This window comes from Aethalodelphis obliquidens, unplaced genomic scaffold, assembly GCF_003676395.1.
Source record: "Aethalodelphis obliquidens isolate GAN/ISIS:26980383/991018 unplaced genomic scaffold, ASM367639v1 scaffold71, whole genome shotgun sequence".
Classification (NCBI taxonomy): Eukaryota; Metazoa; Chordata; class Mammalia; order Artiodactyla; family Delphinidae; genus Aethalodelphis; species Aethalodelphis obliquidens.
The window spans coordinates 7,529,153-7,774,468 of NW_020838015.1; the positions used below are offsets into that span (position 1 = coordinate 7,529,153).

The 245,316-nt window shown below is 39.1% G+C and overlaps 3 long non-coding RNA genes across 5 annotated transcripts; all 3 read right to left on the reverse strand.

Annotated features, from left to right (window-relative positions):
* Positions 1-124,163: 124,163 nt before the first annotated feature.
* On the reverse strand, positions 124,164-126,725 carry LOC113611850 (uncharacterized). The gene is made up of 2 exons (XR_003429635.1): positions 126,677-126,725; positions 124,164-125,352 (listed from the first exon to the last, which is right to left on the reverse strand). It is a non-coding gene; the product is annotated as an uncharacterized LOC113611850 (long non-coding RNA).
* A 94-nt stretch (positions 126,726-126,819) lies between these two features.
* On the reverse strand, positions 126,820-243,522 carry LOC113611848 (uncharacterized). 3 transcript variants are annotated; one of them, XR_003429631.1, is made up of 5 exons: positions 243,111-243,522; positions 170,097-170,182; positions 162,799-162,967; positions 128,196-128,327; positions 126,820-126,865 (listed from the first exon to the last, which is right to left on the reverse strand). It is a non-coding gene; the product is annotated as an uncharacterized LOC113611848 (long non-coding RNA). The 3 variants fall into 3 exon arrangements; XR_003429632.1 differs by lacking the exons at positions 126,820-126,865; positions 128,196-128,327 and adding an exon at positions 154,962-158,092 and having other exon boundaries at positions 243,111-243,279; XR_003429633.1 differs by lacking the exons at positions 126,820-126,865; positions 128,196-128,327 and adding an exon at positions 160,699-162,018 and having other exon boundaries at positions 243,111-243,279.
* LOC113611849 (uncharacterized) lies at positions 128,336-143,895 on the reverse strand. Its single transcript, XR_003429634.1, has 3 exons — positions 143,884-143,895; positions 134,332-134,334; positions 128,336-128,981 (listed from the first exon to the last, which is right to left on the reverse strand). It is a non-coding gene; the product is annotated as an uncharacterized LOC113611849 (long non-coding RNA).
* Positions 243,523-245,316: the final 1,794 nt, after the last annotated feature.

Genomic DNA, 245,316 nt, shown 5'->3' on the forward strand with positions numbered 1-245,316 from the left:
TCAGTCTCCCAGACTTCAGACTATACTACAAAGCTACAGTAATCAAGACAGAATGGTACTGGCACAAAAACAGAAATATAGATCAATGGAACAGGATAGAAAGCCCAGAGATAAACCCACGCACATATGGTCACCTTAGTTTTGATAAAGGAGGCAAGAATATACAATGGAGAAAAGATGGCCTCTTCAATAAGTGGTGCTGGGAAAACTGGACACCTATATGTAAAAGAATGAAATTAGAACACTCCCTAAGACCATACACAAAAATAAACTCAAAATGGATTAAAGACCTAAATGCAAGGCCAGAAACTATAAAACTCTTAGAGGAAAACATATGCAGAACACTCTATGACATAAATCACAGCAAGATCCTTTTTCATCCACCTCCTAGAGAAATGGAAATAAAAACAGAAATTAACAAATGGGACCTAATGAAACTTAAAAGCTTTTGCACAGCAAAGGAAACCAAAAACAAGAAGAAAAGATAACCCTCAGAATGGGAGAAAATATTTGCAAATGAAGCAACTGAAAAAGGCTTAATCTCTAAAATTTACAAGCAGCTCATGCAGCTCTATTGCAAAAACCAAACAACCCAATCCAAAAATGGGCAGATGACCTAAATAGACATTTCACCAGAGAATATATACAGATTGCCAACAAACACATGAAAGAATGCTCAACATCACTAATTGCTACAGAAATGAAATCAAAACTACAATGAGGTATCACCTCACACTGGTCAGAATGGCCATCATGAAAAAATCTAGAAACAATAAATGCTGGCGAGGGTGTGGAGAAAAGGGAACCCTCTTGCACTGTTGGTGGGAATGTAAATTGATACAGCCACTATGGAGAACAGTATGGAGGTTCCTTAAAAAACTACAAATAGAACTACCATATGACGCAGCAATCCCACTACTGGGCATATACCCTGAGAAAACCATAATTCAAAAAGAGTCATGTACCAAAATGTTCATTGCAGCTCTATTTACAATAGCCAGGACATGGAAGCAACCTAAGTGTCCATCAACAGATGAATGGATAAAGAAGATGTGACACATATATACAGTGGAATATTATTCAGCCATAAAAAGAAATGAAATTGAGTTATTTGTAGTGAGGTGGATGGACCTAGAAACTGTCATAGAGAATGAAGCAAGTCAGGAAGAGAAAAACAAATACCGTATGCTTACACATATATATGGCATCTAAGAAAAGAAAATGGTTCTGAAGAACCTAGGGGCAAGACAGGAATAAAGCACAGATGTAGAGAATGGACTTGAGGACACAGGAAAGGGGAAGGGTAAACTGGGATGAAGTGATAGAGTGGCATGGACTTATATATACTACCAAACGTAAAATAGATAGCTAGTGGGAAGCAACCGCATAGCACAGGCAGATCAGCTCGGTGCTTTGTGACCACCTAGAGGGCTGGGATAGGGAATGTGAGAGGAAGATGCAAGAGGGAGGAGATATGTGGATATATGTATATGTATAGCTGATTCACTTTGTTATAAAGCAGAAAGTAACAGAACATTGTAAAGCAATTATACTCCAAGAAAGATGTTAAACAAGAAATATCTTCCAACAAACAAAAGCCCAGGACCAGATGGCTTCTCAGGTAAATTCTATCAAACATTTTGAGAAAAGCTAACACCCATCCTTCTCAAACTTTTGCAAAAAACTGTTGAGGAAGGAACACTCCCAAACTCACTCTACGAGGCCACCAACCCCCTGATATCAAAACCAGACAAAGATACTACAATAAAAGAAAATTACAAACCAATATCACTGATGAATATAGATGCAAAAATCCTCAACAAAATACTAGCAAACAGAATCCAACAACACATTAAAAGGAGCATACACCATGATCAAGTGGGATTTATCCCAGGGATGCAAGTCTTCTTCAGTATATGCAAATCAATCAATGTGATCCACCATATTAACAAGTTGAAGAAAAAAAAACATATGATCATCTCAACAGATGCCAAAAAGCTTTTGACAAAATTCAACACCCATTTATGAAAAAAACTCTCCAGAAAGTAGGCATTGAGGAAACCTACCTCAACATAATAAAGGCCATATATGCCAAACCCACAAGACACATCATTCTCAATGGTGAAAAACTGAGAGCATTTCCTCTAAGATCAGTAACAAGACAAGGCTGTCCACTGTCACCTCTATTATTCAAGATAGTTTTGGAAGTCCTAGCCATGGCAATCAGAGAAGAAATAGAAATAAAACGAATCCAAATTAGAAAAGAAGAAGTAAAACTGTAACTGTTTACAGATGACATGACACTATACATGGGAAATCCTAAAGATGCCACAAGAAAACTACTAGAGCTAATCAGTGAATTTGGTAAAGTTGCCGGATATAAAATTAATGCACAGAAATCTCTTGCAATCCTATACACTATCAAGGAAAGATCGGAAAGAGAAATTAAGGAAACATTCACATTCACGATTGCAAGAAAAAGAATGAAATACCTAGGAATAAACCTACCTAAGGAGACAAAAGACATGTATGCAGAAAACTATAAGACACTGATGAAAGAAATCAAAGATGACACAAACAGATGGAGAGATATACCATGTTCTTGGATTGGAAGAATCAATGTTGTAAAAATGACTATACTACCGAAAGCAATCTACAGATTCAATGCAATCCCTATCAAATTACCAATGGCATTTTTTTTTACAGAACTAGAACAAAAAAATCTTAAAATTTGTATGGAGACAAAAAAGACCCTAAATAGGCAAAACGATCTTGATGGAAAAAAAAAATCGGAGCTGGAGGAATTAGACCCCTTGACTTCAGACTATACCACAAAGGTACAGTAATCAAGACAATATGGTACTGGCACAAAAACAGAAATACAAATCAATGGAATAGGATAGAAAGCCCAGAGATAAACCCATGTACCTATGGTCAACCAACCTATGACAAAGGAGGCAAGGATATACAATGGAGAAAAGGCAGTCTCTTCAATAAGTGGTGCTGGGAAAACTGGACAGCTACATGTAAAAGAATGAAATTAGAACACTCCCTAAGACCATACACAAAAATAAACTCAAAATGGATTAAAGACCTAAATGTAATACTGGACACTATAAAACTCTTAGAGGAAAACATAGGAAGAAAACCCTTTGACATAAATCACAGCAAGACCTTTTTTGACACAGCTCCTAAAGTAATGGAAATAAAAACACAAATAAACAAATGGGACCTAATGAAACTTAAAAGCTTTTGCACAGCAAAGGAAACTATAAACAAGATGAAAAGACAACCCTCAGAATGGGAGAAAATATTTGCAAATAAAACAACTGCCAAAGGCTAAATCTCCAAAATATACAAATAGCTCATGCAGCTCAATATCAAAAAAACAAACAACCCAATCCAAAAATGGGCAGAAGACCTAAATAGACATTTCTCCAAAGAAGACATACAGATGGCCAAGAGGCACATGAAAAGCTGCTCAACATCACTAATTATTAGAGAAATGCATATCAAAACCACAATAAGTTATCACCTCACACTGGTTAGAATGGGCATCATCATAAAATCTACAAACAGTAAATGCTGGAGAGGGTGTGGAGAAAAGGGAACCCTCTTGCACTGTTGGTGGGAATGTAAATTGATACAGCCACCATGGAGAACAGTATGGAGCTTCCTTAGAAAACTAAAAATTGAACTACCATATGACTCAACAATATCACTACTGGGCATATACCCTGAGAAAACCATAATTCAAAAAGAGTCACGTACCACATTATTCATTGCAGCACTATTTACAATAGCCAGGTCACGGAAGCAACCAAAACGTCCATCAACAGGTGAATGGATAAAGAAGATGTGGTGCATATATACAATGGAATGTTACTCAACTATAAAAGGAACAAAACTGGGTCATTTGTAGAGATGTGAATGGACCTACAGACTTTCAAGCAGAGTGAAGTAAGTCAGAAAGAGAAAAACAAATATCGTATATTAATGCATATATGAGGAATCTAGGAAAATGGTACAGATGAACTGGTTTCCAAGGCAGAAATAGAGACATAGATGTAGAGAACAAATGTATGGACACCAAGGGGGGAAAGGGGAGGGGTGGGATGAACTGGGAGATTGGGATTGACATATATACACTAATATGTATAAAATAGATAACTAATAAGAACCTGCTATATAGCACAGGGAACTCCACTTCGCTGTATAGTAGAAACTAACACAACATTGTAAAACAACTATACCCCAATAAATAATAATTCCACCCTCCATTAAGTTGCTATATCACACTCCATGCCCTGCGTATTTCAGCATTTTCCAGACTCATATCCACATCCTTGGCACGCTGCAAGGATCATTGTATTGCTTTATCTTAGGAAATATAGTGAACTCAATATTGAGAAAAATAAAGAGACATTTATAAGAAATGTGGGAAATTCTGTATTCATTTCCATGCTAAGCCACTTTTGTGAAAACTGTAGGACATGAGGGGACACTTGTCTGTGGCACACACCAATGTGATTAAATCCTGGCACTTAAAATATCACAGGAATTTTGGGAGAAGCCCAGTACTATTAAACCTAGGAGAAAGTGACTACAGAGTAACATGAAAAACATTACTTGTTTAGGAGAGTTATGGACTAAAAATAGCATTGCTACACCTATTGTGATTGAAGTGAAAAGAGGTCTTTAAAATACAGAAATAATGAACTTCCCACCCTGTTAATATTGGCAAAGATCTGGCTAAACAACTGCCATCAAAAACAGAGCAATGGGGCTTCCCTGGTGGCGCAGTGGTTGAGAGTCCGCCTGCCGATGCAGGGGACGCAGGTTCGTGCCCCGGTCCGGGAAGATCCCACATGCCGCGGAGCGGCTGGGCCTGTGAGCCATGACCGCTGGGCCTGCGCGTCTGGAGCCTGTGCTCCGCAACCGGAGAGGCCACAGCAGTGAGAGGCCCGCGTACCGCAAAAAAAAAAAAACAAACAAACAAACAGAGCAATGGCTCAGACAAGACACCACGTAGTGTGTATTCAGGATGTGGGGATGTTAGTAAGGCAGGTTAAAAACTAAAGAGGAAGAACAAAACAAGATGTGCTCCACTGTGATTCTGAGGAAGGGAAAGCCAGTGAATACATTTCCCTCTTGCCTTTATTCTGGGGGATGTGCCTTTGGGCAATTTGCAAAACAAAGTTTAGCTCCTTCCCAGTTTTGTGAGCATATATATTGCTCTGAGGGTAGCTATTTCTAGACACAACCAAGCTAAGATAAATGTATAAGCTTGGGAATGGGATAGAGGCAGAGCACTGCAGTGGGGAAGAGGCCTGCATTCAGGGTCAAAAGAGTTGGGCCACATCCTGATTTTTCAATGAGCTTTACAATTTGGAGCCAATCTCTTAAACTCTGACTTCAGCTCCAATATCTATTATTGCAACTCTAGTCATTTCCTTGCCTAAAATCTTCCAGGTGCTAAAAATTATGAGAAAAATGGGTCACATGCTCCTCATGGTACACAAAGTCCTCTATGACTGGATCCTGTTTCCTTCACCAAGGTCATCTCTCTCTACCCACCACCCAACTCCCAACAGCCTAAGTGATATTGAAGTGCTTGAGATTCCTTCATGAACTGTGTTGTTCCAGAGGAGAGACTGTTCCTTCATTTCTTTGGAAAACTGTTAATTTACACTCATCCTCTAGGATTCAGCTCACTGTCATCTCCTCCAAAGAGTCTTCACTGGACCCTCCAGTCAGACTGAGGCCCTTTTCTTGATATTTCCATAGCACTTCATATTAGGTTGAAAAAACATTTTGACCCTGCCTGTGAGGGCATGCCCTGTGTCATGGTTGTCTGTGTCTCCTTAAGCCCATCAGAGGGACAATAGTCACTTGGTTAAAAAAACTATCTGACCATACAATAGTAAATTGAGAGAAACAATGCTTGCTTTGACACCTCATAGGTTTCTGGTAAGTAAAAGTTGAATATTAATATAATGCATGTAAAGGTGTATGGGAAAATGAGCATTTATTTAACACTTAATATATTCATTTATGCATTAATTCCCCAAATACTTATTGAATATCAACCAGGTGCCTGGGGTACTAGAGACATAGAGAAAAAAGTAGATCAAGTCTCTTTTTTCATGGAACCTACATTATAAGTGGGAAACAGTTAATATAGAGATGAATAAATATATATCACATTATGTGAAGTTGTATAAAGAGAAACAGAGCAATGTGAGCAAATAGAGATGGATAGGGGTTACTATTTTAAATAGGGTGGCTAATAAGGGCCTTTCTGATGAGGCAATGTGTGGGCCTGAAGGAAGTAACAAAGCAGGCTATTTGACAATATTGGTGACAGTGTTCTAGACAAAGAACACATCAAATATGAAAGCCTGGAGATAGGATCATGTTTGGCATATTCAAGAAATAGCATGAAGCCAGTATGAATGAAGGACACTAAGTGAGAGAAAATCTGATGGGAAATGAAGTAGAAGAGGTAACAAAGAGACCAGCTGATGTAGGGCCTTGAAAACCATGGACTTGGCTTTTATTTTAAGTGAATGGAAGTCATTGGTGGAAAAGAGCAGGCTTTCATGGTATAGAAGGCTTCCTCAGGCAAGCTGGACTATATGAGGAGCATACATGGAAGCCAGTAACCAACGATCACTGCATGGACCAGGGAGGTACAGATCAGATTTGGGATTTAGTTTGAAGACAGGGCCACCTGGATTTGCTGATTGAATATGTGAGAAAAATGAGTTAAAGATGACTCTGGTATTTCAAGCAGCCAGAAGATTGGAGTTACAGTTTTTGAGATGTGGGAGGCTACAGAAAGAACAGGTTGGGGCAGGGTGTGGGTAGTTAAGCACAGATCTGGTTAATGGATGTCAGAGCGTGGTTATACGCTGACAAGAGTGAGGCAGCAGAGATTTTTAAAAAATCATGTAGGAGACAGGGGCGAATTGCTTGAGTGATGTCCATGAGATGACAATAGGGTGTGAGCCATAGCAGATGGTGCACCCTGTAACACACTATACAAACATAAGGCTCTATTAGATACATCTTTATTAACTAGAGTGATGTATATTCTAGCTGTTGTATTCTTCGGGGGCTAACTATATTTTCCAGTTGAACTAGTCCAGTGAATTAAAAGGGCTAAAAGACCACAGCAATGACACAGAGTCACCCTCAGGCACAGCACTGTAAATATCATCTGCCCTTTTCAAGATTATATTCATATCTATGGTCTCCCTTATAGATGAAAAAACAGAGGCTCAAGATTTTAAAGGGTTTACCTAAAGTCACATAGTTTATTAGTGAAAGAATTAGGACTAGAACCTGGGTTTTCTGTCTGACATCCCAGGGCTCTTCCTAATAATTGGGATCTCAGTCATATTTTGTACCTCCCTTCTAGACCTTGTCCCTGACCAAGAAGAGACTTAAACACATTTCCAAAGGGGCATTTACCTGGCAACTTGGTCTCTCAATTCACTGATTTCCCCTGCTTACTTTCTTCATCATTCTCATCCTCAGCATAAAAGAAAAGGCTTATAATCTTCTCTTAGGAAAGTGATTAATTATAGGGAGAAAGAACTGGCTTGCTGTCAGGATGCATAAGGAAGACCACGTCTCTCTCCTCCCCAGGAAACCAACCAACCAACCAACCTGTTGCCATGGTTCTTTCTGATTTCTGGGCTTAATGCTCCTGGTTTGCACCTGGAGGACTTAAGAGGATTGATTTTCCGGGCAGTTTAGATAAGCAGAGAAGCTTCCACATGTTTATTTATAGGTTATATTGCAGATTTCACCTTTCTTTTCTTCTTCTCCTTCCCCTTACTCTATTTTCCAAACACACTTAAAGGGGTTGCAGAATTCAGACTATAAATTTAGCAAAAACAAATAGATGAGACAAAAAAGATGAGGGAAAATAGAGGAATGAGGATTGGATGATTCTGAAGTAAGATTAGACATGAAGGCCATAAATCCCTACACATCTAGAAATAGCCTGCACACTTGGCTCTGAGCTCAGCAGGCAAAGCAAAGGGGAAAACACAACTAGTACAATATCCACAAGGGTTCACAAGATTTTAATAAGACAGTTGTTCAGAAATATAGCTTTTTCTAGTACTAATATATGACTTTTGTCCCATAGGCCATTGAAAGAGGGCACTGGGAAATAGAATAGATGAAGTCCTCATATCCTCACAGTGAATACAGGTGTTTCCTGACTGTTCTCCAAAAGGAAAGAAAAGAAAAAGACAAAGAAAAGAAAAATGGTTGATGGTATAAGGCCTTAAATGAGCTAGTTCAGTAATAGTAACTCCATGAAGAAACACTGCAAATTGATCCAGATGAAAACTTTTTGTTAGTCTGGCTTGATGCATTTCTTAAAATTTTTATTTTAAAATATTTATTAAAAAAAATTTTTTTTAGTCTCAGGACTGCTTTACACTCTTAAAAATTATTGAGGGCTTCAAAGTACCTTTGTTTATGTGGGTTATATCTATAAATATTTACTCTATTAGAAATTAAAATGACAACTTTGAGAAATATATATTTATTGATTTATTTAAAATAATAAATCCATTAGTTACATGTCAACATAATAACATTTTCCAAAACAAAAACTTTATTGAGAAGAGTAAACTGTTTTACATTTTGGTAAATTTCTTTAATGTGTGGTTTCATAGAAGACAGCTGAGTTCTCATATTTGCTTCTGCATTCTAGCTGTTAAGACGTTTTCGTGGAAGTATATGAAGAAAAACATCACACAGATATGTCATTGGAAAATGGAGGAGTATTTTAAGAGCTTTTTCTGACAATTGTGGATATTATTCTCTAATACTACAACAAAATTTGACAAGTGACTATTTCTTAAAGGCTAGTTGCCATGCAGAATCTGAAAGTATGTTAATGATCTTTTCATATGCTACTGTTACATTACAACCCATCACTCTGTCTTATACTTTAAATGGATCTTTTACCCATGCATGATTTTGTAGCATCATGTATTGGTCATTTGGGAAATACTAGCTCACTGAGTTGTTGACACATTTCATTATACAATCTCAAAAATCACATTTGTTAATGTCACAACTGATCTCATTAGAAAGTCTTGAGAAGCTGTCAAGCTCACAGTAGCAGGTACAAGTTTTCCAAATTTCTAATTTTCAGTGGAAGTTCAAATCTTATCACTGGCAACAGATACATTCAATTGTTTCCCTTGAAGTGACAGGCTCCTTTTTTTCATTTTGAAGAAAATGTTTGCCAAATACCCAAATCTGAATAGCCATAGCTTGACTGTCAGTTGTTCTTTCAAGAAAAAAATGATGTTTGAAGAAAAAAGAGGCGAGTTCAGCTCATAACTCAGTTGCACAAGTGCTTTTCCTAGAGAAAACCATCATGCTTTTGTATGCAACGGAACTGCTTCATTCATGCTTTCCATTTCATGACACAGAGTATCATATTATTCTGTGTATTTCAAGGTTGAGATTAAATAAAATTAGTAATTTACTTTAGCATCAAGGACATGAAATAAATAAATAAATAAAATTTGTTTTTTGTTTGCTTGTGTTTCTTCTTGTGTTGGTTTGTTTTCTACTGTGAGGGTATGGTAATGAAGAAGAAAAAGATGAACACTACTAGTATAGTTGGCGCCACTGCCTTGATTCATGCTAAGGCACCAGCAGTTTACCACTGCATCTGCACCATTCATGCAACACATGTCAACTCAGTAAAAAAGGCAACATTAGTAATTTTAGTACTAATTAGTATAATATAATTACATATTTGTATATACTCAGAATAATTAGTCTTTGTATTAATATGCAAATAGAATTGATCTTGTGAACCCTCTAAAAAGGTCTCTTTGAGCGCTCTTTGAGAACTACTGATCTAGAGGAAAGGATGAGATACATATTCACCAGGTAATAAATTTTATATATAAATTAGATATATATATAATATATATTTATAGCATTCAGATGCTACAAAATAATGGATGTACAATATAGTGATTCACAATTTTCAAAGGTTATATTGCATTTATAGTTATTATAAAATATTGGCTATATTCCCCATGTTGTATAGTATATCTGTATAGCTTATTTTATACATAGTAGTTTGTATCTCTCGATCCCTACCCCTATATTGCCCCTCCTCCCTTCCCTCTCCCCACTGGTAACCACTAGTTTGTTCTCTATATCTGTGAGCCTACTTTTTTTGTTGTTATATTCACCAGTTTGTTGTATTTTTTAGATTCTACAGATAAGTGATAGCACACAGTATTTGTAGTTCTCTGTCTGACTTATTTCACTAAGCATAATACCCTCCAAGTCCATCCATGTTGCTGCAAATGGCAAATTTTTTTCTTTTATATGGCTGAGTAATATTCCATTGTATATGTATGCCACATCTTCTTTATCCATTCATCTGTTGATGGGCACTTAGGTTGTTTCCATATCTTGGCAATTGTAAATAATGCTGCTATGAACAACTTGGTGCATGTATCTTTTTGTATTAGTGTTTTTCGTTTTTCTGGATGTATACCCAGGAGTGGAATTGCTGGGTCATATGGTAGTTCTATTTTTAGTTTTTTGAGAAACCTCCATACTGTTTTCTGAAAATAATGGACTTTTAAATTAAACTTATTATTTTGAGATTATTCACATGTAGTTGTAAGAAATAATAGGAAGAGATCCTGTGTACCCTTTACCCAGTTTCCCTTAATGGTAACATCTTCCAAAACTATAGTACAATGGCACAGCCATGTTAATTATATTGATACAGTCAAGATATAGAATAGTTCCATTACCACTAGGACCTCTTGTGTTGCCCTTTTATATTTATGCCCACTTTCTTCCTCCCCATTGCCTCCTATCTTCCATCCCTGACTCCTAGCAATCATTAATCTATTTTCATTTCTGTATTCTGTCATTTCAGTAAGATTATATAAATGGAATCATAAAATATGTAACCATTTGAGATTTTCTCTCAGCATAATTCCATGGAGATTCATCCATGTTATTGCATGTACCAATATTTTATTCCTTGTTATTGCTGAGCAGTGTTCCACTGCATGGGTATGCCAGAGTTTGTTTATCCATTCACCTTTGAAAAGCATTTGAGTAGTTTCCAGTTTGGGTTATTATAAATAAAACTGCTATGAAAATTAATGTATGAGTTTTTGTGCTATGAAGATTAATGACAACATAAGTTGTCATTTCTCTGGGGCAAATGCTCAAGGGTACAATTGCTGGGTTGTATGGTAATTACATGTTTGCCTTCCAATAAACTGACAAACTCTTTTCCAGAATGGCTGTACCATTTTTCATTCCCACCAGCAAAGTATGAGTGATCCACTTTCTCCACCTCCTTGCCAGCGTTCGGTGTTGTCACAATTTTTAATTTTAACCATTATGATAAGTTTATAGTGATATCTCATGTTTTAATTTACATTTCTCTAATGAATAAAGATGTTCAACATCTTTTCACGTGCTATTACAGTATATCCTTGCCATCAAAATGCTGTTCATGTCTTGCCCATCTTCTAATTGGGTTGTTTCCTTTTTTTTTTTTTTTTTTTACACATAAGTTCTGAAAGTTCTTTATAAATTGTAGAAGGCATGAGACTCAGGTTGGGATCAATTTTTTGCCTATGAATGTACTAGGACTTATGCATTCCATTTAAATTTTAGAATAAACTGGTCTATGTCTACAAAAACTTTGCTAGTATTTTTATAGAAATTGCATTAACCTACAGACCAGTTGAGGGAGAACTGACATCTTTACTATGTTTTGTCTTTCCAATCTATGAACACAATATATCTCTCCATTTCTTTATTTCTTCTTTGATTTCATTCATCAGCATTTCATAATTTTCAGAATACAGATACTGTACATTTTTTCTTAAGTTTCTACCTAAGTATTTAATTTTATTTAGAATAAGTATAAATGGTATTGTGTTTTAATTTTGGTTTCTACATGTTCATTGTTAATACATAGATATGAGATTGATTTCTGTGCTTTTATCTTGTATCCTTGACCTTGTTAAACTAACTTATTAGTTCTAGATTTTTATAGATTCCTTGGGATTTTCTATGTAGATAGTCTCATGTAATCTGTAAAATAGGACAGTTTTTTCCTTCCTATTCAATTGCTATTTATTTTCCTTGCTACACTGTAGTGTCTAAAACTTCCACTACTATGTTGAACAAGAGCAGTAAGAATGGACATTTTTTTCCTTGCTCCCAATCTTACAAGGAAAGCATTCAACCCTTCTCCATTAAGCATGATGTTAGCTGTAAGTTTTTTGTAGATGTTCATTATCTAGTTGAAGAAATTTCCCTCTAGTCCTAGTTTGCTGAGAGTTTTTAATCACAAATGGGTGTTGGGTTTTGTCAAATAATTTTTCTGCATCAATTGATATGAACATATGGTTTTTCTTGTTTACCTTATTGATGCAATGGAATATACTAACCGATTTTTTTTTTTTGGCTGCATCACACAGCTTGTGGGATCTCAGTTCCCTGACCAGTGATCGAACCCATGCCCCCTAAACTGGGAGTGCAGAGTCTTAACCACTGGACCACCAGGAAAGTCCCTCTTTTTATGTATTGATGGATTCAATTTGATAATATTTTTAATTTTTTTTATTTATTTATTTTTTTCTGCGATACGCGGGCCTCTCACTGTTGTGGCCTCTCCCGTTGCGGAGCACAGGCTCCGGACGTGCAGGCTCAGCAGCCATGACTCACGGGCCCAGCCGCTCCGCGGCATGTGTGATCTTCCCAGACCGGGGCACGAACCCGTGTCCCCTGCATCAACAGGCAGACTCTCAACCACTGCACCACCAGGGAAGCCCTGATAATATTTTTGTTGAAGTTTTTGCCTCTAATTTCATGATAGATATTGGTGTGTAGTTTTCTTTTTTCCTATTGTCGTATTCCAAATTTGGTGTAAGTAATACTAGGCTCATAAAATGAGTTGAGAAGTGTTCTCTACTCTGAGACTTCCTGGAAAAGATCGTGTAAAATTGGTGTTAATTCTTCTCTAAATGTTTGTTAGTATCTCCAGTAAAGTCATCTGGGCCTAAAGATATCTTCTTTGTTAGCTTTTTAATTACAAATTCAATTTCTTTAATGTTTGTAGGGCTATTCAGATTGTGTATTTCATCTTTCTTGATTTTGATTGTTTGTTGTTTCTAAGAAACTGGCCCATTTCTTCTAGGTTGTCAAATTTATGAATGTAAAGTTAGTTGTAGTATCCCCTTATTTTCCTTTTAATGACTACAGGATCTGTTTTAATGAAACAGGATCCCTGTTTCATTCCTGATATTGGTGATTTGTGTCTTCTCTTTTAATTTTCTTGAGGTTTATCAATGTTACTGATTTTTTTCTGAAGAACCAAATTTTTGTTATATTGATTTTATTATTTTCTTGTTTTCAATTTCATTGATTTATCCTCTTGCTATTTCCTTCTTTTTTTTTTTTTTAACATCTTTATTGGAGTATAATTGCTTTACAATGGTATGTTAGTTTCAGCTTCACAACAAAATGAATCAGTTATATATATACATATATTCCCATATCTCTTCCCGCTTGCGTCTCCCTCCCTCCCACCCTCCCTATCCCACCCCTCCAGGCGGTCACAAAGCACCGAGCTGATCTCCCTGTGCTATGCGGCTGTTTCCCACTAGCTATCTACCTTACGTTTGGTAGTGTATATATGTCCATGCCTCTTTATCGCTTTGTCACCGTTTACACTTCCCCCTCCCCATAGCCTCAAGTCCATTCTCTAGTAAGTCTGTGTCTTTATTCCTGTTTCACCCCTAGGTTTTTCATGACATTTTTTTTTTAATTCCATATATATGTCTTAGCATACGGTATTTGTCTCTCTCTTTCTGACTTACTTCACTCTGTATGACAGACTCTAGGTCTATCCACCTCATTACAAATAGCTCAATTTCGTCTCTTTTTATGGCTGAGTAATATTCCATTGTATATATGTGCCACATCTTCTTTATCCATTCATCCGATGATGGACACTTAGGTTGTTTCCATCTCTGGGCTATTGTAAATAGAGCTGCAATGAACATTTTGGTACATGACTCTTTTTGAATTATGGTTTTCTCAGGGTATATGCCCAGTAGTGGGATTGCTGGGTCATATGGTAGTTCTATTTGTAGCTTTTTAAGGAACCTCCATACTGTTCTCCACAGTGGCTGTATCAATTTACATTCCCACCAACAGTGTAAGAGGGTTCCCTTTTCTCCACACCCTCTCCAGCATTTATTGTTTCTAGATTTTTTGATGATAGCCATTCTGACTGGTGTGAGATGATATCTCATTGTAGTTTTGATTTGCATTTCTCTCATGATTAGTGATGTTGAGCATTCTCTCATGTGTTTGTTGGCACTCTGTATGTCTTCTTTGGAGAAATGTCTATTTAGGTCTTCTGCCCATTTTTGGATTGGGTTGTTTGTTTTTTTGTTATTAAGCTGCATGAGCTGCTTATAAATTTTGGAGATCAATCCTTTGTCAGTTGCTTCATTTGCAAATATTTTCTCCCATTCTGAGGGTTGTCTTTTGGTCTTCTTTATGGTTTCCTTTGCTGCGCAAAAGCTTTTAAGTTTCATTAGGTCCCATTTGTTTACTCTTGTTTTTATTTCCATTACTCTAGGAGGTGGGTCAGAAAGAATCTTGCTGTGATTTATGTCATAGAGTGTTCTGCCTATGTTTTCCTCTAAGAGTTTGATAGTTTCTGGCCTTACATTTAGGTCTTTAATCCATTTTGAGCTTATTTTTGTGTATGGTGTTAGGGAGTGATCTAACTTCATACTTTTACATGTAGCTGTCCAGTTTTCCCAGCACCACTTATTGAAGAGGCTGTCCTTTCTCCACTGTACATTCTTGCCTTCTTTATCAAAGATAAGGTGACCATATGTGCATGGGTTTATCTCTGGGCTTTCTATCCTGTTCCATTGATCTATCTTTCTGTTTTTGTGCCAGTACCATACCGTTTTGATAACTGTAGCTTTGTAGTATAGTCTGAAGTCTGGGAGCCTGATTCCTCCAGTTCCTTCTTTCGTTCTCAAGATTGCTTTGGCTATTCGGGGTCTTTTGTGTTTCCATACAAATTGTGAAATTTTTTGTTCTAGTTCTGTGAAAAATGCCAGTGGTAGTTTGATAGGGATTGCATTGAATCTGTAGATTGCTTTCGGTAGTAGAGTCATTTTCACAATGTTGATTCTTCCAATCCAAGAACATGGTATATCTCTCCATCTATTTGTATCATCTTTAATTTCTTTCATCAGTGTCTTATAATTTTCTGCATACAGGTCTTTTGTCTCCTTAGGTAGGTTTATTCCTAGATATTTTATTCTTTTTGTTGCAATGGTAAATGGGAGTGTTTTCTTGATTTCACTTTCAGATTTTTCATCATTAGTATATAGGAATGCCAGAGATTTCTGTGCATTAATTTTGTATCCTGCCACTTTACCAAATTCATTGATTAGCTCTAGTAGTTTTCTGGTAGCATCTTTAGGGTTCTCTATGTATAGGATCATGTCATCTGCAAACAGTGACAGCTTTACTTCTTCTTTTCCGATTTGGATTCCTTTTATTTTCTTTTCTTCTCTGATTGCTGTGGCTAAAACTTCCAAAACTATGTTGAATAAGAGTGGTGAGAGTGGGCAACCTTGTCTTGTTCCTGATCTTAGTGGAAATGCTTTCAGTTTTTCGCCATTGAGGATGATGTTTGCTGTGGGCTTGTCATATATGGCCTTTATTATGTTGAGGAAAGTTCCCTCTATGCCTACTTTCTGCAGGGTTTTTATCATAAATGGGTGTTGAATTTTGTCAAAAGCTTTCTCTGCATCTATTGAGATGATCATATGGTTTTTCTCCCTCAGTTTGTTAATATGGTTTATCACATTGATAGATTTGCGTATATTGAAGAATCCTTGCATTCCTGGAATAAACCCCACTTGATCATGGTGTATGATCCTTTTAATGTGCTGTTGGATTCTATTTGCTAGTATTTTGTTGACGATTTTTGCATCTATGTTCATCAGTGATATTGGCCTGTAGTTTTCTTTCTTTGTGACATCCTTGTCTGGTTTTGGTATCAAGGTGATGGTGGCCTCGTAGAAGGAGTTTGGGAGTGTTCCTCCCTCTGCTATATTTTGGAAGAGTTTGAGAAGGATAGGTGTTAGCTCTTCTCTAAATGTTTGATAGAATTCGCCTGTGAAGCCATCTGGTCCTGGGCTTTTCTTTGTTGGAAGATTTTTAATCACAGTTTCAATTTCAGTGCTTGTGATTGGTCTGTTCATATTTTCTATTTCTTCCTGATTCAGTCTTGGCACGTTGTGCATTTCTAAGAATTTGTCCATTTCTTCCAGATTGTCCATTTTATTGGCATAGAGTTGCTTGTAGTAATCTCTCATGATCTCTTTTATTTCTGCAGTGTCAGTTGTTACCTCTCCTTTTTCATTTCTAATTCTATTGATTTGAGTCTTCTCCCTTTTTTTCTTGATGAGTCTGGCTAGTGGTTTATCTATTTTGTTTATCTTCTCAAAGAACCAGCTTTTAGTTTTATTGATCTTTGCTATTGTTTCCTTCATTTCTTTTTCATTTATTTCTGATCTGATTTTTATGATTTCTTTCCTTCTGCTAGCTTTCGGGTTTTTTTGTTCTTCTTTCTCTAATTGCTTGAGGTGCAAGGTTAGGTTGTTTATTCGAGATGTTTCCTGCTTCTTAAGGTGGGCTTGTATTGCTATAAACTTCCCCCTTAGAACTGCTTTTGCTGCATCCCACAGGTTTTGGGTCGTTGTGTCTCCATTGTCATTTGTTTCTAGGTATTTTTTGATTTCCTCTTTGATTATTTCCTTCTTTATGCCTGCTTTGGGTTTAGTTTTTGTTTCTTTTCCTAGTTTCTTGAGGTAAAACTTAGATTATTGATCTAAGAACTTTCTTCTTTTATAATGTATGTATTTAGTGCTATAAATTTTCTTCTCTGCTTTAGCTATATCTCAAATATTTTGATATGTTGTATTTTTATTTTCAATTTCCTTTGAGCCTTCTTCTATGGTCAAAGGAATATTGAGGATTGTGTTGTTAATTTCCTAGTGTTTGGATATTTTTCTGTTATTTATCTCTAGTTTGATTTCATTATGGTCAGAGACCATATTCTGTATGGTTTCAATTCTTTTAAACTTGTTGAAATTTCCTTTAAGGCCCATGCTATGATCTATCTTGGTGATAGTTCCATGGGCACTAGGAAAAAATGTATATTCTGATGTTGTTGCATGGAGAGTTCTATATATGTTGGTTATATTCTGTTGCTTGGTGATAGTGCTCAGTTCTCCTGCATTCTTGCTTATTTGATGTCTACCATTTCTATCAATTGCTGAGAGGGAGATATTGAATTCCTCAAGTATAATTGCGGATTTGTTCATTTCTCCTTTCAGCTCTACCAGATTTTGCTTCATTATAGTGAAGCTCAGTTGTTGGTGCATACACATTTAGGATTGTTATGTCTTCCTTGTGAATGTATTCTTCTATCATTATATAATGTAACTCTTTGTGTTCATAATTTTCTTTGCCCTGAAATCACTATACCAGTTATTATTATAGCTACTTCTGCTTTTTTCCCATTTTTATTTTATTATTTTTAATTGGTTACTTTCTCCAGCTTCACTGAAGTATAATTCACAAAAAAATTATATATATTTATGGTGTACAACTTATTGTTTTGTATACATATGCATTGTGAAATAATTACCACAATCAACATAATTAACATATCCACATGTCTACCACCTCACATAGTTGTTTTTTTGTGTGGTATGTGTGGTGAGAATATTTAAGATCTACTCTCTTAGCAATTTTCAAGTATATAATACAGTATTATTAACAATAGTCACCATGCTGTACATTACATCTCCAGAACTTATTCATTCTATATAACTGAAACTTTGTACCCTTTGACTAACATCTCCCCATTTCCCCCTCCTCCAGCCCCTGGCTCCCACCATTCTATTCTTTGCTTCTATGAGTTTAACTCTTTTAGATTTCACATATGAGTGATGTCATGCAATATTTGTCCTTCTGTGCCTGGCTTATTTCTCTTAGCATAATATCCTCCAGTCTCATCTAAGTTGTCTCAAATGACAGGATTTCTTTCTTTGTTAAGTCTGAATAATATCCCACTGTGTATATACCATATCTTCTTTATTCATTCATCCATTGATGGATGCTTAAGTTGATTCCATATCTTGGCCATTATGAATAATGCTGCAGTGAATATAGGAGTGCAGATATCTCTTCAAACTGTTGATTTCAGTGGGATTGCTGGATCTTATGGTAGTTGTACTGTTAATTTTTTGAGGAATCTCCATAGTGTTTTCAATAATAAAATTTACATTCCCACCAACAGTGCCCAGGTTTCTCTTTTCTCTACATCCTCACCGACACTATTTTTAAAAAACATCTTTATTGGAGTATAACTGCTTTACAATGGTGTGCAAGTTTCTGCTTTACAACAAAGTGAATCAGCTATACATACACATATATTTCCATATCTCCTCCCACTTGCGTCTCCCTCCCATCCTCCCTATCCCACTTCTCTAGGTGGTCACAAAGCACCAAGCTGATCTCCCTGTGCTATGCAGCTCCTTCTCACTAGCTATCTATTTTACATTTGGTAGTATATATAAGTCCATGCTACTCTCTCACTTCGTCCCAGCTTACACTTTCCCCTCCCTGTGTCCTCAAGTCCATTCTCTATGTCTGCGTCTTTATTCCTGTCCTGCCCCTAGGTTCTTCAGAACTTTTTTTTTAAATTTTAGATTCCATATACATGTGTTAGCATACAGTATTTGTTTTTCTCTTTCTGACTTACTTCATTCTGTTTGACAGTCTCTACATCCATCCAGCTCACTACAAATAACTCAATTTCACTTCTTTTTGTGGCTGAGTAATACTCCTTTGTATATATGGGCCACATCTTCTTTATTCGTTCATCTGTCGATGGACACGTACGTTGCTTCCATGTCCTGGCTATTGTAAATAGAGGTGCAATGAACACTGTGGTACATGACTCTTTTTGAATTATGGTTTTCTCAGGATATATGCCCAATAGTGGGATTGCTGGGTCGTATGGTAGTTCTATTTGTAGTTTTTTAAGGAACCTCCAAACTGTTCTCCATAGTGGCTGTATCAATTTACATTCCCACCAACAATGCAAGAGGGTTCCCTTTTCTCCACACCATCTCCAGTATTTATTGTTGGTAGATTTTTTATGATGGCCATTCTGACTGGTGTGAGGTGATACCTCATTGTAGTTTTGATTTGCATTTCTCTAATGATTAGTGATGTTGAGCATCCTGTCATGTGTTTGTTGGCAATCTGTATATCTTCTTTGGAGAAATGTCTATTAAGTCATCTGCCCATTTTTGGATTAGGTTGTTTGGTTTGTGCTATAGAGCTGCATGAGCTGCTTGTAAATTTTGAAGATTAACCCTTTGTCAGTTGCTTCATTTTCAAATATTTTCTCCCATTCTGAGGGTTGTCTTTTCGTCCCGTTTATGGTTTCCTTTGCTGTGCAAAAGCTTTGAAGTTTCATTAGGTCTCATTCGTTTGTTTTTATTTCCATTTCTCTAGGAGGTGGGCCAAAAAGGATCTTGCTGTGATTTATGTCATAGAGTGTTCTGCCTATGTTTTTCTCTAAGAGTTTGATGGTGTCTGGCCTTATACTTAGGTCTTTAATCCATTTTGAGTTTATTTTTGTGTATTGTCTTAGGGAGTGTTCTAATTTCATTCTTTTAATATAGCTGTCCATTCTTTTACATGTAGCTGTCCAGTTTTCCCAGCACCACTTATTGAAGAGGCTGTGTTTTCTCCATTGTATATTCTTTCCTCCTTTATCAAAACTAAGGTGATCATATGTGCATGGGTTTATCTCTGGGCTTTCTATCCTGTTCCGTTAATCTATATTTCTGTTTTGGTGCCAGTACCGTACTGTCCTGATTACTGTAGCTTTGTAGTATAGTCTGAAGTCTGGGAGCCTGATTCCTCCAGCTCCGTTTTTCATTCTCAAGATTGCTTTGGGTGTCTTCCCTGGTGGCGCAGTGGTTGAGAATCTGCCTGCTAATACAGGGGACATGGGTTCGAGCCCTGGTCTGGGAAGATCCCACATGCCATGGAGCAACTAGGCCCGTGAGCCACAACTACTGAGCCTGCGTGTCTGGAGCCTGTGCTCCACAACGAGAGAGGCCGTGATAGTGAGAGGACCACGCACCGTGATGAAGAGTGGCCCCCGCTTGCCGCAACTAGCGAAAGTCCTCACACAGAAACGAAGAGCCAACACAGCAAAAATTAATTAATTAATTAATAAACTCCTACCCCCAACATCTTCTAAAGAAAAAAAAAGATTGCTTTGGCTACTCAGGGTCTTTTGTGTTTCCATACAAATTGTGAAATTTTTGTTCTAGTTCTGTGAAAAATGCCATTGGTAACTTGACAGGGATTGCATTGAATCTGTAGATTGCTTTGGATACTATAGTCTTTTTCACAATGTTGATTCTTCCAATTCAAGAACATGGTATATCTCTCCTTCTGTTTGTATCCTCTTTACCTCCCCAACATTTTTATCTTTTGTTTTTGTAATAGTACACATTCTAACTGGTGTAAGGTAATATCTCATTGTGATTTTGATTTGCAATTCCATGATTAGTGATGTTGAGCATTTTGTCATATACCTATTGGCCGTTTATATGTCTTCTTTTGAGAAATGTGTATTCCTTTGCCCATTTTTTAAAAAATTTATTTATTTAATTTATTTATTTTTGGCTGCGTTGAGTCTTCATTGCTGCACGTGGGCTTTCTCTGGTTGCAGTGAGAGGGGGCTACTCTTCGTTGCAGTGTGCAGGCTTCTCATTATGGTGCCTTCTCTTGTTGCTGAGCATGGGCTCTAGGCATGCGGGTTTCAGTAGTTGTGGCATGTGGGCTCTAGAGTGCAGGCTCAGTAGTTGCAGCGCACGGGCTTAGTTGCTCCGCGGCATGTGGGATCTTCCAGGCCTAGGGCTCAAACCCGTGTCCCCTGCATTGGCAGGTGGATTCTTAACCACTGCACCACCAGGGAAGCCCCTTTGTCCCTTTTTAAATTGGGTTATTTGTTTTCTTGCTATTGAGTTGTCTGAGTTCCTTATATGCTTTAGATATTAACCCCTTTTTGGATGTATGGTTTGCAAATATGTTCTTCCATTCTATAGGTTTTCTTTTTGCTTTGCTGATTGTTTCCTTTGCTGTGAAGAAACTTTCTATTTTGACGCAATCCTATTTGCCTATTTTTGCTTTTGTTGCCTGTTCTTTTAGGGTCATATCCAAAAAATCATTGCCCAGACCAATGTTAAGAAACTTTTCCCTTTGTTTTCTTCTAGTTTTTGTAGTTACAGGCCTTATGTTAATTCATTTTGAGGTGGTTTTTGTATATGGTGTGAGATAAGGGTCCAATTTCATTCTTCTGCATGTAGATATTCAGTTATCCCAGCACCATTTATGGAAGAGCCTCTCCTTTTCCCACTAGGTGTTCTTGGCACCTTTATCGAATATCATAGAACATAAATGTGTGAATTTATTTCTGGGCTCTCTATTCTGTTCCATTTTTTGTATTTCTACTTTTATGTCAGTACCATGCTGTTTTGATTACTATAGACTTGTAATATAGCTTGAAATGAGGAAGTGTGATGCTTCCAGCTTTGCTCTTTTTGCTCAAGATTGCTTTAGCTATTCAGGGTCCTTTGCAGGTCCATATAAATTTTAGAATTTTTTTCTACTTCTGTGAAAAATGTCATTGGAATTTTGGTAGGGATTGCATTGAATTTGTAGATCTTCTTGAGTAGTATGGACATTTAAACAATATAAATTTTTCCAAACCATGAATGTGAGATATCTTTCCATTTATTTGTGCCTTCATCAATTTCTTTCATCAATGTTTTATAGATTTCAGAGTACAGATTTTTTAACTCCTTAGATAAATATATTCCTAAGTATTTTTTAATATTATTGTAAATGGGATTGATTTCTACATTTCTTTTTCAGATGGCTTTTTTTGTTAGTATATAGGAATACAGCTAATTTTTGTATGTTGATTTTGTATCCTTCAACTTTATTGAATTCATTTATTAGTTTTAACTGCTTTATTTTTTAGTGGAGTCTTCAGGGTTTTCTATATATACAATCATGTCATATGAAAACAGATAATTTTACTTCTTCCTTTCCAACTTGGATGCCTTAAAAATTTTTTTTTTCTTGCTGAGTTGCTCTGGCTAGGACTTCCAATGCTATGTTGAATAGATGTGGTGAAAGTGGACATCATTGTCTTTTTCCTGATCTTAGAGGAAGTGCTTGGTCAAGTCTGCTGTTGAAGCTCTCTACTGAATTCTTCAGTTCAGTCATTGCGTTCTTCAGCTTCAGAATTCTGTTTGGTTCTTCTTTATGGTTTCTATCTCTTTGTCGAACTTCTCATTTTGTTCATATATTATTTTATCAATTTCATTTAGTTGTCTATCTGTGTTCTCTTTTTGTTCACTGAACTTCTTTAAGACAAATTTTAAAAATTCTTTGTTGAGCAGTTTGTAGATTCCATTTGTTTAGGGTTGGTTATTCACGCTTTATTTTGTTCCTTTGGTAGTGTCATGTTTTGCTGATTATTCTTGATCCTTGTAGTGTTGTGTTGGTGTCTGCACATTTGAAGCAGTAAGCACCTCTTCCTGTCCTTATGGATGGACTTTAGCTAAGAAAGTCCTTCACCAGTCAGCCTGTCAAGAGAGTCTGGGTGGATCATCTAGCAGGGGTCTGTGGGTAGGCTCACTGCTGTAGCATCCAGGAAGGCTTGGTGGTCTTGGTGCCTGGGTCTGTATGGGTGGTCCTGGAGTCTGAGTCCAGGGTGGAAAGCTTAGAGCTTATGCTCACATGGGCTGTCCTGAAGCCTGTGTCTATGGGGGATGACCTGGCACTGGGGCAGAACTGATGCCTGGGTTCAGGATGATGGTTCTGGTCCTAAGTTCATGGGGCCTGTCCTGGCACCAGGGTCCATAGAGTGGATCAGGCATATGAGTCTACTGGGGGAGGTTTAGCACCTGGGGCCACAGGGGTGTCACTGTCACCCAGGATTGCAGTGTTGGATCTGGAGCCTGGATCCATGTTGTTAGGCCTGGGGCCTGGGTCTGCAGGGGTGGTCCTGGAGCCTGGGTCATGAGGGCTGGCCTGGCACTGGGTTCTACTGCACAATCCTGTACTCTGGATCCACTGGAGCTGACCTGGACCCTGAGCCTGCTGGAGTCATGTCCACAGGGGCTGTCTTTGAGGCTGGGGCCATGGGATCTGGCTTGGAGACTGGGGTCACAAGTGTGGGCCTGGAGCTTGGTCTCCAGGGTCCAGCCTAGAGCCTGGGGCTGCAGGAGCCAGCCTGGCACTGGGGCATGCTTGGAGGCTTGGGTCAGTGGGTACTAGCTTGGAGCCTGTGTCCATGGAGACTAACCTGGAGCTTGGGGTCCGTGGTAAACCCACATGCTCACTCCTCTCACCTTCTCCACTGTGAAGTTTACCTCTTTCTGATCTGCACTGCCAAGACTTGGGGGAAGGATGACATGAGTAATGTGGAACTGTCCTTCTTGCTGTCTTCAATGTATCTTATTTCTGTGCTCCACCCAGGTTCTATAACCTCTCACCTGGAATCCTTAGCTCTTGTGAAGGTATTTTTATGCATGGATACTTGTTCAAATTGATGTTTCTCTGAGGTGATAAACACTGGAAACTTCTATTCTACCATATTGCTACTGTCACCTCCCCCCACTTATTTTTTTAAAATTAATGTTTGCATGGTGCTATGGACTGAATGTTTGTGCCCCCTCCCAAATTCATCATATGTTGAAGCCCTAATCACTAAGGTGATTGTATTTGGAGGTGGGCCTTTGAGAGGTAGATAGGTTTAGGTGAGGTCATAAGGGTGGGGCCCTTATGATGGGATTAATGACCTTATAAGAAGAAGAGACCAGTGCTCACTCTTTCTCCACTATATAGGGATACATTTGTAAGCCAGGAAGAGCTCCCACTAAGAACCAATTTTGTCAGCACCTTAATCTTAGACTTCTTAGCCTCCAGAACAATGAGAAATAAATGTCTGTCATTTAAGCCACACAGTCTATGGTATTTGTTATAGCAGGTGAAGATGACTAAGGCACATAATATATCTTTTATCATCATTTTACTTGTAATCTGTTATTAATTTTCCAGGGCTACTATAATAAAGTACCACAAACTGGGTGACTTAAAACAACAGAAATTTAATCTCTCGCAGTTCTGGAGGTATACAAAATTAAGGTTTTGACTAGGCCGTGCTCTCTCCAAATCCTCGAGGGGAGTATCCTTCTTTGTCTCTTCCAGCTTCTGGTATCTCCAGACTTTCCTTGGCTGTGGTAGCATAACTCTAATCCCTGCCTTTGTCTTTACATCATGTTCTCCCTGTGTATGTGTCTTCACATGACCATATTCATATCAGAGCACTAGTCTATTGGATTAGGGGCCCACTCTATGCCAGTATGACATCATCTTAACCTATTTCTGCAATTACCTTATTTCCAAATAAGGTCACATTCTGAGGTACTGGGGGTTATGACTTCAACATAACTTTTTTGAAGGGATAAAATTCAACCCCATAACACCTCTGTCATTGTCTTTGAAGTAAGTTTTTTATAAAGAGAATATAGCTGGATCATTTTTTTAAAAAATCAACTCTACTAATCTCTTTTAATTATTGTATTTAGATCAGTTACACATAAGCTAACTATTGATATACTAGGGCTTAAGTCTCCATTTTATTATTTGTTTTCTGTGTGTTTTCTCTGTTTCTCTTTTTTGCCTTCCTCCAGGTTACTTGAACATTATATTGCTTTGTATAATTTTCTCAGTGGTTTTGCTACGGATTACAAAATACATATGTAACTTATCATAGTTTACTGGTATCTACCTTTTACCATTCTGAGTTACATGTAGAAAACTTACTCCCACTTGGGTTCCTTTACTCTCTCCACTTTTTAAATATAACTTTTAAGCATTTCCTGTACATACATTGAATACTATATCCAATAATGTTACAATTTTTCTCCAACCCTCAAAGGTGATTTAAGAATCCCATGAAGATAGTCCATTATATTTCCCCCTTATTTTTTTACCCATTCCAATGTTATTCTTTTCTCACTGACATTCTGATCCTTCTGTTTTCATTTTCTTTCTGTTTAGAAAAATGTCTTTTAGCCATTATTCAAGGGTGTATTTACTAATGACAAATTTTCTTAGTTTTGCTTTGCCTGAGAATGTATTTTCCCTTCATTCCTGAAAGGAAATTTTTTCCAGATATAGAATTCATAGTTGAGAGTCCTTTTCTCTCAGCACTTGAAAAATATTGTTCCATGCCATTTTGTACTCTATGGTTTCAGATCTGCTGCCATTCGAATTGGTGTTTGTCTATGAGTAATGTACCATTTCCCTCTGGTTGTTTTGATTTTTTCTTTGCCTAATTTTTAGAAGTTTAATTACGATATGTCTTGGCATGAGTTTGGGGAGGTTTATCTTATATGGGGTTGACTCAGCTTCTTGAATCTGTAGGTCTATGTCTTTCACCAAATATGGAGAGTTTTCAGCCATTATTTTCTCAAATTCTCTTTTAATCTCACTCTGTTCTCCGCCCCTTCTAGGATTCTAACAGTACAAATATTAGCTTTTTGGTTATTCTCCCTGAGATTCTGTTCATTTTGTTTCAGTCTATTTCCTCTCTGTTGTTCCGAATGGGTAAATGTTATTGATTTGCCCTTAAGTTCAGTGATTTCTACCCTTTGTCATCTCAACTCTACTACTGATCCCATCCACCAAGTTTTTATTTTGGTTATTGTATTTTTCAGTTCTATAATCTCCATTTGGCTCTTTTTTATAACTTCTGTTTCTTTACTGAGATTTTCTAGTTTTTCAAGAGAATTCATAATTGATTGTTGAAGCATTTTTAGGATGGCTGTTTTAAAATCCTTGTCAGATAATTCCAACATCTGATTCCTCTTTGTATAAAGGTCTGTTAATTGTCTTTTTTCACTTATTTTGTGGTTTTCCTGGTTCTTTGTATAAAACATCCTTTTTATTTAGGACGTTATAAAATTCTGGATCCTATTTAATCTTTTTTTAAAAACTGGCAGTTGACATGTTAGCAGGAAGACCAGGTGGGTGTGTATGTTCAGCCTGCCCCTGGTTTCCACTTACATCAACCCAGCAAAGATGAAGTGCTGACTCACAGTGCCTTATTGAAGATGGATGAAGTGGAAGTTCAGCACCCCTCTTGGCCCTGCAGACATCTTCCCAGTGAAAGTAGAACACTGACTCACACTGCCTCATTGTCTCCAAGTGGGGGTGTAAGCTCAGTTCCTTGCTGGGCCCCATTAACATCAGGAGAGGGGAAGATGAGAAGGGAAGTGCCAACTAAAATCTCCCACTGGGAGATTGTTGAAACTGAGTGGGAGCTTACCACTGGGCTCTACTGATACTACCCCACCTGGGAAATCTAAACTTTCCCTGGTTCCACCAAACAGGGGATAGAATATTAGCTGCCTGCTTAGTCCTGCTGACACTCTCCCAGCAGGAAACTTGGATCACTGCTACCTGCTTCTTCTGGGTAAGACATGGAGGATCAGCTCTTTCCTTGGCTAATCAACACCATCCAGCACTGGAATCAAGGTGTGCTTTCTGCTTCTACCAGGTTGGGAAGTGGGGTGAGGTGGAACATCATCTTCCTGAGTAGGATAGGTATTTCCTAGTAGGTTTTATGTTGTTATATCACTCTTTTACAAGTACTTTGGCTAGAGAAAAACAGGCTTTTTCTTGGAACTTATTTGTCTGAGCCTGTTGGCAGTTCTGGGTTGGAGACTTCTGCAATGCCATGTCCAGGATATTTGGAAGGCAATGAGGAAACCCAGGAAACTCACCTCAGTGTTGTGTCTCAAATTCTGAGATCTCTAGGAAGGTTGCCAACTTCTTTCCACTTTTCAGAGTCTATCTGTTCTTGCTGGTTTTGTTATATCCAGGGGGTTTTAGTGGTCAATATATTGAAATTGAATCTCAAATGTTTCTTGGTCCCTACCAGTTTATATGGTCTGGAAAGAACATGTTAATAGGTTGTACCTCAGTCCCCTTTCCTTCTTAAGAAATTTTAGAGGATATTCCCCATCGAAGAGCTTTAAATGTTTTTTTTTTATTGAAGTGCTATATGAATGCAGAAAAGTACACAAATCATCAATGAATTTTCACAAACTGAACACATCCATGTAATTAGCACCTAGATCAAGAAATAGAATATGACCAGCATCCTCAAGGCCCCCATTCTTACCTGCTTCCAGCTATTACCCTCCCTTGGATAACCATTAAACTGTCTTCTAATAGTATAAACTAGTTTTGCCTACTCTCTTTTCTGTCTGGATATTTGACATTTTTGTTCAACACTATGTTATGAGATCCATCTGTTCTATTGTGGGTCATCATTGTAAAATGTTCATTCTTCTTGCTGTACAGTAATCTGTTTTGTAAAAATACCACAATTAAGTAATCCATTCTACTGTTGATGGGCATTTGGGTGATATATTTCAGAGTTTTCCACAGAAACAGACCCAATAGGATATATATATAGAGAGAGACAGAGACAGAGAGACAGAGCAAGACAGGGAGAGATTATAAGGAATTGGTTCACATGATTATGGTTCCAAGGTGCACAGAGTAAGTCAACAAGCTGGAGACCCAGGAGAGCCAATGGAGGAGTTCTAGTCCAAAGTCTGGCAACCTCAAGTCCCAGGAAAAGCCAATGTTTCTATTCAAATCTAAAAGCCAGGAAAAAAACAATGTCCCGGTCTAAAGGCTTCCCGATGGGAAGAATTCTCTATTACTTGGGGGAGGGCCAGCTTTTTATTCTATTCAATCCTTCAACTGATTGGATGAGGCCCACCCACATTGGGGGGGTGCAATATGCTCTACTCATTCTACTGATTTAAATGTCAATCTCACCCAAAAATACCCTCACAGAAATGCCCAGAATAATGTTTGACAAAATATCTGGGTACCCTGTGGCCAAGTCAAGTTGACACATAAAGTTAGCCATTGTTTTCTAGTTTGGGCTATTATGAGTATGCTACTATGAACAATCTTGACTATGTCTTTGGATGAATATATGTGCGCATTTTTTTGAGTATATACCTATCACTGTGTCATAGTATAAGTATATTCATCATTAGTAGATAGAGCCAAAGAGTTTTCCAAAGTGGCTGTGTAAATTTACACACCCATCAAAAGTATATGAGAGTTCTGGTTGCTCCACATACTTGTGATGCCATAACACTTGACATTTTTTGTATTTTTCATTTTAGTCATTCTGATGAGTGTGTATAAACATTGCATTGTAGCATCAATTTGCATTTCTCCTTTTGATGCTTATTGGCCCTTTCATTTCCCTCTTTTGCAAAATGTCTGTTCAAGTCTTTCACCCATTTTCTATTGTGTTGTCTGTCTCTTTCTTAGAAATGTATAAGAATTCTTTATATAATCTAAATGTGAGTCTTCTGTTGGATATATGTATTGTAAAAATCACTTCCCAGGCTGTGGCTTGCCTTTCACTTTCTTAATGATGGTATTTGATGTACAGAAGTTCTTAATTTTTGTATAGCTCAGTTATCATTTTACCCCTATAGTTAGTGCTTTTTGTGTCTTGCTTAAGAAGTTTGGGGGCTGTTCTTTTTTTAAATTTATTTTTTATTGAAGTATAGTTGAATTACAATGTTGTGTTAATTACTGCTGTATAACAAAGTGACTCAGATATATATATATATATATTTTTTTTTCATATTCTTTTCCATTCTGGTTTATCATAGGATACTGAATATAGTTCCTTGTGCTATACAGTAGGACCTTTTTGTTTATCCATCCTATATACAATAGTTTACATCTGCTAATCCCAAACTCCCAGTCTTTCCTGCCCCTACGCACCTCCCCCTTGGCAACCATCAGTCTATCCTCTATGTCCCTGATTTTGTTTCTATTTCAGTGATAGGTTCATTTGTGTCATATTTTAGATTCCACATATAAGTGATATCATATGGTATTTGTCTTTGTCTTTCTGACTTTCTTCACTTACTATGATAATCTCTAGTTGCATCCATGTTGCTGCAAATGGCATTATTTCATTCTTTTTTTATGGCTGAGTAGTATTCTATTGTATATATGTACCACATCTTTATCCATTCATCTATTGATGGACATTTAGGTTGTTTCCATGTCTTGGCTATTGTAAATAGTGTTGCAATGAACATCATGGTGCATGTATCTTTTTGAATTATAGTTTTGTCTGGGTATATGCCCAGGAGTGGGGTTCCTGGATCATACGGTAATTCTATCTTTAGTTTTCTGAAGAACCTCCATACTGTTTTCCACAGTGGCTGCACCAACTTAACATCCCTACCAACAGTGTAGGAGGGTTCCCTTTTCTCCACACCCTCTCCAGCATTTGTTATTTGTAGACTTTTTAATGATGGCCATTCTGACTGCTGTGAGGTGGTACCGCATTGTAGTTTTGATCTGCATTTCTCTAATAATTTCAGGGGCCCTTCTTTTAATATATCTTTCTCTTTCCCAGAACAACGTTGCTCAAGAAGGAGTAAGGTGGCCAAAGAGGATGGAGTGGGAAACTGGGTCAGGTGGTATTCATGCTTATCCTTGCATTATTCCTGAAGCCATTACCACTTCTAGCCCTGGAAACTTTGTGCTAAATCAAGGTTACCTAGCTCAACTTTGTCCCCACCCATGGTGATTTCTCTTTCTAATGGCAGTGCTTCTATTCCTCATGAATTCTATTAAACTCTTCCATCCACATTTCATCAGACATGTCTGTACATATCTAAACCTCCAATTCTGTACATAGCTCCAGAGTTCTTTCCCACTGAACTCCTGAGATGCAGGCCAATCATGAAATGGTATATTGTTTAACTCTTCTTGAGAATGCCCTTGAAGTTAGGGAAACTTTATCCAATTTAGGTCATTGAGGACTTTGGATGTGCTTTCTAATTGCACAAGCTACCATATTTAAGCATCAGTTCCAGGCCAATCAAGATACCCCCATACACATATTTCTGTTAGGCTGCTTTTCAAATTATCTTTTTATTGTTTAAATAAGAGCATAAAGAGTTCTCTTAAGCTAACACTTTGTATATGTCAGTAGTAGAAATGTGAACTGATGTATCAGTTTAGGGAATAAGATGGAAAAGCATTATGGTGACAATAGTTCAGTAATTATGATTAAATATTAAGAGCTCCCAACCTGCCAGTGATCCTTAGCAAAGAGCTAAATGATTGGAATATGGTGGGAATGAAAGAACAAATTCACAGAAAAGGGAAAGAGAGAAGAAAAAGAAAGGGCCCAAAGGAATAATATCAAAGCTAAATTGTGTTCCAAAAGAGCATTTAAAAATATTTGGAAATTGAAGTGTAATTTTCCCTGGAAGAAAAAAGTTAGACAAAGTAGTTCAGTGTATAGGGTAGCCTACAAAGTTTACTTAACCCACAATGTAGCAGCAATAGTACTACACTTGCCCTTAGTTCCAAGTTCCCCCGAGGTGTTTACGTCTTAGTCCTTGAGCCTAAACCATCTAAATTCAGCAACAGAACTTGAGCTTCAGGGAGACCTGAACCCAGAGAGTAGTCACCTATGAAAGAGGAGGAGGTGGGAAATGTAGCTCCATGGCAGCAGGGGGCTATATACTTCTGTAGCTAGGAGATGGGAAGAAAGGTGACTTGAGCCTGAGGTGTCCCCAGATCTGCTATGAGTAGTGGGAGGGTGTGTCATGGGTCCCTCAGAAACATAGGTGAGGACTGCAGTAAACCAGCCATCACTACTTGGCCCAGACAGCTATGGTGGGAGCATGGATGTCAGCAGATACCTACAGGCTATTTGGAAAGTGTCGCTATTTGGTACTTCTCTGTAGTCTTGATCTAGTTTGAAGGGACTGAGCATCTAAATTAAATCAGAGCTGACAGACATTGTAATGCCTCTAGTTTATTAATTCTATGGTGATTTAAAGCAAATTTACCAAAAGTCTTAATTAGATTCTTGAAATTCCAAGAGCACTAGGCAAAAACTCAGTCTTGGCAAAAACATGTTAGTCCCACCCACATCCCCTTCTGCACACCCAGCTGCCAAATTGCTTAACTCTCTGAATAATCACTTTCTAGATTAAATAAATTAAGCTCATTCATTTGTGCTTAAGTTTCAAGACTTACCTGCACATCCTTCCTCCCAAAGTTTGTTATGAGCAAAATAGTGGTACAGTTTGTTTGATGTTACACACACACACACAGACACACACACACACAACTAGTAAAATGTATTTTTAAAATGATATTATCTGGATGTCAGAAAGAACCGAATCAGTAAATATTTAAAAGGTTTGTTATGAATTTAAAGCTACTTTTACCATCTAGGACAGAATGAAGGGGAAAGAGAATTATTTAGCCATGTAGACATGCTTGTAATCAATAGAATTACACATACAGGCTATGGTAATAAGACGAATCACTTACAAAGAAGAATGCCTACAGAAGATGAAAGAGAAGATGAGAGAGGAAAATGTATGCCATTCACCTCAGTAGGAATAGGTGAATAATGCAGCTAACATTCCTAAAAATTACCCACCCAAATCCAGTGGTACATTTGGGAACTAGCTTTCCTGAAGTCCTGTGCTACACCATCAACAGGTGAGAGGCAAGAGGACAGCCCCCTCCAGAATGAGGCTGCCTCTCCCCATCATCCAATCTAGCTTTGAGTGTGGTCCCTGGACCAGCAGCAGCAGCATCTGGGAACTTGTTAGAAATGTAAATTCTTGGATCCCTCCCGAGATGTTCTCTTAGGAATCTGTGTTTTTATAAGTCCTTCGGGTGATCCTGAGGCATGCTAAAATTTAAGAACCATTCATCTTGCAGCCTTTAAATTAAATTTGTGAAGCTTCAATGAAATGGCTTTAAAAATTGATAGTTTACAGATTCACCAGAAAATTTTACAGGGCATCTGAGGAGTAGTTGAATCACATGGGCCTGGGTTCAAATTCTGACTCAACCAACTAAAGAAGGATCACTCTGGGCAAGTGATTGTTAAACAGTGCACTGTTTCCTTCATCTGTAAATACAATCTCTCATGGTGGGATAGGGTCCAGAGAAAACGTAGGCCTAGGTTCAATACATTCATTGGAGTTGCCGGAAATCAATTAAGAAGCAAGCTGTGGCTTTGGGAAATGTTTCTTTCTCACTCTTCCCTATGATCTGGAAAGGCAAAAATAATGTGGATCTGGAAAATACCACATTAAATGAGATATATGTCCAGTAAATAGATGAACAGAATATGGACACAGACCCTGGTCTTTCTAAGAAGAATGAACTAAGACTCACCAAGCATTGCCAATTTTTAAAAATATTATTTTGTATTACATAGGCAATATAACCAAATAATACAAACTTCAAAAATGTCAGAGTGAAAAGCAAGCCTCCTTCTCAATACCTTCCCTCAGACACCCAATCCAGAGTTTCTCGTGTACCCTTTCAGTGCTATCCTATGCGTACATGGGCATATAAATATGTGTATATGTTTTTTTAACATCTTTATTGGAGTATAATTGCTTTACAATGTTGTGTTAGTTTCTGCTGTATAACAAAGTGAATCAGCTATACGTATACATGGCCCCATGATTTACTCAACGTATTCCTTTCTTTTCCACTTAAAAGTCTATCTTTGAAAAGGTGCTTGACATCACTAATCATCAGAGAAATGCAAATTAAAATCACAATGAGATATCACCACACACTTGTTAAAATGGCTATCATCAAAAGACAAAAGATAACAAATGTTGGCAAAGATGTGGAGAAAATGGAACACTTGTGTACTGTTGGTGGAAATGTAAACTGGTGCAGTTACTATGGAAAACAGTATGGAGGTTGCTCAAAAAATCAAAAATAAAACTACCATATGACCCAGCAATTCCACTTCTGGGTATATATCCAAAGGAAATGAAAACAGGATCTCAAAGAGGTATCAGCACTCCCGTGTTCACTGAAGCATTATTCACAATAGCCAAGATATGTAAACCAACCTAGGCGTCCATCAACAAATGAGTGAGTAAAGAAGATGTGGAGTGCACATATAATGGAACATCATTCAGCCACGAGAAAGAAGGAAATTCTGTCGCTTGCGACAACTTGGATGAACCATGAGGGCATTGTGCAAAGTTCAGTAAGTCAGAGAAAGAAATACTGTATGATTTCACTTATATGTAGAATCTAAAAAAGCTGAACTCAGAGAAACAGAGAGTAGAGTGGTGGTTACCAGGTGACGGGGGTGGGGGAACTGGGAGATATTGGTCAAAGGATAGAAACGTTCAGTTTTAAGATGAACAAGCTCTGGGATATAATGTGCAGCATGGTGATTACTGTTAATAATACTGTATTATATACTTGAAAGTTGCTGAGAGAGTAGATCTTAAATGTTCTCACCACAAAAAAGAAATGTTAATTATGTGACAGTATGGAAGTGGTAGCTAATGCTATGATGATAATCATTTTGCAATTTATAAATGTATCAAATCAACACATTGCACACCTTAAACTTACACAATGTCAATTATATCTCAATAAAGCAAAAGGGGAGTATATCTTTAAAATATTTCGATACCCATACAGATACAAATCTTCCTCATTTTTCTAACAGTGGCATAACATTCTACTGTATGGATGTATCATACTTTTTGGGGGGACCAATTCCTTACTGATGGTATTTAAATTGTTTGCAAGCTTTTGCTAATACAAGTAAAGCTATGATGAATATCTTTAAATATACATCGTTTTGCCCATCTGTGTGCATGTCACATAAATTTTTAGAAGGTAATTGTTGATTATGCATTGGATGGTTTTACTAGATACTCTCAAATTTCCAACATAGTGGTTTTACTAGTTATCTTCCCATTAGCAATGTATAAGAGAGACTATGAGTTTCCCTGATCTCATCTTCAGCAATGTTGTTAAGCTTTGACAAACTAATGGGTTGAAAATAGTACTTAATTTTAATTTAATTTATTTTTCTCTTACTATGATATATTTTTATCTGTAGTCTGACTATATGCCAGAGTTCCATGTAGAACTTGCCACTAAAATGCTTATATAGGGACTGAATCTTTAACAAAACCCCATTTCAGCAATATTTTATGAGCAGAAGCCATTGGAGACAAGGGAACATGGACAAGAGAATTCAGATTATTTCTCAACTATACTCAACTGATGTCCCATCAAGAGCATCAGCAACACAGATGAAGGACTGCATCATTACCACTAAGAATACATGTAAAGTGATAACTAATTTAATCTATGCTTCACTTAAGAGTGGTGTTTATGAGGAAAAATGGATGAGATGAGCAGATTCTGTTCTATTTCGTTTATAATCATTTAATCTAGTTCCTTTTCTGTGCTCTTATATGCTAGTAGTACCACCACTACCAACAACAAAGCAAAAAATACCCATGTTAAAATATGAGCCATTTTAAGTAGATGTTAGAAATTTAAGTGTAGCTTCATAATTCAAATAAATTTTACCATGTTTCTTTTTCTATTTTCTTCTCTTCTGGAATTATATTAAAATATTAAGTCCATTAATAATGCAATGCATGGATATTTTGTACTAATTTAACAGGTTTTATAAAGGAGATATTTTTTTGCATGTAGCCTATACCTGGGCAGTACTTTTACTTATGTGATAAATATGACACAGCTTTAAATGAATTCAGGTCTGAAAAAAGACACTTGAAATGTCACTTGTATCTGCACTATAATATTTGTTCAATTTAGACTGATATATAGAGAAGTCAAAAATGAATATTGCTAATTATTGTATTTAATTTATTTTTAGAAGACACCAATTAAGAAGAAATGAGGTAATTAGAAGAAACTTCAACTGAAATAAATATAATAATCCCAGACAATCCTTTAAACCACAGAGGATCTGGGCCCTCCTTTATCATTAGTTAATGCTAATCTCTCTGTAGAGTCATTAATTATTGAGAAAATCTGTCAATATTTAAAGTCTATCAGAAAATGAAAGCTACAAAAAGAGGAAAAAATCTCAGGTCTTGCCTGGTTGTGCAGTGGTTAAGAATCCACCTGCCAATGCAGGGAGCACAGGTTTGAGCCCTGATCTGGGAAGATCTCACATGCCACAGAGCAACTAAGCCCATGTGCCACAACTACTGAGCCTGCGCTCTAGAACCTGTGGGCCACAACTACTGAGCCTTCGAGCCACAACTACTGAAGCCCATGTGCCTAGAGCCCATGCTCCGCAAAAAGATAAGCCACCATAATGAGAAGCCCAAACACCGCAACTTAGAGTAGACCCTCTAGCCGCTCGACGCCAACTAGAGAAAGGCCACGCACAGTAATGAAGACCCAATGCAGCCATAAGTAAATAAATAAATATTTTTAAAAAATCTTAGTACAGTTACCCCATGACAAAGATATACATGTATGTGTGCACATCTCTCTCTCTCTCACACACACACATAAATAAAGTTAGTAATAACCATGTACTTTCGATAGGCTTGACACTTATATTTCCTGAAAATAATCATTCCACAGCTTAGATGGAAGTAATATAGTACATTGCCATTATAGGTGACATTTACTCTAAATCAGCAGTCCCCAAATTCTTTGGCACCAAGGACCGGTTTTGTGGAAGACACTTTTTCCACAGACGGTGGGGTGGGCGCAAGTTCAGGCAGTAATGTGAGCGAAGGGGAGGGGCAGATGAAGCTTCTCTCACTCGCCTGCCGCTCACCTCCTGCTGTGTAGCCTGGTTCCTAACAGGCCATGGACCAGTACTGGTCCACGGACTGGGGGTTGGGGAACCCCTGCTCTAAAGTACAGATTAGACTGTGGGTACTCAAATTTTACTATAATTAATCTAAACTGTTAAATTCAGTGAAATAGTTTTTGAATGTTTTGAGGCACTATCAGTACATTCATGGCTTCTCTCTAATGGTTAGTACTTTGGAGAGAGGGTACAGTTAAGTTCTTCATGAAACTTATTTATCATTTCAGTGATATTGCTTCCAGGGATAAAAGTCAGTTGAGAATTATAAAATGCAACTAGGCAGAAGATGAAAAGGCTAATCATGCCTTGTTAGGAATCCACTTAAAATGATTCAATGGTGTTTTTCAATATTCTAAGGCTAAGGGTAGTTTACATTTTAAGTTGTAACCATTTTTTGAAACTTCCAATGTATTAGGTAGCAGATTGGACAACCATCAGAAATGAGAATAATAAAGTTTTTTTAATGATATTAGGTCCATTCACGTTACCCATTTCATTTCATGCTTATAAAATAACTGTCATTAAAGATGAGAACATGGTACATCTGAGCAGCTTATTAGATTAATTTGGAATCTAGAGATCGTGACTTTCATGTTTAGCAGGTAAAATATGAGGTGAAATTAATGAATATTTATAGTGATTCCACAATATGCAAAAAATAACTTTGTATTATGATCCCACAGTATGCAAAAAGAAATCTGTTTATTTCCCGAAAAAGACTTATAATTTAGTTTGGAAAGGTCCCAAGGGAAAAAGAATCAGTTCATTGAAGTAGTAATTAAGAAAACTTGAGAGTCAGCTACCATCATCACTGAAGTATCAAAAATCTTAGGCCAAAATGACTAAAAATTCCATTTACTTATAGACCTTCAACATCTAGTGAAAATCTCACAGGGTGAGAAGCTTTCACTGGTGCATGGGAACTAGCTCATATTGGCCATGAGAGCCAGTTTTTAAATTTTCAGGAATTTTTTGAGATCGCTGTGAAAGATACATTATTAAAACTTAAATTATATAAACTTACATTTAAAGAAATTATATTATAAAGCAAAGGTAACAAATACTTGTAACTCATCACTTCCTAATTATTTCACTATTTTTTTCTATTATCTATTTTCTTGAAGTTGTTAACGTCTACTCTATCTGTGTGGTGGAAACACCATGTAATGGTGGCTACCATGTACCTCTTCCCAACTCTGCATTCAATCATGTCGTGTTGGTAGCTTGAAATCAGCCATGGTGGGAGTATTAATAACATGGAAATTGGCAAATGCTGCAAATCACTGCTTTTTGTTTGAGAGAGCCACTGGCTAAACATTTATCAGCACAGTACTGCTCATTAGAACATTATGCTGGAATTCTAGGTCTGAGGAAGATTTGAGAATTAGATTCAAAATATCTCATCAAGTAGATGAGTAGGGTGTCTCTGAAAGTGTTTTGTGAAAGAAAATTGGGCAAGATAGGTAATATTCCAGATGAGTTAGGCCTCATGATTACTTGGTATCCCAATGATCAGGCACTCCATCTCTATCAGAGCACATCAGGAGTTTTTTTTAGAAGGTGTGTATGATATGGCTTTCCTCCAGAAGCCCAGGGGTCTGTATTGTGTGGCTCTGATTGGAGATTATTATAAAATCCACACAATTTTCCCCACTACTGATACCTCTAATACCATACAGTCTGCTGGGTCATATGATTCAAACAATAGGGATGCTTGCATCATAGCCTGGATCTGCTGCAGAACTTTTCCTGCTCTGAGCCTCACTTAAAGCTGGCAGACTTTAGTGTCACCCCAATGTGTGGTCATAGCACTATTCAAAGATGTAAGCACTTTTCCAGATACCCCTAGAGCCCAATGAGACCTGTGAAGTGATGTGCTTCTTTGTGATGAGAGGGGCAAGATGCAAAAATGTTTCCTTTATTGTTAAGGGGATGTCCTGGCATACCCTAGACCATTGAAGTCGTAAAACTGTTGTTATTTGTGGCAGTCCCTTAAATTTTCATAGGGTTTATCTCCTGCTTTCTGGAGTACATGAGTCTTTTATTTATTTATTTATTTATTTATTTATTTTTGGCTGTGTGGGTCTTTGCTGCTGCGCACAGGCTTTCTCTAGTTGCAGCGAGCAGGGGATACTCTTCGTTGCGGTGCGCGGGCTTCTCATTGCAGTGGCTTCTCTTATTGTGGAGCGTGGGCTTCAGTAGTTGTGGCACACAGGCTCAGTAGTTGTGGCTCGCGGGCTATAGAGCGCAGGCTCAGTAGTTGTGGCACACGAGCCTAGTTGTTCCGTGGCATGTGGGATCTTCCTGGCAGGGCTTGAACCCGTGTTCCCTGCATTGGCAGGCAGACTCTTAACCACTGCGCCACCAGGGAAGTCCCAGTACATGAGTCTTGACATTGGAAATATTCTAGGTTTTTTTTTTTTTTTTGCTTAACAAGTCAGATTGGCAAGATGTCATCAATAGAGAGGACCATTATGATGTTCTGTGGGATGTGTAGCTGATCTAGGTCTCTTTGGACTATTTTAAGACAGAGGACAGGGCAAGTCCTGGGGCAAGACTGTAAAAGTATTCTGTGGTATGTTCCCGATGAACAAAATTTCTGATAAGAATAAAAATAGATGCATTCTTCAGATCAACAGCCACATACCATGTACCTGAGATCATGTTAATTTGATCTGGAAAGGTACTATGCCTGGCACAAGCAGCTGAAACTGGAGCTATTACTTGGTTTGTAGTAGTCCACTTTTATCTTCCAATATATGTCCAGGTTTTACAAGGACCAGACTGGTTACTCAAATGGAGATATGAAGAAGACTACCACCACTGCATCCTTTAGGGCGGCATTAATTTCTGCCATTTCCCCTAAGATTAGATTTTATTTTTTGTTTACTATCATCTTTGGTATTTCTTGGAGGGGGTGCAATTTTAGAGGCTGCCACTTGGCTTTCCCTACTATGATAGCTCTCATCCTGGTAGTTGTGCCAACCACTAAGGATGTCCATTTCAATTACACGTTTAGGGTCAAGGAAATTACCACTGGGTGGGTCTATAGACTCAGTAGAACCACTGTGATCCAAACCATGACTCCACTTTTTACCTGGCACTCACTTCCCCCCACTCCAATAGAGGGTCCATCATGATGCTTTGGGTATACAGATTTCAATGTCAAATTGGGTCTAGTGCCCAAAAGTTCTTAAAATATTTGGCTACTACCTCTTCTTCAGTGTACAGTTACCTAGGTAAATAACTATGGGTCCCTCTCAGGATAGACTGGGGTAATAATTACTGGTGTGCTTACCACCGTCTTCTTCAGTGTACAGTTACCTAGGTAAATAACTATGGGTCCCTCTCAGGATAGACTGGGGTAATAATTACTGGTGTGCTTACCACCGTGTTGCAGGGTCCTTTCTCCTAGTTACTTACTCCTCTTTCAGTTAATAGGTTCCTGTTCCAAAAACCGACTCAAGTCCATAACTGGGCAAGAAATAGGAACTTTTACTGGAGTAATTGTGCTTAGCTACCTGATCATCTATCCTTGATTTCATTTGATTTTATGGACTGAGTAGCTGCCTTCTGTTTTTCTCCTAGTGATGCCATGTTCTCTCTCTCTTTTAATATCTTTATTGGAGTATAATTACTTTACAATGTTGTGTTAGATTCTGCTGTATAACAAAGTGAATCAGCTATACGTATACCTATATCCCCATATCCCCTCCCTCTTATGTCTCCCTGACCCCGCCCCCGCATCCCACCGCTCTAGTTGGACACAAAACACAGAGCTGATCTCCCTGTGCTATGTGGCTGCTTCCCACTAGCTATCTGTTTTACATTTAATAGTGTATATATGTCCATGTCACTCTCTCACTTCGTCCCAGCTTACCCTTCCCCCTCCCCATGTCCTCAAGTCCATTCTCAAGTCTGTTCTGTTAAACATCTCCATTACTCTTTGAAGGTCAGGGTCCCCTGGCTCTTGCTCTAAACTTGTTGCTCATTACTGTAATTATATTCACCTGGCTTCTAATGGTTATAGCACTTCCACCTGGCTTCTAGCATCCCCATTTCTATCAGTGAGGCCATTTTCATAGCAGCACCACCACTGGCCAACAGAAGACTACCACCATAAAACATTTTGGTGATGTTGGTCCCCTCTCACCATCACGTCTGGCAAATGTGATGATAAGTGCTGTATCCTCTTAGTCTTCCCAATAAATACAGCCCTCCAGTGGGTTTTCTGGACTTACATATTATGTCCACTTTCGCATTCCCACTTTTGCCATATAGTCTTCCACTACCTGCCATGGCAACTCTGGTGTTTCTATCTAAACTAACATTAACCATTGCTTTGTCCATGTTTGGAAAGGAACCATCCTTGGAGTCCTTGCCAAGGAGTCAAATCCTGTTTCCTGGAAGAGTGCTCCCAAATCAATAAACTCTCCCTTTTCCAACTTTATGTTATGTCTCCCTCCCCTGCTTAGTCAAATGCCCTCAGAATCCAGTCCCACCTATATTCCTCCAACTCATACCAGTATGTATTGACTGGGAAGTGCAGATCTTTTGAGGTCGAGTTCCTTTCCTACCTTATGAGACCATCATTTCCCTGGAGAAGCCATGATATATCTTAACCCTGGTTATTGGGCTAGTGACCAGAATGGTGATGGGGCATATCCTGGGGTGTGGGGTTGGATGGGGAACACAGGTGGTTTTATGTGGTAGACATCTCTGCATCATCTTCAAACAACTAGAGAGAGCTAGCTTTTTATAGAGAAGAGGGGCCAGAGGGTTCAGGGGAACCTGGGTATTTAAACTATTGAGACTATTAACCCATCTGTCTCTATCCTTTGTGTCGGGGTCGTATTCTTTCCCAGCGCAGATCAGGAACTTGGCATAACAAAACTTGGTTTTTTTTTTTGGAGGGGGGAAAGTTTATCTTCTTTGGAACTCTTTTCCTCTTAAAATTAAGTCCTAGGCTTGGTCTTCAGTTTCCACTCAGTTCCACTGTCCTTATAGTTACTCTTTCCCTCATGTTTCTTAAATGCCAGAATCATATCATCAGCTAGTGCATTCCTTTCCACCAGTATACCATTCCATTTCACTAGCACTGAAAGTTTTAACAATGGCACTGCTGTCTTGTGCCAAAAGCTCCTTCTGTTCCACCTATCACCAGTGGCGGAATTCTCATTGCCATTTGGGTGGCAAGTGATCCAGTTCCTAATTCTATTCTCAGTATTTGCTTTGTCAGATCTGGCACCAACTGTGGTAGGTCAGGTAACTGGGAAACAGTCTCAGAGACAGAGCTTACAGTGCAGTAGGGTTATTAGGGAGTGCATTGGGTTCAAAGCCTATGGAAGAGTTGTGAGAAAACAAAATTGGGAGGAGAGAGAAGTTAAGTTGTGTTTTAGAGTCAGTGGAGGTCTCAGCTGACCCTACAGTCAGCTTAGGATTTATTATGAGTTGAAGTGAGATGATCAGACCTTTCTATCCCTTCTTGAATCAGTCATTATGTGTGGGCTGCCCTGGGAAGAGAGCATGACCTTGGGCCAGGCAGCACTGAGGCAATCTCTTAAGGGGTTCAAGAGCTGAGGGCTACCTGTCAGAGGCTGGCCAGTATTCCCAGAGGCTGGCCAGAGTGGGTGGGGAGAAATTGTTTCCCCCTGCAGGAGAATCTAGGTGGCACATCACAGCATCCATCAACTATAACAGCAAAATATCTTTGATAATTTCTAGATTTCCAACTTCCAAAGAGTGCAGAACTGCCTAGAGATGGAAGTGGTAAACAAATACAAGTGTTATTTAATGATCTATTAGGTTGAAGAATATGACATTGACATTTCTGTAGGTCAAAATGATTGAGTACCAGCAATTTCATACTGTCCAACTTAATTGTAGAATAAACAAGGAAGGAACCTACATTGGGCATGTGGTCATATTTAAATGTTTATGCATTCTAAAGTAATCTATCAAACAGCTTCACCTCCCACGCAAGCCCAACACCCTCGCCATCCTCCCCATTTTGGTTATACTCATTAAAAACCCTGCTTTTAAAGCATTTGATGTCACCCAAAACCAATGGTAAAATAATGCCTCATGAATGCAATGGAAACTTATCTACTTCTATACAACACTTTCATTCCACCTCTGAGTCTTGACCCTTGCTCCTTTCCTCACTTGGAATGCTTCTTTCTGCATTGCCCCAACCAAACAACAACAAGAACACTACCCTTTTCCAAACCGACCTCCTCCTTACAGCCTCTTTTGAAGATACCAGGTTCATCATAGCTTCCCTGAATTTCTTTAGCACTTAAAGGCCTGTTCAACACAATCTAGGATTTAATAATGGTGTGGTCTGTCTTATGGAAGGATTTTTTTCAATGTGGGTTACCTTTGTTTCACCAGATAGGTGTGAGTACCTTGAAGACAGAAGTTGTAACATTTACGTACTCTGTTTTGCCCACATCCCTAGCACCCAAATGGAAACTCATGACTGAGAATTATGTGGACTATAAAGACCTTTGAATTTGTATATTTCCTATTTATCTACTTTAACTGTCTTTTCAAAGTTGTATATACATAAAAAATTAAATCATTCATAAGCACTCAAAAAGTCAAGGAATGAAGTTTAGGTTCTTTCAAAGTATTCTTGGAGGGTGTGAAAAAGATGAGGTGAGAAGAAAAACTGTAGCCAACCAAAGAGCAGAAGCTATGTTTGGCTTCTTAATTCTTCCTCTCACAGAACTCTGCACTTTCTTTAATAACACCTCTCATCATTTCTAACTATATGTTTATGTCATTATTTAATTAGTTTCTGTTTCACTCCAACTAACTGATAAGCCCCAAGAGGGCAAGGACCATATTTGTTTTATTCATTATATTTCTAGTGAGTAGCATATAATACATGCTCAATAAATGTTTATTGAAATAATTATTGAAGGCAATAACTAAATGACTATCATTTGATGGAAGGACTTATGCTTTCAGCTCCAGGGACTTCTAATCACCAACCCTTGTCCCTGGCCAATGCTCCAAGGTGGCTTCTTTCACCCTGTCATATTTCTCATTTGAGAATATCCCTAATGTGTAAATATAATGTATAAATATTCTTAGTCTTTTATCCCTACTACAAGAACCCATCTTTTCCTCTTCTGGGCATATTTTTAGAGTATGCCCAGAGGTTCTTATTGCCATCATTCCAGAGGTTCTCTGTCCTATGACTGAATCTTCTACTTGAACCAACAACATCTACCCATAAGATCATGAACTTCAGCAAAACAAGTTCATCTCCTGGCAGTGGCACCTGCAAATTGGCACCACAAACTCTTGAAATCCCCCTAAGAAACATTTCCCCCAATTTTTCCCTTAAGATCACCCTCTGAACACACCATCCCTAAACTGCCTCTCATGTTTGACTCAAGTATTGGAAGTGATTTCTTGCATTTACTACTCAGTACAAGTTTATCAGACTCATGAATTCATTCTCTCCCTTACTCTCCCTCTAGTTTTCACAACTCTTATCTCTCCTCTACACTATTATGGGTGTGTGTGTGTGTGTGGTGAATTGTGGAGTGTGAACACGTTTGCAGCATGGCAGAGTGAAGAAAGAGTGTCAAGGGGAAGAAGATAAAGTCATTTCAATATCTTTTTATTCTGCATTTACGAGTTCTCTATTGCTGCATAACAGATCACTCTAAGACTTAATGGTTTGAAACAATACCAACAATTTTGCTCACAAATCTGAAATTTAGGCAGGCCTTGGCAGGGGCATTTGTATCTGCCCTACATGGCATCAGCTAGGGCAGCTCAACTAAGGGCTGAAGGATCCATTTCCAAGATGGCTCATTCACACATGACAAGTCAGTGCTGGCTGCCAGCTGAGAGTTCAGCCAGGGCTGAGGGTGGCAGGGAGGTGGGGCTGTTGGATTCAGTGTGGTGGCTGAGTTCCAAGAGTGAACATCCCAAACCTAAATGGATTATGTTTGGATATTATCAAAGAATTTAGCTGAGAATCCCAAGTATTGCCTGATCTTTTCTCCATCTGTTTTTCATTTATAACCAGCTTATTTCAAAATGGATTTGAGGCAGAAGCTCCTTTTATTTAAGGTAGACACTGTAACCTTTAAAAGCAATTCTTATGCTCTGGATTCTAAGAGATGGTCTACATTTTTGAGAGAGAAAAAACAGTATGTGCACGGTGCGGGGGAGACGTGCTTGTGAATTTGCATGCTGTGTGGACACGTGTGAACATGCCTGTGTGTTTTACGTGTGTGTACATTATATATGTGCCTATATGTGTCTACTTGTGTGTGCATGTGAGAGTGTGTGTATATATGTGTGTCTGCCTATGCTGGTGAAACTGTCTCTGTATTAGCATTTGTATGCATGTGTGTGTGGTGTGTAGTTTCCATAAGGATATCAATCTTTATTGGTAGTTCTACAGTGACTTGGAGAATTGCTCCAGGACTGACTAAACCATAGCATGATATTTTTTTAAAAGAAAATTCAGTTCTATGTGCAAATTCAACAGACTGTAATATAATTATTTTAAACTGCATATATATTAGCCCAAACCATAGCATTTTCTTAAGTGATGCCTTCGTTTACAAAACTGACTAAGAGGGCTTATTTGAGCCATCATCTTTTAAATGTTATAGTACCAAAAGTCCTGTAGATTGTCCTGATAAAATACAAGGGATGCTGTAGAAGAATCTGCTGAATTTTCCCTGACAATTATGATTCATGACATACTACTTATACTTAGAACTATCTGAGAAATGCTTCTGAAATTATCCATTTGTTCCTGGTTCAAGTTAACAAAGAATGCAGCACATTTTTACCATTGTTTTTAAAGCAAAGATTTTGGTTTCCAAAGAATGCACTACACGACCACCCTAACCTTGGTTTCTGATAATGCTAAACCTTATTTCTGTGGTGCATGAGGCATTTACAGCAGTTACCTTTTGCTTAATTTTGTTATTTATATACAGTAATATACACCATTTTACAGTTCTATGAGTTTTGACAAAATGCACAGAGTTGTAAAATTGCCATCAAAATCAGGATACAGAATAGCTCCCTTACCCCAAAATATTAGCTCATCATACCTCTTTAGAGTCAAACCTTCCTTCTCCTCTAACCCTTGGTAACCACTTATCTGGTCTCCCTCCCTATAGTTTTGCCTTTTCCAGAATGTCATAGAGATGAGATTACACCACACATAACCTTTGGAGTCTGGCTTCCTTCACTGAGAAAAGTGCATTTGAGATACACCCATATCATTGCATGTATGTACATTTAGCTTGTTTTTATTGCTGAGTAGGATTTCATTTTATGGATATACACTATTTGTTCATCCACTCACCAACTGAAGGACATTTGGGTTATTTCTAGTTTGGTGCTATTGCGAATAAAGCTGCTATAAACATCCATGTACAGTTTTAGTGTGGGAACATAAGTTTTAATTTCTCTAGAGTAAATAGTACATACTTAGCAAGTGGGATTACTGGGTCAGACAGTAAGTTTATTTTTAACTTTATAAGAAAATGTACCTTGAGTTTCCATCAGCAATGTATGAAAGTTCCAGTTGTCCCATATCTACTTCAATATTTTGTATCATCAATATTTTTTATTTTAGCCCTCTTAATAGGTGTATAGTAGTATCTCATTGTGGTTTTCACTTCCATTTCCCTAGTAACTAATGACGACAATCATATCTTTATGTGTTCATTTTCCTTCCACATAGTTTCTTTGAGAAGTGTCTATTGAAACCTTTGCCTATGTTTGAGGGTTGTATGCTTTCTTATTGTTGAATTTTGTTTGTGAGTTCACTACATATTCTAGATATAAGTACTTTGTCAGATATAATTTGCAAATATTTTCTCCAGTCTGTGGCTTATCTTTTCATTCTTTTAACAGTATTTTAAAGAGCAAAAGCTTTAATTTTCACAAAGTCTGACTTATAAATTTTTATTTTATAAATCGTGCTTTTGGTTCACATCTAAGAACTCATTCCCTAATACAAGGTCACAAAGATTTTCTATATTTCATCTAAAAGTTTTATAGTTTTATATTCATATTAAATCTAGGAATCATTTTTAGTTAACTTTTATATCAAGTGTGAAGGATAGGATATGGTTCATTTTTATGCCTATGATGTTCAATTGTCCTAGCACCATTTGTTGGAAAGACTATCCTTTCTACATTGAATTACTTTTGCATCCATTGACCATATTAGAGTGGGTCTATTTCTGGAACATCTACTCAGCTGCATTGATCTATGTGTCTATCTTTTCACCAATATCACACTAACTTAATTACTGTAGCTTTATAGTATGTATTGAAATCAGGTAGTGTGAGTCCCTCAATTTTTTTTCTCTTTTTCAAAATTCCTTCACTTATTCCGGTTTCTTTATCTTACAACACAGATCTTAGAAGCACTTTTAGATATCTACAAAAAATCTGGTGAAAAATTTGGTTGTGATTGTGCTAAATCTATAGATCAGTTTGGGGAGAATAGACATCTTAACAATAGTGGGTCTTCTGACCCATGACCATGGCATATTTTTCCATTAATTTCGGTATTATTTGATTAAAAAAATTTTTATTGGAGTATAGTTGATTTACAATGTTGTGTTAGTTTCAGGTGCACAGCAAAGTGAATCAGTTATACATATACATATATCCACACTTTTTTAGATTCTTTTCCCATATAGGCCACTAAAGAGTACTGAGTAGAGTTCCCGGTGCTATACAGCAGGTCCTTATTAGTTATCTATTTTATACATAGCAGTGTGTATATATCAATCCCAATCTCCCAATTCGTCCCGTCCCCCTCTTCCCCCCCTTGGTAACCATAAGTTTGTTCTCTACATCTGTGACTCTATTTCTGCTTTGCAAATAAATTCATCTGTACCATTTTTCTAGATTCCGCATACAAGCGATATTATATGACATTTGTCTTTCTGTGTCAGTCTTACTTCACTTAGTATGACAATCTCTAGGTCCATCCATGTTGCTGCAAATGGCGTTATTTTGTTATTTTCTATAACTGAGTAATATGTCATTGTATATATATACCACATCTTCTTTATCCAATTTCTCACTTGAAATTGGGGGACTTCTAGAATGCTGGGTTTATTTATTTCATAAGTTCTAGAAATTAATAGCCATTATAGCTTTATTCTCTCTCTACTGCCCTTTTGGGATTCTAATTAAATTACTGTTAAACCCTTTCCCTGTATCCCTCATGTCTCTTAATTTCTCTTTTGTAGTTTCCATCCTTTATTCTTTCTGTGGTGCATTCTGGATAATTTTTTCTGACTTATCTTCAAATTCTCAATTATCTTTTTACCCATGAATAATTTTTAAATTCTACGCATTGATCCATAATGTATCCACGTATGTGTGTGTGTATATATACATGTATATATATGCATGTATATATACATATATACATGCATATATATCCATACAGATATATATCCATCCATGAATATACCTATATTGATCTATTTATCTATATAAATATATTCATTTCTAGAAGTTCTAACTAGTTCTTTTCCAGATCTGATTTTACTTTATAAGGTTTCCTGTTTGCAAGGATATTTTCAGTTTATCTTTTATTTATTTAAACATTGAAAGCATAGTTGTTTTACAAGCCTTAACTAATAATTCCATATCCAGAGTCTTTGTGGATCTCTTTCTGTTGTCTGTTCTTTCTGCTTGTTCTCATGCACAGTGCTTTTTTTCTTGTGTGAATGGCACTGTTTGCTGCTAAATATCTTTGAAAATGTATTTATAGGAATAATTTGAGCTCTGCTATAAAAGGTGCAAAAATACACAAAAGAAAATACACATTTGCTTAAACCAAATATCTAGGGACACTCTCTGTTCAGTATCACTTCAAACTAAATTCAGCTAGAGGGTTTCATTTTTATGTTGTTGTTTCTGGGTTTGCTTTTTTTTTTTTGGCCATCCATAGGACGTCAATTTCAGCTAAAAATACATTCAAAGGCCAATTTACTTCTGCTTCAAACTGACCCTAAGAGTATAGCCCTTTAGGATTTCTACTTATAATGCAAAGCATCTCCTCTTAACTTCCCACCTTGGACAGACCATGTCAGCCTGGCTGTTAACACTAAAGTTCTAATTTTTCCTGGTTGACAAAGGCCTTCAGAGGTCTCTGGGCTCCCTTTACCTGTCTGGGTTCCTGCTTTCCCTTCAAGTTTGCCCTGGAAATTCCTATCTTGTCAGCTCTTCAATGCTTTTTCTAAAAAAAATTCATTTTTTTGTATTTTATCCATAATTTGCAGTTGTTTTTCTGAAAAAAGTTGGTCCTAATAACCTAACTTGCTATTACTAGAAACAGAAATGAATTAATAATGTATACAAGAAGAGTCTCACTGCAGATTGGAATTGTATGGGTCCTGATGTGACATGGCTGTAGTATTTTTATTTATTTTCATTTTATTTTTGTGGGGAGGGGTTACCCATTCTAGTTTCTGCACACAACTATTTTATTTTAGGGATAAAAAAATGAAATATTCAGTAGGAGTCTTTGTCTTTTGGCGTCAGCAATGAACAGATTATCCTCCCCATCTGTTAGTGGGGGGGAGGGTCAAAAACATTTTCGTTTTCTCTTTTCAGACATACTTATATAATTTTACAATTACCTTTATGTTACAGAATATTTGTTAGCACTTCTCAAATTGACCTTTCTTATTTTGTGCTCACAAGTCTTTGTTATTATTTTTTCCTTCCTTTCTCTTGTTTGTATGATAATGAGGATCAGGGTTTGTAAGTTTCATTTTCTGGGTTTGTTTTTTTTTGGTAGGAGTGTGTGGGTGAGGGAAAACTATCTTTTTTTTTTTTTGTCTTACCTGAACTCTTGTTATTCTATTTTCCTTATTTAAATTTGTTTTATAGAAATAGAACCACAGACATAGAAAACAAACTTATGGTTACCAAAGGGGAAAGGGGGGGAGGGATAAATTAGCAGTTTGGAATTAACGTTCACACACCACTATATATAAAATAGATAAACAACAAGGACCTACTGTATAGCACACGGAACTATACTCAATATTTTACAATAACCCACAGGGGAAAGGAATCTGAAAAAGAATATATATATATATATATATATATATCTGAATTACTGTGCTGAACTAACACAACATTGTAAATAAACTATACTTCAATAATATGTATACACACACACACACACATATATATAAAGAAAAGAAAAAAATTTTTGATTTAATCCACTTTATTTTTCTTGGCTACCTATGAAGTGCTGATAAAGACATTTCTCTAAGTTTTATGGTGATGGGATTGGATTCAGAAAATTTTTCTAAATAAATAAGAGAGGATTATAAGAAGTTTCAAAGAAACTACAAGTCAGACTTTTGGTAACAACTGGATTATCTCATCTATTAATAAATCCAACTTCATCAAGCAATAACTTGCTACTCTCTCATTATAATCAATGCTTAAAGTGTTTATAGTCTTGTCATTCATGAGTCACCAACTATTGGAAGCTGTACCTACCTAGGGGTTTTGTGAAGAAGGGAGACTCCACCCTTACACACCCGCACTGAGTAAACCAAGAGTTGATGCTTGAAAAGAAGACATAAAAGATAAGTAATGAGCCAATAAAATAACAGAGGCTGATAAAAATTAAAAGATAGCATGCAGAAAAGAATTAGATATATAAAAATTAATAATTATTTGGGATTATTGCAAACTTAAAGACCATACTATCACTTTATTACAAAATGTGTAAGCTAGGACCTCCAGTTTTCCAGATGAGACATTATAGCTTCACTGTGGACACTCCTGATTTCCCCTAAATTCAGTGATCCTTTTTTTCCGACGGTGCCTTAGAGGATCCATTCTCACAGTGTGTTTTCATCAAAGAGTCATTCAGAAAGCTGGTAAGAGGTATCATCAGAAACAAACAAACAATCCTCTGGTCAAATAAGATTGGGAAACACCAAATTAAATAAAAATCAACCGGTTTTCTCTTCTGTATAATTCCTGAGTCTTCAACATGCCAATTGGTATAATGAATCTCTGAAAGGGAAGTTAGGGTGTAGTGGTCCCTCTTTTTGTGAACATGTCTTAGAACATTTGTTCTGTGGAACACACAAGAAATGTGTCTTTAGATAGAGAGTGAGAACTTTAAAAAGGAGGGGGAGAGAGGAAAATCTAATTCTTCATCCTGTTGAAAGTTGCAGTACCAGTAAAGCCCCCAAGAGTCTTTATCTCACTTCCTAATATTGTGTGAAATATGTATTATCCTTAGAAAACTGAGATACTAAGAGGTTAAGTAACTTGTCCAAGATCACACATTTGTAAGTGTCAGAACTAGGATTTGAGTCCAGAAGTTCTTCACTCATACCCTTGACAGTATCTCTTCTTTCATACAAGAAAAAAAAAATCTTCCTGATGTATCCACGAATTTTCCAGTAAGAAAAATTCTTTTAAGAAAATGTGCATAAACACATAAATCCACACAGGTCACTGACATTCTGATAGATGGACATTTGTGCAGCCAGGAATGGATTGAATTTTACAAAATATGTTTGGGTGTTTGTCCTGTACCTACACTTTGATTAATTGACCTAGCACACAGGTACAATTTAGAAGAGCCTAACCTTCCACCCTGCCCATCAGGAATGAGAAAAATGCCTGTGGCATTCACTAAGTACACTAGCCTGCATGGTTTCCCTTATCACTGGGAAGGAGGGGAGTCCAGTTTCACCAGCAGCATCTCCTGCCTGCTCCTCATACATTCACTCTCCTTCACATCCCTTCCTGATTCTATTCCAAGTTTCTGTTTTAGAAGTGATTATCAAGGAAAAAACTTACTGGTGGAATTCTTATGTGGTTCATGTTGGACGTGAGGTTCACAGAGAATTTGACATGTACCAAGTCTCATTCCTTTTGAATGATACACTAAACATGCCCAGAGATGTTTCAGATTGTTCCGGGGCATGCATACCAGGATTCGTTAGGGCATGATGTGTATCTCTGCATCCAAGTTAAAATGGTGTGTGCCTTCTCAAATCTGATGTCTTCCCCAGGAAGATGGTGCTACTCAGATGCTGTGCATGGTGACACACACATGATTCCTTCCAAGTCTTCAGCAATTCATTACTAAGGAGGCAAGATTTTAAATCAAGTAGATTTTAAATCAAGTACCAAAGAAAAAACAAACCCCACAAGTACAATAATAGAGTATCCATTAAACGAAATATACCCCAATTGACAAAAGATCAAAGAGTCTTTAAAATGTTCATGACTTTTTAATGATATGGAGAAACATTCATGATATAACTTATTTAGCACATACTACTTGTCAGGTTCTGCTTTAAGGACTATCTTGGGGCTTACATTCTGGTGGAGGGATGGGTGTTAACAGGTGCCAGATTCGTGACAGATGTGTCTCATCCACTGAGGTTTTTATGAAGGCTGGAGTGTCTCCCGCACTCCAGTTTCACTAACGCCAATCACAATTGGCTTCCTCCATTTTCCCCAGCATGCTGTTCAAACAGTGTCATTTTCTCAGTGTGCCATGATGGAAAAAAATGTTAGGATGTCTTACCAAAGGAAAATAAACAAACAGGTAATGTGATAGATGTTGATATGAAGAAATATAAATCAGAGTCAGAAGGAGAATAATAGCAGTGTCATTTTATGTGCCTGGTAAAGAAAGATCTCTTCATGGAGGTAAATTTTAAGCAAAGTGTGGATATTTCCAGGCAGAGGGAACTGCAAGTGCAAAGGCTCTGAGGAATAAGCATATTTGGCATGCTAGAGGAATAGTAAGGAGGCTAGTATAGCTAAAGTGGAATAAAGGGGAAGAGTGAAAAAAGATAGAGATGTAGGCAGGATACATTAGTGAATATCCTTTAGACAGAGGGACCATAAACTAGAACCAGTTTATGCCAAACCCAGCAAGCTAGAGTTGAAAGTTGAAAGCCTTTAGATCGGGCATGAGCTCCCCAGATGAGTATAATATTCACATAATCAGTGTCTTTTTTATGTTATCCACCTGGCCCAATAACCAGCATTCAACTTTGTACCTCTTGCTATGTGATATGAATATGCCAAAATGGTAGCTATTACCAGGTGATTTTTAATTTCTCCTTGAAAGGTTTATTTCCCAAATTTTCTACAAAAAGTATGTGATTTTTTTACAGTGAAAAAAAAAATGAAGTTGGTTTTGAAACAATTGAGTGGAAGTCTACTCTAAGAGGAAAAGGCAATTCAGGATTCCATGCCAATAAAACTTTCCAGCCAGTAAAACTCTTTATAATAAAGGCGGTTGAAGATGTAGTTCTGTTCAGCCCAAGGCAGCCTGAGAGGATGAAGAGAGGCCAGCAGGGGTGAGGCATTTCTAGGCTCAAGTCCAGTGCAATCTGGAGGTCTCTCCTTGTGGTCTTAGCATAGGCCCCTCTGAGGCAAGCAACTGCCTTGTCTCAAGGGAAGAGTTACATCTCACAGGACAGTTAACAGGCTCAGAGACCAGGTGGCACAAACAGCAACCAGGGTTATCTTGTCAAAATGCAAATGGATCCTCTTACTCTCTATTCAAAATTCTTCTATGGATTCCCATCTACTGCATCTAGGAGAAAACCCAAACTCTTCCATAGCTTACAAAATCATGCATGACTTGGCCCTTGCTTACCTCTCTAGTGTAATCTCCTTCCATTCTATCTTGCCTACCAGGACCTGTCCACCCTAAGGACATTTATTTTCTCTTTCCACCTGTTGCAGGTTGGGTTCTCCTGGAAATAAAACCTGTGGCAGGGTTTAGCACGCAGGGTGTTGATGTAAGGATCAATACCAGTAAGAGGTAGGGGGCTCAAGCAGCCATGAGCAGAAGGAGAAATCCAGGCTTTTGGGTCAGTGCCAGCCCAAAAAAGACGTTAGGCAACACTGGGGGGCACTCTGAAGTTAGAATGGCCCTTCGGAGCTGTTCCAAGTGGAGACAAGATAGCCAGACCTGCCTCCATCAGTCACCAAGTATGGGTCACCCTGGCCAAGGGCATGGCCTTGAGTGAGATGGTTTTCTGCAGCTGAGGCAGGCCTCGTAGAGGCTGATAGCTTGAAGCTGTTTGCAGGCAGCATTCTCAGCAGCTAAGGCAACAAGATCTTCCTTAAAGGGGGTGTTATGGGTTGAATTGCATCCCCCAGAAAAGATATGTGGAAGGCCTAGCCCCCAGTACCTCAGAATGTGAACTTATTTGGAAATAGGGTCTTTACAGAGATAATCAAGTTAAAGTGAGGTCATCAGGGCGGGCCCTAATCCAATATGACTTGCGTCTTTATAAAAAGGGGAAATTTGTTAGCATACTAAGTGAAGTAAGTCAAACAAAGACAAACATAATATGATATCACTTGTATGTGGAATCTTAAAAAAAATGATACAAATGAACTTGTCTACAAAGCAGAAACAGACTCACAGACTTCGAAAACAAACTTATGGTTACCAAAGGGGAAAGGTTGGCGGGGGGAGGGATAAACTAGGAGTTTGGGATTAACATATACACACTACTATATATAAAATAGATAATCAACAAGGACCTACTGTATAGCACAGGGAACTCTACTCAATATTCTGTAATAACCTATAAGGGAAAAGAATCTGAAAAAGAATGGGTATATGTATATATGTATAACTGAATCACTTTGCTGTACACCTGAAACTAACACAGCATTGTAAATTAACTATACTCCAATATAAAATAAAAATTAAATTAAAAAAATAAAAAAAATACAAAATAAAAAAGGGAAATTTGGAGACAGACATGCACAGAGGGAAGACTACATAAAGAAACATGGTAAGAAACACCCTGTGAAGGTGGAAGATTGGAGTGAGGCATCTACAAGCCAAGGAACTCCAGATTTCCAGTAAACCACTAGAAGCTAAGTAAGAGACATGAAAGAACCAACCCTGCCGACACCTTGTTCTTGGACTTCCAGCCTCCAGAACTATGACCTTTCCATTATTTTAAGCTACCCAACTTGTGGTACTTTGTTACTGCAGCCTGAGCAAACTAATACAAGGAGCCTTAGGCAGTGAGTTGCAGTGAAGACCACAACCTGCACAACCCCATGTACTATGTGGAGGCAATATACTGGTGTTTTTTCTTTAACCACTCTCTTCTCTTTCATCTCTCTTTGGTGATAGTGGTGATTGTCTCTTTCTGATGAACTTGTACAGCAGGATCAGTGTTGCCTAAATGTTTGTCAGTCACCTGATACTAGAACTCTATGCCACCTGGGTCAGATACTCCACCTATTTGTGTTCATGCATTACTGTGTCTATAGAGTCTCTCACATAATAGGTGTTCAATGAAACTGTGTTTGTGAACAAATAAATTAGTTCATGAATATTCAATATTCACATGCCTATGGACATTCAATTATGTCTGAAACTCAGCCAAGGGAATGCTCTGTTGAACTGGGCTGGAATCAGACCTGGAAGAAACACATCAGTTTTATCCTACAGTAGCAATGCCAGGGAATGAGTGGAGGAATCTGGAAATAAGACCACGTAAAAGGCAAACAAACAAATAGAAATAGAGTCAGATCAAAGTGATGACTAAGAGCCTGGTATGAGGAAGACATGAGAGTATGGAAATACATATACCAGGAAGCAAAGCATCAGAAGTCACACCCAAGCAGGGAACAAGAGAATTGTATTTTCCAACCTAAGGAATTTAATCAGAAACCAAGAAGTTAAGGGATTCTGGGTGTCAGGAACACAGTCAGCGAATAGAGGACATGAGCAGTAATGGATACTTTTGTACTCTTGAAACTGAGGCAGTCTTGCTGGAGCCAGAAAATAAAAGACCATGGGCCTTGGAGTCAGACTTTGATCCCTACACTAACTCTGCCATTTACTAGCTGGGAGACCTAGGTAAGAGAAGTCTCAGTTTCTTCTTGGACAATATGAATATAAAAATGACTATCCAGGTGACAGCAGAGTATTTATTAAATGTGATTTGCCTGCCTTTATGTGTTTCCTGCAAGGTTCAGAGTTGTTTGTTGGGGGTCATCTGCGTAGTGGACAAAAACAAGCATTTTAGGCAACTGATGAGATAAAGAAGTTAGTGGTCCTGGGGTTTATCAAGGCAGGGTGACGGCAGTGCTTTCCAAGTGGGGAAGCTACCCCCTCAGGGACTTTCCTGGCTGAGGCAACCCACCAACCCAGAGTGGTTCCAGCCTAGGCCCCATTCAAAGAGCTGTTCTGAAAGAGACATAACTTTCTAACATACTATGATATGTATCTCTTTCTCTTCTCCATCCTGATACCTCCAAAAAGCCCCAGATTCCCTCCCATGTGCTGGCCCCTCATGACCAGGGAGCTTATATGTATTCTTCCCAGTGTTTAGTGCATTACCCTTGTCCATAAAAGTTGCTCAGTAAATGTTGAATTATGAAATGTTGCTCCTCTTGTATAGGCCCCTATTTTATAAACTTCTGTGATCATAGCAGGTATAATATCAAGCATATTTGAAAAATAATATCTCTACTTTCCCTTCTGGTCAAGTTGAAATAACAGGGACCACCCCAAAAAAACAACTAAAAAACTGGAAAACTATATGAAACAATGGGTTTCAAGATATCAGACCTGAAACAGTGGAGAAGAGTGATTGCCAAGACATGGGAAATAAACGAAGTGAACCTGCGATTACCACAGCTTACTGCTTGGAGAGAGATTCCAGGCTGTAGGGCAGTCACCCTGAGTTGAGAAGCAAGAACAAGGGGTCCGGTGAGGCCCAAAGTTGCTAGATTTCAAGGGAAGAGTAACAGACAGAAGAGAACGGGACACAGAGAGAGCTCCAGAGATTTGCAGAGGGATCCCCTCAAGTATTTAGGTGAATATAGATCAGCACGTGCCAACGAAGAAAATACCCAAAGTTGGAGAAAGAACTACTTAAAGGATTGGAGGAAGCAATCCTCAAAACTCACACAGGACAAAAAATAGTTCTTATTCCCACAAAACAAAGTAGAAAACCTCATATATGGTGTGGTAGACTAAATAATGGCCCTCCAAAGTTGTCCATGCCCTAATCCCCAGAACCTGCAAATATGTTGTATTCCATGGCTAAAGGGACTTTGCAGATGTGATGACATTAAGGGTCTTGTGATGAAGAAATTATCCTGGATTGTCTATGTGGGTCCAATGTAATCACAAGAGTCCTTATAAGAGGGAAGCAGGAGGGTCAGAATCAGAGGAGAGGTGACAATGGAAGCAAAGGTAAGAGAGGAAGAGAGAGAGAGAGATTGGATGATGCTATGCTGCTGACTCAAAGATGGAGAAAGGGACCTCAAGCCAAGGAATCAGGCAGCCTACAGAAGCTGGAAAAGGCAAGGAAACTGATTCTCCCCCTGAGAGCTTCCAGAAGGAATCAACTCTGCTAACATTTGACTATAGCCCAATTAGTTTGATTTTGAACTTCTGACCTCCAGAAATTTAAGATAAAAAATTTGTGTTGTTTCAGGCCACTAAGTTTGTGGAAATTTGTTACAGCAGCAATAGAAAAATATACACATGAGTATTGAGTAGAGTACTCAGAAAGGTCTTGCCTCAGTAGTATGGCAAAATTATTTTTCGACTAAATGGTACTCTAGTCCTGCCCAACAAAGCTTAAAAAGCAAGACTCAAAAGGATTAAACTGTTTCAGGATAGTTTAAACACATCCCAGAACAAAGCTCAAGAATACTTATAGGAAGACAAAAATACCCAGTACCTAATAAGGTAAAATTCACAATGTTTGTCATCCAATCAAAATTACCAGGTAAGCAATGAGGCAAGAAAATATGACTCATAATGATGATAAAATCAATCAATTGAAACTGGCCAAGAAAAAAACAGATGATGAAGTTAGTAGACAAGGGCACAAAACAATTACTATAACTGCATTTCATATGTTCAAAAACCTAGAATAGGGCTTCCCTGGTGGTGCAGTGGTTGAGAGTCCGCCTGCCGATGCAGGGGATATGGGTTCGTGCCCCGGTCCGGGAAGATCCCACATGCCGCGGAGCGGCTGGGCGCGTGAGCCATGGCCGCTGAGCCTGCGCGTCCGGAGCTTGTGCTCCGCAACGGGAGAAGCCACAACAGTGAGAGGCCCAAGTACAGCAAAAAAAAAAACCACCTAGAATAAAGATTGAACATGTTAAGCAGAAAGAGAAAACACTAAAAAGACTGAAATAGAAGTCCTAGAGATGAAAACTACATTTGAGATGAAAAATACACTGGATGAGATTAATGTCAGATTATACATGGCAAAAGAAAAGATTACTGAACCTACAGCCATAGCAATAGAAACTAGCCAAAATGAAACAGAGAAAAAAAGAGTAAGAAAGAAAGAAAGAAAGAAATTAAAAGAAACTAAAAGAGTATCACTGAGCTATGGGATAACTTCAAACAACCTAATGTAATTAGAGACCCTGAAAAGAGAAGGGACAGGAAAAATACTTGAATACACAAAATTTTTCCAAATTGAATATTATAAAGTCACAGATACAATAAGTTCAACAGACTCCAAACACAAGAAACATGAAGAAAATCACACATATCATACATTCATATGTGTACATATATATATCATAACCAAATCACTTTAAACCAGTGATAAAGATATCTTAAAAGCAGTCAAAGAAAAATACACACTATGTAATAAGCAAAAAGATAAGGATAACAGCAGATTTCATGTCAGAAACAATGCAAATAAAAATAATATCAGTTATAAATAAACTCTTATACAAAATTAAAGAGGAAGGGATATTTCCTAACTCACTCTCTGAAGCCAACAAATGAGATAAAGATATTACAAGAAAGGAAAGCTACAAACCAATATCTTTCATGAACAAAATTGATAAAGAACTTCTTAATGAAATTTTAGTGAATTGAATCCAACAATGTATAAGAAGGATAACACATCATGACCAAGGAAAATTTATGCAAGGATTCCACAGTTAATTTAATATTCAGAAACCAATCCATGTAATTTGCCAAATTAACAGATTAGAGGAAAAAAATATGATCATTGCAATACACAGAAAAAGCATTTGACAAATCCAACATCCATTCTGGATAAAACTCTCAGCAAACTAGGAATAATAGGGAAGCACCCTCAACCTGAAAAAAATGATCTATGAAAAACCTACAGCCAACATCATGTAATAGTGAAAGACTAAGTGTTTCCCCTTCTATTCGGAAACAATGTAAGGATGCCTGCTCTATATTCAGACATCTATTCAACATGTCTGCTCTTCTATTCAACTGTGTACTGGAGACTCTATCAGTGTATCAAAGCAAGAATAATAAAAGCTGTCCAGATTAGAAACTCTATTTGTAGGTAATATGATCAAATATGATCAACCATACAGAATCTCCAAAAATGTGAAAATCAGTGAGATTAGCAAGGTTGTATGACAGAAGATCAATATTTAAAATTTAATTGAATGTCTGTGTTCTAGTAAAGAATTGGAAGTTAAATGTATTATAACATAACTGAACACTAAGCAATGACACATTGCTGAGAGAAATTAAAGAATTCCTCAATACTCCCTGTTTTGACAAGTTCAGCTTTTTTAGATCTCACATATAAGTGATACCATACAGTATTTATCTTTCTCTGTCTGACTTATCTCACTTAGCATAATGCCTTCAATGTCTTTAATATAACATTTTTAATACTGAAAGACAAAAAAGCCAAACAACCAATAGAAAAATGTAAAAAAGTCATGAATAGTCTCTCTCTCTCAACATAAAAATATTCAAACTCACTCATAATTAGAGAAATGCAAATTAAAACAACACTGAGATACCATTTCTCACCTATCAGACAGACAAAACTTTAAAAGTATTGCTACACATTTAGTTCGTGAGGCTATGGGAAAGCAGGCACTCTCATACATTGCTGGTGGGAATGCAAATTAGAATAATCCTTCTGGGGCGAAATTTGACAGTATCTGACAAAACTACTTATGCACTTACCTTTTGACTCAGCAATTCCAATACTAGAAATCTACCCTGAAATTATACCTCTAACAATACAAAAATACATATGCACAAGGTTATTAATTGCAGCATTGTTTGTAATTGCAAAATATTGGAAACAATCTAAATGCCCATACATAGCATGGTTGAATAAACTATGGTGTATCCGCACAGTGGAGTGCTCTGCAGCTTTTTGAAAAAGAAAAGAATGACTAAGATCTCTATGAACTGATTTAGGGTGAAAATATCAAAGTGCGAAAAAGTATCTATAGTTCTTGTAAGAAAGAGATATAAGAAAATACACGCAGGGAATTCCCTGGTAGTCCAGTGGTTAGGACTCTGTGCTTTCACTGCCGAGAGCTCAGGTTCAATCCCTGGTCAAGGAACTAAGATCCCACAATCTGTGCGGCCAAAAAAAATAAAAGTACATGCATATCCGCTCTTTTGTGCAAAAGAAATATAAGAAGAATAAACCATACACTAAAAGTGTTTCTCTCCTATTAGGAATGGTCAACAAAAGAGGGAAAAGAAAGGTGAAATGGGAATGGGTTAGTAGGGATGAAGAAGGAGCTACACTTCTCTGATTATACTTTTTTGTATAGCTTTGACTCTTAGAAACATAATAATGCTTAACATATCTTCCCCAATAAATAGCTGAAACAAACCAAGATGTGAGAGCAACCCAAAATGGAATACAAACAATAATAAATGAACAGAAGTGTATTACAAATGAATAGCATAACCACACTGAAGGAAATCAGGAAGAAAATTCCTAATCTAAGTATACTTGGAGAAGAGTATTTTGACTGGATACTGGAGTAAGGCTAAAGACAAAAAGAACTGGACAGAAATACTGTATTATAGTTAGTAAGTCTGGTTCTCATAGGCATATCGGTTAGCAATTCTGAAATTATTTTATATGAAATCTAGAGTTGAACAAATAGGTAAATATATTTTAGATAATGAGAGCCAGGTTTTTCACTCTCAGAATTCCAAATAAGGAAAGTGTTAGAATGAACCCTGTGGTGTGGTATTAGAATTGGAGGTATCAGAAGGAACTTATAGTTTTATATATATCTAACTATATATATATATAGTTAGATAGCTACAGAAATAAATACAGACGTGTGTATATATGGGTTAGTACACACAGATATATTTCCTAGCTCTGTTTACTGAGAGAGCCTAGAAGCAGTGATATCCCAGTAGCAATAAGAACCCCTAGTGTCCAGATCTTGGTTTCTAAAACACCATTCTCCAATAAAAGAAACAAGGACTCCTTGGAGAAGTAGTTGATTCCAAGACAGGGACAAGAATACTGCAAGATTAGCCTGGAATATTTTGTGGTGCCAGGAAATAAAGAAGTACTCAGAAAAGGATGAGGGTATGTCAAAAGGACATAGGACCCAACTTGAAGAAGGTCCCAATGGCCAAAGATGGAACAATTTGAGAAATGAAATGAATAATGATAGTATTAGATTATAATCCACAGAAAAAAATAAATGTTCATGAGTCTATGTTGATAAAAATAATTAACACATGAATCAGTGAGTGAGAATGGACAGCTCTCCCTTACTGAAGAATTCCAATTTTAAAACGTAGAAAGAATGAGAGAAATGCAAAAATGACCATGGGGCAAACACCACAGTGATCATTGTTGTGGGCAAGATCCACTGATGGATGCTAAAATCAGTGAGTGAAAGTTTGAGGAGAAACAGAGTATTAGCATACCCTAAAAATATCTCTCTCAAGGTATTTATCAATTCCAAAGGAAAAAATAGTAATTTTCAGTAGAGAAACTTGGAAGGCACCACCCTTACCAAGTAATCAAGGTTCATAGTAATAAAACATATTGACATCATGTACCCCCAGTATGATGCACTGAGAAGGACACGACATAACTTCTATATTGGTCTTGTCAAAAATGCATAACCTCAAACTAATCATGAGAAAACACCAGAAAAACTCAAATTAAGGGTTCTACAAAATAACTGACCTGTACTCTTCAAAAGTTTCACAGTCACAAAAGACAAGGAAAGACTGAGGAACGGTCACAGATTGGAGGAGACAAAGGAGACACAGTGACATGCAACACAGGATCCTAGAACAGAAAAAGTTAATTTTGGGGGAAAAACTGGTAAAATTCAAATGTGCTCTGTAGCTTAGTTAATCATGTTGTACCAATGTTAATTTCCTAGTCTGGATAATTGTACTGTGCTTATATAAGATATTAACATTAGAGGAAGTTGGGTGAAACATATACCTGAAATTTTTCTACTATTTTTGCAACTATCCTGCAAATCTAAAATTATTTCAAAAGGCAAAGTTAAAAATAATCTGTGTGTGTGTGTCTGTAGGCAGCAGAGAGAGAGACAGAAAGAGAGAGAGAGAGAATGAGCGAGAGAGAGAAATGTCACGAGAGTCACCAGAGATGTATGGCAGTAATCAAATATGACATGAGTCCCACTAAAAACCAACATGTTAAATAGCATAAAGGTGAATGCCCACCTACTGGAGATACGAGAAAGGCAAAGTAGGGGCATCAAGCCTCCTTAAATTACAGAAATACCATTGTATTTCTGATATCTAATCCACTGAAAGATAAACCGAAATGAGATTAGTTTAGTTAAACATGACAAGCCTGCACAGGTTTAGTGAAAGCAGACATGGGCAGGCATTACCTCAAGACCAGAACAAACTCAAAAAGACAGGTGAAAGCTCACCTTTACTGAGAAAGAAATGACCATTCTCCCAGAGTCTGAAGGTCCCCAGGATTTCAGAAACTCCTTTTTCTCTGATGTGTGAGGTTACCCACCCATGGAGATAGGTACAGAGCCGCAACAAAGGGTCTAATGGCTGAGTTTTTGTGCTACTATCTATTCCCTGTGTTCGTTACAATCTTACCAGCTCCCTTTTGTTGATCTTGGACTAATGCCCTCATGCTTAAAAGCCGCTTCAAAAGATAGATTATTTAAATATCTTTGTTCTGACTTTTATTTTTTCATTCTGAAGAATTTTTCTATTATCTTATTGCTACACTGGTTTTCACCTTTAATCCAGATGGAAAATATATGCCTAATGCAATACCCTGCAAATATTTTTAGTCTCTGAACTTTTTTGCCAAGAGTAGCCATTTTAAAGGTGGAGTTTGATAACATCACTTTTGCTGATTAATTGCCTCCATGTTAGATAGATGAGTGTTAAGAGCTTTAAATTTGGCAAAATGACAAGACAGACAATAATTAAAGACTAGTAGAGAAAAGACAATTCTTTTCATTTCAGGTTGGACAAGAAAAAGAATAATAATGGTAGTGAACCATGGGTATAATCTTTTGGATTAAAGAAAAATGGCTTTGTGAGTAGTGATTGTAAAAGTAGGGAGAGCAAAGAGGGTTTCTTTTGTGGCAGAAGAGTTCCAGCGTAGAATGATCATGAAATGCTTTTATTAAAAGTCAGTTGAGGGCTTACCTGGTGGCGCAGTGGTTGAGAGTCCGCCTGCCGATGTAGGGGACATGAGTTCGTGCCCCGGCCCGGGAGGATCCCACGTGCCGCGGAGCGGTTGGGCCCGTGAGCCATGGCCGCTGAGCCTGCGCGTCAGGAGCCTGTGCTCTGCAGCGGGAGAGGCCACAGCAGTGAGAGGCCCGCGTACCGCAAAAAAAAAAAAAAAAAAAAAGTCAGTTGATGTCATATCTTATAAGTCACATTTTGTTTTAGCCTGGGTTCCCTAGAATCTGAGGAAGGCTTATATACCAATGTATTTTTTTTACATCTTTATTGGAGTATAATTGCTTTACAATGGTGTGTTAGTTTCTGCTTTATAACAAAGTGAATCAGCTATACATATACATGTCCCCATATCCCCTCCCTCTTGCGTCTCCCTCCCTCCCACCCTCCCTATCCCATTCCTCTAGGTGGTCACAAAGCATTGATCAGATCTGCCTGTGCTATGCGGCTGCTTCCTACTAGCTATTTTACATTTGTATACCAATGTATTATTCAGGAGGATACAATCCTAGGGAAGCAAGAAGGAGGGAAAAAGGAAAGTGGGGCAAGGAAGGAGAGAGAGCATATATAGGTGATGAGCTGGCCACAGCTTCTCAAGAAAATCTAACTAGTTCTCAGTTGTGTGGGAAGTTTTCAGAGAAGCCACACAGAGAAACTCCTTGTATGCCCTTTCTCATTCATCATTGTGGGAGTCGTTTAGCAAACATAGGACTAGAATAACTGACCTCTTCCAGCGGGGGACCAGACACACCACTGGTTTATTATAGGCTTACTAGTTCATCTAGTGGCGTGAGAGGAGAAAATGTAGGGAATGTTATCATTATTGGCAAACCCACTGCTATTGCTCATCTACACCAGGTTCTCCAACATCAGTACAGCTAATGTTTTAGTCTCCATCAGCCACTCTGCTGCTTATAACCATTGGTATAGAGCTCAGGCATGGGAAAGAAGGGTGTTATCTATTAGCCCCTTCAACCTATAATAGCTATGATTATACTGTGTTATTTGATATTACATATAGGAGTCAGGGTGGGGGGAGAAGGGAGAGAGGCAGAATGTACCTACGGTTCACAATTTTGGACATACCACTGTAGAAAATTCTCACATTCTCATCCTTGGAACAAAGTTTTGATTTAAGAGACAAAGTTCATCACAGCCAAGTCCAATGGATGTAGTGAATGACTTTGGTGTGGGTAACAGGATTGCTTCTTCTTAGGATAGTGAAAAATAGTGTGAGACAATGAGGAAAAAATGCAGAATAAGAAGGGATTAAAAGGAATTGGATGGCTCTTGTGAATATTTCATATTCTAGTCCTGCCAGTGATTCCAACAGTATAATTCTAAAAATGTTTGAGTCAATGACAGCATCTTTGGAACAAGTATTTATTTGGTCTTTTAAGATGATTCTTTTGAAGCATAACAGTCATTTGGATATTCAAATTCTCTCTGGTATCTGTAAGGTCACCATATAATGTATTGTACCCAAAAGGGGCACTTTTGAGAGTGAAAAGGGTGCTATTAATAATTATGCTGGAATAAACTAACACAACAACGTAAAGCAATTATACTCCAATAAAGATGTTAAAAAAATGAGTGTGGGTGAGTCTGGGGGTGTTGGGGTGGAGAAAGTATAAAGCCATGTAAGCCATTTAGAAGAGCAATGCTAGAACTTTGCCCACTTAAGAGCATTCATGGGACTCCCCATCCCCAATTTGGAGGCTTTGCTGTAACGTGACCTCTCTAATCTAAATGGAGCGGCAAGAACAACACAGCAAACCTAAAGTCAGGCCTGGTACAGGGATTATGAAAATTCAAAGAACTAAGACCCTCAACATATAAGCACTTCAGGCCTACAGGATTGCTCCCTGAATGAATGTCCTAGACACAGAGCTCATCTGAGCTTCCCTAGCTGGCAACACCTCACATGGGCAGGGAATTAGGCACATCCACTGGGAGAGGACCCCTGGAATCTTGCTCCTGCTTTCTCTGGACGCTGCACCATGTCTCTTCTTCCTGTGCTGATCCTACTCCACACCTTTTCACTGTAATAAACCATAACTGTTAGTCTAACAAAAAAATAATAATTATGCTGCAACAAAGGCACAAATCAGGACTGTACCAGGCAAATGGGGACATATGGCGCCCTAGATATATGTAAAACATACCATTGTCTTTCCATATAGTCACCCTTTTAAATACCATCAGATGTCTCTTTTTGAAGAATTTCCATTGTGAGGTCCTATGGAAGGAGAAACATTTACTGAAATCTCTTATTGAGATGATATCATATTTAGAGAGTAGGGAGGAACTTTATTCTTTTTATACCAGTGAAGGGGACCAGAATATGCTATCCCAAAATATGCCACTTTGGCATAAGAATTATTTTGAGCTAAAGGCAATTGAGAAGCAGCAGACCCAAGAAAAGCTTTTTACCTCCCCCAACTGCCTAAAAATAAGGTATAAATTTCCCCTTTTGTAAGGACATTTACATTTATATAGGAAATTTCCTTATTTCTTTTTCTTTTTTTTTTTTTTTTCCGGTACGCGGGCCTCTCACTGTTGTGGCCTTTCCCGTTGCGGAGCACAGGCTCCGGACACGCAGGCTCAGTGGCTATGGCTCACGGGCCCAGCCGCTCCACGGCATGTAGGATCTTCCCGGACCGGGGCACGAACCCGCGTCCCCTGCATCGGCAGGCGGACTCTCAACCACTGCGCCACCAGGGAAGCCCAGGAAATTTCCTTATTTCTTTTTGTAAAAATGTCTGTACCAGGCAGAGAGCTACTCCTAGAGCCAACTCTTATCACCTACGTGAGAGACTCTTATCTGCATACAAGATAACACTTATTTACCACACATTTCCTCCCCTCCCCTTCCCATAATTTACCTCCCCTGCCCAGAAGTCACAAACCCCTTTTCCTTTGTTTAGCCTAAAATGGTATATAAGCCTCAATCATCTGGCCACCTACTTGAGTCACATTTTTCTTTCTAACTCCCTTGTACATCATTAAAACCGTTTTTTCTCTTGTTAATCTATCTTTTATCAATTTGGTTTGCAGGCCCCAGACGTTGAACCTAGAAGAAAGGAAGCAAAAATTTTTTCCTCCCCTACACCAGCTGTGTTGTCAACAAAAAATGCCAGAACAAATGTCAGAAAAGAAAAATTTAGTCAACTGACTGGAATTTAATTACTAGATGTTCTGACTGTATCATTCCAAGTGGCTAGTGGGGATGACATTTCTTTCCCAGGCAGCCTGAATTCCCTGGTTTTATTGGATCTAGATAAATTGCCTTAGTGTTACCCCAAAACTGGGTTTACCTCATGGTGGGTGTTGAGCCAATAGACACAACCAAGCCAAAGATCAGGAGAAGGAAGGATTTATTATTACTTGCAGCAAGTAAGGAGAACACTGGGGATCTTTCCCAAAGCAGTATCTCCCCAGAACAAAGAATGGGGAAGTTTTAAGCTAAGGGTATGAAACCAAGCAGGACCCTGTGGGGCTCCTAGGCATGGAAGCCTTTTCTGTGTCCCCCATTTCTTGTTTGCAGGGAATAGGCTTTAGCCTCCATGACCTTCCCTGAGTTCCAAAGGATAGGTTCAAACCGTTGCTAATCAGGTGAGGGAGGGGATGCAGAGACATGGGAGGATCAGTCAAGAAACAATAGTGCAGGCTTGGGACAGGATTCCGCCTCAAGGGATACACATAGCAATATCTTTGAGCTCTTCTGAAGAGCTAAAACCCCCAACAAATGGAAGATGTTAACTACTTGATGGAACATTCTTCATTCCAGGCAGAAGGTCACAGTTTGATAACATTGAGAACCACAGAAGCTCATCAGGAGGCCACCTGAGGACAGATTAAAGGAGTGCAGGCCCTGCACACACCCTGATCCTTAACAGTAACCTCACCCTTGAACCATTGCTATAAAACTCCTCGCCAAATTCCCCCAGATTGGGACACACAGTTTTTTTTTTTTTTTACATCTTTATTGGAGTATAATTGCTTTACAATGGTGTGTTAGTTTCTGCTATATGACAAAGTAAATCAGTTATACATATACATATGTTCCCATATCTCTTCCCTCTTGCGTCTCCCTCCCTCCCACCCTCCCTATCCCACCCCTCTAGGTGGTCACAAAGCACGGAGCTGATCTCCCTGTGCTATGCGACTGCTTCCCACTAGCTATCTACCTTACGTATGGTAGTGTATATATGTCCATGCCACTCTCTCGCTTTGTCACAGCTCACCCTTCCCCCTCCCAATATCCTCAAGTCCATTCTTTAGTAGGTCTGTGTCTTTATTCCTGTCTTACCCCTAGGTTCTTCATGACATTTTTTTTCTTAAATTCCATATATATGTGTTAGCATACGGTATTTGTCTTTCTCTTTCTGACTTACTTCACTCTGTATGACAGACTCTAGGTCCATCCACCTCACTACAAATAACTCAGCTTCGTTTCTTTTTATGGCTGAGTAATATTCCATTGTATATATGTGCCACATCTTCTTTATCCATTCATCTGATGATGAACACTTAGGTTGCTTCCACGTCCTGGCTATTGTAAATAGTGCTGCAATGAACGTTTTGGTACATGACTCTTTTTGAATTATGGCTTTCTCAGGGTATATGCCCAGTAGTGGGATTGCTGGGTCGTATGGTAGTTCTATTTGTAGTTTTTTAAGGAACCTCCATCCTGTTCTCCATAGTGGCTGTACCAGTTCACATTCCCACCAGCAGTGCAAGAGTGTTCCCTTTTCTCCACACCCTCTCCAGCATTTATTGTTTCTAGATTTTTTGATGATGGCCATGCTGACTGGGGAACACACAGTTTTTGAGGGCATGAGCCCCGCTGTGTCCCCCTTTGCCTGGCAAAGCAATAAATCTATTCTTTTCTACTTCACCCAAAACTCTATCTCTGAGATTCAATTCAGCACCGGTGCACAGAGGCTGAGTTTTCAGCATCAGGTACATGCATATTCATGCGGGGACTTGAGCAGAGGAGAATTCAGCATAGAATTGGGGAAAATGTTGACAGAGTCCAAGCTTTACTTGATTGAGATCAGGAGCGTCAACATCATCATTCCTTCTCCAGCTGGGTGGGGGCCTTAGTTCCTGAACTCAAAGATATATTATTATGTATATCCCTTGAGAAACCAGGACCTTGCCCCAAGGCTGCACTAGTGTTTCTTGATCGTTCCTCCTTAGTTTCTGCATTCCCTCCCTTAAGATCATGAATTACTGAGACCTGTTCAAGGGCAGGCAGTGCAGCCAGGCTTAGATCACAAAATAGCTTAGGCCAAAATGGGTTCTCTCATGTCAAGAAAGCTATTCCTGGTTCTCCTTTTCTGGGAACCCCCTAATCTATCTGCTTACATTAGTGTCCTCAGAACTGATTGCACAGAGTTGTGGTAGACACTATGATGTGCTGCCCAGATCCTTCTTCAGAAATGAAGAACTTGTTCCACAGCTACTGGGAGTGCCGCCTACTAATAGCTCTCAGTTCTCAGCCCCCTTCAGGGCTTGCCTTGGCTGAAAAAAAAATTCCTTCACTCAAAGTGCAACTGGGGAAGCCCACATCCAATGCCTGAACAATGCAGGGGTTATAAAAGCCTGGCCCCCTTGCATCAAGTAGAGAAGCTCTGAAGAGCTATCCCAATTCCATTGCTCCCCAGGACATCAGCTGAAGGCTTCATTGAAACTGGCAGCTCAACTTCTCCCTCAACCCAGTCTTGTTTCCTTCCCCTCCTTTCAGGTATTGATCCCAAGAGCACTTCCTAATAAATACCCTGTATGCTGATCTCCATCCTGGAGTCTGATTCCTGGTGACCCCACACTGTGACAGTCAGCTTTAGTCTAACATTTGATCCATTCTGGTCTCAACTCCTAAGTAAAAGGCTCAGATTTATTCTTGGCTCACAAGTTCTACTTTCCATGAATGCCCAGATGGAGAGATTAAAGGCCTCTGCTCTTAAAGTTGCCACTCTCCTTTGAGGATAGACATTTAAGGAGGAATAATGGAAATATCTGTACAACTTCAACAATCAAAACAAACCCATTATGCATACTACAGCAACAGTCTTTGTAGCTTGGAAGCCACTTGACTCATCAGAATTGTGAGGTCCTACTCCCTGTCTCTCTATAAGACAGAAACTGTCTTATTCCAGGTGGATCCCTGGTGCCCTGCACATAGTCAAGAACAGAAGAGATACTTGGTAAATGTTTGTGAATGAATGAATATATGCCTGGAGAGAATGATGAACCAACTCATGCAGTTCCCCAGGGCAGTGCCTGAGAGCCGTAGAAATGAAATGTCCAGCTCAGGATGAGGAGATGAGAAGAAAGAGCTGAAGAATTAAGTGAATGGGAGGCAAGTAGGAAGGTCCATAAAAGGGAGACAGAAGACTGAATAAATTCAAGCCAGTCTTTTACTAAAGAAGGAAGTATTCTGCAAGCTTAGTCACTCCTTAGACTTCTCTCCCCTTAGTTACTTTTCACCAGATTCTCACCTCCATTCAACCTACTAAAGTAAAGGAGCATATTACAGGCCCTGCTTTATTGCAGAATTATTTGTGGCATTATGAGAATTTGTCTATAGCACCAGAACAGTGCTGGTTAACTCTGAGTTCTTTTTATAGAAAACATTTTCTACAGCAGTTGGAATTGAAATTGGAAACATGCAGGCCTCGAGTGTTAAGCTGGAGATGATGAGCAGGAAGTGGTAAATGAATAACTACCTTATTAGATCATATTCTCATTTTTACAACTCTTTAGAACAAAGACATTTGCAGCCACAAAACTTGTTACCTAGTGGTATAGTTGTGTCCAAGCCAATAATGATTGTACCAGGCTAAAAGCCTGTTCAAATCCATCACTGGTAAGTATAAAGAAACCTCAGACACTTCAGGATTTACTATAATTTTTTCTGGATAAACTATGACTTAGTAATGGAAATTTCTGAAAGTGATTCCAGGCATCAACTAACATAAAATATTTTAAACAATGGTGTGAATGGATTAGTGTTCTCTTGATCACAAATAAAATCTATTCTTTTGTTTCTATTTTAAGAGAAAAGACAACTAAGATAAATGCCTTTAGGGATCCTTTCAAACTCCCAAATGTCTAACTAGGGTTTCAAATAACAATGGATCAGAGAATGAACCAGTCCACCCCATGTCCATAAGTATGGACAACATACTTATTCACACTACACGAGGCTGAATGAACTAATCCTGAATGCTCAGCAATATTATTAGTAGGGGCAGCTGTATTTGAAAGCTCTGACTACCTCTAGTAATTATGCTAATTACAGGTGTAAAAATTTTTTTCATAGTGTGTGTCATAAAATTCACTGTGAATGTTAACTATGTTTCATCTTATGTGGTGCATTAGGCATGTGTGTCGATAGGGTAGGATAAAGCATGAAGCACTAATCAGATGATTATAAAGCATGAAGCAGAAATCAAATAAGAGGGCACTTTCTACTGACAGCACTTAGAATTGCCCCATGAGGTCACTCTGAAGAGTTCAGGTTCTAGTAAAATTATTTATGGTTAAGTGCTATAAGGCTATTCAAAGAATGTATAAACAATAACTAAATCGAATTTTTCATGGATGCCATAATTACTTAGAGTTCTTGTTTTTAGTTAACTTTTAAAAGTACAGGTTTATTTCAGAAATGGATTTTTGGGAATGCTTAAGAATTGCAATCTTAAAAAAATTAATAGTCAAATAATGTACCAACAAATGAATAGTAGTTCAAATTTAGTAAACTATAATTCAAGAAACTCTATTGTTCATAACTGCTCCCAGAATAGCTTAGTTCAACAATGTTCCAAGTTTACCCTATGACCGCACCCTTGCAGAGCTCTGTCAGCTACTTGCATTCCTATACCTGGGGGTGGAAGGAAATCATGTAAAAAGTCAATAATGAAAGGGGTGCAAAGCATTTTCAGAACCTGATTTTCCCCATTCCTTACCCTAGTGCTCAGAGCAAAGGGAGGGCAGAAAGAGAAAGAATACATACATTTCAAAGGAAACTATAAAAGTTTATCCACATTTAGATAACCCAGAAGGCATAAGTTTTACTCAGGTCATGGAACCACCCACTTCCATTCAGGAGGTAGTCACACCTATTTTGTGTCCAAAATAAACCTATACAATTGTAGATATTGTGGAGGAGAAGGAGTCAAAGGTTAATACAGAGTATTCACAGGAAAAACTCATAAATTATGCTCTTGGGGAAAATACTAGTACAAATGAATATGAATCAGAAAATGCATTCTTCAATAATTGGTGGGAGAGAAATAAATCTCACAGAGTTTATATTTATTCAAAATGTATTTTCTCTTTTTTTCCCCCAGCAAGCCAGAAGCATATGCCTCTTAGCACCATCATTGCCCTGTGAGATCTCACCAGAAGTACAGCTAAAAATGGGTTCATATGTACCTTTATGCACCTTTGGCAATAAAGATTTTTTTTTAATAACAGCTGAAATTTGCTTGCGTGCTTGTAACACAAAATTTAGCCAGGTTTACTATTACACCTGATGTTGTATATAAAACTGTGTGCTATTTTAAAAGCTCTGACAGAATTACAAAAATAACCATAGCACAGGAACTCTATGCTAACGTGATGAGTGAATGAGTGAACATGTGAATTTCAGCTTACATTATTGGAAAACATTTCCCCTCATGTATTCTTGAAGCTTAATCTCCAATTTTATCTTCCCAGGAACAGTGCTGATATTAGAACAGAACCTATGAAGTTCTCCCCCAAGAAAGTACTCCCTTTTAAGTGGAGAGTAAAAAAGACTTCAGCTTTTATCCTATTCTTTAAAGTAACAGTTTTTTAAAAAGTATAATTTACATACCATAAAATTCACCAGTTTTTAGTATACAAGTTAATGATATTTAGTATAAAGAGTCTTATAACTATCACTACAATCCAACTTAGAATATTTCCATTACCCCAAAAAGATCCCTTACACCCATTTACACTCATTCCCCATTCCTATCCCCAGCTGCAAGCAACCAATAATCTACTTTTAGTCTCTGTAGATTTATCTTTTCTGGACATTTTATATAAATGGAATCATACAGTATGTGGTCTTTTGTGACTGGTTTCTTCATTATCCCATTGTATGGATATATTACATTTTGTTTAATCATTCAAAAGTTGGTGGACATTTGGAGTTGCTATTATAAATAATGCAGCTATGAACATTTGTGTACAAGTCTTTTTGTGAACATATGTTTTCATCTCTCTTGGGGAGATATCTAGGAGTGAAATTGCTGGGTCCTATGGTAGATTTATTTTAACTTTTTAAGAAACTGCCAAATTGTTTTCCAAACTGGCTCTACCATTTTACATTCCCCTCAGAAATATATGGGGGTTCCAGTTTCTCCACATTCTCATCAACACATTATTATCGTATTTTTGAGTATAGCCAATCTAGTGGATGTGAAATAGCATCTCGTTGTTTTAATTTGCATTTTCCTAATGACTAATGGGATTGAGCATCTTGTTCATGTGTTTACAGGACTTTAGTATATGTATTTGCTGAAATGTCTATCTCAAAACTTTTACCTATATTTCAATTGGGTTATTTGTATTATTATTGAGTTGAAAGGATATTTCCTATATTCTAAAAACAAGTTCTTTATATTTGATTTATTAATATTTTCTCCCTATCTGTGGCTTGCCATTTCATTTGATTAATTGTGCCTTTGAAGTCCAAAAGATTTTAATTCTGATAAATTCCAATACATCATTTTTTCTTTGGGTGTCATATCTAAGAAATCTTGGCCTAACGCAAAGTCACAAAGATTTTTCTGCTATGTTTTTCTCTAAGAGTTTTTTTTTGTTTCTTTGTTTCAGCTCTTACATTTAGGTTTATGATCTATTTTGAGTTAATTTTTGATTATGGTGTAAGATAAGAGTCGTTTATCTTTTTTTATCTGTATATACAATCGTCCCAGCACCATTAGTTGAAAAGACCATCATTACCCTATTGGAATACATTGGTGACTTTCTCAAAAATCAATTGACCATAATTGTAAGGGTTTGTCCCTGGACTCTCAATTATGTTCTTTTGATCTATAATATGCCTATCCTTGTTCTTGTTTCTGACTTTAGAGGCAAGCATTCAGTCTTTCACCATTAATTATAATGTTAGTTCCAGGCTTTTCATAGATGCCTTTTATCAAGTTGAGGAAGTTCTCCTAGTTTGTTGAGAGATTTTATCAGGAATGTTGAATTTTGTCAAGTGATTTTTCTGTGTCTTTTGAGATGATCATATGATTTTGTCCTTTATTCTATTAATATAGTGTATTAATTACTTAATTTTTGGATATTAAATCAACTTTGCATTCCTGGGATAAATCCCACTTGCCATGGCATATAATCCTTTTTCTATGTTGCTGGGTTTGGTTTGATAATATTTTCTCAGAAATATTTGTGTATATATCCATGAGGGATATTAGCATAGTTTTCTTGTAATGTATTGTCTGATTTTGCTATTAGGGTACTGGCCCTATAGAATGATTTGGCAGGTGTTTCCTCCTCCTATGTTTTATGGAAAAGTTGTGAAGGACTAATATTATTTCTTGTTCAAGGGTTTGGTAGAATTTACTAGTAAAGTCATCTGTGTCTGGACTTCACTTTGTGGTAAGATTTTTATTTACTAGGTCTGGGACTATACATATTTTCTATTTGTTCTTCAGTAAATTTGGGTAATTTGTATCTTACTGGGAATGTGTTCATTTCATCTAAACTGTAATGTTTATTGACATAACTTTGTTCACAGTTTTGCCATATAATCTTTTTAATATTTGTAATTTAATAGTGGCATCTCCTCTTTCATTCCCAATTTTTGTAATTGTCTTCTCCTTTTTATTGGTCAGTCTAGCTAAGGTTGGTCAATTTTGTTGATCTTTTCAAAAAACCAACTTCTGGCTTCAATGATTTTCTGCATTTTTTTTCTGTTTTCTGTTCCATTGATTCCTGCTCTAATCTTTATTATTTCCTTACTTCTGCCTGCTTTTGGTTTAATTTGCTCATATATCACTAGTTTCTGAAGGTGAAAAGTGTGGTTATTTATTTGAGATCTTTCTTCTATTCTAAAATAGGTGTTTATAACTATAACTTTCCCTCTAATCACTGCTTTGGCTGCATCCCATACATTTTGATATGGTGCATTTTGTTTTCATTCTGCACAAAGTATTTTCAAATTTATCATACAATTTCTTCTTTGACCTATGACTTATATAGATGTGTGTTGTCTAATTTTCGAATATTTATGGATTTCCCAAATTTCCTCCTGTCATTTATTTATAATTTGATTCCATTTTGGTTGTAGGTCACACATTAATTTATGGCTGGATGCCATTCTGCTGCTTGTCCCAACCAGTAATGTAACCTCAGTCTAGCTGTGACATTGTTCTTCCCTGATTGTTTGCCACTGAAATTGGTATTGTTTTTGACAGTCCCCCAGGTATAGAATGCTGCGAACAAGTCATCATTCTTGCACGGCTGCAGAGCACAACATGCCCACCTAGGTAGGATTATGGAGCTAAGGGGAAGGAGTTGGAGTTGTACAAGGCTAAAACACCAGAGATGTTCATTAAATTTTCATGAATAAACACTCTTTGATTTGTTCCATGTCTTTAGTCAATTTTCAGAGTCTTTAAAAGGTAATTTTTGACAATTGTGCCCAGTTTAGCATTGCCTTTTGGAGAGAGGCTTATACAGCCTTTCTAGATGCCCTGCAGAATTTCAGCTTTTTAGATAAGTAAGACAGTCTAAAGGCCAGACGGCTTTGGGACATTTTAGTTATTTTGGTGCAATTAGTACTTAAATTTTACTAATTTCTTTAAGACGTTTTTTTAGAGTGAGTAAATTGGCCATAGAATTATTTTTAGAATTCAACCATTATTGTCACTTACTAAGGATTTGCTATGTGCCAGGTACTTGGCATAACTTATATTCAGTAGTAAAAATCTTCCTTTAATATATTATTATTTCACTTTATAGATAAAGAAACTGAGACTTTAAGTTCTTTGCCTAAGAACTCACAATGAATAGGTCCTGGATCTGGGATTTGAATTCACAAATACCTGACTTCAAAGCCATTCCTTTCCATACACCATGCTACAGAACTAAGCACTACCAGATATATTTCTCCCCAAGACATAATTGCAGGTTACTAGATGAATCTTGGATAAGAAGTAAATTTAGATCATTAATAGAATTGGCATTTATCTACTTGGTGGGACATTAGAGGATAAAAAAATGCCACGTAAATTAAAATAACCTCTAGTGCCTGCAATTTATTCTATTAATTTATTAGTCAGTTTTTTATGAATGATTTATGCTCTGCCTACTTCAGAAGACTAGAAGTGACTTAGGAGAGTCTTTAGATGCAATGATTTTAAACATTTGGGGGTTCATACATCATTGAAGATCAGATAAAGTCTCTCCCAGAAAAATGGAAAAATATATACCCAATTGTGAATAATACTTCTAGGAGTACATGGGCTCCAAAAGTCATAAACTCCAGTTTGAGAACTCTTGCTTCAATAATGGGGATGAAACCTAGAGCAACTGCTTGCCCATACAACACCTTTGTCAAGTATTAGAAGAAGGCAGCCATCACAATCAAATGCCCCTGTACAATAGAAAACGTGCACGGCTGTACATGATGATCCTGAAAAAGACTGTGGACTTCCTAATGAAGGTGTCTATGCTTCCTTTGTTTTGTATCCCTAGTTCCCAGCACAATACCTGGTACACAATTATGTTTGATTCATGAATAAATGATTACTAAAACACTTTATTCCAAAATAAGATATGACTTAAAATGCCAATGACCTGAGAAAGGTAACAGTGAGTCTAAAATTTAGAGTAAGGGTTAAATCCCTTGTCTGTTCCTTTGAGATGGACTAGGAAGGTCACAATGTAGAATTTGGGCATTTCAAAAAGACTTTCACCCAGGTCTGAGTCAGACAGGATCTTAGCCACCTAGTTCTTTTCTGAAGAAACTAGTGAATAAAGAGTGAAAGAATAACTTACTTGTGGGTTGTCACAGATTAAGTAGACCTCCATAGATAAAAACAACACAACTTTAGCAGTGCTAGAACACCTTAGTGTTTTCCACATCTCTGCAAGTTCATTTTGCTTCCATGTAAACTATTGATTTACATTGACTCATAACAGCTTCTACAGGCAAACATTTAGAGAAAGTCGAATGCAGGTATGTTGGGTTCCATGTACTCAGCGGTCTCCAATCATCCTGTTCATGGAAGGCTGTCAGGGCAGCCAGCACACATTCTGACCTTCAGTTTATTTTCAACACTCTTATAGGCATTACTGAATATATCATATTGAATCCCCAAACTTCTGATTTTTACAATTCAATTCAGCAAACATTTATTGAGGTTCTACTATATGCCAAGCATGGTCCTAAGATCTAGAAATATAACATCTGTGATTAATGCATTATTGACCACAGGGGAAGGGCTAATGAAGCAACATTCAACTGCTATGAAATTCCAGGTGCTTATTGGGGCTCCTCAACACCTAAGTGATAAGTTGTCCTGCTTATCCACCACCAAGACACCTTGGGAATTTCCTTTGGTAGCACTGGCCACATTAGTTTAATGGCTAATTTCCTATTATACTGGGAGACCCATACTCTCTTATTCACTATTTTATCTCTTACATCTAGTATAAAGAATGCTACAGAGTGGTATCTAATAAATGTCTGTTGAATAAAATACATGTTAAAGCAGGTTAAATATTTTCTGATGGCAGGATTATTTTCTAAGCGTAAAGAACCAGCATTCTGGAGAGAAGGGAACACAATAGAAGGTAGGGGTTAAGGCAGAACTGTTTCTCTCTTAGGGCAATTAGACCATAAGCCTTCATTCCCAGCAATATTTCTTAATGCTGTATCTCTAGCACTTTAGTTTTTTATTCAGTCAGCTGTTTTCTATTGACAGGAACTTTTAGGCTTACGAACTAACTATACATAGATACTTTAAAGAAGCCTACACTTTGTCCACCTCTAGGAAAGGAGAGTTTGGTGGGCAGACTCTAAAAGGATCCCAGCCTCCTGATATTTACACCCTTGCATGATCCCCTGCCCTCGAGTATGGGTGGGACCTGCTTCTAACAAACAGAACACAACAAAAGTGATGGGATATTGGGACTTCCCTGGTGGCACAGTGGTTAAGAATTCGCCTGCCAATGCAGTGGTCACGGGTTTGATTCCTGGTCCAGGAAGATCCCACATGCCATGGAGCAACTAAGCCCGTATGCTACAACTACTGAGCCTGTGCTCTAGAGCCTGCGAGCCACAACTACTGAGCCCACACACCCTAGAGCCCGCACACCACAACTACTGAGCCCATGCACCACAACTACTGAAGCCCCCACACTGTAGGGCCCGTGTGCTGCAACTACTGAGCCCGTGTGCTGCAACTACTGAAGCCCGCATGCCTAGAGCCTGTGCTCCACAACAAGAGAAGCCACTACAATGAGAAGCCCGCTCACTGCAATGAAGAGTAGCTCCTGCTCACCGCAACTACAGAAAGCCCGTGCACAGTAATGAAAACCCAATGCAGCCAAAAAAAAGTGATGGGGTATCACTTCTGTGATTATGTTACATAAGATTGTAACTTCTGTCTTGCTAATTGAATCTCTGACTTGCTTGCTTTGGTAAAACAAACTGCCATATTTTGAGTTGCCCAACGGAGAGGACTAGGTGGCAAAGAAATGAAGGCAGCCTCTGGCAAATAGCAAGCAAAGAATTGAGGTCCTCAGTACATCAGTCTTAGAGGAAATAAATCCTGCCAACAACTACATGGTCTTGGAAGCAGATCATTCTGCAGTCAAGTTTCCAGATGAGACCTCAGTCCTGGCTGACATCATGATGGCAGCCTTATAAGAGAGTCTGAATCAGAGAACCTAGCTAAGCCATGCCCAGATTCCTGACCCACTGAAATTGTGAGACAATAAATGTTCATTTTTTAAGGTGCTAAATTTGTAGTAAATTGTTATGCAGCAATAGATAATTAATACAGAGGGGTAGCTTATTTTTTGCATTTTCCTTTAGGCAAATAACTTTTGTAGCATTATATTCCATCTGTCAATTTTGTTCTGGGATTCAATAGTAAGAAGAGAGAACAGTATCCAAAGTGATAAATAAATTTCAAGGCTAATAATATCAATAGCTATTAACAGAACTGCTAGAATCTCAGTAAGAGAATGGAAATGTATAGTCACAAAAAAAGAAAGAAAGAAAAAAGAGGAATAGCAAAACTCTTCTTTATAGATCATAAAAGGAACCACCTGAAGACTTCAGTTTCAGGCCAAGAGGGTATAATGTTGCCAGGATTTAACCTACACATTGAAACAACTAAAAAATAGACTTGTCATATGAAATAGCAATTTGTAAGACACTGTACATCAGAAAAAAAAGGATTGTGATCTATGAGAGATGGCAAACAAAGAAAGTGAGCCCTACAATTTTCCCAGCTTACTGCTTTGAAGGATTTTCCAAGCCATGCATCAGGAAGGGGAAATGCAAGCAGAGTCCAGGGATTTCCTGAATCAAAGAGACAAATCTGAGAGCCTGGGGACACCAAGGCAACTAAAGTTCTCATGAAAGAGTACTGAAGAGGAAATGACTGTTCACAAAAAGTTCTGGAGATCTGCAGATGGTCCCCCTAAAGTATTCAGCTTAGTAATGATCAGTGCATATGTGTGAGGAAATTACCTGAAGCCAAGGAAGGAACCACCTAAAAGGATTAGAGACAATGTGCCAAGCCCTCACATAGGGCTGGTAATAGTGCCTGTTCCCACCATCCAAACTGAAAAGCCTCAAAATTCACAGAGCATTGGTTTTTTTTTTTAAACATTGAGTCTAATTTTTTTTTTTTTGGCTGCTTTGGGTCTTCGTTGCTGTGCATGGGCTTTCTCTAGTTGCAGTGAGTGGGAGCTAATCTTTGTTGTGGTGTGCAGGCTTCTCACTTCAGTGGCTTCTCTTGTTGCAGAGCAGGAGCTTTAGGCATGCAGGCTTCAGCAGTTGCAGCACGCGGGCTCAGTAGTTGCAGCACATGGGCCCTAGACCGCGAGGGCTTCAGTAGTTGTGCCGCATGGGCGCTAGAGCGCAGGATCAGTAGTTGTGGCTCATGGGCTTAGTTGCTCCACGGCATGTGGGATCTTCCTGGACCAGGGATCGAACCCATGTCCCCTGCATTGGCAGGTGGATTCTTAACCACTGCACCACCAGGGAAGTCCCATGGTTTAAGTATAGAGAGGGGTCTTGCCTCAGTAGTGGTGATTAGTCCTAGAGTGAACACATCTTTTGTTCTGACTATCAAATCTTAAAAGGAAGACCCAAAACAATCAAACAGTTTCCAAGTAACTTAACTGCATACCTGAACAAAGCTCAAAAATACTTTTAGTATACAAAAATATCTGGCACATACAGAGGTAAAATTCACAATATCTGGCATCAAATATAAAATTATCAAGAAAATATGACTCAAAATGAGGAGAAAATTCAATCTGTCAAAACTGACAGAGAAGAGACACAGATGTTAAGATAGTAGAAAAGGATATTAGAACAGCTTGTAACTGTATTCCATATGTTCAAGAGGAAAAGTGGCTATGTGAAAAATATTAAAAGGCCCAAATAAAACTTCTAGAGATGAAAACTATAATGTGTGAGACAAAAATAATATACTGGATGGGATTAATGTCAGATTAGAGACTGCAAAAGAAAAAAATAGTGAATTTGAAAACATAGCAATAAAAATTATCCAAATGCAACACAGAGAGAAAAAAATATATTTTTAAGGAAAAAAAGGAGGTAAAGAAGAAAACAACAGAGCATCATTTAGCTGTGACTTCAAGCGGCCTAATGTATGTGCAATTGGAGTCCCTGAGATGGGGAAGAAAAGTGGGGAGAGAAACATATTTGAAGAAATAATGGCCAAATTTTCAGATCAAAGACACTTAACAAACCCGGTCACAAGAAACATGAATAAAACTACACCAAACCACATCATAAACAAATTTCTGAAAAGCAATGAGAAAGGTAAAATCTTAAAAGCAGAAAGAGAAGAAAAAACATTATGTGTAGAGAACCAATGATAAGGATTACAGCAAATTTCTCATCATAAACAATGCAAGTGAGAAGACAGCAAGCAATATTTTTAAAGTACTAAAAGAAGAAAAACTCTTAACCTAGAAATCTATATCCAGTGAAAATATCTTTCAAAAACAAAGGAAAAATACTTTTCAGACATACAAAAGATAAAACAACTCATGACCAGCAAACTCACACTACAAGAAATGTTAAAGAATATCCTTCAGACAGAAAGAAAACAGTATCAGATGGAAATATGAATCTATGCAAAGGAATGGTAAATACATGGAAAAACATATAAGATTTTTTCTTATTTAAATCTCTTTAAAAATTGCTATTTAAAGAACAATAATAATAAATGGAGGTGGACTTTGTAACATATGTAAAAGAAAACTGTATGGCAATAATAGCACAAAAATTGGGAGGGGAAAAATAGAAGCATAGTGTTGTAAGGTTCTTATACTCTAGGAGAAGCGGTACAATATCACTAGACGGTAGATCATGATAAATTAAAGATGCATACTATTACCCTAAAGCAACCACTAAAATAACAAAAAAAAAGTCTACCTACTAAGCTATTCAGGAAATAAAACACAACAATAAAAAATAAATACTCCAAAATAAGATAGAAAATAAGGAAAAGGGAACAAAGAGGAGATGGAAAACAAGTTGGTAGCTTTAAACCCAACCATATCAACAATCACATTAAATGCTAAAAATGTGAAACACCCCAATTGAAAAACAGAGATTGTGAGATTGATTTAAAAGGCAAAACCCAATTATATACTGCCTATGAGAAATGAACTTATATAAAGTCACAAGTAGTAAAAGAACTGAAAAATATATTCTATCATAACAATAAGCAAAAGAAAGCTAGAGTGGCTATATTAATATCAAGGTAGATTTCAGAGTAAAGAATATTACCAGGGATAAAAAGAGTCATTTCAAAATGATACAGTGGTCAACTCATCAAAAGGACACAGCAATTCTAAACATGCACCTAATAACAGAGCTTTAAGATATTGATACATGAAGAAAAAACTAACAGAACTGCAAGGAGAAATAGACAAATCAACAATTATAGTCTGATATGTGAATACTTCTCTCTCAATAATTGATAGAACTAGTAGACAGAAAATTAGCAAGAATATAGTATACTTGATCAACATGATCAACTAAAAGCATGATTGGCATTTATAGAACATTCCACCCAACAATATCAAAATACACATTCTTTTTAATTGCAAATGAAACAGCTACCAAAATAAACTGTTTTCAGAGAAAAATACATTAAAACAAACAAAAGGAATTAAGTCATACAAAGTATGTTCTCTGTCAACAATGGAATTAAATTAGTAATCAATAACAGAATAATATCTGGAAAATCCCCCAAATATTTGGAAACCAAATAATACACTTTTAAATAATCCATGAATGAAAGATGACATCAAAAGTGAAATTAGAAAATATTTTGAACTAAATTAAAATGAAGACATAACATATCAAAATTCGTGAGGTGCTACTTAAACAATACTTTGGGGAAATTCTTTAGCATTAACTCCTATATTTGAGAAAGAAGAATGGTTTCAAATCAATGACCTCAGCTTCTACCCAAAGAAACTAGAGAAAGAAGAAAAAATTAAGCTCAAAGTAAGTAGAAGAAAGGAAATAAATCAACAAAAACAAAAGCTGGCTGTTTGAGATGATCCATAAAATGGATAAACCTCTAGCCAGTCTAATCAGGAAAAACAGCTTTAGCTTTATTGAGGTATAATTGACAATAAAATTGTAAGATATTTAAAGTGTACAATACCTTGTGAAAAGATTCTTCCCATCAAGTTAATTAATACATCCATCAGAGAACTTAAAGAGCTCTGAAACCCTGGTTATAGAATAACAAAATCATAATATATTTGAGCAAAGGATTTAAACAGACCAAAGAAGATATATGAAAGGCAAAGAAACAAATGAAAAGTCATTAGGGAAAAACAAGTTAAAATCACAATGAGAGATTACTATACACTTATTAAAATAGCTAAAATTTAAAAGACTGACCACACTAAGTATTGGTGAAGATGTGGAGCAACTATAACTCTCATACATTGGTGATCAGAATGTAAAATGGTACAAACACTTTGGAAAACCATTTGGCAGTTGTTTCAAAAGTTAAGCATGCACTTACTATATGACCCAGCCATTCCGTTCTTAGGTATTTATCCAAGAGAAATTAAAGCATATGTCTATTCAAAGATTTGCATATGAATGTTCAAAGCAGCTTTATTTATAATAGCCAAACCAACCCAAGTCTCCATCAACCAATGAATGGATAAGCTGTGCATTCAACAGAATACTACTCAGCAATATAAAGGAATGAACTATTGATACAAGCAATAACATGGATGAAGCTCAAAATAATTATTTTGAGTGAAAGAAGCCAGAAGAAAAGAGTGCATGCTTTATGATTCCATTTTCATAAAACTTTAGAAAATGCAAACTAATATACTTTTGACTTTTGGGGGTGATGGATATGTTCATTGCCTTGATTGTGGTGATAGTTTCAAATATATATATACATAAATTTCACAGATATATACATAAATTTTTACAAAATGATAAAATGTATATATACATTTTACCAGTTTGTAAAAATTTATTAATTTCATGGTTAAATTATATGCAGTTTATTGTATGTCAATTATTCATCAGTAAAGTTTTTTTTAAAGAGAAGCCAAAAATATTGGCATTGAACATTTGAATGGAAGACCAGATGGGGAAAAAAGAGCCTCTTGGTATGGGCATTCAACAAAGAAGATAAATATCCATCATTTATTGCAAAGGAGGTAAATTTTGAAACATTTACAGGTATCAAAGGGGAAAAATATAAATTGTATGTATAACATTGATTTTTACCAATGTAATTTATGTCAAGTATCATATTTTCCTTATTAAAAAATAATCCACTGAAATGTACATTCCTTATAAAGCTAACATGATGAACTCTACATGGAAAATCACACCCTGCCTGTTACAAAATCCAGATTTACAAATGCATCACATTTTGCTCCTAAACAATCTGGAGATTTGTCTTCAATGCATAATTAGTTAGGAAGGCAGTTTTGAAGGTACCTTCCTAAAGGACCAGTCAAATCTTTGAAACTGGGACACATCAAACTCTTAGGCAGGGTTTTCTGTCTCACTGGTGCTGAATACTTTCCTCATAATATCCCTTCAAAATAATCATTATTGTCTCCATTTTGTAGATAAGAAAAACTGAGGCTCAAGAAGAGTAATTTTCTCTGGCTCACTCAATTGCACCAGAGGGCATCATGAAGCTTTGTATTAGATAGGCTAGATTATAAAGTCTAGGATATTCACACAAGGAGCTCTCTACTCATGTTATCCTATTTAATGATGATAAAAATTCTGAGTGATTTTATTATTTCTGACTTACAGATGGGGAAACGGATCAGTGCTGGTGAGTCAACGAAGAGCTGTGGGTGGATTACAAAGATGATAATGCCATAAACAAGCCCAACAGCCAGATGAGTTTCAGAAGCAGAAGAGAGGGGACCAAGGAGATGGTAGAGGTATGCAGGCTACAGATGAGGACCAAGGAGGTGGTAGAGGTACGCAGGCTACAGTCCAGAGACAATTTGCCAGAAAAGATGATTTGGCTGTAGCTGCCTTTTATTTCCATTTAAGACCCTCGAGAACATCCCACTCTATGTCTTAAGGGAACACTGTTGATTTCTGACAATGTTCTAATAGATTCATGGAGATGGATCTGTGATTGGGCCTGGACCAGCCTTCGTGTCCTTCTCTGAGTCCTTTACTACAAAACAATGCTAAACCCCAGAACAGAGATACCTCTGTTTAATATTTACTTCATCCATGTTATCCCATGGTAAATTATTTGTATGCAGGAATCTTGGCTTTATTTAATTTTTTGTTCAAAGACAAGAAAAGATATAAAATTTTTGAAAAGAATATCCCAAGAGAATTTTACCTCAGCACTTCTTAATTTGGAAGATCAAAACCTTTACCTCCAAAATGATAAAGTTTGTAGTTACCAATGAGAATTGACAACATATTAAAGGGCATTGCCTATATAGAGTTCTCGTCACCTGAGAGGGATTTGAAACAAAAACTAAAGTTCTTTGGGTGCAGTTTTGTTGATCATTTAAAAAAATGCATGCATATATTGTAGAAATTCAAATGATAAGAGAACCACTTTATAAAGCTGAAAACAATAATAATAGTAATTTTTTGAATGTCACTAAATGCCAAGAAGTTATATACATGCTCTTGATTAATCCTCACAATAATCAGGTAAAGTATGCATCATTATCTTCACATGAGGTTCAGAAGGTCATATGACATCTTCAAGTTCACATGACTAATATATATCAGAATAAGGATTCAAACACAGCTTTGTTTGGCTCCAATCCCCATATCTCACTACCACCCTGGTACTGGGGGAAATAGCTACTTCTGCTCTATTTCCACTTTCCTGATTAGACATGTTTCAGAGGATGTGAACTGGTCAGTGTATGGCTGAAACAATAGGAAATTCTCTGGTTAGAAAAGATCATCAAATGCTGCATGGCTTTAGGAGGAACCACTTGGCTTTGAGCCTCCATCTTTCCTTGTCTCCAAATTAGGTCTAATGGTGGATATTGTGGAAATACGGGCATTGAAATTGGTTCATGTCATTTCAGGAAGATGCATGTTGGACTGATCCACCTATACAAGTGTCAAAGGTCCCTCTCAGAACCCTGGTGAAGTGCCTGGGGTCTTGCCATTTGTTCACAGACTTAGCATTAATATTTATTAAATTCTTTATGTGGATTATCTCATTTCAGCCTCATGTAATTTGACAAGATGGCAGTGTTTCTGATGAGCAACAGGGCAGAGAGCGGATGAATAATTTCCCTAAAGTCACATAGCTAGAAATTATAAAACCAAGATTCAAACTAGGTCAGTCTGACTTCAAAATCTACCCCCAGACATCATGGCAGTGTTGCTGAAAGCATGGTTGTTTTCGGAATTACACAGCAGGGCCATCTGTCAAGGGGAAGGGGGTGTGTAATCACACAGATTCTTGGGCGTCACTCAGACCCACAGCAATAACATTGAATCAGCTGCACTTGAAAGTGTGAAGACCATGATGCTCTTCAGTGAAGCCCTGTTCCTTGCCTGAGCATCTCAGAAGTGCCTGCTCCTGCCTCTCCTCCCCCACTGCTGCTCACACACACCTGCTGGTCACTCTCTGCTGGCTCCCTATGTTGCTGTCAGCTCTGGGCACAAACCCTGTCACCCTTCCCATCTTATATGCGTTCTCCCCCAGCTGTCATCAGGACCCAGCCCCTAACTGTCAGTACCATGTCCCCAAGACATGGCAAGCACAATTCTGTGAAACTAAGGACTGCACATCTCAGAGAGTAAGGTTGACTGAGTATTGGATTGTTTAGAGCTGCTGGGGCCGACATGCTTGGGCACCAGAGCCCCGGAAAGAAGAATCGCAAGTGAGCTCTGCTACCAGGCACTGTGATCAATGCTGAGTATATGGATCAACATAATTCCATATAATCCCCCCCAGCCACCCCAAAAGGTGGGTTTCATTATATCCAGGAGGAGAGCCATGAGGTAAAAAATGTGAAATAATCTCCCAGCATCACATGCGGTATCTGATATCTTCCATTTGCCTCTCCAGATCCACTCCCCCACTTGCTCTCTGTCCCAAAGTCTGAATGGTCCCTTTGCCCAACTAGGTTCAACCAATGGGTGTCCTGGCAGGCTATGGGAGGGCAGGAGGAGAATGAGGTCAGGGTAGTTATTCCCTGGCTTCCTCCCTGCAGGGTCCTTTTAGACTGTTTGCAGCCCTCAACTGAAGGTCACAGTTCCTGTCAGATGCCCCTCTCTGTGTTATTGTAACCACTCCCTTCTCATTCTTTCAGGCCCAGGAGTAGTAACAGCCACTCCATGAGTGCACTGTCCTATGTGGTTCTCCTATACCCTTCCCGCACCTTTGCAAATTGTTCTTTTTTTAAGCTTTCCTGAAATCATCCTACTTTGAATGTGCCTGGGACCCTGACTGATACACATGGTTATGGAGTCATGGAGGTAGGATTGGAACCCAGACCTAGTCTGGCTCTAAAGCCCGTATTTTTACCACTACCCTGTTCTAATACTTTGGCTCCTAACCAGAGCAGATCCAAAGAAAACACCACACATCTCGCTCATTCATTTCAATTCAACATTCACAGAACATCTGCTGTGTGTTAGGAATCATCTGAAATCACAGACAAGTTGCTAAACCTTTCTGAGCCCCCTTTATCCATTTCTATGAAGTATGAATAGAATTATCTCCCTAAATTGTAAGATTGTTCTTAGGCTAATATAATATTCTTTATAAAACATGACAGGAAAAGAATGCTACTCATTTTTCCGTCAGAACTTTCTACAATACATGATTCATAGTAGGACTCCAGTAAATGTTATTTGAATGATTGAGTACCTGGATGGATGGATGGATGGATGGATGTACAGACGGACAGAATATGGTCATGCTAGAGATCTGTAATGTATGTATTAACTTCCTCTTCCATTGGACTTTGAGCATTCAAAGGGCAAAAGGCTTCCCCACTCCTGTGTGGGGCACTTCTCTTTCCACTTTAAGACTAAGAAGGCTGGGAAACGAGATGAAGTCCGAATCTGCTACACTGGCCCAAGGATCATCTTCCTGAAAATGAATGGACCAAGTCTGCACTTACGCCAAAAACTTTACATCGATTTTAAAACCATCCATGGAACTTCTGCAGATACTTGGAGAAAGACTCAAAATGTGCTCAAACACTCAATAACTTCCAACACAGCATTTTAATGAATTACGGTAAATGTAAATTGACCAGGAGCATATGGATTTCATTTATTCTTAAGGACGTGCATTTAAACATTTAAGGAGAAAATGTGTCTTTTGAAACATATTCTGGACTATGTCCAGTGTAGCACATTTAAAACAAATTTTCAAATTTTAGATGTATCCAGATCTCTAGTATGCTCACTCGGGCGTTATCAAGAGATGCAGATGGAAAGTTATTTTTAGTTTTAAAATGACATTCTCAAAAAGAGCTAGGAATTGGAGTCCTGGTCTGACCATTTAACGTGTGACCTTGGCAAAGCCTCTTACCTCTGTGAGACTGTTTCACACTTGTGAAAACCATATAATACCTTGTGCACTTCACCTGCTTTTTGTGAGGATCAAACAAGATGGTTTATGTCAGAATCTGGTGGCTGGGGACTTCCCTGGTGGCACAGTGGTTAAGATCCGCCTGCCATTGCAGGGGACATGGGTTCAAGCCCTGGTCCCGGAAGACCCCACATGCCACAGAGCAACTAAGCCCGTGCGCCACAACTACTGAGTCTGTGCTCTACAGCCTGCGAGCCACAACTACTGAGCTCACGTGCTGCAACTACTGAAGCCCGACCGCCTAGAGCCCGTGCTCCACAACAAGAGAAGCCACTGCAATGAGAAGCCCACGCACCACAACGAAGAGTAGCCCCCGCTCGCCGCAACCAGAGAAAGCCCATGCACAGCAACAAAGACCCAATGCAGCCATAAATAAATAAATAAAAGAATCTGGTGGCTGGTAAAGTGCTACAGAAATTAAACAATTATTTGCTGCCATGCACACAGTAGACACTTTATAAATACTTGCTTTTCTCATAAATATTGATTTTAATTATGAAACAAATGACTTCCCTTTTCTTTGTATTTCCCTTCTATCATCACACACTCAGTTTAGAGTTCACTTAACTCTCACCTACTTGGCTAACTACACAGGGATGCTTGTTGCTGGTTTTTGACATTAGTTTTTCAGACTCCCAGATTCCCTGGAAGGAGCACTAATCAAGCTTTATTCAATTAACACAAAGAACTTCCACTTTTATCCTTCTAGTATTGCTTATTAAAATATATTCTACTGATAATTTTGCTGATCAGCTCTGGCCCAGGGCAGGATAAACTGTGCCTGCCCCAAACTGCCAACTTGTTCAAGGGCATTTGTGTGGTACAACGTTGATTTATCTTTGCTGTTCCAGTAGCTGAGTCCTTTGACCTAGAGTAATCTCAGGTGTGGAAGGCAGCCATTCAGAAATTCCAGAAGCTGTTATCTCTAGCATACTTTGTTCCTCAACCCCAAAGACAAAATTTTTGTTTTGTGGTTATTTTTCTTTTGCTTGAATCTCTGCTGCATCTGGACTCTTTCAGAGAGACATTTTTTCACTTTTTATTTCAAATTTAGATAGAGATAATTTTAGATATAGAGAAATGTTGCAAAAATAGTAAAAAGAATCCCCATGTGTTCTTCACCCAGCTTCCACTAATGTTAACATCTTACATAACAATAGTACAACTACCAAAACCAAGATATTGATGTTGGCACAGTAATATTGACTGAACTACATACTTTATTTTTATTTCACCAGTTTTTCCACCAACGAACATTTTCTGTTCTGGGATACAAATGGGTATTCCAAATTTCATTTAGTCATCATGTTGCCTTCATCTCCTCCAGTCTGTGACATTTCTTCACCCTTTCTTGTCTTTCATGGCCTTGCCACTTTTGAAAAGTACCAGTCAGTTATTTTGTGTAATGTCCCCCAAATTGGATTACTGTGATGTTTTCTCATGATTATACTAAGGATATGCATTTTTGTCAAGAGTATCACAGAAGTGATGCTATGCCTTTCTCAGTACATCATATCAGAGGATCTTATGACTGGTGATGTTAACCTTGATCACTTGATTAAGGCATTATCCGCTGAGTTTCTTTACTGTATGTAAAATTATTATTTTCTCTTTGTAGTTAATAAATATCTTGGGAGAGATACTTTTAAAGTACAGAAATATCCTGTTTCTCCTCAAACAGTTGTTGACTAATTCTGGCATTCGTTAGTGGATATCTTGCTTGCAACAATTATTACTGCAGTCTTCTAACAGTGATTTTGTATTTCCTTTATACCTTCTATATATATTAATTGTAATTCTTCTGTAAGGAAGAGCTATCTTTTTCCCCTGTTCATTTATTTATTCAATCAATTATTTATTTACATCAGTCTGGACACATGAGTATTTATTTTATCCTGTGGTTTATGATTCAATACTATTGTTATTCATTTTGTTGCTCAAATTGCTCCATCTTTGGCCATTAGGAGCTTTTTCAGGTTGGTCTCTATGCTCTTTTGATAAGTCCCATACTTTTTAAAGAACTTCCTTATTTCCTGGCACACAAGATGCTCCAAGTTCATCTTGTGTTTTCCTTTTCTCAGCTCTGGAATCAACCACTTCTACAAGAAGCCCTGGTTCTTTTTATTGAAGAATGATGTTTCAGAAACCAAGATCTGGGTGCTAAGGTGTTTGACTGCTTATAGGCCTCCCCCTGTCTTCCCTCCGTATATATAAATTGACTATAAATGTTCACATTTATAGTCAATTGATTTTCAACAAGGGTGATGAGACAAGTCAATGGGGGAAAATAGTCTTTGTAAAACAGTCTTATAGTCCCTCAAAAAGCTGAACACAGACTTACCATTTGACCCAGCAATTCCACTCCTGGTTACATACCCAAGAGAAATGAAAATCTATGTACATATAAAAACTTGAATGTTCATAGCAACAATATTGCTTAATTTTGATACCTTAGAAGATTTTAGAGAAATCTTTCTGTGATTGATTTCTAGTTCAATTCCATTATCATCAGAGAACATAGGTTGTATGATTTCTTTAATATTAAACACGCTCTTTGATTTTTGACACAGAATATGTTCTACTTGGGGGAAGTGTACTTGAAAAAAATGTGGATTCTGTTCTTACTGGTTTGCATTCTCTATATATGGCATTTAGGTCAAGTTGTTTGATAGTGTTGTTCAGTTCTTCTGTGCTCTTACTGTCTATGTACTTGTTCTACCAATTACTGACAGACTAGTATTGAGGTGTCCAACCATAATTGTAGTTTTGTCTATTTCTCCTTTCAGCTCTATCAGTTTTTGCTCCATGTATTCTGAAACTCTGTTGTTAGGTGCATGTCCATATAAAATTGCTATGTCTTCTTAAAGAATTTATTCCTTTATTATTATGTGATGTCCTTCTTTATCTCTGATAATATTCCTTGTTCTGGATTTTACTTTGATAATACTATAGCTACCCAGCTTCTTTATTTATAGTGTTTGCATCATACATCTTTTCCATCCTTTTATTTTAACGTACCTATCTTTCTATTTTAAGTGGATTTATTGTCACAGCATATAGTTCTTATTTTTTTGCCTTCTCTTGTATTCATTGTATATTTTTATTGAGCTTTTTGTTATTCTGTTTTATCTCCACTACTGTTTAAAACTTATTATTTATACTTTATAAAAATCGTTGTGTTATTCTAGGGCTTACAATATATATCACCAGTTAAACAGAATCTATCTTCAAATAATATAATATCACTATATGTGTAGTGTACAGACTTTAAATAGTGTGCTCCCAATTCCTCTCTCCCATTCTTTATTCCATATTGTCATTCATTCAACTTTTACATATTATGCCATATATATAATTTTGCTTTAATTAGTTAGTTTTATTTTAGGACAATTTAAGGTAAGAAGAAAGCAAATTTTATTTTACCTTAATTTATTCCATTTCAAGTGCTCTTCATCTCTGTGTCTAAGTTTTTACCTAGTATCACATTCCTTCTGCCTGAAGAAGTTTCTTTAACTTTTCTGGTAAAATTGTTCTGATATTTTGTTTGTCAGAGAGAGTGTTTATTTCTCCTTCATTTTTGAAAGGTATTTTTGTGGACTTTAGAAATTCTGGGTTGAAAGAGTTGCTTTTCTTTCAGCACTTTAAAGTTGTCACTCATTGTCTTCTGGTCTGTGTGGTTTCTGACAAGAAGTCTATGGTAATTCTTATCCTTCTTCCTCTGTATGTAATGTGTCTTTTTTCCTCTGGATGCCTCAAGATTTTCTCTTTGTATTTCCTTTTAAGCAGTTTAATTATTTTATGCCTAGGTGGGTATGCTGGGGGTGGGGGTTGGATTTGGGTTTTCAGTATTTATCTTTCTTGGTATTCTCAGCCTCGTGGTTCTGTGTTTCAAAATTCTCAGCCTCTTCGTTTTGTTTCAAAATTCTCAGCCATTAATTCTTCAAATATTTCTCCTGTCCCATTCTCTTTCTCTTTTCTTTCTGGGATTCCAATTGTGTGTATGTTAGACTATCTAATGTTGTTCCACGGCTCTTGGATGCTCTGTACTTTTTTTTTTCACTCATGTTTATCTTTGTGTTTCAGTTTTGATCATATCTATTGACCTAGCTTCAAGTTCACTGTTTCTTTCCTTGGGTGTGTCAAGTCTCCTAATGAGCCAGTCAAAGGTATTCTTCACCTCTGTTACAATGTTTTTCATTTTATTCTTTCTTATAGTTTTGGTCTCTCTTTGAAAATTTCCCACCTGATTATGCATGTTGTCCACCTTTTGCACTGGGGCCTTCAGCATGTTACTCATGGCTATTTTAATTCCATGTCAGATAGTTCCAACATCTGTGTTATCTCTGAATCTTGTTCTGTTGATTTCTTTGTCTCTTGGATGTGTTTTATTTTTTTCTTTCCTTTTGTATGCCTCATAACGTTAAGTTGAATCCCAGACATCTTGTGTAGCAGAGACCAAAGTAAATAGTTTTGATGCCTGGAAATGGACATGCTTTTTCTTTTGCTAAGCCTTTAATGTGGAGGTTTGAGAATCTAGTAAGGAGTTGAGTTGGGCTGGAGGTTTGTTGTTGCTCTAGTTTGTTGTTGCTTTAGTGTACCCTCAGTGCCCCCCAGACTTCAAATTCCTATAGCAATACCTTATGCTTAGACTGGAGACCAGTTTGCTAAAGAGACTTTTTTCAATGTCACATCAGCTTTAGATTTTCTTTTTAAACTGTGACCATCTCTACAGTCTTGCAACTCTTCTGGCAGTATTCCACTATTACTTGTTACTTGACACTTGTTAAATGGTTGTAAGGAAGCATGGCAGCAGGGTATCTATTGTTCTGATTAAACCTCAGTTTTAGGCAGGCCCCATGCCCCTGGATCTCTGCCTCTTCCACAATGGTTGCTACTCCTCTCCCACAGGCCTTCACCAAGAAGGATGCTTTCTCAGAACTCTTAGCAAGTGGAGTCCATGCAGAAAATTTTTCTTATATCTGCAGCCCCCAGGGTCTCCACACTCTCTCACCAGTCCACACTCAGCCTCCACTGCTTCTAGGTGAAGTTTTCATACCAGTGTTTAGGAACTTCTGCCCTGGTTAAAAAAAAAAAGTGCTTACATCCTGTCTCCAGGATGCCCATCTCCCCTTTGATTTCAGGCTAGTTGGTTACCCTGCTACTCAGCTCTCTCAAGAAAATTCATGTACATGCAATTTGGCTAGCCTTCTTTATTGCAAAGCTGGGAATGACTCACTCTAGCTTTCTAAATCTCTGTATGGAAATCAGAAATCCCTCGGAGAGATGTTCAAAAGCAATTTTTAACTATCTTTATAGCAAAGAGGTTACTCTACCAAGGCCATAGAGCAGTAGCTCCAATGGCATGGCATACAAATAATTGTTCAGATCAGTCTGCTATGAAACAGAAGATGAAGAAAGGAAAATGATATTGAACATTTATATCCTGAGGAAAGCATTATAGCATTTTCTCATCTACTCCTTAAGCCTACATAAACTTCCCCGTGTCTCTAGGCCCTTCCATGACCAACCACTCAATAAAAAGAAGGTCAGAATTTGATTTAATTAAAAATTCAGGGCTTCCCTGGTGGTGCAGTGGTTGAGAGTCTGCCTGCCGATGCAGGGGACATGGGTTCGTGCCCTGGTCCAGGAGGATCCCACATGCCATGGAGCGGCTGGGCCCGTGAGCCATGGCTGCTGGGCCTGCGCGTCCAGAGCCTGTGCTCCACAATGGGAGCGACCACAACAGTGAGAGGCCCGTATACCGCAAAAAAAAAAAAAAAATTCATACTGTGTTTTTGTGTTTTATTTAGTCCATTGCATTCTGAATTCTGTCTGTTTCTTCTTCTAATCCCAAGGCAAGTAGAGAAGCAGTCCTTAAATAATTAATAGTAATAAGTCAACAAGAGCTGCTTGGGTGTCTTTCACCACCATACCTGCAAACAGCTGCAGTTATGGACCCAGCCTACACTCACTTCATCCATCCATCAGTCAAAGCCAAACTCTCACTTTAGTTACAGGTTACATGTTCTTCCTATAAACTTGTGTGATCTCATGGTGGTTTCCGAACCTGGCTACACATCAAAATTATTTAGTGAGCCCACAACAGAGATTCTGATATAGTATATCTTGGGCAAGGAGTCTGTGTTTTAAACAAGTTCTCCAGGTGATTCCGACAAAACTGGTTTGTCTTTGGAACCAAAGAAGTTGCGGATACACTCTGGATCCTTAGTTCTTGATTCCTTAGATAGTGTGTCAACCACAGCCAGGGTTATATTTATGGGACATCGATACTCACAGGGCCTGTTCCTGTTTCTCCAGCCACACAGTTAAAACTTCTTAGAGCCCTTTGTATCTGACCATTCACTGCTGAGAGGAGCTCCTGGACTCTATCATGAGGAGCCTCATTGTCTAACATTTTGCCAAGATCAGGGTGTTATAGGCAGCCTCCAAGATGGCCCCCAAAGATCCCTGACTCTTCACTTGTGTAGTCCCCTCCCACATTGTGCCATGGTTCTTCTATGTGACAAAGAACTATGGTAGAAGTGATGGCATGTCATTTTCAAGATTAGGTTATAAAAGACTTCAGCATCTGTCTTGGGTGAGCACTCTCAGATCACTCTCTGAGGGACGCCATGCTGTGAGCAGTCCTTCAGAGAGGACCACGTGGCCTATGTTTCATTTTTTTTCTGCCAACAGTCATGTGAGTGAGCTTGAAAGTGAATTCCCTAGTCACTTCAAGAGGACTTCAGTCCTAGCTGACAACTTGACTACTCCTGAGGGACCCTGAGACAGAACCATCCAGCTAAACTCTCCCAATTTTCAAACCCTCAGAAATTCTGTGAGATAATCAGTGTTTATTGCTTTAACCTTCTAAGTTTGGGGGTAATTTGTTCTGCAGCAATAGATAACTGATACACTGGGTCAGACCCACAGCTGATGTGAGGAGGCAACAACTGAGAACAGACCTCTCCTGATTCCAGGTAAGATTGGTTTCTAGTAGGCTGCAGGCATACTCTACCTGCTTTCACAAACAGGTTCATTTCCTCAGATAGCTTTCCCAGTCCATGCATTCCTGTACATCAAGGATAGGGCAGCCCAAGTATGGAGTTTCTCAGTACAAAGGAATCTGAAGGAAGCCAGGCTTATCACAGCTCAGCTATCACATGATTAAAAGCATCTATTCCTCATTTCACCTTTTCAAAACACCTGAGTACCATGGTGATTGATGGTATAACAGCAAGCAGCCAGTGGGCAAGAGAACAATGAAAGTATGTGTTGTATAGAAAACAGGAATGATGTCCATACATAAGCACTCTGGAAAGGAAGCTTCCAGGATACACAGAGGTTTTCTGTGAAGACCAGGAATTTGGCACTCAAAGAAAGCAAGAGAGGCAAGCAGCTTCTGGTCAGTGTAAAGCAGCCAAGTGAGAGGCTTCTATTCAAGCAACAGGGTCTTAGGTATAAAAGGAAGGCCATCATGTTGACTTGATTTGGGGCAACATGGCAAAATGAAATATGTTGATCATTGTTAAGTCTCTGAAGTTTAAAGCAATGAGGAAGGGAAGCAATAATGTACAATGGGGAAAAGACAGCCTCTTGAATAAATGGTGTTGGGAAAACTGGACAGCTACATGCAAAATAATCAAACTAAACTACTCTGTCTCACCATACACAAAAATAAATTCAAAATGAATTAAATACTTAAATGTAAGACCTGAAACCATAGAACATCTACAAGAAAACATAGACAGTAAGTTCTTATCTACTCAATCTAACTTGATCTTAGTAATATTTTTTTGGCTATGTCTTCTCAGGCAAGGGAAACAAAAGCAAAATAAATGGGACAACATCAAACTAAAAAGATTTTGCACAGTGAAGAAAACTATCAAATAAATGAAAAGGCCACTTACTGAATGGGAGAAGATATTTGCAAATGATATTTTTGATAAGGAGTTAATATCCAAAATATACAAAGAACTCATACAAATCAACATCATAAAAGCAAGCCAATTAAAAAATGGGCAGAGGATCTGAATAAACATTTTTCCAAAGAATACATACCAATAGTCAACAGGCATATTATAAGATGCTCAACATCACTAACCACCAGGGAAATGCAAATCAAAACCACAATGAGATATCACCACACACCTGTCAGAATGGCTATCATCATAAAGACCACAAATAGCAAATATTGGAGAGGATATGGAGAAAAGTGAGTAATTAACACCTTGGAGGAATTTAGAGCTATAGAATCATATGTGATGACTTGGAGCACTGGTTCCCTAAATTTCTTGGTTCATGGCACCCTTAGGGTCTCAGTAATTTTTTAGACAGAATCCTTATGCCAAAGGAGATACCCAACAATTCTGTTTACCAAGTACAGAACAGAAGAGATTTGAGGACCTCCTGTATTACTCCATCTCTAAGAGGAAGATGATCTAGAAAAGAAAGCTGCAGTGAAGCTGCCACTGAGGTAGGAGGAAAGCCAAGAAATATCCTGAAAGTTAAGGTTTGTTTTTTATTTTTTTTTAAGTGTCTCAAGAAGAAACCAACTTTGGGGAAAAGAGTAAGATAAAGTGTGAGGGAATTCTGAGGAATAACATCAGCGAGATAGCGGTATAGAAATTTCTAGCATTTGTCCACCCCCAGAAACATAAATTTAAACAACTATCTACAACTGAAAATAAATTCATAAGAACTAAGGATTCCATATGAGGGATTAAAGCACCAAAGTGGGGCACAGAACTAAGAAAAGACACATTGAAGAGGGTAGGAAAGAGTCCCACATTAGTCCTGTCACCTCTCCCCCAAGTCCCAGCAGCCCAGTGTGGAGAGAGATGCTCTCCCTGTGGGGGAAGGAGAGTGAAGTGAACACCCAACTTCAACACGGACCCCAGCACCAGGCTCACACCAACGCAAGGCGGCTCCTGTGGGCCCAAGCTCCCAGTGGGCTCCTACAAACCCAGCCCCCAGCCCACTCCAGTACCAGGCCACCCCATACACAACCCCAACGTCACTAATCATCAGGGAAATGCAAATCAAAACCAAAACGAGGTACCACTCACACCTGTTAGAATGGTTATTATCAAAAATCAAGAGATAACAAATGCTGGAGAGGGTGTGGAGAAAAGGAAACCCTCCTACACTGTTGGTGGGAATGTAAATTGGTGCAGCCATGATGGAAAATAGTATGGCGGTTCCTCAAAAAGTTAAAAATAGAACTACCCTATGATCCAGCAATCCCACTTCTGGGAATATATCTGAAGGAAATGAAATCAGTATCTTGAATAGATATCTGCACCCTCATGTTTATTGCAGCATTATTCACAACAGCCAGAAATGGAAATAACCTGTGTCTGTCAGTGGATGAATGGATAAAAATATGTGGGACATATATACATATATATATATATATATATGGAATATTATTAAGCCATGAGAAAGAAGGAAATCCTGCCATTTGTGACAACATGGATGGACTTGGAGGGTATTATGCTTAGTGAAAGAAGTCAGACAGAGAACACAAATACTGTATGATATCACTTATAAGTGGAATCTAAAAAAGTCAAATTCATAGAAACAGAGAGTAGAATGGTAATTATCAGAATTGGGGGTGTGGGAAATGTGGAGATGTTGGTCAAAGGGTAAAAATTTCCAGTTTTAAGTTGAATAAGTTCTGGAGATCTAATATACAGCATGTTGACTATAGTTAACAATATTATACACTTGAAAGTTACTAAGAGAGCAGACCTTAAATGTTCTCACCACCAAAAAAAAAAAAGATAACTATGTAAGGTGATGGATGTGTTAACTAACCTTATTGTACTAATGACTTCACAATATATATGTGTATCAAATCACGTCATACATCTTAAGGTTGTTTCCAAAGGAATTGGCAGAGTTTAGGGAAATGGTCAGGGCATTGTGCAATTCCCTGAGGCTAGCGACAAACGGGAGCTGTTATCCCCTAGGCCTGAAGAGGCAAGAAAAAGAAGTTACAGGGACTTCCCTGGTGGTGCAGTGGTTAAGAGTCTGCCTGCCAATGCAGAGGACACGGGTTTGATCCCTGGTCCGGGGAGATCCCACATGCCACAGAGTAACTGCGCTCTAGAGCCCATGAGCCAAAACTACTGAGCCCACGTGCCACAATTACTGAAGCCCACACGCTTAGAGCCTGTGCTCCACAACAAGAGAATCCACTGCAATGAGAAGCACGCGCACCACAATGAAGAGTAGTCCCTGCTCACGGCAACTACAGAAAGCCCACGTGCAGCAACGAAGACCCAACACAGCCAAAAATAAATAAATTTAAATTTAAAAAAGAGAGAGAGAGAAAAAAGAAGTTACAGGAACCAGGGAAAGTATGACAAACAGGAGCCTTGGGTGGAGCCTTAGGTCAAGGATTCAGTCAACTCATGGTGATCAGGCTGGAAGGGACCCAGAGCATAAATACCTTGACTTTGCTCTGTCCACCCTCTGACTTCCTTCTAGTGCCTCCCATTGGCTGAACCCAAAACAAAGCCAGAGGTTAGGGAGCCTATTGATATAACCCATAGATGTCAGTCTCCTGAAGAACAGAGAAGGATGGAGAGGGTGAAGAGTGAATCTGGAAAAGATTTTAGTGTCAAGAAAAATATAGTTAAAGTGACTCAATAGGGATTACAGGTTTTGTTCAAATGATGCACATCAAGGAGCACCCCAAAATTAGGTAACTCCCTGAGCTGAAGCAGGATTGGAGAAGAGAGGGGTACATGACTTTGGTCTTGTCTCTGGTTGCAGTTTTCTTTATCTGTAACTGATGCAAAACTTGCGGTTGGAATGGTTGGTGGTTGGAATAGGTTGGTTTTCATGCCTCAGGATCACTGGTGCCATCTCATATTGGCAGCGGATAGAACAGTTCTTTCCAGAGTTATCTTTGTAAGCCGGGACAGTTGTCTGTAAGCTCTCTAATGTCAGTCAAGATTCAGGGGAGTGGGAGATAGGAAAGGGGAAAAAATGGAAAGGAGAAGAGAGGGAAAAAAAGAAAAGGAGGCAAAGGTCTAGGCAAAGAAAACTGAGGTCTGCCTTAATTCTTTTATAGCTCTTCCTCTTGGCCAAGATAAACTACTTTTATCTCCAGGAAAATCTTTTGGGAGTGAAAACAAAATTACAGGGATGTGCAGCATTCAGGAATTGAGTCAAGAAGTCTCCCATAATGGGTTGGAGGAGCAGTTTGTTCTTCGGTTTTCTGTCTTTAACCATAGTTTGGGTCAACTCTTTGGACAGGACAGTGCTGCCAGTCTTGATTAGATGTGATTGGATGCACTTGAGGAGGGGTTTTCCCATAAGAAGAAAAAGGAAATGATCACTAGCCCTCGGCCAGAAGTGTATCCCATGGGACTTCCCTGGTGGTGCAGTGGTTAAGAATCCGCCTGCTAATGCAGGGGACACGGGTTCGAGACCTGGTCCAGGAAGATCCCACGTGCCGCAAAGCAACTAAGTCTGTGCGCCACAACTACTGAGCCTGCACTCTAGAGCCCATGAACTACAACTACTGAGCCCATGTGCCACAACTACTGTAGCCCGCGCATCTAGAGCCTGTGCACCACAACAAGAGAAGCCACCACAATGAGAAGCCCACGCACCGCAATGAAGAGTAGCCCCAGCTCACCACAACCAGAGAAAGCTCGCGTGCAGCAACGAAGACCCAACGCAGCCAAAAATTAATTAATTAATTATTTTAAAAAGTGTATCCCATGGACTGTATCCCTGTTATGAAGACCCAGGGAAAGAGGTTCCTTCCCCAATCACCTGAGGATGATCCATAGGTCCTAGAGCAAAGGACTGCATCATTCACTCAACAACTGTCTTGGTTTGCTTCACAGATGTGCTCATTCAACAAAAAGACATCAGAAAGTTTTGAGAGGATGTATGTGCAGCAATCATCATTGACAACTGCACAAGTGTATCCCCTAGGTATCAGGATGATGTCTAATGCCAGTCAATGGTGGACAACAGCCTCTGGAATTCTGGTATTTCTTGAGTGTTTCAATATTTTGGTGACATTGTTGGTGGCGTGGGTAACTGAAATTTTTATAAGCCCACAGGGTTTTAGTGATAACCACAGCATAAAATCCAACCCAGGTGGTGGTGAACACATCTAGATTGATTCTGGGTCTTTTAGCTTCTTCACATAGTTCCTTTGCATCACTTGCTGGAAATGGATGTTTTGCAAAGAGGGGTGCTTGACTCCCCTTGTATTATTCTTCCATTTCGGGATCGAGAGTTTGACTCCTGATCTAAAGAGGTCATAAATTCAGATAGGTGAGAGAATATGGTTCTGTATAATTGCTTATTGTTAAAAACCTGTGCTTTGCATCTAGTAGGCCCTTGGCAATGGGCCTCTCAAATATAGCAAGAGTCCTTTGGCCACTGTGGTAGCAGCTAAAACAAACTCCTCATGGGCAGATTTTCTATGACTGAAACTGCAGCCAGCCAGGGAAAAGGAAGCAGAAAAACTGTTTGGACAAATTTTCTGGAACAATGCATTCCTGAACTCTGCCCACCCACACCTTTGCCCCACCCCGAGACACTGGCCACTCCTGAACCTGGAATTCACACGCAAGCCAGAGGCCAAGTTTGGAGCTAAGGAACACCTGTGTCTATGAGGAAATGAGCTAGTCTGATCTCTTCCCTCTTCCCAGAGGCTACAAACTTGAGAGGCTCACACAGTCTTGCGTTTCCCTGCCCAGGAGTGGGGCACAGCCTGACTCACTGGAAAGCAAGCATTAAGCAGCTACTCTGGGCCAGCATCAGTGAATACAGAAATGAATATCACCAAGCTATGAATAAATGTAAAGCTGATAAACTTACCTTTGCTCATACATTTCTTAGCTCAGCAACATGTTCTCCCAGAAATGGCAGACTCCACCATTCACAGGATCTGAATATCCAATCATAAAGAAGTTCAGAGTCTTGAAGTTTTGTGTAAGGAAGAGGTCAAAGCGAAGAAGGAAAGGTAGAACCTGAAAGGTCTAACTCCCCAGCTGATTAAGGACTTCAGTCAAAATATCAGGTCTTCTCCTAGAAGTCACCGATGCAGCCCTAACCCCATACCTTGTTCTCTTTGTATTTGTTCTGGTTCCAACGCTAGAAAGGCAAATTTTTTTTCTTTTTATATTTAATGTTGAAGTACCTTAGGTCAAGAAGGGGCTTTGACATGTGGGGGAATATAAGGGCAAAAGAAAACTGCATTAGAACAGATGGGTAGGGTAATTTCCCTGGTCCAGCTCACCTATCCAGAAACACTAGAAAGGTCATAACCAGTCTTCATGAAGTATGCTTCCAAGACTAAGTCATACCTGCAAAACATCCTTTCCCCCCTGACTTTGGCAGGGTTCCCAGAAGCAGTGGCTGACATAGAAATTCCAGTTGAAGGGATGTATTGAGGAAGGACTATAGGCTGGGGGGGGGGGGGGGGGGGGGGGGGGAGATATAGCAAGCAGGAACATGATCCAAGCAGGAGTGTAGCTTCAGCCTGATCCCATGGGGAGGCTCTAGAGCACTAATCCTACCCGTGTGTCAGTAGGCCAAAGTCTGCAGTAGGCAGAAGAGCATGGAGATTGCTAGGCAATTGTCTCTGGAGAAGAAGGTATCCCATAAGTTATCAGCCAACAGTGCCGGCAGCTGGGATATGAGTGCAAGGGCAGGAAAAGGGAAACTGGGTGAGGCATCAGCAGCATCCTCTACCACCCCATCCACCATTATCTTCTAAATCGGGAGTCAGCAAACTTTTTCTGTAAAGGGCCAAATAGTAAATAGTTTAAGCTTTTGCCATAGTCTCAGTCACAACCATTCAACTCTACCATCGTAGCACAAAAGGAGCCGTAGACAAAATGTAAATGAGTGGACAAGGCTGTGTTCCAATAAAATGTTATTTACAGAAACAGGAGACTGTTTTTCATCTGTCCTTTTGAAGAAAAGGTGCCATCTTGGTCTGTCACCAGTACCAGGTATGAGAGGCAGATGTGGACTGTGGTGGAAAAGCTTGGGCTGCTAATTGCAGCCGTGTCTCTCCATTTCTTTCAGATGCAGGGGCGAGAAACCCAACTCAAATGAGATCAGAGGAAATGGAGTAGGGGAGAGGGAGTATTTAGTGACTCAGGTAACCTAACCATGGGTGAGCTGGGCTCAGGGACAAACAGTTCCAGGAGTTCAAACTCCTTAGGACCTGCCCTCTGCTTATTCAACATTTTGGCTTTGGTCTCTCCTACTCTCAGTGGACTTTATTTTTGTGTCAGGGAACTTGGCTTCTGGCAGTTCTGGACTCAAACATTGATGGCCCCAGCTCTGGAGAGGAAAGAGGATCTTCTCTACCCAAGGCTAAGAAAGAAGGTCATGGGAAGAAAACTGGAGCATGTGCTCATCAATGTTTTATTCACTCCTCCTTCTTTTCCTCATGACTAAGGTGACAGAGTCTCGCACAAGAAACATGGCAAAGAGAGCCCAGACCTGGCCAGTGAGGAATCATTTTGACCCAGAGTCTCCCCAAATTATGTCAATTACATTAACCTTGAGCTACTAACCTTTGGACTTTCAGTTTTTTCTCAATGCCTACAGTAATATTTCAGTACTCAACAAATATTTTTTGAGCATATACTATATTCCAGGTACTGTGCTAGGTAGGTAGTGTAGATTTAGTACGACCAAGACAAAAATGTCTCTGCCTTCACTTAACTTCCTACAAGTGAGCATTGCAAAACTCAGAACAGCCAGCCCTGATCTTTGGTCCCAATGGTTTGAGAATCACAGAACAGGGTATGTTGCTCTAAAGAATAGTCCCCATTCACTGTCTCCACTTCTTCCCTCATTATTTCTGTCCTACTGCATAGTCCTTAATCATTTCACTGAAACCACCCTGGAAAAAGTCACCAGGAACCTCCTTATTGCCAAAAGGAGTGTACCATTTTTGTCCTCACTTGTACTGAATTTGGAGGCCTTTGATGTAGCTGTCTACTGCCTACATTCTAAAATTGTATTTTCTTAACTTCGGTGCATGTACTCTTCTGGTTCTCCTCCTAGATATGTGGATGAGAGGTCGGTTAATTATGCTTTTTAACTTTACTTTCTATGATTTTTTATAAATAGGAGGTTTTATATTGAAAATTGAATTTTAAAAATAAATTTCAGTTAAATATGGTTAATAAGAAAGTTTAAAAGTCTAGGATTCAAGAGAAAATGGGTTTTAATCTAACTTTAATCCTATCTAGCTGTCAGAATAAACTCTGTACATTTCATTGACTTAATCTCTAAGAAGAGGGGATATAGGTTCAAATTAATAAGCACTGACTGGATAGTCTCTTTGCATTAGGAGTACATACATATATATACATTAGGAGATATATATATATATATATGTATATGCATTAGGAGTACAAAGATGATGAAGACCTTGCCAACGGCTTCCACAAAGAGCAATGGTGGAGGGGCAGGAAAGATTTTATACATGAGATGATAATTGTCTCGAGATTATGAGGAAGTGTTCAGCAGGCCACCAAGGTGGCATGCCAAACAGGATCACGGCAGGTACATCAGAAACAGCAAAGTTTGTGCTGGGAGTCCTAAGGAGGTCCTCATGGCTTAAGTGTGAAGTTTGGGGGTGGGGACAGAAGGGCCAGGATGAGGCCAGAAACAGAGACAGGAGTGAAATTAGGGGAAGAAATATGACATTTGAATTGTTTGTGCAAGCAGTGGGAAGGCAGTAGAGCTGTGCTTTCTTAACCTGGGCTATAATGTGGTTGATCACCTTTTTTTTTTTTTTTTGGATTTTTGAATTTTATTTTATTTATTTTTTTATACAGCAGGTTCTTATAAGTCATCAATTTTATACACGTCAGTGTATACCTGTCAATCCCAATAGCCCAATTCATCACACCACCATCCCCACCCCACCACGACTTTCACCCCTTGGTATCCATACGTTTGTTCTCTACATCTGTGTTTCAACTTCTGCCCTGCAAACCAGTTCATCTGTATTATTTTTCTAGGTTCCACATACATGCGTTAATATACGATATTTGTTTTCCTCTTTCTGACTTACTTCACTCTGTATGACAGTCTCTAGATCCATCCATATCTCAACAAATAACTCAATTTCGTTGCTTTTTATGGCTCAGTAATATTCCATTGTATATATGTACCACACCTTCTTTATCCATTCGTCTGTCGATGGGCATTTAGGTTGCTTCCATGACCTGGCTATTGTAAATAGTGCTGCAATGAACATTGGGGTGCATGTGTCTTTTTGAATTATGGTTTTCTCTGGGTATATGCCCAGTAGTGGGACTGCTGGATCATATGGTAATTCTATTTTTAGTTTTTTAAGGAACCTCCATACTGTTCTCCATAGTGGCTGTATCAATTTACATTCCCACCAACAGTGCAAGAGGGTTCCCTTTTCTCCACACCCTCTCCAGCATTTGTTGTTTGTAGATTTTTTATGATGGCCATTCTGACTGGTGTGAGGTGATACCTCATTGTAGTTTGGATTTGCATTTCTCTAATGATTAGTGATGTTGAGCAGCTTTTCATGTGCCTCTTGGCCATCTGTATGTCTTCTTTGGAGAAATGTCTATTTAGGTCTTCTGCCCATTTTGGATTGGGTTGTTTGTTTCTTTATTATTGAGCTGCATGAGCTGTTTATATATTTTGGAGATTAATCCTTTGTCCGTTGATTCATTTGCAAATATTTTCTCCCATTCTGAGGGTTGTCGTTTCATCTTGTTTATGGTTTCCTTTGCTGTGCAAAAGCTTTTAAGTTTCATTAGGTCCCATTTGTTTATTTTTGTTTTTATTTCCATTACTCTAGGAGGTGGATCAAAAAAGATCTTGCTGTGATTTATGTTAAAGAGTGTTCTTCCTATGTTTTCCTCTAGGAGTTTTATAGTGTCCGGTCTTACATTTAGGTCTTGAATCCATTTTGAGTTTATTTCTGTGTATGGTGTTAGGGAGTGTTCTAATTTCATACTTTTATATGTAGCTGTCCAGTTCTCCCAGCACCACTTTTTTTTTTTTTCGGTATGTGGGCCTCACACTGTTGTGGCCTCTCCCGTTGCGGAGCACAGTCTCCGGACGCACAGGCTCAGCGGCCATGGCTCACGGGCCCAGCCGCTCCGCAGCATGTGGGACCTTCCCAGACCAGGTCACGAACCCGTGTCCCCTGCATCGGCAGATGGACTCTCAACCACTGCGCCACCAGGGAAGCCCCAGCACCACTTATTGAAGAGACTGTTTTTTCTCCATTGTATATCCTTGCCTCCTTTGTCATAGATTAGCTGACCATAGGTGTGTGGGTTTACCTCTGGGCTTTCTATCTTGTTCCATTGATCTATGTTTCTGTTTTTCTGCCAGTACCATATTGTCTTGATTACTGTACCTTTGTAGTATAGTCTGAAGTCAGGGAGTCTGACTCCTCCCGCTCCGTTTTTTTCCCTTAAGACTGATTTGGCTATTCGGGGTCTCCTGTGTCTCCATACAAATTTTAAGATTTTTTTGTTCTAGTTCTGTAAAAAATGCCATTGGTAATTTGATAGGGATTGCATTGAATCTGTAGATTGCTTTGGGTAGTGTACTCATTTTCACAATATTGATTCTTCCAATCCAAGAACATGGTATATCTCTCCATCTGTTGGTATCATCTTTAATTTCTTTCATCAGTGTCTTATAGTTTTCTGCATACAGGTCTTTTGTCTCCCTAGGTAGGTTTATTCCTAGGTATTTTATTCTTTTTGTTGCAATGGTAAATGGAAGTGTTTCCTTAATTTCTCTTTCAGATTTTTCATCATTAGTGTATAGGAATGCAAGAGATTTCTCTGCATTAATTTTGTATCCTTCAACTTCACCAAATTCATTGATTAGCTCTAGTAGTTTGCTGGTGGCATTTTTAGGATTCTCTATGCATAGTATCATGTCAGCTGCAAACAGTGACAGTTTTACTTCTTCTTTTCCAATTTGTATTCCTTTTATTTCTTTTTCTTCTCTGATTGCCATGGCTAGGACTTCCAAAACTATGTTGAATAATAGTGGTGAGAGTGGACGTCCTTGTCTTGTTCCTGATCTTAGAGGAAATGCTTTCAGTTTTTCACCATTGACAATGATGTTTGCTGTGGGTCTGTCGTATATGGCCTTCATTATGTTGAGGTAGGTTCCCTCTATACCCACTTTCTGGAGAGTTTTTATCATAAATGGGTGTTCCATTTTGTCAAAAGCTTTTCCTGCATCTATTGAGGTGATCATATGGTTTTTATTCTTCAATTTGTAAATATGGTGTGTCACATTGATTGATTTGCGTATATTGAAGAATCCTTGCATCCCTGTGATAAATCCCACTTGATCATGGTGTATGATCCTTTTAATGTGTTGTTGGATTCTGTTTGCTAGTATTTTGTTGAGGATTTTTTCATCTATATTCATCAGTGATATTGGTCTGTAATTTTCTTTTTTTGTAGTATCTTTGTCTGGTTTTGGTATCAGGGTGATGGTGGCCTCATAGAATGAGTTTGGGAGTGTTCCTTCCTCTGAAATTTTTTGGAAGAGTTGGAGAAGGATGGGTGTTAGCTCTTCTCTAAATGTTTGATAGAATTCACCTGTGAAGCCATCTGGTCCTGGACTTTTGATTGTTGGAAGATTTTTTTTAACATCTTTATTGGGGTATAATTGCTTTACAATGGTGTGTTAGTTTCTGCTTTATAACAAAGTGAATCAGTTATACATATACATATGTTCCCATATCTCTTCCCTCTTGCGTCTCCCTCCCTCCCATGTTGGAAGATTTTTAATCACAGTTTCAATTTCATTACTTGTGATTGGTCTGTTCATATTTTGTGTTTCTTCCTGCTTCAGTCTTGGAAGGTTATACCTTTCTAAGAATTTATCCATTTCTTCCAGGTTGTCCGTTATATTGGCATAGAGTTGCTTGTAGTAGTCTCTTAGGATGCTTTATATTTCTGTGGTGTCTGTTGTAACTTCTCCTTTTTCATTTCTAATTTTATTGATTTGAGTCCTCTCCCTCTTTTTCTTGATGAGTCTGGCTAATGGTTTATCAATTTTGTTTATCAAAGAACCAGCTTTTAGTTTTATTGATCTTTGCTATTGTTTTCTTTGTTTCTATTTCATTTATTTCTGCTCTGATCTTTATGATTTCTTTCCTTCTCCTAACTTTGGGTTTTGTTTGTTCTTCTTTCTCTAGTTCCTTTAGGTGTAAGGTTAGATTGTTTATTTGAGATTTTTCTTCTTTCTTGAGGTAGGCTTGTATAGCTATAAACTTCCCTCTTAGAACTGCTTTTGCTGCGTCCCATAGGTTTTGGATCGTCGTGTTTTCATTGTCATTTGTCTCTAGGTATTTTTAAATTTCCTCTTTGATTTCTTCAGTGATCTCCTGGTTATTTAGTAACGTATTGTTTGGCCTCCATGTGTTTCTGTTTTTTACTGTTTTTTCCCTGTAATTCATTTCTAATCTCATAGTGTTGTGGTCAGAAAAGATGCTTGATATGATTTCAATTTCCTTAAATTTACTGAGGCTTGATTTGTGACCCAAGATGTGATCTATCCTGGAGAATGTTCTGTGTGCACTTGAGAAGAAAGTGTAATCTGCTGTTTTTGGATGGAATGTCTTATAAATATCAGTTAAATCTATGTGGTCTATTGTGTCATTTAAAGCTTCTGTTTCCTTATTTATGTTCATTTTGGATGATCTGTCCATTGGTGTAAGTGAGGTGTTAAAGTCCCCCACTATTATTGTGTTACTGTCTATTTCCTCTTTTATAGCTGTTAGCAGTTGCCTTATGTATTGAGGTGCTCCTACATTGGGTGCATATATATTTATAATTATGTCTTCTTCTTGGATTGATCCCTTGATCATTATGTAGTGTCCTTCCTTGTCTCTTATAACATTCTCTATTCTAAAGTCTATTTTATCTGATATGAGTATTGCTACTCCAGCTTTCTTTTGATTTCCATTTGCATGGAATTACTTTTTCCATCCCCTCACTTTCAGTCTGTATGTGTCCCTAGGTCTGAAGTGGGTCTCTTGTAGACTGCATATATATGGGTCTTGTTTTTGTATCCATTCAGCAAGCCTGTGTCTTTTGGTTGGAGCATTTAATCCATTCACGTTTAAGGTAATCATCGATATGTATGTTCCTATGACCATTTTCTTAATTGTTTTGGGTTTGTTCTTGTAGGTCCTTTTCTTCTCTTGTGTTTCCCACTTAGAGAAGTTCCTTTAGCATTTGTTGTAGAGCTGGTTTGGTGGTGATGAATTCTCTTCGCTTTTGATTGTCTGTAAAGCTTTTGATTTCTCCATCAAGTCTGAATGAGATCTTTACCGGGTAGAGTAATCTTAGTTGTAGGTTCTTCCCTTTCATCACTTTAAGTATATCATGTCACTCCCTTCTGGCTTGTAGAGTTTCTGCTGAGAAACCAGCTGTTAACCTTATGGGAGTTCCTTTGTATGTTATTTGTCGTTTTTCCCTTGCTGCTTTCAGTAATTTTTCTTTGTCTTTAATTTTTGCCAATTTGATTACTATGTGTCTCGGCATGTTTCTCCTTGGGTTTATCCTGCCTGGGACTCTCTGTGCTGCCTGGACTTGGGTGGCTATTTCCTTTCCCATGTTAGGGAAGTTTTTGACTATAATCTCTTCAAATATTTTCTCTGGTCCTTTCTCTTTCTCTTCACCTTCTGGGACCCCTATAATGTGAATGTTGTTGCATTTAATGTTGTCCCAGAGGTTCCTTAGGCTCTCTTCATTTCTTTACATTCTTTTTTCTTTATTGTGTTCCGCAGCAGTGAATTCCACCATTCTGTCTTCCAGGTCACTTATCCATTCTTCTGCCTCAGTTATTCTGTGATTGATTCTTTCTAGTGTAGTTTTCATTTCAGTTATTATATTGTTCATCTCTGTTTGTTTGTTCTTTAATTCTTCTAGGTCTTTGTTAAACATTTCTTGCATCTTCTCGATCTTTGCCTCCATTCTTTTTCCGAGGTCCTGGATCATCTTCACTATCATTATTCTGAATTCTTTTTCTGGAAGGTTGCCTATCTCCACTTCATTTAGTTGTTTTTCTGGGGTTTTATCTTGTTCCTTCATCTGGTACATAGCCCTCTGCCTTTTCATCTTGTCTATCTTTCTGTGAATGTGGTTTTTGTTCCACAGGCTGCAGGATTGTAGTTCTTCTTGCTTCTGCTGTCTGCCCTCTGGTCTGACCATCTTTTTATATGTGTTAACCATCTCAATTTCTACTGGGTGGCTTATCTTTTTCTTATCAATTGGTAGGGTACTTTATGTAATCTGGATCTTAATAATTTGCCTGTTTCTAGTGGTGCAAATATGTCCTCTCAGTCTGTCACTAATTTTTTCTGCTTGCCTATGTGTCATTACCACACAGAACGTCTGTACTTTTGTGTAGATACATGTGTTGGTCTTTTACTTTAGTGAATTGAGAATTAATTTTGTGTCTTAAAAAATCCTTCTCCATTTCAAATATGAAAAATATTTCCTTGTCTAATTCTTTCATAGTTTTGTTTTATAGTTAGCTCTTCATCTGGGAATTATTTCTGTGAATGGTGTAAGATAAAGATCTAACTCTTTTTTTCCACAAAGAAAGAACTATCTTTCACAGCACCATTAATTATACACTCTATTATTTTCCACAGTATGAATTGCCATCTTAATCACACTCTAAATATTCCAGATTTCCCTATGCACATTAATTTACAGCTGTAAATATGTGTAAAATTGAAAAACACCAAAACCTAAGTAAGAAAATGGTTTAAAGACATTAACAGGCACTACATAGAAAATATATTTAGCTAATCTCCAACCTCAATAGAAACGGAGTGCTGGCTAAAATAATAAAATAGGATTTTCTTCCAGTTTTATTGAGATATAATTGATATACAGCATTGTATAAATTTAAGGTGTACAGCATAATGATTTAGCTTATGTACCTCATGAAATGATTCTCACAATAAGTTTAGTGAACATCCATCATCTCATATAAAGAAATAGAAAAAAATATTTTTCCTTTCGATGAGAATTCTTAGGATTTATTCTCTTAACAACTTTCATATATAACATAGAACAAGCTGTATATTATATCCCTGGCACTTATTTCTCTTATAACTGGGAGTTTGTACCTTTTGACTACCTTCATTTACCCCACTACCAACACCCCGTCTCTGGTAACCACAAATTTGATTTCTTTTTCTATGAGCTTGTTTTTGAAGTATAATTGACCTACGACACTATGTTAGTTGTTTTTATTTATTTATTTATTTATTTTTGGCTGCCTTGGGTCTTTTTTGTTATGCGCAGGCTTTGTCTAGTTGCAGCAAGTGGGGGCAATTCTTCATTGCGGTGCGTGGGCTTCTCATTGTGGTGGCTTCTCTTGTTGCAGAGCATGGGCTCTCAGCATGTGGGCTTCAGCAGTTGTGGCTCGTGGGCTCCAGGAGTTGTGGCTCGTGGGGTCTAGAGCACAGGCTCAGTAGTTGTGGCACACGGGCTTAATTGCTCCACAGCATGTGGGGTCTTCCCAGACCAGGGCTCGAACCTGTGTCCCCTGCGTTGGCAGGCGGATTCTTAACCACCGTGCCACCAGGGAAGCCTGACTATGTTAGCTCTTGTTACGCAGCTTAGTGATTTGATATTTCTGAACATTTCAAAATGATCACCATGATAAGTCCAGTTACAATATGTCACCATATAAAGATGTCACACAGTTATTGACTATATTCCCCACACTGTACACTTCATACTGGTGACTCATTTATTTTACAGCTGGAAGTTAATACCTCTAAATCTCCCTCACATATTTCCTTCCTCTCCCCACCCCCCTCCTCTCTGGCAACCACCTGTTTGTTCTCTGTATGTATAACTCAATTTCTGTTTTGTTATGTTTCTTCATTTGTTTTCTTATTTAGATTCCACATATAAGTGAAATCATACAGTATTTGTCTTTCTCTGTCTGACTTATTTAACTTAGCATAATACTCCTCCAGGTCCATCCATGTTGTTGCAAGTGGCAAGATTTCTTTCTTTTTTATGGATGAGTAATATTCCATTATATATATATATATATATATATATATATATATATATATATATACACATACACACACACATAAATATATACCACATCTTCTTTAATATTCATCTATTGATGGGCATTTAGGTTGCTTCCATATCTTGGCTACTGTAAATAATGCTGCAGTGAAAATAGGGATGACTATATCTTTTCTAATTATTATTTTTGTTTTCTTTGGATAAATATCCAGGAGTGAAATTGCTGGATCATATGTTAGTTCTATTTTTAATTTTTTGAGGAATATGCATAATGTTTTCCATTGTGGCTGAACCAATTTACATTCCTACTAACAGTGCACAAGGGTTCCCTTTTCTCCACATCCACACCAACACTTGTTATTTGTTGCCTTTTTGATAATAGCCATTCTGCCAGTTGTGAGGTGATATCTCATTGTGGTTTTGATTTGCATTTCCCTGATGACTAGTGATGTTGAGCATCTTATCATGTGCCTGGTGGCCATCCATATGTCTTCTTTCTAAAAATGTCTATTCAGATCCTCTGACCATTTTAAATTTGGTTGTTTGTTTTTATGTTGAGTTGCATGAGTTCTTTGTATATTTTGAATATTTACCCCTTATTGGAAATATCATTTGCAAATATCTTCTCCCATTCAGTAGGTAGACTTTCGTTTTGTTGATAATTTCCTTCACTGTGCAAAAGCTTTTAGTTTGATGTAGTCCCATCACTACCCTGAACTCCTTCTCAGGTAGATTGCCTATCTTCACTTCACTTAGTTTTTCTTCTGTGGCTTTATCTTGTTCCTTTGTCTGGAACATGTTCCTCTGTCACTTCATCTTGCCCAAGTTGCTATTTTTATTTTTATCTGGTAGGTTGGTTACGTTTCCTGACATTAGAGAACTGGTCTTTTGTAGGAGATGTCCTATGCATCCCAGCAGTGCACTCCTCTCTTATCACCCAGGCTGTAGGGGTTTCCCCTAGGCAGGCTGTGTGGGTCCTTCTATTGTGGTGCACTGACTACGTGGGCAGTCTGGTAGGCTCAGGTGGCTCCAGGTCCAGTTGGTTGCCAGGTCTGCCTTGTGTGGAGGCTGCTAGCCTCTGGTTAGCGGGACCAGATTACAAGGCAGCTGACTGCAGAACCCTAGGGGGCCCCAGGGCTTGTGCTGACTCACTGGTGGGCAGAGTCAGGGTCCAGAAAACTCTGGGGTTGTTCCCTGCCCACTGGTGGGTGAAGCCAGGTCCTGGAGTCTGGTTGCAGGACCCAGGGGTCCCAGAGCTGGTATTGCAGGGGGGCGGGAGGGGTAGCTCCTGACACAGTTGGGTACCAGGTCTGGGGTGCCCTGAAGCTTGTGTTAGCCTACTAGCGGGCAGCGCCAGGGCTCAGCTGGTCCTAGGGCAGGGTCTGGTCTGCTGATAGGCAGGCTGGTTCCATGAGCTGTGGAATTATGGTTTTCTTGAGTCTGGTGTCTGCCCCCTGGTGGACAAGGCTGGTCAAGAGGCTAGACCAGGCTCCCTGGAGGGAAGGGCCAGGGCCTAGGGGATTTGGGGTGCCTGCCCACTGGTAGGTGGAACTGGGTCCTGGTCCCTCTAGTGAGCAGGGCCATGTCTAAAGGCAGGTGTGGGCTCAGGGGGTCTTAAGGCAGCCTGTCTGCTGATGGGTAGGGCTGTGTCCCTGCCCAGTTAGTTGCTTGTCTGGAGGCATCTCAGCACTGGCACCTACAGTGCCAGGTTCTGGCACTAATGACCTAGAGGGAGGATTCCACAATGGTGCTTGCCAGCATCAGTGTCCACATGGTAAAAGGAGCTCCCCAAAATGGCTGCCTCCAGTGTCTATGTTCCTAGGGTGAGCTGCTGTTGCCTCCTGCCTCTCTGGGAGACTCTCCAAGATCAGCAGGTAGGTGTGACCCACGCTCCCCTCCCTGGGTCCCAATGAATGAAATTTTGTGCATGCTCTTTAAGAGTGAAATCTCTATTTCCCCCAACCCACTGGGACTCCCGAAAGTAAGCATCACTGGCCTCCTAAGCCAAATGCTCTGGGCACTCATCTTCCCAGTGCAGGACCACCATGCTGGGGAGCCTGAAGTGGGGCTCAGACCTCTCACTCCTTTGGGAGAACCTCTGCAATATAATTATTCCCCATTCTGTGGGTCACCCACCATGGATATGGGACTTAACTATATAGCAAGTCTGCCCCTCCTACCCTTCTTGTTGTGATTCCTTCTTTATGTCTTTAATTGTAGAAGATATTTTTTTGGTAGGTTCCAGTCTTTTTCATCAAGGATGTTCTGCAGATAGTCGTGATTTTGGTGTGCCCATGAGAGGAGGTGGGCTCAGAACCTCCTCTGTGCAAACAGCCTACCTGCAGGGCATTTGTAAAAATAATCATTGGCAACTGTTTAACATCACAGCTGCCTGAGATGGTATTAAAAGTTGGGTTCAAAAGAAGCTGACCAAAAAAGTTAAAAGAAAAAACTGGGGAATGATATTTCCATAAGGTGCTTTGAAAAGCTCTGACATATTCTCAGAAATCTAGACAGCCACATGAGTGTTCTGGGCTGTTCCCATGCCTAGGAAAGACCTCAGAAGGCCCTAAACTCTCACCGCTGGCTTATCTTGAGGCTCTGCACAAGCAGGAAGTGAAGGCTAACACAGAGGTACAAAACTGCCTACTACAGCATTCAAAGTATGCCCCAACACATGTACAGAGCCCCTCAGAAAATGCTAGGAGACTTCCTGATTCAAAGCATTTAAGAAAATCTCTGCTCTGTAGATAGCTGATCATTATGCTAACCATGCAGAGACTTCAGTAGCCACCCATAACAAATAATATAGATTTTATAGGATCAATACAGAAAAGTCACTAAACACACTACAGATTAATATCTTTTATGAATATAGATACAAAAATCCTTTAAAAAATAGCAAACTGAATCTAGCAACATATTATAAAGTGGCATTTATCACAGGAATGCAAGGTTAGTCTAACATCAATCAATGCAATACACCATATAAATGGAATAGAGGACAAAAAACACATGATCATCTCAATAAATGCAGAAAAACTATTTGACAAAATCCAGCACAATTTTATTATAAAAACACTCAAGAAACTAGGAGTAGAGGAGATCTTACTCAACCTAAGAAAGAACATCTACAAAAACCTACAGCCAACATCATACTTAATGGTGAAAGACTGAATGTTTTCTCCCTAAGATCAGCACCAAGACAAGAATGTCCGTCCTCACAACTTCTATTCAGTATTGTAATGGAGGTTATAGTCGGGGCAATCGGGTAAGAAGAAGAAATGAAAGACTTACAGATTTTAAAAGAAGAGGTAACAATATATTCACAGGTGATGTGGCCTTATATATACAAAATCATAAGGAATAGACACCAAAATTATTAGAATAAACAAGTTCAGCAAGGTTGCAAGATACAAAATCAATATACAAAATCATTTGTATACACTAACAATGAATAATATGAAATTAAAAGAACAATTCTATTTAGAATAGCAGCAAACACTGAAGAAATAAAAGAGGAAATTAAAAAATACCTAGAAACAAATGACAATGGAGACACAACGACCCAAAACCTATGGGATGCAGCAAAAAAAACTTCCCTTCTAAGAGGGAAGTTTATAGCAATACAATCCTACCTCAAGAAACAGGAAACATCTCAAATAAACAACCTAACCTTGCACCTAAAGCAATCAGAGAATGAAGAACAAAAAAACCCCAAAGTTAGCAGAAGGAAAGAAATCATAAAGATCAGATCAGAAATAAAAGAAAAAGAAATGAAGAAAATGATAGCAAAGATCAATAAAACTAAAAGCTGGTTCTTTGAGAAGATAAACAAAATAGATAAACCATTAGCCAGACTCATCAAGAAAAAAAGGGAGAAGACTCAAATCAATAGAATTAGAAATGAAAAATGAGAAGTAACAACTGACACTGCAGAAATACAAAGGATCATAAGAGATTACTACAAGCAACTCTATGCCAATACAATGGACAACCTGGAAAAAATGGACAAATTCTTAGAAATGCACAACCTGCCGAGACTGAACCAGGAAGAAATAGAAAATATGAACAGACCAATCACAAGCACTGAAATTGAAACTGTGATTAAAAATCTTCCAACAAACAAAAGCCCAGGAGCAGATGGCTTCACAGGCAAATTCTATCAAACATTCACAGAAAAGCTAACACCTATCCTTCTCAAACTCTTCCAAAATATAACAGAGGGAGGAACACTCCCAAACTCATTCTACGAGGCCAACATCACCCTGATACCAAAACCAGACAAAGACGTCACAAAGAAAGAAAACTAGAGGCCAATATCACTGATGAACATAGATGCAAAAATCCTCAACAAAGTATCAGCAAACAGAATCCAACAGCACATTAAAAGGATCACACACCATGATCAAGTGGGGTTTATTCCAGGAACGCAAGGATTCTTCAATATACGTAAATCAATCATGTGATACACCATATTAACAAATTGAAGGAGAAAAACCATATGATCATCTCAATAGATGCAGAGAAAGCTCTCGACAAAATTCAACACCCATCTATGATAAAAACCCTGCAGAAAGTAGGCATAGAGGGAACTTTCCTCAACATAATAAAGGCCATATATGACAAACCCACAGCCAACATCATCCTCAATGGTGAAAAATTGAAACCATTTCCACTAAGATCAGGAATAAGACAAGGTTGCCCACTCTCACCACTATTATTCAACATAGTTTTGGAAGTTTTAGCCACAGTAATCAGAGAAGAAAAAGAAATAAAAGGAATACAAATTGGAAAAGAAGGAATAAAGCTGTCACTGTTTGCAGCTGACATGATACTCTACATAGAGAATCCTAAAGATGCTAGCAGAAAACTACTAGAGCTAATCAATGAATGTGGCAAAGTAGCAGGATACAAAATTAATGCACAGAAATCTCTGGCATTCCTATACACTAATGATGAAAAATCTGAAAGTGAAATTAAGAAAACACTCCCATTTACCACTGCAACAAAAAGAATAAAGTATCTAGGAATAAACCTACCTAAGGAGACAAAAGACCTGTATGCAGAAAACTATGAGACACTGATGAAAGAAATGAAAAATGATACAAATAGATGGAGAGATACACCATGTTCTTGGATTGGAAGAATCAATATTGTGAAAATGACTCTACTACCCAAAGCAATCTACAGATTCAATGCAATCCCTATCAAACTACCACTGGCATTTTTCACAGAAGTAGAAAAAAAAGTTTCACAATTTGTATGGAAACACAAAAGACCCTGAATAGCCAAAGCAATCTTGAGAACGAAAAATGGAGCTGGAGGAATCAGGCTCCCTGACTTCAGACTATACTACAAAGCTACAGTAATCAAGACAGTATGGTACTGGCACAAAAACAGAAATATAGATCAATGGAACAGGATAGAAAGCCCAGAGATAAACCCACACACATATGGTCACCTTCTCTTTGATAAAGGAGGCAAGAATATACAGTGGAGAAAAGACAGCCTCTTTAATAAGTGGTGCTGGGAAAACTGGACAGGTACATGTAAAAGTATGAAATTAGAACACTCCCTAACACCATACACAAAAATAAACTCAAAATGGATTAAAGACCTAAATGTAAGGCCAGACACTATCAGACTCTTAGAGGAAAACATAGGCAGAACACTCTAGGACATAAATCACAGCAAGATCCTTTATGACCCACCTTCTAGAGAAATGGAAATAAAAGTAAACAAGTGGGACCTAATGAAACTTAAAAGCTTCTGCACAGCAAAGGAAACCATAAACAAGACCAAAAGACAACCCTCAGAATGGGAGAAAGTATTTGCAAATGAAGCAACTGACAAAGGATTAATCTCCAACCTGTACAAGCAGCTCATGCAGCTCAATAACAAAAAAACAAACAACCCAATTCAAAAATGGGCAGAGGACCTAAATAGACAGTTTTCCAAAGAAGATATACAGATTGCCAACAAACACATGAAAGAATGCTCAACATCATTAATCATTAGAGAAATGCAAATCAAAACTACACTGAGGTATCACCTCACACCGGTCAGAATGGCCATCATCAGAAAATCTGCAAACAATAAATGCTGGAGAGGGTGTGGAGAAAAGGGAACCCTCTTGCACTGTTGGTGGGAATGTAAATTGATACAGCCACTATGGAGAACAGTATGGAGGTCCCTTAAAAAACTACAAATAGAACTACCATACAACCCAGCAATCCCACTACTGGGCATATACCCTGAGAAAACCAAAATTCAAAAAGAGTCATGTACCAAAATGTTCATTGCAGCTATATTTACAATAGCCAGGACATGGAAGCAACCTAAGTGTCCATCATCGGATGAATGGATTAAGAAGATGTGGCACATATATACAATGGAATATTACTCAGCCATAAAAAGAAATGAAATTGAGATATTTGTAGTGAGGTGGATGGACTGTCTGCCATGCAGAGTGAAGTAAGTCAGAAAGAGAAAAACAAATATTGTATGCTAACACATATATATGGAATCTAAGAGAAAAAAAAAAGGTCATGAAGAACCTAGCGATAAGACTGGAATAAAGACACAGACCTACTAGGGCATGGACTTGAGGATATGGGGAGAGGGAAGGGTAAGCTGTGACAAGGTGAGAGAGTGGCATGGACATATATACACTACCAAACGTAAAATAGATAGCTAGTGGGAAGCAGCCGCATAGCACAGGGAGATCAGCTTGGTACTTTGTGACCACCTAGAGGGGTGGGATAGGGAGGGTGGGAGGGAGGGAGATGCAGGAGGGAAGAGATATGGGAACATATGTATAACTGATTCACTTTGTTATAAAGCAGAAACTAACACACCATTGTAAAGCAATTATACTCCAATAAAGATGTTAAAAAAAGAAAAGAATAGCAGCAAAAAAGAACAAAAAGGAATAAATTTAACAAACGAGGTTGTAACATAAAAATAAGTAGACAGATGACCCAGTTAAAAACTGGGCAAATGTTTGAGTAAATATTTATGTAAATAATAAAATATTTACAATATTTTTTCAAATTTATACAAATGGCCAATAAATACATCCAAAGATGCTCAACATCACTGGTCATTAGAGAAATAAAAATCAAAACCACAATGAGATACCACTTCACACTTACCAGAACGTCTATAATCAAAATGACAGATAATAACAAGTGCTGACAAGATTGGGGAGAAATTGGAACCCTCATACACTACTGGTGGGAATGTAAAATGGTGCAGCCACAGAGAAAACAGTCTGTCAGTTCCCCACAAAGTTAAACATGACCCAGTAATTCTACTCCTAGTTATATACCCAAGAGAACTGAAAGCATGTGTCCACACAAAAAGTTGTACATGAACGTTTATGGCAGCATTTTCATAAGAACCAAACGAACTTTACTAACCCATCAATAATAAAAAATTTTAATCATCCATACTAAATGGAAGACTATCTTTGTATTCTCTCTATAAAAAATATATTATAAAATCATTATAATATAAAGAGGTGATCATATACTATGCAGCCTAAAACATAGGGAAAGTACTTTAGAGGTGTGTCAGATATTAATTAATTAAGATGTTGTGCTGTTAGAAAAAAAAGTGGAAACAACCCAAATGATAAATGGATAAACACAATGTGGTATATCCGTATGATGGAATATTATTCAGCCAAAAATGTAATAAAGTTCTGATATGTGCTATAACATAAATGACCCTTGAAAGCATTATGCTAAGTTAAAGAAGCCAGACACAAAAGGCCACATATTATATCACTCCATTTATATTAAACATCCAGAATTGTCAAATCCATAGAGACAGATAATAGATTGGTGGTTTCCAGGGCCTGGGAGCAGGGGAGGGAATGGGGAATGGCTACTGATGAATATGGATTTTCTTTGGGGGGGGTGATTAAAATGTTCTGGAATTAGATAGTAGCAATGGTTGTACAACTTTGTGAATATACTGAAAACTACTGTACACTCTAAAAGGATAAATTTTATGGTATGTGAATTATATCTTAATAAAGCTGTTATTATACTATAATAAATAATAAAATACAAGAAAAAATAGATGAGGCCGGAGTGCTTGCCAGCTACAACCTCTGTATAGGGAAGTCACAGGACCTCCTGGGTGACATCAAGGCCAAAGCCCTCAGGCCACTTTCAGCATCCTTTGAACCCATCAGTGTAATTTCATGGTACAATAGGGGATAGCGAAGGGCTGGAGTATTCTCTTCCAGAGAGCCTCCTAAAACAACCAGCTTGTGTGCAGTTTGCAGGGCAAATGAGAAAGAACAATCCTGCTTGAGCACCTGACCTCGGCATGCCAACTAACAGTGATGGATACAAACGTATATTTATACACTGCTTCAGAAAATGATTCAGAGAGGAAGTTAACAGAAAAGCTGACATGCCTGCTAAACGGGAGGAAGTTGAATGAAAAGATTTCTTCAGGGCCAACTTCACGGGTGTACAACCTGTGCAGTCATACAGGGCCCCACATTCAGAAAGGTCTTGTGCTTGGCTTAATGCTGTACTGTCCCACTGTCTTGAAATTCTTAGTAATTTTATCTTCAAACTTGTGTTTTCTAAGGGAAATCTGATAGAACAATGGAGCATGAGTGTGAGCAGGGAATATATGGGCAATGTGTGTGTCTACTGTTCCTTGTCACCCCATTCTCATATAACATTCATGATATTTCATGAGCACAGAGCTCCAGTAGACTCATGTTGCATCAAGAGTTCAGTGACACTAAAAGTGAGTACGAGGTAAGTGTGCTACATCTACGACTGAGTAAGTAGGGGCACTGACAGCCTGTAGAAGCCACATTTACCATTTGAACTAGAAATTGCTAAGATGGCATTGGTATTCTAAGAAACACAAACAACCAATGGGCCCTATTATATCCTTTCTTACTCTTAGTACTTTGCTGCATTAGCCAACCACTTATTCTGAAAATGATGACACAGAAGGAAAAGGGAAAGATAGGGCAACCCACAGTTCTTTTCACTTTTTCCTTACTCATCCATAAGCTGAAGGTAGAGTGCTGGTAGAATGTGAGCACATCAAGAAGTGAGATAAAAATATTTGGCTTTGTCTTCAAATTTTTAATAATTTCATTTTTGACCTTATGTTTTGTAAGTGAAGCCCAATGAGACGATAAAGCCAAAGAGATACGAGCAAAAAAAAATATTTGGTGTCATTTTGTGTAGTATTTCTACTGTCCTGGTACGAATTAAATATATATGCACCTATGAGCTACAAAATACTAATTGTCTAATTTTGGTGATTTGACATACAGGTTAATTTGCATTTAAAAGTAGCATTGGGCAATATAAAGATGAGTGGTAAAATTCATGCTAATAATTCAATTTTTAAATTTTTCTTTATTTAGAATCATATTAAAGAGCAAATAAAAAACATCATGACAAGTCAAGAGAAAGAGAGAGACCACAGAGGAAAGGACAAGTTAGTACCATTTAGTACCTTTAATGGCACTTTGTTCCTGCTTTTTGAACAAAGGGCCCCACATTTTTCTTTTGCATGGGGCCCTGCAATTTATGTAACTGGAGATTGCCTTGATGTCTGCATTTGTGGTTCTCAAAAAGTCTGCTGCTTCACAAGCCTACACTTTATGTTGGAGTCATTGTGTGGGTGTAAATTGTGTCAGTGGGTGTGTGTTAGCAGGGGTGCAGTGAGGTAGGGAAGGTGCTGGAGAGTAGGCTGACAGTAGCAAGCCCGAATTAAGAACACACAGAGGGGTTTCAAAAAAGGAGGTGCTAGTTGGATTCTCTGAAGGGCTCACTCTCAGTATTAAAGTCACAGAAATAAAATTATCATCTTAAATTTTCCAAGTCAAATGATGAAGAAAGAGATGGCGTGGGGGAGGAGTTTCTGCTGCACCATGGCAGCAAAAAGGTTTTCAGATGCCTGAGTGAGGCAGTTTTCCCTAGATGCTTAAGGTACAGAATGTGAAGGAAAATCAGAATTGGTCATGAATGTCATTTGTTGTGAGATATAAGCAATCTCAAGCTTTTCTCTGTGTTTTATTTACCCTTTCCACTTTTTAAAAAAAGAGTTGCTGCCTCCCAGTGCCCAGGTAGTGAATGTTTTCAAACTCACTACCTCTCATTGCACAAAATGAGTTTTAGATTATTTTCTCTATATTTTTTAACATCTGTTTGAGGAGCTCAATATTTAATATACATTATCCCGCAATAGGTATAAAACATTTTAAAGATACAAAATTGAAGCTCGGTAAAATTAAGTAGTTTGCTCAATGTCACGCAAAAGGCTGAAGAAGAGCCCAAATCTGTTGCTGCTTGACATAATGAATGGGATACTGGATCTTATTCCCTTACTCTATAAAGACAGTGCATGGTTTCCTTATTTGGTATTGGTTGTGTGGTTTTGTGGGCAGAAAGGAATAATGATTCATTTTAGACTAAGAGCTACTTCAGATATTATAAAGGTCAGCTGATTAGCAATATTAATTCCATCTGCAACCTTAATTCTCTTTTGCCATGTAACATAGCATATTGAGGGATTCTAAGGATTATAACTTGGACATCTTTGGGGAGCCATAATTATGCCTACGCACACGATACAAAAATGAAGAAATAGGCAATTCAGCCATAAATTTGGAGACTTCAATATTTGATTCCCCCAAATTGAGAGAAGAGTTAGACAGAAAATCAGCAAGGATATATAAGACTTGCTGTACCTTATAGGTACAACACTATCAAACAACTTGACCTAACTGGCATCTATAGAACACTCCACTAAACAATGTCATATACATTCTTTTCAAGTACACACAGAACTTTCTGCAGGATAAACCATATTCTAAGCAGTAAAACTAGTACCAACAAATTGAAAAAGATTGAAATAATTTAAAGCATATTCTCTGAAACACAATGGAATTTAATTTGAAATAAAAAAACAAAAAATTGTGAAATCCACAAATATTTGGTAATTAAATATCACTTTTCTAAATTACTCATGGGTCAAAGAAGAAATTACAAAGAAAAAGATTTTTGAACTGCATGAAAATGAAAACACACCATATAAAAATATATGGGGGCTTCCCTGGTGGCGCAGTGATTGAGAGTCTACCTGCCGATGCAGGGGACACGGGTTCGTGCCCTGGTCCGGGAAGATCCCACATGCCGCGGAGTGGCTGGGCCAGTGAGCCATGGCTGCTGAGCCTGCGTGTCCGGAGCCTATGCTCTGCAACGGGAGAGGCCACAACAGTGAGAGGCCCGCATACCACAAAAAAATAAAATTAAATTAAAAAATATATATATATATATGGCATGCAGCTAAAGCTAAAGAGTTTATATCCATAAAGTTATGTTAGAAAAGAAGAAAGATCTCAAATCAATATAGTAAGCTTCTACCTTATGAATCCCACCCCCAAAAAAGAGCTAATTAAACACAAGGCAAGAAGAAAGAAGTAAACAGAAATTAGAATGGAAATCAATAAGATACGAAAGAGAAAATCAGTAAAGAAAAATCAATTAAACCAAAGTTAATTCTCTGAAAAGATAACAAAACTGATAAACCTTTAGCTGGACTGACCAAGAAAAAAGAGAGAACCCACAAAACACCAAAATCAGGATGAAAAAGAGAGGACATTATTAGTGACCTTACAGAACATAGAAGAGCTATGAGGGAATACCATGAACAACTTTATGACAAGTTAGACAGTTTAAATGAAATGTATGAATACCTAAAAAGACACAAATTAGCAAAACTGACTCAGAAATGTAGAAAATCTGAATAGACATATAACAAGTAAAGAAATAGAATTAGTAATTTAAAAACTTCCCACAAAGCAAAACTCAGGACCAGATGGATTAAATGATAAATTCTATCGAACATTTAAAAATGAAATAATGCCAATACTACACAAACTTCCAGAAAATACAGGAAGAGGGAATAATTCCCGACTCCTGTGAGGCAGCACTACCATGATACCAAAACCAGACAATGACATCACAAGAAAAGAAAATTAAAGAGCAACATCCTTTGTGAATATAGACACTATAATCCTCAAGAAAATATTAGGAAGCCAAATCTAGTTAAATATAAAAAGGATTATACACCACAACCAAGTGGGATTTATCCCAAGAATACAAGGTTGGTTTAAAGCCAAAAACCAATTAACATAACAAACCATATTAAGAGGATAAAGGGCAAATACTACATGATCATCTCAACAGATACAGAACAGGCATTTCACAAAATCCAATACCCATTCATAATAAAAAAAAAACTCTCAACAAACCTGAAATAGAAGGAAACTTCCTCAAGCTGAGAAAGGGCATCTGTGAAAACTCTATAGCTATCATATTTCATGGTGAAAGACTGAATGCTTTCCTCCTAAGATAAGGAACAAAGAAAGAATGTCCATCTCACCACTTCTGTTTAACATTGCACTTGGGGTCTGGCCAGTGCAATCATGTAAGAAAAAGAAGTAGAAAGCATTAAGGTTGAAAAGAAGTAAAACTTCACAGATGACATAACCCTGTGAATAGAAAATCCTAGGGAAATCTCAAAACACTATCTGATAAACAAGTTCGGCAAGGTTGCAAGATACAATATCAATGTATGAAAATCAATTATATCTTTATATATATGAGGAATAAATGATCCAAAAGTGAAATTAAGAAAACAATTCCATTCATAATATCATCAAAAAGAATAAAAGTTTAGGAATAGATTTAACAAAAGAATTGTAAGACAAGTACACTGAAAATTATAAAACACTGCTGAGGAAAATTAAAGAAAATCTAAATAAATGGAGAGACATTCCATGTTCATGTATTGGAAGACTCCATATTGCTAAAGTGGCAGTTCTTCCAAAATTAATCAATAGTTTCAGTGCAGTCCCCATCAAAATTCCAGCAATGTGTATGTGTCTCTCTCTATAATTGATAAGATTATCCTAAAACTTATATGAAAAACCAAAAGCCTCAGAATAGCTAAAAAACAATTTTTAAAAGAAATCTGGCAGACTTTCATGTTAAAACTTTAAAAGCTTACTATGTATATGTATGGTTGAGTTGCTTTGCTGTGCACCTGAAACTATCACAACATTGTTAATTGGCTATACTCCAATATAAAATAAAAAGTTAAAAAAAAGGCTTACTATGAAGCTACAGCAATCAAGACAACATGATACTGCATTAAGGATAGACATATATAAATGGAACAGAACTGAGAGTCCAGAACTACACTCTTATATTTACAGTCAATTGATTTTTCAGCAATGGTACCAAGGCAATTCATTGAGAAAGGATAGTCCTTCCAACAAATGGTGCTGGTACACATGGACAGCTATAAGCCAAAAGATGAACTTAGACCCTTACCTAACACTATACACAAAAATTAATTCAAAATGAATTGTAGATCTAAATGTTAGAGCTAAAACTATAACAACCTTTAGGAGAAAATTTTTTAAGACCTTAGGTTCTATAAAAATGTCCTAGATACGATCCCAAAAACATGACCCATAAAAGAAAAAAATTGTTAAATTGGAGTTCATCAAAATTTTAAACTGTTGTGCTTCAAAAGATACCATTAAGAAAATAAAAAGACAAGCCACAGCCTGGGAGAAAATATTTGCAAATCACATATCCAGTAAAAGATGTGTATACAGAACATACAAAGAACTCTTACACACAATAATAAGATAAACAACAATTAAAAATTGGCAAATGATTTGAATAGATATTTCCCCCAAGAAAATATATGAATAACCAATAAGCACATGAAAGGATGCTCACCATCATTAGTCATTAGGAAAATGCAGATTAAAACCACAATGAAATACCATTTCGTATCTGCTAGAATGGCTATGATCAAAAAGACAGACAATGAGAAATGTTGCAAGGATATGGATAAATAAGAGCTCTCATACATCGCTGGGGGAGATGTAAATGGTGCAGCCACTTTGAAAAACTGGAATTTCTTAAAAAGTTAAACATACCTTTACTATATTACCGAGCAATTCCACTCCTTGGTATCTACCCAAGCTAAATGAAAACATATGCCCACACAAAAAATTTCTACACCAATATTCAGAGAGCATTATCCATAAAAGCCAAAAAGTGGAATCCACGCAAGTGTCCATCAATGGATGAATGGATAAACAAAAGGTGGTATATCCAAACAATGGAATTTTATTTGACAATAAAAAGAAATGAAGTTCTGATAATTGCTACAACATAGAAGAACCTCAGAAACATGCTATGAGAAATAAGCCAGACATCAGGGGCCACAAATTGTACATCTCTATTTAAGTGAAATATCCAGAAAAGGCAAATATATAGAGACAGAAAGTAGATTAGTGGTTGCCTGGGGCTGACTGCAACTGGGCACAAGATTTCTTTTTGGGATGATGAAAAAATATCCTAAAACTGGATGATGGTCATAGTTGCACAACTCAGTAAATTAAAAAAATCATTAATCGTACACTTAAAATGGGTGCATTTACAGTATACAAATTATACCTCAATAAATTGATTTAATAATTCTAATGGAAACCAAATTCCCCACTTAAGGTACAAAACATACTTCAGTTACTTTGTAAAGCAAGGCCCTTAGAAGCATCTCTTTATACAGTTACTAACCATAATAACTATCACAGTTATTGAGCTCTTACCATAAGCCATAAACTACCCTAAGCACTTGAAATGCATTTGCTCCTTTAATGCTCATAATAAATTTGAGTTTGATTTAGTAACGTCATGAAAGTCACACAGGTGGCCAAACCAGTACTTAAATTAATGTCTGCCTGACTCTAGAGTCCTTGCTGTACATCCCTATATTCTTATCTATTAATATGAAGCTAGAAAAAAAGAACAAACCACCACCTTTAAAGAGATCTGGAAGACCTGATACCCATTTGACAGAATAGTAAGTACAATAGCAATTATGATCACAGACTTTAAGACAAAGAAAGTGTATTAGTCTCTAATTCTGTGTAAAAAAAATTACTCTAGACTTAGTGATGTAAAACAACAATAAATATTTATTATCTTGCAGTTTCTGTAGGTCAAGAATCTGGGGCTGGCTTGGCTGGGTGGTTGTAGCTCAGGGTTTCTCATGAGGTTGCACTCAAGATGTCAGCCAGGACTGCAGTCATCTCAAAGCTCAACTCAGGCTGGAGCATTCACTTCCAAGGGGGCTCACTCACATGCTTGGTAAGCTGGTGCTGGCTGTTGGTGGGAGGCCTTAGTTCCTCTGTACACAGTCATCTCCACAGGGTTGCATGTGTGTCCTCGTGACACGGTTGCCCACTTCCTCCAGAGCAAGCTGTCCAAGAGATCAAAGTTGCAGTTGTGTTGTCTTTTATGACCTAACCTCCAAGGTCACACACCATCATTTTTTCAATGTCCTATTCAGTGTAGGAAGAGTCTCCACAAGAACATAAATATCAAGAGGAGAGGATCATCACAGTCCCTCTTGGAGGCTGGCTAACAGCAAAGGTTCAGCTCACTCTGGGAGGGCTGAGAGAACTGGAGTTGCCAAGCGTTCAGTCCCACATGTACCACAGACATACACATGACACTCTCACCAAGTTAAAACTACTTGCTCCAAAGTCATGGATAGCAGCCTGTCCCTTTGGGCTGCAGTCTCATTCTGCTTGCCACACGTGACAATCTGAGTGGACCCACATGGTGAATGGGAAGCGAGAATGACTTTTGGTGCCTCTGAAATCCCCTTATCCTCTCTATCTGCAGTCTTATTATGGTATCCTCCCTTCTGTTGATTTCCTATCCTGCACATAGCTTCTCTGAACCTCCCCACATCCCCTATTCCTCATCAAAATGGACCTGTCCCGCATCCCATCTTTTTGAATCCTCCTTTTCATCTAGAGCTTGGAAAGTTCTAAATCCAGAATACTCATTCAAGGTAGTGGGTTAGGAACTCATTCAGTATATTTGCACTCTAACTGCCTTCCAAAGCTTTAGCCCCCAAATGGAGGCATATGAGGGTTTTAGTCATCTTCAGGCAAAGGGAGAGCATTTCTGTCTCTTCAAATTATATCAAGTTGATTCAAACCATATCTTCATGCATTCATTCATTCAGTTAATCACCCAACCAGCGTTTACTGAGGGCCTACCATGTACCATGCACTGTACTTGGCACCATAAACCTCATCTTGGATACTGTGAATGCATGTCAGCAAAACATTTTATAGGTCACACAACTGCAGAGTATGGAAAGATCGAACATAGGCTCCTTTCCTAAGGTTCCAAGGGAAGGGAAGGAGCACACAAAGGCATCTCCTCGTATAGCACCCTATGATATGCATACATTACTGGAAGGGTAGATTTGTTAGAGTCTCAGCCACACCTAGGAAAAGCTTGTCAGCCAAAAGCAAAACCCAAATTAGTTCCTTTGAGTGCAGCTTTTTTAAAGTACATTTAAAGTACCACCCCCATGAATGCTTCAAAAGGTACATTTCTGAACCCTATGAATATGAAAATATAATTCACATCTAAGAGTTGACATTCTGCCTAAAATAAGGCAGCTAACAAATGTTGCCTTCGGAATAATTAGATATTACAAGTGTAAAGAGCTATCAGGACAGGACACCATTGTTTTAGAAACCAACCAATTAAAAATGTATTACAGGGCTTCCCTGGTGGCGCAGTGGTTGGGGGTCCGCCTGCCGATGCAGGGGACGCGGGTTCGTGCCCCGGTCCGGGAGGATCCCACGTGCCGCGGAGTGGCTGGGCCCGTGGGCCATGGCCGCTGAGCCTGAGCGTCCGGAGCCTGTGCTCCGCAACGGGAGAGGCCACAACAGTGGGAGGCCTGCGTACTGCAAAAAAAAAAAAAAAAAAAAAAAACTGTATTACATTCCTCAGCAACTCTTGGGTTCCCCCCACCCCCATTAACAGAGAGAAATAGAGGAATGAAGAGTTTATTCAGTCAACAAAAATTTCTCAGTAACTATTCTGTATCGTAATTAACTGTCCTGGTGCTGGAAATACAGAGATGGACAAGACAGACACATAAATTGAATAAATATTTCAGAAATTTACTCACAGGGGTGAGCAATGCTAGAAGATAGTCCAAAAATATGCAACCCTACACTTCAAGAAAAAATTTTTATGACCAGGACCATGGTCTTATTTTAGCATACAGGGAAGCAGTATAACATACTCATCTTGGAAAACAAGTCCTAAAGTCTGACTACTTGAGTTCAAATTTCAACTCTACCATTTAGAAGTTGTAAGACCTTGGGTCATGTAAATTTTCTAAGTCCCAGTTTCCTCACTTAAAAATAAAGCCTGCTTTGGGGTGCCCTTGAGATAACTGAGATACATAACAGAGCATACTGCCTGGGAATCCCCTGGCGGTCCAGTGGTTAGGACTCCACGCTCTCACTGCCGAGGGCCCAGGTTCGATTCCTGGTCAGGGAACTAAGATCCCACAAGCTGCGTAGCGTGGCCAAAAACAAAACAAAACAAAACAAACAAACAAAAAATCACAAATTGGTGGGGGAAAAAAAGCATACCGCCTCCTATATAATGAATGCTTAGTTAATGTTATCTGTAATTTTATTAACTATGGATCAAAGTAATAATAAAATTAGTTTCCATTCCTTGAGGATACACTCACATTATGAAAGAAGGCTCAGGTTTATATTTTCTCCATGTATTTATTCAGCCACTTATTTACATCTTTGACATCTTTCTTGCCAAAACCAAGGAGAATATAGGATCCCAACACTTTCTTTAAATGTCTTACTTGGCCTCACTTAGATTTTGCTCACTCCAGATACTTGAGAGCATAAGTTTCTTCACTCCCACACTCCAAACCCCATTTCTCTTTTCCTTCCCCTTCTTCTCAAGGGCATCATGGATTAACAAATGGGCTCAACCCCCAAAATAAAGTCAACTCTTCTCATAGGTATAATAGCAGTCAGAGACACAGTGCCAGAGCTTTTAGCACAAGAATGAAATCCCAATATGAGCACGTGGTCTCTGTTTTAAAAATGGTTTGGGTAACCATTTTAGAAAGGGAATTTTTAGCCCTGAAAAAATTCACTATATCCCAGGCAGAAAAGCGATCCTTCAATATATGGACCCAGATTTCATCCACCTATAGAAAAAAAAGTCATTGTAAAGCAAATAGCTATTATTCACCTTAGGAGAAAAGGCAGAGGTGTGCCATTCTTTCATTTCTCATTTTTTTTCATGTCAGTGAATAATAATGACATTTACTCCCTTCATCCTCAGTTCTTTATTCTTCTGTTTTAAATGTTGCTGGGGTTGTTCCTAAAAAAAAAAACTGTCTTGCATAACTTAAGCATCTCATATAACTCAAAATATGGTTATGGTTTCAGCTTCTTAAGATTATTAATTTGAAATCCATTTCTGGGTTCAAACTGTATATATGTGCAAAACCACACATGCAGATGTGTTTATGTTACCAGGTAGCATAAGGAGATAGTGTAAAAAAAGCATGGGTTCCCAAGTCAAACAAGTTAGGGCTCAAATACCAGGTCTGCCATTTACTAGCTGTGTTTAGTAGGCAAACTATTTACCCTCAATGAACCTCAATTTTCTCACCCATGCATTGGGTTTATCGCAACGAATAAATGAGATAAGATCTGTAGAATGCTTGGCACCCTAATAGGTGGTCCATAAGTATTAGCAGCCTCTTTTGGAGGAGGTATAGGAAGGGAGTCACGTGTAACTTAAATTTCCACAGGCTGCCCAATTCTTTGTGTAGACAGTAGAAACTCAAATCCCACTGGTTCAGTCCCGTCACCTGCACCAGGACACCTTTCTCCCCAAAGTCTCCCCACTTACTTCTGAGAATTCTTAGAAAAATTTTATATGTGTTCTCAAAATCTTCACCCACCTTGGCCTTGGTTTTGGAGTCCCCAAGACCTGTGAAGCCAAAAACAGTCCTCCCTTCACCATTTCCTCTCCAGAAGAGCATCATTTTCCATGCCATGGAAGCAGCTTTTGCTTCTCCTCAAAGCTGTGGATCATGAGGTATTTGAACAGAACTGGTTTGTTTTGAGTCCTTACTCTGATGCGCCACACTGCGTTCTAGGCATTCATGGCGGAAAAGCCCCTCCTCCCAGCTCTGTGCTGCATTTTGTCACCTGGTCCCTAAGAAGCACTATTTTTTTCCCGAGTATTACAGGAAGCCTCATGAGAAAACCTTCTTTAGTTTCTGCCAGAAGCCCCTCTGCTCATGGGCCACATACTTCCTCGCTGGCCACAAGCTGGGACACATACCATGTTTTCCTCCTGTGTCACATGCCCTCTGTGTCATGCCCATATCTCCTCAGGCCTTACCGATGGCCAACAGCTGCATCACTTTGCCTGAGGCCTTCTTCAGTAGCCTGCCTGCCCTGCTTGCAGGCAGTCTTCTTGGGTGCAGTCCTCAGCCAATGACTGACAGGAATAGGTGTGGATAACTCCAAGGCCTATGTTCTACATCAGCTTCTAGAGTTCCCCAATACAAGGAAACTCCAGTTAACCACAGTGGTAACTGGCTTGATAAGGCATCATTCATTCAGTGACTCTTTTCTTACCTGTCTCACTTCCCTACCCCCTTATTAGTATTTCTTAGGATTATCTCCCCTCAAAACTACTTGCACTCAAATCCTTGTCTTCAAGTCTACTTCTAGGGGAACCTAAACTAAGACGACTGCCTCATGTCCCCATCTTTCTCTCCAGACCCAAAGAGCACATATCTCCCCAGGCAAAATCAACACATACCAGTAAATACTTGAGGAACTACTGATACACCAGTTCCTTAGACATGGCCAAGGTCTGAATCCAGATCAGCCCCAGCTGGGCATTCTTCTACAAATATAAGTATCCTCCCATATACAGAGATCCTGGGTTAGGTGCCCCTTCTATCGACTTCTCCAGTTTCTATGTTTCCCCAGTCGTCATAATGGCAATGCTGTATTATAATTCCATATTTTATTAACCACTGATGCCATCACATTCTAAGGTCTGTGAGGGCAGGACAGTGTCTGTCTTGTTTATCATTTATACCTATTACATATGATAGTGTATTGTGCAGAGTCAATCCTCCATAAGCATAGGTTGATTTCAATTAAATTTCTAAGGAATAACAAAAGCCTGACACCTCAGGCAGTCTGAAACCAGGGAAAAGGAATGAGCTCATACTAATCAATAATACTGACCACTTGCAGAGAGTCAGCTATGTGCCTGGTCCTATGTTAAGTAATTTTCAAACATTATTTCATGGAACATTTATATTTACCTATGAGATAGGTACTACAATTCTCATTTTAGGATAGGGAACATGAAATATAGAAAAGTTCAACACCTTGGCCAAAGATACACTGCTACTAAGTAGCAACATTGGTAACAGATTCAGGTCTGTCTGAATCCAAGAGTTACCTTATTAAGCACTACACTGTCTCTGTTGAGAATCTCTCAATACTATTCTGCTTTGCGCATAGAAAGTATCATCAGAGGCCAAGCATTATTGTTTGAATAATGGTGATAGTTTAATGACCATTAAAAATAAGTGTAGTGGCTTGAATGGTGGCCCCCCAAATATGTCCATGTCCTAATCCCCAGAATGTGTGAATGTGACCTTACTGAAAAAAAGGATCTTTGCAGATGTAAGTGAGTTAAGGATCTTGAGATGAGGAGATCATCCTAGATTATCCAAGTAGACATTCAATCTAATGACAAGTATCCTTAGAAGAGGCAGACGGAAGAGGAGGAGGCAATGTGACCATGGAGGCACCAGAAGCTGGAAGAGGTAAGGAACAGATTCTTGCCTAGAGCCTTCTGAGAGAGTGCAGCCCTGCTGATACATTAATTTCAGATTTCTGGCCTCCAGAATTGTGAAAGAACAAATTTCTGTTGTTTTAAGCCACCGTGTGTGGTAATTTGTTATGGTAGGCCTAGGGGACTAATATAGGCCCAACATTCATTTGTCCATTCATTCATTCTACAAACATTTGAAAAGCATCTCTTATTACATGCAAGACACTGCTACACAAACACATGAGACGCTATCTCTGCCTTCAAGAAATTTATAGTTAAGTTCAGGACCTTATGCCTGAGTCGTATGGGCATTCTACTCTGACACTAGACCTACTGGCCATTTTGCTGGCCAGTCCACTGCATAATTATGTGGCAAGTTAGAGTGCTAGGCCGCCATTGGATATCTCTGAAACTTGAAAGAGATAGGGATCTTGAAGATCATTTGGTTCAACCTCTCCCCTCCACCCAGTATAGGAATCCACTTTTCAGAGTTCCGGGTAGGGGGCCATTCAGCCTCTTTTTGAGCACGTCCCCAGTGAGTAGTGTATCCCCTTCATACTAAATCTCTCATGTATGGGCAACTTTCACTGTAGAGTTCTCACCGTCACTGAGCTCCAATTTGCCCATTATGGCTTCCATCCAATTATCAAAATTCTATCCTCAAGACCCATAAGAATATGCCTAATTCTTCTTTCATATAACAATCCCTCAAATTATTTAAAACACCTGATATGTTTCCCCAACTATCTTCTGCTACCTGGCAACTAGCCCAGTTTAACTTACCATTCCTCAGGTGAAGTGGTTTCTAAACCTTTCACCATATTGCATTCCTTCTCTAAATACAGTATCGTTTATCCATACAATTTAAAATATGGCACTGAGAACAGAATACAGTTTACACATAACTCAAGCAGAGGAGAATGGGACCATTATCTCCTTTATTCTGGGCTTAACTCACACATCCTAAGACTGTATTCATATTGTAAAAAAATGATGTTACACGATTGACTCATTCTGACCTTCTTGGCAGCTGAAACCTAAGTGTTTTACTGAATTTCCATTAAACCTGGTTTCCCTTATATGCCTATATGCTTGATTTTGGAATCTGTGTGAAATATTTTTTATTTACTTCTGGAAATTGCCTGGTTTTTGTTTCAGCTAATTTTTCCAAGCTGTCAAAATACCTTTCAATTCTGATTTCTCATCCAGCATATTAACTTGCTTTGAGTGATTCTCATTCCCATGCTCCCCCACCCCATCCCTGGAACTTACCACTATGTCTTCAGGCTCTGGTTTAAACCCTTTCTTTCTGGACTCTTAGAACCTGCTCACATACTCCGATAAGCCATTACTCCTAGCCCTTGACTCCTGTCAAGTCATGACAAACAATTTCTGGGTCAGGGCTCCAATCTCTAAAGTTCCTTCCAGCTCTAATCTTTTATTCATGTTAGAAACTGGCAGATATTCAAAATCATTGCAGTTGATAGGATGCATGTAAATGTAGGGGGCAGCTAGCACCTTATGAGATCCAGGAAGACAACCAATGTTTTATAAATGGCATCAAAGCAACATAACTGGGGAAGACCCTGGGGAATTACAGCATCGTTAAGAAAGTTCACAGCAAGGTTTTGGAAGCCCTTTTGGGTTCTATTCTCTGAGCTGCAGGTATAAACCTGAAGAACCCAAATGTGGCTCTCATAGGCCTATGGACCAGTTCTAAAGCTCTGGGGGCATCACCACCTGACACTATCAAAACTAACTCAGTAAGAAGGGCCCAGAGTTCACTGTGGCTATTGGGGCATAACAAATAGTATCTTGTCAATACCTTGCAGTCGTTCTTCATTGAATTAAAAGGCATGTCGATAAGAGAGGTGAAAGGATGAGGTAGGAAGATGTGACATGTTTGGGAAAAAGAAGAAATCCTGTTTCAATGCCACATTTTCTCATTATTTTTCTCCATTTCTTTTCTGAAAAAAAATTCAGTGGAGTAGTTTGTGGTGGTGAGGATGTGATGTAAGAAAAAAGAGGGAAAACTACTATTTAGAAGTTGTTTTATTACTATTTTACAAATTTTCATATTCCCTATGCTATTGAGATGCCAGTCATATTTTAAAGTATTTATGGGACTTCCCTGGTGGTGCAGTGGTTAAGAATCCGCCTGCCAATGCAGGGGACATGGGTTCGAGCCCTGGTCTGGGAAGATTCCACATGCCGCAGAGCAACTAAGCCCATACGCCACAACTACTGAGCCCACGTGCCACGACTACTGAAGCCCGTGCGGCCTACAGCCTGTGGTCCGCAACAAAGAGAAGCCACCACAATGAGAAGCTCGCGCACCGCAATGAAGAGTAGCCCCCTCTCGCCGCAACTAGAGAAAGCCTGCGCGCAGCAACAAAGACCCAATGCAGCCAAAAATAAATAAATAAATTTTAAAAATAAAAATATTTATGATAAATGATGGGCTAGAAGGGCTAAAAAAATTAAAATTAAGCAAGTACCATCAATCCAAAGTCTCCAATGATACTTTATACCTACATAGCACTTTACATTTCTCAAAACACTTTTTGCATGCATTAAAACTTCACGACAACCCTGTGGAACTGCCATTATTATCTCTGCTTCAAGATGAGATTTGGTAAGGTCAAGAGACTTGCCCAAGTTTATAAAAGTAGTGAGAAAAGGCAGAACTGGGAACTGAACCGTTATATTCCAAGCAGTATTCTTTACACCACGGTACAACTATTCTGAAAGAAGAAAGAACAAATCATTACTAGCACAGCAATTCTGAAAAACTGCAAGTATCTTTAGATTTCATACAAAAGGAGTGGAGATTCCTTTCTTTTATATACAGATGGAAATAATGCAATCACTCTGCAAGTCCCCTATCTCAGTCTCTCTCAGTTAGTCCACAAAGATGTTTCTAACTACTCCAATTTAACGATTTAACAAATGTTTATACTTGCAACACATAAGGTGCTATGCTAAAGGAGTGGAAATTACAGAATTATCTTGGCTCTCAAAAATATTATCATCCAGTAGAGAAGACAGGTGTCTTAGTTATCTATTGCTGCATAACACACCAACCCAAAACATAATGGTTTAAGAGAACAACAACCATCTCCTATTGCTCATGATTCTATAGGTTGGCTAGGCTTAGCTGGGCAGTTCCTCTCTTCCGCCAGCATTTGGGCGTCCCCAAGACTACCCTCAGGTTCACTAGAAGGACTCACAGAACTCAGAAAAGCCATTATACTCAGAGTTATAATTTATTACAGTGAAAGGATACAGATTAAAATCAGCAAAGGGAAGGGCACATAGGGCAGGGTCCAGGAGAGACCAGGCATGGAGCTTCTAGTTGTCCTTGCCCAGTGGAGTTGGATGGACAGAACTTACTTCTCCCAGCAGTGATGTGTAGCAACATGCACGCAATATTACCAACCAGGGAAGCTAACCTGAGACTTGGTGTCCAGAGATTTTATTGGAGCTCGGTCACATAGGCTTGGTTGACCCCCTACATGGCTGACCTTAGTCTCCAGCCCCTTCAAAGATCAAGCTGATACCACATGGCCCAAGTCCCTTACAATAAATCACATTATTAGCAAAAACTATCTGGTATGGCCCATGGCCCCCAGGTAAACAAAGACACTCTTGCCAGACAGGACATTCCAAGGTCTTAGAGATACCTCTCAGAAGCTGAGCAGGACCAAACCTTTCTTTGGGGAAGATTAATCCTTTGTTGCATATCCACATAATGTCTGCTGGGGCTGCAGACATATGGAGACTTGATTACATTGAAACATCCAAAATGGCTCACTCACATGATGGCAGTTGGTGCTGGCTATAGGCTGAGAGAACTCAGCTGGGGCTGTCAGTTAAAATATCTTATACATGGCCTCTCCATGTAACTTGGCCTTCTCATAACATGGCAGATGAGTTCTAAGAGGGAGCCTTCCAAGTACACAAAAACAGAAGTTTCAGGTATCTTAAGACCCAGCCTTGGAAGTTGCACAGTGTCACTTATACTGTATTATACTGGACAAAGCAAGTCACAGACTGAAGAGGAGGGAAAATCAACTCTACTTCTTAATGGGGGAAGTAGAAAAGAATTTACAGCCATATTTAATGCATGGAACAGCAGATAGGTTTCCTTCAAAGGGACTAGAGTTTTCTTTTCCAAACTCCAGTGACACTGCCCTGAAGACACAGTGTGAACCCTTGTTGGAACAAAACAACTGGAGGGAACTGTAGCTTATACTCTGGATCCTGTTCTGGGTCTCAGAACTACAGGAAAGTTGAGACCAAGGACAAACCACATAGCTATGCCATATTTGTAAGAGGCATACAGTCTATGTGACAAGCTGAAGGAGAGATGGTGAGTGCATTGTAGTCGGCAGCTGCTGACTGCAGTCAGCAGAAGACAAATACATATATACTTAGATACATACAAAGCAACCACAGAAAAACTCTCACCTCTCCAATGTCCCTGTCTCCAGGGAAGCCACCATCTCTGTATCTCCTTTCTGGGACATAAACCAGTTGCTGGAACCTTGAAATATTTAAGAGTCTTAGTTTGGCAAATCTGTACCACTGAAGTGGCTCTACTAATCCTAAATTTATCATTGGCCACATGATGAAGACCTTGACAGCCAACTGTGCATATGAAAACTCCATAAGATAGGCAGTTTCTTTTAATACTAGAGAGTCCTGGTGAAAACAACAAAATGGTTTACCAAAATGACCAAGTAACTACAAGTTCAAGACACTGTGTTTCCAGTTTCAGTTCAAGAAAAGATTTTTTTTTTCCCATGAGTTTTGTCACCCTCTACCTCATTCAAAAAAGAATCGGACTTCCCTGGTGGCGCAGTGGTTAAGAATGCACCTGCCAATGCAGGGGACACAGGTTCGAGCCCTGCTCCGGGAAGATCCCACATGCCGCGGAGCAACTCACCACAACTAGAGAAAGCCCGCGCGCAGCAACGAAGACCCAATGCAGCCAAAAATAAATAAATAAATAAATTTACACCACAAAAAAGAATCAAATTTTCCAAAAAAATGAGGAAGATTTCCTAAACAATCAAACAAGACTGTCAAAAACTGATAGATCTGAAAGGAGCAACAGACAAATCCACAATTATAGTTGAAGACTTCAACACCTCTTTCAGTAATTGATAGAACAAGTAGACAGAAACTCAGTAAGGATATAGATGACCTGGACAGCACTATCAAGCAACTTGACCAAATTGCCGTTTATAGAAGACTCCATCCAATAAAAGCAGAATACACATTCTCTCCAAGTGCACATGGAACATCCACCAAGATAGACCACATTCTGGGACGTATAACAAAGCTGAACAAATTTAAAAAATAGAAATCATACAAAGTACATTCTCAGACCATAACAAAATTAAACTAAAAATCAATAATAGAAAGATATCCAGAAAATCACCAAATATTTATAAATTAAATAATATACTTCTCAGTAACCCATCTCTAGAGAGTCAAAAGAAATCATCTCAAGGGAAATTTTAAGGCATTTTAAACAAAAATGAAAATGAAAATAGAATGTATAAAAATTTGTAGTGCTACAACATGGATGAACCCTGAAAACACTCTGCTAAGTGAAAAAAGTCAGACACAAAGGGACAAATATTTAATAATCCCACTTATCTGAGGTACCTGAAAAAGGCAAATTCATAGAGATAGAAAGTAGAACAGAAGTTAGCGGGGCTGGGAGGAGATGATGAAAAAGTCCTGGAAAAGGATAGTGGTGGTTGCACAACATTGTGAATGTACTTAATGCCACTAAATTTCTCACTTAAAAATCATTAAAATTGTAACTTTTATGCTATGTATATTGTACCACAATAAAAAATGCACGGGATGCTGATAAAATAGTACTTAGAGGGAAATTTACAGCATAGCATTAAATGAAAATGTTAGAAAAGAAGAAATATCTAAAATCAACTTAAGCTTAGACTTTGGGAAGCTAGAGAAGAGCAAATTAAACCTAAAGCAAGCAGAAGGAAGAAAGTAATAAAAATTAGGGAAGTCAAAGAAATTGAAAAGAGAGAGGACTCAATAAAAGCAAAACCTAGGTCTTTGAAAAGATCAATAAAATTGATAAATCTTTAGCCAGCATAACCAAGAAAATTTTAAAAAAAGACACAAATTATCAATATCAGGAATAAAAGAGGAAGATCACAGCCAATCATACTAAAAGGTTAATAAGAGAATACTATGAACATTCCTATGACCATAAACTGAATAACTTAGATGAAAGACACAAACTACCAAATATCATCCAAGGTCAAAGAGATAACTGAATAGCCATGTATTGCAGAAACTGAATTGATAGTTTAAAACCTTCCCCCCCAAAACTCCTGGCCCAGATGATTTCATTGGTGAATTCTACCAAACATTTAGGAAAAAACAATATCAATACTACATAATCTCTCATAGAAAATGGAAGAGGAGGGAACATTTCCCAACTCATTCTATGAGGTTAGCATTATCCTAATCAAAACCAAACTATACAGACCAATATCTCTCACAAACACAGATGCAAAAATCCTTTAAAAATTAGCAAATTGAGTCCAGTCATGTATATAAAAAGAATATCAAGACCAAGTGGGATTCATACCAGGAATACAAAGCTGGTTCAATATTCAAAAATCAATATTTAAAAAATTTTAAACATTTGAAAAGACTAAGGAAACCCGTATGATCATATCAATAAATGCAGAAAAAGCTTTCAGTAAAATTCAATATCCATTGATGATAAAACCTCTCAACAAACCAGGAACAGAAGGGAACATCCTTAATGAAATAAAGGGTCTCTAGAAAAAACCTGTAGCTAACATTACCGTTAATGGTGAGAGACTGAATGTTTTCTCCCTGAAATCAGTAACAAGGCAAGGATATCTTTTCTCACAACTCTTATTGAAAATTGTACTGTAATTACTAGTTAGTGCAGTGAGGCAAGGAAAAACAATAGAAAGCATACAGATTAGAAAGGAAGAAATAAAATTGTCTTTATTCCCAGATGACATGATTGTATATGTAGAAAACCCTAACCTACAAAAATAGCTATCATAAAAATGGTTAATTTGCAATTATGAACATTTTTGAAACAAATAAAAAAAGTAGTCTCAGCAAAGAAATAGAAAATATAAAGAAGAAACTAATGGAAATTTCAGAACTGAAAAATACATTGACCAAAATTAAAAACTCATCAGAAGGGCTCAATAGCAAAATGGAGATGACAGGGAAAATAATCGGTGAAAGTTAAGATAGATCAAAAAAATTACCCAAACTGAATAACAGAGAGAAAATACATTGGAAAAAGAGAGAGAGAACAGAGCCTCAGACACCTATGTGAAAATAACAAGAGATCTAACATTCATGTCATCTGAGTCTCAGAAGAAGAAAAGAAAGGATATGGGGCTGAAAAAAAATCAAGGAAATAATGGCTGAAAGTTTCCCAGATTTGGTGAAAAACAAACCTACAGATTCAAGAAGCTGAGAAAAACCCAAATATATAAACCCATATCTATACCCAGACATATTAAAATAGAATTTCTGAAAACTAAAGATAATGAAAACATCTGCTAAAGAATATGTTTTAAATTGGAAATCCAGAGAGGTTTACTTAACTTTAAGGTTTCTTTTGGAAAATAAAAGGCAATAAACAGAAACAAGGATGCAAGATATAGACACATGTTCATTATTTGGTACAAACTAGGGTAATTATTTATGTTTATCTTCAATATTGAAACAGCATTTGGTTTGGTTATTTATTTATATCTTGCCTTACTCAAAGGAATATGAGACAGTTCACAAAAACAAATAACTTCAAATATTTAGCCCAGCTATTTGGTTTGATCTCACACACTGTTTGGCTAGTATGGTAGGCAGTACAATGGCCCCCCAAAGATGTCCACAGCCTAATCCCCGGAACCTGTGAGTATTTTATGTTAGAAGGCAAAGGGGGCTTAAGGTTGTAGACGGGATTAAGGTTGCTAATCAGCCAACCTTAAAATAGGGAGATTATCCTGGATTATCTGGATGTGCCCAATGTAATCACAAGGGTCCTTAAAAGTGAAAAAGGGATGCAGAAGAGGAGGTTAGCGTGATGGAAATAGAGAAGGACAACCTAATGTTGCTGGCTTTGAAGATGGAGAAAAGGGACCAGGAGGCAAGGAATGTGGGTGGCCCCTGGAAGCTGGAAAAGGCAAGGAAATGGAGTCTCTCCTAGAGCCTCCAGAAGGAATACAGCCCTACAGACATCTTGATTTTACCCCAATGAGACCCATATTAGATGTCTGACTTCCAGAACTGTAAGATAATAAAATGTATTGTTGTAAGCCACTAAGTTTATAGTAACTTGTTACAGCAGCCACTGAGAACTAATACAGCTGGGAAAATGGTTTTTCCAAGCACACATTTGAAGCTAATAGAAATTTAAATCAGCTTTACAGATAGTTGTTTGCTCTTTTAGTATCATATTTCCTTTTTTTGTGACCTGACAACATGGACACACATTCATTTGCAAGCATAATTTGGACCAGCTTTTTTTTTTCAGGTTAAACTTTTAGGAAGATAAAGCCTTTAGGAGGCACCCTTCTACAATTAGTTAATAGATTTGGGTGGCATTCTCAATGATCATCCAGTTTTAGATATGGAAATTGAGGTTGTAGAAAACATTAAGAAAATAAAATTATTGTTATAGATGAATATCTTATTGCTGATTGGAAAACCTTTAGACATTCTGAATTAGAACCCTGATGAAAATTACATGACTGTTTGTTTGTTTGACTTATGCTAGATTTTACCTCTGGAAAACTTTTCTAGAGCCATTTACAAAAAAAAAAAATCAAAGAGCAAAGCCCTTAACTGTTTACTGAAAGGGCCTTTGGTCTGATTTAGAGCTTAATGCCCTCCCACTCCACATAGCCAGAGACACAGAATTCTTCTACAGAAAAAAAAATTCACAAATTTCTGAAGCATTGAAATTGACTTAAAATATACTAGGAGATACTACAGATTCTCAAGAATATGCTAGGATAGAGATAAAATGGTGATTCGTGTAATTCAAAATAGCTGATAAGCCTATAATCCTTAATATTTGTTTGTGAAATGTGCTATATGCCATACCATATATGAAGCATTCTTGCAAAAAAAAAATCAAACCTGAATATGATCAAGTCTGGTTCAAATACCATTTTACAGGAAATTCAGAAGACAGGAGAACATGTCATGTTAAATGACAAATCAATTACAAGAAGAGAGAGACTTGTAGATTTAAATGGACCTAAAAGCCAAATAACCAATTACAATGTGTGGACCTTATTTGGATCATGATTAAAACAATTTATGCTATTTATGAGAAAATTAGAAATTTGAACACTTAATGGATACTTGATGACATTAAGAAATTTTTGTTACCTTTTTAAAGTCTGATAATGGTGACTATATTTTTTTAAAGTCCTTACCTTTTAGAGGTACATGCTAAAATAGTGATAGATAACATAATATGACATTTGAGATTTGTTTTAAAACATATATGGGAAGGAGAGAAGTGGATGGGGTCAAATGAAGCAAGACTGGCCATGAACTGACAGTTGTTGAAGCTGGGTGATAGGTAGGGGGGTTTCATTATATTATTCTGTCTGCTTATTTTTATGTTTGAAATTCTCATAATAAAATAAATACTAAAACATATATATTCTATATGATGTTTTACACATCCAATTTTCTTTTTTTTTAATTTGTACTGAAGTATAATTGATTTACAATGTTGTGTTAGTTTCAGGTATACAGCAAAGTGCTTCTTTCTCAGATTCTTTTCCCTTGTAGGTTATTACAAAATACTGAGCATAGTTCCCTGTGTTATCCAGTAGGCCCTTGTTGTTTATTATATATATATAGTAGTGTGTATCTGGTAATCACAAACTCCTAATTTATCCTCCCCCCCATTTCCCCTTTGGTAACCATAAGAACACATCCAATTTTCATTTCTCATCACCATTCACTGAGCTAATATTTTAATGGGATCATGTCTCAGGAAAGTAGATGGTTGCTATGACTTCTGAGAGGTGACACAGATGTGTGTTACAGAAAAGGCAAACCTTTTTCATTTTTTGTTCAATATTTGTTTTGTGGGGTTTTTTGGTTGTTTTTGTTCTGTTTTGTTTCCATCAGAACAAAAACTGCACTCAGGAAAAATTATAACCAGCCTTTTTCACTCCCTTCCTAGGGGCTGCCTAATGCTTTCAGATGAGCTTCTATTTGCTGATTTAATCTTCTCAGCAACAGAGGGACTAGTAAATAGACTAGGAAGGAGTGGCTCCCGGAGGGTGGGTGGGGAGGGAGTAGAAGGATGGCTTCGAAGGTACTTCAGATACAACCTGAAAGGAAATCCATTAGGAGTTTGGGATTAACATATACACACTACTATATATAAAATAGATAAACAGCAAGAACCTACCATATAGCACAGGGAACTCTACTCAATATCTTGTGATAACCTATAACAGAAAAGAATCGGAAAAAGAATAGATATGTGTATGTGTATGTATAACTATATCAGTTTGCTGTATACTTGAAACTAACACAACATTGTAAATTAACTATACCTCAATTTAAAAAAAAAGAAAAAAGAAAATCCAGGACAAGAAGTTGGACTGAGAATTATTACTCACCACCTAACAGCAAAACCCAGGGTGGTCCCATTTTGCTAGGCATCTTCCTCCCCTTTTTCCAGTCCACCCCATTTTCCTTACCTCCTTGGGGTTAGGACTGCAAGCATCAATGAGGAAAAGGACAGAGCTAGGCATATTGGGAGGGCAGGGAAGTTAAGCCTTTAAGGGGTATGCCTCAATATGTCTGACTCCGATAACAAGGGAAAGGAGATGAGAGAAAAATTTATTCTCACCTAAAGCCCAACATGCAGAGGCAGACTGCTGGCACCCAGAACACAGGAGCCAAGGAGACCTGCTAGAGCTGTAACTCGAGGTCCCTGGAGGAGAGGGAAAACATTTGGGAACTGAGGGGCTGAATGAAAGGTGTTTCCTGACATCTTCTTCTGGCAATAGCAAGGGGATTTTCTTGCTGCTTTTTTTAAAATCTCGAGATAAGGAAGGAGAAGGGACCCCCAGAGAAAAGAAGCCAAGCCTTCCTCCCTGCCCTTACCTCTCCCCATGGCTCACATTTGCAGCAGTGGTTCTCACACTTAGTGCATCAGAATCACCTGCAGAGCTTGTCAAAACCTGCTAGGCCCCAACCCCAGGGTGTCTGACTCAGTAGCTCTGGATGTGACCCAAGAATTTGCATTTCTAACAAGTTCCTAGGTGCTGCTCTTCCTGCTGGTCCCACAGCATGCTTTTGAGAACAGCTGCCCTAGAAGAGAGCTGACGAAAGTCACCAGGAGGTCCCCGGCTCGTAATGTGAGGCTGTGAGGCTTGAGCTTGGGGCCCAGGAAGGTTGATGTGGGGTCCAAGTCCCGGGATGGTTAGCAAACCATTAGCAAAGTGAAGTAGAAATCACTGGATTTCAGTTTTCATATGTTATCACAAAGTAAATGCTTGAAATTAGTGAGTTGCTTTTAGTTGAGGATAATAAATATTTCTTGAGCATCTGTTATGTGTCAGCCCCTGTTTCAGGCTCTTTAACTAATCTAATCTTTTAGCCTTTTAAAAAAATTTATTGAAGTATAGTTGGTTTACAATGTTGTGTTCATTTCTGCTGTACAGCAAAGTGATTCAGTTACACATATATATATTCTTTTCCATTATGGTTTATCACAGGATATTAAATATAGCTCCCTGTGCTATACAGTAGGACCTTGTTGTTTATCCATCCTGTATATTATAGTTTGCATCTGCTAATCCCAAACTCCCAATCCTTCCCTCCTTAACTAATCTAATCTTGATGCTTATAGCAACATCTTTGTAAGGCCGTGTTATTACACCAGTTTGCAGAAGAAGAAACTGGTTAGTTAGTTAGCTGAACTACAGATTAGCTGAACTACAACAAATGGCTACAACAAATGCTACACCACTAAGGTGATAAGAATCCTTACAGGAGATGAGTAGAGAGCATTGGTTTACCCAGTCTAGTAAACTATTTCCAGGAGAGCTCTGGGGGTCTGGGTTCAAGTGACAGGAGGTTTTCTATAGCAGAGCCAGGGTCAGGATCAAGATCACTAACGTGGCACTGGATGATTTGTGGTTTGCACGAAAAATAGCCAGCATCTGCGACACTGCTGCAAGTCCTTGGGCCCAGCAGTTGATGGGAACACTGCCCAAGAACTGAAAACCTTCTCGGGTTTCTCTGGCTATTTGGTGCAAATTTCATGAGGACGCAAGGAGAAAAGAGTCTATCCTCTTTAGCATGTAGGTTACTGAAGAAGATACAAAATCCAGGGAATTCTGTCAGTGGCCTCTAGCTAAATAAATCCCAACAGAGCCTGTGTGTCCTATGCTGCAACCAACAGGAGCACGAATCACACTTTATTGTGATACTAAGGAAGAAAAGCAAGGGTCCACCATTTCAAATTGTGATCTTTGTTTTCCTAGTTATTCATTGGCATGAATCAACTTAGAACCCATTCCTTAGCAGATTAAAAGGTTACATTCGTTCCCCAACCGGCTAGTCTCTACATGTTCTAGCGGAGCTATTGGGGTTTGGTTATTACTTTGATTCGAGTAATGTCATAGCCATGCTCAGCATGAGAGAAAGATGTGAGAAAATGCAAACCTTTCTAATCTAGGAAAGCAACTGCCATAAAGAACATGAGAGAGAGAGAAAAAAATCAAAGCTCAGCATTTGCCCAAGCAAGGGAAATACAGCAGGTTGAAAGTGCTCCTTTACACGTGCATATGGGCAATGTTTTCTAACTCTGATGAAGACACAGTCGTTTGCATTTTTCAACCGCAACAAGCTGCTTTGACTTTGTAGGATTTCATGACTCATCATCAGTGAAGTTGATGTTCCTCGGCGTTTGTCCTCCCCACTCCAATAAGCATCTTCTCTCCAGGGTGAAGTCAAGGCATGGGTGCACCAGCTGCAGTGCCCACACCTGGGAACGGGGCTGGGAACCCCCGTCCACCCCTTGCCTCTGGCCCCAGGCCTCTCCTCCAAGAAGTAGCACCATCTCCGGTTCTCAGTTCATATTGACTGTGATGTTTCTCTCTCTCTCCTGCTCAAAAGAAAACCTCTAAACTGAATTAGGCTGAACCATTTTGTAGGTAAAAAGTGATCAAATATCAGCCATTTCATATAGTTCAACCTCATTAAAATGGAACAATCTGACTTCAGCTGTATACGGGAAACGGCTTTTGAGAGGAAGGAGTTGGAAATATGGGGCAGGTACCCACACCCCGATAAGAGGGCTTTAGGAGATTTGGGGGTAGAAGGGGAGGCTCCAGGTCACCAATGACATGAGCCCATAGCATCTTTATCTTAAAGACAAAGGAAATTCCCTGACTCAGCCATTCCACAGTTGCAATTGCCCCTGTTCAAAAAGTAATTGCGACCCCAAAGGATAAAATCCCTGCCAGTTTTTCTTTCTATGGGTGGAGTGAGCAGCAATTAACCACCAGGAAAATCCTCAAGCTGTCACATTTATTTTGGTCTCTGGCCTCTAGGAGGAAGGGCAGAGTGAAAGGCCTGATGCTGTGGGCCCTCTGAGGCTGGAAATTAGTCAATAAAATGGTCACAGCCACGAGCAAAGAGCAATGCTTTTCCTGCAGGTTCTGCCACATTATGGCTTGAGTGTAGGCAAAGCTGTGGGGCTACCATGGCAAAGGTAATGTATAGTCATGTCTAAAGTCAATTACAAAAGGCGTAACGTGAGGGCTCTGACACTGGTGTGAAACTCCACCCCTGCATCCCTCAAGTGGATGCTTCTTACTCACATTTTTTCCAAAAAGTTAGAAATTAGAAATGGCTCCAGGATAGTCACACGTTTCTAGCTTTCACTTAAAAAAAAAAAAAGAGAGAGAGAAAGAAAGTAAAATGTGCGGTCTCAAAAATACATTGCTGCTGCACAACCAAGAAGGAAGTTTAAATGACAAAAGATTTCAGGCCTGAGAGTGCATGTGCCCCTTGCAAGGAGCTCATTCCTGACCTGAACAGCCCACCCTCAGGAGGTTGCCCTGGCAATTCTGAGAGGAGGGCAGCAAGGGAGAGCCTCAAACCCCCATCCCCGGTAGCACCCCAAAGCCTCTGGATGAAGTATCTGAGCCACAGACTGACACATGGGGGAGATGATGTGTGCTTCAAAGCCCTAGAAACACAAAATCATTGTTCCCCTAACATCAGAGCAAGACCAGCAAACTCCATTGTCTCCCTTGCATCCCTGGGCTTTGTTATATCTGAGACTTGAGATGGCTTGGCTGCCTTTTCTGCAGTTGACATTTTTTTTAAAATTATTATTCTAATGGAAAAGTATATGAAAAAGAATATATACATAAATGTATAACTGAATCACTTTGCTGTACATCAGAAAGTAACACAACGTTGTAAATCAACTATATTTCAATTAAATAAATACTAATTATTATTCCCTTAGCAGATATAGTATATTGAGAGATTACATACATGCTCTGTGCCTCAGTTTTCTCATCTGCAAAATGGAGATAATAATAATACACCCCTCATAGGCTGGTTGTGAGGCTTCAGTGAGTTAGTAAAGTGTTTAGAACAGTTTCTGGGCCATAGTTAGCACTTAATTTTAGATATCATCATCATAATAATATTTAGTTATTACTATTGTAAATACTACCACTTCAATAATATATCAGGTACTCTCCTGGATAAGACGAGATTCTCTGCCTCGAAGGGGCTGCAATCTGGCAAGGAGGAGGCAGAGGCATAAACAATTAATAGCAATATCTATTGTGTGATGCCTACTCTGGACCAAAGGTATCCAGAGTAATTAACCTAGGCAAGTGGGAGGAGAGTAAGATGCAGGGAATGGAGCCACAGATGACCTGGGTGTGTGCTCACTGAACCTGGTGAGAAGTGTATGCAAAGGTCAGGAGAGCCTAACCAGGGTCCCATGAAAAGGTATGAACAGTCCTTTGTTATCAGGTTGTCAATCTTCCCTGAGCTAGAGATACACAAATTCTATCCACTCTGCCAAACACTTGTAACAGAGAGGCAAAGAATCAGTAGGGGCCCCAGAGGGTATAACAAAAACCATCCACCTCAGTAAAGGGTACAAACAGTGTGCCTCATCAGGGAATACAGCCAGAGGGAACTAACCTGTGAGTCTCCACATGAACTTTGATGATCCGCCCCCCCGCCCCACCAAATTCCATGAATCTGATGTTTTCACAGAATAGGAAGCATTCAGCTGTTGCTGTGAAAACATCATGCGATAGGAGGTGGGACTTCCACAGTGGCTGTATAAGGAATTCAGCAATGCTCTCCCCAGAAAAACAGTGATAAAACTGGGGGAAACTGTTAAAAACAACAATAAATTGAGAAGCATTTATTCAATAAAATCTACTGAATCTCAGTAAGAACAATGGGAGCCTGCAACATTTGAGCCAGGGACTGCTCCCATCCCCGCCAGCTCTGTATTGTGGAAGATCTATTCTGGATGCGTAAGGCAGCCCACGAAGACCGGCAGCTTCCACCCTCCTTCAGTTCTGGTTCCACAGTGTGGAGGTTCCACTTTAGGTGGGGTGGCACGTGGCCAGTGGCTCCCCTCTGCACGTCTCCCCTACAGCTCCAGATCTGTAGCACAAAGGGTTGACTCTAGCAGGGAAAAGCAGGCCAGGAAGAACAGTAGCCCATATATGTCCCTATGGCTCAAACTCTCCTTGGGGTGGGGGGAGATGATAGGGCATGGGAAACTGTGAAGGCTGGCAGGTCTGAGGCTCTGCCTAAGAGGGATGACTTTATTTGGAACAGAGCGTGGAGAAATTTATGCCCAGGAGTAATGTTGAAAACATTAGAGATTATACTGGCTAGAAATTAGAGAAGACTAACAGCTACATGATACTAGGACAGGCAAAAAAATGGCAGACCAGCCAGAAATTTGACAGGGAGAGCCAGGAAAAAGATAGGCAAAGAGCACCCTGCTAAAATCATACTCTTCTTTGGTGCTCCAGAAAACTGCGTGCATATGCAGGACTGTGCCCTCTTAGGAGCATCCAGAAAGGGTACTTGTGAGCTTCCAGTCCCTGACTGAATGTGGAACATACTTGTAAAGTCTCTGAACTTTGAAAGCAGTCCCCAAGCCACACACAGATCCAACAGCAAAGGGTGGAAGGCTTACTGGCTCAGGGGGCATAAGCTCAACCTCTGGCCAATCACTGACTGACCAATAAGCTCTGCTGACCACGGATGACCTCCAGGATGCCAGGCTTAAAATAAGAATAAGGAAAAAACATGAGCAGTTATATCACAAGCTGCACACTGCAAGAGAAATAGATTTTACAGAATTAGTCCAGGCAAGTCACTAAACAAATAAGCAAACAAACAACATAAAATGAGCAACAAGAACAAAAAGGCTGGTAAGAGGGGGGCAAGAGGGAAGTGGACCTGGGTAATCAGAATCCAGAGTTAATCCAACATATTCTGTAAAATGTTCAATTTTTCCCCAAATGGTAAGATAGTTAAAAAAAAAAAAAAGAAAGAAAAGAAAAGAAAAGAAAGAAAGAAAGGAAAAAAAAACAAACAGGAAACTGTGACCCATGCATAGGGCAAACCAGGCAATAGAAGCTGCCACTGAGGGGGCCAAGATGTTGAACTTAGTAGAAAAATACTTCAAAGCAGCTATTATAAATATGTCCAAAGACCAAAGGAAAGCATGTTTTAAAAAATTAAGGTATGATGACATGGCTCATGAAATAAAGAATATCAATAAAGAAATACACATTTTTAGGGAATTCCCTGGCAGTTCAGTGGTTAGGACTCCATGCTTCCACTGCAGGGGGCCTGGGTTCAATCTCTGGTCAGGGAACTGAGATCCCGCAAGCCATGCCATGCAGCCAAAAAAAAAAAGACACACATTTTTAAAAGAACCAAAGAGAAAAGTAGCATTGAAAAGTATAATAACTGAAATGAAAAAGTTACTAAAGGAGCTCAACAGTAGATGTGAGCTGGCAGAAGAAAGAATCAAGGAGATTGAAGATAAATCAAAAGAGATTATGCAATCTGAAGGAAAGAATGAAGAAAATGAACAGTCTCAGAGACAGTTGATATCATTAAGCACACCAACATATGCATAATGGGAGTGCTGGAAAGAAAGGAGAGGGAGAAAGGGGCAGACAAAATATTTCTAGGAATAATGGCTGAATTCCAAATTTTATGAAAAACTCCTAATTTTTGATGATGAAATCCAATCAAGAAAATCAATATATACCCAAAAGAATTGAGAGCAGGGTCTCAAAGAGATAGTGGTACACCCATGTTCATAGCAGCATTATTCACAATAGCTAAAACATGGAAGCAACCCAAGTGTCCATCGATAAATAAATAAGCAAAATGTGGTATATCCATACAATGGAATATTATTCAGCTTTAAAAAGGAGTGAAAGGGACTTCCCTGGTGGCGCAGTGGTTAAGAAGCCACCTGCTATTGCAGGGGACACAGGTTCGAGCCCTGGTCTAGGAAGATCCCACATGCCGCGGAGCAACTAAGCCCGTGCACCACAACTACTGAGCCTATGCTCTAGAGCCCATGAGCCACAACTACTGAGCCCACGTGCCACAACTACTGAAGCCCACACGCCTAGAGCCCATGCTCCACAACAAGAGAAGCCACTGCAATGAGAAGCCCGTGCACCACAATGAAGAGTAGCCCCCTCTCACCACAACTAGAGAAAGCCTGCACGCAGCAACAAAGACCCAACTCAGTCAAAAATAAATAAATAAATTTATTTAAAAAAGAAAAAAGGAGTGAAGTTCTGGCATGTGCTATGACAAGGATGAACGTTGAGGACATTATGCTAAGTGAAACGTCAGTCACAAAAAGACAAATACTGTGTGATTCTACTTACATGAGATACTCGAAGTATCTCATATTTTGAATACTTTGAGTAATCAAAATCATAGAGACAAAAAGTAGAATGGTGGTTTCAAGGGCCTGGGGGGAGGCGGAAATGGGCAGTTATTTTTAATGAATAGAGACTTTCAGTTTTACAAGATGAGAAGAGTTCTGGAAATTGATGGTGGTGATGGTTGCACAACATTACGAATGTATTTAATACCACTGAAATGTACACTTTAAAATGTTTAAGATGATAAATTTTATATTCTGTGTATTTTATCACAATAAAAAAATAGGACAAAAAATCATGGGATAGAGGCTTTGCTGCAGATTTCCTAGGAGAAGGTGTATAACACAAAAATTCCATGCCTGCCCCATGTGACAAATAACTCCTTAATGCCTGAGCTGGCTGTCCTGGGGGACAACTTACTAGAGCACTTTGTGGGTAATTTTCCCACAGCTTCACCCATTTGCTTCTCACAAGACCCTGAAAAATAGAAAGGGTAGTAATTACAAGCCACACCATGATTGGTACAGCACGCTCCCATAACTGACTTGTCTGCAATGAACTAAGACCAGAGTCAAGGACAAGCAGGCCACTTCCACTCCACACAACGTGCTCAACCTACTCCCCTCTCATCACCACGGAGGACACAGAGAGGCCCTCTGAACTGATTGTCTACACCAAGGTCTGCAAACTTTTTCTATAAAGGGCCAAATAGTAAAGAGTCTAGGCTTTGTGGGCCATATGGTCTCTGTCACAACTACTCTGCCATTGTAGCAGGAAAGCAGCCATAATATGTGAAGAAATGGGAGTGGCTATGAGCCAAAAAACTTTATTTACAATTGGTGCAGCCACTATGGAAAACAGTATGGAGGCTCCTTAAAAAACTAAAAATAGAGTTGCCATATGATCCAGCCATCCCACTCCTGGGCACATACAGTAAGTCCCCTACATACAAACGAGTTCCATTTGGAGAGCAAGTCTGCAAGTCCAATTTGTTCATAAGCAACAGAGTTAGCCTAGGTACCCAACTAACACAATCAGCTATATAGTACTTTACTGTAATAGGTTTATAATACTTTTCACACAAATAATACATAAAAAACAGATACAAAAAATAAAGAAAACATTTTTAATCTTATAGTACAGTACCTTGAAAAGTACCGTAATACAGTACAACAGCTGGCATCCAGGGGCTGGCATCGAGTGAACAGGGAAGAAGAGTTACTGACTGGAGGAGGGAGAGGAGGTGGGAGATGGTAGAGCTGAAGGATCATCAGCAATAGGGGACGGAAGGTAAGCTGCAATTTCACTCACGCCTGACGCTGATGGCACAGGTTCTGGTTCCTTGCTGGATTCAGTTCTATCTAGCCTCTTGAAAAAACGATCCAGTGATGTCTGGGTAGTACTGTACCAGCTACATCACCACTGCCTTTACACTTGCTTTCAGACATCCTGGGCTTGAAATAAAGATACTGTACTACTGTACTCTATACAGTACTGTACAGTAAAGTACACAAAAGCACAACCACTTGTAGAGGATGCACGCACGCTGACAGTGTACACCAGACACATGAACTAACTTATGTGACTGGACGTGCGAACAGCCATTTGCATCTCTGAAAGTTTGCAACTTTAAGGTTCGTATGTAGGGGACTTACTGTATCCGGAAAAGATGAGAACTCTAATTCAAAGAGATACATGCACCCCAATGTTCACAGCAGCACTATTTACAACAGCCAAGACACGGAAGCAACCTAAGTATCTGTCAACAGATGAATGGATAAAGAAGATGTGGTGTGTATATATATATATATACATACATGCATATATATATTCCATTGTATATATATGTACAATGGAATATTACTCAGCCATAAAAAAGAATGAAATAATGCCATTTGCAGCAACACGGTGGACTAGAGTTTATCATACTAAGTGAAGTCAGTCAGAAAGAGAAAGACAATTATCATATGATATAACTTACATGTGTAATCTAAAATATGATGCAAATGAACTTATTTACAAAACAGAAACAGACTCACAAACATAGAAAACAAACTTATGGTTACCAAAGGGGAAAGGGGGTGGGGGAGGGATAAATTAGGAGTTTGGGATTAGCAGATACATACTACTATATATAAAATAAATAAACAATAGGTCCTACTGTATAGCACAGGGAACTATATTAAATATCCTGTAATAAACCATAATGGAAAAGAATATATATATGTGTGTGTACATACACATAACTGAATCACTTTGCTGTACACCAGAAACTAACACAACACTGTAAATCAACTATACTGCAATAAAAAATTTAAAAAAGAAAAAAGAAAAGAAAAAAAACTTTATTTACGGAAACAGGTGGCAGACTGGATTTAGCCCAAAGACCCCAGTTTGCCTATCCTGGGTCTGCATGCTTGCCATGCAGGCAGTCCCACCAGGACCCTCACCACTAAAGAGTCAGCTCCTTGATGCAAAATCTCTTGACTGTGAAATTGTCTCAGGGTTGCCTTGGGCATAAGGAACACCTGGCTGCTCGTGGAACTAGCCGGATGCTGCTCAGGGCATCTACCATTCTCCTTGTCCCAGCCCATTTCCTCTCTCATGCTCCCTGCTCCACTTGCAAGTCAGCTCTCTTAACTCCCTGAGGGAGATTGTTTTCTGATTCTCTAGGATTTCACTTCAGTCTAGATTGTATCCCCACCCTCCTTTCCACTGTGCTTCTCTGCTCCCCCAAAGTACAAAGATCACCTGGGCAGCTAAATCCCACTGATTTGCCTCTGATCAGCCAAGATGTTCCTCTCCTAGCACTCACCACAGCTCTTCTATCTTTGAGTAAAATGGCATGCCCCTGGAGCCTCAATTTCTTTGTTTTTTTAATGGTATGTGATACCTCAAACTTTTATTGAATAAATTTTGCATGTAACATAGTACGAATTGAAGGTGTACATTTATATATTGTAATATGTTTGCCCATGTATCTCTATTTATCACATTATATAATTACAGCACAGTATTATTTTCTATATTAATTATACTGTGCATTAGATCTCTATGGTGCATTTACTATTCTTTACAAGTCTGTACCCTTGAACACCATCACTCTTATACCCCTGCCCCCCATTCCCTGGTAACCACCATTTTACTGTTTTTTATAGGTTTCATTTGTTTAGATTCCACATACAAGTGATATCATACAGTACTTGTCTTTCTCTGTGTGACATCCTCCTTAGCTTAATGCATTCAAGGTCCACCCATGTTGTCACAAGTGGGAGGATGCTTTCGCATCCCGGAGCCTCAGTTTCTTTCAACAGCTTCCCTTTCTCTCCATGCCGGCTCTAATCAGATCACTGAATTCCATAGAAATGGTGGTCTATTATCAATTTTTCATCGAATGAGCATTTTCAAAGCCTCATTCATTCAGCCATTTCATCATTTCAGCAAATATTGATTAAGTCCTTGCTATGGGATGAACAAGACAAGCATAGCCCTGGCCCCTTTGAAATTAGCAGTCCAGTTTGGAAAGCAGGTCAATAGGCAATCAGAACAGAGAGGATCCTGGGGGAAAGTGTAGGAGGAGTGCCTAATTCCATTTCTTAATCTGTTTTCTCTGTGCAGAGTAGGATAAAACAATATAATCTTCACTGACCCGGGGCAAGGCATCCGGCTTCATCAGTGGGCTTTTTAACAGGAAGACAAGCACTGCTGCTTCCCACACTGGGCCTATCTTTTTGAGTGTGCAGGAGTATTCTTGAACACATGGCAGGTTTGTATTCCTTTGGGGTTTTTTGCCAGCTCTGGTTGCCGCCTAACAGCACTCACACCAGAGGTCAAGGGACCTTCCAGGTTCCCTGCATAGCCAGTCCAATCCTTGGCTTTAGCCTTTCATAAGTGGGGGAGAAACGTGCCCAGCTCTTAGACTGTGGATCTCAGCATATTAAGGATCTGTAGAAGCTCTCCACGAGTTATTAACTGAAGCCCATGCAAAGAAAATAGTACATTGGAAAACTTTCTGTTATGTAGGCTGGCTACCATGGTAACAACAAATTTCTCCCAGATCTGGGCGATTTTAAATGCAAAGTGGATTGAAAAATCTGTTTGAATTTACAGGATTTAAAGCTTCATGGAGGGTCACAAGGTGGTAGGTGCTACAGATTAACCACACAGATAATATTGGTATCTCCATTTGGTAAATTGCTTCTCATTGATTCTACCTTACCTGGCACATCAGGCCGCCCTCTGGCCATTTCTCATAACAGAAACAAAACAAAGCAAATCCAAGCCTTTTTACATATGCAGTGAAGGCTGTTTCTCCACAGAAACATTTGCTCAGAGTCCAAGGCTCTGCCCCATGCTTGAATCCACTGTGTAGGCTCTGGCAGGGGCCCTATGTCATCAACAGGTTGATGGACCTCATAGGAAATGTGCTTGCTTGCCAATTAGGCTAGAATCCTGGTTCACCTCATGGAATGGTGGGGTGGTGGTGGTAAGCAGTGGGTCTTTTAAAAGTTATTTGTATTTTTTTAATCCTTGCCATAAGTGTATTAAGATTTTAGTGGACATAGCAGTCATAAAATATTCTTAAGACCCAATATCATGAATCAGGGATATCTGGAAATGGAAAAAAGTATAGGGTCTTCAAGTCAGACAGAGAAAGACAAATATCATATGATATCGCTTACAGGTGGAATCTAAAAACATGATACAAATGAACTTATTTACAAAACGGAAATAGACTCACAGACATAGAAAACAAACTTATGGTTACCAAAGAGGAAAGGAGGGGGAAGGATAAATTAGGAGTTTGGGATTAACATACACACACTACTGTCTATAAAGTAGATAACCAACAAGGACCTACTGTGTAGCACAGGGAACTATACTTGGTATCTAGTAACAACCTATAAGGGAAAAGAATCTGTAAAAGAATAGATATATACATATGTACAACTGAATCACTTTGCTGTACACCTGAAACTAACACAACATTGTAAATCAATTATATTTCAATAAAAAAATTTTTAAGTATAGGGTCTTCAAATAATCATGGTCAGAATATTTGCTTAAATGCCACACACTTGTTGGTGGTTATAAGTCGTGGGTACCAAGTTTTGCTTCACTCTTAGAATAGTACAAAGATTTTCGAATCAGACTGCCTAGTTCAGGCCGGGGCTCTTCTGCTACTGCTTATGTGACTTTGGACAGGCTACTTGGCTTTTTTAGCTTTAGTTTCCTCATCTGAACCTACTTCATAGGGTTGTGAGGATTAGACAGGGCTAAGTACATAGCACCTGGCACATTGGCTAAGATGCAATACAGTGTACTTTGGAATGGAATGGTTAACATAAATCCAGAGGTCTATGAGAGCAAAGAGGAGTCTCAGACACCCCTGAAAGGTCCCTTACAAGCCTTCCTGGGACCTCAGTTGTGGAGAGATGGGAGAAAGCTGGGGCCAGAAAGCACCAATGGAAGAAGAAGAGAGACAGTTGGGGACAGCATCACGGAAAAAACTCGTCATTAGACTGTGCGCATCAGGAAGGTGGAAACCAGGGCTGCTTTATGTCTGTGTCCCCTGAACAGGCTGAGTACTTGAGCACAGTAGGTGCTCAATGTCTGCGGAATTGAATAGAAATCATTGAACTGAAAGGATCTGGAAGCCTCCCAGAACTGGAGTCAATGCAAGGGGAAACAGAACAATTCTGTTGCCAGAGCATCAGACTGACGCTGGGAACACTGAGTCACAATCACGGGCGTTGTTGGGGTCATTTATGAGGTGAGTCATAAGTAATCTGTTAATAATAAAGTATGGGATGTTCTGAATGATGTGCTCTTTCACAGATTAGAGCAGATTCAAGGTTATCACTATAGCAATGATGTAGCACAATACGCTTTATCGAGTGCGTTTGCTTGTGGGGGCGTTGTACACCTGTATGTGCTGACTGCAGAATAGGTCAAAGCAAACAAGAAAAAATAAAAGCAAATGAGAGTCACTGACTCAGACTGCAGGAGAGGTGGGCCCAGTTTGATTTCCAGTGTGAACCAGAGAAAGTCAATTCCTTTCCTCCATCTTTCCCCCCAGGACCCAGGGTGGGTGATGCTGCTTTTACAGGAAACGGCAGAGAAATGACATTTAAAGGTTGATTTTAATAATATAAAAACTGAAACCATACCATTCATATTTTCTTAGCACATTAGACATTACAAATGCTTTCGTATGAATTATCACTTGTTAGAGGATCAACTTGGCTTAAGTGAAGCCAAGTATTTGAAGGCTGACTATGACAGCAAGCAGTGTAAACATTGCAGGGATGTCGTCTAAATGAGATCTGAGAGGTGGGGTCTTTATCCATGGAACACACACCAGCTTTGTGTTAGGGATTTCACGATCCACCTCTTCCCAACGGCTCATCCCACACCCAGACATATCTCCAAATATGGGAAGGAGGGAGGGAGGAAGGAAGGAAGGAAGGAAGGAAGGGAAGGAGGGGAATGTTTATTTGTCTTTGACAATCAAGCAATCTGGGGGGAAGAGGTTGTATCTTTTGGTTTTCGAACCCAGTTTGCCCTCCAGTCTCACAAGGCAGGTAAGAGGAGAAAGGCTTAGAGGCTGACCATGGAAACCTGAAATTCACAGTCAAGATCGCATCAATCTCACAAAGCCTTTTCCCTGTTCTCCCACTGAGATTCCTGTGGGCCACGCTGGCCCAACCAGCCCTCAGCAGAGGTTGGTTCCAAATCCCCTGCCACCATGGGTTGCTTGTCACACCTAGATAGGGCCTATGACTTCAAACAATGACCTTTTCAACTGGCTGCTCTGCTTCGCTACTTAATTACACAGACTATGCATTTATGGGTAAAAGGAAATGTGTCTCCATATACAATCACTGAGTAAGGGAGATATGGCTGAAGCCTTGATTCCTATTTTAGTGAACGTGATTTACTCTGATACCTGCATCCCATAAGAGGAGGGTAAACCTCTTGAGGTCACTGATCATATCTCATTGCATTCTTTACAATGCCTTGGCCAGTGCTAGACACATAATAATAACAGGTATTAACTCAAAAGAGTTAGCTGTAGGAATATTGGCCTTGTTTCGTTTTATTCACTTCTTGTTGCTAAGTGTTTGTTGCTGTTATTGTTATTTTAAGGTTATTTCTCTGCCCGAATGCTATCCTTTTATGGGGATACCCAGAAATGAAATGATATCGTGGCTACCCATTAAAAATAAATAAATCAAAAAATAAATAAATCAGCAAAGTAAAACCCAGGGAGGCTGTACTTAACACCGCTGTAAGGTACACTTAAAAATGGTTAAGATGCAACAGCTGTTATATTTAACCACCATGCCAGGTATTTTTGGAACCAAAATAATGTTAAAAAAATTAAATTTGTTAAATATTAAAAAAAAAGATGGTTAAGATGGTAAATTTTGTTATGTTTTTTACCTCAATAAAAAAAAAAAAAACCCAGGCAGGTTGAAGCCAGATGTCTCACTTCTTGTACATGCTAAAGGATGGCACAGGGCACGGCACTGTTTGCAAGGGGCAGTTACACAGCCATAACCCTCATATCCAGTAATGTATTTACAATGAATCTTTTGCAGCAATAGATCAAAGAACAGCTTTTATTGACCTATATCCACATTTGACTGTACAGCAAATTAGCACAAACACACACCCAGAGACCAGCTTCAGTTTCCTCTTACCACACTGGCTCTCTAAAGCGAAATAAATTTTCTGTCCTAAAAACAGAGTTTTGCAAAGAGGAAACTTCTGAAAAACAAGCATTTGTCACTGAGGTTAACAGGGCTCAACTTGAAAAATGACCTTTTGGCTCATGAGAAAACATAACTCTCTCCTAAACTACTATGGGTGAGAAGGGGTGCGAGGGGGGAGAAGAACAGTGGGAGTATGGAGAAAAACAGTGGGAGTATAGAGAACATGATGAATGAAGCAAACAGAAAGACACATATATGTGCGTGTGTGTAGACCCGTGCACAAAACGTCCATTATTTGCATGTTTCATTTCCAAAGGTTCAGATAATGTCAGGTAAAAGTGTGACTTATGACTCAGTCAGGGCCACGCTTTTGCTTTGATAAATCAATGTTAGCTAAGTCAATTAGGGTGGAGGTGGCCAAAAAAAAAAACCAAGATGATAAGTGGCAGATGCATTGTTCAGCGGAAAGACAGAATAAGGTAGCTCTCACTTTGAAGAACTGAGTTCAGAGGTTTCAAAGTGCACACAGGAAATGCTCCAACAGCATAAACTGTGCCCCAAGCATCATTCCAGCAAACTTTCAGCCCTCCACATGGCTTTATCTGATCGCCCGATGCTCTATCTCCAGATCCAAGGTACCCACAAAGAAAAAACGCTTTGTGATAAAATCAAGAGCTCAGGGCTCTGATCACCTTTCTGATCAGTGAAGACTGGTAGGTGTCGAGATGAGACTGTCAGATGGTCAGAATCTGGTAGGTTCTCCTGAGTTATTGGAATCTTGATTTTTTTGTTGGTTTCTGGTTCTGAATGTACTTAGGCACACACAGTGACTGTTTTTATCACAGATATAACAAGTTGACTACCAAAAAGGAAAAGGACGTAGAGCTCCAAACCAGGCCTGTAAAACATTATAAACTCATCTCTGGCTCTCAAAAATATCTACAAGGCAATATTTTGGTGATGATGAATATACACTGAGCCTTGGGTACCCCTTGGACCAAAGGCGGAGAAAACCCAGCATTTAGGGCACCCCATTTTGCTTTTTTGAGGTGCTTTTTTTTTAAGGCACCAATTGAAGTAGTATAAATTAAATCTAGAAGACCAAATTGTGAATGCTACTATTTCCCCAACACCAAATAGTATCCACAGAACAGAGAGGTGGAATTGGATGAAAAGTCTTCATGTAAGAAAAGCAATGTTCTTTTCTCTCTGCTACTCTGTGGTTCGCCCTCATTGTGTGGGATTTGGGGCCCACGGTTAGGAGAAGAAAGTGTATACTTTGAGGATAACAGCAAAACAGCGACAAACACATTTTGTGGGAGAAGAGAATACATTAATTGTATATCAGGCTTGAGAATCAGGTACTACAAGTTAACATGGAAAGGTTTCACAGAAAATTGTTTATGTCAGAGGAGATGATGTCCAAGCTTTCAAACATCCTGGCTGTATAAATCTTCAGGGGAAATCAATGTAGTCATCACAGATAATTCACAAGAAGTAGTTTGTGATCATAACTGAATACTTCCACAAATGTTTTCTTAAGAAAAACCATAGAAAATGAAGTTAGTCATAGAATAACTGGATACTCTAATAAACATATACCCCTCAGAAATGTTCCAGATATAAGATCTTGCTGCTTTCCTTATATCTCTTTAACCTGTGAAAAACTCCTCTTCTTTACAACTTATGTGTCAGGTATTGCAAAACTCAAAATATGCACTTTTGATGAGGCCACTGATCATAAAGAGAGAAAAAAGTTGTTGGTAGCAATGCTGTGGTTTATCACGTGCTATACAGAACCAGTGTGAATTTCCCTTATTTGATTTATAGAATTAAATTGCAAACATAAAATTCAAACAACAGCCCCCATGATGATTCCTCTCTTTGCTTTTCTCTACTTGGTTTCACTGGGAGACTAGCCTACTGCCTCCCTCGGACACCTCAGGAGTCCCTGGGCCTCTGTTATTAACCCTGAAGGCATGAAATGGAGAAGTCATTTTCTTTAATTGACCATGACTTTATAGTCAGTGGTCTATAGTCACTCTGTCTAAGCAGGCCCATGTGGGAGAAAGGAAAAAATGAATTTTCCAGAATAATGGGAAAGTCTGAATCCAAGGAATTTTCCTGGACTGCTGGGACTCAGTAAGGCAACACTGCCAAGGTACAAAGCAGCATCCCTCAGGGCAGCACACTTTAAACACATGGTCATGAGGGTCTTAATAGCTGTCTTCCAGAATAAGCAACATGTTAGAGGAGCCTCTATGGAGATCTCTAATTGCTACTCAGCCAGCACAATGGTAAACCATATGTTTAATAGAAACAGGGGGAAAGAAATCCAATAACTCGTTTCCTGAGCAATCAAACAAAGTCAAACAAAGGAATACTAATGGTGGTATAGCTGAGGAAAAATTTTCTCTACCCTCTTAGACTCTGTTCTTGGGGCCTGTGAATTAAACTGACAAAAGACAGATTAACGGGAGAAAAGGCATATGTTTCTTTATCGATGCTAATATTTTTATGTGCACAGGGGCTTCACAGAAACAAAGTGAAACCCAAAGGCAGTTAGATCTTTTAACAAAGGGCAATAAATTGTGGAGAAATGATTAGACAAGGAAAAGGGGTTTGGGTTCTTAGGGGCAGTAAACTGTGGGAAGGTGACTAGGAAATGTATGGTAGATAGGGTTGTTCAGTAGAATCTGTTATACAGACTCAAGTTGCTCTCTGATAAGAGTCTTGTCCTCTTCCTTGTATAGAAGAGGGGGACACCTTTACAAATGGAAGTTTATGTCACTTTTACCATGGGAAATTTATGCCCTGCTTTTAGGCAGAAAGGGGGAGTTCTTCCTTTGTCTGCTGCTTCTCAATTGCCTTCAACTCAAATCATCTTTATGCCAAAATGGCATACTTTAGGGTAGCATGTTCTAGGGTAGCATCCCCTTCATTGGTGATTATATCTATGCCTGCAAGGCAATCGATTTCATCCTTCCTTTGCAGACGGTAGACAGCAACAGAACACAGGAACCAATGAGAAACTCCCAGGAATTTGAGGCACAAAAGTGGGTTCACATCTCATTACTCCTTTCTCCATCTTCTTCTCTCCCTCAGTCTCTTTTCAGAATATAAGATGCTAAACTTTGACTTTTTCTTCATCCCGCCTCAGGATGTAGCTTTGGGGCAATAGGGGCAGCTGTGGCCTACAGGTAATGCTTGATCAAAGACCCTCTTTCTCAGGCCCTTCCTGGAACTCCTCCTCCTTGACTCCCATCCCTGCTTTTGGCTTCCCCAGGCTTCTGAGTCCTCTACTCAAATGGGGGAAGTTGGCCTCATCTACCACGGCCTCCGGATCTCTAGGCTATGCTAGGAAGTTCACTTCCTTATTCCAGTGATACAAGTATTATATTTTAAAGCCCTGTAAAACATTCTGATGCCTCTCACTGAAGGGGATCAGAATATGACACCCCAAATTATGCCACTTTGGCATAAGGATTATTTTGAACTGAAGACAATTGAGAAAAAGCAATCACAAGAAGAGTTCTCTCACAAGTTTCCCTTGTGAACATGTCCCCCTTTCCCATACCAGGAAGAGGACAAAAACACGTCACTGAGACAGAGAAGGTACCAAGATGAGTCTGCATAAGCAAACCTGTTAAATAGCCTTTGTCCACCATTAATTTCCCCCACATATTTCCTAGTCACCTTCCTACATTTTATTGCCCCTGAAAGCCCAAACCCCCTTTCCTTTACCTAGTCACAGTTTATCACCCTTTGTTAAAATGGTATATAAGCACTCAAGCTTGATAAATTTGGGGGGATTTCACTTCTTTTCTGTGAAGCCCCCATGAATGAAAAACATATTAACATCAATTTCTCCTGTGAATCTATTGTTTGTCACTTTAATTCGCAGGTCCCAGCTATAGAACAGAAGAGGAGAGAGTAAAAGTTTTTCTCCCCTAAATTACTGTCTGTCTCACTGTCTGTCTAGTTGATAAATATGTGTTGACTGGGACTTTCATGGTGGTCCAGTGGCTAAGACTTCACGCTCTCAATGCAGAGAGCCTAGGTTCAATCCCTGGTCAGGGAACTAGATCCCACATGCTGCAACTAAGAGTTCGCATGCCACAACTAAAGATCCCACATGCCACAATGAAGATCCCACATGTGGCAACGAAAATACCGCGTGCCACAACTAAGAACTGACGCAGCCAAATAAATAAATTAAATATTTTTAAAAAATATGTATCGACTGACAGACTGCCAGGAGAGTCTACATGTACCAGAGCCTGTGACAGGTAAGAGCTCTCAGCTCAGAGGCAGCTGTGCCATGCTCATATGACAGAGCTTGGGAGCAAGTCTTAATGATTAGCCACAAAAGGAAAGTGCAAAGGGGCACAGTTTCTCTTTAGAGAGCTCCAAGATACCATCAATCTCTGTCCCAGCCTAGGGAAATCTGGAAAAAAAAAGTGCCTCAAGCACTAAGGAATGGGGAATGCAGGGGCAAAATGGGTAATGAGTCAGAAAGGAATGTCTGCTAACCCACACTCACATACCTGCATGCCTATGTGAAGACAGCCCTGCATAAATTCTTTTACCCATACCATGTACTTCTGAGGGCATTTTTCCACGTGAGAATCTGCCCTGTGCTTTACAGAACAGTAAGTAGGTCACTTATTTGCTTTCGGATGTAACTCTGCAGAAGTGTGTTGTCACTGTGATATCTTTTTTTCTCTCATGCTTTCTCAGTATCACCAGCCTCGGCGTTCTTCGTTAGATAATAGATTGAAATTCATGCAGTGGCCCGAAAATCACTGCTCCAGAGGAAAATGGGGGAGGAGGTGGTCAATCAAAGCCTGGGCTAGTGGGTTTGGTGTTTTTGGTTGTTTGTCTTTAAATAAATGAGCCTAGAACAGTATTTCCCGAATTCGAAAACAGCTGCTTTTTAGAGTCAATTTCTTATGCAACAATATAAAAATAAGACATTAAATCCAGGAATGAGAAGTAATTCTCCAACATGGTTTTGTTTTGAATCTCTACCTCTTCACTTAGATACAGGTTTGGGGAAAGAGCTCCATCTAAAGAGCCCATATTTCCATCTGTTACTTTAGATATCAGGTCAGAGTTAGTACTTTTAGAAAGCTTGACAGATCTCTTTGATGCAACAGGGGAAAAAAAGACATACTTTCTAAGCAGTAGAATCCAAGATATCCCTGCTCTTTGTCTCCATGATGCAATGGGTCACTTTGGAGACTCTCAGCAAAATAAGCCCAAAATGGCCATCAGGATTAAGGCATCTGCTGGCCAAAACAGCTGCAGAGCAAGTGGGTTCTCCATCCCAAGTTCCCATTCTCCTTGTGATTTCTCTTTAGTGCAAGAGGTGTGACAGAGAGCAAGATGACATGGGCAAAGCAGCATCTTCGTCATCCTTCTCATCTTGCCAAGGAACAACCCAACCAGGATTCTATGCATCTTTATGTGACAAAGAAATAAAATAAGGTAGAAAATTGTGGAAGAGGGAAATCAACTTTGGCCAAAGGTTCTCAAGCCCACCTCAGTCTTTGGTTAAAAAGTACACATACGGTTTTCTGGGGGGTGGAGGGGGGAGTGCGGAGACAGGGCAGGGGTTAGAGGTAAGCAGATAGAGGGGACACTTCTCTTGAGGCAATATGTAGAAAGCAAAATTTCTTGCCCTTGTAGAGAAAATTCATACTTCAGGGGGAAACTCTTTATTGCCTAAAGCACTTGTTTCCTACAGGAGCTATTCTATAACTCTGTAAGTTGTAGAGAAGGGATAGACATGTGAATTCTGTCCTGCCTGGTTCAACTTACCTCCTTCATTGTGGGGGGCTGGGGGCGGGGAACGTTTGCCTCCATTTGTAATTCATTTCAACATTCTTTACTCCCTATAAATCTGGGCTGCTTCTTTTTTAAATCAGTTATAACACGTGCCTAGTTCCCTCAGTTATTACGAGTAAAATAAAATCTTTAACACATGTTCATTTTTATGTCTGTATAAGGATCAGGATTTTACCTTTTTTCTAAAAATTATCTTGTAACACCCTTGTAAGACTTCTTTATTGGGTAGCAGCAGAAGGAAACGTGGTGGAGCCCTTCAGGCTGCAGGAGGCTAGCACGGGGTCATCTGATCTACAGGTAAGGGGAGCGAACTGGCTCTTCTCAGGGGACATGCCCTTTCTCCCCTCTAATCTTACAGGTTAATACCACCATCCAAAACATGAATTTAGTCACCTTTCAGGAGAAGGCATCCGTTCCATTTTCGAAGGCATTACTTCTGGCTCCTCTCTCCACTTGCAGGTTTCTCACGCTCTCGATTTGCAGATCGCTGTGTGGGAGAGCTGCAGCTTCACCCAGTGGGCAGGGCTGGGTTTCTGTTATCCGGCCTGCAACCCCCTGCGCTCTGCCAACACACAATGATCAGTGGCATTCCTGAAATTCCTGACATAGCAGAGAAGCCAGGCTTGGCCCTGCAAACGCCCTTGAACTGTGGTTCTGACCCTAATGGGGCATTTATCTTTTATTCACAGCCAGAGGTTAGGACCTATTTATGTAAATCCTCCGCCAAGGGTCAATTCATCTTGACCCCCTGGTTTTCATTTCTCTAATTGTCTCAGGTATTTTTTAGACCCCTTGGAAACTCTTCATTCAGTGAAAAGCTTCGGGGTCAGTAAGAATTCAGTTACAAAGGGAAGGGGTGGAGGGCTGGAAGAGTTGAGAAGGCTTCCTTTGAAGTGTTTTAAGAAGCTTGCAGAGGCCACCCAGTTGACAAAGTAAAAACAGCAATGACCTTATGCACCCCATTTTATTCACGAAAAGTAAGCTTTCTTGAAATGGTATCCTCACCTAAGAAGTTGCTTAGAGCACACATTGTCCAATTTCAGTTTCCTAGAGCACGTATTGTCCAGTCACAGCGGTGGTAAGAGGTTGGGAAAGGAGCTATTAGAATGGAGGGCCTCTGGGCGGGCACTGGCTCCGAAGACAATTGTTCCCACTTAATGGGCCCCAGCATCCTCCTAGCTTTGCATTTTAAAAGGAGGCCCCAGAATAGTGAGAAAATACTTTATTCCTAAGAACTGACCCAGGTTACAGGGATTTCAGGCCACATGGGAAGCCAGCAGGGGAGATATTTAGAGGTCAACAGGTCTTTGGGGGGCCCTCAAATCATCTTGATTGAGAGCCTTGTACTCTAGCTTCCAACTCCCAGTAATGAAGACTTTGAGGGAAGGAATCAATTGGAAAGCAGCCCAACTGTTTAACAACCTTGACGGCGAATTTCTCCTTTTCACTAACTGGATTTTCGCCTTCTGTACTTTAAGCCTGTTGAATTTTTCCATTTTCATTTGAGAGTTGGTGGGCAGAATCTTCTCTTTTAAAAAAAAAAAACTTTTTTCTTTATTTGCTGTCAACATTTTATTATGAAAAATGTCTAACATACAGGAAAGTTGAACAAATAGTACTGTGAACACCCCATATACCCACCATTTAAATTCAACAAATGCTGACCTTTTGGTATATTTGCTTTATCTATATACACACTGTACATACATATTTGCTTTATGTATGTATATACATTTTTTTGCTGGTCTATTTAAAAGTAAATTGGAGACCTAAATGTAAGACCGAATACTATAAAACTCTTAAGAGAAAAACATAGGCAGAACACTCTTTGACATAAATCACAGCAAGATCTTTTGGGATCCACCTCCTAGAGTAATGGAAATAAAAACAAAAATAAACAAATGGGACCTAATTAAACTCAAAAGCTTTTGCAAGCAAAGGAAACCATAAATGAGATAAAAAGACAACCCTCAGAATGGGAGAAAATATTTGCAAACGAAAAACTGACAAAGGATTAATCTCCAAAATACACAAACAGCTCATGCAGCTCAATATCAAAAAAACAAACAACCTAATCAAAAAATGGGCAGGAGACCTAAATAGACATTTCTCCAAAGAAGACATACAGATGGCCAAGAGGAACATGAAAAGATGCTCAACATCACTAGTTATTAAAGAAATGCAAGTCAAAACTACAATAAGGTATAACCTCACACCGATTAGAATAGGCATCATTAGAAAATCTACAAACAATAAATGCTGGAGAGGGTGTGGAGAAAAGGGAACCCTCCTGCACTGTTGGTGGGAATGTAAATTGATACAGCCACTGTGGAGAACAGTATGGAGGTTCCTTAAAAAACTAAAAATAAAACTACCATATGACCCAGCAATACCACTACTGGGCATATACACTGAGAAAACCATAATTCAAAAAGACACGTGCACCCCAATATTCATTGCAGCACTACTTACAAGAGCCAGGTCATGGAAGCAACCTAAATGTCCATCGACAGACGAATGGATAAAGAAGATGTGGTACATATATACAATGGAATATTAGCCACAAAAAGGAACGAAATTGGGTCATTTGTAGAGATGTGGATGGACCTAGAGACTGTCATACAGAGTGAAGTAAGTCAGAAAGAGAAAAACAAATATCATGTATTAATGCATATATGTGGAATCTGAAAAAAATGGTATAGACGATCTTATTTACAAAGCAGAAATAGAGACACTGACGTAGAGAATAAACATATGGGTGTCAAGGGGGAAAGGGGGGTGTGGGATGAATTGGGAGATTGGGATTGACATATATACACTACTGATACTATGTATAAAATAGATAACTAATGAGAACCTACTATAGAGCACAGGGAACTCTACTCAGTGCTCTGTGGTGATCTAAATGGGAAGGAAATCCAAAAAAGAGGGGATATATGTATACATATAGCTGATTCACTTTGCTGTACAGTAGAAACTAACACAACATTGTAAAGCAACTATACTCCAATAAAAATTTTTAAAAATAAATAAAAAACAAAAAGACAACACACAGAATGGGAGAAAATATTTGCAAATGAAGCAACCAACAAAGGATTAATCTCCAAAATATACAAACAGCTCATGCAGCTCAATATCAAAAAAAACCAAACAACCCAATCCAAAAATGGGCAGAAGACCTAAACAGACATTTCTCCAAAGAAGATATACAGATGGCCAACAAGCACATGAAAAGATGCTCAACATCACTAATTATTAGAGAAATGCAAATCAAAAGTACAATGAGGGGGCTTCCCTGGTGGCACAGTGGTTGAGAGTCCGCCTGCCGATGCAGGGGACACAGGTTCATGCCCTGGTCCGGGAAGATCCCACATGCCGCGGAGTGGCTGGGCCTGTGAGCCATGGCCACTGGGCCTGCGCACTGGAGCCTGTGCTCCGCAAAGGGAGAGGCCACAACAGTGAGAGGCCTGAGTACCACACACACACACACACACACACACACAAAAAAAAAACTACAATGAGGTATCACCTCACACCAGACAGAATGGCCATCATCAAAAAGTCTACAAACAATAAATGCTGGAGAGGGTGTGGAGAAAAGGGAACCCTCTTGCACTGTTGGTGGGAATGTAAATTGATACAGCCACTACGGAGAACAGTATGGAGGTTCCTTAAAAAATTAAAAATAGAACTACCATGTGACCCAGCAATCCCACTCCTGGGTATATACCCAGAAAAGACAAAAACACTAATTCGAAAAGATACATACACCCCAATATTCATAGCAGCACTATTTATAATAGCCAAGACATGGAAGCAACCTAAATGTCCATCAAGAGAGGATGGATAAAGAAGATGTGGTATATATATATATATATATATATACACACACACACACAATGGAATACTACTCATCCATAAAAAAGAATGAAATAATGCCATTTGCAGCAACATGGATGGACCTAGAGAGTATCATTTTAAGTGAAGAAAGTCAGACAAAGACAAATATCATATGATATCACTTATATGTGGAGTCTAAGAAAATGATACAAATCAACTTATTTACAAAACAGAAACAGACTCACAGACATAGAAAACAAACTTATGGTTACCAAAGTGGAAAGGGGTGGGAGAGGGATAAATTAGGAGTTTGACATTAACATACACACACTACTATATATAAAATAGATAATCAACAAGGACCTACTGTATAGCACTGGGAATTCTACTGTAATAACCTATATGGGAAAAGAATCTGAAAAAGAATGGATATATGTATAACTGAATCACTTTGCTGTTCACCTGAAGCGAACACAATATTGTAAATCAACTATACTCCAATATAAAATAAAAATTAAATAAAATGATAAAATTCCTAAAAGACTGCAGTATAAAAATAAAAGTAAATTGGAGACATCATGACACTTCACCCCAAACACTTTAGCCTGCATATCCTAATATAAGTTCATTCTCATGTATAGCTATCACAGAATGAGCACCCCTAAGAAAATTAACAGTAATTCCATAATATCATTTAACTCTTAGAATACCCAGACCATAGTCAAATCACCCCAATTTCCATCATAATGTCTTATAGCAGTTTCTTTTTTAAACCAGGATCCAATCACAATTCATACATTTGGTTTCTTTAGTCTTTTTGGAATAGTCCCCCTACTTCTTTTTATAAATGACATTATCTTTCTGAAGAGACTTTATAGGAAGTCTCACATTCTGGATTTGTCTGATTATTTCTTTGTGGTGATATTTAACTTGTTCTTCTCTCTCCTAGATTTCCTGTTGTTATGAGTTGAATTGTGTCTGTCCCCTGAAATCATATGTTGAAGCTGAAGGTGTGCAGAATTTGTCACCTTAAAATCTGCCTCTTTGGCATAAGGATTATTTTTGGTTGATTATTTTTTAAGAAAGTGCAGACATAGGAAAAGCTCTGAAAACCAAGTAGAAGTTACTCTTTGTAAGGGACATTTACATTTATAAGGGAGGTCTCCATTTGTAAGGGTGTCTCCCTCTCTGTACCAGGAAGAGATGATGACTAAATCTCTGGAAACTCTTATCAGTGGAGAAGGCACGGACTCAAATATTCATAACAACCATACCCTTTTTTACTTCATTTTCCTTGTGCTTTTCCTGGTAGCCTACCATAACTGCCTCCCCTGTCCTCCCATCTGTCTTTGTCTTTAGCTGGAGATGGTATTTAAGGTGGTGGCTTGAGCCACTTGGGGGGATTACTCAGCTTTCCTGGGTCTCTCCCATGTAAATAGGCAGTATACATGTTCTTAAACTTCTGTTTGTTTTTCTCCTGTTCATCTGTCTTTTTATTACAGGGAGGTCTCAGCCAAGAACCTAGAAAGGTAGAGGGAAATTTATTTTTCCTCCTCTATAAGGCCCTAACCCCCAGTGCTTTAGAATATGACCTTATTTGGAAATAGTGTCGTTGTAGACGTAATTAGTTAGGATGAGGTCATACTGGAGTAGGGTGGGTCCCTAATCCAAAATGACTGGTGTCCTTATAAAAGGAAAAATGTGGAGATAGATGTGCACACAGGGACAACACCATGTGAACATGAAGGCAGAGATCAAGGTGATGCTTCTACACATCAAGGAAGATGAAAGATTGCCAACAAACCATCAGAAGCTAGGAGAGTGGCATGGAACAGATCCTCACAGCCCTCAGAAGGAACCAACCCTACCCACACCTTAATCTCATATGTCCAGTCTCCAGAACTGTGAGATAATAAATTTCTGTTGTTGAAGCCACTCAGTTTGTGGTACTGTGTTATGGCAACCTAGTAAACTAGGCTATAAACTGGATGTTAGGTCTAGAGGCTTGATTAGATTCAGGTTAAACATTTTTGGCAAGAATGCTACCTAGGTGACACTGTGGTCTTCATATTGCATCACATCATATTACACCACATAGCCTCAGTCTACCTCACTGTAAGTGGTGTTAACTGTGATCACAGGGTTAAGGTCATGACAACCAAGCTAAGTTTTTCTCTTTGTAATTAAAAAGGAACTTGAGGGGTGATACTTAGATACCACATAAGTATACGGCCTCCATCAATGTCACCCAATTGTTTTAGCATTCCTTAATGATCCTTGCCTGAATGGATTATATTCTTGGAAGATGCCAAAATGATGCTACTGTAAGAATTCATTTGCAACTGTTAGCTGGCATTCTTCTATAAAGAAGAATCAAAAGGAGACAAACGAGTTTTTCCTTAAAAGTTGGGGTAAACGCTTAACTCTTTCCTTTGGTTGCCAATTTTCAGAATAAAGTGTTTGTATAATAGTCATCACCAATCACTAATGAGTTTCTTCTCTCATTTGAGTGTCATGATGGACTCATGGTACTCATGGTTTTAATTTATTCAATCATCATAAGCAAAGGCATTCATTATTCCTCTTGATGCTTAACTGTTCCCATTGGTCTTTTGGTGCTTTCTTAATTTCTGGCATAAGAAGCCCCAGCCTCACCTTATATATTGTCTGTACCAAGCCAGAAATAAGCCATTTCTCCAAGAAGCACTGTTTCCTTCTATTAGGGAATTTAGAAACCAAGATCTGGTTTCAATGTAAGCTTATTGCTATTGGCATGTCATTGCTTCTAGACCAGAGAAGTGAACAGCGCTATGAAATAGATGGGCCAGCTTCATGGGCAAGCTACCAGGACAGTCACACAGGCACTTGTGCCCAGAAGGGCCGTGTGCTTGGAATTTAATACTCTGTAATCACTGTCTTGAAATTAATTGCAATTTTATCTTTATATTTGTATTTGGTCAGTAGAGTCCAATGTGATAATGGAGCATGCGCCAGGGGCTTGGAGCCTCAGTTCATGCTTGGGTCCCCAGGACAGGTTCCCAGGGGCTGCTCCTGTGCCTCCTGGTGCCCTGGGCCCTGCCCAGCCTCCCCATCTCCAACCCTTCCTAGCAACCACTGTTGGCTGCCCTCTGTCCCGAATGGGAGCCTGGGTATGAGTGTAGGGAAGGTCAGGGTTGGGTGCATTTGCCCCACAACATCTTGGGACAAGGCATGGTGGTGGTGTTCCCACCCCAGGTTAGCAGTGCCACATCACATTTAGCAGGTGACCAAGCAAGGATAGCCTCTTCCCCACCACCAATCCAGATCACTAGTGTATCCCAGCACTAAAGTTCCAATATGCTTGGAGGTCTCCCATTAGCTGTTGAGTTGGAGCAGCAGGCCCATAGGAAGGGGAAATGGCTGGCTTGACTTCCCTGCCCCTGGCCCGGGGTGTACATCATATCACATTAGTCATGCCCCATTGTCACAGGGCAAGGCCCCTGGGGGCCTGGGAGCATCTGTACTTGCCTCCTAAGTATCCCATGCAAAGGGATACCTTTTCTTCCTCCTTCGCATTTCCTAAATCTGGTTTGTGTTATAGTCTCTTCCGGCCAGCTCAAGACAGTCTCCAGGATAAGTCACAAAATACAAATTGTGACGTTTCAGCTATTCCACATGCAAGTCAAATGCTCTTACATTTGCTTTTAAAACTGACATTGTACAATATAAAGACTAAGGGTAAAATTCATGCTAATAATTTAAATTTTTAATTTTTCTTTACTTAGAACACCATTAAATGGCAAATAAAAAACACCATGACAAGCTGAGTGAGTGAGAGACTGTAGAAGAAAGGAAAAGCCTTTATGTTTTACCTTTAATGGCACTTTATTCCTGGTTTTTGAACAAATAGCCCCACATTTTCGTTTTGCACTGGGTCACACAAATTATGTCGCTGGTCCTGAAAAATATATATACGTTTTATATTTTTATATATATAATAACATATATTATATATATATTAATCATGATATCATGCTTGATATATATGATATATATTAATCATGAGATCATACTGATATTTTCCATTCAAATTTAACATTATAAGGCTTTTTCAAAAGTTATTTTATACATGTATTTATTTCCTATTATACTGAAGATTTTAGTTCTATATATAATTAACATAATTACTTATTTGCTTTATCTATAATACAAAACATACACCTACATGAGTTTCAAAATTTCAATACCAATGCTACCACTAACAATAAAACTACAAAGTAACATTTAAGATTCTTTTCACTTCTTTTTGACTTCAGTACAGTTGAAATACTATGTTCATAAATTATTTGAAATAATTCTTGTCTCTGAGCAATTCTGTTACCTTTGATATAGAGTCAGGTTTATTCGTTTCTTTCCAATTTTAGGCTTTGCTTTGTCTTCTTTTTTATTTCATTGCATTTTTTGGAAGTTAAACATTTATATATTTCAAAAGTCAAGCTATATAAAAAGGCATACTCAGGGAAATCTCTCTCCAATTCCTATTCTCTCCTCTTCAGCCCCTTCCCAAGCTCTCTACAGGTAACTGTTTCTATTAGTTTCTGGTATTTGGGGGGAGGGGAGAGCAAACATATACACATATTCTTACTTCCTTTCTTTTATATACAAAAGATAAAACACTATATAAATGCTCTGCACATCTTTTTAGCAAAATAACCTCCATATCAGTACACAGTCAACTTCTCATTCTTTTTATACAATTGTATAATACTTCATTATGAGGCTATACCTTTGTTTATTCAATAGGTCCTTTATTGGTGGACATTTCAGAGTTCCAGTCTTCATTATTAAACATAATGCCACAATAAATAACCTTGTGCATTTATTATTTCATAATTATAGAAGCATACCTACCAGGTAAATTCCTAGCAGTGAGATTGCTAAGTCAAGGGGTAAGTGTAATTTTGTTAGATAAACCAAATTCCCTTCCTTGGGAATTGTACCATGTTGCACTCCCACCAGCAACGTATGAGAGTACTTGTTTCTTCACAGGCCTGTCAACAGTGTGTTCTGTCAAACTTGAGGATTTTAGCCAATGTGATTTTGGTAAAATGGTAACAGTGTAGTTTTAATTGGCATTCCTATTATTATGAGTGAAAGTAAGCATCTTTTCAAATGTTCATTTGCATTTCTCTGCAAACCCTGCCATTTGACAATTTTTTCTATCAAGATTTTAGACTTTTTTGTCTTCATTGTTAAGATCTCTTTATTTATTAGGGAAATTAATCTTTTGTCTGTCATATACATGTCAAATATTTTCTCCAGGTTTACATTTGATTATGATTATGTGTTTTTAATGTAAGAAAATGTATTAATCTTTTATTGATTGATTCTAAATGTTGAGTCAGTTCGAAAAGCTTTCTCTACTCCCATATTAAAAAGAAATACAAGGAACTTCTGGTTTGGGCCAAGATGGAGTGCTTCATTCCTCCCAGGGCTTTCCCTTTACAACTAAGAAACCCTGGCTATAACACAACAAACAAGCTTAGGAAGACTCTGAAAGGTGGAAAGAAGTCAAACTTCCCAGGCACCTGAAACATGACAACGCAGGGGAGATCCCTGGGTTTCCTTACTGCCTCCCTTATATCCCAGACAGGGCCCGGTAGAAACCTCAAACCAAGAATTGCCAACAGGTACAGATAAAAGAAAAAGCTTCAAGAAAAGCTGGATACCCCTAGTTGAGGGACCAGAAAAAGGATGGCAAAACAACAGAAAACTCTTTTGGCAACACCGGCACTACTCCAACCAACCAACAGAAAAAAAGCACGTCTCCTTATGTGGGATCTTCCAAGCCCCACTGGAAGAAGCAGGTGGTGTTCTAATTTCCCTGCAGGGGTACTGATGGGGCTGAGCAGAGCGCTGAGCTTCTATCCCTGTGCAAGGAAGCAGGCAGTGCTCTGATTCCCCCCCCATAGGGTAGTATCGGCAGATCCAGCAGTGAGCTGAGCCTCCACCCACACTGGGTAGTAGGGGGACTTAACGAGGCAGTGAGAAATGAAACTAGTCAGTACTCTGATCTCCCCCCATCCCAAGTGTTAGCAGGGCCCAGCGGTGGGGAACTAAGTATCCACCCCCATCTGGCATCAATGACACTGGACAAGGTGGTGCTAATCAGGTCTAGTCAGTGCTACACCATCCACTATTCTCCTGCTTCTTGTGTCAGCATGGTCCAGTAGGAAGCTGAATCTCCACAGCAACCCAGTAGCAACAAGATTGAATAAGTTGGTGTGAAACAGGGCTAGCAGGCGTTCCTTTTCTCTCCCGTCTGCTCCCATCAGCAGGTCCCAGTGGAGAGGTGGGCCTCCAGTACCACCCAACATTAATGATGAGGCTGAATGAGGTGGCGAGAGGTGAGCTAACCCAAACTTTGCTTTCTCCCTCCCCTAGTATCAGTGGGACCCAGTCAGGAGATGAACCTCCATCCCTACCAGGCATCAACAAGGCAGAAGGAGGTGGTGAGAGGTGAGGTTTGTTGGCATTCCACTTTCCCCTTCCTCTCCCTGTATGTTTGAGGGGCTCAGCACAAAGCCAAGCTACTGCCCCTACCCTGTAGCAAAAAAGTAGTGAGTCAACCCTTGGCTTTACCCCTCACTAATGTCAGTGGGAACCAGCGGGGAGCTGAGCTTACATCCACACTAGGAGGCAATGAGATGTCATGAGTCAGTGCCCTATTTTCACTGGGAAGGTGTCCATGGAGCCAAGGGGGGAGCTGAACTTCCAGCCCACATATCTAAAATATGGCAGTGGAGTCACTGCCTACTTTTGCTGGGGTAGTATCATCGAGCACCAGAAGGAAGCTGAACATATACACCACTCAGCCCTCCTGCTACAACTCAACCAGGGGACTGACTGTTTAAAAAAAAAAAAAAGAATTAATAGGATCCAGAGTCTACTGATATAGTATCCAAAGTTTTCAGGATACAATTAAAAAGTCACTCATCATACCAAGAACCGGAAAATCACAACATGAATGAGAAAAGACCATCAATAGACACCAACATGGAAATGAATCAGATGATGGAATGATCTGACAAGAATTTTAAAGCAACCGTCATAAAAATGCTTCAACAGGCAATTACAAATTCTCTTCAAACAAATGAAAAAATATAGAAAATATCAGCAAAGAAATACAAGTTATATAAGAAAACCAAATAGAGATTACAGAACTGAAAAATACAATAATAAAAAGAGTGGAGATGACAGAAGCAAAAATCTGTGAATTTGAGGACACATCAATAGAATTTTCCCAATCTGAACAACAAGAGAAAAAAATGAACAGTCTCAGAGACTAATGGAGTAATAACAAAAGATCTAACATTTGTATCATGGGATAGCAGAAAAGAGAGAGAGAGAATGGAACTGAAAATATTTTTGAGGAAATAATGGCTGAAAACTTCCCAAATGTGGTGAATTCAAGAAGACTCAAGAAACTGAGTGAAACTCAGACAGGGATAAACCTAACAAAATTCATGTCAAGACACAAAACTTCTGAAAAGTTTTGAAAACCAAAAAGGAAAAAAAAAGAAATCATGAAAGCAGCCAGAGAGAAATAATGCATTACTTATAGTGGAATACCAATTTGAATCACAGGGTATTTCTCAAAGGAAACCATGGAGGCCAGCAGGAAATAGCACAATATTTTTCAAGTAGTGAAAGAAAAGATCTGTCAATTGTGAATTCTATATCAAGTGAAAATATCATTCAGGAATTAAGAGGAAGTAAAGGCATTCTTGGTCAAAGGAAACTAAGAAAATTTGTTACTAGCAAACCTACCTTTAGAGAATGGCTAAAGAAGTTTCTCTAAATAGCAGAGATGATAAGAGAAGAAGGCTTGGAACTTCAAAACGGAAAGAAGAACATCAGAATGGGTAAAAGCAAGAAATTAGAAATAGAAGAACAAAATAAACCCAGAGGAAGGGAAAAATAAAGATATGAGCAGAAATCAATGAAATTAAAAACAGGTACATAAGACAGAAAATCAATGAAACAGAAAGTTCTTCTTAAGAAATTGATAAAAACTGATAAACTTTAGCAAGAGTGACAAAGAGGAAAAAAGAGAGAAGACACATATCATCAATACAAGAAATAAAACATCGGATATCATTTCAGATCCTGAAGGCATTAAAAGGATAATAAAGGAATACTATGAACTGTATGCTCATAAATTTGAAAACTTAGAAGGGGACCAGTTCCTCCAAATCCATAAACTACCATACTCAACCTCAATAAAACAGGCAACCTAAATAGTCCTATAAGCACTGAAAAAAATGAATTTGTAATTAAAAAGCTCCTGAATGGTTTCACTGGGAATTCTACCAAACATTTACAGAAGAATTAACACCAATTTTACACAATCTTTTCCAGAAAATAGCAGATGGGAAAACTCTCCAACTCATTTTATGATGCTAATATTACCCAGATACCAAAACCAAAGACAGTAACAAGAAAAAGAAAAGAAAAAGAAAAACTGTAGAATATCTCTCATGAACTTAAACACAAAAAGTCCTCAATAAAATATTAGCAAATCTAATCCAGCAATATATAAAAGTAATTATACACCATAACCAAGTGGGATTTATTCTAAGTGTGAAAGGCTGGTTCAACATTTGAATACCAGAATAGCTATAATAAAAAACAATAGTACAAACACCTAATGTTTGCAAAGATGTGGAGAAACTGGATCACTCATACATGGCTAGTGGGAATGGAAAATGGTACAGCCACTCTGATAAAGAGGGCAGCACCTTCTTAGAAAACTAAACATGGCTTACCATACAACCCAGAAATTGCACTATTTGGCATATATCCCAAAGAAATGAACACTTATGTTCATACAAATATCTGTATACAAATGTTCATATAAGCTTTATTAATAATAATCTAAAACTGGAAATAACCCAAATGTCCTTCAGTGGGGGACTGGTTAAACAAACTGTGATACGTCCATACCAATGGAACACCACTTAGCAATAAAAAGGAACAAACTATCGATACAGCAACAGTTTGGATGGATCTCAAGGGAATTAGGCTGAGAGAAAAAAGCCAATCCCAAAAGGTCACATACTACATGGCTTTATCTATACAACATTCTTGAAATTATAAAATTATAGAAATGGAGACCAGATTAGTAGTGGCCATAGGTCAGGGATAAGGGAGGAGAGTGTGACTATAAAAGACAACATGAGGGATCCCTGTGGTGATACAAGTGTTCTGTATCTTGACTGTATCCTGGTTGTGATATTGTACTGTAGGTGTGTTAGTCTGCTCAGGCCTCCATAACAAAATACCATAGACTGGTGGTTTAAGCAACAGACATTTATTTCTCACAGTTCTGAAGGCTATGAAATCTAAAATCAAGGTCCTGACAGATTCAGTTTATTGTAAGGGCCCTCTTCCTGGCTTGCAAATGGCTACCTTCTTGCTGTATCCTGACATGGCCAAGAGAGAGAACTCTGGTGTCTCTTCCTCTTCTTATAAGGGTACTAATACCATCATGGGGGCCCCACTCTCATGACCTCATCTAAACCTAATTAACTCACAAAGGCCCTACCTCCAAATATTATCACATTAGGGGTTAGGGCTTCAACATACGAATTTTGGGAGAGAACATTCAGTCCATAACAAGGTTTCTTTTTATTACTGTGATAAATTTTTATTATTGTGATAGCATGAAGTTTGCCATTCTGACCATTTTTAACAGCATAATTTAGTAGCATTAAGCACATTCACAGTGTGATATAACCATCACTGCTATCTATTTCCAAAACTTTTCCATCACTCAAAACAAAAACTCTATAACCATTAAATAATAACTCCCCATTTCCCCTCTCAGCCCCTGGCAACTTCTATTCTACTTTCTGTCTCTATGAATCTGCCTGTTTGTACTATAGTTTTGCAAGATGTTATCACTGGGGAAAACTGCTAAAGGCTACACAGGATCTCTCTGTATTATTTCTTACAACTGTATATGAATCCACAATTACCCCAAAATTTTTAAAAAGAAATTCATTCATGTTTTTGTCTATTATTTTTATTATTATTAAAATCTCTGATCCATTTACTAATTAACCTCTTAATCTCCTGAACTAGTGCTGCATCACACGGTGGCAACCACTCCTCTCCCCTAGTCAAACATGTGGCATGTGGCAACAACTCCTCTACCCGAGTCAAACCTTTTTACATTGGATCAAATAATTTTGGTCTTTTCAACTTCTCTCATGCCCACTTTCTACCTCTTAACCATTTTAGTGAATGTTCCAGAAGACAACATACTTTCAAGGAAAGAGAAATTGGAACAGCCACAAAATGAATACATAACACTAACAAGCAACTACAATGACGACAGCAGGAAAAACTACAATGATTTATTAACTGCTAGGAATTCTAGATAATTACAGCTGTCCCTTGGTATCCACAGGGGATTGGCTCCAGGACCCCCTGTGGACACCAAAATCCATGGATTCTCAAGTCCCTTATATAAAATGTCATGGCAGGATATTTGCATATAACCTATGCACATCTTCCCGTATACTTTAAATCATCTCTAGATTACTTATAATACCTAATACAATATAAATGCTACGTAAATAGTTGCTGGCATGCAGCAAATTCAAGTTTTGCTTTTTGGAACTTTCTGGAATTTTTTTCCCAAATATTTCTGATCCAGAGTTGGTTGAATCTGCAGATGTGGAACCTGTGGATATGGGGAGCCAATTGTATATCATTTAATCTTTACATCAACATTGCAGGAAAAGTATTATTAGTGCAATTTTATATACAAAGAAATTTCATCTTGGAGAGGTTAACTGAGCCAAAATTACACCTTTATTAAAATGATGGAGAATGCAGGTACATTTGGCATAAGAGCTTATGCGCTTTCCTCTGCGAAGAACTGAATTGAATCCAGAAACTCTCATTTGGAAAGCAGCAGGACATTCAGTTAGCCCAGGTCTTTTCTTGTCCCAGGCCTCAGAAACAAAATATCACACTCTAACTCTGTATTAGTTTGCTAGGGCTACCATAACAAAATACCACAAACTGGGTGATTCAACAACAGAAATTAATATTCTCACAGTTCTGGAAGCTAGAAGTCCAAGATCAAGATGTTGGTAGGTTTGGTGTCTCCTGAGGCCTCTCTCCTTGGCTTGTAGATGGCCTACTTCTCCCTGTGTCCTCACACGTTCTCTCCTCTGTGCATGCACGTGCCTGGTGTCTCTTTTTGTATTCAAATTTTCCTTTGACACCAGTCAGATTGGATCAGGGCCCACCCCAATGGCCTCATTCTAATTTAATCACCTTCGTAAAGGCCCTATCTCCAAATACAGTCACATTCCGAGGTACTGGGGGTTAGGGCTTCAACGTGTGAATTTGGTGGGAGGGACACAAATTCAGCCCATAACAGGCCCTGAGACTGGATGTGGGTGGGGAGGAGAGAAAAAAGGAAGTTTAAAACCAAGATAAACACCTCCACAAAATCATGTGTTTCAAGTAGGTGCAATCCTGCTCATTTACATTTCATCTAGCCCAGAGTCTTCTAAACTTCTTTTGACCGTACTCATGATAAAATTTTTTTAATACATTTTGCATTATGGCTCAATACATATGTATTTATTATTATAAAACCAGACAAGAGTCACAAATTAATTCTGATCTTACTATTTGCAATGCATTCCAACGTTTTCTATTTTGTTCTTTTGAATTAAAAGATTGTTAGTTGCCCCTCACTGAATTGATTTTAGGAACTGCTCTTCTTTACAACCTGCTGTTGGAAAATCAATGTTCTAATTTGTGCTGTCAGCAGTGATTGTTAAATTATTTTGTTCATTCTACCACTGCTCTTAAATCCCGGATCCCGCTCTCTTACCACCCCACACATGTACTGGATCAATTGAATTTTGTTTTTTTCAAAGCCTCGATCCACTTATTCATTAGTTTCATTTCGTAATTCTTTCATTTCTGTCAACTGCCCAGGAAACTGTGGCGCCATTTCCTCCGTAACAAATAGAAAATTGCCATCTAATGGTGGAAGGGAGACAGTGCAGGCCTACATTTAGCATCCTTCCACCCTTTTTTTTTTAATCTCTGCTTTCCCCCCTTCCCCCTTTCTGATGCAATTTTCACAAATACTTGGCAGCATTTTAGTAGGGATTCTTTAAAAATCTTCCTGAAGTGATATTGCATTCTGTAAATTTAGCTACTCCTTTCACAGAAGTTTGAAGGTCCGGGTGCTAGATGCAGCTCTGTCCTATACTAGCTGTGTGACCTTGAACATGCTACTTTACCTCTCTGAGTCTCAGTTGTCTTAACCAAAAAATGCCGTGATAAAACATGCCCTGACAACTTTGCTGAGTTGTCTTGCAGTTCAACAAAGAAAATACAGCCTGTTTCTGCCCCTTCCCTGTCTATCCTCAACTCCCCAGGCAGATCCTGTTAAAACTAAGTCAGATCATGTCACTCCCTGCTCAAAACCATCAACTGGTTTCTCAGAGTAAAACTCCAAGTCTTTACCATCATCTAAAAGGTCCTACATAATGTAATCTGCTCGGCCCCCTAATACCACCGGGTAGGGACATTGGAATGCCACTGCCTGTTTCCATAGGGCCAAGGAGGGGGGTTGGGTGGAAGATCAGTTCCCTGTTTGGCCCCCCTGGAGTAGGGTGTGTATTATCAAAAAGATTTTCTGTTCTGGAAGGCCACCATTTTCCTGTTCCTTTGGCTAGGGAAACTAGGCTTTTCTTGGAGCTTTTTGTTCCTTTTCTTTTTTTTTCTTTTTTTTTTTTTGCTCTGTGCCTGTTGGAAGTTCCAGATTGGAGGCTTCTGCAGCCATTGTCCAGAATGTAGAGGCAATAAGGAAGCCAAGGAAACTCACTACCATGTTGTTCCTCAAGTCCTGAGGTCCCTGGACCATCTACCATCTTCTTTCCACATTTCAGATTCTTCTTATGCTTGTTTGTGTGCTATTTCCAGGGTTTTGTTTTTTTTTTTAAGTTGTAAGAGATAGGATGTGGTAGGAATGGGGCTACTCCATCTCAGACAGAACTGGAAGTGAATATTAGATTTGAGAACCTCTGAAGAGGGCCCAGATGTGAAAAACATACAATGCTGTTTGTGCTACCTTAGAGGAACCTTTCCACGTAGCACTTGAAGAACCACCTTCCCTAGGAAAGACAGAGGAACTCTCACGTACCTATCTTGCAGACACAACAAAACAGAAAAAAAAAAAACACAAAAAAACAAACAGGGCAACCAGCTAAGGCTGTAGAGGTTTTTCCCTGAACAGAGACATCCCACTGAGGCAGTGAATAGGACTGAAATCAGTTATATTCGCCTTTCAAAACTCTGTGTCTTGGTGTGGGCAAACCCATGAGGAAGACATGCCATTTTGTAATTCATTTGCCAAGAAGGGGCACCATCTTGTATGCAGAAGGTGCTGTTATGGACTTGGAGGCACTAAACATACAAGTTATATCTTCACTAGAGTACCTCCTTACTATAATTATGACCATTCTTCCTCTCTGTGCTTGTGAACTCAGAGTTTGGTATGTCTTTGGGTCTCTGGGGAAGAAGGGGGCCCTCTCCAGGCAGCTGTCCTCTTTCGGTTTTCTCATCAATTAGGAACCTTTCCACTTTCCATCTTCCAAAAATTACTTAAAAGTTCTGGTCCACTGATGATATCCTTCTTTTTTCAGAGCTTTTATGGATGAATATTTTTAAAAATATCTATTTGGATGTTTCACTAGGATTTTGGAAAAAGGCAAGACAAATACAAGTGTTGGTTTCGCATCTTGTGCTTGAAATCTGACAATGACCTAACAATGACATTTGAAAAATTTGTCCAGGATGCTTGTGTCCTATCAACCTTAAAATAATAAAAGATGCAATGAAATAAAGTAAAACACAAATTTACAATCTAACTAAAACCTCAACAGTATTGATATCAGAAGTTTGTAAAAGAGGAAACAATAGACAAAAGACTTTGTAACTTCATCTCATACCTCCTAGCAACTAAAATGAAGAAGAAAACCAAACATATAAATGACAGTAATACAATCTGAGAAAGTTTCCTAAATATATTATTACTATAATCTCAGTCTCTCCTTACCTCTTCCTCCCTCCTTGTCACTACTCTTTCTTTCTACACACACACACACACACACACACACACACACACATACACACACACGCAAACACACTCACCACAGTACTATGGCTTTTTAGTGAAAAGTTAACTATTTTTGTTTACAGAAAAAGCTTCTGTTTTTTTTTTCATGTAAACTCAGATAATGGATTAGAAAATATTAAGTTCTTATTTGCATAGTTAAGAATTAACCTTACCCAAACAAAAGTCTGGCTTGTGTCCATGGCTCTAGGGAGGTAATGTTTAAGTCCTTAGTAGTCCCACCTGATGAGTGTCTTTGTTTTACTTGGTGGGGGGGCAGCCTTGGACCACACCAGATACTCTAACAATGTGATTTACGGTGGGGCTTTGGGTCATGTGGTATCAGCTCCCCTCTGGAGGAGCTGGAAACTAAGATTGGCCACACAGGCAGTCATCTGTGTCTATGTGACTGAGTCCCAATAAAATCTCTGGACACCAAGGCTCAGGTGAGCTTCCCTGGTTGATAATAATCTGTGTGTATTGTTACACATCATTGCTGAGAGGAGTTAGCTTTGTCCATGACTCTTCTGGGAGAGGACAGTTGGAAGCTTCTCACTTGGAACTCTCCTGGACCCTGTCCTATGCACCTCTTCCCTTTGCTGATTTTAATCTGTATCCTGTCACTGTAATAAACCATAACTATGAGCTTAACAGGTTTTTTTGAGTTCTGTGAGTTCTTATAGTGAATTATTGAACTTAAGGGTGGGGTTAGGGTCCCTCTGACAACAATACCAAATATTGTCAAAGACAGAGTAACAGGAATCTCATTTATTGTTGGTGGAAATGCAAAGTGGTACAGCCACTTCGGAAGAAAATTTGGCAGTTTCTTATAAACGTAAACTCATATAATAGACTTATCACATGATCTGGCAATTCTGCTCTTAAGTATTTACCCAGGTGAACTGAAAGACTATACTCACACCAAAAAACCTGTATGCTAATGTTCAGAGTAATTTTATTCATAATCACTCCAAACTGGAAACAACCACAACTGTCAAAGAAAACAAAAGAAAAACAAAAAAAAAACTATGTTATATCTATGCAATGGAATACTAGTTGGCAATAAAAAGAACATACTTGATTCATGCAACAATGTGGATGAATCATAAATGTATTTTTATAAGTGAAAAAAGCCATATACAAAAGGCTATGTATTGTATGATTCTATCTATATGTCATTCTGCAAAAGGTAAAACTATAGGGATGGCAAAAAGATCAGTAGTTGCCAGAGGTTGGGGTAGAAGACAAGTTAACTACAAGTGGTTTGCACAGGAAAATTTTTCTGTTATGGGACTGACTCTTCAGTATGGTACTAGAGTGGTGGATCCATGATTCTATGCATTTGTAAAAACCCATAGAATTTTACAAAACAAAAAGTAAACTTTATGCAAGTAAAAAATGTCAACCAAGATATCAGGGCATCCCAGGATGGAATGAAACATGTGACAAATGAATTTCAGTATATTACAAATGCATGACATGACTTCACTGAAGGCTGTGAGAGAAAAAAAGCCAACCTCATTAATTTTTTAAAAAATAGGCCTATTTTTGAATAATTTTAGATTTACAGAAAAGTTACAAAGATAGTACAGAGTTCCTTATTCAGTTTTCTCTATTGTCAACATCTCTCATTTTCATGGTACATTTGTCAACTAAGAAACCAACATTAGTACATTACTATTAACCAAACTGTAGACTTTATTTGGATGTCACCAGTTTTTCTATTAACATTCTCTTTTCTGTTCCAGGATCCAATCCAGGATACATTGCATTTATTTATGTCTCCCCAGTCTCTTCTGGTCTTTGACAGTTTCTCAGTCTTTCCTTGTTTTCCATGACCTTCATACTCTTGAGGAATACTGGCCTTATATCCAGTAAAATGTCCCTCAGTCTGAGTTTGTCTGATGTTTTTCTCAGGATTATACTGGTATTATTAGTTTTGGGGAAGAATACCATAGAGGTGAAGTGTCTTTCTTATCACATCATATCAGTTGGTATATATTATCAACTTCACTTATTACTGATGATGCCAACCTTCACATCACTTGGTTAATGTAGTGTTTGCCATGTCTCTCCACTGTAGGGTTACTATTTTTCCTTTTCCCTACTTTACTTTGGATATGAGCCACTAAGTCTAGCCCACCCTCGGAGGGAGTATCCACCTATATTATTTGGAATTCTTTTGTAAGCAAGACTTGTCTCTCCTTCCCCATTTATCTATTTATTCAAGCATTTCTGATTAACTTATGAAAACAGTGTTTTCACTGAACAATCTAAGGCTAAATACAAAAAGAACTTTACATAAACACTGTATTCTAGTTGATAATTTTGTTTCTCACAGCAACAATTCTAAAACTACTTTACATTTTTATTGTTGAACAAATAAGTAAGCAAATTGTGGCAATAGGACCCAGATTTCTCCCTGTCAGAGAAAGAACTTACAAATAAGCAAGTGGGATAAGCTAGAATAAACCCAGAGGTGCTGGGGTGCTAGATTAGAATCAGAAATATCAGTATGAATACAGGTAGGTAGGTAAGTGGGAAGGTAGGTAGATAGATATTTATAGATAGATTGATACAGAATTATAGATATTTGTGTATACAGGAGTTAGTATACATACATATATTTCCTTTCTCTGTCTGCTGAGAGGGTCTAGAAGCAATGACATCTCAGTACCAATGAGCACTCCCAGTGCCCAGATCTTGGCTTTTAAATATTACTCTCTAATAAAAGGAACTCGGGTTCCCTGGAGAAATGGCTGAATCTAAGGATGGAATACACTACCTGTGTACAGTAATACACTGATATCCATATTATTACATGACATATTTTAAATATTGGCAACTAATTACATAATTGAAAAAATATGTATGCAAGCCATTGGTGTAGGGGCCAAACAGCTGAATAGAGCCTATGGGTCAGTGCCTGAATAGAGCCTATGGGTCAGAGCCATTGTGTATGGTTGTGTAGGCTATGTACTGCAAAACCCTATAGGCACCATTCATGTAGAACACAACATAAACAGTACCCTTAGGGTTAGGCAGTGTATAATCATACAAGTGCTACACCATGGGGTCAGCGGTTTGCAATGTTTGCTTGATCTCCTTCACCAAATTTGTGTCAACATCACTGCCAGGACTTCGAGTTCCTCTATAATATGGACCTTTTCCAGCCAAATATCCCTCTACTGAACGTTCCTTAATCTGTCTTACATCCTAAAGGGACCACATGCTCATCAATCAATTTGTTCAGGCTTTTCTCACACCCTTCTTGGTTCATGCTGCTCTCCCTACTCCTTTCCTTATTTCTTTCCCTACCAACTCATCTCCACTAGAATACTACCTGTTTATCTTCTCCCAAGAAGCCTCAATTAACTGTGACCTCATTGCCCTTTGAAGATTTATAAAGAGAAAAGAGTCATTTTTGGCATTTGTCCTATTCTTCCTCTTATAATATAAATCTGAGTTCAGGATTCTTATTTATCATTTTGTCCCAAAGTAGGGCCTCCATATAATAGTTGTGCAGGCTATGCATCCTGCTCTATGTAGATGCGCCCTCTGGAGGTGTGCAGTGTACAGTCTGCCCAACTCTATGGAGCAGTCCTGCAATATTAATGCTTTCCACATAAGTGTCCTGTAAATCGCTATTTAGTTGAAATAGAAACATAAACTTCATAGTTCTATAGGAGTAAGTTATAGAATATATAAAATACATTGATTTTTTTGCTCATGTACAGGAAAGATAGTTGCATAAAGTAAGTTTTTACTATCAAATTTTTAAAAACATTTAGCTCCTAAGGATCTCTAGATGTGAAAATTCAAAAGCCTTTTTCAACTCTCTAGAGGTACCATTTATAATTGAGTGTGTATGCAAGCACCCAACTCTGATGGAATTTTTCATTCTTACTCACCACCACAACAAAGGCAATAATGTTTATTTGTCTACAGTGACTTCCCCTTCTCCATCTGGCTAACTTCTTCTCATCTTTCAAGACTCGATGTCTCCATCGACAGATGAATGGATAAAGAAGATGTCATGTATATATACACAATGGAATATTACTCAAACATAAAAAAGAATGAAATAATGCCACTTACAGCAACATGGATGGACCTAGAGATTTATCATACTAAGTGAAGTAAGTCAGACAGAGAAAGACAAATATCATATACCACTTATGCATGGAATCTAAAAAAAATGATACAAATGAACTTATATATAAAACAGAAATAGACTCACAGACATAGAAAACAAACTTATGGTGACCAAAGGGGAAAGGTGGGGGAGGGATAAATTGGGAGTTTTGGATTAACAGATATACACTACTATATTTAAAATAGGTAAACAACAAGGGCCTACTGTATAGCACAGGGAACTATATTCAATATCTTGTTATAACCTATAATGGAAAAGAATATATATGTGTAACTGAATCATTTTGCTGTACACTTGAAACTAACACAACACTGTAAATTAACTGTACTTCAATTTTTTAAAAAACTCTGGAGGGCTTCCCTGGTGGTGCAGTGTTTGGGAGTCCGCCTGCCGATGCAGGGGGCGCGGGTTCGTGCCCTGGTCCGGGAGGATCCCACGTGCCGCGGAGCGGCTGGGCCCATGAGCCATGGCCGCTGAGCCTGCACGTCCGGAGCCTGTGCTCCGCCAACGGGAAGGGCCACAACAGTGAGAGGCCCGCGTACAAAAAAAAAAAAACAAAACAAAACTCTGGAAATGAAAAAGAAGACTCAATATCACCTTTAGAAGGCTTCCTGAATCATCTCCCACTTCTGTAGGGCTGATGCTCTACTGGACCCCATAGTACCCAGTTACTTCTATCATATAGTGACAGTATCTTTTCATGTTGATGCCCTTCATTGAAACATAAGGTCCTGGGACTTCCCTGTCGGCGCAGTGGTTAAGACTCTGTGCTCCCAATGCAGGGGGCCCGGGTTTGATCCCTGGTCAGGGAACTAGATCTCACATGCATGCCGCCACTAAGGGTTTGCATGCCACAACTAAGGAGACAGCCTGTCGCAACTAAGGAGCCCTCAAGCCACAACTAAGGAGCCTACGTGCCGCAACTAAGACCCGGCGCAACCAAATACATATACTATTTTTAATTAATAATAAAAATAGAAATATGATCTCAATCAGTAACATTGCTAATGGTTGTTCTCTATATTTAGTGGTCCAAGATATCAATATTCAATCAAATATCTACAAAAATCTGTGCAGTGGATTTTAGCATAGTTCTTTTTTATTACAAGTGTTGACTTTCTTTTTTAAATAACTTTAAAAAATTTTATTTATTTTTGGCTGCATTGGGTCTTCGTTGCTGCACGCGGGCTTTCTCTAGTTGAGGCGAGGGGGCTACTCTTCGTTGTGGTGTGTGGGCTTCTCACTGCCGGGGCTTCTCTTGTTGCGGAACACTCGCTCCAGGCGCGTGGGCTGCAGTAGTTGTGGCTCGCGGGCTCTTGAGCACAGGCTCATTAGTTGTGGCGTGTGGGCTTAGCTGCTCCAGCTAAGCATGTGGAATCTTCCCGGACCAGGGCTTGAACCCGTGTCCCCTGCATTGGCAGGCGGATTCTTAACCACTGCGCCACCAGGGAAGTCCCAGTGTTGACCTTTTTGATTTTTGAAAATACTTCTTTTGAGAGACTGCTTCATCTTGTCTCTACAAGTAAGGACTTATTTACTCAAATAACCATTGAACATATTGTTTCTGTGAGAGCAATAAATGACTACAAGAAGAACATATCCATTTCTGGTTTGCAGAACCATCATTCCACAGTTGTTTGAGGCATTATCACAGCATCCTTGAGTAAAGGTTTTTCTTCTGCTGAAATCTGTGACATGTATCAGCAAGAGTTGGGATAGCTGCTGTGGACTTGTGGAACCTGCTCCCTCATGCCTGGCTTTGAGCAACAAACTGATCCCATCAAAGCTTTTTTCTCCCTAAGTGTCAGACAACTGACTCAACTCTGAAAAACCTAACCATCCAGTTGCTTAATTTCATTAACCAAATAAGCTGGTGTGTGTTGTGTTCGTACATATGTGTTGTGTATGCAGGAGCTGAGATGGTTGTTTACAAACTGTAAAAAACTCAAATTTAAAAACAAAACAAGAAAACTAGATCTCAGGGAACAAAAACCAATACGTCCAAACTATGACTGCCTGTGAGGAAGCTGTCACATTTTCTCTACTTAAAGGCACCTTTGACAAGGTCAATTTCTTCACTCCCATGAGTAATCTTTTGTGGGTCATTGATTAGGCCCTTACATAACACAGAGATGAATAAGAAAGTTTGATATTAAATGAAAGAGATGAGGGACTTCCCTGGCGGTCCAAGTGGTTAAGACTTCACCTTCCAGTGCAGGGGGTGTGGGTTCGATCCCTGGTCGGGGAGCTAGGATCCCACATGCCTCACAGCCAAACACCAAGACATAAAACAGAAGCAATATTGTAACAAATTCAATAAAGACTTTAAAAATGGTCCACATGAAAAAAAAATCTTTAAAAAAATGAAAGAGATGAGAAAAGAATTATTTCTCACTGAGAAAGAGGAAAGCTATGGTCATACACTTAAACAAATGAACTGAAGTATTTTGCTGAGTTAATTCACACAAAGGTACCAGGGAATATAAGGAGTTTTTAGAGATGCTATCCTCAAAGAATACATATGAGAGAGAAAAATATGCATATGAAATTAAGTTGGAAGGGAAAGTTAATACATACAATTACAACAATAGATCAGCTAATGTCGGACTTAAAACTCAGTTATGAGAACTGTATAAAAGGTGAACATGCCTTAATTAATACAAATGAGAATGAACAGAGTCACGTTCTGCCCCTAAATGTACCAAGAACCCCTAGAGAAGAGCATGCTCAAAACGGTACAGAAACAGAGATGGGCAGGGAGCAAAGTTTATAACTTCCCCCTCACAGCTGATCATCCTTAAACACATTGTCCTCTGAATTCAAAGTAAGCATAAGACAGGAAAACCCTCCTAGATCTTGTTCTAGACACATCTCTCTTTTTTTTTAACATCTTTATTGAAGTATAACTGCTTTACAATGTTGTGTTAGTTTCTGCTGTATAACAAAGTGAATCAGCTATACGTATACATATATCCCCATATCTCCTCCCTCTTGCATCTCCCTCCCACCCTCCCTATCCCACCCCTCTAGGTGGTCACAAAGCACCGAGCTGATCTCCCTGTGCTATGCGGCTGCTTCCCACTAGCTATCGATTTTACATTTTGTAGAGACACATCTCTTTTTATCTCTTTATCACAAAGATAAATACTCTCCAGAATGGTAGAATTTGCCAGTTCTCTGAAAGCGTGATGAGGAGGAAACAATTTTGCTTTGACAGTCAACTGACACATATATGACTGTTTATGTCAATTATTTCTCCAATTATGGAAAGATGATCGATTTTAACTGAAGACATAATTCTAGCATTCAGAGTCTTTTTTCTTCTAAGTCGTTGGCTTGGATCAGTTATCCAGCTTTCAATGACATGAGTTTCAGGGCCACAGCCCTTGATCTGCCCTCCCACACTTCTCCTATCATAAGGCCAAGAGTACAAGTACCTGCCCAGAGCAAAAACCCCAGCATGTTTCCTCACAAATTCCCAAATCCAATGGAAACCAAGCTGAAAGGACTCAAGAAACTAGAAGGGAGTGCATTTGAAAACAACCTAACAAAACAGGTACTTTTCTTACCTATTTTACCACCACTTTACTTGTGCTCATGGAAGTGGTGAGGGGATGAGGAAAGGCCTTATTTTCTATAATACTGGCTATTGGCAACTTGATTTAAGGCATTTTTTTCCTCACAAAACACACAACTGAAAGTGGAAAGTCCTTCGATAGGTGGCCAATTGTGATTGTTAGTTTTATGTGTCAACTTGACTGAACTAAGGGATGCCCGGATATCTGGCAAAGCATTATTTCTGGATGTGTCTGTGAGAGTGTTTCTGGAAGAGATTGGCATTTGAATCAGTAGACTGAGTAAAGAAGATTCCCCTCACCAATGCAGGTGGGCAGCATCCAATCCATTGAAGGTCTGAGTGGAACAAAGAGGGGGAGGAAGGGAAAGTTCACTCTCTCTGCTTAAACTGAGACATCCATCTTCTCCTGCCCTTGGACGTTAGTGCTTCTGGTTCTCAGGCCTTCGGACTCAGACTGGTATACCACCAGGTTTCCTGGTTCTCCAGCTTGCAGGCAGCAGATCAGGTAACTTCTCAGCTTCCATAACTGCATGAGCCAATTCCTATAATTATCTATCTATCTATCTATCTATCTATCTATCTATCTATCTATCCTATTGGTTCTGCTTCTCTGGAGCATCCTAAATAATATACCAATGTTTTTGTGGAATGTAGAAAGCATGGCTTTTTATATCACCTGGTGATATAAATACTCAGAAGGTTAACCCCAAACTTCCAAGGTATAAAGTGATAGTGGGAAGGGATGGTCATATTCAAATTGTTAAAATATCCATAGGGAAGACATAGAAACTCACCACAGACGTTTATAAAACATCAATCATCAGAAATCCCATCCTAACACTAGCCTCAAATACACCTTCTGAATACCTGAGCTTAAGTAAGAGTGATTAGCTCTAGTACTTGGAAATGTGGGAACAGAACCCTACTGGGAAGTAAAAAATCAAACCTGTCAAGAAACAAATCTCTCTTTCCCGTACGTAAACAATTTCCCCAAAAGAGACAGAAGGGCTAACACCGTATCCTTAAAAGAGAAAATCAGAATACAAAGGGTAACATCTCTAAAAGGAATTTCCTGTTTTCACACCAAGCTTCTGCTTCACTACGTTGATGGTGTGCAGAAAACAAAAACAGGAATCCTTTGGGTTGACTGAGCAGAGGCACACAGAGTACAAGCCTGTGAAAATAGTAGCCCTGCTCATGGACCAAGGGCTGAGAACGTCCAATAGAAATATAACCATAGCTGGCGTTGACCAAGGTCAGGCCCCACACTGGCTACTTCATACCTGCATTTGATTATTTAACTCTCATGGCAACCATCTGAAATAGATATTTTTATTTCCATCTTAAAACGAGGAGACAGAGGCATCAAGAGACTAACTAACCTGTCAAGCTAGCTGTATAGAGCCTAACACAACTAGCAAGTGACAGTCAGGAGTCAGCCCATGTCTTTCTGATTCCTCCCTTTAAGCAACTCTTGCTCCCTGTATTGAGACTGATTCTTTACTCCCAGGTCTTTACAGCCTCTTCTTTCGCAGACATGCAAAGGACAATGCCATGATTAACTCATTCAGCATGGAAACTGTCATTGTAAAAATTACAGAGGCTCTCTCTAGAGAAAGCCAAAATATCGGTATGAAAAATAAAATTCACAGTCAATCTGACATTAATTTGCCACGTCTGAAGAATTGAGTGCTACAATTTTTATTTGCTAATGTATCCCATTCCTGAAAGTGTTGGATAGCTGATATTTTTGTTTTAAATTAAAATGGAAAAAATATAGGTTTCAAACTGTTAAAGATATTGTGAATGTGCTTCAAATTATTATTTTTTAGAGGGGAAGTCTCAAAATCAGAGCTGGAAACAGCTAGTTTGAATGATTTTTTAAAAATAATTAGTTTAGCAGACTTATCCAGATGAAGCTCACATCTTGGAACTGTGAAGTTCTAGATTGTCCTTTGGCAGAGGGAAGCAGGTAAGTAATCTATAATAACCCACACCTCAACCTCCCCCTCCCGTACTTCCAATCTCTCTAATAGCAATAACTTCTCTCTCTGGCTTAAAACATCTGAACAGCTCTATGTTCTGTCAGTTTACTAATTACAATAATTCTATCTCTGCAATCGTTTCCTTCCTGCTCCCTGTCTGTTGCAACCACCTGTATCCTACTTCAGATCCTTTTTAACTCTTGCCTCTGAAGTGGCTTCTTTCCCTGTGCCCAGTTCTTCCTACTCTGTCTTATATTTAGCCAGAGAGTTTTATCTACAAAAGCACATCAGTCAATTAACATAAAGCACATAGATCATCTTCAAAACCTCCAGTGATTCCCTATTGCCAAACCAGAAACAAGCAAAACAATACAAAACAAAATGCAAAACAAAATGCAGTTCTCAGTTTCGCATTAAAGGCCTCCCATGATCTGATCACTGTTTATTTTTCCAGACAAGATGGCTTCCCAATATCCCATCCCCTGCACCATACTCTGTAGTCACAGAAGACAATGCAATAGGTCCCTAAAACACCTTGCATTCTCCTACTAGGGCTTTTTTTTTTTTTTTTTTTTTGCTTCAAAATACTATAAGTTCTGTGAAAATGGAAATTTTGCTTGGTGTACTATAAATATTTGTTAAATAAATGAGTGAATGAATGGTGTTCCCCCTGTGTGGAATGGTCTTTTCTCCCATCCTTACCTGTCTATGTACTATCAGTTCCCTCCATACATCATTTAAATCATTCCTCCTCCACAATCCTTCCCTGATGACCCTTACAGAGTCCGTCCCTTGACTATGTCTGCTCTTCCCTTGATTGGCTCTTCTCTGTTCTAACATTTCCACAGGCTGCCTCAGATTACAGGCCCTCCGGCCTCTTGTTCTGCTAGAAAAGCCCTCGGAGAGCAGAGGTAAAGTGTGTACTTCAAGCATGGGGCCTGGCACATAGTAGGAGCTCAAAAGGATAATCATCATCATGTATTAAACTGAAGCTTATTAACAACAGCCAGGCCACACAATACATTCCTGTGTACATGGTTTTTATCTGTATGAGATTTATTTTATCTTCAGGGACAAACTGTGGAATATACAAACATATGTATATATCTAAATCAGGGATCAGTAAACTTCTCCTGAAAAGAGCCAGACAGTAAATATTTTAGGCTTTATGAACCATAAGATCTCTGTTACTTTTATGGCAAAAATAGGCATAGACGTATAAACAAATGGGCATGACTGTATTCCAGTAAAACTTTATTTATAAAAGCAGGCAGTGGGCCATGAAAGGGACCAGGATGTCACCCTGGCATTAAGAATTATTTTGAGCTGAAGCATTTGAGTTCCAGAAATTCCTTATCAGCCTAAAAGCAGAGCCTCCCACAAGAACTCAATTGTCACAAATCTCTCCCCAGGAGCAAATCCCATCTTCTCTTCTCCAGGAGAGGAGGAGTTGACATCACACTCAAACAGACATTACCATAAACTATCATAACTCCCATCTATGTTCCTAAGGACCCATTTATCCTTCCAAAAAGTCATTTGCGTTTCCATTAGTACCCTTTCTCTGTCCCCAATCCCTCTCTAAAAAGTCATTTGTCCTCCCAGAAGTACCCCCTGTCCCTCCCCATCTCCTATTGAGAAGATATATAAGCTCCAAACTCTAACCACCGCCTTGAGTCACATTTTTCTGCAAACTGTTGAGTACCTATGCAAATAAACACCTGTCTTTTTTTCTTGCTAATCTCTCTTTTGTCAGTTTAATTTGCAGGTCTCTGAGCACTGAACCTAAGAGGGTAGATAAAAAGGTGTTTTTCTCCCCAAAAGTTGGATTTGCCCCAAGGGGCATAGTTTTCCAGCCCTGTATTGAATCATAACATCAAATTAGCAGGAACAATGGCTGCTGTGTTTCTTCAGTTTCTCCTTTCACTGAGGCAGACAAAACTCTGTTTCCAATTAAGATCAAAAAACACTCATTCCTATACTTCAATAAAGGGCTTCTCAGTGCTGATGACTATGTTCCTGCTGGAGGGATGCAAAAATAAATACGTGAAAAGTCACTTGTGAGCATCCAGTACATAAATATTTGGCATTTTGTAGTATCATTTCCTTCCCCTCTATTTCCCAATTTATACCCTGTTGATTTTTTTAAATTTTTATTTATTTATTTATTTATTATTATTATTTTTTTGGCTGTGTTGGGTCTTCGTTTCTGTCCGAGATCTTTCCCTAGTTGCAGCGAGCGGGGGCCACTCTTCCTTGCGGCGTGCAGGCCTCTCACTGTCGCGGCCTCTCCTGTTGCGGAGCACAGGCTCCAGACGCGCAGGCTCAGTAGTTGTGGCTCACGGGCCCAGTTGCTCCGCGGCATGTGGGATCCTCCCAGACCAGGGCTCAAACCTGTGTTCCCTGCATTGGCAGATGGATTCTCAACCACTGCACCACCAGGGAAGCCCTGTCCTGTTGATTTTTGAACTTTGTTAACTTTTTGGCACTGAAAATAGATTCTGTTTTCAGAGTGATTTGCCATTCTAGACATATATAATATTTTCCCTTTCTAAAGAATTCCTTTTTGAGAGGGAAAAAAAGCACACAAAAAATAAATCCAAATACTGAATTGAATATTCATTATGGTCTCAACTATATAACAAATGTTCACAGAATTGGTAAGTAAATACTCTTCAGTATTACAGAGAAAAATTTTGTTTCAATGGAGAACACTGCATCTTTTATAGCACACCCTTTGGGTTATCAGATTCTGGTCCTGTTCATTGTCTTTGAACTGTTTTGCATCTCTTTGTAAATTACAGGTAAATAGTAAATATTCAAACTCTACCTTGTCTGACGGGAGATTTAATTGACTTCCTCTCCCTCTGGAAAAACCAGTTTGGGTTCTTACCTGCAAACTGGACTGGATCCTATTACCTTACCCAAATTGTCCATTCTTAACACATTGTCCATTCTTCCAGTTTTCTTCAAAATCTGGCTACAACCCTCCAAACTAACATATCCAAGTTTTCTCCCTCCTGCCTGACTCAGAGTCACCAAGAGCTAAAACCTGACTACCCAGATCCCTATTGAGACCCTGGGCTCCCTTGCAGCTGGCCTTTTCCCCTAGGACTTGAAGAAACCTTGCAAGCTGAATCAGCAAGACTCCATAAAAACCTTGAAGGACTCACTACCCCAGCAGACCAGGCATGGGCTAGAATTCTGCATGGACAAGCCACTGCCTGGACCACTTAAGGATGTCCAGTGAAATGATCAGGCCACACATGCCCTTATATGAGAGGCAACCAAGACTGTGGACAACATGGCCATGAGCATGAACATACTAACTTGAGAGCTTCAAGAAAGTCAGTGAGCTGTGCTGCCTAACCAACTGGTGCTCACATAATTCTGGCTTCCAGACAGGGTGCATGCACAGTAAGTGGAAGCAACTATTCTAAACTTGTTTCCCGAAACTTCTTTGACATCTTCATATAATCACATTTGAGAGGCCAACAAAGAAATTTGTCAGGTGTCTGCAATTCTCCTGACTCTTCAGCTAAATATTTTCCTCCACCCATTTCTTGGCATCTAGTGGACTGGTTACCCTTAGTGTTCAACTCCTGACACTTCAACATAACTTTTTATTTTTATATTGGTGTTTCTCTTTTTCACTTGGGGCAACCCTCTTTTGAAATGCCTGGTCTCCAGGATCCTAAAACAACTTACCTTTGCCAGCAAATCTCAACAGATGGTTTCACTGGTTTTACAGGAACAATGCCAACAAGAGTCCTGGAAAGACTATTTCTTAGACCCTGCTTCCTCCACTCAGGAAGTTTCTGATCACCTCTGTGTTGTTAACTGACTCATGATATTTGTCTTGAACAAAAGCGGAGATTGACTGCACTGAATTTTATCTGAAGCCTGTGCTCCTAGAAAGCAGCAAGGGTTAAGAATTTCACCATCCCTTTCCAGAAAAGAGTAAGTGCAAAGGACCACCTGCCCTTGGTATTCAGAGATAAAGACCCACCTCCACCATTCCTTGTGGCTCCTCCTGACTCCCACAAGACTCCCTGTCTACCCTGCCCCATGACTCCCTTGTTTACGACTTGCCTGTGTAACACTTCAGGTGTTCTCTTTCTTCTTTGAGATGTTCGTTATTAATGAACATTCTCCTTACTGCAATAGTCTGCATAAAATCATCTCCTTAATTGTCCAGTGCATTTTGTCTTTGATGGTATTTTCAAAATTTTTACAATCAGTATTGATTATTGTAGGACAGGAAAAACTTTTTTCCTCTACTCTCCTAGGTTTTTCAGTTGGGGCTCTGCAGATTAGACTGACAAAAGATAGATTAATAAGAGATAATAAACAGAGTTTATTAACATGTGCATTGTGCATATACACAGGAATACTCAGTGATGAGTAACTCAAAGAGGTGGTTAGAACTTGGGCTTATATAGCATCTTAACTAAAGAACAATACATTTTAGCGAAGTGACAAGACAAAGGAGAGGACTTTGAGTTTTGGGGGGCAAAAAACTGTGGGACAGCAAATACATGGGGAAACTAATGGAAAATCAGGGCTAGCTGGTAAAGTTTGTTATGTAGATTCTTCTGGTGCCCTTTCTGGGCTGATAAGAGTCTAGAGTTGTCTCCAGGGATTAAGACTCTTCTTGCCCTTCGTGGTAAAGAAGGAGAGGGCAGAGAGTTTTTCTTGTGTCTGCTTCTTCTCAATTGCCTTCAGCTCAAAACAACCTTTATGCTGGAGTAGCATATTTTGGGGAGGCATACTCTGAATGCCTTCATTATCCTTATATTTTATTTATTATTTTTTTTAATTTTTAAAATTTATTTATTTATTTTTGTTTTGGGCTGTGTTAGGTCTTCACTGCTGCGCATGGGCTTTCTCTAGTTGCGGACAGTGGGGGCCACTCTTCATTGCAGCGCGCGGGCTTCTCACTGTGGTGTCTTCTCTCATTGCGGAGCACGGGCTCTAGGTGCGTGGGCTTCAGTAGTTGTGGCTCGTGGGCTCTAGATCACAGGCTCAGTAGTTGTGGCACACGGGCTCAGCCGCTCCACCATATGTGGGATCTTCCTGGACCAGGGACCGAACCCGTGTCCCATGCATTGGCAGGCAGATTCCTATCCACTGTGCCACCGGGGAAGCCCTATTCTTATATTTTAAAAGAATAAATAGTACAAAAGTTCTTTTTTAGTTTTTCGTTCAAAAAGTGTTTTGGATTTCTGTGATCCTATGATGATTTTTCCATTGGAAGAAAAGGGACAAATCATTTTTGAGCTTTGTATCACAGTTACTTTGTGCACATTTTGTGTGTGTGTGTGATAGCTGTAGTTGTGAATATTATGATATCTATTTTACTAATGACGACACAGGCTCAGGGACATAATGCCTGTGTAGTCCAGTTGTGCTGGGCTGTGCTGGCACTCAGCATTCTTTGTACCTCCTTCTATACCTTGCCTGGTTTTCAGGGGTTAGAAATCTGGGAACCACATTCCCCAGATTTCCTTGCCAATAGGATTCTGGATTCAGTTTAGGTTCCCCTAATGAAATGGATATGCACGAAATTGGGTAGGTGGAGAAAAGGTACCAGCAGGTGGACCTATATGTATCAACAGATATGAATTCTTTTAATTAGCCTCCAGATGTTTCTCTGCTAATCACCCTCCCTGATGGTGCCAGCAGCTGCGACCACTGGTGGCAGTGTCCTGCAATTCCTTTGCTGAACAGCTGAAGCAACTTCCTGAGTCTCTGAGAGCCAGCAGGGAATCTGAGAGCTACCAGTGGCTTTCCCGGAATCTGAGAGCTACCAGTGGCTTTCCCTGACCTTTGCTCTTCCAGCCCTTCCAACAGTCACATAAGCACCCAAGTCTCTGTGTTATCACCCTTATTGATTGAAATACCGAGAGTAATTTCTGTTTTGTTGTCCTAATCCTGACTGATACAGGGGTGCCTGATGCTACAGACCCTGGAAGCACAGAGCTAGACTTCTGATCCAGCTCTGTTTGACTCCATAGACCAAGTTCCTTGCCTAAGACCTCCCTGGTTCGCCAGCAGTTCCCTGCACCACAAATCATCCATCCTGGAATGACCTACTTCATGGAGGCTGACAATGGAGTTTTGAGAGCAGGAAGAGAGATGAGAGGAGGCATGAGGAGAATGAGTCCTCCAGTACAACCTCCAGAGGGGAAAAGCACATTATGTAGCTGTTGGACACAGGAGAGAAATGTCAAAAGAACGTGATATCAGGTAGCTATTTATTCTGTACAATACAAAACAAAAAAGTTTCTTCAAAATGACACCACAATGGAGCCAGTATCTAGCCTAAGTAACCCGAGTCCTACCCAAACCCTTCCCCACCATCATGTAGGACCTGCTGCATCTGGGGTGAAGGAGAGGGCTCCAAGCCAAACTTTGGTCAAAGTCTGCCTTTGACACTGTCGACTGAAAAAGAAAAGCACAATGTAAAAGCTGTGAGTCGAATGTATTCAGTGTCTTACTGAAGACCACAGCCTGGGACACAGCATCTCAGAGAGCTCTGAGAAACTGTTCCAGAGAGGTAAGGGGAGATGTTAGTATATATGTGATACTGGCAAAGGGGGTACATGCAACCAAGCACACATCTCGTCAGGTTGCTGCTAGTCATGAGGGACAGATATCTTAGTTAATGGTTTTAGTGCTTTTCTAAGTATGGGAAGATGCAAGAAATGGGGTTCATAAAAATTTCTCCTGAAAATATCTAACCATCTGAAGCCTTCTTCTGCCAGTTTTCCCAGAGCACAGAATGCCTCATTCTTGATCTCCACCCTGAACTCCTTTCAGAGGGTTCTAAAGGTCAGCAACTGCAGTGGCCAATAACTCAATCCTTGCAGAGCCAGATGGCGAGTGACATTCTTTTGTTGGCAACACCAGCCCACCACTTCTGACATCACCCCCTTTTTGCTCCTGGGTTCCCACCCCACCTATCTAGGTGTCAGTCTCAATCCCTGTTAACTGATCAGAATTGAAAGTGTGACGGGTTCCTGGAATATCTCAATTCCAATAAGGGATACCCAAGCAAAGCCTTCTCCAGCCCCATCTCTCTCTCTTGAGAACATGTATCTTGAAATCCTGATCTGGCTCACATCCACAAAGCATGACACAGACACTATTCCTACGAGACAGGAGTCTACCCTTTCCTCAGAAACCTTCAGAGAAAGTCCCTCTGCCATCAGGTTCTAGTTTCAAACAGCTCAAACGTAAAACACTTGGGGTTACTATTAAGCTGTGACCAAACCAAGACACATAGGGATTTCCTAAATATAAAACTATAAGATTGTTGGTCTCTCTGTCCCTAGAAATGTGTGAGGACTGGTTGACACCAGTCATAAAAGGCATTTAAGAAAATAGGGATGCTTTAACTACCACACTCCTCTCCAACTTCTCCACAGATCAAGTAGATTTCCTCAGAATGGTATCAGACTGGAAACAGAAGTATCCTACATACATGTAAACACACACACACACACACACACACACACCTCTTTTCCACCTCCAGTCTTTCTCAATTGTGTTATCTAAAATTAATAAATATTGACTCTTCTCATACACACACATTATGCTCAAATATCTTTAGGTTAAATTCCCAGCTGTTATCAGCATTAAGGGTACAGTCAAAGACAGCCCCTAGGGTGACCCTCACCAAACCCTCTCCCCTGATGGGTGAAATATTAGGTACTTTGAATCATTTCCACTTCGAAAAGGTTTTAAGAGTTTCTTACTGGTCTCATCTGACAAAAGTCTTTTGAGCCTCTAAGAAAGTATTTTATTTTTCAAAAGGTCAAAGTCACATAATTCCATGAATAAGTAAATTCATGAAGGCATTCAAGTTCAGTCTAAAAATCTAATCTCTGGCCCAAGTTGGGCTCTCAATTTAACAAAATTTTTAATTTAAATTTAATTAAAAAAAAATCATGCCTGGGGCTTCCCTGGTGGTGCAGTGGTTAAGAATCTGCCTGCCAATGCAGGGGGCATGGGTTCGAGCCCTGGTCCAGGAAGATCCCACATGCCGCAGAGCAACTAAGCTTGTGTGCCACAACTACTGAGCCTGTGCTCTAAAGCCCGCGAGCCACAACTACTGAGCCTGTGTGCCACAACTACTGAAGCCCGCACGCCTAGAACCCACCCTCTGCAACAAGAGAAGCCACTGCAGTGAGCGGCCCGCGCACGGCAACAAAGAGTGACCCCCGCTCCCCGCAACTAGAGGAAGCCCTTGGGCAGCAACGAAGACCCAACACAGCCAAAAATAAGTGAATAAAATAAATTCTTTTAAAATCATGCCTGCCTGTAACTCTCCATGACTCCTCCTTCTTCTTTACTTACATCCTTTCATTTACCACAGCCCACAACGACTTTTTGATTTCCTTTGTTTGCAACCCAGAAATGTAATCTTTGTTAAGAATCATAAGACTTTAAGTTTTCCCAGTTCTAGCGCATATATGAAATCATTTAACACCCTATGAAGTTTTCATTTCTGATGTTTAATATTCAGGTAGGAAATTGAGGCTCAGTGACATCAATGGTTTCATTCAAGAAGAAGCAAAGTAGGATAAGAACTCAGGTCATTCTAACCTGAGTTCATTCATCCTGTGAAAATTATTGGACCCACTCCAGATTCTCAGAATCAGAAACTCTAAGGATGGGGCCCAATAACCTATCTTTAATAGGCCCTCCAGGTGATTCTGATGCTCACTGAAGTGTGGGAACCACTGAGTTACCAGATGCCACACAGTCTGGTCCTTGCCAACACTTCTGACCTCAACTAGTTCTGCTCCCCGCCTCGTCCACTCTGCTCTAACCCTCTAACCACTCTGGCCTTCTTTCTGCCTGTTAAATACTCCAGGCTGATGTCTAACTCGGGAATGTTTCACTTCTTACTCCCTCTGCCTGGAATGCATTTCCTGAGGTCTTGGTATGGCCTATGCCTTTTCATCTTACAGGTCTGAACTCAGATGTCATCTCCTCAGAGGAGCCTTCCCTAAATACTTTAAAAAGTCACCTTCCTCAATCCCCTATCTCATTACTTTCTTTTCTTATCTTCATAACAGTTATCACTATAGGGGTGGGAGGGACTTTTCCTCTACCCTCTTAGGGTCAGTACCTGAGACCTTGAATTAAACAGACAAAAGACAGCTTAACAGGAGAAAAAGGCATACATAGTTAATTCATATTTCTAATTTTATGTTGAGGGGAGGTGCTATACAGAAAAGAAGTGAAAACTCCAAAGTGTTAGACTTTATCTAAGCCCCGGTTAGACTCCAGGGCTTAGCTACCATTTTAACAAAAGAGTGATAAATTGTGGAACAGTAACTAGTCAAAGTAAAAAGGGATTTGAGCTCCTAGGGGCTATAAATTGTGGGAAGGTAAATATATGGGGGAAACTAATGCTAGATGAGGGTTGTTTAGTAAGGTTTGTTATGTAGATTCAAGTCAGTGCCATCTCCAGTGATAAGAGTCATCACTGGTGATTAAGAGTATTCTCCTCTTCCTCTTTTGTGAAAAGGAGACACCATTACAAATGGAAATTTTTGCCCTGCTTTAAGGCAGAAAGGGAGAAGTGAAAGAGATCCTCCTGTGTCTACTGTTTCTTAATTGCTTTCAGCTCAAAATAATATACCAAAGTGGCATACTTTGGGATGACATATTCTGATCCCCTTTCCCACCTTAAATTTTCTTATTAAGTTTCATTTTCTTAAATTGCTATCTCCTCATCACTATACTGTAAGCTCTGTGAAGGCAGGGACCTTATCTGTACCGTTGGTTCAATAGTTATTTGTTGAATGAACTGACCTGGATTTCTTCTGTCTCTGCCCAAGTGTTCCCCCACATATGTCTTACCTCAAGTAATGTATAAAGGAATATTGCTGTAAATCGACTGGACAGGTTTTTTCTTCTATCTTTAACTTAAAGAGGCAAAAATATGTGGAAAAAATATGTGCAAAATAAAATGACATTGAAAAAGCCACTTCTAAAGGAAAGTTGATATGTGCCTACTGAAGAGATCAGAACATGCCACCCGAAAATATGCATCTTTGACATATGGATTATTTTGAGTCAATTGAGAACCAGCAGACACAGGGAAAGCTCTTTATCTCCCCCTCACTGCCTGAAAATAGAGTATAAATTTCCCCTTTTGTATAGGAAATTTACATTTATAAAGGAAATTTCCATTTGTAAAGCTGTCTCCCATCAGGAAGAGAGCTACTTCTCAGGAGACAACTCAGCACCTGAGAGACTCTTATCTGCATACAAGATAACCCTTATTTACCACACATTTCCTCCCCTCCCCTTCCCATAATTTACCTCCCCAACCCAGAAGCCCCAAACCCCTTTTCCTTTGTTTAGCCTAAGGTGGTATATAAAGCTTCCATCATCTGGCCACCTACTTGAGCTACAGTTTTCTTTGTGATTTCTCGTGTGCACATACATAATTAAAATTGTTTTTTTCTCTTGTTAATTGGTATTTTATCAATTTGATTCACAGGCTCCAGGAGGATAGAGGGGGAAAGAGATTTCCTCCCCTATACTACCAGGCCAGGAAATATTTTTTGCAAGAAATGTTTTAGGTCAAATTAATAAAACTCAGTTTGCCCCTTTGAATTTATCTTTATCAAGTGGGAGATATCCTTCCTTCTCAGTCCACTACTAGAAGTTATCTGAAATGAAAAAAAAATTTTTTAATCAAGATCCATATTGAAACAGGAGGGAAGGGGGCAGGGCATGACCCTTAAAGAATGACAGAGCCGTTGTGGGTATGACATAAACTGGTTAGAATCAACTAGGCCCAAGATGGCAGAAGATTCAACTTCCAGTAGACCTTGAGCCTCATTATATGCTCATTTTAATATATTAGCATACACTAAATGACACACCCACAGGCACCATGACAGTTCTGGGGCTAACCATAATAGGCTAAAAAGTGGGCGGTGGCCCAATTCCTGGAACTCCCCACCCCTTCTCCAAATTAGTTGGAATAATCTTCCCACTCTAGCCTATGAAATTATTCAGGCCATAAAAACTAACCACGCCATATTTCAGGGCCTCTCTCGCCTTTTGAGACTGACCATGTTCTGTCTATGGAATGTGTATCTCTCTAAATAAATCCACTTTTTACCTATCACTTTGCCTCTGGCTGAATTCCTTCTGTGCTGAGACATAAAGAACCTGAGCTTCATTAAGTCCTGAGACCAGGTGTGCAATTTCAATTAAAAGGTAGTGGGTTTGAGTCCCAATCTGTGGGTTCAAGTCCCAATCTGAGTTTTGGCTGCATTCAAATCCCATCTGAGTTGTGTGGTTTTCAATATTACGCATCTGGGAAGGTCCCTCTCATTCCAACACTCTTCCAAAATCATTGTCCTCATCATTATCATTAGCATTGGTATTGTTACCCAGTGCTCTGCTCTGATAATTCTCTTCTCATTCACATATCTAGTTTCAGATTTATTTTTTCTCAATGGGAAGCTATTGATCTTCACTGTTTATGTATATGTGAAATAGAGATAATAACTGCTTTTGATTCAAAAGTGCTATAGAAAGGAAAGGTATTATGTCATTATTATATTATTTTTCAAAGACATCTGCATGGGAGCAGATGCTTTTGTTTCCTTTAAAGATTTCCTACAAGCCATTCCCCCATCATCTATACCTACAACATGCATTGATTTTACATAGAATCAAGTAAGATTGCTTATTCCTATAGAGACCTAACCTTAAGTAAATGAGAGAAGCTAGGTAGCATGAAATTCGAGTCAGAACTCATGTTTAGGGAGGGTCTGAAGGAAATGGACATCAAAAAACTAACTCAAAGTGCAGCCATGGACCATCTATCACTCGTCAGCATTGTTCATCAGAGCATGCTTCATAAAGCCAGTTATATCAATACATACAAAGTAAAATAAATGTCTATCATGGATCACTGAATCAGAAATTCTCTTCTGAGATACATTCATGCAAGGGCCAAGCTATTCCCCCTACACAGACTGGAAACCTCTAGAAACATTGCGATTCTCTTTTTGTCACTAGGATTCCATTGTGAAAGCTGCTGCTTCTATATAGCAAATAGAAGTCTGGAGTTCTCTCCAAGGCCCCACATCCTCAAGAGCCCCTGCCTAACCTGCAAAAAGAGAACAACTACATTCCAAGAGAGCAACTTGGATTCTGAAAGAACACGATGCAGTGTCTCATGAGACCCTTTTCCGTGGCCAGGATTTGCATCAGGGCTTACATGCAAATCCTGGCATTATCCTTATTTGTAACAGCACAACACATAAGAACTAGGACAGAAAACCGTAAATGTGATTGTAATTTACAGGACAGTTGTGAAGTCATAATCATATGTAATAACACCTTGTAAAATAATGTCACTCCTGTCCCCTTAGGAGCCTCACGCACATTTCTTTGTTCTCAGCTCCTGTGCTGCAAACTAGCACTAAGCTTTCCTCTCTTCAACTTAGTAGGAGTGAAAGAAATTTTGTCCTCACTGTGTCTGAGCTGGACCTCCAGGGTGGAGGTCCTTGTATTAGTTTTCTATCGTTAGGTAGGAAATTACCACAAATGCAGCAGCTTAAACAACATAAATTTAGGACCTCACAGTTCTGTAAGTCAGGCACAGCATGGCTGGCTCTCTGCTCAGGGTGTGACATGGTTGATATCCAGGTGTTGGCCTGGCTGGGTTCTTGTCTGGATGCTCTGGGGAGAAAATCTACTTCCAAGCTCATTCTGATTGTTGGCAAAATTCAGTTCCTTGCAAGCTGTAGGACTGGAGTCCCCATTTCCTGGCTAGTTCTCAACGGGGGGCCATGCCCTGCTCTTAGAAATACGTCATTATTTCTCAGTGCCTTGACTTTTTTTTAACCATTTTTTAATTGAAGTATAGTTAATTTACAATGTTTTATTAGTTTCAGGTGTACAGCAAAGTGATTCAGTTTTATGTATATATATTTTTCAGATTCTTTTCCATTATAGCTTATTACAAAATATTGAATAGCGTTCCCTGTGCTATACAGTAGTTCCCTGTTGTTTATCTATTTTATATATCGTAATGTCTATCTGTTAATCCCAAATTCCCAATTTATCTCCCCACCCCACTATCCCCTCTGGTTTGTTTTTTATGTCTGTGAGTCTGTTTCTGTTTTGTAAATAAGTTCATTTATATCATTTTTTTAAGATTCCACATGTAAGTGATATCATATGATATTTGTCTTTCTCCAGCTTGGTTCTTGTGCTTCAAAACTCTGCCCTCCTTTTTGGCAGCCAGCCAGAGGACACTCTTTGCTTTTTTTTGTTTGTTTGCGGTAAGCGGGCCTCTCGCTGCTGTGGCCTCTCCCGTTGCGGAGCACAGGCTCCGGACGCGCAGGCCCAGTGGCCATGGCTCACGGGCCCAGCCGCTCTGCGGCATGTGGGATCTTCCCGAACCGGGGCATGAACCCGTGTCCCCTGCATCGGCAGGCGGACTCTCAACCACTGCGCCACCAGGGAAGTCCTCACTCTTTGCTTTTAAAGGGCTCACCTGATTAGGTCAGGCCCACTCAGGATAACCTCCCTTTGCTACATAACATAACATCAGCACAGGAGTAATATATTCACAGGTTCCAACCGCACTCAAAGGGGAGAGGATTATATAAGAGCAAGGCTCATGGGGAGCCATCTTAGAATTCTGCCTACCACAGCCCAAACGGATAAAGGTGACAGAAATAGTGAATGTGGGCAAGTAGTGGGTATAACAAGCCTCCAGGGTCATTTCAAAAGCACAAACCCTTCAGCTCCCTTATTCCTCCAAGCGTGCTTACCACCCTTTTTAGAGGGCAATACTGAACTCAGAGCACAGTACTCTAAAACTTGTGTTTCCTAAGGGAGCTTCCCCAAGCCCCCAAAATTCAGGAGATCCTCTAATGTTTACCTTGTCATACAGTTTGTCACAAGGGGCTCAAACAGGCTTTTGTTGTGTTCTCTACAAGATTCCAACTTATGGGTAGGAATCTGTCTTCTCCACTGCAATCTCACCACAGTGCCTGTAGACAGTAAGTTCTAAGTGCATGCCTGCTAAATGGATGGCATATAATAATGACCCAACTGTCTTGTAATTCCTCCATGACATACTCCTGTTTGATCATGTTTGCTGGCTTCACTAACCATTATTTTTACCAATCTGTATGGTATTTATGAAACTCCATTAGATCAACCAGCATTTATAAATTGTCTATTGTGTGCAAAATTTTACAGGAGATACAAAAAATAATGAAGATAGGGACTTCCCTGGTGGTCCAGTGGTTGAGAATCCACCTTCCAATGCAGGGGACGTGGGTTCGTTCGATCCCTGGTCGGAGAACTAAGATCCCACATGCCGCGGGGCAGCTAAGCCCATGTGCTGCAACTACTGAGCCCACGCGCCACAACTAGAGAGGCTGTGTGCCACAACTACAGAACCCATGTGCCACAACTAGAGAGCCCACGCACCGCAACTATTGAGCCTGCACACCACAACTAAGAGAACCCGCGTACCACAACTAGAGAGAAGCCCACGTGCCTCAACGAAAGATCCTGCATACTGCAACTAAGACCTGATGCAGCTAAAAATAAATAAATATATATATAATTTTTTTAAAAATAATGAAGATGAAATCCCTCTCAAGGAGCTTGCACTCTTAAAAAAAACAAGCAGAAAATAAAAGGAGCTTTCTCTCTGATAGGAAAGACTGGCATATAAACAACTAGAACAAGAACACAAATCTGACCCTGCAACTCTCCTGATTTAAACTCTCAGATAGCCCCTAGATATACTTGGGTTAAAATCCAAAATCCTTGCTGTGGTTTTCAAGGCCCTGTATGACTTGGTCTGCACCTCCCCTCCAGCCACACTTCATTATGGTCCAGCCATAGGAGACACATGTCTTTTTTTTAATAGAAGTATACTTGACTTACAATGTTGTGTTAGTTTCTGGTGTATAGCAAAGTGATTCAGTTATATATATATATTCTTTTCCAGATTCTTTTCCATTATAGGTTATTACAAGATATTGAATATAGTGCCCTGTGCTATACAGTAGGTCCTTGTTTATCTATTTTACACATAGTAGTGTGTATCTGTTAATCTCAAACTCCTAATTTATCCCTCCCCACTTTCCCCTTTGGTAACCATAAGTTAGTTTTCTATGTCTATGAGTCTGTTTCTGTTTCATAGATAGGTTCACTTGTGTCATATTTTAGATTCCACATATAAGTGATATCATATGATATTTGTCTTTCTCTTTCTGACTTACTTCACTTAGTATGATAATCTCTAGTTGCATCCATGTTGCTGCAAGTGGCATTATTTCATTCTTTTTTATGGCTGAGTAATATTCCATTGTATATATACCACATTTTCTTTATCCATTCATCTGTCAATGGACATTTAGGTTGTTTCCATGACTTGGCTATTGTAAATAGTGCTGCTATGAACATTGGGGTGCACGTATCTTTTCGAATTAGAGTTTTCATCTTTTCCAGATATGTGCCCAGGAGTGGGATTGCTGGGTAATAATGGTAGCTCTACTTTTAGTTTTTTGAGGATTGGCTGCACCAATTTACATTCCCACCAACAGTGTAGGAGGGTTCTCTTTTCTCCACACCCTCTGCAGCATTTACATGTAGACTTTTTGATGATAGTCATTCTGATCTGTGTCAGGTGATACTTCATTGTAGTTTTGATTTGCATTTCTCTAATAATTAGTGAGACACATCTCTTTTTGGACTCAAGGTCTTTAAAACAGTAGTGCACTGATTGAATGTTTAACAATTGCCTCTCCAGAAGAAAAATAAACAAATCTGATTTGTAGCATTCAACAATTTCCATGGTGTAAATACTCCCATCACGGCCAATTTCAAGTTACTGATGTAAAGTCAACCAAATAACAAAATTGCTGAAAATTTAACAATCAGCTCTTAAGAGTGCATTCGAGCCAACTTCCGCACGTCACTGCTTCAAACATATTATTTCTTCTGGTCATCCCCTGTAGTAGGTTGAATAGTATTCCCCCAAAATTCACGTCTACTCAGAAGCTCTGAATGTGAACTTATTTGGAAATAGGGGCTTTGCAGATTTAATTAGTTGAGGATCTCAAGATGAAATCATGCTAGATTTAAGGTGGGCCCTAAATCAAATAATTGGTGTCCTTATAAGAGGAGAGGAGAAGGAGACATATGCACAGAGAAGAAGGCTATGTGAAGACACAAGCAGAGATTGGAGTTATGCTGCCACATGCCAATGAATGCCTGGGGCTACCAGAAGCTGGAAGAGGCAAGAAAGGATTCTTCCCTAGAGCCTTCAGAGAGAACCTGGTCTTGCTGCACCTTGATTTCTGACTTCTAACTTCCAGAACCACAAGAGAATAAAATTCTGTTGTTTTAAGCCACCCAGCTTATAGTATTTTGTTATGGCAGCCCTATCAAACTAATATATCCCCCCAATTTTATCTTGGATGATCCCTTTCTATCCTTCAATCTTTGACTAAAATATCACTTCCTCAGAGAAGCCTTTCCTAACTAAATCAGATCCCCCCTGTATATATTTTCATTATGCTTTTCCTTCAGAGCCTGTATTATACTCCATAATGAGAGAGGGGGGGGGGAGAGAGAGAGAGACCAAGAGAAAGAGACACAGAGAGAGAGAGAGATGATAGATGATATGGATGATTTTTTTTAACCTGTCTGTATACCCCACTTGACATAAGGTCCATGAGGGCAGGGACATGGTCGATCTTGTTCACTGCTTTATCCCCAATACCTAGCAGAAATCTTATACTTAGTAGGTGCTCTTCCTTTCTTCTCATTCTTTCTTGGTGTCTCCTCCTACTTCCATGTCTGCTCCTTCTCAGTCTCCTTTGTTGTCTTCTTCATCTCCCCAATCATTAAAGGTTAGAAGTTCCCACAGTTCGGTCCTCAAACCCCCTCCTTATCCACATCCTCTTCCTAGGTGATTTCATCTTGTTTCATGGCTTTAACTACCATCTATATGCTGACAAATCTCAAATTTATTTCTCCGCTGGGCTACAGACTTGTATACCCAAATGCCTACTTGAAATCTCTACTTCTGTGTCTGTTATAGTGTTTTATTCCTTGAGCCAGATGCAGGTTATGCATGCAGTCACTTTGTGAAAATTCAATGAGCACTTTTCTGTTAGAATGTGATATTTCAATTAAAATTATTTTTAAAGTAAAAAAAAAACTGTAACAAATCCAAAATAAAACTCCTGATCTTGCCCCCCTCACCTGCTCCTTGCACCATCTTACCCATCCTGGGATTTAGCAATTCAGTATTTCTATCTGTTCTGGGCAGAAACATTGGAGTCATCCTTGATTTCTGATACCCCATGTCCAATCCATCAATTCTACAATTCTGCTCTACCCAAAAACTATATCCAGATGATCCCTTCTCACCACTTCCCAGTGCAAGCCACTATCAGCTCTTCACTCTTTGCCCATCAACAGTCTATCAACACTGCAGCCCTGTCATTCCTCAACTCAACACCTTCCAGTGGCTTCACATCCCACCAGAGTAAAAACCCAAGTCCTTTCCATAGTCCAATTTTATCTTCTGCTTTCCCCCTCACTCACTCTACGTCTCTGTCCTCCTTGCCCTTCCTCAAACACGCCAAGCACCATCCTACCTTAGGGCCTTTCTTCCCTCTGCTTGGAATGCTCTTACCCAAAATATCTGCATGGCTCACTTCCTCCCTTCCTTAAGATTTTTACCCAATGTCACCTTCCCGCCAAGGCATTTCCCAATCACCCAATAAAAAATAGTAACCTATCTCTTTCTAGCACTCCCTAACTCTCTTACATTGTTTTGTTTTCTTCTCAATGGTTATTCATTTATTCACTAGAACATAATCTCCATGAGACTGGAGACTGTCTATTTCATTCACTTCAGTCTATTTCATTCACTGTTCTATCCCTAGGCCCAGACTAGCACCTAATACATAGAGGGGCCCAACAAATAAATCAACTCAGAAGGCAGATTTAAATTAAGTACCAGAATAGATGTGTAATGAAACAGCCTTGAGAATATTGAAGAGGACGGAATCTATTCCAGTATCTGTGGAGGGGTAGAAATCAATAATGCCTCACAAAGGAACTAGTATTTGAACATATTCATGGAACATGAGTAGGATTTCCATTCTCTGTGAAAGGATAAAAGGCATTCCACAATTCCGCTACAAGCAAAAATATAATAGTATTACTTGAAAATAAAAATAAAAAAATAAATTAAAAGAGTAAAAGGGACTGTCTCATTATTATAAACCAGGACTTTTCCCTACCAATTGTGGGACTAGTTGAAAATACAGGGCAAAACTTATGCTGGATTAAGCAATCTCATTGTTTAATATATCATTCTTAACAGAATCCATTTTAAAGTAAAGAATTCACTAACTTAACTGTCAAAATAGAAATGTGTTATAATGAGATCAGCAATGCCTCTTGAACTTCAGTTGATAAGCCTGCTCAATCTGGTTTCGGCTTATTCTAAGCCTATGCTTATAGGAAAGCAAGTTTTTAAACTACTGGCTTGAAGAGCAGTTTCTTATAACACTAGATTTACTCAAAAAAATTCAAGAACATTTATAAACATGTCTATTCTACTAAGATAAGATTTCTAAACCTAACACTATAAAAGCACACAAAAGTGACTTCAATTTTGCTTGTGCTTCATGTGATACAAAATGTAAATAACAAATCTGAAAATGTAATATCAACATTTCTTTCCTGTACTACTATTTGTAAGAAAAAGAGGAAAGTATACGACTGAATGACTGAAGTAGAATCCATCTGATAAATGTATCACCTCAAAATTTAACACTGTTTGGGCAGCCAAAGGGAGTAAAAACTAAGGTAAACTAGCTCAGAAGATAAAGCCCTGTATTCCCGGGGCTTCCCTGATGGCACAGTGGTTAAGAATCCACCTGTCAATGCAGGGGACACGGGTTCGAGCCCTGGTCCAGGAAGATGCTGCAGAGCAACTAAGCCAGTGCACCACAACTACTGAGCCTGTGCTCTAGAGCCCACGAGCCACAACTACTGAAGCCCGCACGTGTAGAGCCGGTGCTCCACAACAAGAGAAGCCACCACAATGAGAAGCCTGTGCACCTCAACGAAGAGCAACCCCCGCTCGCCGCAACTAGTGAAAGCCCACGCGCAACAGCCAAGACCCAACACAGCCAAAAATAAATAAATTAAATAAATAAATTAAAAAAAGAAAAACAAACCCTGTATTCTGATTTTCTGGTCTTGGCTTCGGCACTTATTAGCTTGGGCAAGTCACTGGGCCTCATTTGATCTACACTATTTACAAAGTCAATCCCTGCTCTCATGTTCTATCTGTAGAAGGTAATGCATTTGGAATTAAATCAAGCAGGCATTACGGAAGCTTAAATGTTTTGAAGTACTGGTACAGAAAATCATACATTTTCCCAAGGTAATCTGAGATTCAAGAGGAAGTTATTTTAGCTAGTACAGATTCTGATTTTGACATGCCTACGGCCTTACACCATGGGTCATTATTTTCCCCTTCTAAATTCTTCCCACGGTGAACTGTGGAATGTTACCGTGCATCATTCAAGTTTTAAAATAACCAATTCACAAACCAGGTAAGTCAGTTGTGAATCTGAGAAGCCCTATAAGATCCAAATCAATTAAATGATACCAGTCTACTCTCAATGAAATCCAAGTAAAATTATGAGCTTTCTATTTTTCTCCTAGGAGAGGAAAGAAGGAAAGAAAGAGAAAAAAACACTTCATCTTATGCCCCTAACAAATTCCATCCTAAGTGGTGTTGAATCATGGATGGGGGTATTATTCAGGTCGACACTTACTGCTTCTCTTTCTGTCTGCTCAGAGGACAGCACATGCAGCGGCCTGAAACCTGACCTCAGACACTGGTTTCTATGTGACCCCGTGAACTTTGCCTGGGACAGTTTGGTTATACACATTCATGAATCATGTGGCTATCACTTTCTCCTGTCACAGCTGATTAACCTCAGGGAATTGCCATGGGAACCCTCTTGCCCCATCAGACACTAACAAGATCCGATGCAGATACTGTGTACCTGCCTGAATTGAGTTCCCTGGGAGACGCTTCTCTTTTCTCCCCCAGCATCTGTCTCTCCTCAGTTAGAGGAGGGCTTTGTGTGCCACCATACACCCCAAGACTTGCACATCTATAATGAATTCCAAACCCAGGAGACTTACTTTCTACTTTTCCTGATGTTTAGATTTGAACTGGGACCTCTGAAACCTAGAAGTTTCCTCATTATTATATTAGCTTAGGAATTCCAAATATTTTAACCAAGGTGTATGGCAGGGGTAACTTTAACACAGAGAAAAGGACTTTCCTGGATGCCAGTGAACCTAGGGTCATGCCAGTGGCTTCAACATGCTGAGGACTCATTCTGGAAATTCCAGGGATGCTTCTGGAGGGCTGCTGGTGCGAGAGAAGATCCTGAAGATCTACCGTTCACTGACAAATTGCCTGGGCCTGGAAATATTCAACAAACTTGCAGGCTTTTGTTGTTTGAGTTAAGAATATGCTTGGAAAAGTGCATCATTCAGCTCTGAAACAGAATGATGTGGGCTCTAAATAGCTCCCATGACAGTCTGTCTTAGAAAAGAATGCACTTCACAGACATATTCAGGGATTCCACTTTAAACAGTTCTTATAAGCTGGTAAGAACTGCACACATAAGATATTAGAAAGAAAGGGAAAAAAAAGCATGGAAAAATCTCCTTTCAAAGGTACTCCTGAGAAACCCAATTTGAAGTTCTTAGGAAAAACAATCTGCCATCATTGCAACCAGAGATTTGCTGGAGAAGAAAAGGTCAGGCTTAGGGGGAACTTCAATTCACTTCAAGAACATAACACAAACATCAATATCAGTAGCACAGGTATTTGCTTAAGCTCACTGCATCAATTGGTGTAAACTTTACTGAGAATTAAATGGCCACAACAAATACTCAATGGCAACTTTCTCAGCAAGTGGGACCAAACAGATCCTCGGGATCCAGCTACTGTTCTTACACTCAAGAAAACTCCAGAAGACCGCCAAACATAGAAAACATTGGTCAGGCTAGTTTGGAATTCACAGACATTCACTGCTACCTGGCTCGACAAGGCTTTTTGGAAACCAGAAAAAGAAAATAGACAGAAGGAGAGTTCTTTGTCTACAAGCAAGTGTGCAACAACTGTAGGTTGATGAAGGACTGTGAACTTCTCTTCACAGAGAAGCTAACAAACAAAATAATGTTTCTTCCCCCATGACACTGACTTTGAGGACAATATCTTGCACTCACTATTAAAATGCCAGGGAAGAAAGACTTATGGCTGTTCATGGGTAGGGATGAGGTCTGAGGTGAGAAAGAGAAGATATGGGCCCAGATAGTAGAAAAAGCAAACAAAAAAGCCTTACTTATTCCAGAAACTATTTTCACTTATGTCAAGTTTCTTAACTCCGGAGCTAGGCATGTGAGAATTGATTCAAAAGTAGAAATAACCTATCCCCCACCTGATCATAAATTCCAGGAAATGCCAGGCACTTTGATTATTATGGCCCATATGCCACGAATTCATTAAAACACAGACCTGTTTCTGCTACAGGAAGCACAGCTTTGTGGAATGAGCCCCAGAGTGTGTCCTGGCTTGACTGCTCTCTTTTAAGTGATGCTAGGCAATTTGCTTAGGTCTTTCTCTGTGTTGTAACTCTCCAACTGTAAGAAGGGGCGGGGGAAGAAAGAAGGAGAAAGAGAAAGACAGAGAGAGAAGGAAGGAAAGAAATTCTCCATTCCTCCTGCTTATCATTCAGAGATGCTGTGAGAATTGACAAATAGCATCCTTAGAACACTGAGAGGCTTCTGGAAGCCCGATAGGGGGCATCTCCCAGGGCTGCATGCCTGGAGCTAGGCCCATATCACCATAGGACTGCACAGAGCCTGGGATGTTGAGAAGTTTACACTACAAGCTTCTTCCTTCAGCAAGTCTCACTTATAAATTACAGTTCATTGGTATTTTCTGATGTCCCTTGTGTAGGAGGTAAAAGCTGACTGCTTGTTTTAAAAATAATTTTGTAAGGAAGATTTTTTTTTTTAAATATCAAGGCATTTTAACTCGGGAAAGGAAGGGAAGGGAAACATCTCATTCAGTGATAAATGGATTGATTCATTTACTCATTCCACAAACATGTATGGAGCAGCTCCAAGGTGCCAGAAACTCTGCTAGACTCTGGGAAGGCAAAGCCAAATGAGGCAGAGCTCTGGCCTCAGGGAGTTTATGGTCTCATAGGAGAGGAAGAGGAGCTCTGTGATCTAGCACTGTGCTCAGGGTAAGACCAGGTGCTATGAGAGTCTATTGAGGCCACATCTAAATTGTACCGGGGTTCCCAGAACAGGGTGTGCTTTTAGCTGGACTGTAAAGACACATAGGAATTAGATTGAGAAAAAGGAAAGGGTATTCTGGGCAGAAAGAGTAGCACCTGCAAAAATAATGTGAACAGGGACTTCCCTGGTGGTCCAGTGGCTAAGACTCCACACTCCCAATGCAGGGGGCCTGGGTTCGAAACCTGGTTAGGGAACTAGATCCCACATGCTGCAACTAAAGATCACAAATGCTGCAATAAGACCCGATGCAGCCAAACAAATAAATAAAATTATTTTTAATAAATAAGACATGAACCAGCTTTCCCACAATGTAGTGAAATATTAAATGAGATATATGTGAGGAGCACCTAAGGAAGAGTAGGCATTCAACAAATGGGTGAAACAAATGAGGTAGAGCCAGTGAAAGAGCTAAAGAGCTAGGCAGTTGGCAGGGTGGGCATAAGTGTCTCACTTCCTCTAGGAGGCCCTGATGTTTAAGGCTGGTAGGGGGACAGGCAGGACGAAGGGCGTGATACACACAGGATGGCAACCTTGGCCCTCCCAACCTCAGACCTCCACTGTAGTTCTTGCCCCAGCACCATGTTCTTGCCCCCAGAATCACTGATTTTATAAGGTTCCTTGAGAAGCCAGGGACTGAATTATGTATAGATTCATGACAGTAGAACTGCAGAAACTGTGCAGATCTTCTAGACAGTGTGAGCACCCTTAGCTAAAGAGATATAGCCCTCTCTGTATGCGGTGGTCCAAGAGCTTAGAGTTTATGCTTTGGTGAGTTGTAGCAGTTACCTTCTAAAAACACTAATGAAAACCAAACATTTATTGAGCCCTCACTAAACGCCAGGCACTATGATTGCCCTGAGGATATCCAATGACTAAAAAACAGTCCCTTGCTCTCAGTGACCACTGAAAAATTCATTAAAAAAAAAAGCAAGCTCCTGCCCAACCTCTAATTAACTCGTGCAGTTTCTGTTATTAGTATTTTAAGGATAGTCATTTCTCTTAGTCGGGCAGTCTGGAAAAGGCATTTAGATCAAAGAGAATCGATCTCTCCATTTACCACAGTTCCAGGAGAGAAAGCTAGAAAAGCCAAGTGTCTGCTGCCCCCATGTGGCCACAGTTCATCCTTTACTTTCCTTAATCACATGAAAGTACATCTCACACACCAACATCAAAAATGTGAAATTAAGAATTGTGGAGAATAAGGGTACAGTCTTGGGTAAGGGGCTTCTCTTTTTCTGTGTCCCTAAGAAAATCCGATGATAAAAATTGAAAAAAAATTAAATCTCTCCAAGACAGCCTAAGAGATCCCAGTAGTAAATTCTGGTTTATCTTTCTGAATTGAAGGCCCTTGTTCTGGCATTCTAAATTCCATAAGTTTCTGCAATATCCAAACTGGTAAAACAGTTCATGTCCAGGAATTCAGTAAGCAAATTATGGAAGCTACTTCAACCAACATCTTAGCTACGTGCTGTGAGAGTTGTGAAGAATTTCAACCAAGTTTCATATCTGTTATTTTCAGGTCTCCTTCAAATAATCTTTCCATCCTACACCCACTCCTTAAAAATCTGTCATGCAGTAAGTTTAGCCAAGCAAATACATTTGTTTTTCTCTGTACAGAGGCCAACAACTACTGAATCAAATTATTCTCCCATATTTATTTCAAGCCAATAATTCAGTATCTTCCACCCGAAGGAAAAAACAGAGCCAAAGATAGAAAGAGACAAAGAAAAAAAGACAAAGAGAAAGAATGAGTAGGAACTTATATATAAACTATTCAAAAGTAAGGACTGCACGTTGCCTTTCCATTTTGCCTTCTCCTACACTATTACAATGGGATATATATATGGAGAGAGAGACACACAATAATGAGAGGAGAGTTCAGGATACTATTATTTAAATCCACCTTTCCCAAGAAGAATTTTGAATTTTAACATCAGGTATGAAATATAATGGGAAAGAAAACCATAGCACGTTGAATATATTTCTATAAATGAAATTAGCTTAAAATATTACATTTAGAGATCTGTCTGTTACCTCAGCTAAATGTCAGGCACCTTGCCTTGCATCTCATGGGTATGAACCATGCCTGCTTTGACTTTTAAAAAAACAGGTTTATTGATGAATAATTTATATGCCACAAAATTCACCCATTTTGAATGTACAATTCAATGATTTTTAGTAAATTTATAGAATTGGGAAACCATCAACACAATCGAGTTTAAGAACATTTCCATCACTCCAAAAATATCCTGTATGATGTTTGCAATCTCCACTCCAACTCCTCACTCCAAGCAACCGTTAAACTGCTTTCCATCCCTATAGATTTGCCTTTTCTGGACATTTCATATAAATGGAATCATACATGTTATTTTGCTTCTGGCTTCTTCCATATTATTACATGTATATGTACTTCATTCCTTTCACTTGTCAATTGAGTGGATATAACCCATTTTGTATTCATATGTCAGTTGATGGACATTTGAATTCTTCCCACTTTTCAACTATTATGAATAATGTTACTATGAACATTGAAGGTCAAGATATAGTCTTTCTATGTTATGTTTTCATTTCTCTTCATTAGATACCTAGAGAATTGCTGAATTTATGGTAACTTTATTTAAGAAACAGCCAAACTGGTTTTTTCCAAAGTGGTTGTCACATTTTATTATATATTCTCACCAGCAATGTGTGAATGTTCCAATTTCTCCACATCCTTACCAACATTCTAATGGGTATGAAGTGGTATGTCATTGTGGTTTTTATTTGCATTTCCCTAAAGATTAATGAGTGTTGAGCAACCTTTCGTGTGTTTATTGGTCATTTGTATGTCTTCTTTGGTGAAATGTGTATTCAAAATTTTGCCCATTTTAAAATTTAGTTGTCTTTTTATTATTGAGTTATAAAAGTTCTTTTTACATTCTGGACACAGTCCTTTGCCAGAAATACAATTTGCAAATATTTTTTTCTGGTCTGTGGATTGTCTTTTCAATTTCTTAATAATGTCCTTTGAAACACAAAAGTTTTATAATTTTGATGCAGTCCAATTTGTTAATTTGTTCTTTTATGTATTTTGCATTTGGTGTTATATATAAGACATTTTTGCCTAACCCAACAACACCAAGATTTTCTCCTGCATTTTCCTTTTAAAGTTTTACAGTTTTAGCACTTACATTTAGGTCTATGACCCATTTTAACTGAATGTTTGTGTATGTTGTGAATTAAGGGTACAAATCTATCCTTTTACATATGGATATCCAATTATCCCAGCACCATCTGTTGAAAAGACTACCCTTTCTCCATTGAATTGTCTTGGCACTGTTTTCTTCTGAAGTATAGTTGATTTCAATATTATATTAGTCTCAGGTGTACAGCATAGTGATTCAGTTTTTTTATAGATTATACTTCATTTAAAGTTATTACAAAATAATGGCTATATTTCCCTGTGCTGTTCAATATATCCTTGATGCTTATTTATTCTATACATGGTAGTTTGCATCTCTTAATCCCATATCCCTATTTTACCCCTCCCCCCCTTACCTCTCCCCATTGGTAACCATTAGTTTGTCCTCTACGTGTCAGTCTGTTTCTATTTTGTTATATACATTCGTTTGTTTTTTTATTTTACTTATTATTTTTTTATTTTTGGCTGCATTGGGTCTTCGTTGCTGTGCGCAGGCTTTCTCTAGTTGTGGAGAGAGGGGGCTACTCTTCGTTGTGGTGTGCGAGCTTCTCATTGCAGTGGCTTCTCTTGTTGCAGAGCACAGGCTCTAGGCGCACAGGCTTCAGTAGTTGTGGCACACGGGCTCTAGAGTGCAGGCTCAGTAGTTGTGGCGTACGGGCTTCATTGCTCCGCAGCATGTGGGATCTTTCTGGACCAGGGCTCGAACCCGTGTCCCCTGCATTGTTAGGCAGATTCTTAACCACTGCGCCATCAGGGAAGTCCCTAGTTTTTAGATTCCACATATAAGTGATAACATAAAGTATTTGTATTTTTCCATCTGACTTATTTCACTAAGCATAATATCTTCTAGGTCCATCCACACTGATGCAAGTAGCGGAATTTTATTTATTTTTATGCCTGAGTAATATTCCATTGCATATATGTACCACATCTTCTTTAGCCATTCATCAGTTGATGGACACTTGGATTGCTTCCATATCTTGTCTATTGTAAATAGTGCTGCTATGACTGTTAGGGTGATGCATCTTTTTGAATTAGTGTTTTTGGGGGTTTTTTCAGATATATACCCAGCAGTGGAATTGCTGGATCATATGGTAATTCTATATTTAGTTTTTTGAGGAACCTCCACACTCGTTTTCCATAGTGGCTGCAACAATTTACGTTCCCACTATAGGTGTACAAGTGTTCCCTTTTCTCCTCATCCTCGCCAACATTTGTTATTTGTAGACAAATATTGAAACTCCCTGGAATAAATCCCACATGATCATGGTGTATGATCCTTTTTATACATTGTCAAATTCAGTTTGCTAATAGCTTTTTGAGGATTTTGCATCTAATTCATATTGGCCTGTAATTTCCTTTTTTTGTAGTGTCTTTATCTGTTTTTGGTATCAGAGTAATAATGGCCTCATAGAATGAATTTGGGAGTATTCAATCCTCTTCAATTTTTTGGAATAGTTCGAGAAAAATAGGTATTAGCTCTTCTTTATATGTTTGGTAGAATTCCCCTGTGAAGCCATCCAGTCCTGGACTTCTGCTTGCTGGGAGTTTATTACAAATTCAATTTCATTATTAGAGATAAGTCTGTTCAGATTGTCTATTTCTTCTTGATTCAGCCTTGGAAAATTTTATGTTTCTAGAAATTTTTCCATGTCTTCTAGGTTGTCCAATTTATTGACATATACCCATTCATAATTTCTCTTATTATTTTCTGTATCTCTATGATATTGATTATTATTTCTCCTCTTTCATTTCTCATTTTACTTGGGTCCTCTTTTTTTCTTGATGAGCCTGACAAGATTTATCAATTTTATTTACCTTTTCAAAAAAAACAGCTCTTGGTTTCATTGATCTTTTCTATTGTTTTTTGATCTCTATTTTATTTATTTCCTCTCTTATCCTTATTATTTCCTTCCTTCTACTGACTTTGGGCTTTGTTTGTTCTTCTTTTTCTAATTCCTTTAGATGGTTGGTTAGAGTGTCTATTTGAGATTTTTGTTTCTTGAGGTAGGCTTATATCACTATAAACTTCCCTCTTAGAACTGCTTTTGCTGAATCCCATAGATTTAGGAAAATTGTGTTTCCATTTTCATTTGTCTCAAGGTATTTTCTGATTTCCTCTTTGACTTCCTTATTGACCCATTTTTTTGGTTTGTTTTTTGGGGTTTTTTTTTGCGGTACACAGGCCTCTCACTGCTGCAGCCTCTCCCGTTGCGGAGCACAGGCTCCAGATGCGCAGGCCCAGCGGCCATGGCTCACGGGCCCAGCCGCTCCGCGGCATGTGGGATCCTCCCAGAGCGGGGCATGAACCCGCGTGCCCTGCATCAGCAGGTGGACCCTCAACCACTGTGCCACCAGGGAAGCCCAACCCATTGGTTTCTTAGTAGCATGTTGTTTAGTCTCCACATGTTTGTGCTTTTCCCACTATTCTTCCTGTAATTGATTTCTGATTTCACGCTGTTGTGGTCAGAAAGAATGTTTGGTATGATTTCTAACCTCTTAAATTTGTTGAGACTTGTTTTGTGCCCCAGTATGTGATCTATCCTGGAGAAGGTTCCATGTGGACTTGAAAAGAATGTGCATTCTGCTGTTTTTGGATGGAATGTCCTGTAAATATCTATTAAGTCCAACTGGTCTAATATGTCTTAAAAGACTACTGTTTCTTTATTGATTTTCTGTCTGGATGATATGTCTACTGATATGCGTAGAGTGTTAAGTACCCTAGTATTATTGTGTTATTGTCAATTTCTTCCTTTATGTCTCTTAATATTTGCTTTATGTATTTAGGTGTTCCTGTAATAGGTGCATATATGTTAATGAGCGTTAGATCTTCTTCTAATATTTACCCCTTTATCACTATATAATGTTCTTCTTTGTCTTTTGTTATAGACTTTGTGTTAAGGTCTATTTTGTCTGAGTATTGCTACACCTGCTTTCTTGTCATTTGCATTTGCATGAAATACCTTTTCCCATTCCCTCTCTTTCAGTCTCTGTGTGTCTTTAGCTCTGAAGTAAGTCTCTTGTAAGCAGCATATAGATGGGTCTTGTTTTTTTTTAATCCAATCAGCCACCCTATGTCTTTTGATTGGGACATTTAGTCCATTGACATTTAAAGTGATTATTGATAGGTATGTTCTTATTGCCATTTTGTTACTCGTTTTCTTGTTGTTTTGTAGTTCTTCTCTGTTCTTTTCTAAGTCTTCTAGTTTATTCATTTGTGGTTTGATGATTTCCTTTAGTGGTATGCTTGAGTTCCTTTCTCTTTAGTTTTTATGTATCTACTCTAGGTTTTTGATTTGTGGTTACCATGGGGTTCATATATGTTGACTTATAACTATATCTACTAGTTTTACACTGGTAGTCATTTAAATTCAAATACATTCTAAAAGATCTGCATTTTTCCTCTCCTCTGACACATTTTGTGTTTTTGATGTCCTATATTACATCTTCATGTTCATCCCCTTACTCATTATTGTAGTTATAGTTGTTTTACAATTTTTGTCTTTTAATGTTTGTACTAGCTTATATAACTGGTTGATCTTCAGCCTTTAACATATATTTGTCTTTACTAGTGCGATATTTCTTTTCCTATAGATACTTCTTGTTATAGCCTTTTCTTTTCCACTTGGAGAAGACCCTTTACCATTTCTTTTAGGGTCAGTTTAGTGTTGATGAACTCTTTTCGCTTTTGCTTGTCTGAGAAGTTCTTTATCTCTCCTTCAATTCTAAATGATAATCTTGCTGGGTAGAGTATCTTAGGTTGCAGGTTTTTCCCTTCAGCACTTTGAATATATTATGTGACTCACTTCTAGCCTGCAACGTTTCTGCAGAAAAATCAGGCAATTGCCTTACAGGGGTTCCCTTGTATATTACTCTTTGTTTTTCTCTTGCTGCCTTTAGAATTCTCTATGTTTAGCTTTTGCCATTTTAATTATGTCTTGGTGTAGGTCTGTTTGGGTTCATCTTGTTTGGGACTCTCTGCTTCCTATACCTGGATATCTGTTTCCTTCTTCTTTTTTGGAAAGTTTTCAGCCATAATTTCATCAAGCACATTTTTTACCTCCTTCTCTTCTCTTCTCCTTCTGGGACCCCTATAATGCAAATTTTGGTATGCTTAATATTGTCCAAAGATCCCTTTCTAATTTTTTTATTTGCTTTTCTTTTTGCTGTTCTGATTGGGTGATTTCTATTATCCTATCTTTCAGATCACTTATGTGTTCTTCTATATAACCTAGTCTGCTGTTAATTCCTTCTAGTGTGTTTTTCATTTCAGTTATTGAATTCTTCAGTTCTGACTGGATCATTTTAATATTTTCTATTTCCGTGTTAAAATTGTCATTGTGTTCATCTATTCTTTTCCCTAATTCAGTTAACATTATTACTACTAATGTTTTGAATTCTTGTTCTGGTAAATTGTTTATTTCTGTTTCATTAGTTGCTTTTTTCAGGGGTTTTCTCTTGCTCTTTCAATTGAAACAAATTCCTCTGTCTTCACATTTTGCTTAACTTTCTCTGTCTCTATGAAAGTAAGTGAAACAGTTACCTATTGCGGTCTTGAAGGGGTGTCCTTGTGTGGGAGCAACACTATACTGCCTGCATGTGTCCTGTGGCTTTGAAGGAGGAACTGGATCTGACACGAACACAAGTCACATCTTTCCCCAGGGTGTGCAGGCAGTTATCACCTTGATAGGAGGTAGGGCTGGAGATTGAGGGGCTAGGGGCTGAGCCAGGTGTGAGCTGAGGGTTCTCCTCTGCTCAGTGGCCATCCCTGCCCTTTCTGGGTTGGGACTGGATCTCAAGTTGCTGGAGTAGAAACCCTGAGGGTTGAGTCCCAGCTGGCTCCATTCCCTTTAAGTGTGTGCTCTCCCCATTCCCAGCACCAGCACCCTCGCCCCAGAGGGGAGCAGCGCTGGGGCAGGAGTTGATGCAGGTGCTGGGCATGGGTTGGGGTGCAGGCTGTGGGGGTCAAGCCACAGTCAGTGACCCTGACTGCTTTTGATGCCCTGCCTGTGTAAGCACCAGTAATGGCTGCCCCTGCCCTGCTCAGATGCTCCTCTGGGACTGGGCCACCTTTATCCTCGGCTGCAGCAGTCCTTGCCCCAGTGTGGAGCTGTGCCATGAAGCTGTCACTCAGCTCAGACTGGGGTGCACACCAGGGTGGTGGGGGAAACTGGCCAGTGACCCATGAAGATTCAATCTGCCCTCTCTACCCTGTTTCAGGAGTAAATGTGTGCTCACTCTTCATGAGTGAAGTCCAGGCTTCCCACAGCCCTCCTGTTAGTCCCACTGATCCTCCAACCAGCCAAGGGGACTCATCTTCCCAGTGTCAGACCCAAGGGCTGAGGCACCCAATCTGTGGCTCAAACCACCACTCCCCAGGGAGGATCTCTACCTGTGTAATCCCCCTCCTCTTCTGAGTCCCCTCCTAGGGGCACAGGTCCCACCCTAATCACTTCTCTTCTCTTCCTATCCGATTCTGTGTGGATCTTTCTTACAGCCTTGGCTGTACAGGAGTAGTTCTGCCAGTCTCCTGTTAGTTTTCAGGGAAAATTGTTCCACATGTGGATGTATTTTTGATGTGTTCATAGGAGGAGTTGAGTTCCACCTCCTCCTTCTCCACCATCTTGGTCTCCTCTTCTCTCTTGGCATTATTGGGTTTGGCATTTCAATTGTCAAAAATCTACTGACCATAAATATAAGGGTTTATTTCTGGAGTCTTGATTCTGTACCACTGTCTGCCTGTACCACACTGTCTTGATTACTGTAGCTTTTTAGTAAGTTTTTGAAATGAAGAAGTGAAAGTCCTTCAACTTTGTTCTTCTTTCTCAAAAATCCTTTTGCTATTCTGGGCCATTTTAGGATCAACTTGTAAATTTCTGGGAGGCAGGGGGAAGCCAGTTAGGATTTTTGTAAGGATTGAGTTGAATCTATAGATCTAGCTAACAGAATTTGGTTTTCTAATCTATGAACATGGACTGTCTCTCCATTTACTTAGATCTTCTTTAATTCCTCAGCAATATTTTGTATTTTCGGTGTACAAGTCTTGCATTTCTTTTGTTACATTGATTCCTGAGTATTTTATTGTCTTTGGTGCTAGCGTGGATGGAATCCTTCCCTTAAATTTCATTTTCAGATGGTTCATTGCTAGTATATAAAAATACAATTGATTTTTGTGTATCAATCTTGTGTCCCACAACCTTGTTCACCTTGTTTATTAGATCTAGTAATTGCTTTTTGTAGATTCCCGTAGGATTTTCTTACATACAGGGTCCTATAATCTGCAAAGAAAGATAGTTTTACTTCTTTCTTTCCAATCTTGATACCTTTAATTTTTCCTCTTGTTGCATTGGCTAGAACATACAGTTCAATGTTGAATAAAAGTGGCAAGAGTAAACATCTTGCCTTTTTCCCAATTTAGGGAAAGCATTCAGTCTTTCATTATTACATAGGATTTTAGCTGTAGGTTTTTCATAGATGCCATTTATCTAATTGAGAAGTCCCTGCTTATTACTAGTTTGCTGACAGGTTTTGGTTTGTGTTTTTATCTTGAATGTTAGATTTTATTAAATGTTTTTTCTGTATCTATTGAGATGATTCATGCATTTTTAATCCATTACTTGCTAATACAATTTATTATACAAATTGATTTTGAGATGATAAAGTCAATCTTGCATTCTTGAAATAAATTCCACTTGGTAATGGTGTATAATCTTTTTAATATGCTGTTGGATTTGGTTTGCTAATATTTTGTTGAGGATTACTGTATCTATGTTCATGAAGGTTATCAGTCAGTACTGTTTACTTTTTTCTTGTGCTATCCTTATCAGGTTTGGGTACCAGGGTAATACTGGTCTCATAGAATGAATTGGGAAGTGTTCCCTTCTCTGTTTTCCAGAAAAGTTTGTGAGAATCAATGTTAATTCTTCTTTACATATTACATAGAATTCACCAGTGAAACAATCTGAGCCTCAACTTTTCTTTGTGGGCAAAATTTTAATTACTAAATTCACTGCATTTACTTATTACAAGTCTATTCAGATTCTCTATTTCTATCAGTTTTATCTATACTCTATCAGTTTTGGTGATTTATATATTTCTAATAATTGGTCCATATTATCTACATTTTCTAATTTGTTCGCATAAAGTTGTTCATAGTATTCCCCAACCGTTCTTTTCATCAATAGTGAAAGATCAATAATGATGATGCCTCTTTCATGCCAGATTGTGGTAATTTGTGCCTCTCCTTTTTTCTTAGTCAGTCTAACTAAGGGTTTTTCAAATGCGTGGATTTTTTTCTAAAAACCAACTTTTGGTTTCATTGATTTTCTCAAAAGTTTTGTTTTTGTTATTGTTTTCTATTTAATTGATTTCTCCTCTAATCTTTATTATATTCTTCCTTCTGTTTGTTTCAGTTTGTTCTTCTTTTTCTAATTTCTTAAGACATAAGCTTAGGTTATTGATTTGGTATCTTCTCTATCTTTTCTAATATACGTGTTTAAAGCTATAAAATATCCCTCTAAGCACTGCCTTAGCTGCATCCCATAAAATTTGATATGTTATATTTTCATTTTCTTTCACTTCAACATATTTTTAAATTCCTTTTCTGATTTTTTTCTTTCACTCAAGAGTTATTTAGAAGTTTGTTAGTTAGTTTCCAAATATTTGGAAATTTCCCAAATTTCATTCTTTGTGGTTTCTAATTCATTTCTGTTGTGGCCAGGGAATATGCTTTGCATGATTTCAAATCTTTTAAATTTACTGAGACTTTTTATGGACTAATATGGTCTATCCTAGAGAATGTTCCATTTGCACTTGAAAATAATATGTATTCTGCTTTGGTTGGATGGAATGCTTTATAGATGTCAGTCAGTTCAAGTTTGCTAATCTTGTTCAAGTCATTTATATCCTTGCTGATTTTCTATCTAGATTTTTATTTATTATTTAGAGTAGGGTGTTGACATCTCCAGCTATGATTGTTAAATGTCTATTTCTCCTTTCAGTTCTATCAGCTTTTGCTTAGTGCATTTTGGGGCTCTATTGTCATGTGCATATAGGTTCATAATTGTTATAGATTCCTGGTCAATTTACACTTTTATCATCAGGAAATATCCTCCTTTAACTCTGATAATACTTTTTTGTCTTAAACTCTATTTTGTCAGATATTAGCATGGCCACTTCAACACTTTCTTAGTTGCTGTTTGCATTGTATATCTTTTTTCATCCTTTTACTTTTAATGTACCTGTGTCCTCCAAAATAAAGTGTGTCTCTTACAGACAGCATAAAGTTGGATCTTGTTTTCTGTCCTAACAATGTCTGGTTTTTGACTGGAATGCTTAATCTACTCACATTTAATGTAATTATTTATATGGTGAATTTACATCTCCCATTTTGTTATTTTTTTATATGTCCCATGTCTTTTTTGTTTCACTGTTCCTCCTTTACTTTCTTCTTTGCTGTTATACATTTTTCTATATTATACCATGTAAATTCCTTTGCTGAATTGTTTCACTATTTTTTTTAAGTTACGGTCTTAGTTGTTGCTCTAGGGATTACTATATGTATTTTAACTTGTCACTATCTACTTCATATTAATACTAACTTACCTTTGGCAAAATATAGAAAAATTACACTAACGTAGCTCCATTTCTTCCTCCCCCTTCTTTGTGCTATTATTGTCATATATTATATCTTTATATGTTACAAGCTGAACAAAAGAGGCTTATAATTATTATTTTATGAAACCTTATTTCTTTTAAATTTGTTAAGAAAATGTTTTAAATATATATAGCATTTTATATTTACCTACATTTTATCTTTTTCTGGAACTTTTAATTTTTCTAGGTGAATTAGAGTTACCACCTAGTGTCATTTCCTGTCAGCTTAAAGGACTATATGTATTATTTCTAGAAAAAAAATCTGTCTATAAAAAATAAGGTTATTGGAGAGACCTTCAAGATGGCAGAGGAGTAAGACTTGGAGATCACCTTCCTCCCCACAAATACATCAGAAATACATCTATATGTGGAACAACTCCTACAGAACACCTACTGAACGCTGGCAGAAGACCTCAGACTTCCCAAAAGGCAAGAAACTCCCCACGCGCCTGGGTAGGGCAAAAGAAAAAAGAAAAAACAGAGACAAAAGAATACGGATGGAACCTGCACCACTGGGAGGGAGTTGTGAAGGAGGAAAAGTTTCCACACACTAGGAAGCCCCTTCACTGGCGGAGATGGGGTGTGGTGGAGGGGAAGCTTCGGAGCCACGGAGGAGAGCACAGCAACAGGGGTGCAGAGAGCAAAGCGGAGAGATTCCCGCACAGAGGATTGGTGCCCGAACAGCACTCACCAGCCTGAGAGGCTTGTCTGCTCGCCCGCTGGCTGGGACGGGTGGGGGCTGGGAGCTGAGGCTCTGGCTTCTTCAGTGGTCAGATCCCAGGGAGAGGACTGGGGTTGGCTGCATGAACACAGCCTGAATGGGCTAGTGTGCCACAGCCAGCTGGGAGGGAGTCCAGGAAAAAGTCTGAAACTGCCTAAGAGGCAAGAGACCATTGTTTCAGGGTGCGCGAGGAGAGGGGATTCAGAGCACCGCGTAAACAATCTCCAGAGATGGGTGTGAGCTGTGGCTATCAGCGCAGACACCAGAGATGGGTATGAAAAGCTAAGACTGCTGCTGCAGCCACCAAGAAGCCTGTGTGCAAGCACAGGTCACTATCCACACCTTCCCACCCAGGAGCCTGTGCAGCCCACCACGGCCAGGGTCCCGTGATCCAGGGACAACTTCCCCAGGAGAACACACAGCACGCCTGTTGCAATGTCATGAGGGCCTCTGCCGCCGCAGGCTCACCACACATTCCATGGCCCTCCCTTCCCCTGGTGGGAGTGAGCCAGAGCCCCGTAATCAGCTGCTACTTTAACCCCGTTCTGTCTGAGCGAAGAACAGACACCCTCAGGCGACCTACATGCAGAGGCGTGGCCAAATCCAAAGCTGAACCCCAGGAACTGTGCAAACAAAGAAGAGAAAGGGAAATTTCTCCTAGCAGCCTCAGGAGCAGTGAATTAAATCTCCACAATCAACTTGATGTACCCTGCATCTCTGGAATATCTGAATAGATAATGAATCATCCCAAAATTGAGGTGGTGGATTTTGGGAGCAACGATATATATATATATTTCCTTTTTCTCTTTTTGTGAGTGTGTATGGGTATGCCTCTTCGTGTGATTTTGTCTGTATAGCTTTGCTTTTACCATTTGTCCTAGGGTTCTGCCTGCCCATTATTTTGTTGTTGGTGGTGGTGGTTTTGTTTTCTAGTACAGTTTTTGGTGCTTTTCATTGGTGGATTTGTTATTTGGCTTGCATGCTCTCTTCTTTCCTTCTCTTTTTTTTTCCTTTTTTTATTACTTTTAAATTTTTTTCATTTTTAAAAATTATTTTTTATTTTTAAATTTAATAATTTTATTTTATTTTTTCTTTCTTCTTTTCTTTTTTTCTCCTTTTTCTTCTGAGCTGTGTGACTGACAAAGTCTTACTGCTCTGACCGGGTGTCAGGCCTGTGCCTCTGATGTGGGATAGCGTAGTTCAGGACATTGGTCCACCAGAGAACTCCCAGCTCCACATAATATCAAACAGCGAAAGCTCTCCCAGAGATCTCCGTCTCAATGCTAAGACCCAGCTCCACTCAACGACCAGCAAGCTACAGTGCTGGACACCATATGCCAAAAAAGTAGCAAGACAGGAACACAACCCCACTTATTAGCAAAGAGGCTGCCTCAAATCATAATAAGATCACAGACACCCCAAAACACACCACCAGACAGGGTCCTGCCCACCAGAAATTCAAGATCCAGGCTCATCCACCAGAACACAGGCACTAGTTCCCTCCACCAGGAAGCCTACACAACCCACTGAACCAACCTTAGGCACTGGGGGCAGACACCAAACACAACGGGAACTACGAATCTGCAGCCTGTGAAAGGAAACCCCAAACACAGTAAGATAAGCAAAATGAGAAGACAAAAAAACACACAGAAGATGAAGGAGCAAGGTATAAACCCACCAGACCAAACAAATGAAGAGGAAATAGGCAGTCTACCTGAAAAATATTTCAGAGTAATGATAGTAAAGGTGATCCAAAATCTAGGAAATAGAATGGAAAAAATACAAGAAACGTTTAACAAGGACCTAGAAGAATTTAAGGGCAAACAAACAATGATGAACAAAACAATAAATGAAGTTAAAAATTCTCCACAAGGAATCGGTAGCAGAATAACTGAGGCAGAAGAACGGATAAGTGACCTGGAAGATAAAATAGTGGAAATAACTACTGCAGAGCAGAATAAAGAAAAAAGAATGAAAAGAATTGAGGACAGTCTCAGAGACCTCTGGGACAAAATTAAACTCACCAACATTCGAATTATAGGGGTCCCAGAAGAAGAAGAGAAAAAGAAAGTGACTGAGAAAATATTTGAAGACATTATAATTGAAAACTTCCCTAATATGTAAAAGGAAATAGTTAATTAAGTCCAGGAGGCGCAGAGAGTCCCATACAGGATAAATCTAAGAAGAAACACACCAAGACACATATTAATCAAACTATCAAAAATTAAATACAAAGAGAAAATATTAAAACCAGCAAGGGAAAAAAAACAAATAACACACAAGGGAATTCCCATAAGGTTAACAGCTGATCTTTCAGTAGAAACTCTGCAAGCCAGAACGGCATGTCAGGACACATTTAAAGTGATGAAAGGCAAAAACCTACAACCAAGATTACTCTATCCAGCAAGGATCTCATTCAGATTCGATGGAGAAATTAAAACCTTTACAGACAAGCAAAAGTTCAGAGAATTCAGCACCACCAAACCAGTTTTACAACAAATGCTAAAGAAACTTCTCTAGGTAGGAAACACAAGAGAAGGAAAAGACCTACAAAAACAAACCCAAAACAATTAAGAAAATGGCAATAGGAACATACATATTGATAATTACCTTAAATGTAAATGGATTAAATGCTCCAACCAAAAGACATAGACTGGCTGAATGGATACAAAACCAAAACCCATATAAATGCTGTCTACAAGAGACCCACTTCAGACCTAGGGACACATACAGACTGAAAGTGAAGGGATGGAAAAAGATATTCCATGCAAATGGAAATCAGAAGAAGCTGGAGTAGCAATTCTCATATCAGACAAAATAAACTTTAAAGTAAAGATTAGTACAAGAGACAAAGAAAGACACTACATAATGATCAAGGGATCAATCCAAGAAAAAGACATAACAATTGTAAATATTTATGCACCCAATAAAGGAGCACTTCAACACATAAGGCAAATGCTAACAGTCATAAGAGGGGAAATCAACAGTAACACAATCATAGTAGGGGACATTAACACCCCACTTTCACCAATGGACAGATCATCCAAAATGAAAATAAATAAGGAAACACAAGCTTTAAACGATACATTAAACAAGATGGACTTAACTGATATTTATAGGACATTCCATCCAAAAACAACAGAATACACTTTCATGTCAATTGCTCATCGAACATTTGCCAGGAAGGATCATATCTTGGGTCACAAATCAAGCCTTGGTAATTTAAGAAAACTGAAATCGTATCAAGTATCTTTTCCAACCACAATGCTATGAGACTAGATATCAATTACTGGAAAATATTTGTAAAAAATACAAACACATGGAGGCTAAACAATACACTACTTAATAACCATGAGATCACTGAAGAAATCAAAGAGGAAATCAAAAAATACCTAGAAACAAATAACAATGAAAACACGATGACCCAAAACCTATGGGATGGAACAAAAGCAGTTCTAAGAGGGAAGTTTATAGCAATACAATCCTACCTCAAGAAACAAGAAACATCTCAAATAAACAACCTAACCTTACACCTAGAGCAATTAGAGAAAGAAGAACAAAACAAATCCCCAAAGTTAGAAGAAGGAAAGAAATCATAAACATCAGATCAGAAATAAATGAAAAAGAAATGAAGAAAACAATAGCAAAGATCAATAAAACTAAAAGCTGGTTCTTTGAGAAAATTTTAAAAATTGAGAAAACATTAGCCAAACTCATCATGAAAAAAAAAGGGAGAAGACTCAAATCAATAGAATTAAAAATGAAAAAGGAGAAGTAACAGCTGACACTGCAGAAATACAAAGGATCATGAGAGATTACTACAAGCAACTATATGCCAATATAATGGACAACCTGGAAGAAATGGACAAATTCTTAGAAAAGCACAACCTGCCAGAACTGAATCAGGAAGAAATAGAAAATATGAACAGACCAATCACAAGCACTGAAGTTGAAACTGTGATTAAAAATCTTCCAACAAACAAAAGCCCAGGACCAGATGGCTTCTCGGGCAAATTCTATCAAGCATTTAGAGAAGGGCTAACATCTATCCTTCTCAAACTCTTCCAAAATATAGCAGAGGGAGGAACACTCCCAAACTCATTCTACGAGGCCACCATCACCCTGATACCAAAACCAAACAAAGATGTCACAAAGAAAGAAATCTATAGGCCAATATCACTGATGAACATAGATGCAAAAATCCTCAACAAAATACTAGCAAACAGAATCCAACAGCACATTAAAAGGATCATACAACATGATCAAGTGGGGTTTATCCCAGGAATGCAAGGACTCTTCACTATACGCAAGTCAATCAATGTGATACACCATATTAACAAAGTGAAGGAGAAAAACCATATGATCATCTCAATAGATGAAGGAAAAGCTTTCGACAAAATTCAGCACCAATTTATGATAAAAACCCTCCAGAAAGTAGGCATAGAGGGAACTTATCTCAACATAATAAAGGCCATATATGACAAACTCACAGCCAAGATCGTTCTCAATGGTGAAAAACTGAAACCATTTCCTCGAAGACCAGCAACAAGACAAGGTTGCCCACTCTCACCACTATTATTCAACATAATTTTGGAAGTTTTAGACACAGCAATCAGAGAAAAAAAAGAAATAAAAGGAATCCAAATCAGAAAAGAAGTAAAGCTGTCACTGTTTGCAGATGACATGATACTATACATACAGAAGCCTAAAGATGCTACCAGAAAACTACTAGAGCTAATCAATGAATTTGGTAAAGTAGAAGGATACAAAATTAATGCACAGAAATATTTTGCATTCCTATACACTAATGATGAAAAATCTGAAAGAGAAATTAAGGAAACACTCCCATTTACCACTGCAACAAAAAGAATAAAATACCTAGGGATAAACCTACCTAAGGAGACAAAAGACCTGCATGCAGAAAACTATAAGACACTGATGAAAGAAATTAAAGATGATGCAAACAGATGGAGAGATAAATCATGCTCTTGGATTCGAAGAATAAACATTGTAAAAATGACTATACTACCCTAAGCAAACTACAGATTCAGTGCAAACCCTATCAAACTACCAATGGCATTTTTCACAGAACTAGAAAAAAAAAGTCACAATTTGTATGGAAACACAGAAGACCCACAATAGCCAAAGCAATCTTGAGAAAGAAAAACGGAGCTGAAGGAATCAGGCTCCCTGACTTCAGACTACACTACAAAGCTACAGTAATCAAGACAGTATGATACTGGCACAAAAACAGAAATATAGATCAATGGAACAGGACAGAATGCCCAGAGATAAACCCACGCACATATGGTCACCTTAGTTTTGATAAAGGAGGCAAAAATATACAATGGTGAAAAGACCTCCTCTTCAATAAGTGCTGCTGGGAAAACTGGACAGCTACATGTAAAAGAATGAGATTAGAACACTCCCTAACACCATACACAAAAATAAGCTCAAAATGGCTTAAAGACCTAAATGTAAGGCCAGACAGTATAAAACTCTTAGAGGAAAACATAGGCAGAACACTCTATGACATAAATCACAGCAAGATCCTTTTTGACCCACCTCCTAGAGAAATGGAAATAAACAAATGTGAGGTAATGAATCTTAAAAGCTTTTGCACAGCAAAGGAAACCATAAACAAGATGAAAAGATAACCCTCAGAATGGGAGAAAATATTTGCAAATGAAGCAACTGACAAAGGATTAATCTCCAAAATTTACAAGCAGCTCATGCAGCTCAATATGAAAAAAACAAACAACCCAATCCAATAATGGGCAGAAGACCTAAATAGACATTTCGCAAAAGAAGACATACAGATTGCCAACGAACACATGAAAGGATGCTCAACATCACGAATCATTAGAGAAATGCAAATCAAAACTACAGTGAGATATCACCTCACACCAGTCAGAATGGCCATCACCAAAACATCTACAAACAATAAATGCTGGAGAGGGTGTGCAGAAAAGGGAACCCTCTTGCACTGTTGGTGGGAGTGTAAATTGATACAGCCACTATGTAGAACAGTATGGAGGTTCCTTAAAAAACTAAAAATAGAACTACCATACGACCCAGCAATCCCACTACTGGGCATATACCCTGAGAAAACCATAATTCAAAAAGCATCATGTACCACAATGTTCATTGCAGTTCTATTTACAATAGCCAGGAAATGGAAGCAACCTAAGTGCCCATCGACAGATGAATGGATAAAGAAGATGTAGCACATATATACAGTGGAATATTACTCAGCCATAAAAAGAAACGAAATTGAGTTATTTGTAGTGAGGTGGATCGACCTAGAGTCTGTCATACAGAGTGAAGTAAGTCAGAAAGAGAAAAACAAATACCGTATGCTAACACATATATATGGAATCTGAGAAAAAAATGGTTATGAAGAACCTAGGGGCAGGACAGGAATAAAGACGCAGACGTAGAGAATGGACTTGAGGACATGGGGAGGGGCAAGGGTAAGCTGGGACAAAGTGAGAGAGTGGCATGGACTTATATACACTACCAAATGTAAAACAGATAGCTAGTGGGAAGCAGCCGCATAGCACAGGGAGATCAGCTCGGTGCTTTGTGACCACCTAGAGGGTGGGATAGGGAGGGTGGGAGGGAGATGCAAGAGGGGGGAGATATGGGGATATATGTATATGTATAGCTGATTCACTTTTTTATAAAGCAGAAACTAACACACCATTGTAAAGCAATTATACTCCAATAAAGATGTTAAAAAATATTAAATTAAATTTTTTTAAAAATTAAAAATAAGGTTATTTTGGCTTTACAAAATACTAGGTATCCCATCCTACAGGCAGGTACAAAGATAAAATGGGAAGAGTACAAATATTTTATTTATATCTATTAATTTCTGGAAGATTCATTCTCTTATGTGGTGTCTAGACATACTCTGGAAAATTTAACTGTAAGGTGGCCAAGTTCTTGGGTTATCAGTCCATCATTTTCCTTCAACCTTTGTGAGAGTAGGTTGGATATTTCTTTCTTAAAAGTATTTTTTGAGGGCTTCCCTGGTGGCGCAGTGGTTGAGGGTCCGCCTGCAGATGCAGGGGACGCGGGTTCGTGCCCCGGTCCAGGAGGATCCCACATGCCGCGGAGCGGCTGGGCCCATGAGCCATCGCTGCTGAGCCTGCGCATCCGGAGCCTGTGCTCCGCAACGGGAGAGGCCACAACAGTGAGAGGCCCACGTACCGCAAAAAAAAAAAAAAAAGTATTTTTTGAAAGGAAATCTTGCTTTAGAGATTACTTTGCTGCTTTCTTTTGGATCTCACCACCACCACCTCAAGTTAAGAAGGGGAGTCCCAAGATAACTCAGAATAATGGAGGTTGCCTTTCAGATGGGGAGGCTGACATCTGTTTCTTCCCCAGCTGCTGAGCTGCAGAAATTCACAGACCAATCCTGTCTCTTGGGTGCAACTTGAGAGAGTTGTTGGTAAAACTTGTCCTCAGGACTTTGGAGTGTTGGTGAAGATAATGACTGATGACTTCTCCCACCTAGATGAACTTGTAGAGCAGAGGCTGGTATAGCAGCCTGAAATGGCAAGATGAAGAAAGAGCAGTGGTGAAGACAGTTTGCATGTCCAGAGTTTGGTGGAGTGAGAGGGTTTGGGTTTTCCCAGGGGCCAAGTGGATGTCACAGAAGGCATCCAGCTGGAAGAATCTTAAAGGGTCTTGACCCAAGTGGACAATCTGTCAGGTGAGGACACTAGGGGTAGGGGTAACCCCTGTGGTAGAAACTGAGGCAGTAAGTAAGTGAGCTGAGGAGTAAACACTGAGGAATTCAGTGCTCTTGGGATCATGGACCATCAGAATGACCCTATATTCCCTCTGGTACTCTTCCGTACTGCTAAACCTGTGCAAAGATCTTGCTGTTATTAATGTCTTGGTTTCACTCATTTGCATTATAAGGTTCCTGGGGATGCTTGTCACCTTGTTTTGTTCAAAATGTAGTCTGTGAAGTTTTTCTTTTGCTATCATAATGGTTCTATTTTTAAGACAGTATTTAGAGAAATCAAATCTACACCATCATCACCTTGCCATGACCTGTTAGCCTAATACTGACTTTTTGAAGAAACAGTGCTAGTTGACTTGTAGAATGTCCCATGTTCCATGTCATCTGATTGTTTCCTATGATCTCATCTCAACTTTTCTTTTCTCTCCTGTATTTTCTACAGACTTGAAGTTAGGTACAGAAGTTTGATCAGTTTTAGGTTAAGCATTTTTTTAAATTTATTTATTTTATTTTTGGCTGCATTGGGTCTTTGTTGCTGTGCACAGGCTTTCTCTAGTTGCAGCAAGCGGGGGCTACTCTTCGCTGCGGTGTGCGGACTTCTCGTTGCGGTGGCTTCTCTTGTTGCAGAGCACGGGCTCTAGGTGCGCGGGCTTCAGTAGTTGTGGCATGTGGGCTCAGTAGTTGTGGCTCATGGGCTCTAGAGCGCAGCCTCAGTAGTGGCACATGGGCTTAGTGGCTCCGCAGCATGTGGGATCTTCCCGGACCAGGGCTCGAACCCGTGTCCCTTGCATTGGCAGGCGGATTCTTAACCACTGCACCACCAGGGAAGCCCAGGTTAAGCATTTTTAACACAAATACTTAATAACTGCCAAGAATATTTCATAGGTGCTACTATGCAACCCCCTATTAAGGATGCAATTAGCAAATAATTTGTAGAATAACATTTTGGTTCTATGTGAGCATCTTGTTCAAACAACCTTTTATCAAATGCATTTAACATCTGCTACGGACTGAATGTGTCCCCCCCAAATCCATATGTTGAAATCCTAACCCTCAATGTGATAGTGTTAGGAGGTGGGGCCTTTGGAAGTTGATTAGGTCAGGAGGGTGGAGCCTCATGAATGGGATTGCTGCCCTAGTAAGAAGAGACCAGAGGGCTAGCTTGCTCCTTTTCCACCATGTGAGGATACAACAAGAAGTTCAGCTAGCTACAACCCAGAAGTGGGCCCTCACCAAGAACCCAACCATACTGGCACCATGAGCTCCAATTTCCAGGCTCCAGAACTGTGAAAAATAAAGTTCTGTTGTTGATAAGCCACTCAGTTTATGGCATTTTGTTTTAACAGCTTAAGCTGACTAAGGTAACATCTCTTGAGGTTCCTTACCTGAATCAATTATCTAATTCTTTCTCTATTTATTGGGTGGCATTCTTCTATAAATAATTGCTGTAGTGAATACTGTGTTGCTCCACTCAAATCTCTTTTTTGGGGCCAATACATTATCCCCCAGTTTCTGGGAAAATCAGCTACTGACCTCACAGCTATCTCTCTCATTGGGAACTGCCCTCAGCTACAGGCAACTGCCTCACTCAAAGTTATGCCCTCACCTCCCCACCTCTGCTCAGGGAGCAGGCAGTATTAAATGAGTGTCTTATGCAGGAACACAAAGGTCCAGCCTTCCATTTGGGACAACTCTGAAGGGCCATCCCAGCTCCAGAGCTCCCTGTAAGACTGTCTGAGGCCTCAGTTGCAACTGCATTGAGGGTAAATTCTCCCTCTGTCCAATCCTATCTTCCTCAACCTCTTACAGATGTTTCTCCCCAATAAACCTTCTGTATGTAACTTTCCATTTTTGTTAACCCAGAACTCATTCTAAGACAACGACAAAGAGCTTTCTTCTCTTTTTCTTTCATCTTTTTTTCATTTGACTGTTTTTGGAGTATCAGTATGAACTCATGGTTTTGTATTTATTTAATGTATTACAACAAATTGCAGCCATTTTCATCTTGGTGCTCAAATGATCAAATGTGGCCAGTGAAGGCCCTTCATGATGCCTCCTATGTCCTTTAGACATTAATCTTTTATTTATTTATTTATTTATTTTGCGGTACGTGGGCCTCTCACTGCTGTGGCCTCTCCTGTTGCAGAGCACAGGCTCCTGACGCGCAGGCTCAGCGGCCATGGCTCACGGGCCTAGCCGCTCTGCGGCATGTGGGATCTTCCCGGACTGGGGCACGAACCTGTGTCCCCTGCATTGTCAGGCGGACGCTCAACCACTGCGCCACCAGGGAAGCCCTAGACATTAATCTTTAAGTGTGTCTTTTCTAGCACAAGAAGATAACCTATGCTCATCATGTATTCTTCTAGGTCCAGACCCAGAATCAGATATTTCTCTAAAAATCTCTGGTTCCCTTTTAGTGGGAATGGTGGTTAAAGATCAAGATCTGGGCACTAGGGATAAAATGTTTTCTTTTAATTTCATTTTCTAAATGTCTTTTTGCTGGTATACAGAAATACAATTTACTTTTGCATAGACATTTCACTATGGTCACATTAGAATTAGAACCAAGTTCTCCTGAATCTCAGTCTCTATTAGTTAGAAATATTTTCAGCTGCAAATAATGGGAAGCTGACTCACAATGGCCTGGGAAAAACAAGATGTTTAGTTAGCTCCTCTAATAAGGAGTCTGATGATAGCCAGTCTGGGACTGATGCAATGGCTCAATAATCCTGTCAGGGACCCAGATTGTTACTATTTAACCACTTCTTAGTTTGTTCTCATGTTTCTTTTCTTGTTCTTACAAAATGACTGGGCTCCTACCAGATATTATCTATATTCTAGGCAAAAATAAGCAAAGATAAAGAGGTTAATGGTAAAAAAGTTTTCTCCTTTCCAGGCTTTGTTTTTTTTAATTTGAGAAAGATGCCCTCTCCATATAATTCCACTTAATCATTAATGGACAGAACTGTCACGAGTCCAACTCAATATAAGGTAGGTGAGAAAACTGAGGGGTTTTATTTCTTAACTTCCAATAACTGTTAAAAGGAGGGAAAGTTAGAAGGAGTCAAGAATGGATGTTGAAAGTACCTCTTGTGGTATCTGCACTAAAGCCAACATTCTTCCCACTAGATAATTCCGTTAGGTAAAACTTTGACAAAGTGTGACAAAGCTTGATTCATGTAAAAAAGGATTCCTTTGAACAAAAAGACCTCAAAGTACTTATATTTAGTATGTGTATCTGAAGACAAGATACGCTATAAAAAATGTGATCCTTGTTCACTGGAGAAGAATTTTTATTTAGTTTTCTCAATATAACTGAGGTATAATATTAACATCATGTAAGAAAAAATTCTAACAAAAGATTAATTACTTGTTTTGGACCAACTATCCCAGGGAAAACAACTAGAAAACCTGGGGAAAATATAAAAACAACTGTTTGAAGGCATCATAGAATCATAGGCATTAAGACTTTGTACAGCTAAGACCCAGAAGTAGAAGGAAGCCAAGAACGGCTGGCTTTCCTCTCAAAGTGATCACCATTCTGCGCATTCTACAAGTGAGAGCTGCAACTCAGCGATTTCAGCACTCTCGTGGTCGTTGAAAGTTCAGGGCATGCCAATGCAGAGAGGTCTTTATAAACACTCCAAGATTTTAACTGGAATAAGTGTGAACTGAAATAGATCATTCCTAGGAACGAAGCTTGGACTTAAATTAGCTCAATACCTGACTGGATTAAGGTGGGAGGTCACAAATAAATTAATATCAGGAATGAAAAAGGGAATATCACCACAGATCTTATAGACACTAAAAAGGTCATTAGAAAAGATTATGAAAAGCTTTTACTAAAAATATGAAACTGAGATGCAATGAGCTAAATTCTAAGGAAATATTGTAACAAACTGACACATGAGTAGAGAATCTAAATTTTCCTGCATCTATTTATAAACATTTAATCCATAATTTAAAACTTTTCCATACAGAAAACTCAAGGTTCACATGGCTTACTTGACAAATTTTATCAGGGAGCTAAGGAAGAACTAACACCAATATTACACAAACTCTTCCAAAGAAAAGGAACTCTTTCAGGGCTTCCCTGGTGGCGCAGTGGTTGAGAGTCCACCTGCCGATGCAGGGGACACGGTTTGTGCCCCGGTCCGGGAAGATCCCACATGCCGTGGAGTGGCTGGGCCCGTGAGCCATGGCCGCTGAGCCTGCGCGTCCGGAGCCTGTGTTCCACAACGGGAGAGGCCACAACAGTGAGAGGCCCGCGTACCGCAAAAACAAAACAAAACAAAAAGAAAAGGAACTCTTTCAAAGAGAAGAATGAAGGGCACCTTTTCCATCTCGTTTTATGAGGTCAGCATTACTTTGATCCAAAAGCTGACAAGAACATTACAAGAAAGGAAAATTTAGTTCAATCTTTTTCATGACTTTCTAAATGAAACATTAGTAAATTAACTCCATAAATATATTAAAAGATAATAGGTCATTAGTAAACTGGGTTTATTCTGGGAATGTAATATTCATAAATCAATGAATGCAATGTTATAATGATAGAATAAAGAAGAAAAATCACATCTCAATAGATACAGAGAAGGCATTTAATAAATGTAACATCCATTCATATTAAAGCCTCTTTGCAAACCAGGGATAGAAGGAATCTTTCTTCAACTGGTAACTGTTATCTATAGAAATTCTATAGCAAGGATTTTTTTCTTCCAAATGTGACAGGTTATCTTCTCTCATACCAATTCTTTGGCTGATAGAAACTATGAAAACTAGACAAAACACCAAAAGATCACAGCTTTTTAAAGGCATCAGAGATAAAGCAAGGAAACCAGCATTAGAGAGGTCTAGATGATTAAGTAAAGGGAAACACACTGAGGTGAGCTGCTTCTTTCTCCCTTGAGGCATTTGTCAGTTCCTAAGCTGTGTGGAGCCAAGGTGAAGAGCCAAGGTGAAGAGCAGAAAATAGCGATTCATAGCTTTGAGAAGTCTCATGAAGTAGGGCACAAAAATTGGATTTACTGCTTGTTATTAAGGCAGCCAAGACTTGAAGGTCAAGATCCAACAAAAAAAAAAGGAACCACAGAAAACTGAGCTCCAAATTGTGAGCATAGTTCAATTTCTAAACTACACAAGACAAGATGTCATGAAGTCAAGCAGAAAGCAGCAACTAAAAAGCTAAAAACTTAAGCAGAGCTTTTGGAAGTCTCATAGTAATAGAGACAAAAACTAGAAAACTAGAGATCAGGGTCTACCAGGCTTTCAGGTAAAAATCCTGAATGGCTTTGTCCTAGGAGAGGCAAACCAGTTATACATCAGCCCTCATGAAGATGAAATAGATTCTCAGATCATCTTAATCCTTTTCTAAAATTTATTTATTTATTTATTTAATTTATTTTTGGCTGCGTTGGTTCTTCATTGCTTCGCACGGGCTTTCTCTAGTTGCGGCGAGCAGGGGCTACTCTTCGTTGAGGTGCGTGGGCTCCTCATTGTGGTGGCTTCACTTGTTGCTGAAGCACGGGCTCTAGGAGCATGGGCATCAGTAGTTGTGGCACGTGGGCTCAGTAGTTGTGGCTCACGGGGTCTAGAGTGTAGGCTCAGTAGTTGTGGCGCATGGGCTTAGTCGCTCCACAGCATGTGGGATCTTCCCAGACCAGGGCTCGAACCCATGTCCCCTGCATTGGCAGGCAGATTCTTAACCACTGCGCCACCAGGGAAGCCCTCATCTTAATCCTTGATGGACCAAGGTTATCTGCTTCTACTATATCTGGCCCCCAGAAGAAAAGTAAATTATTTCTAGAGGATGAAACATTATCCAGAGAAAATTTTTAAAACACTTCATATACAATTTCTGGCATTCAACAACAAAAAAATATCACAGGCATGCCATGAATCAGATGAAGGAAACCAAGATAAAACAGGTGATATAAATAAACCCAATAGTGATCCAAATATTTGAGTTATCAGACACAACTTTAAAAAAAAAAACTATGATTACTATGTTCAAGAAATTAGGTGACAGGGACTTCTCCAGCAGTCCAGTGGTTAAGACTTCACCTTCCAAAGCAGGAGGTGCAGGTTTGATCCCTGGTCAGGGAGCTGAGATCCCACATGCCTCGCAGCCAAAACAACCAAAACATAAAACAGAAGCAATATTGTAACAAATACAATAAAAACTTTTAAAATGGTCCACATAAAAATAAAATGAAATTAGGTGACAAAATTATTGACATTAGAAAGAATCACATGGGGATTCTAGAACTAAAAAACACAGCTTAAATTAAGCACTAAGTAGATGTTAGATATAGCATAATAGAAGTTTAGTGAACTGGAAATGAGTTAGCAGAGACTATTCAGGCTGGAGCATTATGAAAAAAAGGAATGAAAAATAATGGAAGAGTGTAAGAGACATGGAACATGGTGTAAAGGTTCAATATATGTTTAATTGGAAGGAATACCAGATTGAAAAGACACCAGAATTGACAAATGATATCAAGCCACTGACTCAAAAAGCTCTACTAATCTCAAACAGAATGAATACAAAGGAAATCATAACTAGGCACATCATAGTCAAACTGCTGAAAACAAAAGAGAAAAAAGGAAAATCTAATTGCAGCCAGAGAAAAAAGGCACATTACATTCAAAGGAGAAACAATAAGAACGGCAACTGACTTTTCAACAAATACAATGAAATGATATCTTTAAAGTGCTGAAATAAAATAACTGCTAACTTAGAATTCTATTCTCAAGGAAAATATCCTTTTAAACGAAGATGAAATAAAGCTGATTTCAGAAAAACCAAAATTGATATAATTAATTGCCAGCAGACCTACACTAAAATAAACACTAGAGGGATTTCTTAAAGTTAGGAAATAATGATGCTTAAAAAATAAAAAGTGAAAGCGTTATGAAGAATAAAGAGTAAATATGTGGATAAAACTATATGAACACTGACTGTATTAAGCAATTATAATAATGCATAGAGAGACTTAAAATATATGTAGAATTAAAATTCAGGTCAACAATAGTATAAATGATAAGAGGGGATTGACCTAAAATATTTTCTATCATTGAATTGTGGAAGAAGCAGTAAAAGTATTAATCTACAGAAGACATAAATTGAGGCATGTATGTCGTAATCTCTAGGGTAACCACTAAAATAATAATTAGGGGGCTTCCCTGGTGGCGCAGTGGTTGAGAGTCCACCTGCCGATGCAGGGGACATGGGTTCGTGCCCCGGTCTGGGAAGATCCCACATGCCGCAGAGCGGCTGGGCCTGTGAGCCATGGCCACTGAGCCTGCGCATCTGGAGCCTGTGCTCCACAATGGGAGAGGCCACAACAGTGAGAGGCCCGCGTACAGCAAAAAAAAAAAGAAAAAAGAATAATTAAAGACTGCAAAACTAACAGGGCAATAGAAGGGAAATGGAATGATAAAAGTTAATCAAGGGACTTCCCTGGTGGTGCAGTGGTTGGGACTCCGTGCTTCCAGTGTAGGGGACATGGGTTCGATCCCTGGTCGGGGAACTAAGATTCCGAATGCCATGTGGCACAGCCAAAAATTAAAAAAAAAAAAAAAGTTAATTGATTCATCTAGACAAATTATCCAATCTCTCAGATTCCTTCAGCCCTTCATGGTACCAGTCTTGGGAGAAGCCTTACTATTTCCATGAAGTGTCACATTTTTACATGCACCTGACTTTCTCCAAAAGTCCTCTATCTGGTACACTGAATGATGATAAAATCTGAGGGGTTGGGCTGCATCAGCTGCCACAGTGGTGTCCGGATTTGAGGGGCCCTCTCTTGTCCCTTTCTTTTCATCTTTAAAGCTCAAAAGTAGGGTTTCCCTGGTGGCGCAGTGGTTGACAGTCTGCCTGCCGATGCAGGGGACACAGGTTCGTGTCCTGGTCCGGGAAGATCCCACATGCCGCGGAGCGGCTGGGCCCGTGAGCCATGGCCGCTGAGCCTGCACGTCTGGAGCCTGTGCTCCACAACGGGACAGGCCACAACAGTGAGAGCCCAGTGTACCGCAAAAAAAAAAAAAAAAAGCTCAAAAGTAGAGTAAACGAGAGATCTAACAACAGGCAGCCTTGTCTCTCAGCCTCAATTTTTCATAGTGACACAGCCAAATTATCTGCCCATTCAGGTGTGCATCTGTGGCCCCCAGACATTTTAACTACACAGTGACTAGCCACCAAGAAGCAAATGAACTGCCCATTCAGCAGTGTTTCTGGGACCTATAGACATTGTGGCCATACAATCATAAGGCCATAAGTTCACATGGCCTGCCAGTTCAGGGGCATTTGTGGCCCACAGAAAATGAGGCCATTCAATCATTAGCACTACTGGTGATTTGTCCTCAACCCCAGAGAGGATGCTTCCCACCCCTCAAGTGAAACAGTTCAACTTTTCTGCCATGTTCACTCCACATTAGGTACCACTGTCAGGCAAAGGGCTCAATCACCAGCAAGCATCATTGAGGCAGGCTGGGTCACAGACACATGGATCAGCACAAAGCACAAGTCTCACATTCTCTCGTTATCCTGTAGAGAGACATGCTTGGGTTGGGTGCAGCTGGACCAGGACCACCCCTGACAATCTTCCTTTTCACAGCATGAGCATGAAAGTGCCACTGTAAGCAGAGGAAAAGTATTTGAGCTCAGGTGCCAGATGTTCAGGGGAATGCTGAAAATGACAGCTGCCCAGCAACCTTGTGGGAAGTTGAGATCATGAGCAGCCCCTCACTCTATCTGGGGGAGGAGGAGCCACTGGTCCCGCCTAGCCCACTGTCAGGCCACCCAGAGAAAGCCTCTTATTATTCCACGTATAATCCTTTTTGTCTCCCAACACGTTCTTTGGAAAGAGTTCTATGGTGAAATACATTTGGAAAATGCTGTATTTTTTTTTACCTTTTTTTTTTTTTTTTTTTTTTGGGGTACGGGGGCCTCTCACTGCTGTGGCCTCTCCCGTTGCGGAGCACAGGCTCCGGACGCGCAGGCTCAGTGGCCATGGCTCACGGGCCCAGCCGCTCCACGGCATGTGGGATCTTCCCGGACCGGGGCACGAACCCACGTCCCCTGCATCGGCAGGCGGACTCTCAACCACTGCGCCACCAGGGAAGCCCCTGGAAAATGCTGTATTTTACAGACCTTTTGGGAGATCTATATAGTATCCTACCTACATAGTATCCTAGTGGTTGTAGAAGTCTCTCCATTAAAAAAAATAACACATCTAAACAATGTTTCCCAAGTTTTTATGATCATAGAACCTTTTACTCACATCATGATTGTTAATAAGCTAGAGAACCAGTGTTTCATGGAAGACATTTTGTGAAATGCTGACCTAGGGCAGGCATAGCAAATACGTTTCAACATAATTACCAACTCTGATTGGTAGAGGTAGACTAGAACATACTGTTGAGAAGAATTCTAAGAGCCTGTCTGACCTTGACCAGAAAGAGTAACATTATTTTTTTTGAATTTTATTTTATTTTTTTATACAGCAGATTCTTATTAGTTATCTATTTTATACATATTAGTGTATATATGTCAATCCCAATCTCCCAATTCACATTATTGACAAACGATAGCTGCCGTGTATGTAGAATATAATGGCAGCATAAGGGCAACAGATTTGCCAGTCTTGATCTAGGTTCTCTAGCTTTATTTTCTCTGGCAAAAGATTCCTCTAGGTCAGAATCGGTGACTTAAGAATTCCTCCAACAGGAACACAACTTGGGAAATGTGAGTCTTCATTCATTATAATTTGCTCATGTTCACTGAGTCTTTACTGAGTAGACTGGTCCCTCAGGAAGGGAAGAAAATTCTTTCCATTGAAAGGAATGCTCTCAGAGGTGTCATATAAAATAAATCCTGGAATCCATCTCCAAGCTCAATACCCAGGAGGATGCTCTTTACCCGAATGCCCCCATGACTACAGCCTTGGCCTCTGAGGTCAGGGGCATTTGGGCAGAATCTAGGAATTTCTCCCAACTCTGAAGCCTCCTTGGCCCTAACACCTATGAATGTTTTGGGCTTCTCCACTGTGAAGCTGCTCAGGGCTTTGGAGGCCAGTACTTTGCACTTGAGGATCTGCTGTCTGAGATGTGGGTCTGTGTGTATGTACCCGCACATCTATAAGAACATACATGTACAAGTGTGTACAAAGATAGTGGGGAGCACAAATTAGGGCTCACTTGATATCCATAGGGTCCAGGGCCAGGAGAAGAAGACAATTCCATGACACAAACTACTGTTGCTTGCCTCAGCAGTTGATGCTTCAGTTTGCAGAGTGACACTGGAGACATCGGCAGGGATCAACTTCAGTCTGGAAGGAGGAAAAGGGAGACAAATCTTTCAATTTTAATGGGATTTTCAAAGATGTGCCAGGTATTGTCTGTTGGCACTCTGCGACATTCCCATTCCCATCCCCTCTCCTGTATTGCCGGGGCTGGAAGCATTGAGATTACATTTCTCAGACTTGCTTGCCAATGTGACCTCTCTGCATGAAATTTGGAAGGAAGAAGGGAGTTAGAAACCATACTTTTCCTCTAGCAGGAAGAGTAGGCAAGTATTTTTCAGCAGATGTGAGTTTTGTTTGGTTTTAATTTTATTTAAGTATAGTTGATTTACAATGTTGTATTAATTTCTGCTGTAAGCAGATGTGAGTTTTGCAGCACCTGCTAGACTCCTTGCTATGCTAATCACCCAACCACCCTGGGGCCATGGGACACCTGTGCTGTCAGCAATGGTTTTCTGCAGTTTTTTGACCTCTGGGTCTCAGAAAAAACTTCCTGACTTTCTGTACCATGGTGATCCTGAAAGCTAGTGGTGGCTCCTGACTTGTGCTCCTCCATTCTCTTTCTCACTTCCAGGAATGATGACAACTAGAGTGCCCTGGAAGCCATGTTGAAGAGGGCAGAGATGCCAACAGCCTCGATCTATATGGAGGAACACCACCGTTTAATATGGACTACCCATGGTTGATTCTTATGTGAGCAAGTAAGGTTGTGTCTGAGCCATTATATTTTCCGTCTATTTATTCCAGTAGTTTGGCTTACCCAGACTAATACAAGAGTTGTAGCATGTATCTAGTTACTGGTAGTCCCTGGGGTTGTAGACAGGGGTGTGCTTACAAATAGTGTCTGACCATCAGAGAGACCTCTGTGGGTCCGTTTTCCCCAGAGTGGTGCCTGCATGGGTATGCAGACCTATGAGGAGAGCTATTGGGGTTGGCCCAAAAGTTTGTTCGGGTTTTTCTGTAACATCTTATGGAAAAACCCAAACAAACTTTTTGGCCAACGCAATATTTTGACCTTTTGACCTGGGCTCAGTATAGCTGGGTCCTCTTGGGCAGCTGAGACCTGTGTTCAGTACAACATGGAGACAAGGAGGCCTAGAATGGAGATCACCCTGGTGGTTCTTATAAAGTCTTAAATAATCCATCATTGAACAATGCCCATTCCTTTACTATTCTCTTCCCCCAGAAGCTTCTGTGCAACAGAGGGAGGGAAGGAGGAGAGGGGCACATTGGCTGGGAAGTCAAGTGGAACAGGTCCCAGTCTCAGCCTGTTAACAACTCCCTGAAGCATACTCTCCCTCCACGGGCCTCAGAGTCTTCAACCCCAAAAGGGAATTAGTGAGGGGTCTCACTAGTGAGATCAGAGAGCACCCCAATCCTACTCCCTCATCACTGTGTCTCCATGTGTGCGTGTGTGTGTGTGTGTTCCAAGCAGAAGTCATAGCTGCTAAACCAGAGGGGTCCGTAAAACCTTATTTGGACTCAAAGTGTGTTCTGAGGACCAGCATATTAGCACCACCTGGGAGCTTGTGAGAAATGCAGACACTCAGCATCCCCAACAGAACTGCTGAATCAGAAGCTGCAATTTAACAAGATCCCTAGGGGAACCCTATGTAAATTCAAGTCTAAGATGTACTGCTCCAGAGGACGGGGGGGAAAAGACGAATCACCTTGAAAAATGAATGGGATCTGGAGTCAGGACACCTAAATTCTAGTTTGAGTTCTGCCACTTACTTACTCCACAAAATTCACCAAGACATGTAAACATCCAGATCCTTTTCTTAAATGACGATGTGCTCATGACTACTGAATGGTATAGAAGTCAAGGGTATGCATTCTGGAGCCAAACCGCCTAATCTTAACTCTTTATTTCATTTACTAGCTGTGAAGTGTTGGATAACTCACTTGACATCTGTATGTTTCAGTCTCCCGATCTGGAAGGTATGGTATAATAATAGTGAGGGATTCTACTAATAATTTTAAATTACAAATGAATATAAATAACATAGCACAGTGCCTGGCATAGTCTAAGTCCACAGTACATATTATTATACTCTGGCTTATTACAACATCCTTCAATAACAGAAAGACCTTGAAAGTAG